Consider the following 244,194-nt stretch of genomic DNA (forward strand, 5'->3'; position numbering starts at 1 on the left):
GTATATAGTGTCGCTCACATGTGTGGATCTGTGAAGTCCCAGACCTTTAGAAACAGCTCTAGAATGACCGATTTCAATTTAGTAACTTCTTGACTATTGTAATATTTGTGACACGTCCCTAGTGGGTATTACATCACCTTTTTTTTTTTTTTTTTGCTTCAATAACTACACTTTCCATTTCAAACTTGTCTTTAGTGTTTTTTCAGGCTGCCTTTGTTTTGTTTTTTTAATGAAAATTAAAGATCTGAAACTGTTTAGTATGAGATACACACAGTGGAGAAATCAATAAGATGTAGAAAAGGTGCATTCCGCACATTTTACAAAGGATGCTGTGTTCATTCCTCACAAGTTGAGACAACCCCGGTGGACATCAGGATTATTTTAGCTATTGCCTGAGAGAGAGTCTGCTTTGCAAGCTAAATGTGGGGTTTGAAGTAGCCATTTAATGAGTGTTTCTAAAGCTTGACACAATCTACACTTGCATGATAGGAACCATGTTATACTAGAGGGGGGTGACTGTTCCAGATTACAGTATGAGGACAGGGGTGCACAGGGAAAGTCTTTCTAGGAAACCTTTTTAGAGTGAAACGTGCCATAAATAGTTAAATGAGAGAGTTGAACCTCAGCTACTTTCTCCCCACTATACACCTGACTAATTATGGTGTGAAGGGGAGGGAGGTTCCAAAGTTACCCATCCATCTGAAAAGCAGGTCTGACAGAGTACTGCACGCTGAGGGTACCAGTACCCTCCAGCTGAAGTGCTGATCGGGTGGTTGAACGATGTATGATGGGGCCCCTCCCACATGAATTGCCATTTATGAAGTGACAAATTGTTGAAGACAACACTACGGATCCCTTCTACAAAAGGTGATCTATCCCTATATCTAAACTATTGTCTTATCGTGCGGCTCCCTGTGACAGCGGGGCCCCTGCTAACACCTGATGATTGCACAGCCATAGTGTGGGATTAACTTCATTCAGCGAGCCCTGACGACCTGGGAGATAACACTGGCATCAGGATAGAGGCGTCTCGTCGTATGACAGGGGTGATCACTAAAAATAACTCGGTATTGATCTGCAGCGACTGTTCCCTCAACATACTTCCGGAATCATTACTGTCGAAATGTGTGTGCTATTGTTTAAGGGCAAGGCCCAGCACATTGGAAGGTGGTGTTTAGGCGTCGCAGATAATGCCAAATGTTACACTTGTCTAAAAAATTATTGATTTTTTTTCTGCACCCACTGAAGAGGAAACTTTTTCCTCTACCATGGTTAAAAGTGTAAATCACATTCGTTGCCATGAGCACATTGCCACATGTTTTCCTTCCTCTATTCCTCTGTTTAAATCTGCTTAAACTTGTAAATCTAAAAACAGACTCATCACCTCCACAGGTGTGACATGGTGTCCGAAAAAGTTTTTTTTTTTTTTTTTTTACAATAAAAAGGGTCAGATATGCCTGGGAGCCATGTTCGAATCGAAAATCCCCATTCATAATGGGAATATGTGTGTGTGTGTGTGTATGTGTGTGTGTGTGTGTGTGTAACCTCCCTATTGACTGCACCGACTACTTCCTACAGGAGACGTGCCTCAGAATTCTGGCTGCTGTGCTTAAAATGAGAGCCAAAGAAGAGGCCAATCAAAGGGCACATTCATATTTCATCAGCTCAGTCCACCTTCAGAAAGAGAGGGAGACAGATCATATTTGATTGCTTAAAAAAAATATATATATAGTGTTTGCAGGGCAAAATATGGCAGCTGTATGTAGATCTTAACGCCGAGAAACGGAGAACACCGAGCATGTTGCAGCCGAGTCAGCAGCAGTGAGGCTGACGTGGGAATAGAAATCCGGGGGAAAGAAAAGTCAATTTTAGCTTTAATTGAGCACAAAAGACCACTCCACAAACTGTAATGGGGCAACAGTTTGTGGAGTGGAAACTAAAATTCTATCCTTCTTAATAAAACATAGCGCTGTGCTAGAAAATGTTGGGGAAATGGGAAATTTAGGACCCTGAAGGGTTTCTGACCCTACTTTGAGGAGTACTGGAGTGTGAGTGATGGGAATAGTTGCGGGATGTACTTTGCAGCCCGTAGACGTATTTGATAATTTATCATGCGCCTGCTCTCGGAGCAGCAGCGATAACCTACGGCCCCACAGCCTGTAGGACGCCCCGAGTCAGGAGGTCCTCAAGCTCAAAAGGAACTTTTCATGCTGACGGAATGATATGTTGAAATCACACCATCAAGGCAGAATCGGACATCACATTCGCAGTGCGAGTTATTAGTTATTCAAAAGGGGAGAGATTATAACATTCATATCATTTGTAGGGGGATAGTGACCCCAACATGCATAGAATCACTCACCAGTAAACGCTCTGCAACTGATGTCCCGTACAATTACTGTAGAATGTGAGGTGTTTGTCATTGCTTCACGTTGGTCTGTGACACATGATCCAGAAAGCGGCACCAGTGACTCCAGGAGGAGTCCTGCTTTCTGGGGGGGGAGTCACTGGGCAAATGAGGCTGAGCAGATACTTTCATAATTCCCCGGCCAGTTGCATCAGCTTGCACTTGATGAAGAGGAGATTTGATGTCTTGATAAAGGAGGCAACCTGTTCTCTCCGAGGGTGATACGTCCCTGGCTCTGGCACTACATGACTGATTGAACGGATTGAAATGCTTTGAGAAGAGGTGGCACTTTCATTGTCCCTTAACTATCAATACAATGATGTTTTCTGCTAGAAGAGTCTAAAGGACGTCCAACTTTGGAGAAACGCCCTGGGATTCAGCTGCTGGAATATCTTGTGTGCAAGAGAGCGCAGATATGTTGAAAACTATAATTTCTCCTAAAGGCTGCAATAATGGGATTCATCTACAACTGTTACTGCAGGGATTCAAGCATCCCCATCGCTTCTCCCCATACAATATTTACTAGTGGAATCCTTTCAGAACAGTGTGTTTTACTGCTGATTCATACACGTAAAAGAGCTTGGGACTGAGCAAGAACAGAGATAACGATTTGCATCAGAACTTGCCAATGAATCTCTGTTTTTATTTTTATTTTTTCCGGCACTTGTCAAAAGTCAAACCGTCTTACATGGCTTCAAACCTTTGTAACGTGGAAGAAAAAGACAATGAAATGTTTCTGTTGCTTTCGGCGCTGCGTGTCCTCTTTGCCAAACCGTTGCAGCAGAGGCATGTGCTTCATGTTTATTTAAAGATTTGGAAATCAGAGGAGGCTTCGGGTTAACACTGGAGCTGGATCTGCCACTATCCATTTGGTGTTATGTCGATACGATCAGCGCTTCGACGGTGGAAATGACTCTGGGTTCATTTGACAACCTTTTTACTTGTTGCGTTTGTATTTGTATTTAACCATAATGCAAATGTTTTTTTTTTTCTATTTTTTATAAACACTGATGGATATAGAGATGATATTTCTAAATTTAAGGGTATGTTGCAGATAATCATGCAATGGAAATTTCTATTTATTCTCCACTAATAAGCCAATATACCTACTGTGCGGGAGTTAACAGCTAATACTATACAGTGTGAATTTACAAAAAGAAAACCAAATTACTTCAGCTACTCTGACATACAGATGTGTTTCCACCTAAAAGCTGCATTAATACATTTTGCTGGATGCTTTCAGTGTGGTTATATACAAACCCTTTCGTGTGATTATATGAAGCCTGAGTCGATGACATAAAATAAAAATAGAAAAAGTTTCACGGCCGTTATCCTCCCAACCACTCAGGAGCAGTTTATATGAGCAGCTACAGAATGTACAGTGCCCTAACTTCAGCAGCCCAGCTGGAGTTTAATGTTAGCTTAGCTAACCTCAGGTCCCTTACAAGTCTGCTTATAACTTATTTGAAAAAGGTGGGTCTGTTGTCAGTGTGTTAGTACGAGTCATAATGTAACGTTAGTTAACTTGACCTTGGTTGATGCAGGTTGTGGTTCCAGAGCATATTCATGTGTTTGTACCTGTGTGCATGCAGCCAAGGGCAGTTCTAGGGGGGTGGCCAGGGGGTTATTCTGCTACAGCAGCTCATGATATTTTACACAAACGAATAATTTTTTATTTTTCTATAATGCAATTCATTATTTCAATTTATGTCTTTTGTCTCTGTCCAAACACTCGAACACAACACAAAAACCTTTTTAAATACAAACCCGGTTCCCAACAAGTTAGGAAACGTGACTGCAAACACAATGCAGTGATTTGCAAACCTCAGCAACCCATGTTTTATTCAGACTAGAACATATCAGATGTTGAAACTGAGAAATTTTACCATTTCGTGGCAAATATTTCTAAATCTTTTACTCCACTTGAGTAAAGGATGTGATTACTTTGGCCCCCTCTGCAGCTCACTGACGATATCAACACTTGAAGGTACCAGGTTACAGACTAATCCACGATTACAGTTAAATCTTATGTTCTTTAAACTGGACTTTAAAGTACTTTTTTCAAGCCAGACCACACTCTTATTCCTTAACGTAACCAAGCTGTCTTTCTGCCTTAACATAACTAAACCATGACAGAATTGTGCGTGCAATTAATTTTTTTTATGATGACAAAGATGTGGTGTGCCGGCTGCCATTATAAGAAGAGCTGGTTCTAATGTTTTGGCCACCGTATACATAATGCAGTCCAGTGCTGTCTGAAGAGTCATCTCTTATCACCTAGTGTCTTTAATGCCCTTACATCACCTATGAAATGTGTGTTGTGTTCAATCGGAGGCTTCTAGAAACACATTCAAAGGAGATTATAAACTCTTTAAAATGACTCCCATTTCCATTGTGACTCCTGGTTTGATTCTTTGTTGGATTTTCTGCCAAAGTAACAGCCAACACTCCAGGTCATTCACTGTGATTGCTCACTGATACTTGCTGAGTGTGAAGAGAACAACTCTGTGCGCAGGCAACACCACCAGGTTGGAGGTGACTCAATCACCATGGTGACAGAAGCGGCAGACCCATAATTTTTATTATTTTTTTTTTTTTTGCATGGCGATGAAATACTTTATTTTTTTTAAAGGACGGCATCAAGAGACCTGTCTGAGGCTCATTGCCGTAGTGCGGATGGTTCAAAATGAACAGAGCCAAATCTTGGAGGACAGTCAAGTGTTACAGTGGCCTGAGCTACATTGTACTATCGAAGGAGCTGAAAACCGGTGAGAATGAATCTGTATATTTGTAAGACTTTAAGTGTTTAGTACATTTTGTTTTGGAAGCAGTCTGCACACAACCCACTATAAAAGTACTTCTTGGTTTTTTTGGGGTTCTTTTTTTTTTTTTTTTTTTTTTTGTTTGCTAATTTGGGCCAACTTCATCACCCAGCTCTGGCTGCATGGTGGTATAGTGATTAGTGCTAAATGGTAAATGGCCACTTTTATACAAAGCGCTTTACAATGCTGATTCCCATTCAGCCACTCTGAAGCTTGTTCGCCCAACCTTCTCTGGCCCTCAGATAGACTGGAGACCTGTCCAGGGTGGACCCCCTTCCCCCCTCTTGCACAGTGACAGCTGAGATAGGCTCCAGCAACTCACGACCCTGAACAGAATAAGCATTTAAAAGATAAGTGATAGATCACCGGTGGTGTGTCTGGCTGATACTTTATGCTTCAAGTGTTTTTTAGGATGACACCATAGATGATCAGGCTAACTCGGATTGCGATAACAAGAGAAAATTAATTTTTGGTTTTGTATTTCCCTTTAGGAGATTCTGAAATGCGGGTTTTCTAAATCACCTGGCTGCATCTTTATATAAAGTGTACAGATGTGATATCAGTGATATCAACCTTTTTGTAGAAAGTCAGTGAGAATTTTTCTTAACAAATCTACATGTCAGTCTAAAAACACATATTAAACAAAAGCGGTTTTCCTGGCACAAATGGGAAACATATAGAACCATGAATCTGCTACTTACCAATTAAAAAAAAAAGATGAAACGTTCTATTTTTATTTTCAATGATTCACTTTGTGCGTAACCGCTTCTTCCCCGTGTCCAGTGCCGAGGCTCAATCCAAGGATCCTGCGGAGCTAATTTGGAAGCAGGTGATGTGAGAAAGTTATAATTGTGCTTTTGTTCACACATTCACAGCTGACAATGTACCACCTGCCACTGTGTGAATCGCGGGCTGTTAATATGCCAACTATACTTGCCATGCGTTTTCCACTTAGACTTCCTGTTACACATTACAACTACTTCCATATAATGATTCAGAGATGCTTTGTAAATAAGCTCCTCAGAGATTCAGAATATAATCTCTCCAAATGGTACCGTATTTAAACTCTGGAGAACGTGCACGTTTATGCGTTTCTGTAAATGTTAAATGAAAGTATTACCATGCACGGTGTTTGATATGTGAAACTGAAAGTTTTACTGTTCGGTGTAATGTAAATTATGGCCTGGCTGCTAGAGTTCATTATCCTGCTCTCGGCCTGGTGAGCAGGTTTCAGACCCCACTCAGATGAGCGTGAACGTCAGATGACCACCAGCTTACTCTCACTTGCCTACAAAGCTTCTCCACATCCCAGTGTGTGCAGTGTGATATACTGGGGTATTTTTAGATATGCTATTTGGAAGTGACTTAGCTGCATGGCTACCCTGTCAAATTCTAGAAACCTTTTTTCTTTTTTTCTTTTCTTTATAACCGTGAAGTGGTTATAAACCTGAATTAAAACCGACCAAGCAGTTTAAAACAATGCTTCAGACAATGAAACCTCCTGGACACAGTTGGAACAAAAGCAGAATTGCCAAAACAGATTCCCCTTAAAAACATACATCCTTGAGCACATTTTCATTTTATTGCAACTTCAACTGCCTTCTAAGCCCTCACCGCTGTGACAAAAGAGACTTCATCTACAATAAAGAGGCTGACAGGAGTGTGATGTAGACACACGGTGAGCAAATCCGACAGGGCTACACCAAATGTCTCCTTGCTGACTTATTAGCATCTTGAAAAGTAGGTCAATCAAAGGAGCCAGGGAGACGCATAGTGAAAGAAAGTCATAGCATTAGGAGCAGCACTGCTGAAATAATACTGAAGTAAAAAAAATACATATGTTTTTATTGTTGTAGTATTTTGGTCGACATTAAACTGATTTGGAAAATACACATAAAATATGTGCAGAGGTCTAATGTGGAGCATTTCTGTGTGAAAGTTGGACACGAAGACCACATTTCAATGCCATATTTAAATAAGTAATTGTTGCTCATTTGCACTTTCTTCCCTCCTTTCAGCCCACTATGTTTTTTTTTACGAGCTAATTGCCAATTAAGTCATGTAAGAGCCTTCCAGAAGATTCAATCCCTGCAGAGCCGAAAATATTTTTCTTTTCTCTGTTTTCCATTGTTGTTGCCAAGCGCTCGCGAGGGCAGCAAGCATCCACCTTAACGTCAGACAAGCCTTATTGCTCAGATGTGTGTCATTGTATTACTGCACTGACATACATTCATTGCATAAGGGTACAAAAGTTGAATTGTGTTTACAAATGATGGTGCTAATTCACACCAGAATTCTTATGTCACCCAAGCAAATTAAAAATAAATCAGACGCTCCAGGAAAAAATAGTGTGATATGTTTTGCAGAATAAAGATTAAGGGAAGCAGAAGGGAAGCGACTTTTAAAGGCGAGATCATCATTAAAGAGAGCTAATACAGTACATTGTCACATTGTGATAATGGTGACAGCCGTGTCGTTTTCGTTTGATTTGAAGCTGGTTTGAAGTTTGAGTCCGTCGGAGACCCCACGTAACCCCGATGCATTAATAATGAGGAGGATGGTGTCAACTTTAGCAGATGAGAAATGGTACGTATGAAAAGAAAGTAGACAAGCAAACAGAAGCACACTGAGTTTATATGCCAGTAAAAAAGACTAACACATGGAGTGTACACGCATGTCGCTGTGTAGATTTGCGCTGGTGGCCATTGTTGACATTGTTTATAACTATTTTATGTAGAGTATCTAAATATTTAATGGTGTGTAAAGGCTTTTTTCTGGATTTGCTGCGTTTGCATATTTGTTTCCTTTTAGCTGTGTTGATGGCTCACAGTATATCCAATAAAGTTGTCATTACGGGAAAGTACGGGCTTTTGCAAATGGACCTCTATGAACATTTATCACTCATTTTACTAGGTCTATAATTCACATTGACCTAGAAACTTAAAAACACAACGCACAGCACATAATGTAAAAGCACTGTGATGGATTTGTGTGACAATGGGCATGTAAAATCCTAATTATTCGGACTGCTGGAAGGTCATGATTGTCAAGAAAATGCAGAGCCAATGTGCCTATATATTGATTATATTGAGTTGCAAATCGCCCCAGGTAAACATGTCTCCTTGTCTTTTGCAGTCATGTTGTTATCACAGTGGTGCTGAAAACCATCCTTAATAACGTTGATCACTTCTATAATCATGACTGTGGAGGAATCACTAAATATCTGTCCTGCATTCAGCTACATTCCCCACATCCCAGGAAATAAAAGATGCTGGGTTGTACTTTTAGGGGAATTTTTTTTTTTTTCTGCACCTTTTCTCTGACAGCTCTTTGAAGTTATTTGTATCCTCAGGCAAAGCAAAAGTACCGAGTGTGATGTCTTTTTATTCCCTATAAGATTTGTTTTTTGTTTTCTTTGCTCAACTTTTATTTAATGCAGCATAGCACATTTTAGACACACTGATGGCGGCTGAGCCTGAGGGAATTACAGCTTTTCTGCATGCACAGTGCACTTGTTAGGGTCTCGAGGATCGAGTGACAGAGATCAAAATAACACTGTGTGAAAAGAGAGATCCTGAAGTGCTGGAGGAATGTGGCTAATCGTCACGACGGTCCTGCTGTCAGGTTTATTTTTTGTAGACTTGTTGTTCTTCCCTCTGTAGTATCGACAATTCTTTTCCACATTTGATGACCATTAACTTGACAATAAATTGCACACAAAAGCAGCACTTCAACCAAGTTAAAAATAAATAAATTTGGCAGCTATACTTGCAGCTTTGCAAGGTTGTACATAGACACAGTTGATGTAATGTATTAAATGTATTGAATGTATTAAAGATAAAATGTTCACCAGCTTAGTCAAACATATTAGCAGCCTTATATTTACTATGAACTGCTCCACACAAAACATAGCAGAGGCTGATCGGATTAAAACGTGTTTCGCAGATATTTGGTCAACTATTAAATAAAGTAAAATGGAGAGGAAAAGATAAAGAAACAAAAAACTTAATGTTCATCGTATATAAAAATATTGTCAGTAAATCTGTGCCAATCCTAAACTAAATATTGAACTAATTTAAAGAATAAGTGAAATCTTAACTTTGTGGTGACAATAGAACACGATTTAGAGAATCACCAAAGTCATTATGATTTTTATTTATATGCACTGTTACTAAATGTAATGACAATTCATCAACTAGTAAACAGATATTTTACTCCAGTTCTATCTTCCACAGAGATATTTCAGCCACTATGGCTAAAACAAATGTGTGATTTGAGCAGCCTGTGCCATTTGTATCTTGTTTGTCAAGTTAAAAATGGGTGGGGGTCCCTTCTCTTTCCGTAGTAGATGAACTCGAACTATTACATTCTCCTCTACTATATGTTCCTGTTGTGAATTATTCAGTGAGTCATTTGGGACCAGGAGGAAGCAGATAAACACTAATTCATGAATAGTAGGTGTCACATTATTGCGATGGGATTTTACTGGCTCATGCTATGCAATTACAACTGAAACAAGAAATCAAAAGTAGGACAGAGTGCTTGCTGACAGAATTGTTGTTGCATGATGTGCTATTTATTCTGTTTAATACATGTAAAAATCTACTGTGACAGCAAGGTCTCGACAAGGGTACGACATCCACTTTTCATTGCCAGTGTGAACAAGACAAAACTGACCTTCAGTTGCAGTTTTTCAATTAACAGCAGCAGATGAGAATATGTTTCACCTTGTTTCTCTGTAAGAGATGCAAAAGATTTTCTACGATTTCAAAAAAATAAATAAAAATACAATAAAGGGACATAAAAGCTGCTGAGGCAAACGTGTACTGCAAAGGGACAAAGAACTATAAAGAAAGGCTACAAATAAAGCGAAAAAAGTACAAAGACAAACAAAAAAAAATGCAAATCCACTCCAAAGACTCACAGACCAATAATTAGGACACTCAAAAACCTGTAAAGAGACATTTAAAATCACTATAAATAGGATGGTGAAAGGCTCCAGCATATGTTATTATTGCAACTGAAGTAAAAACTCCCACATTGACAGATTCCCAATTCAAAACTGCTTCATTTATGTCACTAAACGACACCTGGAACCAATGAAACATGAATGGAGTTGTGGTTTAAAACTACTTTGACTTATAGACAACGCTCAAAACGTGTCAGTGTGCTATTTAAATGTGTCATCAGCTGGTGATAGCCAGGCCTCAGCAAAGATACCAGAGATAAGAAAGTGTTGGTTTGATTAGACACATTGTCTACGAATGGAGCCAGCTTGGTGCGGTGCATATCTTTCATAGTGATGCACAACGAGGAAAACTCAAAGAGGGAACAAGAGCCCTGAAGTAACAGCCAAATACTTGACGGGTTCATAGGAGTTGGGAGTTGGTTAACATCTCTGTCCATGAGTCAACATTTGCCGAACATTGAAGAGGCATATTATCTATGTTAGGACACCAGGAAGTAGGCTATTGATCTCTAAAAACAACATTGCATCATGCCTGAAGTGCTCCACGTACCAACTTGGCTGTCCACAAGACTACTAGGGACATGTCTTGTGGACAGATGATACACAGCTAGAACTGTTGGGGGATTTAAAAGAGAGCCAACATGAAAACACCACCCCAACAGTAAAGTACATTGGTGGGAGCACCGTGATTTGGAGCTGCTTTGCTGCCTCTGGACCAGAACTTGTGCGGGCAAGATGAATTCCTAAGTTCAAGGTAAGTAGGCAGGACAATGACCCTTAGCGTCAAAGCGAATCTACTACGAAAAGGCTTCAGAGACACAACATCTGCCTTTTTCGGTCCAGACCTCAACCCAATAGACATGCTGGGAAATGACCTCAAGAGACCACTAACACCAGACACGCTAAGAACATGGCTAAGCTAAAGCAGTTCGGAAAAGACAAAATTCCTCGTGAACACTGTAGAAGTCTAATCCACAGCGGCAGGAAGTGCTGGCTCGATGTTATTGCTGCAAAAGGTGGTTTAACAAGTATTATAAAACTGTTACTATTACTTTTCCACCTTAATTTTGTATGATTGATGGGTGTGTTCAGAAAGACATTAAAGATCACGACTGTGTTTTATCATCTTGGAAATATTGCATTCGTTGACATTTGTAGCTTTGGAGAAGATTGGATCACATTTAAGCTGAAAACCAGGGAAATTGCAAACAGTTGGTAGGACTGCCAACCACGCCACTCTGCGAATCATTTACGATTCCACTTAGACGACAACGCAGACTGCGACAATTCTGTCATTACAGACTTGTGACAGAACAAGCCGACAATTTTGTTCAGCCTCTTTAATATAACGCCACACTAGTGCCACCACTTCTCTACATAATGATTGGAAAGAGCTTTATTTCCTACGTACAAACTAGAATGCTGAGATTTACACTCATGAGACTGGGTTTAGGAAAAGAAAACCTCTGGTTAGACATGGTTTGGTTTGACATGTAGACATGGTCTTCGTGAAATGCATAGACAGACTGCGGAGAATCAAATCGAAAGGGCAACTAGACTAGTGCAGTTGATTGGTGCCTGCTGGGAAACTGATTGTTATGTAGATCTCATTTTCAATGGAACTGACTTCCCACGGATTATAATCCACTTGATTAAAGTGTGATTGTTCCCTCAACTACAAAACAAATCAAAACAATCTGAAGTGCCAATCAGTCGCATAACCACAAGTGCTGTTGACTCAACTAAATCAACCATGTGCTCATTACTAAGATTAGATTCAACTGTTTATCTGCTTCTTTCCAGCATCTTTTCACATTCCAGTCTCCACACATACTGAAACCATTAGCATGGAGCCAACTCTGATCCACATTTGAAGGAGCCATACTATGCTATGGTTGATTCACTAACTTCCATAAAACTCTTGGTAAAACATTAACGGGGAAAAAAGGTTCATTATAACCTCCCTGAGCTTATTAATGTATTAATTGCTGAGGAGCTTAACAAAGAACAGCAGTAATAAAGTTACAGAAAATAATTAGCGCCTGCTTTTCAGCCTTCATTCATGCATAGCTGTTAGGATTCTTTGATTCTTTGAACTCTGTACATTGTCAGTCATTGAGCAGTTTTCAGTATTTTTCATGTTCGTTAAACAATGTAAATGTGGACATTATAGCCCGTGTGTCAAAAACAGAAAAACACAAAAGTGAAGAACACAAAGACATTTTTTTAATGACTTGCTTTTATATAAACATGAAAAAAGATTAATTAAAAACTTTGATGCAGCCACATAAAAGTGCACACAGAGTAGAAAATAGAACATCTAAGCTTCCAATGTACCACACCAGCTGCATTTGCAAGGAAAGTACAAAAACTGAGTCAGATCACATTATTATATTCAGTGTGTCTGGTGTTTTAGTGCATATATCAAAAATCCATTTGGCGTCTGATCGAAACCAAACCCCTTCATAGGATTAATATATGTAGCCGAATCTTTATATTGTGGCTACTGGTTCCTGTGTTAGGAAGTGATGAGGAAAAGATAATTAGAGGCTCTATTGATGCTGCTTTACTGTTCAACATCACATGTTGTCAGGGTCCACTGAGTTTTTTGGGTAAGAGCAGTGAATAGCTTGGGTAAGAATAAGCCCCCCTAAACATTTAGATGACAAAAAAACTAAGTTGCAATTGTAAACCGTAGCACTGATTACATGTATTCATTGTAAATTTAGTTACTAACAGTAGGTTAATCTACTTGATGTAACAAAATTAAATATGTTCGATAGCAGAAGTCTGTACACTGTGCACACTGACCACAAACAATTTGCCCCACAAAGTCACATTCCAACTAGCAGGTGCCAATGGTTCCTTGGGCTATCTGAGAAGGTTCCAGAGCTAAACAGAGGAGGTAGAATGTGAACTCTCCGTGACACCGGTGTGTGTGAGTGCACCTCAGCATCCATCCTTGAATAATCTGTGGGCTGCCAGCTGAACCAGGCTAAATGGTCTTCTAGCCCTTCAGAGATGCACTCAGCTCCCCAGACTCAACTGGTCCACATTTCATGCATCTGGATTTGCTGCGAGGAGAAAAAAAAAACAAGATCACAAAGCCAGAGTTGCATAACAAATATTTCAAATGCATTATGCATGTGCTTAATAAAATAAATGCCACTCTGTGGATGTTCCGGACTATTCAGGCTGGACTGACGTATACACGTGTGGTAGAGCTTGAAGTAGTAGCTCAATACATAATGTCCCCTCCCGCAATTGAAAGTCAGACATATACAATTTCCACGACTGTGCGCTGACAGCTCGTAAACATTTTGCTTTGGCCCTATTCCCTGCATCAGGAATCAGCATGCTGGAATATACAGCGAGTTACCTGTGTGTCTTTGCAAAGACTTGACATGTTTTGTGAAAGAAAAATGTCCTAATATGTACACAGTGCATGAAAAGTGAGAAAAATAAATTAAACACATAAAAATGAATGAAAACATTGGCAAGCAACTCAGGGTGGCGGGTTTCTGCCGTTTGCTTGTTTAGGCAGGTAGCACACAGAAAACAGCTGCCTGTGAAGAGGATGAGAGTGATGAATAAGCCCAGAAATGTCAAAATGCTCCGTAAAGCTCAGTGTGGTTGATAATTCTTCCACCTTTTAAATTAGAGAAATTGCATTTATGTAAATACAACAACATCGATGAGCGCAGCTTTAAGCATAGCATTACCCTTTGGGGGCCTGGCGGATCCGTGATACAGCATTGGGCTGAGGTCCAGAGGGCTGTGGGTTCGAGTCCCACCCGATCAGGTGTGGCCCCAGACCCTTGGTGCCGGTCCCGAGCCCAGAAAAAATGGGAGGCTTGCGGCTGGAAGGGCGTGTGGCGTTCAGGGTTCCTCCACTGAAGGGACAAGCCGTTGATCTAAGTACAGCATGACCTTACAGCTGTACACCAGGGTCTGTAGTATGTTGCATTTAATAGTGACATATTTTTATTATAATCTGCAATAGAGTTTGTATTCATCACCATTTGCACCACGACAAAGTCTAGTACATGTCATGTGATAGGCAAGTAAAGTGTTGCTGAAGTGTGTAAGTGTGTTGTGAAATTCTCTTGAGACAATAACAAAGGGAAAATAGGGAACAGGGAACTGTGGACAACAACAGGATGAATTGCATGAGATGACGAAAAGATCTAAGTGCCCAGTGACATAATTCCATAGTCGACTATTATAACAGTCATTTCCATCTTCACTGAGTATACATCACAAAGACGTAAAGTGCTGGTGCTGTTGCACTTTGTGAATTATAACACATTCATCTCTCCACTGAGATTACTGAGGCACTGATGCTCGCCCAGGTAGGAACAATGGGGATATCAATTAGGAAAGGGGTTCGCCCGCCTGTCTCGAAGTCCGACCCGCCTGGGCCGTCTGCAAGCTTAAGCAGCCCCTCACATAGATCTTCCAATGAGGCAAAGCTTAGAGGAAAATGTTGGATTCACACCCCATTTAGCCCGATATTAACATAAATCATTTTGGGATAAACACTTCTACTAGCGAGAACTGCACTGGAGCTCAGCGGTCTATGGTTTCCCTCTTTACTTTTTTTTTTCTCCACATGTTTTTTTCCATCTTCTTATTAATGATGCCTTTTGTTATTATGAGGTACATTTTAGGGATGATTCACTTCACGAGCAACAAGGGACCCGAAGCTGAAGCAGCCTCTGAAGACGTAGATTCTTCAGGCTCCTCTTTTCATATTACTTTCACATGTGACTTTTTTTTTAATAGCATAAATCGCGACCTATAGTTTCCTTAAGGTAGAACACGGCTTGCATGTGCACATAGCTGAGGGCCACTTTAATTGTCCTGAAAACAGACCAGGTCCCCCAGTTTTGCCCAGCAGACGGTAACTCATGCTGACCTCATACAATGCGTCGGGAGTAACCTACAGGAGTGAAACCTAAACAAGTCCAGACCCATACAGTAGCACACACGATGCATGAAGTTCACACCGTATATGCTTTACAGTATCAGGCTTCACATTTTGCAGATTGATGAACAGTGGATTATTCTGAATGTTAACTGTATGACTTAAGATGTGTTAGCACACATCTTACTCCTGCTTATAGATTGAATGCTTCTTTGTTCGGCCTTCCCATGAATATATCTACCCGAAAAGTGAGCCTCATATTAGAGCCTATTTTCTCCGATGGGACTCTGGGCTGTTTCTGGATGTTAAGTTCCACATTATCCTTCTTGTATTTTGGGATGCAGACATTATATACTAATGCTTTTATGCAATGCTGTGGAGAGATTTTTTTTTTGGAGTTATCAGAGTGACTTTCTGAATTATTCATGCTGGGAAGGTCTAAATGACAATACACTCTCTGAAAGCATGTACGAATGTATTAGCTTTCCATCGAGGCAAGAATAGACAAGGACAATCGTGTTTTTGCAGCCGCTGGGTGGCCTGTGTCATGTGCGTGACAGCCACAATGATACAGGAAAGCTCTGTCATTTTGTCTGCAGTCACAGTCACTATCTGATTTATGTTTGAATTGTAAAGGCTTTCGCCATAAGGTGCGAGAGCTGGACCGCTTCCAAGATTGCGACAGAAACATGCTGATTACAAGTTGTTGGAATAGATATGGCTTCAGCGCGTTGCACAGGGTGGGGGGTCGAATTTCAAGGGATATTGAAAACTAGGGCATTGTTGGTGTCAAATATTCATATTTATCTGCTTACAGGTACCAAAATAAGTTTCATTTGGTTTTTTGTTCTTTTTCCCGCTTTACATAATTGTGAGTCTGAGGCCCTTTTCAGGCCTGGAGTATACAGTATGGTGTTTAGTCAGACTTGTGATGTGCTGAAGTGTTTTGGAAATATCACTAGATAAAAAGTCAAAGTGACTGTGGTGCCTTAGAAATGTAAATTGCTCATTCTTTAACCTGTACGTGTGACAAAAACTGAACTGGATTTCTGTTCCATCTCCCACCTTCACTTGGGTACACACAGTACCTTAACCAAGATATAGTTTTAGAAAACTGAAATGCATTGTGTCTGTTGAATATATAGCATTGCATGTGGCTGTTTCAAGTGTTGTCAATTTATTGTTTCTATGGGCACAAATTTCACAAAAGTTCAAAAGATCAACAGCTTTCGGCTTTTCCCTTCAGGGGTCACCACAGCGGAACGTGTCCCGCGCGTTGATTTGGTACGAGTTCTTGCACCAGCTGCCCTTCCTGCTTGCAATTCTTCCATTTTATCCGGGCTTGGGCTTGATGGCTGGGATTCAATCCGGTGACTTTCTGTATCCCAACCTAATTCTCTACCCATTGAGGCAGTTTCCCAGAAGTAATGGTATTATATATTTTTAGACAGACCTGACTGGAATCCCAGTCAACCACGTCTAGGTCTAGGACAGATTATTCAGATATATCTAATCATTTTATCATCAGATTTAACCTTTGTCAATAATTCAATCAATCTTTATTTATTTAGCACCTATCAGGTTGATGCAATTTGAAGAGCTTTACAGTGAAAAGCATAATAAGGGCAATAAAACATAACAAAAATAATGAGACTAAAAGACAGAAAAATAAGAGACCAAAAGAGAAATTGCACAGGCTTTGTACAATCCTTGTTGAAATATCTTTCAAACACTGATCCATCTTTGCTGTTGCTGTAGACAACAACACAGTTCACTCTGCTCAACACGTGCACATTTCCTTACATCTGTCTTTGGAGCGTGCACCTGCCCTTCTGTAGCACTGAGCATCTGCCTGTCATGCTCTAATAAGCAAAAGGTTTCAATGAAATGATTACTGCTGCACCTTGAGACAGTCAAAATGAGCAGCTAATGTATTCGTATCTCTCTCCATGGCCTGGCACTAAAATCACAGAAGGATGGAAAGCAGAGCGGCCTTCCATTAAAAATGAATGGTTCTCCGATTTGTTAAAAACAAAACTGGGCTTGGGATCATCTCCCAGATAGAGACAGGCAGCGTGAGGCCCGAACAGGTCCTAGTTACATATCTGCTCCTCTTCCCTTCTTTCTATTTTAGGCAATTGTAAAAAAAGAGCATATTGCGCTCGGCAATCCCTGGCTGGTTAAAGGTTTGAAAAATGTACTTTAGTTGCTTAGTGACGACTGGCAGAGACATACGAGAAAAGACTGAAGCAGTTTGCTTTATGCATCTTCTAATGGCAAATATGTCCCACAGCCAAGGCGACTTAACACCATTCACAATTAAATCTTTGAACATTGTTCATTTCTGGATTCTCAGCGGTGAGTCAGAAGTTCAGAAAGTGAGAGTTGTCACAACATAACGGTTTGATTAACTCAGTTTCATTACGGAAAGACGAAAACATTTACACTCCTTTCAAACAGAGTGTTATGTCTTGTGCAGGCGAGGTGATTTTTTTTTTTAACAGAATTCATTTAAAAGAATAATCACACACTGAAACCTCACTTACTCTCACAAAACCAAGCTGGAAGGTAGCAAAGATAAACTTAACTAAGCAAAAGGTTCAGCAGGTATTTTCTTCAGGCGGTTGTCCATGTCAGTTGTAACTTCGAGTGTCCAAGTCCCTATTGGCAGGACAACTTCACCATGAGCATTCAGGCAATTTGACTGTTCCACACCAATCACCATGACATCATCAGTTCTTATCAGCCCATGGAAATGATTAAGTAGGTAACCTTCTACCTTCTGGTGGTGCAATAAGGAGGCGTCATTTAGTGTGTGATAAAAGAAATGTGAATGGTGGTAGTGTCTGCATAGGGTTGATGGGTGGATGTCAAAGCATTGCGCTTAGTAGGAGACAGCAGTGTGGGTTGTAAATGTTTGCATTTCATATTTCAATCAAATTGTTTTAGATTATGACTAAATACAGATTTTCTGCATAAACCTAGAGAAGCTGTAAGGCCACGGTTATTCCTCGAAATACCAAATAGCAGAGACTAGAACCTGCTACATCTACTAGGAGGCAAATGGTTGCCTACCAGGATGATCAAAAGCGATAAAGGACTTTTGAATGGCATGATTCCATTATGGTTATGTGGAGTACTCATCAATAATTCATCGTTAACAGATGATACACTATTATATCTTCCTGTTCCCACTGGAAAAGAGGCCCTTAGATGTTCTCTAACTGTATTTGAAGCTCTTTAGGTTACGCGTCTTAGCCATAGACTTCATTCGCTTGCAGATAAGACCAAATACACACTACATTATCTCCATCCAACATCAGAAGGGATCAGCAATAAATAGGTAGGAGTGGGTGGTAGGCAACCGTGTCTCATTGAAATTCCTTTTATATACAGTTCATTTACTACAGCAAATATGTTTTGCAGTAGATGTTCTATTAACATAATGAGGCTATGGTGTTAGTTTACGTAACAAGTTGCAAATGTCTTTATACTGTGTCAAAAAAAAATTCTAAGTTTGGGGAAAGGTCTGGTCCACACCACAAGTATGTAGATGATTAAATGTTTATTGAAAAAGACCCTAACACGTAAGTCCTAAATATCAGCTTTATTTGAATAGGTTTACATTAATATAGAAAGGTGTCTGCAAATGGTATGCTGCTATATCCTATTTATGCCAATGAATAATTCATATTCTGAAGATTTAATGATCTGTGCATCATCGTGGAGTGATGGAGGACTCCTGGTCAGTCAAGGTTCCAGCTCTGCACCAGGACTGCATCTGAATGCCTAACAAGACTGTGGGGTTGAGTAAGTATACCCATGTTGATGGGTGTGTGTGTGTGTGTGTGTGTGTGTGTGTGTGTGTGTGTGTGTGTGTGGTGCGAGGGATTGGTCCGAAGATCACAGGGCAAACGCTGCAAGCAAAATGCATCTCTAATTCACATTTTGTTTACGTTTCTGTTTTTTAGAAGTGCAAAAGTCTGTATCGTGTAGAAAATCACGGCAATAATTACACTCAACGTCAGATGATGTACGGAGGAAAAATGTCCTCTGTAAATCCCCCAAAAACAATCTTTAACGGCCTCAGAGAACAGTGTTTACATTAAAGGGGGCACGGATCTTTTTTTTTTTTTTTTTGCCGAGATTAATTTCCTACAAGTCAAACTAGTGGTTTGGTTAAGAGGGTCCAAGGGTAAATCACCCAGAGAAGAATCAGAGATTATTTCTTTCCTCTGTTTATTTAAAGCTCTCCTCCACTGGAACACACGAGCTCGCACACATCCACGCAAAGCAAACAGCAGAGTGTGCTTCAAATGCTTGTTCACTGTTTATACACACGGCTGTGCAACGCCTGCACGGGCCGAAAAGTGAATTTACACTTCGTACGAGCTTTTTCCACACTACATTAGGCAGAAAGTGGAGACAGATCTAATAATGTGAGCCCCTTCCTTTGCTACAGTGATGAGCTAATTTCAACCATTACCCTTGAGAAATCTTTTCTATTACCTGTAGGGAGAGTTTGCTGAGCAGGCTTGGTCTTTTTCTCCAACATGCCACAGGATTTGTACAATTTGACCAGCGAGATCACTCTGCTAACAGAAGGCAGGGAAGATTTTTTTGGGCGATTTCAAATTATAACTTTTTTTTTTGTTAAACTCTAAGAGTCGTCTTTGTGACCGAGCTGCCTTTCTATAATTGGGAAAGGAGCTTTCCTTGTCTGGTGAAACCTGCAGTCCACCAATTTCACACATTTGGGTTTCACACAGACATTTGTCCTACATAAGACGGGAAAGGGACTGTCGTGTGTGTGTGTGTGTGTGTGTTGTTTCATGTAACACTGAAATGATATTAAAAAAAAAAAACGCAATCACACACAGACACTACTGCACCATGTTCCTTCCTTCCATCCTTGGTCAAGGCTACGACTGCAATTGATTGCAACGTTCATGAATTAGATCACAGTTTGTGTTTTTTTAAATCGTTGATTTGATCATTTTTCGGTTCAGATAAAATCAGGTCAGGGGGCGATTTAAATTAAATTAATGTTCAGGATGTTTAAAACATAAATATGACAAAGCAGCTCAACACACAAGATGTTTTGTAAGTTCAAAATGAAACGTGATGATCTATTCTGAGTGAAAATGTAGAGAAAAGGGAACTTTTCCATGCTATGCACCTGAGTGGATGTGAAATGTGAAATGCATGTGTACAGGTCTCTGCAGCCTCACAACATGGTGCAGTTCACACACCTGCAGCTTAAAGCTTGCATCCCAAAAGCGGCAAAGGAAGTGGCGTCCGTCTAATTTCGAAGAATCCCGCTTAGCTTGGAAAGATTAGGTTTAGAAATATATTTTTGATGCCACAATAGCATCAGTAATCGAAGAAAAGAAGAAGAACCGTGTTTCTGTTGAACCTATTCCCTTCACTGTCAGCAGCAGTGACTTCATGGGTTTCTGAAAAGAATTCGCCGCATCATCTCCGTGTCTGTCACAGATGGATCCTCCTGCATATTAGTTCTAGAGTCGTCTATTATACCCCAGTCCCACTTCGACTGCTTCTTCCCATTGGCTTCATCTAAGCCATCAACCCCATCCCAGTTTGACTGCTCAACGACGCTTTAGCCGTTATCTCTCTCTAATAACATAATAATAACATAATAATAATGTACCAGAAGCTTAGAATGTTAGATATTGTAGACACCAGTTTATTTGTTCAAAAAAAGACTAAACCTTTCACTTTAGGCAACATCATAAGGAAACACGTCATAAATTTCAAGCATGCCCAGGTTTCATAAAGTCCTGAATGTCCTATAATTTCAGACAAAACTAAAGTTGTCTCAGAACTATGTTACTTTACAGGGCCTCCAGTATTACTGTGAGGGACCTTGGAGTTATTTTTTGACCAGCGTATTGTCTCGATCCCTCGCCTTGGACTTGGTTTTCTTTTGTTTTGTTGTCTTGTCCCCTCTGCCCTCGGTTCATACTCATACACAGCCTCCATTTGCTTCTCTGTCATGCTCTCCCAGCTGCTGCCGCTCATGTTGCTTGTTCTGGCTCTGCTTCCAGGGACACACACCTGATTTCTGTTGTAATCAGTCTCAGCACCTACAAGACATCCACGCCGTCCTGTCCCTGTCAGAGTTCGTCAACATGCTTGCCAACCACGATCTTCAGTTCTGCCCCAGCTTCTCCTTGTTAGTATGAAGTTTGCTGCAGTGGCAAGTTGGTTTTTTTCGAGCTGAAATTATTTCAGATTTCAGATTTTCTGCGGGTTTTTCATCCCTCAGGTTTAGCTAAACGTTGTTTAGCCTCGTCCCGTTTTCGTAGATCTCTTAATCATGCACTTGTGGAGCCGTCCTAGTTTTCCTTGGTTTTCTTCATGACCCAGTCTTTCTAGCTGCCATGTTCATGCTTTCTAGTTTCCTCTATTGAGATCAGGTTTAGCTTCAGTCATTTTCATGTCTAGACTTCTTGTCACCACTGTGCAGCTCATATTTAGCTCCTTTCCCTAACGTGTTCATGTGTAGTTTATCAGTCTTTGTTTTAATAAAGTAAATATGATTTTGCTTTGGTGTTTTTTTGCTCGTTGTACCTTTGGTTCTGTCACTCTGAGTTCCCCATTAAACCCTGTCATTTTCACACTCCTCTTGCTGTTGCACTTGGGTCCCCTGGACTGTGACAGATATGGCCTTTAAATCACACAAAAAAATAAAAAAAAAACTCTAGAACAGCCTCCTCTTCTACCTGTGGAATATTGTCAAACTTAGGAGCAGTCTGTCTCAAACGGATGCTGAAATACTAGTCTAGTCTCTCATTAATCCAAAAAGGAGCAGAAGCACTGACTGGTATTATGTGATATTTCAGAATAGAATTTCAAACCCTCCTTACAAACAAAGCCTTTAATGGTCCATCTTATCTCAATGACCTCATGGAACTGTATTTACCTAGTAAACCACTTCAGTCTCCGAGTGCAGGTCTACTTGTGTTTCCAAGTTTTCAAAAGCGGAATGGGAGGCAGAACCCGTCCTTTTTGGAACCAGCTCACAGTTCAGACTTAAATGGCAGGTTCTCCGTCCAATACTAAGCTTAAAAGTTTCCTTTTTGATAGCGCTCATAGTTTGAGCTCTTGTTGCCACTGATTTAGACTGCTGGGAGACCCCCCCACACACACACCTCCTCTCCCCGCCCCTCTCCTCCCCTCCCCGTGTATCTATATGTCCCCATTACCTATGTGTCATCTTTCTCCTATAGTTGTGCTTCTCCCGCTCTGTTTCCCCTTCTCTCTGTACATTTCACGGCTTTGGCAGTTTGTGTTTACAATCTGCAATCTGCCCAGTGTTTTCTTGTTACTTCTTGTTGCTCTTCTTTTCTTCCCTCTCCGCTCACGCAGACCCAACAAGCCAGATGGTCTTGACTTTGTTATAAAAGTGCCTTCAGATGACTTTGTGGTGAATTGGTGTTATTTATATAAAAATGCATTGAATATATTTTCTATTATTAGTGCTTTCATGTCCATGTTCACGTGAGTTCAGAGTCGCCACAGTGGATAATTTTTACGCATGTTGATTTGGCACAGTTTTTTACGCCGGATGGCCATCACGACGCGACCCTCCCCATTTTCTACCGGGCTTGGGACTGGCACTGCACCCCCCCCTCCCCCCTTATTATGCTCACATTCACACCTACAAAGAGTCACCGTTTAACGGTAGAAAACGGGAGAAAAGGGTGATCTCTTGCACCACTGGTCAAGAGTGTTATCATGCTGAGACTTGGCTTGGGCCTGAAAGTGTGGTGTTAAAAAACTGTACACTTACCAAGCCAGGAAGGTTTATTGAGTGATGGTATCATGTGAAAATACTGCAGGCACTGTCTCATGGGAAATAACATTTCAATTTTGGATACAGTATATTATGCAGCGCCGACAGTTTCAGCTTTATATTTGGACAGGATTTTATTTTCGTGAGTGTCGCTTTACTATTAAACACACAGGCTCAGACACTTTAGAAACTAATTCCTGGGTTCTTGGAGAGCTCTTCCTAGCAAATAGGAGATTGTTTTGGCAAGAATTTACAATAAATAATGAAAGCTTGATGCATTGAATTAAGTGCTTCCTAAAAATCGAAGGCAATGTTACTAACAGCCGGTATATACGGACACTCTGGTGCAAATGAACAGAAAACAACCTCGAATAAAGTGTTTTAGCACCAATCTCTGATGCAGGTAAGTCATCATTTGGCAGTAGAGGAGCACATGAGAGGCAGTTGTTTAGACTGTGTGGAACTACAGCTGCTGTGTTTGGACACTTTGGTCTTATTTCTTTTCTCTATAGATGTGATTTATATTCACTGTGGTCACGGCCATTCTGTCTGTATCAGACGGAAAGTCAACGTGGAAATAGAGCTAATGGGAATGAAACTAAAATTATTGCTTGATTAATACATTCAGTTCTTTAAACAGACTTCAGATCTGAAATGTAATGGGAAGTAATGAGATCCAGAGATGTGCTTGTTTTTATTCAGAGTGCAACATTAAGTTAATGTTTAATAATTGCATCATTACATGCCATCTGCTACTACTAATGTTAATGAAGTGGGTTGAAATTACTCACCACTTCCCCAGAAGCCTACAGCTCCGTTCAGAATGGATTAGCTTAGCAGGTAGCAGTGGGCTGATGTAATCATTACTAGAGAAACTCTCACGGTAGTCATTTTCACGGACTGCTCATATTCACACCAATAAAATGTCTGCCCCCCTTTTTGCCTTACTCGTAACATCCACTAAAAGTAATCAGAGGAAATACGAGTCCAGTACAAAGTGACACATCTGATATTGTTGCCAAATATTGGGTCATTTCTTTGGGGAAAGCACTCCTTCTGTGTGATAGTGGACCATCTGCTCAAATTAAAATCGGCAGCAGGATTCACCTCCGCGAGAGCATTGACCTAAAGTCTCAGCTCTTAACAGCTGTGACTTTTCACTTTCAGTCGTCTTTTGCAAATTGGAAATTAGCTGCATTTCTATAAAAATCTTCAATCAGATCATATTGCTCTGATTAAAGATTCTAACTGTATTGTTTACATGGATGCCATCTGATTAGATGTGCATTTAGGCAACTGAAGCAATTAATTCGATTGTAAAAGTGGTTCCACCTGCTGTGGAGTATTTTGTCAGGTGCAATATTAATAAACGTTTATCTTTTTCCTTTGCTTTGCGGGGATCATTTAGTACAAGATGACCACGATGGGCCACACATTCTCCTCATTAAGCAGCAATGACATAAGCAGTTTTTAAACACGAAAGTGAACGAGGACACGTATAGATGGAGTCTGTTCATCATCAGTACGATTTATGGGTCCATGTAAACACAGCTAGAGTTTAACACAAACCAAGCAGTGGGTTTTTAAGAGGCTTGCAGCTGCTAATTCTCACAGTGCTTGTTGCGCAAATGTGCTGACTGTTCAGTAACGAGAAACACTTGTTAATAAAAAAACACCTTTACTTTCACCTTAATTTGAAATGTCACCAAGGGGCCCAGAGGAGGCCTTAAATTGGCCGTGGAAAACTTAATGCCTGTCAAGCTGAGCGCCAAAGATGTAATTATTCCACATCTTGTACAGAGCCATCGCATGAAAGCCACAATGGACAATGATTGCTGTCATGCATTAGGTGCAGATAAATACAGTGAAAGACAGTGTTGAAGAGGTTGCTGTTGTTTATCAGCCTTGTGTCAGTCATCCGTCATCAGCTAAATATTACATGATACATTTATTAATCCTGTTTATTATAATTATTATATTAACATGCCACTATTCAGCCTTATTTATAGGAAGTCACAGATTATTTCTGGGGACCTCAATTCCTTCATCCTGTACTGTATGAACAATGTTTTGTGATTATACACTAATACAATGCCAATAAATAAAACTATATTTTAGTTTTATATTTTATTGTTTTACCATAGCACAAACTCTGAATAACAGCACAAAAGCATTTTGCAAAAGCATCATTTAAATTAAATTCATCTTAATAAAGTCAAGACTATACAGATATGGATTATATCCCAGCTCCTGCTCCTGGGCAGGTTGACGAAGCCACCTCAGCCTCTGTCTCCTTGCCGGCCGACGCCTCCCATGGTTCTGGCTCTGATCCTGCTCCAGGCCAGCTTCCAGAGGGCTTCCGTCTCACATGCTGGCCTCCTGCCCAGCTCGCTGGCCTCTTGCCTGGCCCCCAGAGGGCTTCAGCCATCGTCGCCGACCTCAGCCCGATCTCCAGTCCGACCTCCAGCTCGGCCCCAAAGAGGTTCAGCCATCTTCTGCGGCCTTCAGTCCCACCTCTCAAGGTGCCCAGCCTTCGTCGTTGGTGTCTAGCTGGAGCCTGCTCCTTTCACTGATTCTTGGTTTCTATAGTCCTGGTTCATGTTTAGTTTCCTCTGTTTGTCGATATTTGTCAGTTTCACTGTCCCTAGTTTTTTGGTTAGCACCCTGTTCTAGTATCAACACTTCAATTTGAGTTTCACCTTCACCCGTTTAACTCATGTTTATTTTCCATTCCGATTATTCAGTTTGTCTATTCAGCCCTTATTTAATTTCTCTTTGTGTTGTGTGAGAGGCTATGACAGAGTTCATTTCTTGTCTCTGGAACTATTGTGACCTTCAGAAATGATGCCAGTTTTCCTCCTTATAGGAGCAAATCTTTGTTAGTTGCTTACCTTTGTCTAATCTCTATAATTTTCAATAAAGTTTATTTTCTTGCCGCAACCCCCTCTCGACTTGTTGCAGTTGGCTCCACCTTAAATACCAATCCTGACAACTAGACTCAACAGAACTATGGCTTTTGCTCAGCCTGGGTACAGTGCTGAAAAGAAACTGGGGGTTGTTCTTGTTTTCTTCTATTAATGATGAATATTATGCTGTTCTGGCATTTTTTATATATTATTACATTGTTTTTCCAATCTTCTAAATTAGTGGAATGCCACTGTAAGTTTTGTGTTGCCTGTTTTAAGTTGCGAGTTTGTGAACTGCACCATTGAGATCGCCTCCTCTGATTTACTGCCTTCTTGTTCGGAGGGGCAACAGTGTCAAGTATTTTACGTAGTGAGGCTGCAGAGTTATCAACAAGATGATCAACTGGACTAAGTGTCTGCTCTCCATCGTATTGACACAAGGTGATGCACATGACGACAGAATAATTTCTTTAAATTTGTTTAAACTGCTTTATTGTCCACTATTGTGGATTATTTACATTCTTTGGAAAAACCAATTGAATCTAATAATGAAATAGATGCAGTGTTGAGGCAGTTACTGTCTACATGAATGTTAAAGTCATGCACTATAATGACTTTATCTGTTCTAAGCGCTAAATCGGATATAGATAGAAGATAAATAAATAGAAGTGGTTTGTGAGTTTTTACAGTTTGGGTGTAAAAGACTAAGACTAAGGCTCTTAAATGAGTTATAACCATGTTTAGGTCAAGGGTTTCACCTCTATTATAACAAAGCTGAAACTGTCAGAGTCTCTAAGTGTGGTACAGTATGAGGTGCAAATGGTGGCTGGAAAAGTTCTACTCACTGTGTATCATCTTTTGATAAGACTAAAAGAAAACCGACGCCACAGGGGAATGGGAGGTTAGGCAATATCCTCCTTAGGGCAGGAAGCAATTGTGCTCTTGCACCAGCAGCATTACAAATACCACTTCCAAGAGATCAGATTACCCACGTACTTCTTTTATTCATGGCAATGAGAACTTTGTGTACGTAGCACATTTTAACTGTAAAGTTGTGTTTTGGCTTAAAACTGATGGATGTGAGAACTGATAAAGTTTTTTTTTATTGCCCAATAAGGCATTTAAAACTTTGTCTTTTAAAAAATACTAAACATAGTGATGTTTATACACAGTACATGGTTGGAATTAGGAATGGATAGTGGGCTTTATATTATTAGTGGACCTGCATATTTAAATACTGTCATTTAAATGTCATTTTCTGACAGTTAGTACTATATGGATTTAACATTTTCAATTACATTTGTTTTTGTTTTTTTTTAATAATTTTTCAAATTAATTTGAGTAGTAACACAACAGTGTACTAAAGTAGGAAACTATTTTTCCTGCTTGGTATCATATAATTGAGCCGGATTGTCATAACTTAAAATCCATCCCATTATACAACCCACCTACAGACCAGGATTAATGCCTTTTACCTCAGCGTTACCTCTGTTCTTCCAATCCCATATTTTCACATCATAAATGTTGCAACCTCATGTACAGAATCTACTAACTGGCGAAATAAAACTGCTAAGTGAAAAATAACAATAACAACTTATTTGTGTGCAACGTCTGGTGTAATTACATGCAACAAATTGCACTCAGCAAGTAAGCGACGCAGCAAGTTGCACAGCTTTTTTTATTATTAGGACAAATTGCTTGAATGGAGAAGACATTCGGGTTAGGAGGCAAATGGCTTTCTAATGCGCCGGGGGACACATTGCACATAGTAAGACGTGCACAGGACAGTTGCTTATCACACAGAAAAAATATAATCGGATCAGCAGATGAAACAAATTGGAACCCAATCCCCACTGAGCCATATGACTCCAGACTACAGGACGTTAATAGTTATGCTGAGATACAGGGATGAAAAAAAAGGTTATTTAACTGTGTTATACCATCTTGTGTTTTCGGGATGGTAGATTATTATTAGATCCAGTTATGAACTGACCTTCATGTTATTAAACTTTATCGACTGTTCTCCCTGGTAATATAAAAGCTTCTTTATCCACGGCGGCGTCCACACTAGGACACTAGGAGGAGCAGAGGCGTAAGCGTATTAGGGATAAATATTTGACTTCTTCTGTTTATTGAGGATGATGAGTTTGGTGTACCAAACACTCCATGTGAAAGGTATTGTCTTCCTCCAACCTCCTGATTTGTCGATCCATGTTTTTTTCCTGCCAGTCTTTCAGTCTGTCTCTCAGTGGGATCTCTTTTCACACGGACACAACTGTGTAAACACAACTCGGTGGTCTGAGTTGGCACTTTTCCTCTGTAGGTTTTGATTCGTAGAAGTCTTCCTCTGCAGGTGTGTGTGTGTGTGTGTGTGTGTGTGTGTGTGTGTGTGTGTGTGTGTGTGTGTGTAATAAGAGAGAGAGACAGACAGAGAGAGACTGATGTAGTGATGTGGGAGTGGTTTGGATAAAAAAAATTCATTAGCACAAACGACATATTAATTGGTTACATGCCAAAGACATCAGCCTGTAGCAGCTCATTGCATGTTTGAAATAGCATTTTTAACCCCACAAGTAACAGGCACTATTCATCTGTGTCACTGAAATATTGCCACTACAGTATAGCACTGATTATTGGTATTATACTTATATTGACAGCATCACTTTATCGATATGTCTTTGCTTTGCACTTCTGTGCTAGTGAGTGACAGCCCACATACCCGCAAACTGTAAAGATGTGAACCAGAGGAGATATGTGTCGGCACATTAAAGGTGCAACCTGAAAGAAAGATTCTGTCATAGTAACTACGTTCCTGAATTTTCCTAGGACAGGTGATCGTTGCTGACATGGATGTTGTTTTTGTGGGGCACCTTAAGCCGAATTCTGTGTGACACATGCTAATAATCAAGCTAAACAAACATCCATCCAAACATTATCCATTGTTAAAGAAACTAATAACTAATAACTATTAACCACAGTGGCTGGTTAGCAGAAGCGTTTTTGTCAAGCCGTGGTATCATATAAATGTTGAATGTATGAATGTCGATTATATATTGGTAAATAAATGTTTTATTTCTGCTGAGAGGTTTAGAAATTGAATAGAATAAAGCTCAGCCAGAAGCCAAAGCCCTCACCGACGATCGTGAGCTTTGGACAGCGATTGAAAGAATGACACCGCAAACACAAGCTGCCAAAGCTGTTTTACGGGGGGGCCGGGCTCAATCTCAGAGTCAGGGCACCGAGTACCGACATCTGGAGGGGCTTCCTAGTTGAGGCGTTAGTCCTTAGCATCGAAAGGAGATCAGGATGCCTAATGAGTGTCTCCCATTGGAGGCCTTCTGGGCATGTCCAACTGGTAAAAGACCTTGGGGCAGACCCAGAACATGCCGGAGGCATTATATGTGTCATCTGGCATAGGAGCATCGTGAGATTCCTCAGGAGGAACTGAAACTTTGCAGGAGAGAGTGACATCTGAACGACCTTGCTGAATGTTTTGTCTTCACAATTTGACCCTGGACAAGTGGTAGAGAATGGAGGCATTGAGGGAATTAGAAATACAGAAATACAACCTAGGTAATAGATTATTTCTTCATCTAAAAAGTGCAGCATTTCTGCTCCATGCAAAGTGCAAACCCAGTAGTAATCGGCTGTAATTGACCTTAGTGGTCCCGAGAGGTCAGGGGTTGCATCCATGCATGAATATTTGACAACTCTAAATAATCATTAAAAAAAAAAGTCAATGGAGGTAAAATGCTAAAATAGTTTCTCCTAATTACTCAGGCATTGATTACCACATTTTAATGTTACGGGTGTTCGGTGAACTTGCCCTCACTGCTAATTACCATCTGACCCTACTCAAAGGTCGTTAACCATCATGTGTTTCATAAGATTTAATAACGTAACCACCAAGCAGGATAACCTTTTTAATGGTCCTGAACCAGCATTTAAAGATATGATGTGATTAGGAAAGATAGATAAACAATGGGGTCATGTGATCATTTGCATTTAACAACCCTAAACAATGACTGGTGAACTTACATTTAATATTCTCACAGCTACAAGCTGGTGAATGAAGACAATCTGTTCCTCATTACCTGGTTTTTCAAACACATGTGGATAATTATGGCGCGCTTGTTTTCCTTGTTTATATAGAAACCACAATGGAGATTGTGGGCGAGCCATGATGGCACCAGCATTTAGAACAAACCGAGAAAAAAAAAAAGACTAATTGACTCCAAGCAAGTCAGCAAGTCTGAGTTTATTTAGCAGGATAAAGTTGAGGTTTAGCGTGTGGCTTGATGCCTAGTTGCATCTGGCTGAGCAGGAGGGACCACAAAGCACTGGCACTCACAAAACATTAGTATGACATCATAAAAAGATGATGTATCATTTCAAGAATGCTACTTAACTGTTTACCTGTGATGTTTCTACTGCTGTCCACAGAGGAGCTAATACAGGACGACCAGTCTACATTTATGTACAGTGAATTAAAATACAATCACCCCCTTAGAAAGTTTGCACCTTATCTAGTTTACTTTTTACACTGAATCATGACCAAAATGTACAATTTGTGGCAAAGTTAGTTAAAATCTAAAACTCAATATAAAGCATTGCATCCAAATTGGCCCACTTAAATGGAGAACACCTGGGTACAGTGAATGTGTCACGAGGATTGTAGTATTAATACACCTGTACGTGGAAGGTCCAGTTACAGGTGAATCAGTAGCCATCACATCTGATGATTACATTCCTCCTCATTTCGCTGGGCTCTTTGATGGCTGCAGAGTGTGATCCTTGATCCGCAGATCTCACTGCATGCTGGGCATGTAAATCTGGCAGCGATGGGAATTGTGGCTGTTTGTAGTGAGCCAGATCACTCGGGTTGGCTCAGCTCTTGGGCCCCAAATGGCTCTTCATTTAGTACCACTTCTCGCCTTCCCGCCAAATTTAGCAATGATTTCAACTACCATTTGAATGTGTACATGTATGTTTCCTAAGACCCCAATTCCAAAACAGTTGACACCATATTCAAAATAAGCTAATATTTTCCATGATTTTTTTCAAGGTCAACATCTGATATGTTGTTTATGTTCTAAAAAAAAATATCATCGCATTCAGTTTACATTTTCACATTTTCCCAATTTTGTTGAAATTGGGGTTCGACATTATTACTAGAATGTATAATATAACAATTTTATTCCTAGATTAATGTCCATATCAAATATAAAAAATAATAATCTGCCCATAAGAAAAACTAGATCATTGCTCTCTCCCGTTTTTAACCGCTTCTGTGTCTCATACCGGATTAGTTGCACAGCAGGTACATCAACAAGACCTTTAGTCAGGGTGCATGGTGACAATCCAGTGTGGTTCAGTCCTGTAATAATTAACGAAACAAAAACAATGGCTGTTCATGTAAAGGCTCATAGAGGCGGCCATTTTGTGGCCAAGGCATCACAAGTGTATGGCTTAATGGAGCCAGACATGGCTGCGCCTCTCGTTATTCTTTTGGTTTTTCATATTCCTATTTGTGTTTCCATGTTCCTCCCCGATTCTAGCTGTTCTGCAGTCCAGTTTCTGTACCGGTCATAGTGTATAGTCTGATGCCTGAAAACCTTAATTTTGATCTCATCAGAACTTACAATGATCCCAATCCTTCGGAGTCTCCTGGATGCTTTCTGTCAAATTTAATTTGAGCTTTTCTCCCTTTCCCACTCTCCATAAAGCTGTACATATGTTTCCAAATGCAGTTGTGCCCACAGACGGGCAAATATGTGAACAAGATAATATTTGTGAGCCTCTTGATGGAGATGCTGCATCTGAATCCTAATAAGAAGAGACTAACTAATACAAAGAGGAGCTCCAATTCATCCATTTTTAATCCTGAGCAAACCGGTTGAAAAATGACATCATCTCTCATTTACTGATTGTTTGTGTGTGTGTGTGTGTGTGTGTGTGTGTCAGTAGACAAAACACTTCAATAGACACTTGGTGGTGACTGTTCATTCTCTTTCACACTCTGATTCGTTCAGTCATCATCCAGAGCGACGGTCTCAGTCAAGCCCACAAGTGACGGAATCAGCAGGGGCAGTCAACACCTGTGTCACCTCCATCCACATTAATGAAGAGCCAAATTACAGCGGTGTTTCAGCGTCACTCATTATCGCGGCCTCAATAGATGGAGCCTCTGCTGCCACGGACTCACGTAATAAAGACTCAGCTGGCAGGTGTTCCAGTGTTTTATACACAAAACATACAGCAAATGCTGGAGACTCAGATGCTAAGAATTTATGATGTGATCAAACCCCAGATGTTCCGACTGGTTTGGGTGATGATCATGATGAAGCTCCAGTCACCACTAATAGCTTATTAAACCTCTAAGCAGGTACAAGGGTTCACTTACTGCACTGTCCTCTGATCATCTGATAAGCTGCCGGTCTCCCAAAGAGAGGCTACAAAAAAGAGACTGTTTTTCTCTGCAGGATGGAGTCATTAAAAAAAAAAGGACCATTCTTCATTGGCTGTGGGTATTGACTTGTATAGGCCTGTCTTCCCATATGATCAATAGCAATGTATAATGTCTGCTCTCCACCGCACTTAATAATGAGCCTCAAACACAGCCAGATACTCATTTTGTTTGGCTTTGAAAGAATAACAGGGTTGTTAGTTACAAAGGTTACATTGATTAATACCCTTTCTCACCCATCAATGCATGAGTAATTCTTGGTAATGGAACATGCGTTTCTCGAGGAATCGATCGGGCTTCGTGGAGGAGATGAAAAACTGATAGCGGAGAAATGAATCAGAGGACAGTCCCATGGGAGCAATGAGCTCCTTTTGCCGACATCTTAACTTGATTGAGTAGAAACCAAGATCAGGGGACAGATGCAATAAACAAAAATATACAAAAGTCATTTTCTGCCAAAACCGCAGTAAATCCCCACAACCAAACCCTCCACAGAGCTAGATGTGCAAATACTTACTGCATGCGGGTAGTTTTGCTTCCAGCCCAAATCCGGCTTGTGGACAGATTTATAATGACTCATTTGATTAGTATCCAAAAGTGATTACACATATGGCAAAGAACGCACACTGTAAATTCAGCAAAACCCTCTACCACACATGAAATAAGCATATTTTAATGCATTCAAACAAGAAATCACACCTTTTAATGAAGAAAAAAAACTAACAAGAGTCTTTTGGCGTCCCTGATGAGGTGGAAGAGGAGACACCATCTAATTCCCACCTCCTTCCCTTCCAAATCCCACTCCTGCTGATCTCTGAGACTGAGGCCGACACCGGTGGAGGGCCAGATGGTGCGTGTTACACTTGTTTTGCTGTCATGCAACTGTTATTTATACACCACAGAGGCGACAGCAGCAGAGCCCCCCAGACGAACGCCTTTGTTTCGGCGCTCGGAGAGGAAAGAGGGAGTGAGGAGCGGGGAACGGGAAAGAGACACAAACAGAAGTTCCTATTAGTTTATCACCTCAGCCCCTGGACAGAACAAATCTCTCTCCTTCTGGTTTGCGTGTGCATGGCGTTGGCGTGCCCCCCCCCCCCCTTACTGCCAGGAACCAGAAAAAAAAACAGCCCTTCGATATCTCAATATCGGTAGTATTAGCCGGGGAAAGAGGTCATGGATCATTTTAATGCCGAGTCGTGTTCAGGAAGCCTCCAGTAGTGGATCGATGATACATGTTCCTCGGATGCCCATGACACCTAACATCCTCACACACACACACACACACACACACACTTCCCTCCACCATGTCATTCCTTTCCTTCCTTCTCACTCCCATCTCACTCACTCGCCCCTCCCCTACCGACTCAATAAACTGTGGGAAAAAGCAATAACTCTCTAGAAGGCACGGGAATATGATTAAAGCTTTTGCACTGCTGCTATCATCCCATGAGCTGTTAACTGCGAGCAAAATGAAGCAAAGTGAATTACCTCCAGCTGTCACCGTGTAGCCTGCAGACCCTGAGTCAAGGGTCTGTAATGTTCAAAGCATTGTTGACACTTATAATGACTAAAGCACATTAGTCTTCTGTGGAAGAAACCCTGTGACTGTGGTGAAAAGTTTCTGCCATTGTTTTCACTGAGAGAGCACAGAGAAAAATAGCTTTTATTGTTACTGTAAAGACTGTAAAGGTGCTGAAACACTCAATTAAAATGGTTTCACAAAAATAATGCATGGCGCTTTCATTTAATGCAACCGCAAGGGGACACAAGCCAGTGTCTTCTTGTGGCAGCCCCAAGTCTGGATAAATGCAGAGGGTTGTGTCAGGAAGGGCATCCGACGTAAAACACAAATTAAAAATGCGTATCATGACTTTCACGTGACTTCCATACTAGATCGGTCGGGGCCCGGGTTAACAACGGTGCCTTTCACTTATAGACCATAGACCTTTGACTACAATGTTTGCAGATGACATTGTGATTTGTAGTGAGAGCAGGGAGCAGGTGGAGGAAAATCTAGAGAGGTGGAGGTCTGCTCTGGAAAACAGAGGAATGAAGCTTAGCTGCAGCAAGACAGAATACATGTGTGTGAATGAGAGGGACCCAAGTGGAACAGTGAGGTTACAGGGAGCAGAGGTGAAGAAGCTGCCGGACTTTAAGTACTTAGGGTCAACGGTTCAGAGCAACGGTGAGTGTGGAAAAGAGGTGAAGAGGCGAGTGCAGGCAGGTTGGAACGGGTGGAGAAAAGTGTCAGGTGTGTTGTGTGATAAAAGAGCATCAGCGAGAATGAAAGGAAAGATGTTCAAGACGGTGGTGAGACCAGAGATGTTGTTCGGCTTAGAGACAGTGGCACTGAAGAAAAGACAGGAGGCAGAGCTGAAGGTACCAGAGCTTAAGATGTTGAGGTTCTCTTTGGGAGGGACGAGGATGGACAGGATCAGGAATGAGGACATCAGAGGGACAGCTCATGTTAGATGTGTTGGAGATAAAGTCAGAGAGGACAGATTGAGGTGGTTTGGACATGTTCAGAGAAGAGACTGGGAATATATCAGCACTGTGGTGACCCCTGAAATGGAACAGCCCAAAGGAAAAGAAGACATGGTGCTTTCATTTACTAAATATTTCTAGTTTCCCGTTTGTCACTTTTTATTGCTGTTATTACCACAGTAAATCTCAACACGTCTTGCTGCAGCCTCAGGGCCTTGGCAGATAATGGCAGATAAAGATGTCTGTCTGCACATAAAGCTTAGTAGAAGTTGGGTGATGCAGCAGGACAATGAGTCTAAACTTCAAAGTAAATTTAAGAAACGGAAAACAGAGAAAGTCATCGTTTTGTAAGGTCCCAAATCAAACCTAGAGTTTTTGCAGAATGAGCTTGAGAGTCATTCAAACCAGACGTCATGAGAATATGTCTATAATATAAGTAATGATCCATGTTGTAATCCTCCTTCTCCAGTTAGGGCAGTTATTCAAACCTCTCGATCAGCACGTTGGCTCTGTACCAATGATGAAAGCGAGAGAGTGTTAAAGACCCTTCTCACCCCAGCAGGACAAGAGATTCTTCTGGGTGGTGGTAAAAATTTAAAAGATGCTACGGCAAAACTGAGGAAATGTGTGACACACACACACACACACACACACACACACAGACACACACACACACACACACACATACTGTACACAAAGAGGCTATTGATGATCGATTGATTGATACTTAGAGCTTTTTTGTTTTGTGGTAAATAGTGTTTGGAAATGTCATCAAATCTTCTGCCTGTCACAGAGAAACATATTGTATATTGTTGCATTGCTTACTGCTCTCTGTTATTAATAAACATTTTATTATCTCCACTGCAGTTTCACTTGCATAAAAACAGCACATCCACATTTGAATGGACTTCCTGGTCCAGTACCATTCAATCTTGTTTACACAGACTAAACCTCAAACTGATCCCGAACATATCTACCATAATTATTATAATTGTTTGCCAGTCCTGTATTAGCCATAAGCCCGTCTTTATATTAATGCTGCGTGGCTCTTTAAATACCAGTGATTTTTGTAGCTTTTTAGCGTTGTTGTACAGCCTGCCAGTTATCTAAATATCACCCAGGCATTGTTTTACAATTAAAATCAAAGGAGCAATGACCGTTTTTGTTATTTCTGACGATGAAGGAACATTTGTTGGATGTGATTTATCACCATCTCGGGTTTAGGGTTTGAGTCCCCCCACATTGTTTCACACTTAATGATTGCAATGTCATTAAATGAATGTGAGTAATTTACCAGGTAGTTATATCAAAATACGTTTTGTGCATCAATTAGTTGCAGTTTTATTGGTTACTTATTACTAATCACTGGGCTGGAACTATGTTACCTATTATTATATATCAAGCTCTGCTTTTACTGTGCTAATCAATATAAATAACTTAGTGTAAATTGATGTCTTCTATAACTTTTTATTATTACCTTATAAAATCAGTTTAAAAAACCGGCATTAATTGTTCACATATTATCACTCCATGCATATTTTTTGCAAGCATTGCAAGTATTTATTGTATATGTCAATTGACATCACAGGCTCGCAAACCAATACAGGAACAACTTAAAAAATGTTGTTAATTCTTACATTCATTGTTTTTGATGGCATTTCTTATTGCTGTATTTTATTTATGGTTTATCTGTGCGAATTTCAACATGAATCATATCAAATTTACCTATAATGCTCTATGTAATGAAATAGGCTTCTTTCTCCAAAGTTAGGGGCAGTTACTTAAGGGGAAAAAAGAGAGAGAAGAGCTAGAAATGTCTTCTCACTTACATCTAGTGGTTTGTACCACTAATGTGGAGTTGAGCAGAATTTAATTTGTGGCCCTGAAAAGCATCTTGCAAAATCAGAAGCCGGGCTTCATGCAACAAATAATGGTCTGGTTAGTGTGGACAATGCACAGAAGGAACAGCCCCAGTATGTGCACCTGCAGTAAAAAGTTGGCAAGTTTTGCAGGGAACAAACACTTTTCATCCAGTTTTGTTTGTGCCATAATTGTCTTTTCACCTATAGTCAGGAGATTTTGGGAGCTCTTGGGTACAACAGGTACCAAACTTGCAAAAACAAGTGAAGGACCATGAACCACAAAAGGTTGGGGGCCCCTTCATCTGTTTGTATCCAGGGCCTAGTGTTCTCATTATCTGTTCCATGACTACTACGTGGGTTTAAAGACCCAGTGGAACATTTTGGATGGCAAATGAATGAAACGAGTGAAAGATTTTTCACTCCCTTTGTTTGACTGATCATCATCATCCTGTAAACGAATATCCCACACGGATGTGTTTGTTTGTCATGCCTCACGTTGTGTTGCCTGCTAGGAAAAAAAAGAGCCCACGTTTTATCATTTCCAAAGTACCATTTACCCTGTTACTCCCACTCTTATCAGTGATCTTTCTATTTGCAGAATTTTATGGGGGGGAGAGAAGGGTTATAAACACTATCATTAGAAATGTTCACTCTGTCCTCTTGAAAAGCCAAGGATTTTGCAATGCTTCAAAGATAACATTAGGGCTCCCCATCTAATGAAATGCCATCAGCTCGGGCTACATTAACCGGTAGCAGCAAGGAGATGAGACTCAGACAAGAAGAAGGAAAATGAGATGAGTCGAATGTGAGTAGGAGGCTGATTGCAACCGGCTGTCTGATCTCTGTCAGTGTCCCGGTTTGATTGCCGCCTTGTCGATGCACGTTAGACCTGCTTCCGTGAGGAGGACGGACAGTGTAATGGTTTATTCTGATCACTATTAAAATGCAGGCAAAGCAGCCGGTTGAGACGTGTTTTCAAACCTCAGGAAGCGTTAAGCACAAAAAGTGATGGGGATGCAGAAACCAACACAACAGCTGTTGGAGCAGCGAGCTCTCCTGTGAACGCTAAGCCACTGTGTTGATGAATGAAGTCAAATAATTTAGGACAGGGACAGGCCAGGCTGAGCATTAAAGGTGCCTTGGGATTCGCCGGTGAAAACCTCCATTTCCTTTTCTACTTCCATTAAACAGGAGCAATCATCCACAATGACACAGTTAGTGCTTATGAGAAAAGGAGGCTGTGTGACACGACTGCAGTTTAACTAAGATTTTCTCTGGGCCCTTTCAGCATTTTGGGCAAAACACTTCAAAACGCGTCATCCTTGTCGCTAAAAGTTAGTTCGATCTCGCTTTTCTGTCCATATGAAGCTGCACCAAGCAGCAGTTAGTTTAGCTTATCATAAAGACTGAAAAGCGGGTCAAAACAGCTGTTTGAAGGCAGAGCAATCAACTTCAAGCACCATTTATAGCTATTTAATTAACACATTGTATCGCAATTTTTTTTTGATGAGATGTGCAATGGTATGAGATGACAAGTGTAATGATATGTTGCGATGTTCAGGGGAAACATGAGGAGCTATTTTTATCAGCATCAGGAAACAGCCAGGCCGGCATTTTCTCTCCTGCTGGCTGAAGACTTGCAGTTACACATTGAGCTCACAGTATAAAAAGCAAACTATAACCCGGCTAGTGTGTAAACTTTAAAGTTTAATCCCTTTGAGTTGTGTTCCTGTCTCGGATTTTTCTTGCTCTATGAAACCTCGAAATTGCAGCTGCACAGTAAGGACTCAGTGCCGGTGGGCTTGATTGAAAGGTTTTCCTAATTTCGACCAGTGCACATACGGCTTACATGTAGCTGGCCTTTTCCAATTAAGCTTTCATGCCTTTGTCTAGACCTATTCTAACATAGGGAGCACTCAGATCATAGACAGTGATTAAAACCCCAACAAAACCTCTTTAAGTCATATATTTTGTACCCTGTCACATGACTCACGTTCGCACAGCTTAAGTTGAGCCTTTTTGAAGGTTTTGGGGAAATCAACAAATTCAGTACTCGCCTCCTTACACAGACAAAACACCAAACAGTCTGCTTGGTCATATATTAGAATAATGGCTAGTGGATCAAAATATGGCACCCATTCACCCACATAAACAAAAAAAAAAAAAAGAAAAATCCTTGCTACGCCCTTTAGAAGGATGATCGATGATCCTCACCGACCTCCTCCACCCATAGCTCTCAGCTCCACGCACACGTGAGTGGAGATAAAATAAAATGTTCCTTCGGCTTTTCTAGATATTCAACATTGGGCTGAATGGATTGAATTCTGATAATACAAAGGGTCACTTAGTTGGGTTTGTAAGGCTCACAAAAACCTTCTTAGGCCAGTGTGGGTCACTGCTTCACGGCCCAGAGTTGATCCTTGGGGTTTCTTAGGGACTAATGACGCCTGTTGGCATCAAGGTTTGAGGAACTGCTGGCCCTTCTTTAGCATGCAAACTATAACTAACTATAGCATTGAATACCTATAAAACAATCTCTTGGCACAAAAATATATAGACAATGAGGGGACACATTTCCCATCTAACCACATTAAGAAGAAAGGATTGGGGACAAAGAAAATCACATTGCAACAAAATGTTCTGTAGTGTTCAGTATTGGAATGGCGCTTGCTATCAGCAGCTGTCCATACGTGAAATATAATCCTGCCATCACCACTGCTTACGCGAGTATTAGTCATTATTAAATGACAATAAATAAGGTGAAAAGTGAAGCGTCACACAAACACTTTTAAATATTTGGTGCCAGTGGTGTTTAATGAGTCTGACATGAAAGGAGACTTGTCCACAATAATATATTTTGTCACATATTTCCAGTAAAAAGTGAAAAATAGCTTAAAGACAGAAAAAAAAAAAAAAACCCAACCTAAGTGAGCGTGATTCTGGCTTTAACAAAAATGTTCCTGACAGTTGAATTATTACTAAAATTGTTACCTTTAACCAGAAAGTTACACAGTACAAAGAAAACCCTGATTGACTGGTAGCAGTCATGGAAACAGTGGTCTCTCAGTGCCTAAAATTGGATGCTTTGCAGAAAATATCCCCTCTGATTTGAGGGTTTGCAGTTTTTCAGCACCCGGATTCTACTCCTAGCTTTGCAACTCATAAGCATTCGTTATTCACAAGATTCAAATCAATACATCTGTCAAGAACATGCTTAAGTCAAGGTCCATCTATTGCAATTCTCACAGAGCTTACAGGCACATAATGGGGCTTGATGTGCTGTTTAAAAGACAACAGTGATGTAGTGTATGTCCTACCAGTGTAGTGTTTAGTGCAGAAACTAGAAAGCAGATCTTGAGTTGAGATGTTTGTGTCAAACTTCTGTTTCAGAGGTCAAGAATGGACCTCTGAGCTCAATGATAGTAAGAAGAGTGGTCTCTCTCTGCATTCGTTTGTTATGAAGAGGAGAATGCAGTTTTTAGCAGCTCTTCACAATGATCAATATGCAATTTTAAGCTCGTGTAAAGTCGAAATGATGCAATTAGAACAGTGGAAATGAAACTGAGCTTTGCATAAATTGGAAAATCAAAGCTGTTGCAATTTTGTGCTGATGAAACCCAGCGGATTTTAATGCTTACAAACTGTGAACGGCGGAGATGTTGGGAGTCATCTTCACAATGGTCTTAGTTTACAATAATTAGCCCAAAATGACCCGAAAAAGAGCTAATAATACACTGTACTGTTGGGCTGAGTGCCTTATATCAACATTGTGTTTCTCAGTCTACTGGACGACGTGTGAGCGACCTGGCCGCCAAAGCAGGGTCCAGATCTACCGTACAGTAGGTGTTTATTTAGCATGAAATGAGTTAAAGCCTGAAAATACTTGGGGACGGTGTGTGTGTGTGTGTGTGTGTGTGTGTGTGTGTGTGGGGGGGGGGGTTAAATGGTTGGCCCTCCATTCAAAGAGCCACAGAATGAAGAGCGCCGCCTCATTAGCAGCACGATATGGAGGCAGGTCCATCTGGAATAACTGGCTGAGTGAACTGGAGAGACTGGAACAGCAGAGAGAGGCAGAGAAGAGGGAAGTAGCTGCAAAATAACAACAGAATGACCGCCGGATGGACACACACACACACACACACACACACACACACACACACACACACACACAGAAGAAGAAAAGAGACAAGCAGACAAAGGGAGTGAGAAGAGAAACACTGATAATCACTGAAACAAAAGTTTAACAAATATCCAAACACACACACACACACACAGAGATACACACAGATACACAGAGCACAGAGTCACACACAAGCTCAGGACGAGACAGACAAACGGACTCACACACACACCATCATGACATCCTCCAAACAGACATCAGATCTGTCCAGAGTGTTGTAGGATGTGAGGTTATTGATCCAGAGTCATGTAAGCTGTACAAACTACAGCGGGTTGTCAAAAGCCAACAATTTTGTAAAAAAAAAACAGCATAACTCATAACTCTATGTAAATATGTTGTGTGCCTGTCCTCTGACACAAAGACGCTGCACGCCAGCAGGCAAGGAAGGGGGCTGCTTGGGGCCCCAGGCTAGTAGGGGGGGGGCCCCAGAGGGCTGACGAAAGTAATAATCAGTATTTGTATTTTAGCAAAATGATGAAAGCTGTGTCCGACTAAGCTATTTATTTATTTATTTATACGTTATTACATCCAGATGCAAAGACATTTGGACAGTGTACTCAATACATTGTATAACTGTAAGTTATTCTTATTATTATGTTATTTATGATGCGTACATTTTTGCCAAGGGCCCCGACAGACTCTGGCATCGCCACTGCTCGTACAAATAAGGAACAACGGGAGTTTTTGCTCGTCCCAGGGTGAGTGTCGGCCCAGTCAGGTACAATTTCCGTCAGTGCATATATATTTTAAATCCCCACAGGGCATTGCAATAAATATGAATATCATGAATAGTATATTGTATGTGTGTTTAATCAGACACAGATATATATGGATATTTTTGTCATGGAATGTTACTTGCAGCGATCCTGTATCCAGTTCCTGTATCTGCCCTGATAAGCTATTGTCATTGCATTTACAGTAATGTACATTTGCATGTGTTCATACGAAGCACATGCAATCACAGACACGTTAATGAATGTGAAGGTGCTGTGAAGTAAGTCATGCATGAGCACAATCATTGAAAACCGGATCAGATTCTTTCCCGCTGCCTGTTTAACACAAAGCAGAAAGAGGAGGGAGGAGTGGAGAGTGGTGACACGTTGCAGCAGATGGCTCATCTCCTCCTCATCCTCCTCCTCCTCCTCCTCCTCCTCCTTGCTTCCTCTGCCACCTGTGGAGGAGGACACACACTCCGAAGCCGTCCACCCTCTCTAAAACTAAGGATGCAGGTAATTTATCATGAAAGGAGCAGGTCACCTCAAAATTAAAGTTGGAGTTCTCATGCAAGTTCTGCACATCATGTAATAGCTGTCAGATTGATGGAAGTTTGCCATTGTGAGTAATTTTATCACCGAGATCAATTTAAATCATCAGCATTAGGTTGAACGCAAACTCCAGTTAGAGCCTCTTTTTATTTTTTTTTCATTTTACTGTTTTTTTTACACTTTGTGTGTGTGTATGTGATTTTTTTTTTTCCATCTCTCTTAAATAAGACTAACTGTGCTTTGAACAAAAGCAGATCTGCGCTAAACTTATAGGTGGTGACAGGGTCATGAAAGAAGAAAAAAAAAAATTCTATTTAATGCAGATGTCTCGCAGTTTTTTTCGCCCTGTGTTCTTTTGTTTTGAAGCCGGCCACAGCCGTTCACTTCTCGCTAGCTGAGTTGACACTGTGACAGGCAAGGATACAGAGTGTCCTTATTCTGTCACCTTCTCCCATTGGCTTTGAGTGGCCCCAACACATGCATTCAAGCCCCTACAGCACAGCCAATAAATCACTGTCTTCTGATACAATACGAGAGAAAGTTTGCTCAAGGAGCCTGGCTCCAACCATTATCAGTGTTTGGTCTCGATCTATTTTGGTCCTCTCCTTTTCAGTTGCTGGATGTCTGACATGAAAGGAAAGACATGCCGGCGGCTCAAACTGGGACGAAAACTGCGATGTTCTTTGCTGCCTTAATGGTTTGGATTTTAATCAAACTGTGTTTGTCTGTCTGAATCTCATCCATAACTGCTTGCTCTCACCTCATGCGGTTATTCATATTACGCACTCACTTATTGTTCCCCGTGACCTTTTGTCACATAACTTTGAGACGCTAGTGACACTTCATAATCTATCCTCAGACTATCTCGAGGGAAGCTTTATGGCTGATGCATGTTCCTCTGGGTATATGTGTCCTCTTCAAAGGGCCACCCATTAATCTTTGAGCACATCCTATCAATGCCAAACCATTCCCACATCATCAGCTCTCTCAATCAACCTCATTGTATCTGCAGTCACTAATTGACAGGGCTGCAGAAGGACCTCACGTCATTTTAAACTGACACATATCCGCGGACAAGTCATGTGACAACAGGACCCAAGACAAAAACAGCAAGATACTTTGGACTGAAAAAGGCACCAAAAGACCCAGAAATGGCTCTTTGTGCTCATTTGTTCCCCTTTATTTCATGATGTATTTTTTTTGCGGTGGCCCTGACTCTGTTGGCACCTCAGGCAAGTTTTTGTACAGCAAAAGTATGATGATCAATTCCCATGATAAATGAATGTAATTAGCAGACATATCAGGGAAATGAACCAGTTGGCTACGGCAGTGGTTTTCCAATCCAGGTCACCAAGGACGGAACCCACCTGATCCAGGTAATCAGCATTGGGTAGTGTAGGGCTAGTTGGAAAACTGAATGAAAATGATTTCTTGATAATTGTTTCACGTCTCTTTGAAGTCATTTTGTTTCTTTGTGTTGTATTTGCATTTTTTCATTCATTTTGAGTATTTTTTTGCATGTTCTTTTTAATCTTTAGCAGTCTAAAAAGAAATTGTTTCTGAGCATGTGCCGACCAACCGATCCAGTAATGTGCCTATGAATGTTTCCCAGTGCACGTTTGTTTTAAAGGTCAGGAGTGAGACTAGGATGCTGTGAGACACGGATTGAGTAGGACCGGGCTGGCATATACTAGCAAATTGTCAATTTAAAGCTCCTGCGCCATGATGGATCTTGCTAACTTAAAAGAATAGGTGTCAGACAGCAATGATTGAAGGCTTTCTGCGAACAAGAAAAATCTGGGGATTGGAAAAGATTGCATAGGTAGAAATGCAAACTGATTGGACAGCAAAATACATTTTTCTGTCAGCAAATCAAGCACTTTTATGCAAATGACTGCAAGCAATTTTTCATATATTCACACATCTGTCATCTCAGTCAGAACCTCAGACATCAGGCATGCAAAAAAAAAAAAAAAAAGTGTTTGCCAGGCTGCGAGGAGCCAAAGGCGATGATTTGCATTGGAAATGGCCACGTGATTGGCTAAAAGTGATGCGTAAACAAATGACTGACGCTTTAGACGTGGACATCAGCACCAACAGTTTTTCGGGGTTAATAGAATTAGCAAATGTTAGTCCTTAAATATTTAGTCTTTGTTTATTGACAAGGACTTGTACTGTGGGCATTCTAGTAAAACTTGGTTCTACTTCTACACATATTCTGATAAAGAGTCAATGTCAAGGAGCTGTTTTACTAGAAGACTTTAAAAATGGAAGTTTATTTGTGGTGACGTCTTGCAACGGTTGTTCGTTTATAGTCTGACAATTTCAGCTTTTCACATTCGGCAAAATCAAAATCATAAAAAGGTCTTCATCTGATTCATCCGATCAGATTATCTTGCCCAAGCAAATAAGTAGCATAAACTTTTGTTTGTCACAGAGCTTATTTTCAATTCCATGCCAGGAACTTAAATAGCGGCCGCCGTGTCCTACAATGATACCTACCACATGTTGGCAGGTGTAACACAGTTATTTCGCCCTAGACAGTCAAAAACGCTGGATTATAACTGTGCAAACATAGCAATTCTGTCAAGTATTGGCACAAAAACATCAGCTTGGTTTAGGCACTAATGAAACATTGTTCAAAATCACTGCTTCCTGGAAATCACTAGTGATGGGCGGATCGATACCAAAAAATTGATATTTCGATTTTGACTGACAATTTTTAAATATCGATTCTCAAGTTAAAATATCGATATTTTCTGTTTATTTATTCATATTTTCTCTGCAGTCATATCCGAATGTTTTCTGCACCTTCTACATCAATTTGTAGGTTATTCGTGATGCACCGCATAGGAACTACTTTTTCTTCCGCCGATCAGCCCCATGATCCACAATCTTCAACTAGACTTCTTCGACACGTGCTGGCGGCTCCGCCTCCAAACACAGGCAGCATTTTCAAGAGAATTGTAGAAATAGGCAAAGTGTGTCTAATCCATAATTGGTTTTAAACAAAGGGAAAGAAAATACAGATGGGTATATAAGACATACATGTAGATGAGGGCGAGTCATGGATATCAAGTGCAATAAACTGTTCACCTGATAAAGAAAGTGTCATGCTGTTGTCATGGAGAAAAGTCAGAACGTATTAACATGCAACAGCATGTTTATAATAGTATAATAATAATAATAATAGTATATAATATAATAGTTAATACGTTTAATTAGAAATAATGAAAATGCTAAAAATGCCAATAGGTTGAACGATGATTTTGCTGTCGTTTTAATTTTTTTAATTATTCCCTGTAAGGGCTCAGGTGACTGTGTTTCATCCTGATCAGATGTACGAATTAACATAACACTCTGGATATCGGATCGGATCGATATCGCGATACAAGCCAAGGTATTACTTTGTATCGGATCGAATCTGAAATCTCTGGTATCGCCCATCACTAGAAATCACGTGATGTGTACCATGTGACTGGTTACAACAGCAGCCCTCAAACGCCAGTCTCATGCAATAATAATGGTCTGTGATACCAAGCAATGCAAATGGATATCTCCATGGGGAATCAATTTGGAGCAGATGGAATTACAGTATCATGGTGCACTTGTTTATTTGATTCTCAGCTTTGCTAATGGTTTAAGGCTCTCTAAGCCATATCAACAATGTGTGAATTTTTAAATTGAATGCTACAGCCTTTTAATCCCTGTGCACTGGTGAATATTTCATGCGAAAATAGGATTAGATCCCATTCACAGACTCGAAAAACAATTAGGGAAAAGAAAGCAGGACAAATGTAAATGCATTGAGGTCAGTTTTCTTTATTTGACTCTAGAGAGAGTCCCTGTTTTTCAGAGAAAACTTCATCCCCATTCTTCAAAGTGAAAAGATTAGATAAGCCCATGCATCCTGGGTGCGAGAGATGGTTAAACACTACAACGCAGAAACTTTAAAGTTTGCTTTGTGTCAGCGAGGTTGAGGGAGCAGAACAGAAAGAAGGAAGGGAGGAGGCCCAGGTCGGGTCCTCAAAGTGCCAGACTGTTCTACTTAAAGATCTTTAAATAGGGTGATTCACTAGAATGCCTTGCTCTCATCCGTCTCTGCTCTTGTTGAGGCACTAAGGGACAAATGAGGGGCTGAGCATCCTGGGAAAGTGGGATGGGATGTGGCTGACAGGGCAGGTCACCTCATCACTGGAGAAACAAATCAGACAGAAATTACCTAAAAGGATTAGATAATCCTTCATTAGAGGGTCATTGTCCTACAGAGCCATTGTGAATGCGAAAGATAAGGGAACACACATCTTGATAAACAACCATCTTGCATAAAACATAAGCCAAAGTCAAAGCAATAGGATAATGAAAGGTTTGTGCGATGGAGCCAGAGTCACTTTGAATGCCAAGAGTCATCCATGTGGTTATTAGACTCATTTACCTTCCATCTGAATTCTTCATGATTTCCCGGTGCAGCTGATTGCCTCTAATTTCAGCCGAGCATCTGGGGATAAGGATTCATTGTGGAACAAGAGCAGAGACTATGGGTCTTTGGATAACAGAATGCCAGCTAAATGATCTCCAGTGGACCTCGGCTTAAATGGAAGCTAAATGGCGACACAGAACCCTCTTCTATCTGAAGCTCATTACCCACCTCTCAATTCCTCAGAGACCTGGCTCAGCTTCACGCCGAGCACTTTCCTGCCAGGAGGAGGGCGATTACAACATTTTGCTCGACAAAAGCTCCCTTCCCCCTCGCTTTTCTCATTGCTTCCTGTCTTCCTCTTCACCCTCCTCTACTCTCTGTGGTCACCGCCTTCCCTCTTTCGCCTCCCTCTGTGTTCTGTTTGTTCAGACGCCCTCCTTCCTTGCAGGCACTGCGGGCGTTTCATACTCTGACTGATTTGTTTTTGTGTCCTGTCTGTGATTACCACACTTAGGCGAGCCGTGACTTGTAAAGGGCCGCGTTTGCTCGCTCATTGACGATAGTGAACAAGCAGAATTATAAATCGCACACAAGCATTTAATGCAAACAACACAAAAGTTTATGGATATCAAAAGATGTTTTAAAGAGAATCACAGGAGAGATGCAGAGCGGCAAGCAGATGGGCTAAACGGTGATGCACGCACAGGATATCATCCAGCCAGGGAAGGAGAGGAGGCCTACGCATTTCTCTGCCAAGGCTCGATGTACTCGAGACCCAGATGGGCGAAGATGTCCTTTTCAGTCGCTGCTGCCAGAAACTCTTTCTAGAGAGAGGACAAACAAACAGAAAGCCTGTGACTTGTAGAAATGCGCAGGACACCAGAGCAGATCCACAGATTCTCAACTGTAAGTCTGACTATTCACCAAAGTTGTTGACGCCGTGTACTCACAGACTCCACTGTGCTTGTTTTCGGACTCCAGTGCAAGCTGTCAATATCTCTTAGGAGTCTATTCACCCAGTTTGTGCCAAGGCCCGAACATGCCGCAACTGAGCAGATTTACATTTGACCGTCCAGCTCCCCTCCAACCCATAAACACTCTAACCTTGCTCTAAGTGATTGCAAACTGCAGTAGATGAGTATTTTCCCTGACAAATCACGACAGGGCTATTAACCGCTGGCCGCCCACCAACGCCATGTGATGGGTTATGTCTCTATAGGAGTGTTGACGAGGCCTGACTCACCTTGGGAGCCAGACAGCCCGGGGAGAAAGAGAGCTGTGATTCTGACACGTCCTACCTTCAAGTGCTAAACCGGACCTGACACGTTGTGAGGAGATGGCAGAAAAACCAAGAGCGTTTTGGCTCCCACTGCCAGCCAATGGCAACGATAACTGAGAGCAACTAGTAGACAGCCAGGAGAAGGAAAAGCACTACAAGGCATGTCTCCTTCCATGCTGGCGTGTTATTTATAATGCAAATGACAGGTTCGCCACGCAGCGAGGAGGTCTGGTGTTTTCAAAGCATTTTTATCTTAGTTTAGGTAATAGTGAAAATTCCAAGTTACTTTTAGTTGACATTTCTTTTGAGGTGAAACTATTATCTACATAAGTTGACTTTAATGATTCCTATAAAACATTTAGGTCCTAATAGAGAAACTTATGTGTTGGAGTTTGATCAAATTAAATGCTGAATAGGTGGAAAGTAAGCAGTAAGTTCAAAACACAAAAAGACACACAAATTTTGTATTCACATTTTAGGCGGATTTATTTTTTCTATTTAAGTTGAGAAATGTTTCTATTTAAGAAATGGTCTTATTTACCATTAAAGGAATATTTATTTAAAATATCATACATATAACAGCAATAAAACACCTCCATTTTTGTTAACATATACATACAAAACACTAAATGTACAAATCCGCCCTAAAAACGTCTTTTGCACACGGGGTCTGAGCTGACTAGTCCTTCAATGATGCGGATTTTTGGAATGGATTTTTGGTGGCAGCTCACCTCTACCCAGATTCACCTGCCGATCTTTGGATCCAGTTTAGGTTCTACAGGTGTAGACAGGGGGAAACACTGGCCGATGACAATATTGCTATTTGCTGCTTTTCATGGCTTCTGGTAAGAAGATGCTGGGTTTTAAACCCCATCTTTGAAGCTGTTCTCATCATTAACATTCTAATAAATTGTGAAAGAAAGGACAGATCGGCAGTTAACATGAATAGCTTAAAATATGAATCAAAATAAAGTTATTATAGTTATTAAGTTATTCATTCTTTTGTAAGAAATGTCAAGCTGATGTATAAGGTAGAGAATCTGGATTCCATCACACATCAAGTATAAAGCAAAAACCACAAGATAAATGTACCCACCTTTGTCATTGCAGTGAAGAAGCAAACACATGACTAGTGCAATTTTACTTTTTGTATGTTGTTTATGAGGCTCGGGCAGATAGTCCATCCAATTGTTTTGCTCAAAAGTTTCTCTTATCTAGTCAAATGAGAACTCGAACTTGATCTTAAGTTGAAATAAGCCTGAACCTCCCATTTTTGTGATATGACAAAAAGTTGGAGAGCAGTCTACTTAACTTTCAATGCAGTCAGCAGTGACACGTGTCCATATTTATCCAACGATGATGAAAACTGAGAAAATGGCAGTGGCAGTGTTTTTTGTCTGCAACTGAGAAATTTCTGTGTCGAAAATAAAATAAAAAATCCCACATTATCTTAAGCTCTTTGTTTGAAAGTAAGGGACAGAGAGCAGACTTGAAGGGTCCACATAAGCTTTGGGTCTACATGGAGGTTACACAAAGTCAGTGTGGGAGCTGTAAGAGATGTTTACAGGGGATTGTTTGGGATTTTCGTACTGATCTAATTTGGCTTCTAAATAAGCCTGAATAACTTCTTCCGTTTGGCTCTTTCCAACCCCGTGCACACACGAACAGTTCCAGGGAAGGAAGTTAGCTCCATTAATAGGCAAAGCACTTTATAAGTTGCCTCTCAAGTACCAAGTCAGACACCAGTCGTGGCAGAACTGCCATGCAAGGTGCAATTCAGGGTCCAGTGCTCTGCAATTAGGGGACATCCCACTCAACATCCTCTGGCTCAGGGTTCAATGAAAAGGTTCCCATTATAATTGATGTTATTGTATGACTTAGGGAGAAAGTATTGTGTGGCTATGCAGACAGTAACTTGCCCCGGATTTATTTTTTTAATTATCTGTAGCAAATTCCCATATGCATTAGCTGCTTGCAGTGTAAGCGTTAGATTCAAGTTGTAATAAACAGTTAAACAGTGATGTCCAGAGAAAGAACAATATTTTCTTAGGAATACAGTTTAAAGAATATTTGGTTGAGACCATCCACTGCCTTCATGAAGCCATTTATTGCCCCAACCCCTCAAAACATGTGAAATGCAGACACATATCACTGCAGTTATGGTGCAGCAGGCTCCTGCTATGTTAAATGTACAGGTGCTAAAGATTGGAAACAGGGGTAGAGGAGGAATGAAAACCCTGAAAAGCACAGAAACAAAAGAAAAAGGGAGCACCGGACAAAACCTATAGGATTTGTAGCAAATCCACATTTCTAACAACCCGTGGCAGGGCTCTTTGTTCCGAGGAAACAGAGGACAACTCTGGAGATCCAGCTAAATGAGAAAACAGAGGGCACAGATGAGATTATCAACATCACCAATTTAGCCACTGTCCTGGATCAGAGCTGAAGCCCTCTCTCTGCTGCGCAGTCCACTTTCCTCAATTCCTACAATCCTCACATGCCCTCGGGGAGATGCTGCTTTATTTACTTAGCACAACACAGTGTGGGCTCTCCAGGAGATAACCTCATGTAGCTCTGACTTCTCCCCTTTAGGCATACACAGAGAAACTAGGGCTGATATGGCAAAAGAAGGCTTTTATTCCAGGGCTTTCTGGTATATCAAAAGCAGCTTGGAGTTTAAGAAGAGAGCAACAGTTAATTGGAAAGAGAGGTTATCTGCCTGAGACACTCAGGTTCTCAGTGACTGGCAAGCCAGAATGGAAGTGGGGTGTGTTACTGCAAGCCAGTGTCCTTGACTTAATAAGCCGCTAATCAGCTACATGTTTCTCTGTCCGCCGCATAATGACATCCCTCGTGGACGCGAACACATATCAATTCCTGCAGAACATCTGCCTCTTCTCTGCTGCACGTCATCCTCTCTCCGCCACCCGGCCCACTTGCTTGATGGATGGAGCTGATGGACATGGCTGCACGCCCGACTCCGTCCCGACTCAACTAACACATCAAAGAGGGAGAGGGAGCCAGAGAGGCAGAGGGGCTGCAGGAAAAGCTGGATTGCTGTTCGACCCCACCGTGCTAGCAAGCATTTGAAGGACGAAAACACAGAGGGAGCTCAGTGTCTGTCCAAATGCTACTAAGAAAGAAAGAAACTATTGGTGGTATGATGGGAATTGTGGACTTTAAAACAAACTTTAAAACTACTGCAATTTGTTAAAGCCCAGTGAGGCGAGAGACAAAATAGTCCATAAAGGTAAATGGCCACTTATATAGTGTTTTTATCCAAAGCGCTTTACAATGTTACATTCACACACACACTCACACACCGATGGTGGTGGCTGCCATGCAAGGTGCTCACCTGACCCACCGGGAGCAACTTGGGGTTCAGTGTCTTGCCCAAGGACACTTTCGACACTTAATCTTTATGGTCCTTATACAGAAGCACCCTCAGTGCTTCCACATGAAAAATATTTGTTTCCTTGTTTTACACAGCATTTTTAGATCATTATGCCCATTATCATGGTGGGTATCTCAGTGCTTCATTGTTTTTTTAAGGACTGGGATTTTTTTATTTTCTTTTAAAGGAGTTTTTCAATGGGATGTTTCTATTGGGGCACAAACTCAAAGTAGTTTGAACATTTGTAAAGTTTGTAAAAAAAAGGGGCTACACTCCAACACCAAACACAGCTTTCAGAAGATAATAAAACCAAACATTATTAATGATGAAATGTTGCAACTTTTTATACTTTTCTATATTTGGATAGGCAAGACTCCGATCTCCTCCCACAGTGCTAAATGTCTCATCAGTGTGAATGTGAAAGATTGTCTCTCTCTGCATGTCTCTCTGTGTTGTCCCTGAGACAGAATGTTGACCTGTCCAGGGTGATATGACAGCTATCCCAGCTGTCACGGTCTCCATCGTCAACATCCGGTGTTTTTGTAACTCTCCAATCACCTCAGCCTCGTCCACGCAAACATGCACAGATCTAAACGCTTCTAAATGTCACCAAACTTTAATACGTGTCTCTTGGTCATTGTTGGTGGCCAGTACGAACAACATACTCTGTTGTATTTCACTCTGTTGTATCCCCCCCCCCCACTGAACACCTATGCTATACCACCTTTCCGTTGGCAAACTATAAAACTCTTCATCACAGCCGAAATCAGGTTAATGTTTAAAGTCTGTCGTCACAGAGAAAGTGTGAAAGTTTTGGCAAAGCTTTGTTCCTTGTACATGCTGAAATGCCAAGCTGGAGGGAAAGTCTGTGTCATGGTCCTAATACGACTGTAAAAGCTGCATTTCGGTTTAACAGCAAAAGTCTAGGTTGAGATCATGCATCAAGCTTACATACTATCAAGAGCATTAACAACAGTAGGTGACCCACCCCATCCAGCCTGACCTCCTCTCTATTAGGTCAGGAGACATAACCTAACCTACTTAAATATAACTATGGCTTCTAATGAGCTGATTGCATAGACTCTTTCCATTATAGAGCATTATAGAGTTTTAGCCTTGATTAGAGTTAAAACTGAGTGAAAAAGATGCTTTTTACACAGTTAAACTGTGTAAAAAGCTGTATGTGTGTTTAAATACAAGATTACGTGGGAGACAGAGAAAAACCATATGATGAAAGATTTTATAAAGAGGCTGAAATGTTAACAATTACTGTGGACAGAGGGGGATATCTTTAGAAACGCGGTGAGACGGAACGTCTCTGCAGAGAACAGAGCTAAAGGTCACGCACAGAACAATACAAACACAACCTGAAATCTATGCAAATTCCCTTATGTAAACTTGCTGCTAGGAAAATGTACGTGAACAAAAACCTCAGTGAGAGTGCTGTCGTCTCGCTTTCACTTGTGACTATCTGCTCAGCCACAGCAGCAATGACGCGCGTGTCAAGAGCTCGAGTGTTGAGGTCAGGCTGAAAGGCAGACGCACGTACAGCTTCGAAAAGAAACCTTTTCAACATGTTGTACTTTTACAGGTCTAATAGGGTCAGAGGAACATATTCAGAGTATTTTATGATGGAGGCCATCCATCTTTGTGCAGCATAAAGGGCTCACGGTATCCTGCCATCACACAGGCAGAAAGGGAGCTTTTTCCACCTGTATTTGAAGTTATGAAATTAACTAATATTGCCAGGCTCCTTTTTATTTGGACTTCCCTCTTATCTTCTGACAGTCAGAATAATATTAGTTTACTGCCGAGAGATAAAGAAAAAAAAAAATATATTTTGATCGCCTCTAAGTGAATTGGCCTTTATTGCAGTGCACAGCAAAGGGCTGACGGGGGCAGAAAAAGTGGGAAGTCGATTATGCCCCTGCGTCTTCCTCCTGCAACGAGCCGCTGCACACACCCACACTTCCCCTGTGCGCTTGTCTGTGGGAGCTCAGTTCAAAGGACACTCTGAGCAACCAGAGAGGGCACAGACACCTCACTAATCACACCAGCAATTAGTGCAAGCATCATAAAGCACCACTGCCTATAAAACAGCTATTGAGTTTAGTGTTATCATCATCGCCCATCCTTCTCTGGATTGCTAATCAGTCCATGCACTGGGCAGAGGAGGCAGTGCAGAGAGCAAATAATGAATTCCTAATCCGAAACAATGGAAGACTCACTCGGCGGCCCTGGCGTTATGGCTCTTTGCTCCCGTGGAGGAGTAAACATTTGCAAATCAAAATGATTTAGTTGATTAGGCTGCCCAAAGGTAATGAACAGCTATGGCAAAGGATCTGAGAGAAGCTTTTCTTTCTTTGTTTGTTTGATACAGATGTGAAATTGGAAGGTTTCAAAATCCACCGGTTTCTAAATCACTGTCAGTGTAAGTGTAAAAAAATTGGAATGAGGCTACTGTACGACAATACGACAATTTCTTACTTTAAATGCACTGGAGAAGCTGCACATGCATTTCATGGATACATCAATATACAAATTCACAACCGGAGTGATTTTCTACCATGGACTCTGACTTAAGTCGCCATTCAAAGCTTCAGTGCTTTTAATAATTAGTCCTTCTTTGCAAGTGTGATCTTCTGCCTGCACCTTCCCATCTGGCGGAGGAGACAGCAAAGACCTTACAACGAATTTCCTGTGACCATTTGTTGTTGCAGCGCAGTCAAATCAATGCTGTGAAGACCACACTGAATGGATGCGACTACAGCTGAGGTAGTTAACTCAGATGACACCGGCAACATTAATCAGACCAGTGCAACCTGCCAGTATTTGGCAGGTGGTAGAAAGAGAGCGTGTCCACCAGCAGAAAACCAGGGCTCCCACTTCACCACACTCGACAACAGAGAAGAATGTGACAACATTGTACATCACGTCTAGTTTAAGCTGCACTGTGCAACATTTGAGATAAGAAAAAGCACATTCATTTTCTTAAATGTCAACTGTAGGAAAACACACTGTTCTCAAATTCTATGCTTTCACTACGGCCGTACTTAATCGTATATGACCAGTAACTTGTAAAAGTTAGCTCGTGTACAATTGGAACTAAAAACTAAAACTAAGTAAAACAATTTAATTATTTATTACTGATATTTTCAGCTGTGGTTACTTTGAGTGGTGGATTTTTTTTTTTCACTTTGCTGCACTGGAACACACACTTCAGGGTGTGTCTGCACACCATGACACTTTTAAGTGTGGTTAACAAGTTGTGGTTTAAAAAAAAAAAAAAAGGTTAGTTTTTCCATCCTTTTAATTAGCATCTGTTGAAAACTGAAGTTGGTCACTTAAATTTGGAGGCACAGTCATGTGAACTTCTCTTTAATCTGCGAAGCCTGTAATTGTAGCTTGACTCTTCCTCATATGGACCCAAACAGAACACTCTCCTAATGATAACAATAAATTAAGTTTCTCCGCTCCACTGAAGCCCATAAATAATTAATTGGTTTGTTGAAGAGAGGCTGGTTTTGCATGACCAATTTGCTTCCTGCTCCAGACAGTGCGATCGGATGCTGCTGCTGCTGCTGCTGCTGCTGCCTCAGCAACTCCTTTCATTCTGCTCAATTAAAATGGCACATTGGCAAAATATGAGCTTTATTTTGGAATTTTGTACATCGAGTTTTCTTGCTGATGAGGGCCAGGATCTTCCGAGTCATTGGATTGGTCCCACCTCTGAAGGGACCCGTGAACCAGTTAAAATGTAGACCAGTTAAATAACATTTTGACATTATAATAAGGGAAGCTGTCACATCCTCAAAACAAAATTCCTACGGTGGCATTTCACTTCACTTAATGCATTTCCGGTTGATTTCCTCACTTCAGTCCCACTGTCCTGCCGCCAGAATCCACATTAGAGAGGAGAAAAGACAAACACTGTTGCCTCAGAAGTGTGAAAATGCTTAGCAGACTTTTTTTTCCCCCCTAATTTTTGTCATTCAGACTGTGCCCAAGCTGCTTAACCCTGTTATAGTCGAAGTTGTTACGGCTGTACACAGCCTGACAGGGCAAACGCGTCTTTCTCCTTTGTGTGATTTTGCGAGTATTTTTAGTTACAGTGATTCACCTGAAAGGTGCTTAAATGAAACATTAAGCAAAATAATACAGTAAAGCACAGAGGAGCAGCGTTCAAATGCAAATGCATCTTTATGAAAATATGATTTAACATATAAAGTTAGTGCAAACTCATGAGAAACACTAAATTGACTAAAACTATCGATTCTCTTTTTTTCACCCATGCAGAAGAGGAGAGAGTGCAAATTTCCCTCATTTCTGCAACTACAGCTATGTCCCTGAACAATCATTCTGGTTACAAAGCAAAAGCGTATTTATTGCGAGTTTGCTGATTTGCAATCATAGGTTGGCAGGTAATGCTGTCTAATTTCATCGGCGAATTCCATCCGTCACAGGCGACTGCTGGGTGTCCTTAATACCTGTGCTGTCACTGTCAGTAAATGCAGTTGGATTCTGCAACCGCAGTAATGGAAGTGGTGAGAGCGCAGCACATAAATCAGCCAGCACAGTCATCTGGAAAGTTTTTGGGGATAACCCTTTGGCAGACATTTGGAAGCATTTTTTTTAACCAGACACTAACCGTAGCACCACGTATTTCGGTAACTCAATGCGACGGTGACTGAGGACAAGCATTATTGAGACAGATCGAGTCGATTTTGATGTAAGGGCTCAGGAATGTGCGTTGACAAAGTGACTCACTCAGAAATTAGTTTCTGCAATACTTTCATGACTTTGCACTGCACAAAAAAATACTTAAAAAAGATTCGTATTTGTATATGTATTCTTCTAATAAATCATTGAAAAGTTTCCTACGCTGTTCTTTTAAGGTCTGGGAGCATGTAGCCCAAAGTGCTATCTCCCCCCACCCCCCCCACCCCACAATTTAATTTAAGGTACCGTGTATTTAATTCATGGTCCCATTGGTAGAAGCTTTTGTGGCTGAGGAAAATTCCCTTTTTTTTCGCTCGGAAATGTTTTCTCTATGAAAAACATAAGTTGCTGAGAGCAGACTGCCTTTAAGTGATTTGATTTGCCAGGACTCATGTCGAGAGCCGCACTGGCTGATTAATGTATTCCTGCTAACGGCCGACCTGGTTCAACAGTGTCGCTGTGGCCACAAGGTGACAAACACAAAAATCTGTGGCCACATCCTGCATCACATCATTCCAGAAATAGGCCTGTGGATGAACTGCAGCTTCTTATCTTTGCTATACCCTCATATAATTTAGCAAAACAGACTGAAATTGTTGCTACAGAAAACATATCACCTCTGTGTGGAATGGAACACGTAGGATCTGATCACCAAATACTGTTCAGAATAGCTCATGTATGATGAGTCAAGTTCAGACTTTCAGTTGCTATTTCCTTGTATTTACATATAGATACATTTACAAACACGTGCTAATTTTAGAGCATTAATCAATAAAATGATTTAAAGCATTGGAAATTACTTTCACCAGTTTCTTAATATCCAGGTGTCCTGAGGTTGTTGGAACTATAACTATTTCTAAATTACTAGCCAGGATTCATTCATGTGGGTTTCACCTGTCAATACTGTGTTTATTGAATGACTAAATCCACATGAAGACAAGACAGTTGTCTATTGTGAATCTATTGCTGTTGTGAGAGAAAAAAAAACAAAAACAACAATCACTGGATTTGACAAAAATCGCGCATGTCCAGCAAAAGCAACACTAGAACAGAGAAGGAGAAAGTGCATTATTAGAGTGGCTAATGAAGAATTTAGAGAAACTACAAATATGTAGAAAGTTGGAGGCAAAACGATGATTGTACGTCGATTGATCTGATGCTGAATCATTTCTATAATCTATGCATCAACGAGGAACAGGTGAAAGTAAAGTTACAAAAATATTCTGCAAGCTGGTGCCTGTGTATTACAGTTATTGCTATAGTAACATTCATGACTTTATTGCAGATGAATTAATGAAAAAGACATAAAGCTGTGTGTGTGTTTATAAACGCACATCTCTTTACATCATTGCCATAGCTTTCATGGGAACTGAACCATATTTAGATGAACTTCTGAGAGGTGATCTAGTTTACACTGACAGATGACTGACACTGAATAGGTTTAAGGTTACACATCGGTAGCTGGGGCACAAGCTCATCAAGATTTTGTCATCTGTGATCATGTTAAACCACTGAAAATAATAATAATTATTATTATTATTATAAATAATTGTAAAAAAATAATAATTTCTTGGCCCCACCTGCATGCAAAAACTTTACATGAAGGTGAAACTAATGCTTAATGAAATGTATTCAATGTTTCGTTTGCTGTGTTTTAAAGACTTCTTTAAATTTCGAAAGCTTCGAGGATGAGGATTAACTTGGAAAACGAACGCTTGGTTTAGTTTCCCGCCTCAGATACACCTCAGATTCCCTAAGATTTTCTCTGGGCACTATCTTATAGAGACGCTAGGCCTCAACGGGATGCATGATTATGACACCGTGATTTATTCTGTTGCGTTATTTTCTGTCCTTTTTCGGCTCTTGGGCTGTCGCAGTGTCAGGTTTTTCACCAAGTTCCAAAAAACAACCCACCAGTTTATGTTCAAGTGACAATGGCAAAAGGAGAAAGTATGTGAGTAAAGGAGGATGTGAGGGGACATGCTTGAAGTCTGAGCTGCATGGACGGGTCAACAAAACACTGGGAAGTGTCGGGCAGCAGTCAACACGACCTTTTCATAGCCATCTGAAATCAGCTTCAGTGCTGACTTTACTCCCCTAAACCAACCCAACCGTAACCATAGCATGTTCCCATCAACATGTGGTTGTATGAGGGGGCACAGACAAATGATGCTTGTTTAGTTAGTCCACTACTACATCCTACGGCCAACAAGACTTGTTTCCATACATTTTTCTGCCCCCCTACCACCCTAAGCCTGATACAGGGCACAGAGACCACAAGACAGGCCTGAATCCTCCCAACGATTGTTCGCTGCAGTGTCCCTCTAAATAAATCATGGGGCAAACTGAAACAGGAGCCCCAGACGGACCGGTGCCTGTGCCACCACGAGGCCTGTGTCAGTTAACGTTACACGACAAGCGGACACGACCCGAGCCCGAGCGTTCCTGAACCTTTGTGCCATTCACTTTCATCAATAATGGAGCAAGATCTGTCTGGAAAACTCCAACCTTTTTCTCTCTCATTACGTTTTCCATCCCCCAAGTTCACAGAGTCAACTCATTACTTCTCTTTACACTGTAATTCCAGAAAAACAGATTGCAGGTTGCAGGATTCAGGAGGGATAATAGCCTGCTATTGAATTCCACTTTTTAGTCATGCAAAACACTAGCTCAACGGAATCTATAAATATTTCCTCGTCCTTTTTCTATTTCACCCATTAAGCGCCGGTAACAGGGACTGCGTGGGTGGATGAGAGGCTGAGGGAAGTGGAGGCAGAGGTACAGTGGGTGAGGTGAAGACGGTGAAACGGGTGACAGGAGAAATAAGGGCTCGGTAGAATTCAAGTACAGTTAGCGGACGGATAATATTCACGCAATTATCCTAAAATATTCCGCGTTCATAAATTTCCCTTCACCTAAATGTGTCTATCATTCTTCTTTTCCCGTAATTCACCTTAATTTCAGCCTATTTTTCAGCAGGTCCACATTCCCTCCTCTATCATTACCCCTGCTCCTGTCAGGCAGTAGCTGTCAATCTGATTTATCATTGATGCCAACTGATGTAGTTGTCCCACTGTGATGGCTGATTAGATTAGATGACCATCCTGCTGATGCTTCTCTGTGGAAATGGTGACACCATCCTGTCCGTTCTTTCTCTTTTTATGTCTCACTCGATCTATCTCCCCTTTTTCATCGTCATGACTGCCTTCAGTCGCCACATTCCCATATAAAAAGTCGCAACATGACAACCCAGGCTCTTTAAGCTGCACTAGGCATCTATTTCATAGGAATAAAGTATGGCATAGGTTTGCTTTCAACATAGAAATTGTGTGTGATTTGACGGCATAGATTGACCCAGAAAAATGTGTGGCATCAGGTTTGGACAGAAAGTCATGGATCGAAACACGAGACCAAAGTGCAAACTGTTTGCCAGGCAGCAAGAAGAAGCAATCGAAGCCATCGCCTCGCAATCATGAGGCGGGCGGCATCACATGCCAGCAGTGAACTCTACGAACGGTTCTACATGCAACAATGGTGATTTTGTCACTAGTTTACAGAAAGTACCTGAACTTAGATCCATTTTTACTAGTTGCCCAAAAGACCCAGGTGTTTCTAGTGCAGTGTTTAGAGCTGTGGGAAGCCACACCTCAGGACCAGAATCACAAGTGTACCCTCATATGGAGGACAAAGGAAACTTGTTCGGGGACGATAACGTCTACATTCTGGACAGGAAAGACAAATGGTTTGAGAGAGGAGTGAAAGTGGGGAAAATCCTCCCCTCAGCAGAGGTGGAGGTTTCAGGCACAACCTGCCCCCCAGCTTTTTGTGCTGCCCTTTTTTATCCATCCGCAGGGGGATAAAGACCACTTCACATGTCCTCCAGGGATGCCGCACACTTAATAAGTCCACACACTCTCAAGCTCTCTTTTGTCCACATAACAAGCTGATTCAGGTGAGCGGAGGGACAAAACTCTTGAAAAGCTTTGCTCTGACTGAGTAAAAAAGGAGTCAAACATTGAAAAAGAAGTCTGGTTTCAGATTATAACAATAAATATATTTAGAAAATCATAAAAAAAATAACTCATTCTTTTACAGCACATTAATGAGCACTTTAATATTCTATGTACAGTATGTGTCTGGATTGGTATTTGAATTCAATAAACGACAAACATCTCATAGCGCTGAATCTCATATGTTGTGTAAAATGATCATGAACAGCTTGATGGAAAAGAACTTTTTTTTTTTTTCACGTAACCAAAGGTGGAACTCCAGGTGAAAGAAAATGCACACAGATCATCATCACACCAGTGAAGCAGGATGAAACCAAAGGCCAGCGGAATATTCTCGGACTCTGGCTCTGTAACGCTGGGCTTTCTCCAGCACTGAGCATCATTACTGCAGCAGTCCTCCCACTTCACACACTCCCCGTTATTCCCATTAAAGTCCCTTAATTGTTTCTCTGACCTCTATGCGGAACAACCCAATCGCATGCCAGCTGTATCCTGACACGAATGTCCATATTTGTTCACCTGGCACAGAGGGTGTTATTATGTGGGTGGTTTGTTTAAGGGGAAGGAGAAGCTTCTTCACTCGTGTGCTGATTAATATCTTAATTTTTCAACGGTGTCGTCATGACGTAGCACATGTGTACAGCTGATTTTTATTTCCCAGCTCTTCTTTGGCCCAAGTATTTGCTAAAGAAAGAAAAAAAGCCGCACCGGGTTTGGAGTGGCATTTTTTCAAAACAGTTGAGTCCAAATTATTACCAGTGCTTGGTCCAAAAAAAATCTCGGGAGTGGAATTAGACGTCACTCCAGCAAACACTTTTGCATTACACTCAGTGGATGCTGTCACCGTATAATCCATCATACAAGCACGGTGATTTACCTGTCTGCAATCATTCCACTCGGCTTCCATCTTACAGTCAGAACCTTTCAAGACCAACTCAGGGACATAGCAGAAAAACGTTCAAATTGGCGCGATCAAAGCAAATCCCTGAAATGAAAAATTCCTTGAGCCTTTTTTTTTTTTTTTTTGACTGGCAGGGGAAGAAGAAAAAAAAAATACAGAAATATGTGCAGGCTTTTTATGGTGGACCAGCAAACTGTTTTTTGTAATGCTGAGTGGCAGCTCCCTCAGAGGAGAACGGGATTTTTAATCAGAATAAATGCAAGAAGACACTCAGAGCTGTTGCGCTGCCATGTTATTAACATGGGCAGAGAATTGATAGAGACGTTGCAGCTACAATCAGACCCGGTAGCAAATGACCAGCAACCACATGACATCTGGGAGACAGTGATAAGTGATGAATAACGAGTAAAGAGTAAAGAGTTGTCATTCCTCTGTTACACCACCTACTGCTAAAGTGACTAACTACAGCACCTACTGTACAAAGCTCAGCTAAAGCAGTAAAACCAGCAGGTGGTGTTAATGCTGTGGTGAACAGGGTTTGGCCATGATTGACAGGTGTCAGAACACTTAGTGCATCGCAGTTTGCTGCACATGGAGCCCTGCAGCCGCAGACCCCGACAGGGTGCCCGTGTTGACCCCTATCCACAACTTTGGCTGTGGCTGATTAGTGTTTATTGCTCCAGTGGAACCGATTTCTTTGCCAGGTACAAGGACGTCACTTACTCATGGTAATACAGTCTGGATGGTCAATTAACATTCTGATGGTATTTGCTGTTTGTATGCCGCTACTATCGATTCAATTCCATTTTGGATGAACGCTTTGCAGTGCAGGTGAAAAAGGTGAGCGCAGGAAAAGGACAAACATGTTTAAGATCCAAAGTCCACCTGAAGCATATGTTTTGCTTAGTTATAGATGGGGTTGTGAGTTAGGCAGCATGTCGGTCTTCTGCCAACTCTTTCTTTGCGCATAACAAAAGGATCTTTTCTTAAAGGTGAAGTCCACGTTTCAAATTCATTTTGCTTTTTCTCACATGCAGCAAAATGCTCCTTATGCTACTCTGGTTGTCCATCCAGTGGGATCAAAAAGCCTCACATGGTCGTCTACAGCTCTCGCCCTGTGAAGTAAATGGGGAGGAAAGAACGCAGGCTGTGGTAAGAGGACAATGCTCTGTGTCTCCTCAAATGTCCTTTGTTTGCCATTGACATTATGCCAACTTGCTATTTTGTAAATTGCTGGAGATGGTTGTGAGAGAGAAGAGAGTCTGGAGGCTGGTCTGTCTCTGATTTGTTGGATCATATTGGCTGTGTTGACCAGAGGAATCAGCATTTTGAGTAATCATGCAACGGTGTTTACATGCAGCAGAAGAGTAACCGGATTTCTCCTCCACTTCTGATTTATTCTGGAAGCCTGGATCACAGATTTGAGCTGCGTAGTGCTGCTTTCTGACTTTTTCTGACTGTGTGTGTGTGTGTGTGTGTGTGTGTGTGTGTGTGTGTACGTACACACATGCGTAGATGGAGAAAGTCCAGCAGAACCCTGGTTACGTGGCAAAGAAATGATGATTATGTAGTTTCTAACTGACAATAAAGTTTTATGTGACAATGTAGTTGGTTCCCTGTTGCTCGTGCTGTTGCTGTTTCAACTCATACATTCTGGAAAACAGGATACACAACTGTCACTAAAGTATTAATACAAATGTCAAAAAACTTACAAGAATAACAGACTTTATGTTTTTGATTAAAAAGGTTTCAACATTTTGTCCACTTTTGACCTTAACATACTGTGACATGACATGTGTCCCAGTGTTTGAACCAGTATCCGCAGACATCAGTTTATGAGTGGATGCTTCCCACAAACACTTAATTCAGGTTCATCCAAAGGTGTGTGGTCTTTGGACTGACATCAGAAGATTAAGGTGGTCAGGTCAAGGTGGTTGTATCCCACAGCTTTATTGTGATGAGCTGAGAGGCATCTGACATCGATCATGTGGTTTTTTTTTCAAGGGTGACCACAGACATGACCAAGATTTTGCCAGTGCCACCATCAAAAAAGAAAAAAGGCCCAGCAGGTCTGTAACGTTGTGACATTTGTCCTCACCTTTGCACACACAATTATTAAAATCAAGTTGTCACTGACACTGTCCAACACTGTCTTCCTTATATGTTGGTTGCTGTCTGTCCAGCAGCCTTTTCACTCTGAGGTGTGGCCATTTAAATAGACGCTTACTGTCTATTTAAATGTGGCTGGACACTTGATTTCAAGCACATACTTGCCTCTAGAACAGTTAAAGTTTCATGAAGTAGCGGAGGACGAACAAGACTGAAAAGAAATGTCACTGCAACAAAAGTGAGCACCAGCACTAAATAAAAAGCAGATGGTTTCCAGCTTCCAGCTCTTGCTGCAAAAAGCTCCCCGATTTCTACACCTGCCAAGCCTTTCTGTCATTCCACTTCTCATTTCACTGTCTTTCCCCGAATTATGACTGCAGGAGGATTTTAGCGCTGACGTAGCTCCAGGCTCGTCTTGAGTTGCGAGAATGCACATGTTAGCAACATTCGAGATGGTCCAATTTTCCAAATCCTATTTACAAATCCGAACGAATCTTGTAATCTGCAATTTCCTGCCCTTATCTCGCTGCTAGGTGGGAGCTTCTCTCGAAACGTAAGACAAGGTCTTATGGGCAAAACCGAGAGCGGACGGCCTGTAAATGTGAGATATGTTGAGATTCTTTTAAATCCCGCAGTCTGATCCCAGCTTAAGAAGCTACTCCTCGTCCTGCTCTGCTGTGCTCCCAGGATGTCTTCATTTTTGTAATTACCCAACATTTTCTGGAAAGTTTCTATCACGTCGTATGCTGCTGATTTCCTGAGCTACGTGTTGGCCCTGGAGGTTCTAATGGCCCATTTTATAAGTGGAAATAGTAAGCATGTTATTACCTGACATGACGCTTCTACCCGCAGTGATGACATTGATACCCACAGTGATGACATTTCGATCTGCAGTGATAATGTCTGCACCTACAGTGGCGACTAATCTGCCCACAGCGTGGGTATTTCCACCCCCGAGGATGGCATTTCTGCATTACATTCACATGGGAATGAAAACTCTTGGGGGAAAAAAAAATGACGATAATTCTCTAAATAAGGATAATAGCAAAAATGTGTCTCTTCTCAGGAGACTTACAAAATGACAAATGGTGATGAAAAACCCCCACAGTGGATTGTACTTCATGCAGTTTGGAAATGTCCGAGATTTGTTCACCACTGAAGGTGACCTTCAAAGCCGAGCATGTTCCAGTCCACAGTGTTTTCTGTGAACATTCACGCTTAAACACACGTTTTCGTAACAAGGTGTAAAGCATATTGAGATTGAAGCTTTTCCTCGTTATGTCTGATCCTCCACACTGCACTTCAAGTTCATGGCCAACAAGGGCTAAAAGCAAAAAAGGAGCCCAATCTAATAGTCGGAGCAAAAACAGCCACCAACAAGCCACACACAGCGTATGATAAAGTAGACCGTCCACAGCAGCCGGAACCTTCTCGATGCTTCTAATGGGATCAGATTTGTTCTTTTCTAATCATAGGTGGAGAACGTTGGGCTGCCTTCTTCAGTGTGAACGCGGTTCTCGTTTATTCTGCAGAGCGGTGCCTTAGATAACAGTAGGTGCTAGAATTAGTGTGAGAGAGCGTGTGTGCGTGTGTTTTTCTTCAGATTTCCTGTCTTTTCCCAGGGATTTAGATTTTTTTCGACGTTAAAATGATGCTCTCACTATTACATCAGATCTAAATCCGTTGAGGTGGGTTGAAATCTAATAGCTGCGCACTGAGCACAGAGCGAACTGGATTCAACTTCTGACCTTGGGGCGAAAAGAAAAATCACAATGTTTCCTTTCACTTTCAAATTCGGCCACACTGGATCTTTTAATTAACATTCATAAGAACTGATGTGCGAGCGAGGTCCTGAAGAAACATTCGCAAAAGTGAATGAAAAGGGAACCTGCTGAACTCATCACTCCATTCCCAGCTGTCCCGAACCGGCCGGCGGGATGTTTGGAGGACATCAGCTCCTTCCTCGGCTCACTTCTCTGTCCCAACGTATGCTCAGGTATGTGTGCGTATTACAGTAAGTGAAGCCCTGAGGGTCCCGGTGCCACCATCTGCTAAATTAAACTTCGCCATCGCCTTTCTGCGCTTGCTGAGAGGCCGCTCCCATCTTCTGTGCAAAGACTGCCTGGTTGAGGGAGCGTTCGAAACCGCCGCTCCCCAAAGCCCAGTGCAATTGCCCCCTTATTGTCCACTCATCCACTGCTCAGAGGTTGTGTGTGTGTGTGTGTCTGTGTGTGTGTGTGTGTGGTGGGAGGTTGAGGGATCGAAACAGCTGCGAGCACTTTACATTCAAGATATTGTAACTGAGTGTCAGCTTGGTATGAAATTCTGCTATTACCCCAGAGGACAGACAGAAACTTTGAGATCTCTATTAAATAAACATTTTCTGCTTGCCAGGGAAAATCGTAATAATCGGTAGAAAAATTGTTTGTTTTTATTTTGAGAAGCCTTATGCTGCTTATTGTACTGACATTTGTTCATAAAAGCTCTGACAGGTCAGGCCATTTTTAACGCAGTGCTGAAAAATATCGGTGCAGCCAAAAATAGGTCAAGGTCTTTTCTTAAGGTCTTTCCAGGAAGAAAAGCTTTTCGTCGGGTCGCATTTAATGTATTTGCAAGTCCATCACGTCTCAAATGAATAGTGTCCTATAAAAGCAGGTTTTGTGTGTGAATTTTGTCCCTTTTGAATTATGTGTTATGGTGAATAAAATATTTTATTAAAGCTGCTTGGTCTGTCTTTTTTAACTCAAAGTAAAACGTTGTGGTGTCTCCGATTCACAATCTTTCTCGTGACTTTATGTAACTTTAATTTCTTGCTTTATTTTATGGAGACCAACGCACATCTCAGTGTGGAAAATTGTGGCTTCCAGGCTTCTGGGTCCACCAAGTTTTGCATTGGCTCAAAAACCGGCACCTGAACAGCCAACTAGCTTGTGACAACTTTCCATAGTTTCCTCACTCCAGATGACTTTGATTACAGCAAGCACTTGCCGTGACGCAGTTTAAATAAGCTTATGTAAAATCTTTTAATGCAAGTTTAAAATCTTGTATTGATGATGAGAGAGTTCGACCACTGTGTAAAGTTTTCCCCAGCACATCCCAGAGATTCTCAATGACGTTACGGTGGAAATTATGTCCCACGCTCCCTGAACCACTCTTTCCCCACTTGAGCCTAATCAATCCTAGTGTTGTCATCTTAAAAGGCCCTCAGGGAAGAGAAAAATCCATTGATGGAAAAACCTGGTCCTTCATTATATTCAGTTACTCAGCTACTCATTGCATCAGTCAGGGCTGAACAACTTGTTGGCAGCTGAGACGTATTAATCACCGCAGTAATTATCCAAAAGAAGGCTCTAACCTATTTGCCTGGTTAAATCCAGGTGGTGGCTTCTTCTTAGTTTTTTTGAGGGAGGGGGTTTTTGGCCATGCAGTGCCAGAAACTAGGGCGGCAGATGCTCACCGACGGCCCAACACTGGCTGACAACAACATCCTCAGCATCGGAGTTGGGAGCTCAACAGGTGTACTGCTCCACCCTACTCACACTCAATCACGATGGCTGCTCGAAGGAGCAACATCAGCAATGACATGAAGTGCGTATCATATTCTCCTTAACTCTGCGACAAAATGTTTCCTCTAACGTGTCAGCAGCTAGTGGAGGTAATAAGAATTTTAAGGAAATACGCCATTGCAGAACACAAATGAGTGATGGGGAAAATCCCGGTTCCTGATTAGTTCCCCTTCGGCTGAGAGCATACACGGGAATAATCAGGTGACCATTTGCTGCTTCATGATGGGCTTCAATGTGTCTCCAATTGCTCACGTGTAGGGCACTTTCTTAACTGACTGTTTTTCTTAAAAGTTGTCTTTGCAACCACTAGAAGTTTGATAATTACGGGTCATATATTGATTGCATGCAGTAAGTGCAATAAAAGAATGAGCAAAAAAAAAAAACAAATTAAGTAGTTTTTTCCAAGGCATTTTTCACTTCTAAGATCTCATGATACCTACGGTAGATGTGTTTGATATTATTAATAACTGCAGTACAGTATGTTGGTTAATACTGGGTTACAGAGTTGAAACCCACAGTGAAGTGTGGCGTGGAGCTACAGAGCTGTCAGGCGCGGAGAGAATATGAATGGCCCCTCTCATATCAGTAACTGTGCTTCAGGACCAAAGCCAGGACATCTATGCTCACAGCCTTTTGACCACAACCTCATTAATCACACTCCTACACATGACATAGAGTAATTACCCTGTGAGGAAAGACACATACTGATACATACACACATCCACGCTCACAAAATCTTACAGACTTGGTGCCCAGGGTGTGTGTGAAAATATGCATAAATAGGCATGACAAGGGACAATGGATTGCATTTGCATGAACACATTTTTAAGGGACTGAATTTGGTTAACAGCCTGGAAACACCTGAGTTGCACACGCGGACTATTCACACACACACACACTGAGTGAGTTTCAAGGATAGCTCCTACTTCACGTGGAGGGGTGTGCTTTTTATCAGGTGTTGGGCAGGTCATGGATCCCTCCTGCTCAGGGAGGGAGTCAGTCTGTCCAGGCATGATGAAATCCTCCACCTGTCCTCATTCATCAAGCCCGCTACACATATTAATTATCACAAACCTTCAGACTTACAGCAGAGGACACACACACACACACACACACACACACACACACACACACACGGACTCTCCCACCTCTGTTTCCCTGCTGGCCACCCTCCGTCATCCAACACTACTCCCTCAGACCTGCACTTTGGTTAAAATTCAGCTGTGTGGGCCAGATACTGATGTTGCTTGCAAGTGCCTGTGGCACCACAAGTCAGCACAGTGTTTTCAGAGGACGCCTAGATGTCAGTTATTGCTAGCAGGGTAACACAACCCTAATCTGACAGTGGAGGCGCAGTCACATTGATCAAACCAGGGTTCAAGAGATCCCCTACGTTGCACTTTTGTTGTTTTGTCAATTTCACAGTAACAACTGCGAAATCGACAAACAGAGTCGATTGGCTCGTTCTGTGGTAGGAACTTTGCCAGGGAGGAAGGACCTGAGTTTGGCAGTTGATTATATGTTGAACACAGTGAAACGTTCAGCTGCTTCTGAGGTGCAGCTGAAGAGCAAGTGAAGACATTGATGCCTGAGGTGGCCAGAAACACCAGTCCACACCAAACATGGCTCCATAACTGCTGGGTGTGAAAATAAATAGTAAATATTTACTAAAAAGATAATAATGTTGTAAACTATTATTAAATTATTATTATTATTATTAAATTATTTCAGCAGAAAACTACCAAATCACACTGGCTAATGTTAACGGGTCTGAATCGGTCGAAGTATGTGCTGCTTTCTTGTTGTGTTTTCTTTCAAATAGCTGGCAACTGTGGCCTTCACCCTTTCTCCTCAACATAGGTTATAGTCTGTTCATTTTGTTTCAGGAGGCTTTATGGGCACTAGGACGTCTAGCTGTCATCACCCGTCTGCTGACTCCCATAAAGCCGTGTGTTTTGTGGTCATTCCTGATAATTGGTTCGTATTACATGCTCCCGACACGGACCGGACCCTGCACTTTCAGCCACTTCGCTCGTGCTCCTTGGTATCACCTGTGTTCGCATTGCGCCATTTTCCACCACACACAAACAAACTCAATCCCCCTGTTTGGTTGTTAGGGAACCTTTAGTCACCTTTAGTTAGTGTTTTTCTGTGTGACAGTTGCAAATACCCCCTCCCACAGCGATTTTGATGATTCCCCCTGAGCCTGTGCCTAATTGGGAGGAGATCATTAGCTTGAGTATAGCACTCTAATCTTTTTTTAAGTATTTTATAATAAGACAGAGACCAGCTTGCATCCATTGAGAGCCTCTCTGAAGCCCACAAGATAAAAGTCCTCTAAATGACCGCCTTTGGTCCTCAGCTGAGATGCCTCCCCTTTAATCAGACACGAGTCCTCTCACTCCCTTGTTTCTCTGACACCAGCGGGGCCGAATTTCTCTAAAAGTACCGGCCAATTAGAGCAGACACGAAAAAGATGAAAGCACCATTGTTGTGCCGTCCTAAGCCGCACATTGAACCACTTTAATGGCGGTGAACCAAAGGAAAGGGACGCTCCTCCTCTCCTGCCTAATCCAGAGCGAACGGAGGACCGGTGTTGTGTGAAGGCGGTGACAGCAGAGACACCAGGACGGTTAATTGATCTTCATTACATTAATTACAGCTGTTACACGGAGCACAGAATGAAAAACGGGTCACGCCGTTGTACAATTCTGTGTGATTGGACCCCGTTAAGCTTTCTGCTGACCTTGAAACTAGCCTGGGAAGGGAGGACGCTACTTAAGCATGTTTGTCCCGTTTCACTGGACTTTTAAATCTCACAACGAGCTGATTGTTAGTTGCCTTGAACCTCCTCCTACCGTCACCCTTCCTCCCGTCTCTCACTTTTCTCCATTAACTCAGCGAACTCCAACAAAGCCATACATGAATATGTGTGCGATGCCCCTCCTGTCCACTCCAGTGCAGCGATGGTGCACGGTCAGCAAGCCTGACTCTGCTCTTAAATTTAAATAAACACCATCTGAGTTGGCTGCTTGCGAATAATATCTGTCAGGGAGCCGCCACCCAGTGATGCCAAGCATTCTGACCTCTGTCCCCCAGGGAGCCTCTGATGGGGACATCTCAGCGACAGTGTGTCTCCACTGTCGATCTGCTCGCTGATACGCCTCACACCCTTGTCCCGCTCAACGCGCAAGTCAAACAGCTTGCTACTCTGCCCTATGCATTGGAAATGAGATGGGGCTGCCTTACAGACTGCAATGAACAATCTCGAGGGCAGGATAAATACGAGCTACGGATACACCTGTCACAAAGATTGATGGTTCCCAGGAATTTCGGTTGTCGCCTTGTCAGTACTATAAACTTTTCCCTGCTGATCAATTGAGTTCTTTAGCCGAAGACTTGTGTCAATTTCGTTTTTTAAGTTTACACATGCTGTTGATCACATAAACGTTAATGTCTCATCCAGATTCATTCAACAAACTCTCTCATGTAAAAAATGATGGAAAAGCTATAAAAAATTAAGTTACAGTACTACGCGTGGAACAAAAACATCACAGCCGGCAATGTTCGAGCAGATCGTACCCACTTTATATTCCGACCGCGGGGTTGATCCATAATAATACATCAGCATTTATCAGTTAATTCGATTATGTAAAATGAATGTAGTGGAGTACAATATTTACCTCTGAATTGCAATTAATTAAAAGAAAAGTAGTCTTAAACTTGTACAAATCCCACAGTTACATTCAAGTATGTTTATTATCATGAATACGTTTTTTTCACTGTCCAGCAGTTGTATCACCAGGATCAGTGACGTCATTTAAGTCGTACATTTTCGTGATTTTGTTTTCCATTTTAAAGCTACATTCAGTCTTCAGTCTTCAGTCAGTATTGTCCTGGTAAACATTTGTTTTTCTCACTTAATTCGTGTCACATCACGTTCACGTGTACGGGATGGACATAAGCTCCCAGTAACCTTGACCTTAAACCACCAAAACCTAATCCACGAGTTCCAGTGACCATTTCTGAGCGGTTTTTAAAAATGCCAAGGCCCTCAAGGCAATCATAAAATACTGTGCTTACAAGAATGAAACGGACAACTATTGCCGGGGCAACGTCCTAGAAACGGTGGCAATTACACTGACTGACTTATTGGCTCAGCACAAGGGGAAAACGTTCTGCAATGACAAACTCATGCAGGTTTCTACAAACAAAAAAAAACATTTCACGCCCTTTTTGTCAGCTTGTCACAATTTTCACCATAAAAAAAAAGAATGGCTTCACTGCAAGGCTAAAAAGATTTGTCACAGGTTACTAATTATGACAGCCCATCTTAACGTAGCATTATTACCACCACCACATGAGACTTTCAAGTGCTAGATGAAAAACTCAACTACCCACTGTTTTACCCCTCCTGAAGCCAATTAAGTATATGATTCCAACAAAGGCGAGATGTTACAAAACAAAACTTAATTAACTCTTGCATTGTAAGCAAACAAGGTGTTCATTGGTTATTAAATTGCATGAGTTATACTGTAAATAGATTTTCTAACCTTTGCTGTGTGCCTTCATACCACTGTGTAAAGTAAGACGTGATTTATTTAATCTGGAAATGTGCAAATGAACCGCGCAATTACCTTTTCATTAACAAGCGTGTGCTTTCATGTATCGAAACATTAGGATGTGTTTTGTTCACTCAGCGTGCTCAGATGCGGTCGTGTATATGGCGCGTTCGTCGTGTATGTGATGTGCTGCATCCAGTTCGCCAAGCCCTGAAACCTCCCACTAAGCACTCTGCTATAATTAAAAATGTTCTTGCTCCGGTCTCAAGTTTGTGCTCGCTCGGAGTGCAAACACATACTGCACAGAATAATTTTTAGATGATTTGTCGACGTTTTCTCATGCTGTGGCATTTGAACATGCAGGCCCTAATCTTTCCAATAACCTTAGAGGGGCAGAGCTTTGGCAATAATTCACTCGCTCTGCATACACTCTGGAAAACCCTGTTCTGATTAGATCTGAGCGTTGGTGGATTGTGACTCACACTCTTTCACACTCTGCTTCTGAGTCTGTATGCTTGTATATACACTGCAGCATGGATACGTAGAAGTCCATTTTATACTGCACTATAAATGTGTTATAAAAAGCATCTTCTCCAGACCAGTCTGATTGGAGACCACTCAATCTCAAACTGTCCACTTTTGTCGGCACTAATAACAGTGGGGATGTAAAGGATGCTCTCAAGAGACCGGCCATGACTTGCATGGCAGCTGTCAGGGGTAAAAAGCTGAACTACAGTAGCATTACTGTTTGAATGAAGAACGCTGAGACTGGGAGCGAGCTCATCTGTTAGCATGCTCACTGCCGGCTGCAAAGCCGTTGCCGAAGTGCCACGATTTACCAGGATGGATATTTACATTTTCGTCACAGTTCGAATCAAGTTAGGCTTTTTATTTTGCATAGCGCGAGGATGCTGCACCTAGCTGGAAGTTTACCGTTTGCTTTTTGGAGGTGAACTTTGTACAGCCTGAGTGAGATTTCAATTACAACTTGCCTAAATCAGTAAATTAAAGATGTAAATAAGATCTTGCTGTGAACAGTTGTGAGTACTCAACTACAGAACCACTTGAAGGAAGGGGCAGGAAGAATCAGCCAAAGCAGTTCCATTCGTAGCCCTCTAGAATCATTTTGTCTAGATTTAAATTTGTAGGTGAGTTATCTCATATCCATACACATACTTTTTTTTTTTCAATGAAATAGAGCAGTATTTCGATTAGTACTGCTTATATTGAACTTTGTACTTTGTACTTTTATTTTTATTTTTACACCTTTTACTGAAATCATTTGGATAGATCGTTCATATACAACATAGACTGACAGCAGAGAAGTGGGTTTTGATGTACAGTAGAAGTGAGTGGAGAAGTTTCTGTAGATGTCTGGATATTTATTACGCTGTGAAAACTTGCAACATACACTTCTTTTTAACTTTGATTGGCCACAAACACTGTAAAAGAGGAAACTACCAACTTGCAAGTCTAAAGCAGAAAGCGTAAGTTTTGGTCCTTTAAAACATTTATTGTGCAGCTGTAAGTGTAATCTCATAACATATATTATGATCTAACAGTAATTATACTCTGTGGATGTTTGAACCACATTTCATTAACCTCTGTTTCTATCTTTGAATCATTAATGTCATATAATTAATATAACCTTTCATATGTTACTCACTCCTTAAGCACAAAGTGTGTAGCTAAAGTTGCACTAAGTACCTTGGTTTTGTCGTACAGGGCGTGGTTGTCCAAAAGCATCCGCCTCTCCAGTCGAGCGAACCTCCTCAAGTCTCTCTCAAACTGCTGTTAACATGAAAAACATCTTTGTTTTACTCATCTGTTTTTGCAGAATTGAAAGGAAATGCATGTATTTTTTTAACCACGTTAAAGCCACAAGCAATGGTTTTCTGAACGTAACCCACATGTAAGTTGGTATGTCCCTTTATATAATTAAAAAAAACCCTTTTAAGCTAAGTAAACTATCTAAATGTACAGAACAAATTATAGGAAAAGTTATTTAAGCCTTTACAACTTGTTAGCGATGGGAGGAGATGACAAGAAATTAATTGTTGTAGTGCAACTCTTAGCTTTTTTATTTATTTTATAAATCTTTTTTTTTTTTTATGAAATCTTCTCAGTTATACATTAAACACCAAAGTCAACTTGTTTAGGTAAATTCAGCTTAACAGCTCTAAATCCTATTTCCAGAAAACTTCAAGCCTTTTGTGTAAAATATGAAAAAGGATTTTTATTTGAAATCTATTTTTACTGTAAATAGTACAAACTGTTGGACCTAAGAAATCTGGTCGTTCATTTTGCATTGCCAGCAACACATCTAAAAAAAAAATTGAACATCTCACAACTAATGAAGTTTATTGGCAACAGGTCAATAGCATGACCGAATATAAGAAGAACATCCCACCACAGTCTTTCTGAAGTTAGGATGTAGTGAGTGTCATCACTCTGTGTCCAGTACTTTTGTGAACAGAGCTACTTGAAGTTCACAATATCAACAAAACATTCAGAAAATTCAGATGAGTGTCTTTATGCAGGGGCAACGCCAAACACCAGTCTTGACTGGTTGTGCTCTTTAGTCCCTTAGAGGGCGCTGCATTAAAAGCAGACACGGTTGTCGAAATCACTGTGGGAACAACAGTCAGTGAACACAGTTTGTCTCTGCACAGTTAAGACTCTACAAAACAAAGAAACAACTACAACGGCATCCAGAAACGCCACCTCCTCTGACCTGAAGCTTATTTAAAAATGACTGAAGTGAAGAGGAAATCTTGGAAATCACAGACAGCATGGGTAACTTGCACATCTGTCAGTGTTAAACAGTGTTACAACAGCATGGCTCCATACGGGGGCCAAATCCAAAATTAGCCTACATGTTTCCATTTGATGATGTCCTTATAATATTTTCAATCAAAACTAGATTTCTAATGATTTGCAAGTCATTGATTTCTTTTATTTATATTTGCTTTAACGTCCTTCCTTTACCGGAAATGGAGTTTGTATGGCACCATGGTAACCGGCTCCAAATAAAATCCTGTTTTGGGGAAACAAACTAGAACAACCTAGAACTTAACCCTGTATGTTGTTAAAGGACCCAAGCAACATTGATTTCACAGTGCAGACAGGATAAATATCACTAAAATACAGTAACCTGATTTAGTAGTTTCTACTCCTTGCTTCCAACTGCAGCTACCTCACTGTTATTCGGTCCCTATGGTCTATAATATATCTAAAATTTAGTCTTTATAATCCTTCGTACCCTAGAGCCCGTCCAGCCCAGGAGAGCAAAGGCATAACGATCCATGGGTGGAGACACCAAGTCTACACGCACCGCCCTCCAGCCCCTGCTATCGCCCTCAGCGCTGTTGAGACCTCCCTCCACCTGACTTCCCTCCAGCCGCAGGATCAGGAAGCACTTTGCAAAGTGGTCCATGGCTTCAAATCTGTGGCTGGGAAGCTTAGATATATCAAAGGTGGAGGGTTGGTAGTCAGAGTAAAGCAGGATGCCCTAGAAAGAAGACAATAAAATGTGTTTTTCACAAATTTCCTTTTTTTCTTAATTAAAATGCTCGTTCTACTATATATTAATCATATTATATAACACACACCAGTACATGACATATTCCCAATAACAGCTACATATGCATCATCTGTAAGCAGAGTATTGATTAGACTAAAGTCACGCTGATAGCAAAGTAAGTAATGTGACTGAAAGCAGCGGGGACTTTGAAACACCTGACTCATGCCTTGTTAATAGCAATAATTAAAATGAGGAATAAATGAGAATGAGAATAAATACACACCAATGGGCCACAACATTAATACCACCTGGTTGTTTTAACGTCCTGCTGGGAAAAAAAATATTAGTAGCAATTAGTCCAGTAAATCCAACATTTAAAAATATAAGAAAATCTATCATTCTAATAACTGCCAGTCAGGGGGGAAAAAAGGGTGGGGGGGGGGGGGACCAAAGCTGGCATTGTGATCTAAGTTTGAGCTTTTAAGTAGGCTACACCAAAAATAGAATGAAAATTATTATTCATGTATATGTTTTTCATCTGCAATAAGAGAAAAACTGGGCCCTCATTTAAATTTCAGGCAAAACCTAAATGGCAGTGACATAACCTGTTTCTGGATTCTTCGTCTCAGCACACGGTTTCCGTGATATTACTGTAGTACAGTCAGAAGCCTGGCTGCAGTTCTCACTAAATGTTTTTGCTGCTTTCTTTAAAACTACATCCCTCACAATCTTGGAGATAAAAGCCAGCTTAGATACAAACCTGCAGGTGCTGAAAATGGTTGAGTCAAAGTCATGTTTCTTTAAACAAGGCTCCACATTTGGTCTTTTAAGTTAGTGAGGGGGAAAAAAGTAGAGACTATGTAGTGAAGTGGCTGATGGTATATTTATGATCCATGTGTGATTCTTTTGTCTAGTAGGGATTAACCTGCACCCTCTTAATAATCATGTCGAGTTAGACTTGTGCTTCTGCTTCTGTCTTTAGTCTTCACAGAGCCCATGCAGGAGGAAATGTGCCCTTTCCATTGTGAGCGTTCATACTTGTGCACTGAGGGGCGTCTATGCTGCTCTGCAAGTCCATCGCCAAACCTCTTTGTGTCCGTAGATTTTTCGGGTTTTACTACAAACATTAGCGACTGAAATTGAGCGGATTGTTTGGAAGTTGGACCTTCATTGCAGTGTTCTGTGCTGTTACAGTACGAGTTAACAAATTAGCATAAATCAAGCTTTTCAGCACTTTGGTCCGTATTGAATGACCTCAGCAGTAACAGACATTCATTGTTACAGACATTCAGAGTGCTCCTAATAGCTTGGAGGCCCCCCCTTTCCCCTTCAGGCCAACAGCGAGTCCAACTCTTTTGCACATACATGAGATTTCTATCCATTTTTGAACAGAACCTGTTTCTACAGCTCCCGGATCATTAACCTTGATGACTTTGGTAAATGTTTGATTTCTTTTCTTTTGCACCGAGTAGCCGGTATTTTCAGCATTTTAATAGAATTGCTAGAGAATGGATTGGCATGAAAATTACTTCAGATATTCATGTTTTTCTCCGAATGGCAACTTTACAACCACAACATTTTGACACTTTATTTTGGAAACTAAAAAAATGGTACTTCCCATGACCCTTAACCATACATTGTGAAAATTGCTACATTTAAACATCATCATGTCAGCATTGTCGTGGCACGAGCAACTAGTTTCAAGCACTGCTGTCCTAACAGTCAAATACTACAAGTCTCCAACACAAATAGCTGATGGTCAGACAACACGAAGTTAAAACCAAATAGAGAATGTGAAGTTATCTTACACTGTGTTCACTGCTTTAATCTATATGGTAGTTTATCCTGTGCCTGCAGCTTAGAAAAGATTATAGGAAAAGTTATTTAAGTCTTTACAAATTGAAGGAGATGGAAGGAGATGAAGAAAAGGTAAATGAACCCTACCTAGGGAAATTAGGGGAATGGCAATAAGCAAGCAGCTACTGAGTGTACTGTAGCATTAGTGCAACTTAAAGCATTTTTACTTATTTTTGTATTTTTACATGACTGAAATCTTCTCAGTTATTAATAAAAAAACTAAAGCCGACCTGTTTGGATAACTTAAGCTTAAAAACTGTAAGTTCTCTTGATTGACAATGCAGCCATGGGGCAATGGACGTTAGCCCATTGACTCTGGCATCTCTCTGATGTTGACGGTTGATTCAAAGATCCAAGCTTCCAGGCAGCTTGAAGTCCATTCCCTGGCAAATAGTTCCACTCCTTAGATAATGGAAATGTTTGCCGAATAGGATGTCAGCGTACTGAGGTGAGAGAAGGGGAGAGGGCTGCTGATGAGAAACAAAGCCCTAAGTGTGGAGAAGGGTGAAATGGAGTGTGTTCAAGAGAGTTGGAGAATAAATCCAACCTGTAAGAGAAGGTAAGAAATAGGTGAGGGAGGCGGAAAAGCAGAGAGAGCAATAGGAGAGTGTGGGAATTCAAATTGATTTCCTCCAGGGCCTCGCCCTGCCTGATTATGCCTCTATCTGGATGCAGGAGCGTTAAGCCGATTAAGATTACAAATCGTCAATTTAATTCCAGCGCCCTGTGTAATTGTCGGGATGCTGCTCTCCATTCACTGGCCATAAATCTGCAGGATTTCCTTAAAGAGCAATAATTGGGGAAGTGAGTGCAGCGAGCAGCTTTTCTGTCCGTCCGTGCGTCCGTCCGATGACGTGGGCTAATCACAAAATGTTAAACACCTCGTTGGCAGCATGAGCGTGGAACTCCACAGTACATGAGAGGAGGACAATGAGGGAGGAGTCAGGGAGAATTCCAAGGTGGTGACACACTGAGGCAGATCTCAAAGCCCACTCCTCTAATTATCTTCAGGGGTCGGACCGGGTTTGTTGTGCAACAGCACGCGGACATTCTTGATGTCACCCCTGGACCGCTCTCCCTCTGCAATTACAGATGACTATTCGCCTTCCAATAGTAGGCAAGGAGAGGGATTCTGAAAGTTCCCTTTACGTTCAGTAGCACTAGCTGGAGGCAACGACAGCTCCCACTTGGATAATGAGGCCAGTATGACAGCACAAAAGCACTTAAACACTGACTAATCTGAAATTAAAATCCCTTGGAGTCACACTCAAGACAACTTGCAGGAGAAGGTCCGCAACCCATCTCGTACACGGGACTACAAATGTAGGTCACTCCTCCTTCAGATGGATATTCTGGCCCCTTCACATCTTTCCGCCTTGAGTCATATTGATGCCTTCTGAGAAAGTTATTAATGAGTTATGGTGACAGTTGCACACGCCATGAAGGACCTGAATATGGATGCCGTTCGTTTCGATGAGGTCCGAGGCCCTACCGCCTGCCTCGCTCTTTCTGCTTGACAAGCACACTCGCAAATCCACCATGAAAACAGGATGTCATGAAGTTCCCCCGTCTCAGCATAGCTGGGGGCTGTTTAACCCAGTAGCGCTCTGTAATCATCTCCCACGCAGCAGGTAATGTCAGCGAGCATCTGAGACTAAGCGTATTCCGGCAGAACTGTTTACAGAGGGAATTACAGAGGAGGACAGCGGGAAGATAATCTTTCCCCTAAAGCTTTGCCTCTGAGCGCCTCAAAAAAAAAAAAAAAGAAATAAAAAAATGAATCAAGTGAACACGACTCAAAGTTCCTTTTTTGTCTATTTGATTATTTAGTCTTTTCTTAAAGGGTGATAAGTGGTCACAGTGGCTGGTGCGGTCAGCCGCATCCAGAGGATGGGCATTGGGGAGGAGGGGGGGGACACAAGGTGCTCTGATCTCCAAGAAAGAGACTTCAAAATCAGTTTTCAAGTCTCAGATTAGAGCGTGTTGGCCAGGACCATTTGAACGACGCTTGGACTTCGATCGGTAGCTTCGCCAGAATGAAAGAGACTGATTGCTGAAATTAAAGTGCAGCAGTTTGTGTGCGTGTGTGAGAGAGAGAGAGTGTTGTCTCAGTGTCAGTCAAAGTAGCCATTTGTGGTCAGATTTTATTTAGATCTCACAGAGACTAACTATATGTGACTGCAATATAACCTCAGCTGTACAGGCAGCTGCAACTGCATCACTTATTTAGCCAAAGGGAAAACTCGCCAATCCCTAACCACGTTGACTCAGACCAAATGCAGAACAATAAAGCCTGAGCTGAATAGCATTATGAAGGCGGCAAAGCAAACAGAGCTCAGCCTTCGGATGGCAGCACTTATACAGTATTTAGAGACAGAGATGATGGATGGACGGAGGATGAAACACGGCCCTCTCCGGCTCTCCGTCGCTATTACCAGGGCCAAGCTGAATCTCATCTGTCTGCCACAGAAGCTGGTGGCTGACCTTGCCTCTGCCCCCAAGTTATGCTTTGAGAATATCGGCGATAGGAGGGAGGAGAGGGGGAGAAAAAAAAAATGATGAACCTGATTTTACAAGGACGTTACGAGATAGATGTATTTTTAACTCCCTGCAGGCTAAAGAGGGGGACTGAATGGACGGGGGGGGGGGGGAAGCAAACCCGTGATATCAGGCCTGAGTGAAGACACGTGGGTCCCCGGGGGCTCGATTGCAGATGACAAGGTTACACGACTTAATGTGAACCTCTGCTACCTCCACTTAATCACTGTCTCTTGTGTCCTCGTCCCCGCAGACCAGTCTGCTCTCCATCGCTACTCAGTCCAGGCTGCTGAGAAGAAAGCTACCGGTCATATCACACTGTCCCTTTCCAAGCCTTTTTAACACCTGCTCTACCCGCTTGATGCACTGTCTCACATCCATTCTGCCTCCTTCTCCTCGCATGTTCACACAGACTTTCACACCTTCACCTCCCTCTCTACCCATAGTGAACGTAAGTGCTTGCAAGTGGTGATAGCTTCACCCCCCCCACCCACCCCGATAACATACGGTAAGTAGCGGGTAATTATAGTCAGGATGGACCTCTGAAGGAGTGGAGGCATGCGGAGGTGTGGTGGAACGAGGACAAAGGGGATTATTTTTAAACCTAGTGGTGACAAAAAGAAGCCGGCAGAGAGACCAGAGATTGCAGTGCTGCTCTTCATCAAACTCATGACCCCCTCCAACCACGCATTCATCAGGGAGAGAAGACTGTGCAGACAAAGGAAGCTGCCTTCACCCCTCTGCTGTGTCTTATGGAATATTACACATAACATAATAAAACTGGTTATAGAACACATTCGAGGTATTTTGATGATGTTACAATTATTACACATCATTTGGCAATAATTATTGAGAATATGCGTTTATTTGAACCACATGTTGTAAACTAAATTCTTCAACAAGGCTTTAATAAAGATTAGTGCTGATTAGTGGCTTGCAGCCCTTGTGACACGTTAAGAAGCAGGGGCTTGGCTTTGGCTTGGCGAGGCAGTAATCGACAGCATGCGGGAGCTAAAATAAAAATGAAAAACAAACCGACGCAGAATACGGCATCGTATCATAAGTGGATGAACTAACGATGAAAAACTAACCAGCAAGTCAATGCAGCCATAGGTCAAATAGAAGAGAGAATATCAGCAAAGGAGGACATGAACATTTTTTGGTCTCAGCCAGCATTTTTACCACCGAGTGGTTTTAAAGTTGTGGCTGAGGAAAAAAATGGTTCATTTTTTCACGTTTGCCAATCATCCAGCTATGCACATGTAACCTGTCTTTGTATATCTGAACTTGGACAACACATTTCTTTCCATTTTAATTTATTCCTTTTGTTCAAAGGCAAATTGAAATGTACACGCATATGTTAATAAAGCTATAAGGTGATGAGATAGAAATCGTACATTATGTACAAACATGAAGACTTTTCTGTTTGCACATTTGTTATTAAAATCTTCTTTTACTGCAATTATATATAACTCAAAATCCTTTTGAGTTTTCATTTGATTCTTGCACTGACATTTGTCATATTATTGTGATATTACTAGTTAATGATGGTTGTGACTGCACCGCATCCCATAATTAAACGACTGCGTATGTAAACATAACCTGTCATTAACACTGCCGCTGTTTGCGTTCATACACTTTCTCACTCTTCTCACTTTCTATTCTTGCTCCCTTTGTAATCATCTGTCTCTTTGTGTCTCTCGTCCACATTCATCCTCTCTCTACTGTACTTGTCACCTCTCACCCACCCACTCTGCTTTGCCCACTTCCCATTTAAAGGATTCATTTTCCATTTCGGAGCCTCCACTGACGCCCGTGGTCTTTCAAAGCCCAGCTAAAAGGTTTAAGTAACCTGTAAAATTGTACTATTTGTCTTTTACCCGGGACACTCACCTTTTCCCGGTCTAAGGTGGTTTAATGGCTCCTGCCTGGCAAACCTTTCCCTCTAAGTTTTATTTCGTTTTAAAAAAGCTGCTGTAAGTTTTCAAGGACACAGCTCTGAGTGACAGAACAGCGAGCGACTCTGTTGAATGGCTTGTTATTGAAAGATACCAAATGCATTGCAGCCCTTAAGGCAAGGAATAATAAATTATGTAGTTCCAGAAATTTCTACAGTATCTTGAGTGACAATGACCACAATACTGACTTCTGCATTTATAGTATGAGGTTTTTCATGATATATTTAAACAGTATTCAACAAAAAAACTACATATAGTGCTATGTTTGCCAAGAATATATAAAAAAACACTGTGTATTGTCGTCATTCATTCAGAATACGAAGAACATTTAATGTAGTTTGTTGCTTTTATTGGTGTGTCAGCCAATACTATGTTTCTTTGTGTATTATTAGTGGGCTTTAAGAACAATACATCAAGCAAGAGATTATTCCTGACATGTTGGACGGGATTTATTTGATCCAAAATATACTTACGTTAAACCAACCTCACATTCAAATTATGTAAACTGACAAAAGATGGATTAACATCTTCATTACTTCCTGGAGGTGCATAAAAACAACAACACTGTACTTACTTGTTCTTTCAGTTCGTCCATGATGTTTGAGAGCAGAGTCTTCTCCCTCCCCGGCTCTGGTGTGGTCACGATAAAGTCGACGTCATGACCAAACTCTTTCCCCCTGGAGATAAAGACATAGCGATGTTACCCGCTGACTGTGTCCAGGAAAGGAGTGAAACAAATTATCTTTTAGTCACAGTGCTTAACTGATGAAGAGGGAAGGTGGCAGACAGCGCTATTAAAAGCCCAGGCCAAGCTAATGGTACTGACTTTTACCATTAATCAAACAAGTCATTAGTCGTAAGCTGTTAAGTATAAGAGCTCACTTTTTGTTGCCTCATCTGTCAAAGCTTCAACATTTATGAGAATCATCATTTTCTACTTAGATCAGTGCCATAAAGCAAATGCATATGGAGCCTGACTGGCCTCACACAATGCAGTTGCCCGGTCAGCACAACCACAGACACACAAGAGGTGTTTCCATATTGTAAGGGGGTTTATCAGGGGATTATCAGGAGATGCGGTGAAGGCCTCGGGAGAGAAGACCCCCAAGTTCAGAAGACATGTGCAAAAATGTCCCATCAAAGATTGTGTCGGAATCTGTTACGAATCACTGATCTCAAATTACTGCTGTCATTCAGGACAGTGATGTCTGCATTTCTGAAGATGCGGTTTGAGATGATCAGTGTTTGAATATGTATTTCAATAGTGCTTTCATACATTACCTGACTAGATGAGATTTCAATAAGGATCAAATCTCATGAATGCACATCCTTTTGAACAGGCAGTGCATGCTGACTCCTTTGTGGGGTTGAGAGTTTGGGAAATCGGCATTGAAACAAGCATCACAAAGAAAAGTACGAGAAAATGAGGACATCGATGTGGAAAATGTCCTTGCGTGAGGCCTCTTCTTAGAGGTCACACTGTCAGAGCATCTATTCAACCAGAATAACATGTTACTTAAGTCCATGTGGTATTAAAAAGCTTGTTTTGACTTTCAAATGTTGGGCTCCTGTGAGTGTCGGAAGCTGTGGTGCTGTGTCACTTTGTGCTACCTCATTGCAGCTGCACACTGTGGTGCAGATACACATGTAAAAGCTAATTCTGTTTTTTTTAAACCGCCTTAACTTCACTATCCTGTTACAGGGTTCTAACCGACTAACTACTGCAGCTTCAGAGATTGACCACGACCGGCCGTGTAACATCTCATCTATGTGTCAGCTATGGTATTTCTGTCTTTTAAGCAGCACAATAATGTGCAAACAGTAATGAATAAGCCCAGTTGTATAGGGATGTTAAAGCGTTGTTGCTGTCTCAGTGAACACATGCAGCCCACACTGAAAATTCTACTTAATTTTAATAATGAATGTTAGGTTGCAAAAACACTAATATTAACTTTTTGCATTAGCATTTTTTATGTTTCTGTAAATATCGTGTGCACAAAAGGTATCAACGCAATTATATGTTCTTGGAAGTAGATTTGTACATTTGTGCTTTGCAAGCCATGAGAGGAACTGATGTAATTGGCTGTTACTTAGGCGTCTTGCTGATAATTTATTCCTCCTACGAGCAATATACAGTATTTATCATGTTCCAGCCAGACCCCCAGATTGGTCCATGCTGTGCCAGGATTGCACATGTACCTCCAGTCAACACTATTAAAAAAGCAGCTGGCCACACCAATTGTCCCCAGTTGTCAACTGGGCTTAGGAAATAGTAGACAAAAGCTGTTTTCAGACGTGAAAACAAAAAGCAGCATTGCTAGGTTTGAGAAGTGCAGGACCTGGGTTTAAACCCCAGGATAATCTACGATGGTGGAGGTGGCTCAGGAGTTAGGACCAGAGGATTTACAGATAAATAGATAGATAGATAAGCAGATAAAACTCCTTTGAATTAAAAACTAAACTTGACAGTGAATGTACTTGTGTGTGTGTGTGTGTAGGCTGTGACAGGATTGTCCAAGATCTGTTCCTGTCTTTCACTCAGTACTTGCTGAGACAGGACTCAGGTTGACTAAACCAGCAGTCAGGTGGAATGATGAACAGCAAAGGTGGATTCCTGGGATTACGGCAACCCACTAAAAACAGCCTCAGAGGGCAGATTTTGCCATCAGTCACTAAAGCGAGAGCGTCGCTGACACAAACATACTGCAGACACAAACCGCCAGTGCTGAAGTTGCTCCTGCAATGACAGAAGCTTCGCCCCTGCCAGGTCTGGTGTGCGCCAGCGCTACCTGCCAAAGGACCAGGCGTCATTTCAAACTGATCGTTACCCAACACCCCCCCACCCCACACACGCACACACACTTTTGATAAACAATAGGCACAATCAGAGGAATATACGCTCTAACAACAAAGCAAAATGACAAACAATGATGGGGCGATATGAAGCCCTGGCAGCTTTGAGAATATGCGTTTGATCTCTCTTTGCCGCGTGCAACACATGAGTGACGGCATCGAGAGGAAGGAGCATGAAACGAACAGGGAGAGAGGCGCGAATGGCTTGTGGGAAAACTTCAAAGGTCACCGTGGCTAATTCAGGGAGCTGGGAACTATTAGAAAACAGCCATTAGAGCCGTACAAGACGAGATAATGTTAATGGTTAACGTTAGTGACAGAGAGCGTGTGCCCCTGTGGCATAAACGGAAAGTGGGCCGTACAGGTTCACTCAGCAGATGCCGCTTTAGTCGCAGCCACTGAACTCACAATGTGACTGTATATCATTTATTCTGCCTCCGAAATAACAGAAGATGTGGGAGTGTTTGTTTATGCTCAGTGGTATTTGTGTCGGCCTTTTATGTATCAATTTGACATTTCTTTAATGAGGTGACTGGTAGGATGCAGCTACTTGAAAATGCATCACAGATTTCCATCTGCTGAACGAGCATCTTTCCCCCAAACCTTCCAGAACTCTTAATTAGCTAAAGCTGAGATTCCAGCGTGTAACAGTGATCTCAACTTGTTAAGTCACTGCTAGCCTCTGCTGCGCTGGCAAAACTTACAAGTGCGCGGCACGAGTGTGTGCCATGAATAGCAAAAAAAAAAAAAAAAAAAAAACTGACAACGCTAGATCATCAGCATAAATTTAGTTTACTTCCAATCAGTAAAACTGGTGGTTGTTTGAGGAGAAGATGCGGCATTACACCGTTCAGTTTCTTCCTGGTTGCATCATTATGTGTCAGATCTGTGCGGATGCCTCCTTTAATTCAAGCCAGCTCAGCAAAAAAAAACTAGACCGAAGAACATCAGATACACCCTCTGCAGTTTTTCTTCCTTGTTCCTGCCTCTAAAAGCAGTTTTACAGAGGATTAGGAATCCTCTCCGGCTCCAAGTATCTAAGTAAGCTTTGACGGACTGTTAACGGACTGCACACGGTAAAAGCACCTGCTTTCGAATCAAGTGCAACACTGAGCAGAGGCACAGATCTGTAAACACCTGGGTTGAATCTAAGCCGGTTTACGTTTATTTTATTTTATTTTACTGCGTGAGGCAAAATGTTAAATTATTAAGTGTTCCTGCACAAATCCCATAAAATATATATTGTTATTTACAAAATAACAAAAAAAATGTGTGTGGATGAGGGGGCGACGTGCATAAATAATATAGATGTGGAAAGAGTTGCTGCGGCTGGAAAATGTTCACAGGTCGGACGGAGTTTAGCAGCAAGCGGTCAGAAAGAAGGAAGGGCTGCGTTTGTACTGATGCATGGATTCACCCTCTATCTCTCCTGGTATCTAAGTTTGTTGCCAACACAGTAAAATGAGGTGATAATCACAGAGATAGTGAAGAAGAAGAAGAAGAAGAAGAACAAGTGTGAGGTGCACGTTGGCTTTACCTCATTGTCCTCTTGAGGCTAATGAATCGAGTTATTTTGGAAAAATAATGGCATCCTGGGCTAAATTGATGATGAGGAGAACTTATCTCACTTGTTGATCCGTGGAGACAATGCAGCCACTTTGAGTATTTGACAGCAGACAGCATCGCCTCCATCCTCAACATTGTAACTTTGAGTTGTATTGCAGAAGATCCAGAGCAGGGATTTGCACCCAAATAAACACAGTGCTCTGTTGACACCGTGTGAGCCTTTCACCCACAGTGGCGGTAGACGCCATATTGTCGAGCCTAATCTCTTTTTAATCGTCTCTCCCAACAAAAACCGCTTTAAGACTCGTCACCCGCCTTCCACAGCTGTCCTTTCAATGAGGCTAATGTCAGTGGTATCAACAAATCCTCGGCAGGCTGTTTCCTCTCTGAAGTGGGTGACAGCTTGAGTTTACTGGAGCACGCTGCTTGTTCTGTGGAAACTTCTGGGAGCCGAGTTGTTTCCCTGTGTATCTTGTCCCGGAGATGAGATGATTGGAAGCGGAGCACGTCTCTTTAAAATGCTATATAGTATACGTGCATTTCCATTTTTGACAAGGGCTATCGGCTGGAAAGATGAAGCTAATAAGAGACTCTTCATCACGGCAGAGATTGTGGGTAATTAAATCGAGCTTTGACAGGACTTTAGAAGGGAAGACTTTCAAATTTGTCACACTGAAGAGAATTAGTGGGTTATTAGTGCTGCTGGCATCTTTGAGAGCATATGCACTATTTTGGGGTAATAGGCCTTCTAATGCCTCCCGCTGTGTTTAAACCACGTCTGGAAAATCTGCTTTTCGACAAGATAAAGGTAAATTACTTACTCGCCGGCTGATAATGTACAAGTCATCGTTCTTCAATTATAGCTCGGTGTGATTCCAATTAGGTCTCACGTAATACTCCCCAAGCCTGCGCCAAATACGAGATGAAGTAGACGTGTGCTTCCTCTCCCTGAGTTTGCCATTAAAGCTCTCTCACAGGCCCCTTTACGCTGTGCAACAGATTCCCGGCCAATGAATCCTGCGATGTTCCTCCTTCTTCATTCTCGATGTTAACTGGCTAAGATGCTCTAATCACTTTCCTCATCTCTTTTACCACATTTTCCCCTTGAGGACTTGTTATTTACATAATCAGATACAATTCCCGCCGACATTTATCTATTTCAACACTAGACATATTGATTTCTTTCTTGTTCTGCATCATCCGCCTTTAAATAGGAAAGGTGTGGAAATGTATTCCCCAACCAGAGAAGCTAAACTCATAGCTAACAGTGTGGATGTTGCTGATAGACGGTTGATATCCGACTGCTCTGTGTTGATGTAGGAGCTATTTGTTAGGCTTATTAATTCTAACCAATAGTATCTGTTTTTAGCTTTCCCAGCCACCAAAGTGTCCCTGGGCAAGACACTGAACCCCAACGTGCCCCCCACAGAGAGGGGTGTGTCAAGAAGGCGATGCTGAACTTAAAGGATAAAACAAAAAACTGAGTATTTGTTTTTAGAGTTTCGATTACTCTCTATATGTCCTTAATTTAGATTCATTTAGTATTGGTCTTGGTTTTTTGGCTGGTTAAATGATTTTCTTTCACTTCATTGTTGTAATCGGAGGCTTTACAGTTCCCAGGGGCAGTTCTGGAAATTATTTTACTGGGGTGCACAAACTGGGGCACATGCTCAAAATAGGGTGGAACATGCTGAGGAGAATAAACTGTATCTTAATAGGTTGTTAATAGTGTTTGCACAGTGTCAGAAATCTGTTCCAAATACGTAACTTAGGTACGTAGTTTTAACTCCAAATACTTTCAAACAAGTAATAAACAATTGGAGTGTGTTTACATGCACTTAAGTACCCGGGGTACTTGGAGAAATCAGTTTACTTGGGTAATTGGGGGACGATCCACGTATACGTGTAGCAGAGCAGTGAGCTGATTTCTCACACTGCTTTTTAACTTTTCTGTCTGTAAGTTGGAGAAAGCTGATTGGAAACCCGGTTACAGTTTATCCCCCCGGTTAATCCCCTATCGCGATTTCAGAAACCGTACGTGACACTTAAGGAATCAGCTCAATTCCATGTAGACGCTCAAAATCCATCATTTGCATAGAAAACCTGTTTGGTTGCAACTGCTACAAAATCCTATTGTGACAAGATATATGAGAACACCTTCAATGTGAATGAGAGTGAAAAAGAAGTGTCTGTTCATACTTCCGTGCATCTGTTTTCACTCTACATGTGCTTTGGCTTTAAGTTTGGAGTTTTGACAAAAAGCCACTACAGGTGAGTTGATAGACTAGTTCATTAGCATCGTGTGAAGTTAGCACAGAGCCACGAGCTGATGTGGTTACAGTGTTGTTAGCTCCTACAAAAGGACAGATGCAGATTCCAGCGCACTGTGGATGGTGCTGAAACCATTAAATATATTTTTTTTTTATCTGAGAGTATATTGATGTGAGAGTGGCCTTTATCGTTGCAGGTTGAGTCGTCAACTGCCAAACTGACAATAAAACTGTGGGGATTTCTCGTACAGTAACTGAAAAGAATCTATATAGTAAAGCTACTGTGAAGGTAAGTGTGAGTAGTACACTACGATTTTCTCATAAAATTTGTATCCAGTTACAATTGTAAAAGTTTAGCACTTGCTTAAAATTTATGGGATAAAACAGAGTTGGTCTATGATCATTTTGCACCAAACAGGTTTTTTTTGGACAAATGTGACTATTTTACAACACAACAAAATCCGAAAAGGTTTACTTTTTTTTTTTATCTCTGGCAGCACGTAAAGTTTGGACCCGAGACACTATAAAGACCATCACCTAAGCGGTGGCAGCTCTGTTGCCCCTGTTGAGAGGCAAGTGCCTTGTCCTTACTGCCAGACTGCTTTTGAATTATTTACCACACACGCCACTGGTTAGAGCTGGATTTTTACAGCGGCACACAGCAGTCCGTGCTTACTCAGGCACAAAGACACATAAAAAAGAGCAGCACAAAGAGGTGGCAAAGGATGAGGACGCCAGCTGTGAGCAAACAGTCGCACTCTCTAGGCAGCTTGAGCAGAGCACTCACCCTGCAACTCTGACATTGATTATGTGATGCATTTCTGCGTCTCATTATTCTGTGTCAAAACCGTGAATGACATCCGCTAAAGTTTCGAAGAAAGAGAAAGTCAATAATATAATGTAGTCATCTACTTATTTTTAAACAGCAGGATGTATTTCAGCACAGAGACACAGTGTGACTTCGGTGACAGTGGTTCGAAATTGGCACTAAAACCACAATGTGTTTAATATGTGATGTTGTACTGTCATATCAACGCTGAATGAAGGAGACAAGTCTTGTACCTGCGAAAGCCACCTGTCAGTGCTAGTATGGCATCCGGCGTGATTGCACGGGCAACTTCGTCAATAACGTTCCCCAGGGCCCGGGCCTCCGCTTTACTGACAGACCTGGAGATGTCTCCATAATGCAGAAAACCTGCGGGGGAAGAGAACACGTGGTTATTAGTCTGGCAGGCAGCCATCAATCACAGCCCGTTGCTCTGGGGAAGCGGAGAGTCGGGGCGAATTAAAAGTAAGGTAAAATGTGATACGTTCTGCTGGCTGCTAGTAGGCTCCCGCCGCAGACACAAGAGGATTCCAGCCGCGGTGGAGTCGGAGCTAAATTGTGATTGACGGATTGATTGAGTATCTTGTTGATTTCATGCATTTCACTTTCTATTTTCTCATCTGTCTGTGCTACGTAAAAAGCATCAATTCTCTTTTCTCTCCCTACAACAAACAGAGCTTTACACCCGCACATCATTACAACAGTGCAATGCAATTTTATATTTTGGCTCTTTTAAGATTTACAATATCCAGTGGGGAGATCAGGGTTCAAACACATTTTCCATGTCAAAAAGTCCCATTATTCCTCTGCATGGAGCAGAGAGTGCAGTGTTCCCCAGGATGGATTCCGACCAGTTTGATGAAGATGTCTGTCAGCAGAATACGTTATCGGATGGCAACCTCCGAGCGGGGTATTATCATGCTTTGAATTACCACCTCGTACAGTGCTACAGTAGCACACGAAGCAGACAAATGAAAAGCTGTGTACCAGTTTCTCCCTTTGAGACACTTAACCAAGCGAGTTCAATGCTCTGTAGGATGTACTATCACTGACAGCAACTGAAGCTGACGTTATCTGCATGTCTGGCTGCTCCTGCATTGCTGCAGTTTGCCTCACTCAGCTATTCCCCACAGATTCGAGCGCCGCATCATTTCACAGACTAACCACTGCACGTGTGCTCTAAACTATCATTTCGACTGCACCTTTTTTTTCACTTTCTGTATCGTTTTAAAGAAATTTCCTTTTTTTTTTTTGACCTGTCCAGGATCCTGAACATGATGGATGGATTATTTGTATTGAAACCCCAACTTAGTTGCTCCCGGTGAGCGTTGGCCAGCTGCATAGCAGCTCCCCCATCCGTGTGTGAGTGTGTGTGTGTGTGTGATTGCGAGTGTGAATGGGTGAATAAGAAGCAGTGTAAAGTGCTTTAAGTGCCAATAGGTAGAAAAGTGCTATATAAGTGCAGAGCATTTACCATTTTTGTGTCTCTTGTGGTCATTCTGTGTATATGTTCGGCCTTCATTCTTTTTGTGGTCATTTTATTTTCTGCTTGTTTTTGCCTTTCTGTGTCATTTTTCATGTGAATGTTTGCGACAAGAGATTCTCCCTGACCACTTACTGCTGGACCTGCTTGGCAAACCATCCATGGCTGTAGAGTCTGAGCTGCTCAAATTGATTTGGGAATTGTCCAAAAAAAATTGCCATCCAAACTCAAATAATTAAAGTTAATAACAAAAGAAGAATGTCTAATTCCTCACAGCGATATGAGCCAAAATATGAACTTCAACACGCTTAACAAATCCTAACTCTGTCCCAGACAGCAGTGACTTTTCGTTCTGTGTCTAGCTGGCTCTCTGTGCCCAGCTGATGATGGGAACTCATGTGAATTCCGCAGCAAGCTTTCCCATCCTCACGTCACTATTCATTGATTTGTATTAAAAAAATAACTCAACTTCTTTTCGCATTGTGTTTTTCACTGGTTACATCTCATATTACTTTCTAGAAAAAAACACATTACAAACCTTAACTTCCTATGGAACCGAAAAGCACAAAAACTAACATGCGGGCCCCCCCCTGCAGAAATCGCATGATTAGATCTTTGAATTAGGTCTTCCTTGTAAGCAAGCTCCATTTGTGTTTTTCCCGTCTATAATTTATGGAGAGGCAAAGTGGAGACTGTGAGATGTTGATGTACCACTTTCTTGCATCCGGTTTAGATGAATGCTTGGCTCCGCCAGAATGTCGCTGAATGAGCGCAGCCCTCTGCGGTACCACTTCTCCGCCGTCTTGGGTCCAACCCCAAACACACTTGTGAACAGCTGGCAGGAAACGAGATAAGGACGTAATCATGAAGACATGCTCTGAAATGACAGGCTCTTCTCAGAAGGGGTTAGCATTCAAGGTTTAAAAGGGCTCTGTGTTCTTAAGAGATAGCGAATGCAAATCATTTGCGACGGAATTTTAAAAAAAGTGCCAGAGCGAGGAAAGCAAACAAGTTTTTCATCTACTGACCTTTAATGTCTGATACCTTTCATCAGAGAGTATTTTCTCAACTTCAAACGAATGGCCACACTGAAGGAGCTCCTGCGAAACATGAAAGCATGATGACATTATTAAGGAAAACACTGTCGGCGTCAGCGTGGTCATGTTTTCTGTCCCATCAGCAATTAACAAATGGAGCCAAACTGCAGCTCATTTGAAAACAGTTTTCACTTGAATCAGGTGTCCTCATTTCCATTTCTTTTCAAGGAATAACGACTTTGTTGTTGTGAAATCCTGGGATTAATACTGCTTTTTATGGCCTTCATAAAAACCCAGAGGCAATGTTTTCCCCAGCTTCTATTGTTTGCTCTGAAGCAACTTTGCACCGCGTTTTAATTGACTGCTGCTCCCAGCAGAGCAGCAGCAATTTTTGCCGGTCACATTTTTACTGTCATCATTATGCGGGGGAATGAAAACCAGGCAGCAGTTATCTGGTTAATATCGGTGGTCTTCCGTGGGGAAGGGTTGAAAATGAGGCTGTGCACTCGTGTTTTAAAATAAGTGTGCGTGTATGGAAACGGATGACACCTAGTTGCAATGGAGCAGTGGAGCTAGGATGCAGGCTGTGAGCACAGCACAGTACAAAGCAGTCGCCACTGCTCAATGATGCATCCACCCATCCTCCTCTGCTTTTCCACCCTTAAGCTAAAGCCAACCTCAAATGTAAGGATAATGCTTCAACACACTCCTCGCTTTAGGGAGGACACACTTCGTGCACACTCTCACACACACACACACACACAAAGAATACACATGCTGACTATTCTTCCCCAACTCTGCATCAGTGCTCCCAGACGCTCATGTCAGTAGGTTTACATCTTTTCCCCACTTTGGATGTTCAGTCAGCAGTGAGCGGTTCTACTACTGACAGAGTGTCACTCTGATGTTCATGAGCACATCGAGCGTTTTGTTTTTACTGTGTTTGGTTTCGCATTGTTTTTCGTGTGTCATGTCACTTTCTTGCTTCGAACTTTGATCCGTTCAAAGAGACAACGTAGTTGTGAAAAAATTACATAAGTAAAAAGGGCGGACGACTGAATTGCGTAAGAACAAGAGGCAGAGGTCATTCACAGTCGGTCTAATTTGGTCTCTCTGCTACGTTTACGTGATGTAGTCTAATAAATCTGCCTCAGCGCTGACAGGTTCGACAGATTTTGCAACTCGCTCGAAGACCTGCCGAAGTGACGTTGGGTTTAACGCGTCAGAGAGCTGGACCTGATTCTTCCACAGGGGACTCTGCGTTGTCTCCAAGCATCCGAGCAAACATTTCTCCACACTTTTACTGACAACCTGCTATGATTTTTGCCCAGAGAATGACTTTAGGAGAAGGGATGATTGCCAAGTGACCCAACACGACTCCAAAGATGAGCTGCATTTATGTGCCGTCACGGTGTGTGTGTGTGTGTGTGTGTGTGTGTTTGCCTTTTGTGCGTCTGTGTGGCGAATTTTGTTGGTATTGTGTTGAAAGATTGAAATAAATATGTTTTTACATTTCATACCTCGCAGCAACACGTGTTCTGCATGGTGGAATATCCCTTTAATATCCAGAAAAACATTTGGGCACATTTTTTAGCTAGAAGAAGAAATGTGCTTTTTGGCAGTGCACTAATAAAGAAAGCACCACCAAGCCAGACGTGGGGGTGAGCTGGGTAACATTTACCCAGCCCACCCCCACGACCATGAGAGAAGGCCACGGCGCTTACAGTACACGAGACTGTGGCGACGCTGCGAAATCTATCACGTGACTTTTTAGTTTCTGTTATAGTTTTAGTCGTTCGGCCGAGGATGAAAGTTAAGGAAGGAATGTGTGATATTTCGAAACTGAACACTCAGTTTGTTTCATCCAGGCAAAGCGTCTTATTAGACAGAGTGTAAAAGACGAGACGGTGATTGAACATTTGAACCACGTGCTTGAGGCATCACCTCTGTGCATTAACATACTGATCATCTAAGCTGCAGTTTCAGTGCAATTAATTCATTAATAAGAGAAGTGACTTTGGAATTTCAGATCGAGCAGCATTAAATACTTCAATAGCTCCACTGAAGTCTGGTTGGCATATAGTGTCAATGATTGGGTTGATGAGAGGGGTTTGGAGCCTAACATGTGGTCCTCAGATCTTTCCAATGCTGCAACTGCAAGATGGAGACGACCCCTCGCTGTTCTGTTTACCTCTTTATCTATTTCAATCAGCAACATGAGTTCCCTCCAATGGTGACTTTAAAGATGAACTCATTGGTTTTTGTAGGTTCCCGTTTGAATTCAGAAACAATAGTTTGCCAAACCACCACGTCTGGATCAAAAGTACAAGCCTCCGTTTGAGATGCACGTCACACTTCGGTTTACACAGCACACATGTCAGCTGATGTGTCACTCACATTATATGTTCATGCCTGCACGATACCTGCAACCTGAAACTTTTGATTTGGTTATAATGTTTGGTCTCCGCATGTAAAGAACAATAAGCCACCAAATCAATTATGCTAATGACCTACTGTGCCAACAGGAAAATAGAGTGGGCACCTACTTACCCATTTGTGTGGGCTACAGTTATAGTAGTAATAAATGCTTTAGGCGTCCTATGATATTGCACTAATCTAAAAACCTAAATAGACAAATGGCCTTCACTTGACTGAAAAATGATGATGGGTGGTACATTTTGTTTTTACTAGAGAACTTAGAGAAGTTAGTTCCAAACACTTAATTCAGTGGTCGTGGGTTATTGCTCCGACAAATATTCATCCCATTCGCTGTGACTGTTTCAGCTCATTAATCACTTCACACACAGAATTTTGAGACTCACCGCTGACTATTTTCCATTGACTTTTGCAAAGTGTTTTCCTACCTTCAAGGCAGGCTCCACTGATTTTGAATCATTTCATAGAAGTATGAGACTCTGGTTCACAGGCCAGGAAAATTGTGTTGTGAGAGAGGTAATTAATCACAGTAAACATTGCTTCATTTTTTTTTTCAAACACAATCTGATGTAAAAACCTCCTTCACAAATTAAGAAGAGTTGCTTTGATGACACTGTTCTTTTGGTGTTTTATTCAGTGAAATCTACATACAGATTTTGATTCTTACTTCCATGACTGCCTTCGTGTGTTCCCCCAGGCAGGGCAGATCCTGAGTGGCCCCCATACAGTCCACCTCTGAGGGCAGACTCTTCAGGACAGACGCAGCTCTCCTAAAGGCCAAGCATGGACCCTCAATCTCATTGAATTCATAGCTCTCAGCCAGCACTTCAAACGCATCCTGTGGGGGGGGGGGGAGGTACAGTAGGCAGGAATAGGTTAAAGGAGAAGATTGCAGATACATTGGAAAAACACAAAACCTTTCAAATAAATGTCCACTTGTATAAAGAGAAATAAAAGGTGAACATCTTGGATGAATCATCAGCTGTTTAAACAAAGTATTGAAACAAAGAAAAGGAAGTGAAACGCAGGACAAAGAAGGAGAGACAAAGCCAAAATGTGACAGGTGTGCATTCATATGTGAGATGCACTGACCCGGACAGGGAAGAGAACTCCCTTCAGTTCTTTCCTCTGTTCTCTATGACATTATGTCCCTGGTTTATTCCTGTGCAGAAAGACCGGCTGCATGTTGGTTTTCTTTTCTTGGATGACTGGACAGAGACATTGGATACTGGCAAACACCAGACAGGAACCTGTCATTTTTCCACTTGTCCACAACAGGCTGTCCACAGGGTCCGTCACGGACTTTCCCTTTACACGAGCAACATGTAAAAATGTGCAAAGAGGCCGCGCCTACAATCATGGCTGTGGACTAGATGATTGAAGACAAGAACTGTTGCCGGAGGCTGTGAAGGATATAAAGGTGCAACTTGTCAAAAGTGGCAAAAATTACGAAAGATGGGGGAAAAAGTTTCTGAGAAATGTGTATAGTATAGCTGCATCCCCTGCCAGTAAAAGCACAACGACAACCTGAGAACAGAGAAAGGTGAAAGAAGGAATGTTCTGCAAACTGGTGCCTGTGTCTTACGTTTGACCTCACCACCTTTAAGCATTTCCAGTTACGTGGCACATTTATTTTTGTGAACCTTCGCACAAAGACATGAATTGATAATGGATTTAGAAACAAGCCCACCAACTTTAACACCTATAGATCCTTTGTTCCTATGCTCTCATGCCACTAACTTGTTCTCCTTCTTGTCCTTTCGGCTTATCCCGCGATTTCAGAGTTGTCACAGAGGGTTTTTTTTTTTTTTTTAGTCCGCATGTTGATTAGGCACAGTTTTTAACGACCGGTTGCCCTTCCTGATGCAACCCCCCCCCCCCCCAATTTCTACCAGGCTTGGGACCGGCCCTGCACGGCTGAGGATGGAGATGGGCTGCAGGGGCTTCCGTGTTTTGCCCAGGGACACTTCGACAGTCCATCCACAGCTGGACGGACGTCCTGTTTCCACACTGTCCTCAACACACCTAATATGGTAAATTGAACACGTTGTAGCTTGTAGATTTCAACATCGGCAAAATAATGACCATATTCAACAATAATGAAAGTGTTTGCCCTTAATCAACTTGATCCTATCAATAGGTAGGTTTCCATTCAAATGTAATCTCAAATTGATCCGAATTTCAACAACAACTGCAAATATAATTGAGTTTATATGTATTTCCACCGACTTGCATTGTGCAAACACCAGGCAGCAGGTGGCAGGTGGAGTATGACTACACTTGCTAAATCATTCTTTGTCTGACACTTAACTTTCCGCCCAATTGTGTGAAATTTTGGGTAGAATGTTAATGTAACAAGTGGGGAAGTTACTTCAAATGAGCGTCATCTAAATTCAGAATTAAAGCCGTGGATTCAACAGAATAAAGTGAGAAAAAACACATCATGAAAAAAAATTGTCACATTTTCTAATAACAGGCGCACAGACGAACACTTGGCACGTTGCTCAGCTGGACCCCTTCACTGCTGAACTCACGAGATTCTGTTGTTGAACCAAGTGGAGGAAAACATGTCACCACAGGAGAGTTCTGTCATCCATTCCCTGCCAAACAGGTAATGGTTTTTTTTTTTTTGTTTTTTTTTTTTGTGGAGGGGATATGACAAAAAACTAATGAGATTCCTGTCTCGACGTCTTTCAGATGGAGCAGGTTGGTGCAGCCGGGGGAGAAATTAAGAGCTGCAGGTGGCTTTTGTGCCTGTAATAATGTGAGAACTCCCACTATTCCTGAAAAACACAGGTTTCACCAAAAGATAGACAGTGGGATTGTCTGGAATTAGGTCTCAGGTCCACTGCACTTCTTCCTATTCAGCCAGCAGCTTTAAAACACTCAAAGAATAAATACATTGTAATTGGCTGCCTGCGATGTTTACAGACTCATTTGTTTGAGCCATAGGTGACACATCCTCTTTTGCCTGGAGGTATGAATTTTTCTTTGGAGCATTTTTTTTATATATATATTTATATGATAATGGTTTTATAATACTTTACTGCCTAAAACAACTAGTATCTTTTCAAGTAACAACACTTTTCAGACAACAATCCCAAAAGCACATTAACAATAACTTCACTCTTTAGGACCCAAAAAAATTATTATAGCACATGTGAAAATGACCCGGTTCAATTATCACATTTCACTCATTTGTAGAAACACATAACACACACTTTTAATGCATCACAGCATGAAAACCCCCACAGTATTCTTGTTACCAAACTAAGCGTTTTGTGCTTATTTAAATAAGCGAAATGTGATAATTGATATTATATTTTTTTTTTATTTTGATGTGAAATCAAACAACATATTTGTAATTGGGTGTGTTTTACACTGCATGCCACCTACGTTCTTTCCCAATCCACAAGTTTTATTATTACTTTCAAATGACTAAACTCTTGTTATCCATCTTTTATGAAAACTTGTTAGTCTTCTACTGTCTTTTTAGAAATGTTGTGCTTCAATATTGAATATTAAGAGTGTTAGGCCCATTTCTATGTAACAACAATAGGATGAGGTGCTTCACATATAAAATGTCTTTCTTCTTACTCCACCGGTAAAGACATGGCACCAATCAGTTAAATGCGGAGCTTTGAATGTGTCCAATATATTAAAAAAAACCACTGTATTGTCATTTTCGGACACCAAATAAATGTGAAGTTAAACAAAGTCCATTACAATGTCAGTGGGCAGGTGGGTGTTTCCTGCTCAGCCGTCCGGCAAGAACAAATGATGGAGTTAAAACAACACCTCACAGAATACGTTGTTGCTCAGCCATTGAATCGATTAAGGAAACTGCTTCAAAATTGTGTCCCTATGGCCCCACAACTACCTCAACCAATGACTATTTGCCTGGAGTTCAACGGTTTCCAATATGGCTCCCAAATCACTCCTACGAAAGAGTGGAGCATAGTCCAAATAAAAATAAAATGCACGTTTTTATCCCACATTCCACCGATGAAAAATGACCCAAACGCTTCCAGGTTTTTGGGTCCACGCTCCTCCGATTGTAGCTTTTGGATTCCTACCCACGCGAATCTGGATCAATTAAAATAATATGGCTCCTCCAGACTTTCTAAATATTACTAGACTGAAAGGATCAAGTTCTGACTCTAAAGTTTGTGGTGCTCAGAGAAAATGTTATAACGACTCTTTGTGTAACAACTCACTATGGGAAAAATGCTTTTCGGGCCAGTTTGTGTCACATTATATAATAACGTGTATTATATACATACATACTTATTTATGTATATATATATACATACTGTACATGGGGACTTAGGCCTTTTTCACATTTGAACTCTGGACACTATGTGGAGAACCAGCTCCAGACTATTACTTTCTCACATACCCAGTGAGAACAGTGCTTTTTCAACGATCAGGTTTATCAGTGATCCATCTGATGTGTTTAAATAAACCACATCTGCTCACACACTGATGGAAAACTGTGGCTGCTACTGATGTCCTGGAATCAACACTACCAGTACCAGTACCAGTCCTTTCCCATTACACTGATTTATCTGATTGAACACTAAACAGCTGGGATGGTCTCCAGACCCTGAACGGGATGAGTGGCTTAAGATAATGGATGGATGGAACATTAATCATGTCTTATATTTACTGTATGACTGAAATTGGTGGACGTTGAGGTCACAACTTAGGAAGAGACAGAGTAACTACAATTTTACTTTCCCAGTCTTCAGGTGTGTCCCAGCTTTACAGTAGGTCTCTTGCAAGTCCTAAGGGAAATATGTGGCTCTTTAGCTGCTAAATGCTCCACTTAGTTCACCAGCTGGGTGTTGGTCGACCTGCCGTAGGTCAGTTGGAGCTTTTTTGTGTCGACACAACTGCCTGCTGCATACGGCTGAAAGTAAAACTGACGGTGAAACGGAACCAAAAGCGTAAAGCTATAACCAGCTAAACGGGTTTAGAACTGTGGAGTTGAGGAGGACTGGAGAGTCGAACGATATTTCCCTGTTGGCTTGTCACTATGAAGGATCATAAACACAATGCATAGGCGACTGAGATGTAGTATTATTTTTCAAAAGCTTCAAATACTCCAGGATTTAGCTCTAAGCTCTATCTCTATCTGGCCTACTGTCATTTTAAGCTGAGAGCAAACAAGGTATTAGAAAGCTGGGAGCCTCTAGGTTGTACTCTGAGTTATCCACTCTTGATAAAACAGACAAACAAGAATTTGCCCTGTGGTTAATATTAGTGATGAACAATGAACCAGTAACTCTAACACATCAAAAAAACAAACTTCTATTCTAACACCCCCTGCACAATAAACACAGCCGCGCCCTATCACCTATCTAATTACGAGCTTCCTTCCCCCCATGCTGTGAGAGGAACTTAGTGTGTGTGTGTGTGTGTGTGTGTGTGTGTGTGTGTGTGTAGTTCTTCTCGTTCCATGTGCTGCAGTAAACGGGTCAGTGAGTCTCCTGGGTGAGCTGGACTAACGTCTGCTGCTCACTGGCCCGAGGCTGCATGTCTGCACAGGACTACGAATGGTGCAGTGACCTCAGATTGTGGCTTTGCTACAGGAGACAAAACAAAGACATAAATATGTCTCATTGAGCTCTGATCCCACTGGACTGCATCACCTCCATCGGTCCTCAATTCACTTGGATTTGGATATCTTCTCCTTTAGCCCCTTTATCGGCATTCGTTGTTGCTCAGGCAGTGTGTTAAGCAGTATGTATGAGTGGTCTTAAGCATAACTGACGCATCGATTACATGCAGTGCATTGTGAAATTATTCATATCCCTTGAACTTTTTCACATTTTGTCACATTACAACCACAAACATAAATGTACTGGATTATGATTTTATATGATAGACCAACACAAAGTGGCACATAATTGTGAAGTGAAAGGAAAATGATAAATGGTTTTCAATTTTTTTTTTACAAAGTTTCGCCCATTCTTCTTTCCAGAATAGCTCAAGCTCAGTCAGATTGGATGAAGCTATCGTCAGTTCTTGCCACAGATTCTCAATTGGATTTAGGTCTGGACTTTGACAGGTAATTCAAACACATGAATGTGCTATAAATGAATATAATTATGCAGACTCTAACAGATCCTTTCTCCTAAGATTGTCCTGTATTCAGCTCCATCCATCTTCCCATCAACTCTGACCAGCTTCCCTGTCCCTGCTGAAGAAAAGCATCCCCACAACATGATGCTGCCAACACCGTGCTTCACAGTGGGGATGGTGTGTTCAGGGTGATGTGCAGTGTTAGGTTTCAGCCACACGTAACGTTTTGCATTTAGACCAAAAGGTTCCATTTCAGTCTCATCTGACAGAAGCACCTTCTTCCACATGTTTGCTGTGTCCCCCACATGGCTTGTGGGGACGTCTTATGGCTTTCTTTCAACAATGTCTTTGGTATTTGTGGAGGGCACGACTAATAGTTGTCCTGTGGACAGATTCTCCCACCTGAGCTGTGGATCTCTGCAGCTCCTGCAGACATACACCATGGGCCTCTTGGCTGCTTCTCTGATTAATGCTCTCCTTGCCCGGCCTGTCAGATTAGGTAGACGGCCATGTCTTGATAGGTTTGCAGTTGTGTCACACTCTTTCCATTGTCAGATTATTTTGAAAACCATTTATCATTTGCCTTTTACTTCACAATTGCGTAACACTTTGTGTTACTCTTTTACATAAAATCCCAATAAAACACATAATTATGATTGTGGTTGTATTGTGACAAAATGTGTAAAAGTCCAAGGGTTATGAAAACTTTTTCAAGGCACTTTAAGAGGCGGATTAACAGTATGCAGGAATTAACATAATATGAGTTTTGAGTGATTGCAGACTAATTTCTCTGCTCTTGCTGAATGTATCAGAGAAGATACTGCACTCGGATTTAGTTGTTTTACAAAAGCTTCATTAAGCAGTTTTGTTAAACACAGTCATGCCAATGGTTAAACCTTAAAGCGACCCCCCCACTTAGCCAAAAATGATAATTATGGCATTTTTAATCTCCAGCGGCAAACAAATGACTTCTTCAAGATAACTATGTTTTTTCTTTAAATCAGAAGTTATCTTACTCACACTAGAGGAGTTGTTTGATTGAATTACTGGGTTTTGGTGAGAAAGAAGCTGAAACCATTAAAACTTTGGAAGAAATGATACCAGATATTATCTCGCCTGTGGAAAACCATGTTTTCAAGACCCCTCGTGAACACACACCCTCCGCAGCCGTTCTGTTAACAGTCATGTTGTCTTAGCAGCTGCATGACGCCTGCGCTACAGGCTACAAAACCCACCCTGCGCATGTGTTCATCTAATAAATGAGGAGTTAAAGCTGGTAGAAGGACTTGGCGTGCAGGGATATTGATATAGCGCTTCGATTTACCCCCCGCCACCAGATATCACGGACATGCCTGCGAGTCATGTTCGCACAGCAGCCCACCTCGCCGCATGCACAAAAAGAAATCATGAAAGGAGGTCAGAGAAGATTTTTAACATGATCAACAGCTCGGAGATGAGTTTGATCTATCCCATATCAAATGAAGAAGTAGGGGACAGGCTTTTTCCCCGCTTCGTTTAATTTCAAAGTTTACTTCTAACCAAAGAAAAAAAAAAAGAGAGAGAGAGAGACTGAATCCTTCTTTCTCACAGTGCCTCCAATAAGCTAAGTGATTTTGAGGCTGCATGTCAAGTAAGCCAAGACACAAATGTCAATCTTTTTGTCAGTGGTTGTCAGGCTCACGGGGGAATTATGACAGCATAACGCTCAAGGCTAATCAGATTTTTTTATTTTATTTTATTTTTTAAAAAAAGGACAGACTCACAAGCAAACGCACAAAGAGTGTCTGCACAGCAAAAGAGCCAAGACGAGTGAGAGAGAGAGAGCACAGTATTTGTAGCAGGGGGGGGGGGTTGTGTTAGACATAACTAAAGGGCAGGAAGAACTGATAGAGGAGCGAAGGAGTGCGAGGCAGAGACGGTGAGGGATAAAGAGAGAGCGGGGGGGATGAATAAATCAATATTTCATGGCATGAAAGGCCACTCGCTCCCGGTATGTGACTGACACTTCGCTGGGGTGCTGCTGCTGACATGATGCTCATCCTCTCTTCCTGATACTGACACCGATCTACACCTCCCACTTCCTTCTCTGTTAACACGCCCCACCGCCCCCACACCCTCCACCCCGCTGCTCTGCCATCGGCCTCATCTGCAAATCATCGCGTGTTGCTTCCTCCAACACTTCGATCCCTCTACACACACACACTAACACACACAGCATACACAAACATATGAACACAAAATAATATTTGCCTCACTGCTTTGCGTCTGTTTAAATGTACGATCATTTATTATTAGTAATTAATAGCTCGGTTTTGTGGATTTATGGTTTGTCTTTTGGATGAGGCTGCTAAACTGAGAAATTGCAAAATGCGGCTTATTCAAACAAATACACAACATCTGCAAATTCAGATGTTCAAGTTCCCTCGATCACCTGTTGCAGTGGTAGTTTTCTTTAACACATGTCTTCAGTTTCTTCTTGAGAATCACAGTAGATAAGACGGAGACTCTTCGTAAACTCACACGGATGCTAAGAAAAGCGTCTTTCCTTATTTTCACCGACACGCAGGCTTGAAATCGTCTTGCAGCACTTTGTGTGTGGAGCTTTGTTTAAGTGTTTCTGACTTGTCCATCCACTTCCTGCTGCTGCTTTGACTTACTGCTGCCTTTTGTCTACTTCCACAAAGTTTCAGTCTAACACATTAAATAAAATACATGAATACATTACACTTCAAGTCTTCTCTCACATCTTATCAAATGCCCCTTTTAGCCCTGCTACAGCACCTATCAGACCTGAGGCTGCAGCAAGCCGTGTTTTCCCCTTCGAACTAGCCTTAGGCCGTTTCACTGTAGGTTTCTACTGATCACGCCTTTCATTCCTTTCCTGACTACCCACTCCACTTTCCTGGCCCTGTAGCTCGGCTCAGCCTTCAGCGTCTCGGCTGGTGGCAGGGTGATATCCTGTGAACCTTTGTTACCAGCCTGTCGACGAATTTCAGCCTATTTGATTGACTTTTTAAGAAATCCTGACAATGCAGGGTCCCCGGATGCGATGCTCTTCACCTGCTCCCAAACATCTTCCAGCTACAAAGAAATATTTTTATTTTTTTTCCCCTTTACCTTTGACACTGGCTTTCACTCCAGTGCTTCCCTCGCTCATTGTCAGGCTGGTGCTGTTTTGCTTACTTGTAGCTTAAGTGCTGCTTCCATCAAGAATTGCCAGTCCATGTTGGCCAAGAGGGAGTTTATACCGTCAGCTGTCTTTCTAGACTTGTCACTTGGCCTTTCCCTAGCTGTCAGCTGCCCCGTTCTCAGCATTTACTGGCTGATTCAACTGTGCCGAGCCCAGCGTTACATATTACACAGCATATGTGAAAATATCGGTGAGCATTTCTATGGATACACAGTGGGAAATATTTTTTTTGAAAACCAACTAAGAGAAGAAATATCAATTTTTAAAAGTCCAAATGTTTCACTGGCAAGAGCTTCCTTTTGAAAATACCAGAAAGATAGCCAAATAAATAATGAATAAACCTCAGGACCTCACTAGAAGGGAAAGTCATGTGGTCCTGGTTGCTAGGTGACAGTGGCACTGTGGATAGCCATGCTGCACAGACGCAAGTAGCAAATATTTTTGCTCGGCCACATACAGTAGTGGACTTGACTACAATAAACATAATTTTGTGTATCACTGAGGATTTTCCTGTGAGTCTCCTGTGGGACGATTGGTGCCTGTCTCCACTGTCTTTAGACACTACAGTGCTGCTAACTGACATTTAATCTGCTAATGAGTGAGAATAAACCTTCCAAGCACACATTATTGAAAGTGTCCATAAAGGAGCAGGAATCCATATCGGGCCACTTCCCAACACGGGGACAGACACGCCTCGACAACTAGGCCTCTAACCCACCAATGGCACTTCAACTGGAGTAGACGTGTTGCTCATATCAGTTACTGTGCGATGCGCCGTGTAAATATCAGCAAAATAGCAGCGATAATCGTCAACACTTGAATTTGCTATTGACGTGTTATGCGACTCAATGCAAAAAAAATACACAGATTGGAATGGATCCATTTTAATTAGACATGTTTTCATGACTGCCTTGCAATCGACAGCAGGACAGATCAAGGATCGCTTTTTCACTGTGGATCAATAGCTTACCCCTCATTAGTCCTACTACGGCTTGCTGCTGCTTATTTCCACACTTGTTTCACAATCAAAGGGCAAAGGCAAACCCATGGTTTTAATTTTTGTCTGAGAGCAATTTCAAAAAATTGCATCCCGTCCCCCTTAGAGTAGAGTGCAGCCTCTCTCTCTCTCTCTCTCTCTCTCTCTCTCTCTCTCTCTCTGTCTCTCATCAGAGAGTAAGTCTTTTCTGATGTAGCTTTATGTGGGGATAATGAGTTAATCATGGGGATAGGGAAATTGAGTGGGTTTGCTAATTATGGAGTTAATGGTGTGGAAAGAAAGGGGATAAGAAATGGCGACCCTCCCCAGGTGAGGCGTGTGTGGGTGTGCACATCTGGATGTGTCTGTCCTTGTGGACGAATGTGTGTGTCAGCGTTGAGTTTTCTCATATGGATGCAAGCACATGTGGGTGAATTTCTTTACACGCGTGGGCATCTATTATGTGCATTTACTGTCACCGGGAAGTCATTACGAAACAGATGCCTCACAGCCCCTTGGTAAAGCTCAGCTTAATAGGTCTTACAGAAGCTCATCAGCAGGTCTCCACACTCCCACACAAACACGCACAGAGGTTTGCCAGTCACTTCACAGTGATATTCCACATCTTGAACCTCCGCTTTCATACTCTGTGCCAAATGTGGCGTCAAGACAGTGCGTCTAAAAAAAAAAAGGGTCAGCGAGAAGAAAAAAAAAAAAAGACATTTGGAAATGAATGATATGCAAAGAGCATTTGCATTTGTATACCCAAAGCAAGATGGTGAATGTTCCATCAGGTCACACCGGTGCTGGTAAACTTTTAACGAACATAATATGTTTTCCAGATTAATCATTCAGTCCATCGAATGTAAAAAATATTAAAAACTGTTCATCATAATTAACTAAAGCCCAAACCGATTTTCCACTTGATTTACAATGATTAATAAAAGGAAAAAGCAGTAAGGCCTAATATTTATGATAATGGAGCTTGATGAATGCCCTTAATGAGTAATCATCAAAAATGTAGATCAGCTAATCTTTGAGGCACCACTCAGAATAATTTGCACAGTGTTTACTGTTTGCTTGGTGCGTGTGGAAGCCCACTGATACGGACAAAGAGATTTTCTAAAATCACAATACTGAGATACTGTCTCGGTATTTTGACTTCTGCCTAATATCAGGAAGTTACTAAAACCCCACTTCCTGGAAGCCATCACATCCTGAAAGTATTTCATGTTGAATAGCTTAGTCATTATTTTGTGAAAGTATCTCAATCTTTTCAGCTACTGAGTCATTACTCTGATATACAAGATGCATTTTTTTTTCATGCCTTGATCACGTGCAGACACTGTTTTTTTTTCTTTTCGTTACCTGCAGGGACATGGGCATTAACACGGGCGCAACATCATTTTCCTTTTCTTTCACCCATATCAACAGCTACAGGCCCGTCACCCGATTAACCATTTTCCCAATCTTGCTTAAAAACCTGATCGTTGCTACCACCCACCCCATGCTGCCCACCAGATGGCAGAGGTACAGCTCCATCATTTGCTTGTGAGAAATGTCACGTCCGTCGCCCGTCTTGGCACAGTGCGAGGCGCCTCTGGGCGTGTCCGCACCAGCCCGCGTGCCAAGGATCGTGGGCATGTCAGCTGTCGCACTTCCAATGTGCCGTAGCCGCAGATTGCTCCTCATTTGCAGGTTAATGTGTTTTTCGGAAAAGTTGTGTCAGAGTGCTAGTGTGCGGAGCAAGCCAGCCGTCCAATTAGAGCAGAACAGATTAGAAGGCCTTTTTTACATTGCAAAGTCAGACTGGCAGCTTCTGGCGGGTGAGAACATGTGAGAGTGCAGTTTAGTCCAGAGTGAAGTCAGAAAAAACATTTTCTTACTGTGAAAATCTGGTTTTTGTTTTCGGTCGTTGTCCGTCTCTGGCAGGCATATTGGGAAACCGTGGCCTTAGCAGTGGGTGGAGAAGACTCTGGTGATGGGTGCAAGGTGTCCTGTGCACGAAAATAACCAGACATTGGTGAACACCATCATAAAGTACATGCGTACACAGTCGTACGTCATCCTAATTTTGGGGTTCTTGTAAACCGTTGACGGCCAAATGCGTAGATGCGTGTGTGGATCTTCCTCACTAACACGGAGCCAAGAGTTCAAATTGAATTACATAAAAACACAGCCATTGCCTTGGAGAAGTTATTTTTATGACTGTGTGTCTCCAGGGCAACAGGCTAATGACACTCATCTCACAGTCTGGTAGCATCCAAATCCATTACGCTACCTAACCCGTGGCATTACAAATCTGCTTGCCATCATCCAATTTGCCTCCTGTAAATTGCCTTTTCATTCTATGAAAAAAAAAAAACTGTTCTCCCATTTGTAATATATGTGTCAAAAGGATTACGACAATGTGATATTAATATTCTTGCAGACAATTAGACATCACAAAAGGGAATCTTGTGTCCATAAAATTACCCGTGGTTTGGGTGGGAGCAGGTTAAAGAGGGAGGAGGAAGAGGAGAAAGAGGAAGATGGAGAGAGATTGTCACTGCTCTGTGCTGACTGGGGGCCCGATGCTGCAGAAGGAGCAGGGGTGTCTCAAAAAGATAATGAAAAGAGCTCGTGCTTCTCACACTGCTGAGCTGAATCAATCAGTAAGGGATTCAAAAAATGTTCATCATTTATTCTCTGCCAGGAGCCTTTCTCTCCCTCCCCCCCCCCCCAAAAAAAAAGAATAACTTTGAATACATTTCATGGCAAACCTTTTCTGCCAATCACAAGTGAAAACTGCCTTCGAAACTTCCAGGCTACACTCTTTCTAAATACAACAGGGGCTTTTCCATCATTTTTCCACCTCAGCTGCAGTTTGCTTAATTCACCAGGTGATTGTGGGTCCGCGGAGACAAATGTCTTCGCGTCAGCACACAGAGGTTGGTTTCCCCCATCTGTGCTCGGTTACCACACAGCCCTATTACGGTGTGGAAGGTAAAGCTCTCCGAGGCGGCGTATCCCCTCTTGGCTTCCTCTCCAGCGTGCTCTTCGCCTTTGCCGCATGGCTTAAATGTGACTAAACGAATGTGTGCAGTCTACATGCCGCAGTTTCATTCCTCCACGTACCATCTGCTGAGATGAAAGGTTTGAGCAAAGGCTGCGGGACTGCGTGCAACTCCTGCACCGTCGTGCACGTGGAGGAGGGCAGCCAGGTGGGTTAATGGAATCCTCTATGGCCAATCAGCTGGATAAAGATTGCTGAAGTTCCTCAAGGGAATCTTAAGGGGCTCTTGGGATAAACACAGTCCTGTGATGCTGGGCCCACTGATGTCCCAACTGTGTGGTGCAGGTAGACACAAGCTGGATTTAAATTCTAATTCCTGTAAAATCGTTACCATTTTGGCTCCTTTCAAGTATCACATTCTTACTTTTTTACCTCTTCTTCAATTTAAACAAGTCTCTCTGCAAGCCATGAAGTAATGGAAAATATCGCATTTCAGTGGGTTTAATGCTTCAAATTCTTTCCTGATTTGCTGCAGATTATTTAGGACAGTGCGACTCATTGCATTTTCAACAGGGGCTGCAGGCAAATGTGGCAATTTTTTGTCTCTACATGCTTGTTCCTCAAATGTATTTATTGCTCATGTAAAAAAAAAAAAAGGCGCACAGATAAATGCCACTGCGCATTACATTGTTGGTTTCAGAGAGGAAATGCATCACAAAGCAAGCAGAGAAGTGGATTCATGATCACTTGGGGAGATGGGTCAATAAATGTCAGCGTGGCATCATTAGCTTTGTCACTTAATGATGCAGCAGACTAGAGGCGCGCCACACTCAGCACACGGTGCTGGAGCAAGAAGCATTTTGAGGGTGTTTTACATGACGGCAAAATAAATAAAGAAATAAAATAACGAACCCACGGCAAATGTCATTGTGACCACTGATGCTGTCGCAAGCTGTTCAGCGGAAAAAGTAGATGAAGCCTGGCAAACGATAACTTCAGGAGTCAAGGGTTTTTTTTCCCTCTCCACCGTGGGAGGAAAAAGGAGACAACATATTTCTTTATTTTGGATCCATATGCCGCCCAGGCCTCACTGTGGCATCTACAGGGGAAAATATTTGTGTGTCTGCGTGTCTGTTTTTTTCAGGTAGTGGGCCGCTCTGAGCCCTGACGTCCAGCGGATGGGCTCATTTGATGCTCCCACGCCACACGGGGGATGTTTCTGTTGCTGTTGGCAAGGTGAAGTGTGGTAATACGAGCTGAGACAGAGTTAGGAAGTTAGATGTGTCCTCACTCTCAGCGGAGTGACATTACAGATTTGAGGGAAGAGGAAGAAGCTTCGTAGACAGTTGATGATGTGGGTTAAAACCTTTTAAATAATTTAAATCATCCAGTACTGCTTTTGTTTTGTTTGACACAGCCAAAGCTTCCTGTTCTAGTGCTAAGCCTATATTTATCTGGACATTTGAGTCCGGTTTTCGGGTTTGTGACACACATACACACCTGAATAAGGTGTCTGGTCTCCACGGCAACGGGTCTCCCCTCTCTCATGCTGTCAGTGAACCAGCTGATGTCCAGTACTTGTACGTTGGATAGGTTCTTCAGGACTGACTCCTTTAGCCACGTCCACACCGACGACGCCTCACTGTCCTCTGATACAACATGAGTGACCACGTCGCTGTGGAAGGAGAAATCAAATAAATCTGTGAGAAGATAGATGGTTTCGATTGATCTGTTAACAAGACACTTGCCTTTTCTTGCCAGGTTTGATTAGACCTGCAGGGCATCATACAGGGTCGATTTCATTGTATTCTGACAGACTAAATGTGGGTTGTTGTTTTTTTCCTGAACATCATTCAAAGGTTCACAGATGCACCAAGTGTTGATTAGGTAGTGACGGCAGGATTAATGCAAACTGAATGTGATGAATGATGTTCATCACATTTGTTTTAAAAAGGTGGAATGGGCTCCAGCACCCTCCCCCCCCCCCCCCCCCCCCCCCCCCCCCCCGAGCCTGAGCAGGATAAGCAGTTACAGATAATAAGTAGGTGGGAGCTGTGGCAGCTTTGAAAAGGGCTGCCGGTCAACACTAGAAGGTGCTGCTGCTTCCAGGACTTTCTGCCATCTGAGGTCCTCAGTCATGTCACGGTATGATCTCTGTGGGTTGAAATAAACACCAGGTTGGTCTGCAGCTTATCTCTTCCTCAGGCTTCCTGTTTTAATCTAAAACGTCCATCTTACCACAGTGAGTTGTGCAATGAATTTGTTGAACTGTATGAAGACAAATAGTATAGTACAACATCAAACTAAATATTCATTCTGTTGGCAAACACACCAAGCACGAGTGGTCAATTTAAACATCCAGAGGGAGGAAGGAAACCAAAACTTCAATTTGAAAGACACTGGCCTGCAGGCCGGTCCAGGGTGGACCCCACTTCCCACACTAGAGTGTGACTGTGAGGCCCCAATTCCTCATGAGCTCAGAATAAGCGGTTACAGATAATGGACGGAAAGGGCAGTGTGGGATTGGATTGATCCGATCGGACTGACGACAACACCAAACCTAAATTGCCACTTCAAACCATCAAGAAGAGCATAGAAAAAACCACAAACCAGTGTTTTCTTGCACAACCAATCATTTATAGTATGAACATGTCTGAGAAACCACTGTACAATTTCAGGACTTGTGAGTAATTACATTTCTTCTAATATAAAACATAAGCACGCAAACGCCTTGATACCACATCTCTGGATTAGTAGGATTCCCAGCGAGCCTCGAATTGCTTGATTGAAAATGTTCCTTTTCTGCTCGATTTAACCAAAAGAATTTTGCTTTGTTGGTCTCAGCAGCCGTCAGAAAGTGGAGAAGGTTCAAGTGAAGCTTTTGAAATGCAGCTCAGATCTCAGCATCATGCTCTCGCTCATGCTGCTTGGGGATCAACACTGGGTGAACAACAATCAGTGCAGACCCTCAGTGCCTCCCTGCCCTCTTTGATAGCCGAACTCATTCAACCAGTGCCTCCTACAGCTCTGCAGAGACTTTCTCCACAGACTTTATATCACAGCCTCCTCCCCTTCTCTCGCTTCCTGCCACAGAGTCTAACTACCGTACCCAATCAGGGCGTCCAGCCGTGCATAATTACCCTCAGCACACTCCTCCTCTTCCTCTCCTAGCGTGAGTAAATTGGTGGAAAGTCTCCTTTAGGGAGGTCCCGGTAGAGTTCAGACAGAGGCTTAATTGGCCAGATCACTGGCGAAACTAATCCTCTATCTGCTCAGCGTATCAGTCAAGCCACCAAAGGTCCACTTTAAAAAAAAAAGAAAACTCTGCCCCTTCCAAAGACGTAGATCAATAAGGACCTCTGAAACAGACAGATGTGAGGGATCCAAGGGACAAAGCTATTATCTCAAAAAGCTTAAGTTCACAGCTGTCTAACCACAGTAATAGAGATTTGGCTCTTGGGTTGATTTCCTTCTAAATTCACAAGCGGACGAGTTGCACGATCGAAGATGGGAGGAAAAAAAAACAAACTCTGTCTTCGCGCCATGTTTACCTTGATTTGATCCAGCTCCTGGATTTGGATCCATGTCTAACTGTGTAGCCCCACAGAATGTAAAGCAGCAAATGAGCAAATACGCGAGACGTGAGACGTACTTCCCACAATCAGTGGGACTCTGAGCGCAGACACAAGGGTGAGCTAATGTCAATGGGCCTGGATATGGAGAACCCTCTCTCTGCCGGGCTCCTGCCAGCAGCTGCTGTACCCGCCCATCCCTTCCAACAGGCAGATTAAAGACCAACCATGTCCACAACAGATTCATACACCAAGGTTTGATCCGTTTGGCCTTCACAGAAATCTTCACTGAGACACATATGGTCACGCTCACGAATTACATGAACTGAAGCAGAACAAATAAATGTAAAAAGTGACTTGGGTCAGGAATTGCTCCCATGTGTAATGACCAGTGACTTTTTGAGGCCACAGCAGACCTGGCATGTTGAAACCATGAGCTTTCCAGCCGCAGTAGGATGAAATATTCTTCATGAACATTTGGTGTCCACATCGCAGAACACAAGAGTAAAAGTAGAAGGAGTGGATTAAACACGGTGTACGTCCGTGTGTCCAGAGGTATCTGGCAGCCTCCAAACTAACGCTGATTTTCCTTTGTTCTGGCGTCTTTCGCGTGAATCATCAACTCATAAGGTTGATGTTAGATTTAGTCTCAGTTTTTAGCAAAAGATCATAATAATCAATGGAAAACATCACTTCAGAAGATTTTTATTGTAAGTTTAAAGTTAAAAAGTCAAGAAGCTGGGGTGAGCTAGACTTTCTGGCTCGACTTTCCTGTCTTTATATTTTTCCAGGATACTGTGAACCCAGTGGAGTCAGCTGGGAGAACATCCGAGTCTGAGACAAATGAATTGCTTTTTGATACAATGCTGCACACAGTTTCTCACGACACCAAATGTGCATTTTATTTTGTCCACATAGAGTTTAACGTGGTGCTTCACTTTACATTACTGAAAGTCAGAGTAGCTGTAATTTGTGAGCTGCATCCCAGTGAAAATCTGGCTTTACCAGTCGCTTGGAGCTTTTTTACTGTGTAAAACAGTGTTTACTGTTAATGTGGTCACAATGAAGTTAAGTTTTGGAAGAGTTTGATATAATATTAAACTGCAAATTCAAGTGGAAATTCAGTCTTTAATACCCCAAACTACAGTATGGTGGAGTTTTTACTGTTTAATATTCTAAACTTCATGATTACCGTGCACAAAACCAAAAACTTCTTGATCTTGACATAAATGACCTCTGTGTGTGTGTGTGTGTGTGTGTGTGTGTGTGTGCCATCCATAAAAGAGCATTTATTGCAACTCATCAATCAGCCAGGGCAAACATGTCAATATGTGGAACCATGTTCATGTGCATCCAACTTGAAAAAAAGGGACAAGGAGATGCTGGTGTGTGTGTGTGTGTACGTGTGTGTGTGTGTGTGTTTTGTGCGTTCGTGCATGTGTGTGTGTGTGTGTGTGTGTGCACGAGCCCATTCTTTTATACACAGAGGAATCCATTCCCAGTGTGTGTGGCATATGCTCAAGGCAGTGTGCCTATAACTTGTGTATGACTAGATATGGGAGGTGTTGCTATCAAACTGCAGCTGATATCAGTTTTGTCGGCTCAGAAAATGAATGTCAGTTTGAGGCAGCCACGCTCTACTTCCTGTCGTTGGTTTCAAACAATTGTATCAAGCCAAGTGTAACCGTAGGAGTGCTCAAGCTGTGTTTCTGGGAATGCTGCCATGGCCAAGCTGGTGCACGGCTGGCAAGCACACTTTGACATGCATTTAAACACACACACACACACACGTTGGCTCAACTAGACACAACAGGACCTGTTTTTGACTACGAATTGCACCTAAATCACATGTTAATTCCATTGACATTTCTTTTTTTTTTTGCCTTTAGGAACTTTAAATTGGAAAAACGAAAGTAATTAGCTCTTATAAAGAAAACAGTGGAACACACACACACACACACACACGTACACACACGCATACTCACAAAGGGAGATCAAAGTGACAGTTTAGGCTGCTTAGCTCTGATAACAAAGTCTGCGTTTAAAAAAAATGGGAGGTGATATGAACTGTAGGACTCGGCTCAAAGGAAGCTCACTGTGAAGCATTGCAGATGTCAAGCGTAGGACTTAAGATTTAAAAGAACTTTCAATTAGAGAGAAAAAACGTGAAGAAGGAAAACTGCTTCCATAATTACGGCACAATAGATGATTCATCGTCGCGAGGTACAAGCTCAGAAAACATCCTTTGCTTAAGTGAAACTTTAAGAAAAAAACTTTCACCAAACTAATTAAAAAAGTTTGTGTGGGCTCGGTTACCTTTTTTTTGTTTTTTTTTTTCCCAGTGCTTTTAGTTTTCTGCCAACAAGCTGTAGCTGGGTTGGCCAATTTCTTCCCCTTGTTCCTAAACGCATTTATGTAGAAGCAGTGAGTTATGGCTCGGGAGGGAAATCCACTAAGGTGCAGCAGAGGCAGGATGGATGCACTAACTCTTTTTCATTAAGAATTCATGAGACAATAGTGGTTCTCTAATTATCTAATTGGACCTTAACTTCTTAAAAGAAAAAGAGAGAGCGAGAGAAGTTTTTATGAAAGTGGCACCATCTCTCTGGGGAACTATTCCTTTTAACAGAACCTTGACCCTTGTCTTAACAGCTGGATTTGCCTTTTTTTTTCGCAAATGTACAGATACTTTAAGAATTTATTTTTATCTAAACCATTTAAAGTTTGTATTGTATTTATTGGCCAGGCTGCTAGATTGTACCACCACACTCAAACGGGCTTTTCCCAAGTTCTGTGACCTTACATTTTGCATTATAAAGGCCTTAAAAGCCAACACAAGGTTAAATGATGCTGGCTGTTATATAAGAAAATGCTAAAAAAAAAAAAAAAAGAGCTTCACATTCAGAAAAGCTTTTAGTTGCCCTGCTAAGTCACTGAACAATAAAATGGCAAGCTTTTTCCAACCTTAGGATGTCGTCGACAATAAAGCCCTTTGACCGCGCCAGCTGGGTCAGGAAGCTTCTCCTGCTGCTGCCCATTTTCCTCTCCACCAGGTACAGTCTGACATCCTCAAACTTCACCTCCTCACACCTGGCAACGCCGGCTTCCGCTGGTCTGGACCTTTTCCTCACACGAGGCACAATGGGAATGTGGAACATTTTGTGTGAGATGAGCCATCCACACTATTTCTGAACCTCTAGGAATTTCTCCTTTTGTGAGCTTTTTTTTTTTTTTTTTTTTTTTTTGCCTCCTGTTGTGCTCTGCGTAATTTTCAACCAGGAAAACACCTACTTTGGCAAAGCCACACTTGTTTATTTGGCTGTTTTTTTTCTTTGCCCAACTGTGCTGTAGTGTTTCAGTTGGAGCAGAGCTGGTGAGAGGTGGCAGACAGGAAGAGCTTTTGGCAACAGGTGCTGAGGATTTGGTGTTTACCAAAAAACACCTGCCAAGATCGAATGATTGAGGATGTTAGAGAGGACAAGATCAAAACACCATGTTGGCATCACATTATTTGCCTCCAGTAAAGCGTGTTCTGAACACAAATGAATGTATAGGAGGATGTAAACACAGTCTGATCCAGTTCATTGTTAAAAAGTTCTCATGCAGTTGAAATTCCACTCTTTTGGTTGGAGTAAGGCCTCCCTCCTGGGAGGGGCCTGAATACTGGTCACCCCACAGACCCCTCACAGCTGTCCTGCCATGTCCGGTGAGTCTTGCCACTCAAGGTCTTATTGTGCCTGGACCTGGAGTCTGCACCATCTGCTCCGACACTTTAATTAGCTCACTTTCTAAAATCCGAGCTTTTGTGGGCATTTCCCCCGAGATCCCACACGCTCATACACGGCCTTTGCACACACACACACACACACACACACACACACACACACACACACACACACACAGGTAGTGTATATGAACGCCGATGATGAATAGGAACATTTACCATGGGAAAAGAGCTGCATGTGCAGTGGTCAGAATACGAGCAGAAAAAGGACTTAATCTGTTTAACTCAATCAATGCCTTTGGTTTCCAAAGAGGTAATTACAGCATTAGCTGTCGCCTCTTGTTATTTTGATTTCTCGGCTACAACAGTCGACGATGTGAAAGAAAAGGTTTAAATGTCACTTTGCTGCAATTATCTACAATAACGCGTCGGCTTCAGTCAACCAAATAGCAATGATTTGTTGATTTAGGCGAAGGGGAAAAACATCATTAAAGGCTTTAGGTCTGCATCTAATTACCAAAGCCTTTGTACATTTCTTCCCTTTAATAGGTCTCACCTCGCCTCTGTCTGCTAGATAGAAATGATTACACCACTCTCATTAGCATGGAGTTCGGAGGGTTAACAGGTGTCACAGGGCAGACGCGACTAATTGTTTGACGATTTACCCTCCAATCACTCAGCCGTGTATGAGGGTGCTGGCCTCCGTCCAATCTGAGACTGATGAAATTCAAACGCTACTAAGACAAATGGCTCCACGCTGCCAGCAGCAATCACCGGAGGTGCAGTGACTCCAATTTCCCATCTAAGTTTCCTCAGTAGCTCTGAAGGCGCATGATAAAATTGGCTGATAATTGTGGAGATTGAGTTTTAAAGGGACAATAAGGCGGCAATGTGACAAACTCAGATAAATAATATAGTCAAACCCGAAACATTTCATATTTTAGAGAGAAATATTGTAGTTTATACACCACAACATTAAAAGTAGCCCTGTCCACCACCTGAAAAAAAATATTTAAATGCTCAAGCTCGAATGTTGGCTTTTTGGTGCTGAGAAAGTATTGTCAGCTTACTTTCTTTTGACAGTTTGCAGTTGTACCCATGATAAATGATGCTCTAATAAATTTGTAAATCTGATGGCAGCTGCACAGTCAGCTCAAATCCTTTTCAAATTATACTGTAAATTCACATAATGGTTCATCTAAATAAAAATGATTATTGCAGAAGGGAAAACGGGAAATGAAGACTCCAATTCCAATAAAGTTGGAAGGATGTGTAAAACATACAAGCAGAATGCAAGGATTTAAAAATCAGTCATATTTTATTCACAATAGAACATAAACCACATATCAAATGTTGAAACTGAGACATTTTACACATAATGAAAATAGTAGCTCATTTTATATTCGATGACAGCAAAAGTTGGAACAGTGGCTACAAAAGGCTGAAAAATGCTGCAAATCAAAAACAAATGGAGGAGCATTTGACACCACAAGGTCAGTAACATGCCTGGGTATAAAAGGAGCATTTCAGAGAGGCAGAGCCTCTTCAATGTAAAAATGGGCAGAGGTTCACCAATCTGCGACATATTGCATTCAAAATGTGTCGCTCAATTTGTTTTAGAAACCATGAACGTCATGTCCTGCGGACTAAAGAGGAGAGGGTCCATCCAGCTTGTTATCAGTTCAAAAACCTGAATCTCTGATGGTACTGTATGGGGGGGGGGGCATTAGTGCCTCTGGTGTGGGCAGCTTACACATCTGGAAAGGCTCCATCAATGCTGAAAAGTACATAGAGGATTTAGAGCAACATATGCTCCCATCCAGTCAACGTCTCGGGGATAGAGACTTTGTATATTTCAGCAAGACAAGGCTAAACCACATACAGCATCAATCACAACAGCATGGCTTCGCAGGAGAGGAGTCTGGGTGCTGAACTGACCTGCCTGGAGTCCAGAACGTTTACCAATAGAACACATTTAACGCATCATAAAACAAAAAAATCAGACAACAAAGGCCCAGGACTGTTGAGCCGCTTAGAGTCCTGCATCAGAACGGGACAACATTCCTCTCCTAAAACTCCAGCAACCGGTCTCCTCACTTCCCAGACATTTACAGATGGTTGTTAAAAGAAGAGGGGGATGCTACACAATGGTAAACACCCCCCTGTTCCAACTTTTGAAATGTGTTGCTGCCATCTAATTCAAAATGACATGATATTTTCCATTAAATGGTAAAATATTTCAGTTTCATCGTCTGATATGTTGTTTATGTTCTATTCTGAATAAAATTTGGGTTGAGGAGATTTGCAAATCCTTGCACTCTGTTTTTATTTAGGTTGTACACATCGTCCCAACTTATTTGGAATTGGGGTTGTAGTTAAATGGTACAGTGTAGATAGATAAATGCTTGATAACCTACTGGTTGGTGCAAACTGTTTTTCTTAACATCACTCTCTTGTGTTGGTTCCAACACTGTGTCAAAAAGTTTGAGGTCAATATCCAGCACAGCATGAAAACAAAAAGAAAAACCATCGGCTTATTATCCGGTTTTCTTGCTGAAAACTTTGTTTTGTATCATGAATTTTTCAGGTTCCGGATGCTTCCTAACCTAGTAAAAGGCTGTTTCCAAGAAAAGCCCCACCAACAAAACAAAGTGACTTTAAAAAGAGTTAATGGTTTCCTTTTGTTTTATTGGATATGCTTCTTCATTAATTTGCCTGTGTTAAGGGAAGTGTGTTGCTGAGGTTGTGTTCATTATCTAGGGAGTTTTCAATTTGCTTTTAGGTAATGAGAGGATCAAACACATGCACGCTATTACTAGAAATAATTGGAAAATGTAGAAAAATAAAGTAGGGCCTAATTGTAATTGCCCATTTAGAAAAACGATGATTCTGTAGTTTAACAACAAATCCACAAACACAGTTTCAGCCCACAAAGGCTGCTTTTCGTCTCCACACTCACTTTATGCCTTAATGGAATAGTTCAGCACTTTGGGGGAAACACATGCAGAGACTCAGAGGAGGCATCGCATCAGACACCATCAAATCACCTGGCCTGATCCACGTTAATTAACATGTTGCTGCTATTTGTGGAATCTTTACGAAAAGTGTCAGATGAGAGTGTTGTAGGAATGAGCTCCTTCATCTATGGTTTTTTTTTTAATGTGTTCTGGTTAAATGCTTGAAATAAGGTCCAACATAACGTTGGACACGTTTGCCTTAGTAGCTTTGTCGAGTTTATTACCCATGATCACTAGCTGTCTAAGGTCACAATAGGGCAAAAAAAAAATAAGCTAAAAAAAATCAAAGTGCACTTTCAAAGATTTGTGGTGGTAACATTGAAGTTGCATGAGTGTGATGCTGTTTGTTTATAGCCTGACGGTAAATTGTGCTTCTGTTGCCTCTATTTAGGCTTGAAAAGTCATAAAACTGGCGTTGACCTGTGAGGATGGAGAAGTCTGGTTGACTATTTGTTCAGGGAACCAGGGAGATGCTGACTTCTACATTGACCTACAAAAAAAAAAAAAAACAGTTGTCTCTTGACTCAATAGCGCATAAAAATAACTGTGCAATAAATGAGGCACTTGATGGTAAGTGAGGCTAAAAATGGGAGGTGAAGAGTGTTATGACACTTTTGCTTTTATACTGACCTTTGAGGAAGTCCCTGCTTCCCTTTTGTGGCTACCTCAACGCGATCTCAGGGGCAAGTTTAGATTTTTGCTGGGGGGTGGGGGTGAAAAGCAAGTCTTCAATGACCGCAATATGTGCCGGTTTGTGAACGAGGTGACCTCCCTGTGAGCACTTCTCCCTGCTGCAGCCTGGCTGGTGTGTTTGGAGCTGCAGTGCATGACGGGTCAGTCTATTACTGCACTTTCAAAAGTACACTCTCACTCAGAGGCTCCCTGTCGAGACACAAATTAACCTGCCGTCCAGAGAAGAGTGTGAGGGGTTGGAACCAGGCACAAGTAGCCTCCTTTATGTGCAAGGTGAGTACAAGAGAAACAGGAGGAAAAATAAGGCACCATCAGAAAAACCAGCAGATCCTAAGGAGTCATGCTGACCTGATTTCTTACCTTTTAAAAATCCCGGAGCTCATTATAGCCGATATGGGTTTGTGGGTCGTATGTAATCTCATATTTTCTTTCATGCGAACTGTGCAGACACAGCTCGAGCAAGTGTTGGCATCTGATGTGCGATTAACTGTAATTATGAATTTACAAAAACCGAATGAATTTGTTTAGTCGCCTTCAGAACAATATGACAGAATGTGTCGCCACAGTAAAGACGCTGAGAGTTAATGGACGGAGGCTCCTGGTGAGTTTTTCCACACACGTTCTCTTTCTGTCACTTGCATTTTGCCATAAAATATTATTTGTTGTTTGCCAATGTTGAGGATTATATCAGGGTTGTGGCTGTGTTCGCTTCATTATTGTAATTATATATTAAAAAAAAAAAAGGGACAAATCCCTCGCAGGCAATTATTATGTTGTGATTATAGTATTACACTTCCTAGTAATTACACTTCCTAAAGCTATTTGTGTCTGCTTTTCTAAAATACAAACAGTTAGACTCCAACTTTTTATGTTTTATTTTACTTTTATTGTAGAGTTTTGTCTCTAGTTCACATGCGGCCGAAACCTATAGCTTAAAATGACAATTTCTAAAGACTAAACATTAGCTTGAATCATGTTTCAAAAAAACAGTTTATAGGATATGAAACATCGCATGTGGAACTTACACACTTACTTCCAAAACTTGCCCAATGTGAACAAGATAACTTGCCTAATATGGAAGTAAGTCACATCGGCCGCAACTGCTGCTCTGATGGGTTTGTGAGCATTAGTCGATTAGTGTGGACATTTACTGAGGGTGTTCTGAGGATACGCTGACACAGTGGGTGCGTGTGAAACTCTGTCTGAGGCTCCGTTTGGGTCAGAGTCAAAAAAAGCTGTGGTCTCTACTTATTAGTTTGAGTCTGAAAGAGGATTATATGCAGTAAAATAATTTTGAGGATCCTAAAAATATCTCAGTTACGCCTCCTGCCTGTGTACACACTGGTTCATTTTTATCTTTTTAGTGGCCACATCCTCTGTCCTGTTCCTCGTTCACTGACCCTGACCTGATTCCCCTTTAGGTGGCGTGTTGCATCATTAAAACACCATCCTGCACGTCTCCCGAAACTAACTTTTTTTTTTTTTCAGTCATAATAATAACAGCGTGTGAGCCGAGGCCCTGAAGTGCGACTTGTCAATGCAGATCTGAAAAATACAAACACATATACATTAGAATGTGTGATGAGTGATCTCATAGCTTGAGATCTAGTCAGAGCTCCGTTAAAGCTCAGGTAAACACACGCTAGTATGGAACAAGTATATATTGCCATGGCTGCACAGCTGACTACACAGTGCTTCAGGTTATCCAGCTTCAAGGCTTCTTTGACAAACTTTGACAAATATTCGCAGTCACACACTATCTGCTTAAATATCTGCATGGAGTTGCGTGTGTTGACTTGCTGTATTTGATTTTCAGTCTCACCAGCAGCATGTATTGATGTCCACCTCTTTGGTCTGGGTTCAATTTTATCAGCATCTATTTATGAGTCGGCTCCTTTGGTGCAAGTGTTTGTGGCCTCCACGGCTCGGATCCTGCTGAAGTTTGCGACTGACTTCCACTCTGTTGCATCTGTATGTATGGAAGCAATGTCATGCAATTTACAGTAGACATCCAAAGTCCCTGAAAGATATATTCAATGAATTTTGGATCATATGCATTGGCCTATTCAGTCGCTGGGGCCTCTACCTGCGTATGCTTCAGTCATGTTTGTAAGTCCATCCCTCATCGTATGGTCCAGACAGAAATACCTAAAAAATTATTGGTTGGATTTTAGTGAAACTGGAGAAAAATGCTGTTGGTCAATACGAAGGCAAGAGCATCAGTTCACCCCAGTTTACCCAATGTCTCCCCCAAAGCTCTGGGGCCACAGCTGTGGGCATCATGGTCTTCTTTTCCAACATGCTTTTGGGATGGAGGCTGTTTAGATTAAAACACAGCTTCGTATGTCACCAGCAAACAAGTCATGAAATAAAGATCAAATTTATTTCAATGTAATGAGGATTTATTTTGCAATAGAAAAGTCAATAGAAAAAACAAGATAAAACATTTGTATTGCTCTACTTAATATTTTCACTGGGCCTTTCAATTGCAACTAATCACAGACTGTCCATAGTTAATTACGATTAGTCACAAATTAGTCTTGTTATAGCGTAATTAGTTACGTTTTATCTACTCAGAATTTACTGTATGGAGACATTTCCAAGTTTCTCTTAACAACACAGGAGTGGACACACAGTAGCAGCTTTGTGTACCTAATAATCAGACAACTGAGTGAAAATCGTTTAATTTGTGAGGTTTAAATTTAATATGGAGCTCACTGATCCTTTCTTCTTCTCCATCTGATGTGGTTTACTGGTACAGCTGGTAGATGGAGGGGGGCTGGTTTAGTGTGAAGGCTACTAATAGACTTCACCAGAACTTTCTCACTTCTGAAGTTATGTGACAAATCGGGCTAAATGGTTTCCACATCATACAGACGGCTATTGATGTAGCGTATTAATAGCAATAAGAGACAAGGTTACTATGGTCAACGCGTATCCAAAAGCAGCGTGGGAAGAGCTGACGAGGCTGTTTCACATTTAGACTTGATTTTTACTTACTAAGTTCTATTTGTCTGTAACGTGTCTCACCTCAGCTGGGATCTGTGTGTGTGTGTGTGTGTGTGTGTGTGTGTGTGTGTGGGTCGTTGGAGGAACTGCATTACAAACACCACGGCAAAAATCACAGTACACTTCATGTTTTATTTGGACATTTTAATAATAAGTGTATTGTATTGAAAGAGGCATGAAATAGTGAGACGTCATCCTCATTCCAGTAAAGCTTCTTTGGAAAGTGGTGGAACAGGAGATTCACCTCACGAATGCACATGTGACAAACGTGCAGCAACTGCATGATGCTATCATGTGAACATGGACCAAAAATTCCTACAGTGTTTCCAGCACCGTGTTGAATCAATGCCACAACTTGTCAACCGTCCACTAGCAAGGTGTGCCTAATAAAGTGGCCGGGGAAGAGCTCGCAGAGCTCCTAGCATGACCGGTAAAAACCACAGACAGAGATTTCTAAGATCTTCGGCTGGAAAGTACACGCATCAGTGTGAGAGGTGTTTTATTTGTTGGAGGGTGGATGGTGATGCGTTCAAGTGTCAGTAGGTGGCACTGTTTACCTCTTCTTTTGCAAGTGATGCTGCTCATTGTAACCAGTCAGTTCCTCTTCTCTTCTTGACAAACAATCCGCAGTTGCCCCTGGCATGACATGTCACTTCCTGTTAGCAAGGGGATTTCACACAAGTAACAGTAGCCTCTGATAGACGACGTTAGTGCCAAACGTAAAGTCCTGCTCCACTGGAAATAAACTAGAGGCTTAGATGTGTGGACTTCATTCTGCAGAATAACGTGCAGAGTTGCAGACTAGCAATATTCACAGTTTACAGTAGAGGTAACATGTCTTCAAGCTGGTTTTTGTAGAAAAGAAACATCAAATCCATTTGTCTTAAGACGTTGGGCAGAATGGTGCAATTATTCTGCCCAAGCAAGAGCAGGAAAGCAAGTCCGGTTCTTCATAACACGTTGTGTTGGACTCATCATGATACCAGCATGTGTCTAAGGGCAGAGAGGTTCCTGTACTGTGGGCTCTGAATGTCATCCAGCCTGTGTGCTGCTATTGCTGCCGCTGCTGCTGAACGTTGCCTTTGGCCTCCTTTGCATATTCATAGGACATTTCTACCGTAGATGGTGCAAAGGTCGTACAATCCTCAAATAAATGGGCAGCACATTTGTAAACTGTCTCAAATCCGTCTTTTTCACATTACACCTACATTATCTCCTCCTCATTTAGGGAGTATGAATGAGAGTGATTCAAACACACACACACACACACACAATCTAATTCTGTCTCAGCGGTGGGTGGCTGTGTACTACACTGTGGATGGGAATGACAGCCAGTCAGCACATCGCACATCAAGGTAATCTCCATCTTTCCATGTTCCCTCGCACAAGTAGACAGGTTAAAAGAGCTATGTAGTGGATCAGAAGAAGCTGCCAGCTTCCATCTCTGTGACGCTGCCTGTGTGTGGTGACTGTGTGAGGAAGTGACTTTCAACTGCCACGTATGACATAATCACTACAGACAAAGGCCACTCGCAGTCTGTGCATATGTCTGTGGGAACAGGCGTCACATGCTTTGTGAACATTTACGATTTTTAACGCATTAGGTGTTATTACGGTCTTTTACTGAAGCAAACTGTGATGTCGCTCTCTTATAACTGATAATAGGATAAAGGACATTAAAGGAGAGACACGTTTCACTGTGGATTGGTGGAAAGTCTGACTTAATGCAGGAATGAGACCTTTTGGAACAGCACTCTGCATGTGAACACAAACAGAATGTGGCCATTTTTACTATTCTCTGATGTTCTACCATGTGCCAGACTTTTGTGTGTGTGTTCGTAAAGAGCCACCCAACCACCGAACAAGGCTGAATCAGCTACACTTTGTGTTAGATGCTAAATAAACTGACATGGCAGTGGCTCAGTTGGTAGAGTTGCCGCCCGCCGGTCATGGGCGTGTCGGAGGTTTGCCCCCCTCCCCCCCCGGTTTGCGTTCCTGGGCTAGACACTGAACCCCCGACAGCCCATTCCCAGCCGCACTGTCCCAATCCTGAGGCCTGGGTTTCACCAGGAAGGGAAACGCCAAAAAAAACTAAACTAAACTAACGTGGTGAACAATACACCTGCATGTTATCAGGTATTCGAAGATGCGGAATAAATATTCACTGCCATCTACTGTGATTAACCAATTTAGACATCAACGAAGTCTAGAACGAATTTTTATTATATTAAAAAACTCCTTCAATACGTGTCAGATACATGAGGAGCAGCACAACGATTGCAGTTCTAATGTTTATTACTGGGGTTGATACACATAGTCGATGCTCAGCCCAAGTGGGGCCACGTTTCGTTAGCACAACATCCGGACATCTTTAAATTCCCGCACTGTGGCTTTAAAGGAACAGCGAAATCACCACCATTATCATTAGTACATAAACACAAAATATGTCATGCAGGAATCCAAGCTGAAAAACCGGAGACATTTCTGTATGGAAGCTATAAAAAAAAGAAAAAACTCGAAACACGAGAAATGAAGATGTTGCTGAGTGCAGCTTTAAACTGTGAACCATGACACCTGGAACAAAGGAGAGGCGGCTGCTCATGGAGCTGTTGTGACTCATTTGAACAAGGACAGACACTCCTATAAATAATTCAGCGTGTGAGCAGTGTCTGAGTATCCACTGGGCCGAACTATTTGATATTTTATTCGGTGTCAAAAGGCTAAGTCTGATTTTCCGCTGATAGAATTTCTTTTTTCTCTCCTGTAAGCCAGTGGGATGATAAGCGTGTAGCTGGGAGGCCAAGGTTCAGTTGTTTGAAGGAGCTAAAGCTTTTCACATTAAGTGATCTCCCTCTCTGATTTACAAATGATACAATCACAAGCTCTGCGTTAAAGGCCAGCTTTCACTATGCCATGGGATTATTCCCAGAGGCTGAGCATCTTTGTTCACACACATAAGGGCAGTGCTGAAGTCGCTCCCTGTGGAAAAAGCCTAGAAACAAATCATAAGCACATTCTTTTCACACCTTGCAAGTCCAAAACAAACTCTTCCGGAACACGTGCTGTCATGGATCTTCATGAAAAAATAAAACAGGGGAGAGACGGAGCAAGTAACGACCTGGAGCAATGAATTATCAATGAAGAGTCGAATACATCATCTGGCCGGATTTGTTGCATATTTTTATGGCAATCGTTTCTCTTTCGTTTACGAGTGGCCGTCAAATAAACTTCATTTCTAAACAAAGTTTGCTAAGATAGGAAATTGTGTAATGTGGTGGTGGTGTGTTGTTGTTTTTTTTGTTTGGAGGTTAACAGTTGACAGTTAACAGCTTTTATTCACAAGGGGGATCTTCACTTGTCTTTGGAGACGGCGCCGCTCTGCGCTATATGATGCCGCTTCATTAACTGCTGCCAGAGAGGAAAATAGCTGCTCTTGATTTGGTTCCACAGTCTTATTCGGAAGGATTGTGTTATCAATAAGCCCTCGAGCAAATTACCCAAACTCCAACTGCTCCGTGCAGTAAGCGTGAGCCTGAAGGACTCTTTGCTGTCCCCATTTATATGCATGAATGTAGTCCCTGACCCTGCAGTGCCAATAATGTCCTCCACCGGCGCTCCAGCAACCAAACGCTGGAAAAACAAACCCTGTGTTTGAAGTGGCCCTCGGTGAGATGCTGCCATCTCCTGTTAGCTCTGAGGTGATGCACGACTTCAGTGAAGAACACAAACTCCCGGTGTCACTGTGTGAGCTCTCTAATCTCTCACTTTCCCCCCCAGTTGTCCCCTTGTGTTCACAGCTGACTTCTCTGATGCTTTCACAGAACTTGACTGGCAGTGACATGAGCAAGTTCAGTCTCATCCATCAACCGTAAGTAACGTTTACACCCAGCACGCACCTTAGTCCCGCTCTCCTTCCTTCCTACCTGTTCTCCCTCCTCTGATTCTGTGCTTTTTTTTTTCCTTTTAAACATTGTCTCTTGGCAGCTGTTATTTTTCTTATATATTCTGTAAAACCTGCTGATGCTGTCATGAAAGTAAAGTCAGCCAAGCTTTATTGTTAGCAATGGTGTGTGTGTTAGTGCGTGTGTGTGTGTGTGTGTGTGCAGTTAGTTTGCACCCGTACACATGTACAGCTGGTTTTGTATGAGAGAGGATGTGCAGATGTGTGAGAAGAAGTTTGGTCTGACTGCACCTGCACATTTGTCTGCATGTTTGTACTTGTTTATGAGGTACAGTATCCTCCTGTCATAATGTTCTATGTGTCCCCATGTGAATAAATACTCTGTGTGTGTGTGTGTGTGTGTGTGTGTGTTCAGTGTAAATTTATGCTGTTAAATTGAATTTGAATTAACTGAAACCACTCAGTGGAACCGAGGCTTCATTTGACAATAATGTGTATCAAAGTAAGTAATAAAATATTGGTTGTGTTGGAAAATGCTTGCTGCTGAACAGAGACGGCTGAAGTACAAACATTTACTCAAGCAGTAGCACAAATACTACGACTTATTTACTCCAGTAAAAGTGAAAAGGCACAGGCTTTGTAATATACTCAAAGTATGACAATAGAAAGTACATTTCTACTCGCTGCGGCGTTCAGACGATTTCTAACTTTAAGTAATAAAAAAGTACATTACACTGAAAATAATAAGCATTAACTTCTTCAGGTCAGGCTGTCAATCCTGGAATTCTTTAAGACGCCTGAGTATCGCTAAGCCGGAGAACAGCTGGGCTGTCGAGGTAAACACATCGTATGTGGTTAACAGCCGCACAAAGGTGCAAAATAGCTAAATTTGACAATTCCGCCATAAATGCAACAAGATTAAATTTAGAGGCATATTTTTAGAACAAAGTAGTCAAATAAATACTCCTAGAAACTTAAACCCAGAAATAGTATTTATATCTTGTTAATTCCATCCTCTGCTGCTTAATCTAAAAAAATATAAAACTGGCACAAATCTGTATATTTTCAGTTTAATTTCAGTTATCATTTTTTTCTAAGATCTTTATAAGACTAATGGCAAAATCCCACCTTCACAATTACATTTTTTAGTTTGTGTCCAGTTGTTAAGTTAAACAAGTTATCTGGAGCTCCTGAAATAAAGCGCTGTTAATTATTCCCATAAAGACTGTTGGAGCGACTCTACAATAAATCGATTTGGGAAAAAAAATAAAATAAAACAGAATAAAATCAGGAAGAAGTTTCCCATCCTTCAGGTCAAACTTCTGTTGTGATACAGAGAAAACTGACATTTCCTTCATCCTAAACCCAGTGATGTTAAAGTTCTGCGTTAGATGCGGAGGAAAACTATGGTGCCACGTTTCTCAAATGCAGTAAAGTGCTACTTGTGGGGCGATCGGTGTTGTAGCATTTAGTAGCGTTTTCCTTAATCAAACTTTGGCGAAAAAGGATTTCTACAGTTGTACTCATCGAAATTATTGTTTTTCATGTCTGTGTGTAGTAACACTGCAGAATAAATATGTAAAAAATATACTTATATGTACACAGCATTGTCATGTCAATGTACTTGTTCATTTATTCCACAAAAAACTTGGCAACTCTATGTTAAAACATATAAATCCATTTTTAGGTCTTGTTCAATAACATGTTTTGGTCATTTATGACACTGGAGGTCCCAGATCAACAGTCTTAAGTTTATGAGCCTAAATGATTGTGGTGATGATAAAAGAAATTAAACTAGGGCAGCACAACCTCTGTGACTGACGTGTAGAGATGCAATAGAGTGAAGAGGTATCACTTTGCTGGCTTTCCCGTAACTGCAAGGTCACTTTGTTCAGATGATGTTGTACAATGAGTGTTACAGACTTAAACCAACATGTTTCTCAGGGACTAAATGCAGAGATCAAATTAAACTTCAGTATTGTCCCTTCTGGCCTTTTATACTGTTTTCATGTGAGTCATCATGTCATATCATTTTTTTAATTTTTTTATTGTGCAATTAATTTATTGCACAATATAAATCTAATGTGTAACTTAGATTTATATCTACGTTACCACCCCCACTGCCTCATCAGTTAAAGTAAATCCAGTACTGATTTGGGAGGATTTATGGGCTGGAAATGTTAATCACATGCATTAGGTCGGTTATAGCTATGTTTAGATTATGTCACAATGTCAGTGACAAACTCATCCTCCCACTGTGACAGATGCAGAATGTATAAAAAAAAACAGAAATTACTAAAAAGGTGGAAGGAGTTTACATTTCCTGCTGTATCTGCACTCACAAGGCCTAGAAGGAATTAGGATGAAAGGGTGACTCAAGTTTACTAAAGCATTTTTTAAAATTTTTTTTTTTTTTTTATGAATCATGAACAGTTGGTTCCCTAAAATACTAAAACCGTCATAATGGGCATTTCTCAGACAGGCAGCTTCCTTGTTTCTGCTCCAATGGTGTGATTTACAGCGTTCAGACAAACTATTACAACGTACTGTTGTACCAAGCTTATTTTATACTTATAGTACTAACACACTGAGTACTTTTTAAAATTTTGTTGTACATCCTATTTATTTTATAAGAAATACATATCTCTGCTGTGTGAAGCACTTTGTTTGGTCTCAACACACACATTGTGTAGTAGACTATCTTCCTTTTGGAAAAGTAGCATTTATTTATTTATTTTTTGTATTCCCACTCCTAAATATAGATAATACTTTGGATTACAGCAATGTACTATTCTTAACACAACCATGCACAGCAAATGTAATTTAGGTGCTTCTGTAGCCGACTACGTTACTTTAAGAAATAAAAATAAATCCAGACATTCGTGTCAGCAGCAGATAAAATGTCAGCGTCTTAGATACAAGTGGAATTGAAGAGATTCGAGAGAGAGATGTGAGGCAAGAGGTTTGCTAAAAGTGTGGTCACTGAAATCTGTGTGTGTGTGTGAGAGACAACGAGACAGGCAGCGGAAAAGAGAAGTGAGGGGGGTTTTTTTTCTACAGAGGCAGCTAAAATGAATTCCCACCCCTCTCACGATGTGATTTGTAGTCAAATAAAGTCCTCGTTTGCATCCCTGCGTACAAAGTGGCAGCACAGAGTTAATGCGCGCGACGACCGAGCCACAAACATGTAAACATGAATATGGATATGCTTGGTAAACTCGCCGCTCCTGCTACAGCCAAGATTAGGTAAGAGGTTTCATTCTGCTTGAACTTTGGTGTCTGTGTGGACAATGGCATGTGACACTATCACTCTGTGCCTGTGAAAGTTCCCTACATTGTTGCACTGTAGTGTCGGCAACAACATTGTACTGCATCTGTTGACGCTCTGGTACGTGATATTAATGCATTTCACATAACTTAGATATGAACCGTTCAAAGTAAGTGTTTTACTAAATTCTTGAGAACATGAGTGACACATTGCTGCCAACACTTGAATTGTCTTTCCAAGCTTCTGACTACACGTTGTGACATGAACATTAACAGCGATTTGGCTTCAGCTGCACTGAACACTTTGTGAACAGCTGATGACTTTGTGAAATCCTGCGCTTTTCCAGGCAGCTTCAGAAGATTGTCCAAGACATTAAGAAAAATGATGGCAGCCTGCTGGACAAGCTTAAAAGGTCAGTTTCAAAACTCTCCAGATTTGAAGCGCACATGCAAATATTGTGGCTGAAATTACCGTGGAAAGATAACTGCCTAGTTCCATGTGTTGTCGAGCGGGAGAGAAACCCCTGGGAAGTTTGGTGAACACGTAAAAATTCTCTAATATTTTCGTGTTTTTAATTATGCATGAGTGGAGATTGTCAATTCCTCTTTCACACGGGTTGGAAGAGGAGAAACCTGTGTCCAAAAATAAGTTCAACAGATGGCTGTTCTCTCACTTTCCTTTCTTAAAACGAGTCATCTCATGGCTCAGAGGAAACTATAAGTATACAGGTATTGCAGTACATGATGCCGTTTATACTAACTGCATTTATTTCCCAGGTGTACAGTGCAGGGGTCTCCTATCATACATTCAAATTTAAAAAAGAAAAATGACAGCTTGCAAAGCAATTTGGCTTTTAATGACTTCAAATGTGTACGTTGTGTTAAAGGGGCTGTGTTCACTCCATCTCTCTTCCTTTCTGTGTTGCAGACTGAAAAGCAAACCAGTTCCAAATGTACCCGTGAGAGATTATAGAGGTAAGAACTGTGTCCCGGCTTCCACCCAGTGTTAATGATACTAGTCGGTCGACTCCTCAGAGAAGCTGTGGTTGTTGCCCTGTGGTTTTTTGCTGTGGTTGTTGCCCTGCTACCCAACTTGTAACAATACTCAAATGTCAGTATGTACAAAGAGTGACATGTTATGATGTGACCCGGGGGGGTGGGGGGGGTCTTCATTCTGTGAAGTTGCAGGGTTAAATTTACAAAACTCCAATTAAACTGTGTCACACCACCTCAACACAGAAAGCAGTGTTTGAGGAAAGAGGGGAGACAAACTGCGATGCTAAAAAATCTGAAGATAACCACACGAGTCGTCCAAACCACCGTGCTGAGCACTTTAAACTGATGGTTTCTGTGGGTGAAGACGTTTCCACGTTGAGACAGGACAGTGGAATTTGTCCTAAAACCTTTTATAGCGTACTTATATTAGTTTAAGGAGGACGTTCGTTTTGTAACAGTTTGACTACAGCAAACCTTCAGTGCACCTGTGAGTAGGATTGAGAGACAGTTTGAATTTCTTGCCTCGGTCTTTCATACGTAATGGCAACGCAGAAACACAGGCGTACAGGAATAGTGTCATGCTTTTTTTCACCCACAGAAACCATCGCCCAGAATTTTCACATACGTCACAGACAGTGGTTCAAGAGTAACTTGACTTCCAATGTTAGAGCCTCTTGAATGATTACAACTGACTTTAGCGTTTAGTGTATGCAAGAAAATGTAGTACACTGAGTAAAAATATACATAAAAGTACATAGTTTTTACTCCTTAATGCAGCTTTGGATAGTTCATTGCAGATAAAGGAATCATATTTTATGAATTGACCATATACTCATGCCATGCAGAATTTGCCATGAGACACAAAATCACTCCACCCGGCTCTTTCAGTACACTGATCAGCCAGAACTTTAATAGGAACTGATGGTTTTAAACTAAAAAAGTTTTGTTTTGTTTTTTTTTCTTAATATGATGAACTTAGAAATGCTGATGTGTGCGTTCATCAGCTGTCAGCACATAAAGTAGTTTGAACCAGCACTACCGTTACCAAACAGTGACCACAGCCTTGTGTTTTTCCATAATTACCACATTCAATATTTTTCAAATCTGTACTTTTGTACGTTAAGTAAAACGTAGAGTACTTATTCTTCTAAGTACTTTGATTTCCGTAAAAGAGTTGTACTTGTACTGCGTCTGTGTGCATTTAGCCGCGTGGCTGCAGCCTGCTCTGAGTGGCCATGCTGACCCTTGACCCTCCAAGATGTGGCTGATCGGTACAAGCTCTGCTACTCTCTGTCGCGCTCCGTGCAGAACTTCAGATACTAGTGAATAATTGCTGCAGAACTTGCTACCTCGGCAGAAACTGCTGAACACTGTATGATTGGTGAGAATCAACTGTTTTCATGACCTCACAGAAGGATTTATTTGATGTAACCTTGGATTAATGAGCTTAACGGCTTCAATAAATCTCCGTAAACTTTACTACATCTTGGCTGCACATAGACTCCTCTGTGCTGACTGAATGAACACATTTCTAGTCCAAAAAAAACCTTATGTCTACGCTGGAGTCGGCAAGTAGATGTCACAGCCCTGTTTCCATGTAACCGTTCTGGTAACACAGGCTTAATTATGAAAGTTATGTGTTTAAAGTGCAACACACAAGCCGCAATAAAATGACTTGTTGAGAAATGTTTCAGTAGTTCAAGAGTTGAGGAGACACGCTCTGCTTGTTCCTCAACGGAGAAGCTGACCTCATTAGAACATGTACCGCTGCCTTAACACCTGCTCAGATGAATTTAATGCTGGTTTTGAATTATGTTTTAGGGAGCTAGGTGCAATTTATCGCACAAATCAAATGTCTCAGGCTTGTGTTTTCCTGTTTGTCATGAAATCCCCCCTTCGTTTTCTGCACCTGCAGACGACAACAGGGAAAGTGACGGCCAATTGTCAGAACCTGAATATGTAAGTTGGAAATATTTAATACTTAAATCATTTTAATTGTCGTTTTTTTTATTTTTATTTTTTTTGTCTGAGCTATTAGTTTGCAACATCACACATGCTGTATGTTCTTTCCAGGACAATGATGATTATGAGGACCTACGTGGGGATCTCGACGACAACTACGAGCCCCCCCCAAGCCACAGAGCGTTGCCCCAAACTCCTTCTGCTTCTTTCCCAAGAGGAGAGTATCTTGGTCAGTGCAGTCATTTGTCATATCTGCACCTTATGGATTTCTTGTTCTTTGTCAATGCAAATATGCAAGTTGACAGATGCAGACTCCCGCACACTTGCAGTTTCTATATGTTTCATACAGACATTTGGCCGACATTGTTTTTGTAAAAAAAAAAAAAAAAAAGAATTTGGTTCGTTGAGCCCTTTTCAGTAGACGCTCCGTTGAGCTAAAGCCACAATTCCCAGAGGGCTCTAGAGTGGCGCTTCATGCCAATGCTCATGTCCTGTTTCTGCTTCTGCTTTCCAGACAGCTGCCGTAACCCGCCCAACCGGCCGCCCAAGAAGACCCTGCCTCCCACCAAAGCTTCCAAGCAGCTGCCCCCTGAACCCACCCGCGTGGGAAGTGATGATGTAAAGCAACATTCCGCTCACAAAGTTCTCACAAATACGGCACTGAACGCTTGTCTTGTGTTATATCTTCCATGAATGTTAGAGCATTTCAGAGAATTGCATTATTTCCTCTGTGTTGGTAAATTGCACCAATGAGTGTGTAAAGTTCACATGGGTCATTTTTCGGAAGTACTGTACTTGTTGTCTTGTAGGATGACTACATCGACCCAGATGGCACTAATGATGATGACAACTATGTAGAACCTGAGGAATCTCCATCTTCCAGTAAGATACACATCAGACTCTAAGGGGAAAAAAGTTTTTTAAATGTTTTCTTTTTTGGGGGGGGGGGGGTCCTTTTGGCTTATCCTGTGAGTTCAGGGTTGCCTGCGCATGTTGAGTCTTTAAGCAGGATGCCCTTCCTGACGCAACCTTCCAAAATTTCTCACGGGCCTCAGGCCGGCAATGAGCGACTGGGGATAGGGGTGGGCTGTTGGGGGTTCGGCGTCTTGGCCAAAAGCTTTGACATGTGGTCAGGAACGCAAACCTCCAACACTATGGTCAATACTGAGCCAACGCCGCCATGTTTAGGGGGGGGAAATGTGAAATTCTGAAAAAATAACATGAAAACAATAATGTTCTTCATCCTTCTCCTCAGCCCCCAGGACACAAGGTGGGAGCAAAGCAGGGGTACTACGATCCACATTACCCAAACCTTTACCAGAACGCCCACCCAGTCCTGGTAGGTACAATCAGAAGTACACACAGTGTAGTATAGTCGAGTAAAAGAAAAGTACTCGTTTGATGTGTTGTAACACTAACACTCTTGAACTTGATGCCACTGATGAACATGAACAAATCGAATGCAGATTTGTTCCACATGTGCCTCATAAATATCGATCAGCCACAACATAAAAACTGTTATATATTTTTATAAAACACAATATATCTAAAACATGTATGTTATATATGTTTTACGTAAACATACATATATAAAAAATATGATGAACTAATAGATGCTGATGTATCATTATGGGTTAACCAGCTGTCAGCTGGTTAACCCATAACTTTACCTAAAGTGACCTTTGACCCTTATTTTTTTTATTACTGCAGATGTTTTACCATCATTACCAATATCAGTATTCTTTAAAATACATTGCTTGCAGACTGCTCAGTCACCATTCTGAGCAATAACGAAACAGAACCAACAAAAACAGCACAGCCGCTTCTAACCACTAATTTACTTTTAGGCACATAGAATGTTCCTCATAAATACAAACCTGTTTACTTGATGGTTACAGCTTTTATTACACTTCTAGATCTGCTATTAATACAAATGCACAATTCTTCCATCTAAGTGGAGTGAAAGTATCATGAGCTGCAACATGCTTGAGTACAGTACGTACAACGTAGTGGGATGTCGTTTGATTGTCCACAAGACTCACGGAGCAGAAAAAGTCAGGGAATTACCGAGCTCATCTGAAAGCCGTGAATGCCTGCATCCATTTTGGGCTATTACCAGACGTGACACCGAGATAAACGTTTAGCATGAAAACAACATAAAGTAGCAGCAATGGCAGATTCAGCCCACAGCAAAACGGTTCATCTTGAAAAGCAGGCACGTTAACAAGTTCCAGGAGGAAGTGCCGTTTGCCAGACTTCTTTTTTATTTAGTGATCATAGATTTAAAGGCAACTACCAGCTACTTAATCGTTCAAATCTGGACCTTAGATTTTTTTTTCCCCAAAGCTTCAGAAGAATCATTGAGTCTATAACTATACCCACCAAAATGCCACACTTGGCTCTTCTTGAGATCTGACCTGAACCAAATTAAAAAATCCAGGTCTCACATAATATAGCCTCCAGTCATATGTGCGACGTAGAACGGTTCCCACTTCCACAACTGTGGAACCACATTATAATGCGTCAAAGCACTTTACATTGTATAAGCTTCCTTTTTAAACCGGCCTCATTTGTTACAGTACTTGATTGATTCCAGTAACTTACCCTGCAATTACAACTAACTTGACAAAAACTAGTAAGAAGTGGTAAAGTTGGCTAAAGAACGCAAGTTAGGATTGATGTTGGATGTACTGACTGACTGATAATCCATTCAAATCGCATGTATTGCAAATAACAGAAACAATGTCTATGTTACATAAAGAGCTTACAAGCTAACACGTGTTGATGAGACGTTTACAGGAAGGACAAATGGGACCTTTGTTTGATTTCCTGCCTGTCTAATTTTGGCTTTGGTTTGTTTGCCAGATTTTTATGAAGTTCCTGACAAAGAGGTACAGTGGGCTGTAACAGAACACACATATCATTCTGAAGTGCTTTTATTGTGAAATTAAAAGCTAATTGCATTTCATGGCATCTTTACAGGAGACCTCACTGTCTCCTCCAAGCAGGTGAGACTGGGACTTTTTGGACTTAAGCTCACTCGTATCATGGTGTAAACATCGAATGGAAGATGACAACACTTTAGTCCAAATTTAGAACTAACTATTTCCTTACATCTACTTGGCAGACTCACAACACCATCACATCCTTTACCACCGAAACCCAGCCCCAGGTAGGACTGACATCACATTTAGAGAACTGAAAGATAATCATCTTTGTTTCGGAGATTCTGTATTTGTGGTGCTCGGTCTAAACTGATAATTGGCTTCCTGTGTTTTTAGAACAAACATGAGACAATGTCCTCCGGCTGTAAGTGACAAGAAAAGTGCAAGACTTCGTTTAAAAGAGGTGATGATGCACACGGCACAAACTGAGAGGAATCTGTCTTGTTGGCTTTGTGACTTTTACAGGTCCAGGAATCCCCGGGTGAGGTGGAATATGAAGTGTGTGATCCAGACGACAGTGAGTATTAAATCAAACAACGATTTACGCCTTCATTTGTATTTCTGCTTAGCAGTGTGCGCCATCTAGAGGCCAACCACTAGAAAAATTATACATTGTAGTCACATACGATTAAAGCTGATATAATGACAATTGTAAAAGCATTTTGTGCTCCTCAAGGCTCCAGTGATAAACCTGTACACAGTCGCCCTCCGCTTCTACCCAAACCTCTGCCCAGAGAGTAAGCATCACTCTTTTCACTCTTATACTGCACATGATGTATTTTAACTCAGTCAAGGTTATAAGGTGCATTCAGCTCAAGCTCATTCAGTCCAGTATAACAGTACTAGAGTGGATATTAGGGTTTGTGCAGGACACTGTGGGCTAATACTGTGCAACACATGTTTAGAAATATATAAGACTGGACAGTGTGTGCTGCATTGTGTAGGCAACTATTTCGATGCTGTTGTTGTTTTCCACTGCACTTCTAATCATCTCACATGTTTCCTCAGGAGGTCACCAAAACCACCTTTAAAGCCGGTAGGAACATCTTTTAATGAGAGGTTTCAAGTACACAAAGCCGAACTATCGGTTCAAATGAATTATCTGACTATTGTTCACATGATGTGCTGATGTCCAAAGAGCAAAGTAACAGAAGTTATTTGCTTAAGTACTGTACACAAATGAGGTTTTGAGGTATTTCTACTTTACTCCACTACCTTAGTTTGATCGCTTTAGTTACTAGTTACTTTTTAGAACTGAATGAATAAAACACAATGCAGTGTAATCATAAGACTTTATTGGTCTTTGGTGTGAAATTCCAGCAGCATGTACAGTAAATCATCGAAACAGCATAGAAGGTTCAAAAACGCTGCTTCGTTACCTACTGCAACATTTAAGTGATGAACAGAATAATGTTACAAATATTATATTACAATAATTTGGTCATTAAGGGTAAATGAGACATTGTACGTTTTAAGTACTTTTACTTGTTGTACTTTAAGCCTCTTTTTTTAATTCAATTCAATGCTTTTAATTAATTGAGTATTTTTACACTGTGATTGTGCTCTTTTACTTAATTAAATGAATGTGAGCACTTCGGCCTGTTAGCGTCATGTGCATATTTTTATGACATCTATTTATATTTATTTTATGATTTTCATTATATATATATATTTTATGATGCTGAAAACTTTTTTTTTTTTTTTTTGCAGAGGCCAGATTTAAAACAAACGGAATTTGAAAGTGAGTGTTTGCATTCATTCATATTATTGGTTGGACTACAGAGGAGCATTTGGTTTACACAGTTATATATATATATTTTTTTATGACTAACTTCTTTCCCACACTGAAATGTAACCAGCAAACATTTCATTTAATTTGTAATTTAGTCTGGTACTGACATTCTCCACGTGACACCAATGCTGTAGCTGTGTCCCATGATCCTCCAATTATAATCACATGGTAAAATATGTATACTATAAGCTATAAAAAGCTTACATGTTTGATTTGTGGATTTTCTTAGGCCGAACGCTTCCTGCGATGCAAACTGAAAACAAACCCCCTCCCAAAGCTTTTACAATGGACTTGCAGCGACCAAAGTAAGAAGGGCCACAAAGTTCCTTACACATGATTAAATGGGCAACTTCACCAATTTTTCTCATGCTTCCTGTGGTTCCGAGTACACGTATTGTATTAAAATTCACTCCTCTTTCAAATAGTTCTCTGTTTCTAGCTAGAAAAAAAAACCTACAAGTGAGTTTTTCGGTTCAGATAGAGCCACGTGGAGGAGCTGACTACAACCTCCATAACAGATTACAACATTTGAAATGGTTTAGACAATTTTAGAAGCAGAACAATATTTTAATGGAGGTAAATTCCATTTAAATCCATTCAGTTATCACACATGTGACAGGAAGCAAGTTAAAATATCGCGGGATTGTTTCATAATACAGCTCTGATGTATGTGTTTGCTGTGTCTGCTTGTGGATTTGTTGCAGAATTCCTCTTCCACAGTTCACCCCCCAAAGTAAGTACTGCTCCTGCTTGTGTCTGACAGCAGGCTGATGATGCGTAAGCAGTTTGCACATTCACATAAGATTAACATTAATAAGTGAAACTCAGACATAAATTATATATAACAATGTTGTGTGTGATGTTCCAGAACCAACTGACAGTAGAAAGGCTTCATCTGAAAACGAGTCATTGGATCAAGATAAGGTAATCTTCATAAAACGTGCTGTTTTAAAAAGGAATTCAAAGACACTCTGCATTAATATGCTTTGTTCGCTGCTGTTTAGGACGCAGACATGTATAGGAAGCCATGGTACGCCAGCGCGTGCGACCGCAAGACGGCTGACGACGCCTTGTTCCGCTCAAATAATGTGAGAATTGTATGATTTGGTCAAGCACTTTCCCATGACCGCGCTGCAGGGCGTGACCGGGGACTGCTTTCTCGTTCAGGATGGTGCCTTCATGGTGAGGAAGAGCTCCGGCCACGACGCAAAGCAGCCTTATACATTAGTGGTGTTTTACAAGGGTCGAGTGTACAACATCCCAATCCGCTTCATACCAGCGACCGAGCAGTACGCCCTAGGCAGAGAGAAGAGAGGCGAGGAGGTGGGTTGGAAGACTTTTGAATTGTCTCCTTTGAGTGTTTGTTGGGGGTTTCGGTCACAATTTTTACGTGCGTCAATCTAGCTGCTTGTTTTTTGAGTATTTTAATCTTTACCTGGGAGTTATTGCAGTTTGCCAAGAAATCATAACTATAATGTACAATTTGCAACCCCAATTCAAAAAGAGTTGGGACAATGTGTAAAACATAAATTAAAACTGAATGCAGTGATTCGCGAATCTCATTAACCTATATTTTATTCACAATAGAAGATAAACAACATATCGGATGTTGAAACTGAGACATTTTAGAAAAATATTAGCTCATTTTGAATTTGATGGCAGCAACACATCTCAAAAAAGCTGGAATAGGGGCAACAAAAGGCTGGAAAAGTAATTTCTGCAAAAAACAAATGGAGGAGCATTTGACAACTAATTAAGTTAATTGGCAACAGGTCAGTAACACGACGGCGTATAAAAGGAGGCAGATCGAATGTAACGATGGGCAGAGGTTCACCAATCTGCGCCGAAACATTGTGGAACAATTTCAGCAAAATGTTCCTCAATGTTAAATTGTGAAGACTTGAAGATCCCACCTTCTAAAATATCATGTCGTCAAAAGATTCAAAGAATCCGGAGGAATCTCTGTCCGCAAGGGATAAGGCCAAAGGTCAAAACTGGATGCATGTGATCTTTGGGCCCTCAGGCAGCACTGCATTAACAAACAGACATCACTGCATGGGCTCAGGAACACTTCCAGAAATCACCGTCTGTGAACACGGTTTGCTGTTCAATCCACACGTGTAAGTTAAAGCTGTATCATGCAAAGAAGATGTGTGAACATGTGAACACGATCCAGAAACGCCGTCGTGTTCTCTGTACCAAAGCTCATTTAAAATGGTCTGAGGCAAAATGGTAAACTGTTCTGTGGTCAGATGAATCACAATTTCAAATTCCTTTTGGAAACCATGGACGCTGCGTCCTGCAGACTAAAGAGGAGAGGGACCATCCAGCTTGTTATCAGCGGACAGTTCAAAAGCCTGCTTCTCTGGTGGTGTGTTGTGGGGGCATTAGTGCCTCTGGTGTGGGCAGCTTACACATCTGGAAAGGCTCCATCACATCACACCGTTCCATCTTTTTTGAGATGTGTTGCTGCACTCAAATTCGAAATGAGCTGATATTTTCCATGAAGTGGTAAAATGTCTCAGTTTCAACCGCTGATACGTTGTTTATGTTCTATTGTGAATAAAATATGGGTTGGTGAGATTTGCAAATCACATCTTTACACATCTTGCCAACTTTTTAAAGATTTTTACATTAAATTAGATGTGTTCACTTTATCATCACCTCCTTGATGCAGGGTGATTCGGTTTTACTGCTGATTTGTTCATCTACAATCCTCACCTGCTTTCATACTGGACATGTGTGGAGACAAATTGACTGGTCACATTTATTGGCCCCTGCAGGAAAAGCACAAGTGTGATAATAACATTTCTTGACTGACGTGTCCCACATGTGTTTTCTACATCTCTGTACTGCTATATTTCTCACTTAGTGTTGGCAGAATGTAGCAACCTACACGTCATGGACTCAGCATTGGCCACATTTCATTGCAGTTTATGTTAAGGCCACTTTATTGAGCACAAATTTGTGAACTCAAACAAATGCCACACAGTTATGAATATACGGTTCAGAAATGGTGAATAGGATGTGATGTTGGACACAGCTGGGAAGAGCCTATTCCTTTTACTGTTTACATCTGTCCTCCTACTTTAACATGACACAACCATATCCAACCCATCTGTGTTTGCAGCTGTTATTGTTGGCAGCGTTAAGGACACATTTTAATATGAATGAGTGGCGTCACATGTTCTCCCAGTGGATGGGTGTCTTCTGGGTGCTCCAGTGTCATCCCAGAGTACAAAGACATACCGTCGGATTAACTAGCGACTCTAAAATTGCCCGTTTGAATAGTCGTCTGTCTTTATGTGAGACGCTGCGATGGATTGGTGTTCTGCCTTTCACCCAGTGACGGCTGGGATAGGCTCCTTCCCCGCCCCTCACATCATGAGCCGTCAAGATAATAGGTGGACAGACAGACTTTATTTTCTTTGGGTCGTGTTGTTGTGTAGGAATTCATTCAAAATCTACCAAACTCAAATTACTAAATCCAGTTGGCAACAAACATGGGAAAAATGCACCTGTCATCAAAGATAATCATCCTCAGCCACTTCTGGAATGTATTTCAACTTTCAAGCTCGTTTAAAGTTGTTCTAATCAACATATTTAACTGAGTGGGACATAATGGAATTCAATGCACGTTCAGCACACTAACCCACCCTGCTCCTTTTTTTTTTTTTTTTTTTTTTTTTAGTATTTCAGCAGCGTGTCCCACATCATCGAGAACCACCAGAGGATTCCTCTGGTGCTGATTGACAGCCAGAGTAACACCAAGGACGCCACCAAACTGTGCTGTCCCGTGAAGCCTTAACACAACTCTGACTGATGATTCACGGCAAACAGCCGAGCGACTGGACTTACACTCCAACCACTGTTTACAGAACTGATTGTGTGCTGCCATTTTATCTCTTTCGTGCTGAATTTATGGCGCCGTCAACAAGACAGGACTGTGTGCTGGACGTGCCTGCATTGCTGGACATGCAGAGTTAAAGCAGCGTGGACTCAGAATACATTTCAGCTCATGTTTTATTAAGTTTTGTTTTGTTTTTTTTTAATGCTTAGGCAGTAAACAGTGTATTAACGTTAATGCAAGGAATGAAATAATGTTGCTGTAGCAGAAGAAAGCATGTATACAAGTCAGTCGACAGCAATACTTTAGGGAGCCAAAAGATGCAAGGTTGTATATTTTGTTTTAATAAAACTTTTCCCGTGTCGTACATCTTCAGTCATAACAAAATACCACAGGCTGCTTCACTTACTCTCTGTTCAATAAGTAATGCTATTTATTGCATAACAAAGTGTCCTAGGCACTTGGTGAAAATTGTCTGGTAATAATTTGCAGCACTGTATACTGTATTACCACAATACACAAGTATTTTAATCGCAGTTAGAAAAAAAGATGCACAGGTTAGGTGCATTTGTTTAATGGTCCTCACTTGTCCCTCTCTCTCACACACACACACACACACACACACACACACACACACACACACACACACACACACACACACACACACACGGGAGCGACAATTCCCTTGCTTTGAATACTGAGGGATTGTGGGTGCACACGGAAACGTTCAGCCGCGGTAGGACACTGGTCGAGATTGTCGAAAGGCTTAGGCCTGATAAGGTTGAGGTAATGGCCAATACAAATCCTCCATTCATAGTGCAATTAAAAGATAAGATTATCAATTCAAGTCAAAAAGAGAGGAAACTCGGTGAGCAGAAACATAGAGGATGATCAAATCGTCCGAGCACCCTGATCTTTAAAAAGCCCAGATTTCAAGAGATTGTGTTAGTACCTGATCAAGATCACAAAACCAAAGGATTAGCTTTTTTTTTTTTTTACTTTTTAAATGACTTGTGTCCTCCACCAAATTAATGCATGAAAATATACTTCTCACATATTTCAACGTAACTTTGTAGTTTATACAAACATTTTTTTTAGAAATATACTGATTCTTGCAAAAGGCCCAAAGAAGCGCATATAAAGACTAAACCTAAAGTACTAAAGAGTCATAAATAAATGTTGAATAAAACAGCTTATTGTCTTTTTTCTTTAAAAACACACAGTTTTGGTATATCTTGAGTAACTTGTGGGTCTCTGTGCCCCCTTCCAACATAAATGATAGCTACCACACTGTATAGCCTACCCGTAGATAAACTGATTCATAAAATTCAGATGGTATGGCAAATATACATATTACAGTGTTCTATAAAAAGATTCCATATGACAGTGTACTTATATTACCTTAAATAAAGCTATTGTGTAGTCAAAATATAAACAATACAAAGAACTACATTATCAGCACGTCCCTGTGGCTGTGCAAATAATTATGTATCTACAAATATTTTGTATTAAGCTACTCAGACTGGGAGAGAGACAAAAAGGTAAATGTTTAAATTACCCTGAGAACATGAACCCTCCAGGAAGTGTGACAATAATTTGATTCTCCTCAGAACAAACAAAACAAAAATAAAACAAAACAAAAAAAAACATAATTCTTAATTAAGACTTGAGAAGAAATGAGACGGACAATCACTGTTTCCATTATTGTCTTTTGTTGTATTGCAAAGTCATCTTTTTCCAGACTACTTGTGTTTTTTTCATCCAGTGTGGGCGACATTTAAGAGTTTTCACAGTTTGGCCTTTTCCACTCCAGCAGATGCCGCCGCCGATGGACCATCCACATTTCCTGACTCGTGAAGACCCGGCCACAAAACCAGCAGTGAAACTTTGGTGGAGCATCCCTGCTGGGGGAGACTGCGTCCACCACTTCGTACTTTTTTCTGCTCAACCGACGAAGCTTCAACTTCAAAATGAACCTCTCCTGAACGGAGTTTTTACTACGCTCGGCGCAATCAGGTGAGGCGAGTGCTGGGTTGTTTGTCACAGGGACCTCACCGTTCAAGGCTGAGAGAGCGTTCAGGGTTCTTCGCGACAGTACGACCTTCTGCACCTCTCCTCTGTACCTGTTGACAACCTCCATGATCCTGGCCACCTCAGGGATGTCAGCATCCGGATGGTTTAGCACCACAACGGGCTGGTCTCCGGCCGGACGCTTTACCAACTGAGATGGATTTATGGCGACTAACTTCAGCATCTTCTCCAGGCTTTTTGGGACCGGCCGCCAACGATGCCCAGAGGCTGGCGAGGGCTCCTGCCGTGCGACTTTCCCCACAGCCAAATGGGTAGTGGTGAGGAGCTGTGAGCAGGAATCTACAGGCAATTCTCCGGCTCTCGCCCCCTCAAAACCCTGGTTACTCTGCTCTAAAGAAAGAGCAGGGCTCGAATCTTCTACGCTACTCTCAGCTGTAAGATAAAAGATAAAATACACATTTTAAAATGTATTAAAAAGGCATAGTAGTATTGCTGGTGAATGTAATATTTTAACTAAAGGTCAAGAAAGTGCCATCCATGTTAAACCTTTAATCATCACGTTTGTGTAGAAACTCTAATTTGCCATCTTACCCTGTGGTGTAATAAGAGGTTGGCAAACAGGGGAAGTCTTGGTGTAACTGCTATGAGGAGTCACTTCACCAGTTGCTGAACTCTCATACTCAGACACACCCGGGCCACTTTCTAATGCTTGTTGCTGTACATTGTCAGGGCTCGTCCCTGCTGCAGCTATAGGTTCCGACCAAGTTATCCCACCAGCTGAACTTTCGGCGTCAACATCCGTTTCCAAGAAGCGCGGTGACATCTCGTTTTCCTCTTGCATGTCTTGATGCAGCGACACAGAGCCTTCGAGCGCCACAAGCTCGTTTCCATCTGTGTTTTTAGACCCCGTTGGCCCCGGAGCACAACTTGGGCTGAGCCCCGTCTTCAGTTTTGGAACTGATGTAGAAGCTTCACAGGAGTCAAGCAGGTCATCCCTGGAAGTTTTGGTCCGCTTCTTCTGGTGCACTTCTACTACTGGTGCACTTTGAAGAATGTCTGCCGTCTTCTCTGCTGCTGTATGAAGAATTGGCAGTCCATGATCTGTTGGACCACCTCCTGATGGAGACAAAGAGCTTTGTGACACCCACTGCTTTATTTTCACAGGATTCTTCTTAAGTACTATCTTTAAGTCTGCTGATCCTTTTTCCACTTTTTTGAATCTGGTCTTTCTCCTCTGTCTTCGCTTCCTCTTGTTATGTGGTGGCACTTTGCGAACAGACGCCTGCTCTTCACGATCATTTGTCAACTTAAGCTCACTAGAAATATTAATCTCATCTTCCCCCATAGAGTCCTGCCGTTTTCCTTGTTCCTCCGGAGCAGCCTCCAACTTCTGATTCTCTCGGTCTTCTCGCGTTTGAGCGCACTCAAACAGCTCATTCTGCGCTGACACTGAGATGTCGCTACTTAATGTAGTTTCAGTCTGTGCGCACAGTGTGTGCTCGTTCAGATTCGGCTGACGCCCGTTTCGGTCAGCCCCACAGCAAGCATCAGCAGCAGCACTTTCGGGGAAACCTGTGTCTTTATCCGACGACGCCATCGCCTTCAAGCTTTTGGCGTAGGAAGCACCATTCTGAGCTACAGTTATCTTGTTTTTCACGGTGAGGAACGTGAGCTCCGACGAGGTCAGCACGACGCCGCTCTCCAACTTCGAGTGAAGATTCATATCTTGAGGGACATTTGACAAAACGGTTTTGAGAGCCTTGGTCCATTTCTGATCACCAGTTTCTCCAGTGACAGATTTCATCAAAAACTGTTGAGTCTCCTCTAGTGTTGTTTGTGGGTCTGACAGATGGCAGTATTTATCCAAGAATTCCTTCCCTGGCAGAGACAGGCAGTCCTGTGTCAGCCAGCACATATCTTTAACTGCACTTCTTGTTAATCTGAGATTAATTTGGGGGATCGGGTCATTTGGTTTCATTGCTAAGGAACTGCCCTTCTTCTTTCTCTTCCTCTGGCTCCCATTCTGGCAAAGGTGAACAGCTTTAATGTGCTTATTAATCAACCATTTCTGCGATGCCTCAAAGTCACAGTGCTGACAATGTAACGTTTGAGGGGTTGTTTTAGATCCAAACGGATTATTGTCCTTTGTGTGCAGCAACGCATCATCATCAGCTGCCTCCAGACTCAAATTGTGCATACAAAGGTGCTCTAAAAATACTTGAACCTCACCCGTGGAGAATGTCTGACACGTTTCACACGAATATTTGCCATTCTGGCAGTGGCACATATCCAGGTGTGCACTAAACTCAGACCACGTGCGTTGCACATTGTCATTACAGATGCTGCAACTAGAAAAAGTCTCCTTGTGGCTTAATAGATGAACCTGAAGGTAGGAGAATTCATGTGTATTGAAAGTACATGTGTGACAGGAAAAAACCGGTGGGCTTCCTCTGTGGTTTTCCTCAAAGTGTCTCACTAAGTCTTTGGGAATATATTCCAAGTTGTCCCTGCATTGACAGCATGTAAACCTGAGTGCGTTTTTGCTGGTGCACCGACTCGGTTGGGCTTCCTGCAAGGACTTTTTTGACGAAGACCACACTGTGCCATGCTCCCACTCCTCTGCTATCTTTGGTCCACTCTTATCTTCACTTTGCATAGTTGGGGGCTCAATAACAGTCTTCCTGAGGCGGAGCTGTTTGTGCCAATCCCTGTTCTTCGCGTTAACACAACGTTTGTTAACTCCTGTGGAGGTGGCTGCATGAAGATCCATCAAGTTTTCTAAAAAAAAAGAAGACTGAGTTAAGCAAAAATAATTCCGATTCAATGTGAATGTAAATTATAAAAAGGGATGATTGTGTCTTTCACGTTTGTTAAAAAAAAAAAAAAAGGCTTTCAAAAACAGGCCAGCATGCTCTAGGCTATGTGTTCAGACAGTGGTTTCATTATTATTACAGAGAGACATTCTGGATGCTGCTTTACAACAGCTCCACCTGTTGCTGGCCACAGATCAACCTGCTTCTGCATTAAATCATCACGCTACGATCATGTACAAATTAAGGAGCTTGGATTGAGGTGTGAAGAAAACCGCACTTAAACACACCTGCTGGCACCGCAAGTTATGACCTTCACACCCTGCTCACATCAATTAAATTCGCAACGATGAGTGTAAGGGGGGGGGGGGGGGGGGGGGGGGGGGGGATGGGGTTGCCGTTATAAAGCTGGCAAAACGGACAAATGCACAAATCGGAAATTTACATGAACAGGTTGAACACAGGACTTTTTTTTAATAGCGGGTCGGTGGGCGAATCGTGCAGTTTGACTTGCCACAACAAAAAGTGATGAGACGACCACCTTTTGTAACGAGCAACAAACGCCACGGGAATCGTGAAGTTACGGTTTGTAAAAGAAAACCAACCCCCCAAAAAAAACAAAAAACAAAAAACAAACCGACCACTATGAAAACATTCGAGCCTGTTTCCTGTCGCGTGGAAACACATGCTGTTGTTTAGCAAAGGCCGGCGGAGCTAACTATCGTAGCGCTTTCACATAACGTTTGAGTGATTTGAATCAGCGTTACCGTGACGCACAACAGCTCACAAAGACGAAGAGAACTTGGAAGAAATAGAAGCGGGGCGACCAAAGTTACGCCTGGCACGTTTCTAACCTTGCACCGAGTTGCCGCTGCTGTTAAACCCGGCGCGTGATGCGGAGAAATAATAAAGATGTAGGCTTTAGTGTAGTTGTCTCGGCTTTTACCTTTTCTTTTGTGGGGAGCTTGACAGCTCAGCGAGTGGCAGCCATGATGGTTTCATCCGGGGATTAGAGCCTCTGAGCTGCTTTAGCCTTTAGCCTGGTGCCTGCGACCGAGAGCTGCGGAGCGGCGTTGTCCCGGGCCTACAAGCTCAACGCCAACACTGTGGGGCTGTGTTAGGGGGCAACCGCGGCTCTCCGTGGCTTCGTGCAAGGATCCGGACTCATGTCGTTAATTAAGTTTTGCCATCACAAAGGTAGAAACAAGCCCGGAAAAGCCCCGCAAATCACCTTAATAAAGGCCCCAACAGAGTTGTTGTTTTTACAGAGGGGCTTTCACAAACGGGACAGCAGTTGTTCGACGTTAAAAAATTGACCTCAGATCTGGATTCTGTGCAGAATGCTGGCCTGAAATATGATGTCTTTTTTTCTTTTTTTTTTAATCTGTTATGTAAAATATACGAACAGAAAAACCGCAGACTGCAGTGAGACCCCCCCCCCCTCCACGCATTAATTATAAAAAGTTAACTTTAAATGACACAAGGTGTTTGGCTATTAAAACATGCTGCAGCAGTATGTAAACGTAGGCTTAAAAACACGCAAAGACTTTGATGGCATCGTGTGATTGAACTTGTAAGGTGTGTGCAAAAACAGTGGGCCTACATGAATTGACTTACAGCGATATTAAATGTACGAATGAATGATGATTTTATGAATCAATGAACAGAGAACATCAACAAGATCATGTGTTTACTGCAACTAGCTCACAAAGGAACAACAAATATAACAAAGACTTGTGAAATTTGACCCCTGTTTTCTTTTTTTTCTTTTTTTGCTCAGTTCAGGGGGCGGTGCTTGTTTATGTGCCATGTTTGTTTGTTTGTTTGTTTGTTTGTTTGATTTCCCTGGCAGATACAATATGTAATGTCAAACCCATTATCTTGATTAGATAATAGACAAGATTACATCTGCTGTTCCGGGGAGAAGCAGGATGCTCTTTGGATCTGCCCAGCACTTCGCAAATTACATTACCAAACAGTGAGGGGCTACTCCCCCCACAGTTCAACAATGGCCATCAACGTAGCCCACTAGGCCCATAAATATGACAGACTTTACTCCATCTAGATAAGAGGCTATAGATTAATTTACACCACTGACCTTTTAGTGATATTTAATTGTAGTCTTTAATTTAGATTTGTGAAAAGATAAATATTAAAAACTGGATTAGAAAACACTAATAACCTATATAATGTGCCCTGCTTTTCACCCAATCACAACTGAGATCAGCTCTATCAGTAGGTTTGTTTTTTCAGCTGTAGTCTCTGAATGTTCTGTCTGCTGATATCAAATTCATCTCATCCAGACTGCAGTGGTCCAGTTTGGATGAGATAAAAAAAAAAACATAGATATTTCTAGATCTGTAAATAAAAGGAATGACCTGATCTCGATTTAAAATAAAAACGAAAAAATAGATCCGCTGGACAAAGCAGGATTGCACAACATTATTCACATCACCGTAAAGAACAATAGACAAGAAAGTGTTAAGGCTGCTAAGGCTGGGGCCAGAACATGTAAGTGTATTAATTTCTGATTTAGTGTGATTCAAAAAGCCTGTGCCCCACAGATATGTGGCATTCTTCAGCACATCTTCAACCTGAGCCTACCTCAGAGACCGACCCCAGAATGTCAGTCTGCAGAACTGTTGGTCTGAAACTGTGACCTGCAGCACAGGTGCTCTCCAAGGGGAAGTTCTATCTCCCTTTCTCTTTACCCTGTGTACTCTGACTTCAGGTCCAACTCCTTCCACCTGCCACCTAAAGAAGTGGTGGTGGACTTTCATTTATGTTTACTCCTCTAGCTGGGATTTTTTCTTATTTATTAATCAGTAGTTTGTACTTGTACTTGTTTATTGTCTCAGTTTGGTGAAAGTTTTTTCCTTTCTTTTCTACTTTTCACTTGGAGATCAACAATGCAACACGATTTCCCTATGGGATCAATAAAGTTGTTGGAAACTTGAATCTTGAAATGCAAAATTACAAAGCAGAAGACTAAAACAGGACATAATAAATGACATATCAGCAGTGCCAGGCTTTACTGGGAAATGTAGTTATGCATAATCTATTAAGCAATGAAAGTCTGTATTGAAGCCATAGCAGCCATAAAAAAGAAGAGAAAACAAAGGTGAGTATGATGGTACTTAGGTGCAGCACTGAAATTATTTTATGTCCATTAGAAAAATAATTGCAGAAACTGGTTTTCAAATAAAAGGTTGCATGAAAAAATGCATGTGCATAACCAAGCACACACACACACAAACAGAACGTATAAAGAGAAACCCAGGTATGGGCCAGTGTAGAAGGTTGCCTGAAAAGTAAAAAAGAAATTCCTCAAATAAGATACAAGACAATGTAGGAAAAGCTAAGAGAGGACAGGGTTGATGAGAGGTTTGAATTTTCCATTTGACCTATTATTAAGATGTTGTGGAAGATGAGAGCATGGAGAATCAAAATTGAGTACAGGGCTACATCAGCAGCAAACAAAGGATGTTGACCTTGTCTAAAATAGTCTCAGTACTATGCAAAGAAAGGAAACCAGGTTCAATTTGTTCAAAAAGTTGACAACTTCACTGAAGGTAACAACATTTTCTGAAAACAGATTAATCCAGCTAGGACTCCTTTAAAGTTTGCATCATTAAAACATTAAGGTAAACTGGTAAAATATGTGGACCAGCCATCTGAAAAATACTCTTTTAAGACAAAGCAATGTTGCAGTCTGAAAGAGAGCTCGGTGAATTAATGGTGAGAGCTGTTAAAAAATTTAACACAAAGCTTTTCTGCTGGAGAAAGTTCCAATCCGATGAGACAAAAGCATTTACACTCAGTGAGACCATTGGTGTTCATCGCATCCAAGTATGTTATGAAATAATATGCATATGTCTCTAGTCTGGCGGGATAACCTTTGTGCGGAAAACACCATAGAAGTGAGCTCCCTGCTCCCCAAAACACAAAACGTTAGATAAGGTGTGATAAGCATTTCTGTTGCTGAGAAACATCTGATGTACCTTGGAAAATCTTTAGAAACCAGATGAGTCATTCGAGATGTTAGGTGTCACCCGACCTCATTCTGAAAAGATAGTGAGAAATCTTTGCACTGCTTCATTGTAATATCAATAACTGAACCGCTTACATCAACTCCTTTGGTATTTCTGTCCCTATGCTGTGAGAGAAAACTGTAGCGAATGGTTCACATGGCTTAGCAGGCCAATGGCTGTCATCTGCCCACCACGGAGGAGCTGCATGACACCGGGAAGAACAAAAGCACTGAAAGGATGGCCACCCGCTCTCTCCACCCAGAAAGCCACTTGTTTCCTGGTCGAGACAGCTCAAGTCCATTGAGGAAAAGACTAGCCACCACTGTAACAGCCACAGAGCGATTAGCGTGATCAATCCTCTTACGTCTCAGCCACACAGACTCTGGACTGCATTTAAATTTCCTCCACAATAAATATCTAGACTAAACATCAGAATTGCACTGGTTGAATGGCTTCCAAAATGATGATTTGATCAACATCAACATGCATGACTTATTTTCTGGAAAGGTGCATGGGAATACATTTCTCGACACAAAATATTACTATCTATCCTTAGTAATCTGCTTCTTATAATTATTATTTTAGTTTCTGATAAAACTCCAGACATCGATGACTTCAATATTAACAGAACATTGTTTTCCTCTGGATTATGTGATAAATAATAAGCTTTCATTATAATCAGTACATATTTTTTGTTTATTGATATCTTCCTGGTAGCTATACAGGGATTGGCTGTTGCCAGTGACTGTATGTACTTTTGATTGGCTGCAAAGTTCTTCTTCTTCTTCTTCTTTGGTCACCACCCGTCCCAGCAATGGAATGACAATTTCAAATGCTAATCGGAAATGTTTGACCCAATCACCAAATTTGCCTCTGGGATACAGTAGATGTCCGGACTGGTTAAAAATGACTTACTATTATAATGTTTATTCATGTCCTTTTCCAAATCTTAATAATGAATTTAATTGCTTGTTTTTGACTACACTATACAAGACAAAAACAGTCTATTTTATGATAGATAATGTAATTTTATGTAATAATTAACGTAGTGTTGTAGCACAAAGGTGAAACCAAGATTGTTTTACCATTTATTCCATGCTAACCACCTGCTAAACACACCTCTGCGGATTTCTCTGCTATATTTATGTGGTTGCTCCCGACCTCCCTACTTGAAACCGGTGTTTCCAATAGCACCTGAATGCAGCAGTAATGTTTGCTAAACTCGTGCTGTCCGAGCCCAGAAGCCCCGCTGACTGCAACAATGAGCTTGAAGAAGACATGTTCGGCTAGTTTAAATTAAAGTTTGCTAAAGTGAAAGTGGCTGCAACGTTCACCACAAGTGCTCATTGGGTGAGTCTCCACTTTTGTCCCGTTAAAATTTGCGATTAAAGGTTTCCAAGTTTAGGAAGATACAGCGAACACTGGTGCGCACCTCCGCTCTGCAAACGTGATCAGTGAGGTGTATGTGTGGAAGGAAACGTTAAAAGTGTCATGGTGCATATTTTTATTCATCTATTATATGTCCAGAATCTCCTTAACGACAACGTAATTGTTGATGAACTGCTTTGCACGTTTTGACTTAAAGAGGTTTCCAAAGCACTGCTTTAAATGGAGCTAGAAGACCAATGGTGGAAAGGACAACTGGCTGCAGATATATACCAGGCGCTACGACACAAAGTGAGTGGGACACAAAAAACCTTTATGTTGGCTTCCAAAGGAGTTAAATTAAACAAATTATAAAAACCAAGTTGTTGTTCTTTTTTTAAATCATATATCATGCTGCAGTGGTAGGGATAAAATCTTGCCTGGGATTTATACTCCTTGTTATCTCATATATTCTCTTCTGAATCTGTGTTAGTTGATTTAGCTCTGTGTCTTTGTATGTGAGACTAACTCCTATCCCATCGGGCTGATGCCTGATTTTAAAATGGTTACAAAAGATTAGTCAAGTTTAATTCTTGTTTTTTTTTTTGAAGGATTATGTCTAGAGCCTTTACCGGTAAGAACTGTGCAGGTTAAAACTAAACAGCCTCTGTTTCTGGATTATCCCACAATAAACATTTTTTTGGCATCATTTGTTGTCTAACAGGAGCTCAAGTTGCCTTCGTATAAAGGCCAGTCCCCTCAGCTCAACTTGAGGCGATATTTTGCAGACCTCATAGCCATCATCAGCAACCACTTCAGGCTGTGTCCTGCAGCCAGACACCTGGCCGTCTACCTACTGGACCTCTTCATGGACCGCTATGATGTCACAGTGCAGCAGCTTCACATGATCTCACTGTCTTGTCTTCTTTTGGCCAGTAAGTGTGGAGCCCGACCTCACAGTCAAGGGTCTTGACTGCTCAGTCTCTGCACCGGTGGGTCTAAATTCTCTCCCCCCCCCCCCGCCCTGCAGGTAAATTTGAGGAAAGGGAGGACCGCGTGCCAAAGCTGGACACCCTGAACAGCCTTGGGTGCATGAGCTCCATGAACCTGGTCCTGACTAAGCAGGGTTTACTACACATGGAGCTGCTGCTGCTGGAAACCTTCCAGTGGAACCTGTACCTCCCTACAGCTGCTCATTTCATAGAATACTACCTCTCTATAGCCGTCCATGAAGGTGACCTCCATGATGGCTGGCCTATGACCTGCCTGGAGAAGACCAGACTATACATGGCCAAGTATGCTGATTATTTCCTGGAGGTTTCCTTGCAGGGTAAGAGATAACATTCTCCGCATGCAATCGGAACAGCTGCAAGGTCGGGATTCGACAGTTGAGTTCAGTTCTGCTTAATTAGAAGTGAAAGAAGAACTGTTGCAGATTGATGAGTGTGATGAAAGTGAGTGTTTATAGAAGCTATTCAGCAAACAGCATATCATGCCAGAAAATACTGTTGTTGTTGTTGTTGTTGTTTTTTTGTAGTTTACTCAAAATGTGGGAGTGAAAGTATTTACTATTAAAACGTGTTGTGTTAGGGTTATTTTCCACTCTAACTATACATTTTAATCAAATCAGCTATAGTTTATAGTCCATATCGCAAGTAAATATAATTTTGTTGTTGTCTTTCTGTTCACTTCCTGGTATTGTACTTGATGTAATAAATATAATAGATTATTCCAATGCGATAAAAAGTTATCCTTACTACGAATAATGTTATGAAACTGAAGAGTCTAAAGTGGGAATGGCAGCTAGCTATAGCTGCTCTGCTAAGCTAGTTAGCTGTTAGCAGGGTTATAGGTAGCTAGGTGTTAATCCCCCTTATCAATGGGCTTAGCTACAGAATCATTTATTTATGGTGACTACGGAACAAAATAACTAAAATGAGCCTTTTTCTTTTACGGCTAGATAACTGGAAGCTAACTGTGGCTATTTAAGAAGCTAACCCTCACTGAATACAGCTGTTTTGCCGTAGTTCGTGATGCAGTGAAGTAAGAAGTGCGATAGCAGCTTCTGCCACCCACAAATTAAATACAAAGCCAAAATGCAGATACTAAACAGTTTTTAGCACAGTTTTGTAGTTGAAGCCAATTTTATATGAGGTTTTAGGTCCTAAAAAATGCATTACACAAAAGTTAAATTGTAGCCATTGAAGTTGCTGTGTATTTCTCTGTCTTGTCCCTTCTTTCCTCAGATCATGTGTTTTTGTGTTTTGCCCCTTCCCTGGTGGCGGCCGCATGCGTGGCCGCCTCCCGCCTCATTCTCCACCTGTCCCCGACATGGCCGCCCCGTCTGCAGCGCTTCACGGGCTACACATGGGAGAACCTAGTCCCATGTGCTGAGAAACTACTCATGTGTGTATCTGTCTGTAACTCAGATGACAATGCAGTACAAGCAGACAGTAGCCTATGCATTTCACATCTACACACGAGACACACGCATCAGTGCTTCGAATATTTTCACTAATCTACAGTGCAACTCTATGTTCCCAGTGCACATGACAGTGATGTCAAAGAAGCCAACAAGCAGAAGTGCCAGCAGCCCAGCCAGCAGCAGCAGCAGCAGCAGCAGGCTCAGACAGTGTACCACACTTCAGGCCAGACAGCACCTGTGGCCCCGTACCTGCACCGGCCCAGCATGCAGTACCCTCAACAGCCTCTGCAGCCAGGCCTGGGCCCTAATCACAGGCCTGCCTCCTACCTCAGCCACTCCACTACCAGTCTCCAGGCTCCTAATGGTCCACAGCACAGCAACACTCAGGCCATCACCGCCTCACTGGATCCGAAGTCGAGTGTCTCTAACAGGGCTTACAAAGTCAGCATGAACTACACCTGTGCTGCTCCATGTTATGACAGATGATGGGTTTACAGGATCTAGGCATTTTGGAGGAGGAAGAGAAAAAGCGATTAGTAATCTGTTTGTCCTGAACAAATCACAGTAAGCTGAAGGAAAACGTTGTTTTTAATTTGAAGAGTCTTGATGAGATTGGTGCAGCACTTTAAAACATAAGGTGTACGTAATGTGCAATCGGCATACTCATAGTTTTCTACGGAGAGCCTGCATGAGAATTTTTCTTTTTCAAGATGTTTGAGATATCAAGTATGAATGATGTTGTGACGTGAGTAGAGTTTCTACCACTGTACCCACTAGTGTTACAGGATTATTTAGCCACAGACTAAAAGCCTTATATTTAATTGAGCCAAAGTACCTCTGAAGTATTGAATGTATACTTTGTAATACCTTGTCTGTAGCCTTTATGACTAAGTTAGAAAGGCAGTAACAAGAAGGGATTCATCTCGGTTTGTGGCTGAGATAAGAGAGCACAGTTTGTGTAGGTGTTCTGTTCCTTGAATAATTTAATTTTCTGAGTTTTGGTGACTCATTTGTAAAACTGGGAGGGAAGACGCTCCTTAAAAAAGTCACAATTTATTTGCAGAAAAACGTGTTGCTCTTCTGAACAAAGAGGATTTCAGTCAGTGCTGTGCACTACAATTATGATTGTTTTAAATAAAATATGAGTCTGTTTAACTGAGATGGTTGTCCATTTGTCTTTGAGCGTGTCCATCTGTTGCTTAAAATGAGTTGGAAAATTTGTGGCTTAAGAGTTTTATCACAAAATCATGGGCGAATGAGACCAACTGGGATGTTTCTCCAGCAACCAAACTCCAAGCTGAAATCAGTAGTGATGAACACAGTACTTGGGTAAATGTACTCGATTAATAAATATTGCTGTTGATTTTCTCAGGCCATTTTCTTTTCATTTCTGCCGGCCTGTCTTTTTGCCTATCGACCTATTTATTGTTTCTATGTTGTCGTCCAAACATTTATTCTCTTCAAGAACTCCTCGAAATAAAGACAAAGCACCGTCATGATGTTTAATGCAGTTTAACATTTACGTTTCGTCAAATAAGCCACGAGAAGCAGGTTTAACTGGGCCAGACACAAAACACAGCACACACACTGTGAGTGCAAGAGCAGAAGAGCAAGTGCGTCTCACTGGGTTTTTTCTAAAAGGCTCTTAGACCCAACAGTAACTGCAGCCAGTTTGTGAAATGTTATTGGAACTAGCTGTGTATGTCATTCAAAGAGGTTGATGTGTAACGACAATAAAGTTTAGTCTAATCTAATCTTTATTGCAGGTAGTTTCCCCTCATTTCCTGTCATCGCCCCCAAAACGGTAAAAAAAAAAAAAAAATGCATCTCGGGTGACAACTGCTCTCAATGGAGTGGGAGCTTGGGAGCCTCGAGCATTTACAGTATTCAGCCCGTTTCTGAAGTACTGGACGTATAGACAGCCAAAGAGGTCAGTTCCTATCAGAAAACAATGTGGTCAAGCCTGAAGGAAACAGCTTCCTTAAGGAAACCTCCAGTGCACTCCTGATTTCTACATGTCATATTGTATTAGACCTACTAAAATAGCATTTCCTCTCTGGGGTTCTACTCTGCAGAGCTTCCTGCGGAAGAGGAAGAAGACTGATAAACCTAGTGACTAGAACAAAAGTCCTCATGCTATTCATGATTCACTGCCCCCCCCCCCCCCCCCCCCCCAAACCTTATGGATATCAAATCAGTAGCCAAACCAGGAGGTGGACCAAGATTTATGAAGCCACGCAGACAATTGTAGCCCTCTGCCTGATGTTATCTTATCTTATATTCATCACTGTGCCATGCTGTGAAGAACCTCACACACAATTCAAAATTTATTGGATACAGTTCAACTGAAAAGCACTGTGCCGTTCTTTCCTGTGGTTACTAAAATGCTTTATGTGAAGAACCCAGCCGCCCACTCAACCATCTGTTAAGCAGCGCATGCTAAAACAAGCACAATAGCAAGATGGAGCACTGGTAAACTCAAAAGGTGCCTGTAACAATCGTGACGCAATCATTTACGTAGGTTGGCCTTGGAAGTAACTTGTGTGTGTTGTGGTTCGTGTTGGTGCCTGTGGTCAGCCCACAACGGCGTGGAGGCCTCCAATAAGCACGAGTCTTCGAAGGGAAACTACAGTAATTGTGTTCCTGCCAGTGAAGACGTGCAGTCAGAGGTTAGATGCCGACAAGTGAAACATTTGTTAAATCCACTGAGAGGAACTTTTTTCTTGTCTATATTCCTCTGTATTTTTCAAGGATTTTCCTTTATGTCCAGTAAGAAGTTTTCTATTCTAAATACAGCATCATAGAAAAGTATTTTACCTTAGGTGGTGTTAAGACAACGCCACCTACATCCATTATGAGGCTGGATTAATCAGTGGGATGATAGTGGCTACTCTGATGGCCAAAGCGTTGGTGATGGTCTCATCAGACATACAGCCTCATTCCAGTTTATTAGTCTCCCACACACTGTCCGGCAAACTGAGAGTTATTATGACGACAGTTATGTCCACAGTGTCTCTTATCTCCGCTGTGGAAACTTGCAAATCCTTTAGAAGAGTCAGGTGTCTTGTCCTTACTGGTCCAATTCTTGTATAGGCAGTAGGTTTTTGTGGAAGGCCTGCAATGGACAGAGCTATATCTGTGTAGTTTTTGTTTTATATCTTAATGATGAGGGGCAGCACGGTGGTGAACGGCTTAGCGCTGCCACCTCAAAGCTAGAGGTTTGCGTGTTCGCACCCCTGGCCGGCTGCAGCCTTTATGTGTGGAGTTTGCATGTTCTTTACGTGCTTGCATGAGTTTCCTCCAGATACTCTCGTTTCCTCATACAGTCCAAAGACTGATGACTCTAACCCATAGGTGTGAATGTGAGTGTGAATTGTTGACTGTCTGGGTATGTCTCTATGTGACCCTAACATAGACTGAAGACATGTGCAGAGTGTACCCGGCCCCTCTATTCCAGCCCCTGCGACCCTACACAGGATAAGCAGCTACAGATAATGGATGAATGAAGATATATTTCATGAAATGTTCTTGTAATCCTTTCACAGAAGTGATTGGAGTATTATTTTTCATGGTGTAGATTTTGGCCCGGATACCAATTCACCATCAATTTGTTTCTTTCATACTAGAATCCTTTAAACACATTCACTGAACTCAGACAGAATCTCCACTGAACTACTCGTGTTACTTTGGAAACTAGGCGGCTGCACCAGTGATGATTTAGGTGAGTTACTGTCCAGGGGTGAATACTTATGCAATCATTTTGTTTTTTTTTCTACTTAGTTTAGATTACTTTGTAGAGATATCTTTTCACATTGACATTAAAGTCTTTTTCAATTTTTTTTCAAAAAAGTCAAATTAAATTGCGTATGATGAAAAAAAACTAACAAAAACAGGAGGAGAACTCTTTGGAATTGTATTTATCTATGACTCGCTATTAAATAGATTCTTCAAACTTTTATGTACTGAAAAAAAAAAAGGCAAGATGAAAGTGGAGTCAGGAATTAACAGACCTGGGGTGTAGTCAATAAAATCAATGAAACCCAGCTATGACTCCAAAGGCACAACACAGAGAAGTACAGAGGAGGGAGCAGTAGGACTTTCAGGTCTGGGCATGGTCAGCTTCACAACTAATGCAAAGTGAATTCCCAACATTATGAAATGATCTCACAGGATAATGTCAGCGTGAGTGTTGCCAGTTCGCAGTTAGTTGATGCAGCAGGACTTATGTCCTTAATGACAACAACTTTCTAAATACAGAATAACTTGAAACAAAGAATCCGCCTTTCACAGTTCTATAGTTAGAGTCGAGATCTTTATGACCGAATAAAAACGTGGTCCATATTATAAAAACAGGTCATGAGCCAGCCCAGGAGCTTAAACATGAGAAGGACATTGTTGACCTACATTCGAGCCGTCTCCCAGCTGACAGGTCTGGTGTTTTCAACCAAAGGGCGATTTGTCAAATATCCAGTTTATTTCTCATGGGGGGAAAGCAGGGGCACCATCTTTCTGATTGGTTTAAAGAGTGTAACCCAAGGGCACGGTTAAAGAAATACAAGTATGGAAAGGATAAGCAACAACGAAAACTTGTACTGCGGCGTTCACTGTGAAGTCAAATCGCTCCTCTAGGGCACATACTGTCAGTACAGGCTCACATTTCTCCATGCCGCTGTTCACAAGACTGGTGTGAGGACTCATTATTGTGTTACATGTTGCTATAGGGACCAAATCACATTTACATCTAGAAAAATGATCATGACTGATGACTAGAACAAAGCAGAATGTAGTATGATTTCACACACGTGTGCACGTCAAGACCTTCAGCTTTGATTTACAGGGTTTGACAAAAGTGATGCATAACCCGTTCAGGAATTACAGCCTATGTTTTTGGGTGCTCATACTTAATGGTACAAATTAATATGATTCCAAACATAAATATCGCCTTTAATACCTTTAATACCGGTGGTTTGCACCTTGTTGGGAAGCCTATTTTTTATATTCATAAAGCCGTGTGTTGACTGTATTGACAATGATACGCCGACCTGTGTGTATGAAAATAGCTGTAATTCCTGAATAGTTAATGCCACAATTTTGTCAGCCTCCTCGAATTAAAGCTGAAAGTGTTGAGTTTGCTCGCATCTTGTGTGTTTCCTGTCAACTTCATTGTGGTTGTGCACAGAGGCCAAATAACCCCCCAAAGTGAAAAATATTGACTTATTTTGAATTAGATGCCAGCAACAGACCTAAAATAGGGGATGTGGACCACTGTGTTGCATCATCTTTATATCTCTCAGACACTGTTTAACATTCATGGTGCCTTTACTCCTGCACCCCTATCAGAGATTCTGGGGTTTAAACTGTGCACATGTATAACAAGTCAGACGGTCTTACTCCACTTTAACATTGAGAGTGCAGCGTCCGTATATCCATAACTCATCACACCACTGGGCAGTTATCCAGTTTGTCTCAGTCTCAAAGTAGAATTTTAACTTACATTTGTGGATGCAGAGACAAACAGTTGGATATATTAGGGAGGCTCATTTTACACCCAATCGTTCTGAATGACCTGTTGTGAGGTGTTTTTTTTTAGCATTACTTTACTTTTCCCAGCATTTCTGAGGTCTGTTTCCTTTGCACTTGCAAATCAAACATAAGATTCAAATGAATTGGAATCATTTTTTTCTCTTTTTATTTACATTTTCGCAATCTGACAACATTTCTGGAAATGGAATGTGCACATATTGTACACTGTAAAATAAGAGAAACTGGATCATTACAGGTGTTATGTCATCATTCTTCTATAACATGTTTATGTATTGTAGCAGTACAGTGATGTGAATCTGATGTAATACTCTTACATGGAGCAGATTAATCTGAGAGTGACTCCCCTACTCACAGATTAAACAGGGATCAGGGCAATGCACAAATTAAAAAAAAGAAAAACAGTTTCATGTTTTTATATTCAACACGGACTGAAGCCTCATTCGCCTCCTGCATCATTAGCTCATTACACACAAAGTGCCTCATGAAAATCAAATTGTCCTCCTTCTGAAGGAGGCTTAATACACCATTGTCTATATTGTCCATATTTAGATAGATTTGCCTTCACTCTGTTTAGAAGACACATGCTACAAATGCCGGCCAACCTGAATTGGTCAGTGAGATCTCAGCACCATATTCAAATGAGTTGAGGAGGATGATATTTGGATACAATATGCAGCAACAAACTATGACCATAGTATAATTGATGTTTAATGCACGTTTTATGACATGCTCCATGTTTATTCAAATTTCAAGGATGTTTAAAAGACACCAAGGCATGAATGTCTAAATTCTCTAAACCATTTTCCTAGTTATTATATTTGGGCATACAAATCTCTGAAATATGCTTATTCAGACCCCCTTCACTTTTTCACTTTGTCGCAGCCTTATACTACAGTTGTTTAAAATATGTTTTTCTCTTAAATCTACGCTCAGTACTCCCTAATGACAAATTGAAATCAGATTTTTAGAAATGTCAGTACATTTATTAAAAAGACAAAACCAAAAATAGCACACGTACTTAAGTATTCAGACCCTTTACTTATTACTTTGTCGAAGCACCTTTGGCAACAATCACAACCACAGACTTTCTGGATAGGACGTGACAGGCTTTGTACACCTGGATTGGGACATTTTCTGCCACTCTTCTTTGCAAATCAAAATTTCAAGTGTTGTTGTAAAGGTTCTGAATATTATATTGAATACTGATATTCCGGTTTTATCTTATACATTTGCTAAATTTTGTTTTCATTTGGTCATTATGGGGTACTGAGTGTAGAGTAATGAGAAAAAAAGAAAGGATTTGAATGATTATGGTATCAGGCTGCAACATATCAAATATTAATGGCTTTTGGCTTGTTGATTTTATGTTGATTTGGCATGAGTCTATACGCCAGATGCCCTTTCTGCCACAACCCGCCCATTTTTATCCGGTATAGGGACCAGCATCAACGTGGCCCTTGGTGGTTGTGCATCCCAACCCAATGCTCTACCACTGACCCACCGACTGACCCCCTTCAGGCTGCAACATACCAAAATTAAAAAAAGGGAAGGGGCTCTGAAAACTTTCGGAATGCACTGTATATAGTTACTAAATGTGAGCGCACATAGTACTCCAAACTGCTTATCTTAAATATTGCATAACAATGTTTCATAATCAAAATTCTGCAAACAGACAGAATGCTCATCATGTCATAAAATCTTTTAAAATGCAAATTGTCTGCAGCTGCACCCCAATGATTTTACAGCATGATGTACAAGATATGAAATCCAACTCAATTACTGTATCTAAAAAAAAAATCTCAAGTCCCATTTTTGTTTTGGCTGCCATCTACTATGTAATATGGTAGTGAACACATCCATGCACATAAATGGTAAATGATCTGCTTATATAGCACAAGGACACTTTGAAACATAGCCAGGATGGACTGGGACTCAAACCACTGACCCTGTGGTCCATGGGACAGTTGCTCTACCATTGACCCACCAGGCCCCTCTTAAGTCCCCCCCCCCCTTTTTTTTTTTTTTTTTTTACCTTTCTGATGGTATTCCTGGCTTTCGGAGCTGTGACTTTCCAATGTGCAGTTACTGGCATTGCCAACCAGTTTTTTTTTAAGCTGTATAGTCTTTGCTTTAATATATAAAGTGTGTTAAGATGATTATATCATCACTACATAAAGTTGCATTGAAATAATCAGTTGGTATAACATTTTTGAAAAGAGAGATCTTTCTGTTGTTTTCCTTTGTCAGCTGATTGTAGAACATATGCTTTATGCATAGCTGGACTACTTCTTGTGTGGTGTTGCATAAATAAAACTTATCAGGCCACTTACACTCATGCTTCGAAGCAGGACTCTTTGAGTTGTCTAGCCTGTAGTAGGCCTTATTTACTGACACCATATGTGGATGATAAGCAATTCTGTTTGAAATAATGTGTATCAGTGACAGTTCTACACAACAGAAAATGTTCTCATGTCTTGCCTAATCGACAGCTTTGTTCTTTTGTTCAATGCTCTTACGTGTACTGAGCAAAAGGAGGCGACAGTTTGGCTACTTTCATGTCATCTTTAGGACAGACAAATGTGTGAAATGAAAACAAATAATTGCATTTTGCAAATCAACTATTTTCTTACAAACCACGCTTTAAATTTAATACAACCTGTCCCAAGAAGAATATTATTTTATATCAGGACATTAATGTTTCTGTAGTCACTCACATCTGGTTAATTTCACTTATTTTGTTGGATTCCAAGCATAAATCATTAAAACAAAACGCAAATCAAATAGGTTATTTGAATCTGTTAATGTAAAAAGCTATTGCTTTTAACAGTCCTTTCTAGTCTTAGCTCAATTCACCTTGTCTAACCCTGAAGAGACACACAAGACTTACTGTGTTCTAAATGTGAGCACACTAGTACTCCGAACTGCACTGTCCTGTGCTTATTTTAAATATTGCATAACAATGTTTCATAATCAGAATTCTGCAAACAGACAGAATGCTCATTATGTGATAAAATCATTTCAAATTCAAATTGTCTGCAGCTGCACCCTAATGGTTTCAAAGCATGATGTGCAAGATATGAAATCCAACTCTATTATCTCAAAACCAATCTCACATCTCAAGTCCCATTTTGGTTTTGGTTGCCATCTACTACGTGATATGGTAGTGAACGAGGTCACACACAGTGATGATTTCTGGGGTTTTGTTTGTGTTTTTAATATTAAATGATCTGCTTATATAGCACTTTACTATGTTGCTTCTCATTCACACACCAATGGCAGCGGCTGCCATGCAAGCTGCTCACCTAACCCCAGGAGCAACTTGGAGATGTTGCCCAAAGACAATCTGACACATAGCCAGGATGGACTGGGACTCAAACCACTGACCCTGTGGTCTGTGGAGAGTTGCTTTGCCAACTGAGGTACAAATTTTGGATTATATGCAGGACTGAAAACTGCATTTCCAGCAATACCCTGTGAATTAAACAAAAACTTGGTTCTTACACTCAATCTCTATATCACATTGCAAAAAAGATTGAATAAAATGAGGCATAATGTTTTTTTTCTTTTCTTAATATAGAAACTTTAGACAAAAAAAATGTCTCCCAGTTTAAAATGCCATAAAATATTGTAAGGACACACTGAGAAAGGTAATCCATAAAGTCATGCCTCATTTTCTTGCTCTGCCCTGCAGTTTATGGCACAATTTCAACAATCTTCCCATCTACACAACAGCTCAGGAAACAAAGTGTGTGTGCTCCAAATCCTGTTTCTTCTTTCTTTTGTTCTTGTAGCATAAATGGTGTTGCACTATATTGATGTGATTAAGAATGTTGTCATAGTGCTACTTGAATTTAATGTATTTTTCATTTGCATGCAGCAAATTCTGTGACTCAGCTGGTAAATCGTACTTAATACCATCTAAAGAGTTGCTTTTTTTCAACACTAGGCCTGAATAACCTTTACTAAATGCCACTTGTAGTGTTTGCTCAAACATCATTATTCTTCATTGAAAAGCTTGTGGTAAAACTTTCTCTAAACATCAGATCAACTTTGGGCTTTTCAGGACCATGGTCAGCTCAGGGTTCCGTTACAAATATACTGTAACTACAAGTAACGTCAACATAATAAAAAGTAGTTCGATAGCAGCACATTTAAAAAGATCTAATTAAATCTTGGTATAGTCAGTGATAGAGGTCTAACTCAGGTAAAACGGTAGAGGTTTAATTATAGTGTGTATGCATAAGGGGAATGCCGAATGGTTAATGCATAGAAGGATTAATACGTTATATAAACACATATATATTGTTTTTATCTAGACTATAGCTGCGTTGACATAAAGTGCTGCAATGTATTTAACGTCAATACGAAATAAGTCAACTATTTTAGGCTTTTTTCTTTTTATTCATTTCCTCTTTTACAGCGCATTTTGATTGGCTCTCCCGATGCCTCTAGCCAATCAGCCGCCGCCTGCTGTGGGGGAAGGAATAAATGCAAGATGGCTCCTCATATAAAAACAGTCTTCTGGGTCGCCCTCAACGTGCAACAAAATAACTCTTTACATCTAATTAGATTAAAATATTTATCCGCGAGGACTTCCGAGGGGTAATTTGAGCTATAAGTTGATATGCGTATGGTATCCGGCGATATCTTGTGGGAGAAGATACTGAAGAGACAAGAGGGACAACTTTGAAGCCATGAATTGATGGTGAAGTCACTCTACGGTAGACAAGAGTTGAGGTGGTCAGAAGCACAGCCTGGGCCTTAGCTAGCTAGCGTTAGCTGTTAACTAGCTAGCTAATGACTTCATCTAGTGTTATCCGCCGTATTGGAAACAGCAAACAGCAGGCGGAGGAAAGTCTCAAATTACTGGTTGCCTGTTGAATGTGGGGCCAGACCATACAAGGCCATACGACCGTTTACAATGGCAGTTTCAAGGTAAGACTGGCTTCACGTAACCCTAACGTTCAAACAGACTGGCTATCTGTCCGGCTTTAACGTTAGCCAGCTAACGTGCTAACAGCCTTTGATTTAGCAAAGAATGTCTGGGTGAAGGCCGACTAACGTTAGCCATTGGGCTAATAAAGTGTAACGTTGTTAACTTGGTTACAACTTGTGGTACAAGTTTCCAACTTGGAGATGCGACGGGTGATTGAGTTTAGACCCGTTTTACCTGCAGGTGCTAAATGTCAGTAAAATAAGTGTTAAACTGAACGTAGTGTGTCGCCGTCCTCACAGTGCTCTGATGCTCTGTCTGTAGTTAACCTTACATGTTGACTAGCGGTGACGTTATGGTGAAATTGTGACTGGAAATCCAGTTTGCACAATCAAGAGATTGTTACCATCATTGTTTGAATTGGTTAATGGAACAGGTTCTAGTGTGAATTAAAGCAGACAAGCTTGTCACACTGTAAGTTTACTTCATGTCCTCGGTGATAACTCAGTACATCAAAAAATGCTGAGTATCATCTTTGACTAGTTGTTTTGTTCGGCGCATGGCTAACAAGCTAATGTCCGTTGTGCTTGTTGTTATAATTCCACGTGGTTCCAGTAGACAGTTTGTTTGCTCCGTTTGTCTGAAATTACACTCATCTGTAGTTAAACTTAAGAATAAGTGGTTCCTTGTTTTCACGCCCCTTACCTCTCTAATCCACCCCACTTTATTAATAGACCGCTAATCACCTCAGTGACCCAGAGCAAGTTCATCAGACAGGTTACTTTGGTGTAAAGCCAACAACTTGTATGTAATTGTTTACTCATGCAAATTATGTGGGTAAATAGGGAGACCTCAGCTTTTGCCATAATTAATAAAATGTAGATTAATTTATTATTCTTCATAATGGTCTAGCTGATAAATTCTGGTTTTCCAATTGCTTAATGCATGGGAGTGGTCCTGGCAGAATATAGCATCATCAAATTGAGAAGAGGAACCAGGATGTTTGTTCAAGTGCTGTGCTTGGTCTGTGATGTTTATGTTGACACCGTTTTCTTTTCTGTAACCCGTCTTTAGACTTGATCGTTTATTTATCCTGCTTGACACTGGAACAACACCAGTAACTAGAAAAGCAGCAGCCCAGCAGCTTGGAGAAGTGGTCAAACTACACCCACATGAGCTCAGTAATCTCCTATCAAAGGTGTATACTTGCTATATGTTGTTGTCTTTACAGTGTTTTATAAGGAAATGTTAACATTGTCATATTTAGCTACATATTTATTCTTTTAACCATTTTACTTGGTTTGTACGCATATTAAGTCATACATGTTTTGTTTAAGTTGTACATGAAGTAAATGATGTCTACTGTACTTTCTGTCAATTACAAGGTGCTGACCTACCTAAGGAGTCCCAACTGGGATACTCGTATAGCAGCAGGCCAAGCTGTTGAAGCCATCGTGAAGAATATTCCTGAGTGGGATCCAGTCCCCAAGCCTAAAGAAGGTAGGTTCCCAAGCTTGCTCACTGAAATACTTGGATTATTTTAAGTTGGTAGTCTTTAGGTGGTTCATACAGCTAAAGTAAATTTATTGAAATGATCTTCAGTTTTGTTGTGCCTTCTCTTTTTGCATTATAAAATGTATATAATAATGTATTATAATATGTACTTGTGTATGTAATGATTGATTTATAACATGTAGGTTTTTGTTTTTAATTGGTAGTTGTAGACTGACAAAAAACAAAATCCATAGTAGGGCTCCATACTCTAAGGCAGGGGTGCCCAATACGCCAATCGCGATCTACCGGTCAATTGTAAAGGTAGTGTGGGTAGATCACATGCAATTAACAAAGTAGACATCAGCCCATAATCTGTCTTCACTATGAAATTTTCCCTTGATTTATGCACAGGGCAACCAGTCTGACATCTGATTTATTTGTTGTTTTTTTTCTGACACGAGTCACTGCGCATGCAAACAAGTGCTACAAAACTCTAACAAGCTAGCGAGATAGCCTCCAGACTATGTATCTCTGGCTAATTCTATTCAGCAAAAGTTATCACAGTAAGGTAATGACAAAAAATGTACAGAGTTGTATTGTGCAATATGGGTTCATGTAGTTATGCAAGCTACACCAACAGATTTTGTGCATACAAAGAATTCTCAATATATTCATAAATAAATATATGATTTGTATTCTTATAGTGGGTAGATCATTTTGATTTGGTCATTTTATAAGTAGCTCACGAGCCAAAAAAGTGTTGGCACTTCTGCCCTAAGGTTTCGTTACACTGCAAACCTGGTGTGCTCAACAGGTCGGAAAAATACATGTGAAAATGCTGTTTTGGTGTCATACCGGGGTCCATCAACATAATTGTTTTCAGATCATTTTGGTATAGGTCACTTGATAGCAACAGAAAATTGGGAGCTTTTTATAACATTCCTGCAACTTTGTCCTCCGTCACATTAGTTAAGAGACACAGTGTTACTTAAGAAAATCTGTTTTCATCTGGGTGGAAAGGCAACCCAGAGGAAATAAGATGCCAGAGTTATCAGTTTTAGTGTAGAGTGATGTCATATTTATTAAGTAGAAAAGACAATTGCAGGTATATGACGCTTATTTGTGTCCTGTAGAGTCTTGTGAAGACTTATCTCCAGAGGACTCGTCTTGTGAGAGGTTGAGCCTCTGCCACTTTGATATTTCCCGACTACTCAAACATGGAGCCTCTCTGCTGGGGTCTGCTGGGGCTGAATTTGAGCTGCAGGATGACAAAACTGGTTTGTAATGTTTTTCATTTTGTTTGTTTTTCTATATTAATATCCATGTTATTACACTCTCATAATTGCACAAAAAAGATATTATTTGATTATAACCTGTGGAAGGGAGCAGTATTATAAATATAGGACCAGAATGAAACTAGGTATTGTCAAGTTTTCTGGGGGGGGGGGGGGGTCACTAACCACTGAATTGCTTTGTGTTTGACATTCTTACTAAGAATTTCTGTCTTTACTTTTGGATTCTGTTATAACTTAACATCACACACTTAATACATTAAAATATGGTAATAAACTAGACTACTGCAATATATCTTCATATCTGTGACTCTCCCTGACAAATACACAAATGCCACTCGACCAGCTAGGCTTCATGGCCGTGGACTCCAATGCAATTTGAATAGGGATGCGTGCTCATCCTTATCATCTTACGGTTATTTGAATATGAACATATTGTTGGTTTATCTTGTCCTGTGTTCTCCTGTAGTTATCAGTTTTCACTTCTCTGTGATCTGCTTTCGCTTCTCATTCAAGGTCCCCTGTACTAAATTTAGCATGTTCTGTGTGACTTTCAAAGCCATTTATGATTGTTCCTGTATTTATATGCAGTCCCTAGCTGTTTGTCTATTTTTCCCCTGGCTACATTTAGCACCACAGTGGCAAATGTTTTCTTCACATGTATACAACCCGTATTGTTTAGATGGCTAAAAGGTAGTTTTCTGCCATTTATTAGAGGCATCTAAAATCTTCCTCTGACCTCCTTGTTATATGTTCTTAGTTGAGATGGATCCTAAAGAACGTCTTGCTCGCCAAAGGAAGCTCCTCCAGAAGAAACTTGGTCTGGACATGGGTGCCGCTATAGGCATGAACACAGAGGAGCTGTTCAACGATGAGGATCTTGACTATACCTGCCAAACCAGTGGGCTTAAAGCCCAGGGAGGCAAAGTCACAGCTGGATCCAGCTCCTGCAACCATGTGGTAGGTCCCATTTAGGTCTTTAGCTTTTGCTCATATGCAGGCATTTTTTGTTTCATGGGTCATAAAATTTTATACTTTAAATTGTAAACGTTTGAGGCATGAAGAGAGTGTTGTCAACTGTCAGCAGTTGAATCTCTGTGGTGAGATAATGTTGCTTGAGGTCATGGTCCAATTTATCTTTTATCAAAGTGACATAAGCCTGTTTCAGACATGAAGTCTAGAGAATGTCAGGAGGATCAGGTCCTGACATCGTCAGGAGTTTGCCCTTTTCCGACATGTAACCAACACCTGGAGATGGTCTGTGGGAGATGTGTTCTCACATGTGAGGAAATACTTGGGCAGAACCTGACGCAAAAACATAGCTGCGGAAATGACAGTGTTTTGCTTTGTAATTTGGTTTCATACCGCAGAGCTTGTGCTGTTCCTTGTATTTGTTTGAGGATTCCAGGTCTGCCCCTTACCGACACAGGCTCACGAGTTTCGTTGTCCTTCCAGTTTGACATTGTTGAGTTCGTATGAATAAAGGAGTTCTTCACCTTCGGTTGTTTGTGCTTGCCCGGCTTTGCGTAGTCACAGGAAATGGATGTCATCAATACGCCCACTCACTCACGGTGAATCCTCTGCAGTATTACCTCCTCTATTCACAAATGAGCTCGGGTGGAGATAATCCGGACTTTGCACTAGGGAGCTGGCTGGGTAAAGTCCGGGTAATCTCTGGGCCAACAGACTTGGGTGTTTGTGTTCCCACATACACCCACCCCAGAGATGGAAGTGGAAGATTCCAATGCATGTTTGAAAGGGGCTACACCTAATGTTTTATCTGGTATTGGACATCTTTTGCGTTGTGGTAGAAAGTCTTGCCTCAGAAAGCAGAAAATACTGATGGTATCATCGTTGCCCTGGCAGTGGTTTTGGTGAATAATTCTTTTCCATGCCTGTTGGCATTTTTTTGTTTTTCCAGTTTTTTTTTTCTTGGATTATTCATATATAGAGTACAGAAAGGTAAAATGCCTCATCTGTATGTGGTTTGTCAAACACTCTGAGACTGTTTATTTCTAAGTTTGTGAAGGCCTTTATGCACGTCAGGCTGTCTGAACTTAGTCAGGCTCCATTGCAACTACTGTACCTCTGCCACACAATGTTAACAGTAAAATGACTTGTGCATGAGTCTGCAGGGAAAGTTGTTAGTCTAGAAGAACAACTGTTAAATTGATTGTATATTTACCTGAAGTAGCTTAGTGGTTAATGATATGTTAAAGTAGGAATTCATATGTTAATCGGTGTGTGGGTGAGTTCAGTAGTATTTCAAACTGTATAATCAATGGCACTGTTCTGTTTTCAGCCTATCCAGGCTGCTGAATTGATTGACTCTGAGTTGCGGCCTGGGATGAGCAGTCGCCAGAAGAATAAGGCTAAGAGAATGGCCAAGCTAGTGGCAAAACAACGATCAAGAGAAATGGATGCTAATGAAAAGAGGTGATTATTCTGTGCACTGGCAACAGGCTGTAGCTCAGTTAAAGGTAAAGGCAGTCGTCCACGGACCACAGGGTCAGTGGTTCGATACCGGCTACATGTCGGAGTTTCTCTGGGCAAGAGTCACTGAAACCCCCAACAGCTCATTTCCCTCCCAAGCTATGCAGTGCTGGTCCAGGCCGGGTAGAAATTGGGGAGGCTTGCGTCAGGAAGGGCATCCGGTATAAAAACTGTGCCAAATCAACATTTGGACAATGCTCCACTGTGGCGACCCTAAACTCACAGGATAAGCCGAAAGGACAAAAAAAATAAATAAATAAAATATTGTGTGCTGATAAAATGTCTAGTTTAGTTATCACCTCCTAGAAGAGACACCTGGATAGAAATTGATTTTACAGTTGCAGAGCAATATTATACATCTGCTGTAAATGTCTTGTATTGGACCTATTTCACCGCCTAACCTTTTATTAATAAAATGACTGTGATCTCCGTTTTAAGTAATGACAGTGTTGAGGGTGAACCTGAAGAGAAACGAAGGAAAACCACCAATGTAATTATTGACCAACCGGCGACAGAAAATAAAGTCTTAATCGACAACGTTCCACACAACTCTGGCCTTTTAGAAGAGGTAAGGAACACAGAACAAGTCACTGACTCCCAGAACCCCCTCCCCACAAACACCTACCCACCCACACAGAAATCCTCAGCAGTTCATGTTGTAACTGATGTGTCTTATCAATAGACCCATGAATGGCCTCTGGAGAGCTTCTGTGAGGAGCTCTGCAATGACCTATTCAATCCTTCATGGGAGGTAAAAAAAATGTTTTTATTCTGTGTGCATATATAATAATAATAATTTATGCTCAGAGTCAAGTAAAGACAAATTAGCCTTTTTTGCAAATCTTCAAACAATTGTATGGGTTATGTTTGTCTTCTATTTGTTCAGTGGCAAATGTAAACACAAATGCATTTGGTTGTTTACAGGTTCGTCATGGTGCAGGCACAGGTCTTAGAGAAATCCTCAAGTGTCACGGTGCGGGGGGTGGGAAAATGGTGGGATGTACTGCAGAACAGGTACATCTTATCTTAAAATCATTTTAACATTGGTTAGAATTTAGAAGGACACATAACTGTCTGTTGTGTTTGTTTAGATGTTACGGCAGCATCAAGAGTGGATAGAGGATCTGGTTATCCGGTTACTCTGTGTCTTTGCTCTGGACCGCTTTGGGGATTTTGTGTCTGATGAGGTAGGCTGTGTTTTTTTTTTTGCTTGTCACCTGAACAGTAGTTTGTGGAAGTTACTGAACGATTTCTCACTGAGACTTCTGTAATGAAACATGCAGCACAGTGAAGGTGTGGACAGGTAACAAAGGAAATGTGTAGCTGGATTTGAAATGACCCTTAATGTTTCACATTTATTTATATCTCTTAGAAGAGTCTCAGTGAGACTCTCTCTTTAAACTGCAGCAGTTATTGTTATTTACCCACCAATGTAACAACAGTGTGTCAACTTACATGACCATAGTTATTATAATAAGTGGGTTTTTTTCCTAATTGCTGTAGTAGTGAAGAAGATGACATGTAACAATTGTTGCTTAATGAAAATAAAGTAGCAGGGACACATACAGCAGTGACAGAGAGCCATGGTACTTATGAGATTATTGCCATACACGCGAAAATAAATCAAGTTAATCCTTTTTTTTTTTTTATTATTATTAAATGGAATGCAACTATGTTCAGAATACTTTTTCATATTTTTGCTGTCTTGGGTATTCTCTGAAACAATCTTTTCAAGTGAACTTCTATACATGGCAATGTCTTACATCTGCACCTCTTAATCTTGTGAGTGCCTACTTATTAATGTGGCTGAATGCAGTTGTTGCATTGTTGTCATTTTGAAAGTGATATGTAAATGTTGCTGGGTCTGACCTAGTAACATTGCTGTTGCAACTTTTACAGAAAACTGATGCTTATTCAGACATGAAGCAAACACATACTAGGAGAAAGTTAAAAAAAAAAAGTTGATACTTAGGTTTAAGACAATAACACTATATATGTCTCCTCCTCCAGGTGGTGGCTCCTGTCAGGGAGACATGTGCTCAAACACTTGGCGTGGCCCTTCGCCACATGAATGAAACTGGTGTTTCCATGACAGTGGATGTCCTGCTGAAGCTGCTGAAAGAGGACCAGTGGGAGGTCCGTCATGGAGGCCTGCTGGGTATTAAATATGCCCTAGCTGTCCGACAGGTACGACCTGAGCTTTTAGATGAGTGTACCTGGGTTTTACGATAACATGAGCTGATTGCCATGTGGTCATGCATATAAATTCTGGGGGTGGGAGGATGTGTGCTTGGATGAAAGGCTGTTATTGTCCTGAAACATATATTTGCGGCTTGGGAAGAGGTTTTAGGCCAGACTTTCTGATCTCATAGATATACACCCAAAACCAAATAATTTTAATCTTCATCTCACTGTTTGTTGCCTTTCAGGACTTGATCTCTGTTTTACTGCCCCGCGTGCTTCCTGCTATCACTGTAGGCTTACAGGACCTAGATGATGATGTCAGAGCAGTGGCAGCAGCTGCGCTCATCCCAGTAGTGGAGGGCTTGGTACAACTTCTGCCCAGTAAGGTCAGAGAGACAAAACTATAATATATTGCCATTAAATTCTCATCAGTGTAACTTCACCAAATGCTCTTTTGTGAAGTGTCACCTATAGATGGTCCTCAGTCCTCATCCAAAGATCTTAATTTAATTGCAACACCCTGTCTCTCAGGTGCCCTTCATAGTGAACACACTATGGGATGCTCTGTTGGACCTTGATGACCTCACAGCTTCCACAAACAGCATAATGACATTGCTGTCTTCACTGTTAACCTATCCAAAAGTCAGACAGTGCAGGTCAGTCTGCAATAATTACTGCTTTTCAAAATGATATTGCAACGTGTATGTTAAGAAAGTACATCAAGTGGACATTTTGAGTGCTGTAGGTGCAGAATAGTTCCAGAAATGTAACTGTGTAAAATAATGCAAAAAATTTGCAAATCATGTGAAATATATTTTTTTATTGTTGATAGTACAAAGACTGCGTTATTAATACAGTAGTACAAAGACAACTCTGATTCTTGCTTAAATTCAGCTACTTGACACTTTAGAGTCCCTGTTTATTTTTTTGCGCCTCATAATGCTCCAGATGTTGTCAATGGGTGACTGCAGTGCAGGTCAGTGTAGCACCCAGATTCTTTGTTACGGTGAAGCCATGTTGTTGTAGTATGTTCAGAATAAAGGTTGGCAGCATATGTAGATCAAAAACTGTGTATATCTTTAATTTAACTAATGTCTTAATCAGCCCACAGCATCGCAGATGCTGGTTTTCTTTGAATTGATAACTAGTCAGATGGAGATTTATGAAAAATGTTGCTCCTTTTAAAGAGGAAAAAAAAAAAACAACTCAAATTTTAACAAGTTTAAAACTGATGTTTTGTCTTTGTACCTCTTACACTCAAAATTCATTTTATATGGATATCCAACTTTTCTATAAGTTAGGGGTTTCAATTAAATAAAAACACGCACACACCACTTAGCCAATTTTCACAAACACAATTGGATGAGCATGTTTAGAATCTGATCTTAAGTGTGTAGTCCTGGAAGTTAGCAGGAGGATGATGATGATGATGAGGCTCAAGCAATACCCCTCTTGATTGTATATTTCCTTATTTATTCTAGCACGCAGCAGTCACTAACAATCCTGGTTCCTCGGGTGTGGCCGTTCTTAAGACACACTATATCATCAGTAAGACGTGCAGCGCTGGAAACACTTTTTACTCTGCTCTCTAAAGCTGACCAGGTAAATGTATAGTTAACAGTAGATGGAGAGTGATTATATGGTGAATAGTTTTCTACATACAGGACTTAAAGTACACTTGATGTATAGTGACTTATATTTTGTATATATTTATATTTATATATATATTTTTTTCTCTGTTCTTTAGAGCTGTGTGGTGTGGATTAACCCCATCCTGCAAGATATGCTGCGACACATCTTTCAGTCCTGCATATTGGAGAGCAATGAGGAAATCCTTGAGCTCATTCATAAGGTTTTTTGCATTACTCCACATTATATATTTACCTTTCTGGTAAAACTACAAAAGTGGTCAAAAGAGTAATCAGTGGAAAGGCTTAAGTTTTAATTATTTATTGTACTTGGACAAATCTCAAGAAGGTTATTTCTTGTATACAAATAACCTTTTTGACTTGCCTTGATACGGTGCTGTATGTCTCTGTGCAGGTGTGGATGGAGCTGCTGACTCAGGCTCCTCAGCAGTATGTGGTAGCAGCCAGCTGTCCATGGATGGGTGCCTGGCTCTGTCTCATGATGCAGGCCTCACACATCCCCATAGACCTGAACATGCTGCTGGAAGTAAAGGCCCGCTCTAAGGTTGTGCCTCTTATCTATAGTTTTGTCAGAGCTCAACTTTATTCTATTGTTCACTAGCTGATCTTTTGCAATAATAGTACGTGTGGGTGTGTATTGTTTATATCCTCAAATGCTATTTGGTAGCAATCTGAGGGACCAAAAACTAAAAATCTATTTAAAATTCATGCATTTGTTTTGAAGCAGAGAAGGTGTTTTAAATTTAGCGATGGCAAAACCCAGCTCATCAATCTTGCAAAAAAAATTTTTATTTGAATTAACTTTAATAATCGTGCTAACCATGGTGTTGATGCAACAGGATAAAGCTGGTACAAAAGCACGTCAAGGGACCAATCAGGTGAAGGAAACAGTCCAGGAGTATATAGCAGGAGCGGAGACCGTGACTGATGACCCAGTCACAAGAGACTATGTGGTGGTTCGTGCTCGCCTCATGGCTGCCAAGTAAGATGTGACTGAGGAAGATTTGGGTTCTGATCTTTGAGAACATTTGCCTTTTCCTTAAAAAATAAAAGTAACTTAAATCAGAAAAAAACAAAAAAATTAGTTCTGACTCGCTTTCCCTGCTCTTCTATATCTGTAATCCAGATTACTAGGGGCTCTGTGTACATGTATCTGTGACCCTCAACTCAACGCTGCATCTCAGGAGATCCGACCAGCTGAATCTTTGGGACAGCTGTTGCTCTTCCACCTCAACTCCAAGTCTGCCCTGCAGCGCATAGCTGTGGCTCTGGTACTTTGCGAGTGGGCTGCATTGCAGAAGGTGAAAGGCAAAGTCATTATTTGTTCATTGTGAAGTACTTTTTTGCGGTATCAGCATAACAGAATGAGGCATTTAGAGACTACATAAATGTTTTTATCGTTCTGATCTCTCTTTCAGGATTGTCAGTTGGTGTCATCCATGGTGCAGCCCCGACTTATTGCCATTCTGTCTGAGCAGCTGTACTATGATGAGATCGCCATTCCCTTCACACGCATGCAGAACGAGTGCAAGCAGCTCATTGCATTGCTAACTGATGCCCACATAGACCTGCAAGATCGTTTAAATTGCAATGTTTTCACCATTGATCAAGCCAACGAACTGGTATGTTCATCTACACATCCAGTCACACACAAACGCTCCACACAAACGCTCCAAACATACGTATTCAACACCTACTGAAATCTTTAAATGACTTGGAAGTAGGTAAAGCGAAATACACACACATGCAGAGCCAAGATAGCTTTGCAAACACTTTTGTATTAAGGCATTTTTATATTAATTATTATTATTATATTATTATTATTATTATTAATAGACATTATTGTATATTTACATTAAGATGTTTAAAAAAAAACACACAGAAAACACAGGATGTCATTTACCTGCAACAAATTATCAGCAGGTAAACCACCCAAAAGGTCACACTTGACAAAACTATTTGCTACTTATTTAGTGTTAAACTTTACTCTATTCTATTTTACAAGAAGTGTGGATGCTCTTAAATTGATTGTGCCCCCCACATGTTTAAACATCCTAAAATAAGTTCATGTTGGGTAGACCAGTAATGTGAGTTATATTTGGCTCTTCCTCCATGGAGAGTGACCTATCATTTTCAGTGTAATTTACAACAAGAGCAGCTTTCCCTGAAACATTCTTGGTCTATATTCGTCTTGAAAAAGTGTAATCTCTGAGAAACACAGGGGCAAGAAAAAGTATGAACCTTTTTAGAATTTCATGGTTTTCTTCTTTCATTTCTTTTAAAATGTGATCTGATCTTCATCTTAGTCAAAAGTATTCACATATTTGTTTTTTGTTTTTTAAATGACCTCATAGTCATGGAGTCATGTGTTGTCATACCCAGAGTCTAGTTAAGAAAATGTGTTTGGAGGTGTGGACTAGTTATTTTGACTCATAAAAACCACTCAAACTTTTTGAGTTTGCTCCGCATAAGAAGAATACAGTTATGTCGAGCCATGCCTCTCCAAAAAAGAGCCTTCAGAGGATCTTTGATAAAGATCTGTTGCTACTCTACCAAGAAGTGGGCGCCCAGTCAAAATGACCCCAAGAGCACAATGAAGATTCATCAATGAGGTAAAGAAACAACCAGAGTGACGGCCAGATTTAAAGGCACCATTGGAATTGGCTTACATCTTATTGGCACTACAGAAAACATTGATCAAGCAGGGCGTCTATGGCAGGACGCCACGAAGGAAGCCACTGCTTACTAAAAAGAACATTGCCTTTGCCACATCGACACTTCGCAGCGGTATTGGCAAAATGTTTTGTGGACCGATCAAACTAAAATTAAACTATTTGGCAAGAACATACAGCAATACATCTGGTGTGAAAACCACACTGCATATCATCATGGAAACCTCATCTTAACCGTAAAGTATGGTAGAGGAAACATCATGATTTGAGCCTACTTTGCTGCATCAGGGCCTGATCAGCTTGCAGTCATTGAGGGAAAGTTGAACTGGTGTATAAGGGGAAAAAAAAAATCTTTAAGATAATGTGTGAATGTCTGTTCATCAGCTGAAACTCTGTAGAATTTGGGGGATGAAACAGGGCAATGATCATGGTGATGATGAACAGAATAGCTTAAGAAAAACAAAATCTGCCTTTTGGACCAGCCAAGTCGGAGCACAGACCTCAACCCAATAGAGCTATGGAATGACTTGAACAGAGCCACACACGAGACATCCAGAGAATATGACAGAGCTCAGGCCGGTCTGCCAGGAAGAATGGGCTAAAATTTCAATCAGTTATTAATTCCAAGGGTTCACTTACTTTTTCCACTGCTATTTAGAATGTTAAATGAGTGTTCAATAAAAGACATGAAAGATTTGAAGTATTTTTTTTTTTTTATTATTATTTTAGGCACATTGTTTTCTCAATACCCTTTTGATCTGGATAAAGATCAGATCACATATGACAAATTAATGTGGAAAGCTATGATATTCCAAAACCTTCCGATACTTTTTCCCGTAGCTGAAATTAAAATTAATTCTCTAAAAAGGTATAGAGTTGTCTCTAGAGACACGAAACAACTGGATCCAATCAGGACAAAATATGTTGTGGAAAGCTATGTGTAATTTGTGAAATCTTGAGAAACAGACACCTCATTGCTCGTGAATTGACTCCATTGTTAAATAAGGGTGAAACCCGTGTGCATAGACACTATGCGTAGGATTCTCAAGTTGCCAAGAAAAAGTGCTATTAAGGTTGGCAAATCAGATGAAAAGTTTGCAGTGGGCCAAGATGCACAAACTTTACACTCACTAGCCACTTAATTAGGTACATCCTGGTGTACAATGTAATTCAATTCAATACTACAGGTTTGAAGGTTGTAATTGATCTGTTTTAAAGTTAAAACCGTTAAATGTTTTGGCCCTATATTTAATTTTATGTAGGGTGGCCAAAACATAAGAACCATCTCCTCTCCAAATATAAAGCACTCCAGTATGACTCGATCGTCCACCATGACCTCAGTAATAAACACGTAGTAAAAGACAGCTTAGTTATTAATGACATTGTACACAAGATAATCTCAGCAACTGAGGGTAAGGGAAAATGGTACTGTTACAGATTGCTGCTATCTTTCTCCCCTCACATGTTTCTCAGGTAACTACCATCTTCACAGAATCCACTGCAGGTCTGAATACAAAGTCTAAACAGTGGCAGGTCCTGGACGGCAAACGACAGCAGGCTCAGGCTACAGTGATGGAGACCAACACAGAATGGCAGCAGCTGCATCTGCGTGTCCACATGTTCACAGCCTGTGCAGTCATTAGCCTACAGGTGCTTCCTGACAAGCTCAACCCACTGGTCAGGCCTCTGATGGAGGCCATTAAGCGAGAAGAGAACACCCTGATTCAGGGTTATGCTGCCTCTTTTATAGCCAAGCTCTTGCAACAGTGCGCTGGACGCTCCCCGTGCCCCAGCCCTAAGATCATCAAAAATCTCTGCGCCTCAGCCTGCGTGGACTCTTCAGTCACACCCTCATCTGCCTGCCCCGTACCCCCTACACAGGATAATGTCAAAGGTAGGAGCTGTTGAAGTGTGGGTGTATTTTCAAATCTGCTGTCTGCAGGATTTTAATTGTTCCACCGACTGTTCAAGAATTATTTAAAATGCTTAGATAATTTGGGTGTCTGCTTTTGTGTCATTAAAGATACAACAAACTGTCTTGCATAATGGTTACGTTTCTTTTAATTTCTTATACTATCAGGTGGTAGCTTAGAGAAAGATGGTCAGCATCACATGGTCAACAAAACCCATGGCATCATCACGTTGTACCGTCACCAAAGGGCAGCGTTTGCTATAACTAGCAAGCGAGGTCCAGCCCCTAAAGCCCCGAAAGCCCCCGCAACAGAGCTTCCTCCCGGCAGCACCATCAGCATTGATAATGATGAGGTAAAGAGAGTTAACAAAGTACATTTTCCTTATGTCCCAGTTAGTTTGTGTTTACCCTTTATGCTTTGTTCCTTTTTAGAGTAAGAAGCCATTTCTCATTCAACGAAGAGGGGCTGAGTTTTCCCTAACAACTGTTGCCAGGCATTTCGGAGCAGAAGTCACCAAGTCTCTGCCGTATCTCTGGGAGAACACAGTGGGACCACTGAGGACAGTGGTGACTGAAAATCAGTGCATCGGTATGTTGTTGGACTTAATCGGCTTGAAATCTTCCGCTGACATTAAAAACAGGATGGAGGAACAGGGAACGTGGTTTTACAATGTACAAATTGTTGACTCTTAAATATTAGGCTTTTAGACATGTATAGATTAAAATACAGCAAAGTGTAACATTTTAGGTTCAAAACGTTTCAGGAAGTCTTTGCTGTACAGTGCAGACCAGAAGTATACTGTATGTTCTTTGTTCCTAAGGCTCTGTACTTTAGCACGTTTAGTTTGAAACAAGGTAGTGGATACATTAAAGTTTGTCTGTCTCAACTCTAACTTGTTTAAGTTTAATGAAGAAAAAATATTTAGACATAGTGAACATGTTAAGTCAGATAAAATCCAAGTATTTAATTAATTGGTTGGGAATCCTGTAGTCAATCGCTGCCCTTAATCTTTCAGCAATACACCTCTTTAGTAAATATCTTCCTACAGTCATTTTTGACATGATGTGGTTACTTTGGCTCATAAAATGTATTTTAACCTCCATACTTTATTACAATTAAAGAAAAAATAAACATAGATTTTTTTTTTGTACTACTTGCTCTTGAGTTTTGCATCTTGTAGTGAATTCTTTGAGGTTTGGGCCATTTCTTGAGAGTTAATTCTTATAGTTTAGCCCATATGTATTCAGTAACTGTGTCCTGCTGAATTGCTGTGTTTTTCTTTCGTTTTCTAGATAGGCAGGCTCAGCTGGAGAGGGGTGACGCTGCAGCCCAGGAACTGGTCAACTCTCTGCAAGTTCTGGAGGTCATGGCTGGGGCCATGGCTCCTGAACTTAAACCTTTGGTAAGATTGAGTCACTAAGACTGTTCTATTCTACATCTGGACATTCCGAGAAGCTCAGTTAATTTGCCGGAACAGATGAGCAGTATTTAAGATGGCATTGGGGATTCCCAAAGAAGAAACAGATGAGGGTATCTTAAGCTAAGTCTTGAATAATGCATTTTATAAATGTATCTCCTCTCTCTCTGGAATATTCTTCTAGCTACTGGAACACCTCCCCCATCTATTCACCTGTCTGCAGCACCCGTACACAGCGGTGCGTCACATGGTGGCACGCTGTGTTGGTGTTCTCAGTAAAATAGCCATGTTGGAGACCATGAACAGTTTTCTTGAGTGTGTACTACCATGGTTAGCTGCTATTGATGACTGCACAAAGCAGGAGGGTGCCATTGAAGCTTTGGCCTGTATCCTTGACACAGTGACATGTCTATGCATTCGGCATGTGTCTCATTTAAATGCTCCAACACTCTGTACCACAATGTGCGGTTTTAAAACAAATTGTTCGGTTAAAGAGTGTGTGTTATTTCCGTGCAGTACTCACCTTGACTAGCATCTCTCCAGGTGTAATGGAGCAGCTGGATGTGGACATTGTACCCTACATTGTGCTGCTGGTTGTACCTGTGCTGGGCCGCATGAGCGACCCCAGTGATAGCATTCGTTTCATGGCCACGCAGTGCTTTGCTACTCTTATTCGGCTGATGCCACTAGAGGTGGGGGCACTCAAACAAAATGGAAAACATGACCTAATAATGCCATCTTGCTTGTGAAGGTAAACTTGTCTTCCTCTTGTCTACCAGGCAGGCATACCAGACCCTCCAGCCATGTCTGCAGACCTAATCCGCCAGAAAGCCAGAGAACGTCATTTCCTGGAGCAGCTGCTAGATGGCAGAAAGTTGGAGAACTACAAAATCCCTGTGCCCATAAAGGCTGAGCTCAGGAAGTACCAGCAGGTGTGTATGAAGCTGGATTTGTGGTTGCTACCGCCTCCCAGCAAATATGTCATCCGAGCCAGCACAAGGGCTCTGTGCGGGCCTGGTTCATGCCAGGCATTATTTTAGAACTTTGTATAACTCTAGTATTCACCTCTTTGTTGAGGATTGGCTTATTGGTCGGGAGGGACCCTGGTCCACCTGTTTCCTTCTCCTCCTTTCGAGGATTCAGGGTTTGTTTGTCAGAACAAAGAATGGCCATGCTGAAGCAGTGGAACAAGGATGGCCATTCTTTGTTCTTCCACCGTTTAAACAACTCCTGCAACACATCAGCGTTTTATGCCCGAGCTGCGTCTTTACCTTAATGTTGTTTTTCTTTTTTCTATTCCTGACAAAAAAAAAAAGGAAAAGAGGTTTCGTTTGAAATGCTGCGGGCTGGTGATGCAGCTAAAGATGCTGACAACAATGGGTGTTTGTGATTCAGTTTTCCTGATCGTTTAAATTTAAAGCAGTTAATCGGAAATTTGTGGTGACATGTTCGTTTCTTACAGAAATGTCAATCGCTGGCAGCTCTGCTGAAAGCAGTCATCCATCTCTAATGGAAGAGTGCAGAAATCTTATTTCAATATTAACGGTTTGTAATGAGATCTCTGTGTTTGTTATCAGTTTTGCATTGTCTCAAATTACAGGATGGAGTGAACTGGCTGTCGTTCCTGAACAAATACAAACTGCATGGAATCCTATGTGACGACATGGGGCTCGGCAAGACCCTGCAGTCAATCTGCATTTTGGCAGGAGATCACTACCTCAGGTGCATAGTCCAAACTACACTATTACTGTCATTGGGTTTGACTTTGAGCTGTACAGCGTCAGCAGCCTGACTCAGCTGTGCAACAAGATGTGCTGTACTTTTAAGATGCAACGTCACTTGCATGGCTGTAATAGTATTTACTTTAATGAATTGATTTATTGAAGGTTTTTAAAACTTGGCAATGCCGACAGAATTCTCATCTCTACGTGAGACTGGAATTCCCTCCTGTTGTCTATGAACATGAACCATTTTCTGAATATGTCTATACAGGGCACAGGAATATGCCAAGACTAAGGCTGCAGACTGCAGCCCCCTTCCCTCTCTGGTTGTGTGTCCTCCAACACTGACTGGCCACTGGGTGGATGAAGTGGGCAAATTCTGCGCCAAAGAGTACCTCAACCCACTGCACTACACTGGGCCTCCGACAGAGCGAATGCGGTGAGGATTAGTCTGAAGCTAACAAGCTTATGTTCACCTAAGAGAACTGTTGCTTAATGAACATTTGGTTTTTCAGGTTGCAACACCAAGTGAAGAAACACAATCTTATTGTAGCCTCTTATGATGTTGTACGAAATGACATAGACTTTTTTAGGTGAGTACTTGTTCTGAAAACAATAGCATATTTTTGCATTTTGGCGGTAGAAAGAATTTGTGTTTGTGTGTGTATATATAATGTTTTCTTCTTTAATGTTTCAGAAATATCAAATTTAATTACTGTATTCTGGATGAGGGTCATGTCATCAAGAATGGGAAGACAAAACTTTCCAAAGCCATTAAGCAGTTGGCTGCCAACTTCAGAGTCATCTTGTCAGGAACACCCATTCAGGTTAGATGCTGTTATACATAAATGTTATTTCCTTGTATATTTAACCAGTCACAGCGTGATTATTTTCCTTTATGTCTATCCCCAGAACAATGTCCTGGAGCTCTGGTCTTTGTTTGACTTCCTCATGCCAGGCTTCCTAGGAACAGAACGTCAGTTTGCTGCTCGCTATGGCAAACCAATTCTGGCAAGCCGTGATGCCAAAAGTTCCTCACGGGAACAGGAAGCAGGTATTGTCAGCTCTGTTTATCTTTAACAAACCGCTACACTTGTCTGAACTGTTCTTTTCCAATGGATTATTACCTTTCCTAACATCCCAATACTGCTAGGACGCTTTTTAGGATTAGTATATTAACAGTGCTATTATTGATTTCTCCTTTTAGGTGTCCTGGCGATGGAGGCCTTACATCGGCAGGTCTTACCCTTCCTCCTCCGGAGAATGAAAGAGGATGTCCTCCAGGACCTTCCTCCTAAAATAATTCAGGACTATTACTGCACACTGAGTCCTCTACAGGTACGTGACATGTAAACATGTAAACCAGGGCCCAAACTGTTATCACCAAAAAGAAATCATATTTTTAGTTTTCTTCATCATAATTACCATGATCTGTAATAGTAAGATTGTTCTGCTGTCGTTTTCTGTTGACTGAAACAATATCAAAACCAGCTAAAGACATTCATTTAATTTTAACACATTGTAAATGAGGTGAGTGATATGTGTAACGACCAGATATGGTTTAACATTACCTTCAGGTTCAGTTATATGAAGACTTTGCAAAGTCTAGAGCCAAGGCCAATGTGGAGGACAGCATCTCTGTGGCTTCTAGGGAAGAGGAGGAAAAGCCCAAACTAAAGGCTACAGGCCACGTCTTCCAGGTACATATTTCTTTTCCCTAGATATTTATTGATCATGACTTCAAAATATAAACGTGGTCAGCAGCATGTTTTAAAGCTGCATGGACAAATGGTTTAGTTACATTTGATATTGAATGAGCATTAATTATATCTTTGAGCTTAAACATATATATTCTGTGTGTTTCCCTCTTTGTGTACAGGACAAAATACAGTACCCTGTTTTGTTTTTTTTGTTTGTTTGTTTTTTAAAAAGATGTTAAGTTATTTTTAAGGATTTGTTTGGAAATTGTATAGATTTTATAGAGTGCATAAACATTTTCAGTTAAAACTTTTTTTTTTTTTTACAGAATTATGGCTGGGTGATGCATTGAATTAGAATTGAATTATCCATCCTCCATTATCTGTAACCGCTTATCTTATTTAGGATCACGGGTGGGGTAGAGCTTATCCCAGGTATCATAGGGCAAGAGGCCTTCACACCTACGGACAATTAACCCACCATGCATGTCTTCTCTTGCACATGGACTGTAGGAGGAAACACATGCTAGCACAGGGAGAACATGCAATAATTGAATTATTTTATTAAAGATTGTGTTCTCTGAATTTATGATGGAAGGTGTCACCATTTCCATGTGCATGTTGTGTCAAACAAGTTGGATAATTGGCTGCAGCAGGTGAAAACCACAATCTAATATCTCTATACCGGTATGGAGAGCGTGACTCATTTAGAATACAAAAACTGCTGTAAGTGCTTATCTTTTATAGAAGTGAATAATTTGGGCCATGCAGTTGTATTTACCTTAATTTCTCCATTCTTTCAGGCTCTGCAGTACCTGCGGAAGCTGTGTAACCACCCAAGTTTGGTTTTGACCCCACAGCATCCAGAGTACAAACGTATCACTGAGCAGCTGGCAGGTCAAAACTCCAGTCTGCACGACATCCAGCACGCACCCAAACTCTCTGCTCTTAAACAGGTAACATGTGCTGGGATGTCAGCTGGCATCAGCTGATCTCATTTTTGTTGACACCAATCCATTCAGATTTGTGGAGTTTGCACAGCGCAGTTTTATGAATGAATTTTGGCTGCATAAGAATAGAGATGATTAGGAGGCACCAAATGCTGCGCACAGTTTTTATGTAAGGGACACTATAGTGAGTGCATCTGGTTTTTATTGCAAGTGTCAGAACACACTGGTCTTTGCTATCACATGTTTTCCCTCAAACTGTTATGACTTTTCAGTACAACTAAAACTGTGCTCTGTTTTTTTTCTCCAGTTGCTATTGGACTGTGGTCTGGGTGGTGGTGGAGGATCAGACGGTGGCACCGAGGCAGTGGTAGCCCAGCACCGTGTGCTCATTTTCTGTCAGTTAAAGAGTATGCTGGATATCGTGGAGCACGACCTGCTGAAACCTAAACTCCCCACTGTCACCTACCTGAGGCTGGATGGCGGTGTGCAGGCTGGCCTGCGTCACTCCATCGTTTCTAGGTCAGTGGCTTGATTAGATGCAGACATTTTTATTAGCAAATGGAAAATTTGGAATGGAACGCTACCTGGCGTGATCGTGAGTGCCAACTGAAGTTGTTTTTATTTTCCTGGGCTTTCTTCTACTTGTGACTCAGGTTTAACAATGACCCATCTATTGATGTACTGCTGCTGACCACCCATGTCGGTGGGTTGGGACTGAACCTGACAGGGGCAGACACTGTGGTATTTGTGGAACATGACTGGAACCCCATGAGGGACCTGCAGGCTATGGATCGTGCCCATAGGATAGGACAGGTACTGTTGTTGGATATATACAAGCAGTAATATAGAGAATGCACACAGCTATGAACATAGTGTAAAAACAGTGTGGAAATGTCCATGCTACAGCAGCACAATGTGCAAATGTACAGCATGAAAATGGTGGCATCTATTCTTCCTTGATGCATTATTAAATACTGCCTTTGAGCCATGGATTGTGTGACACTGCTGCTCTTGTCTGGATCCTGTCAACCAATAACTTCTAAGTTATTTCACAATTAACCCAATAAATTCTCTTCACCTTTGTCATTGTGCTTTACTTTGTGCAGAAACGGGTTGTGAATGTGTATAGGTTGATCACACGAGGCACACTGGAGGAGAAGATCATGGGACTGCAGAAATTTAAGATGAGCATCGCCAACACGGTCATCAGTCAAGACAATTCCAGCCTGCAGAGCATGGGCACCGACCAGCTCCTCAACCTCTTCACTCTCGACAAGGTGAGAACTCGGTGTACGGTGTTAAGAGGCAGCACAGGCCTTTTGAACTCTAGGTATTTCACCGTTACTCACAAGTGGCTTGAGCTGGTTTGGTGTTATAATTCAAAAATCGTATATAAATGGATAATAAATAGGTGAGGAATTGTACGTCAAAGTATCTCTGGGAAAGACACTGAACCCCCAAAAGCACATTCCCCTCCCCAGCTGAGCAGTGCTGGTCCAAGCCCGGTAGAAATTGGGGAGGGTTTGTGTCAGGAAGAGCATCCGGCGCAAAAACTGTGCCAAATCAACATGCGGACAATGATCCGCTGTGGGGACTCTGAACTCTGGGGATAAGCATAAAGCACCACCAAAACAATAAATAAATAAGAAATAGATGAGGAAGTAGAGACTTTACCACTGTTTTTTTTCAACGGCAGTATCTAGAAAGGTATGAAGGGGCGTTGTAGCTCAGTTGGTAAAGGCAGTCGTCCACGGAGTCGGTGGTTCACAGGGTCAGTGGTTCGGCTATATGTCAAAGTGTCTCTGGGCAAGACACTGAACCCCAAGCAGCCCATTCCCATTGGGTTGTGTCAGGAAGGGCATCCAGCCTAAAAACTGTGCCAAATCAACATGCGGACAATGATCCGCTGTGGCGACCCTGAACTCTGGGGATAAGCCGAAAGCACAACCAAAACAATAAATAAATGTAGAAAGGTTTGTATAAAATATGTCTGCAAAAGGAAAAACATTGTTGAGCTATAAATTCAAAGGCTCGCAGATTGGATTTTGTCATCAGTTAATTTAATAATAATAATTATAATAATAATTTTATTACTAGCACGGTATTACATATTACTACCATGCTGATGCCGATGGACACAGTTGTGGACCCGTCTAGCATCTCAGTGAAGTAGCTTAGACCGTCATCAAGTGACCAAAGTGGTTTGGGTTTGATGGCCATTAGAATGAGAAATTCCAGCATGTGATTTTCTTTCTTTTTTTTTTTACTGATTGTTCAACCTACATTTTATTTGGCTGATCACTGTTGTCTAAATGTGTTTCAGGACAAGGGTGAGAAGGGCGAACAGTCCCAGTCAACCTCAGAGAGGACCTCCATGAAATCGGTGCTGGACAACCTGGGAGAGTTATGGGACCAACAGCAGTACGACACGGAGTACAACCTGGACGGCTTCATGCACTCCCTGCATTAGCAACGCGTGACCTTACACCGCTTCCATCTGCTTGTCAAGTAGGACCTGGTCCGAGCCCAGGGAGACCTCTACTGTTACAAATATATGTCTGACTCCCCAAGACCAACCCCCACAACTTAAACGAGATGACCACAAAGAGTCGCTTGGAGTGAACGGTTTTGAGTCATACGTTATATGAGTGTATGTCCCACAGAACTAACTCTTATTCAAGAGCAGTAAATCAGACTGTCTGACAGAAGAACGGGAATGATGATGATGCATCCTCTGCAGCTGACATCTCCAGTGCTAGTTTTCACCGAGGGCACTTAACAGAATCCTCACTGCTGTGTGATGTTGCATACATTGTACAATAATAGCCACTTTTTTTCTTTTTTTTTTTTTATCTACAGCACCCGGTGCTGCTTTAAGAGCGAGCTGCCCTCAAACATTGCCAGAGTATACAGTGTTAACTGCTACAGACATCATTACTCTTTCCATATGTGCCCCCCGCTCCTCCCCTCTCATTACAAAGTCTTAAAAGTACTGCTGTACCGAGCCACACCTGCCAGCACCTTTCTCATTGCTGAATGCAAACGTATTTGTGTGACGAAGAGAAACAGGGCGCGGGTTGAGCAGCTCGCTGCAGTAACCACAGGATGTCCACGTGGTGTTCTGGCTATTTATAGCCCGCTCTGCTCTGGAGCTGTTTGTGCTCAACAAGATGACTCCCATCCTCCAGTTGCCATCAAGAAGCTTTGTGTTAGACAAAATGATCTGTGTACAAATGTCCTGGGGAAGCTTTGTACCTGAAGCAGCGTTACAGAGACTGAACATGGGGCCAAGCTGAAACTGGTACCTGAAACTTGTCACAAGTATTTTAAAAGATTAATAGACTTGTACATATTTCTGTAATTGCTGCTTTTTGTTTATGATCGTGGAATTGTAATAAATTCTACAGACTTTTTGAACTGAACCTTTTTTTTTTTCTTTCTTTTTTTTTTTGCATGCTGAAGATGGTCAGTAGATGGTGTAGTTGTACATTCAAGAAAAATGTTCATGATGTTAATGAACCTATAAATGTTCCTATATTACTAATATGGAAAAGTACTATTTAACCACTATTTTCTAACCTTTTTACAGACAAACACTGAAAAAAAAGAAAACATTGTGGAACACTTGAAGTTTTTGCAAATGTTAGCCTTAAAGTTCATAGTCGACCTTATAAGATGGATCTGAGGCTGAGCTCAGTTTGTCCACTTCTAGTTACGTCAAGGCTGAAGCATTAAATCTTCCCCTTTAAGCCAGCATTGACACAAAAGAGGGAATTTTATCCGAGCAAAGAGGCCGAAATTTTATTGAAAAATGTAATAAGGTTTGATTCTATGAACTACTAAAGAACTCAAGCGGCTAAACTTTAAATCCACACAAATGCATAACTTTTAATGCAAAATAATCTATAATATCCTGGAAATATGTTTAAGAATTAAAAAATATGTATATTTCCAGTTTACAATGTCAAATAGAAAATTTAGGATTCTGTCATTCATTTGAACTGGTTTGTCTAGAGGCACGTAACAGACATAATATGAATTATTATTATTATTATGAAACCAGCTTGTCCCTTACAAGAAAATTTCACCTTAAGTTATGGCTGATTTGTTTTGAACCCAATTTAAGAATCTTCTATTTAGTTTTAAATGTGCTTACTGAACATAGTTTTATAAATATTCATTCACCACAATTTTTTTTTGGTGACTTTTATAAAACGTAAGAAAATGTGTCAACCCCTCTGGCCGTGTACTATAAATTTCAAAGATGTTCATTAAAACTACTTAATTCAAACAATGGCTTTCAAAATACAGCATTTAGCACTTTTACATACATATTTTCCATTTGTGGAAGCTAAGGTGAAATGATCAAATAAGATAGGTAATCGTGGATCTTGTGGTGACTTTGTTTTCTTGGAAAAAAATTTCATTATGGATGGTTTGTCTGATTACTGCCTCGTCATCTGAATCTGAACAAGTAATCCATCATACTGAAAAAGTACATGTTAATAAAAGCACATTAAGCCGCCAGTGTTTTGTACAATGCAAGTTATTGATGGTCAGCCATCAGGTGGAAGGGAAGGTGGGGGGGGAGGTGCCATGCAAAAGACCACAAGGTTTCACAGCGTCATACAACTACGTTTAATAAGATTTGCTTAGTACAGAAAAAGGAGAAATTAAGGTGGGAACTACTACAAATTCTGAAGCAGTAGTAAGCATTAGCAGCATTGAGCTCCATGTTTTCAAATCACAGTTATACTGCAAAATGTTAAAGACAACCATAGGTCCAAGTCAACAATCTCAAGAGCCTCATCAAGATAGGACCAGGTTTCAAACCTAGGAAATAAAAACATGTCTTCATAGAAAAAAAGAAAAGTACATTTGAAAAGTAGTGAGGGTGTTGGTGGAAAAACCCATAACCAGTCTTTCTTCTTTTCGAGATCACAACATAATGAGACCTACAGTGTTAACGTACCCAGAAAATGCCCATGAAGCAGAAGTGAACATACACTATAATATCCAAATCTAGTTACATGAAGTACATACACATTATTAGAGAGGAATATATAAAATGGTTGCCATCATTCAAATCATGATCATCTTTTTTTGTTGTTTTTGTTGTTGCACATACACTTGATTTATAGTTCAGGTATAAATAATTATTTTTTTTTTAGGTGAAAGAGAAACTCAAACAAAATGGCCAGATGGTAGAGAAATACTTGGTGGTGTGGTGGTGAATAATACTGAGTCCTGGGAGAGAGCAAAGGGCAGGACTAGTTAGAAAGACATTGGGGGGGGGGAGGGGAGAGGGAAGAGGGGGGTGGGGGGGGGATGGTTATTAGCATCAGCTGTATAAACTGGTAGAAAAGCTCAGCCAGAAATAACATTCTCACATGAGCTGGAGTCTTTTGGATGAATTACTGCAGCGAAAGGAACATCACAAACGTTTCAAAATGAAGCCGCGACCTGAATTTAAAACAACAAATAAACGGTTCAATATTTTGGAAATTGCACTTATTCGTTGTCTTACTGAGTTACACAGAAGATTGATACCAACTTTGTACACAGAGTTAAGCTTTGGCCTGGAGCTGATTACACTGACTGGATGGCTTAGCTAAGCTTAGCTTATCTTAGCTTAGCTTAACTTAGCTTAGCTTAGCTTAGGCCAGTTCTCTCTGAAGTTTCCGTTTTCCTACCAGCACCTATGAAGCTCCTTCAGTAACAACCTTGTGTCTCGTTCGAAACTTGAGGGAGTTAAAGCTCAAGGCCAAGAAGTGGTCCAGCATTTAATCTTCAACACCAAAACAGGTTTGTTTTAGAGTTTTTTTTTTAATATTCTAAGTTATTTAGATGGGGGAGCAGAGTTTCTGGTAGGGAGTCTCATTTCTGTCGGTTATATATGAAGCCCAAGCCATTAGCTTAGCACGGAGACTGATGGCAATAGAAAGAAGTGACATTTTGAAAAGCCTACCAGCACCTCAATTAGTCAGTAATTCATTTTATATGTTGTTCATTTAAATCAACAAGCAAAATCAACTACAATACTAATACTGTACTGTTACAGAGCAAGTCCATAACTAGTTCCTGACGGGCGCTAATGCTAAGCTAACAGTCTCCCGAACTCTAGGTTGATTTGTAGCCGTCTGATGCTCGGCATGAGTGAGAAGTACATTTTGCAAGATGTCTACGTTGTCTTTGTCTCTCAGCTCAAAACGGAAAATGTAAAAAAAAAAAATACAAATAAATAAACAGGGAAAACAGTGTATCTCTACATTCATACTGGATACAATCACACTAGTGCCACCTGCAGGGACGGAACAAACCAGAAAGAAGTGGTGATACAAAGCGGTCTTTCATAAATGCTGAATATTTCACGTGAGGACGTTATTGTACTTAGCAGTAGCAGTAGTAGTAGTAGTAGTATTGGAGTAGCAGAAGCAATATAAATGGGTCAGTGGTGTTGTCCATCTTCCACAATTACTTCACAACATACTGCGTGTATGCTCCATTCTGACATTTTTATTTTTATTGCCCGTTCATTTGTTTACACTGCGAATCACTTAAACATCACCAGCCACCAATCTGTTGCTTGTGAGTAGTTTCTTTTTTTTTTTTTCACCGTAGATGATTTTCACACTAATGTAAGCAACATCATTGAGTCAACACAGAAAGCGTAGCATTTTTCAAGAATTGAGACACCTTAGTAACAATATTACAAAGTTTTTTTCTTTTTCAGCTTCAAAAAAAAAAGTGAAAAACAAAATGGAAAAAATAAAACTTTTAAAGAATTAGCATCATAAAATTAATTTATTCCACGTAAAAATACAAAATAATATTAATGACATTGACCAGATATGAAAGTCTCCCCCAGAAATAACTATTAATGGTTGAGAAATAAGTCTGTAAAGAAAGAAATAGGAAAGAAAAATGAAAATATGTAAATATGTTTTAAATTCTTTTCTTTTTTAGCAAAACTTTCTAAAAATAATGAAAATTTCTCAGTACAAAGGCTACATTACTACTGGAAGGTACTAGCAGGTAGAGTAGGTAAATACACAGTAGAAAATGATTTTAGTGAATCACAATGCTTGCAATGAAAATAATTCTGCAATAAAGATTTATGCCTCTTTTTCTTGTTTTCATCTTTTCTACAAACAGTACAAACAGTATTGCACATTACAACAAAGAATCAAGGTTCTTAGCCTTAAAAAAAAAACAAAACAAAAAAAAAAAGGGTCTAATTCAAGTCTTGCGTGAATAGAAGGCCACCAGTCAATTGATGCACCTTGGGGGCTTTCGATCAAGTTACAGGTGAAAACACTTGTGTGTGTTTTGTGTTAAAAATAACATTCTTTTCTCACTACCTCCAGCTGTTCAGTGACGCTCAGGTCAATTTTTCTCCCAATGATGTCAGGCTAAGAAATCAGGGTCACGCTGCTTTTTTACAAAACAAAAAGGGAGCACATACTTTTAGGAAACATAAAAAACTTCTCTTAAAAAAATAATGAACAGAAGAACTCTTTCACAACTCTTGTTAGCATAGTATATGACTGATTATAAATATACAAAAAAAAAAGTGGGAAATATGATAAGTGATATTTTTGTTTCCCCTGAAGAGTTCTATTCTGATATTTTGACCGATTTGACCAGTGGGACACGCACCCTAACTTCCACTGTAATAAAGTCGACTGTATTCGCACTAACTCCACCATTATATTATTTATAAAGCTCTAACTCCTTCAGTTGTTGTCTTTTTTTCAAAAAAATAAATTCTTAAAATGAAAGCAAATAAGCATGAGAAAAAAATGTAAAAAAAAAAAAAAAAAAATCAACCATCTGTTAAATCATTTTTTTTTGAAGAATTAAATTAATATATATTTTCATTTGAATAAACTTACTTAGAAAATATCAGTTTCTCTCCTAATATATTTCAAAATTGAGGTATTGCAAAAGATCCTGTCAGTCAGAAAGCACGCGTTATCGTTTTTTGTTTTTTTTTTTTGTCTTTTAACAAAAAGAACTGCTGACTGTCGAAAACTGTTCAGATACAAAGATTAGTGCATAACAAATATCTGTTATAGAGAAGAAACAAACATAGAAAAACTTATCTGGGTGGGGAAAGAAATGTCACAAAAAACACCCAGAATTCACTTTCATTGGGATAATTATTATTACTCAAGGTCAGCCTCTTATTTTAATCTTTTTTTTTTTCTATCAGTAAAAAAAATTATCTTCCACTTAGTTCCTATTAGATTTTTCTTGGACAAGAAACAAAAAACATCTATTCTAAAGCTTAAGGAAAAAAAAAAAAAAAAATCAGTTTGCGACTAAAACAAGAATGAGGAGAGGGACTACGGGCACCAGCAAGACATGACTCACAGACAAAAATAAAAGGTTTTTTTTTGGTGGTGGGGGGGGGCATCACATTAAGTTCCAATGATATAGGATCCCATTCAGATTGTCCACAAAACTGCTAAAAACCAGTGTAACATGCCCCCCACCCACTCTCACTTCCATGCCCAAACCAGAGCCACCCTGTCTCCTCCTTTTCATTGCATTCATCATTACCAAACACCTCCCTGGTTGCCCACCCACCCAATCCTGTATTGAACTGCACCATAACCTTTTGATAAAGACAAAATATATATTTATATATCCACCATTTTTTTAGCAGGTCCATTACTTCAAGCTTCGCAGGAAAACAAAATCTGGATAAATATGGTAACCTCATCTTTGCACATGTTCCAGGATTGCTGTACTCCCATTTCCTCCCAACCCTGACCAAGCAATGTAGTGAGAGCATGTGCAGAGCTCGAGGTTTTCAAACCCAAGTCTCTAGTAGCTATAATGTTTCTTTTTATTTACCTCAGAACACCGCCCCCCCACCCCCCCTGTCCGTTTTTTTTTCTCGCAAACTGCCCTCTGTTTTCTCATCTATATTGACTTCAACCTTCAGCTCCTCTGCAGGAGGCCCACACGGCCTCCTGCAGCAGGTGGCTGCTCACTCTGTGTGTGTGCGTGTGTTTTAGGTGGCCTGTTAAAAGTCAAACACGTGAGCTCTTTGGTTGCATTCTGGGACGTAAATGTGCGCTTTAGCCAATGGTGAAACAAAAAAAAAAACAGACCTCAGTTCTCAGTTTAAGCACATTGTTGAGTCTTCTCGTCGGATCAGACTCAGTGTTTTTAGGCCTGTGTGTGTTTGTGTGTTTAACAGAAAGACAGCTTTCTCTTTGTGTATGTGTGTGTTCATGTGTGTTGTGTGAGAGGCTTCTGTGTGTACTGGTGCAAGTGTGTGTACAAGAGAACATATATACATGTGCATACACTAATTATGAAGTTTCACAGGACTTCTATGTCGGACATTAACGACAGTTAAAGCGAATCACAGTTCTAGGCATTACTCAGGCCTAACTACATACGGTATAAAAAAATTGCACAATTATATCAACAATCACTCCAAAAAAGTACTTCACCTATCGCAGACACTTTTAAATGCTAATCCTACATTTGATTTGATTTGTGATTATTCAGGATGTCTGGCTGTGCTCGCTTGCCTGTTAGTGCAGGAAGCATCTTCTGTGCCGCCCTGTGGCGTGGTCTGTCAGCCTGACCCAGCAGCGCAGAGCCGCGGTGGCTCCTTTGACCAGTCTTCCCTGTTTCTGTCCAGTTTCATGCGCGTCCAACGCATGTCTATAGTGTGTTGTGCAAACATGGGCTGAATCGAATAGTAGACATGATACTGAAAAGTGTATTGCATGCATCAACCCGACTGAAATAAACATGCAGTTAGGGGTGACCCACCCTGACCCCCACAACAGATAGCTATCATAGCTATAGGGGTGCCCCCTGCCCCCCCCCTAGTGACAGCCCGTGGTTCTAAAACACCAGGTGCTTCTCTGGATCTGTTATCTATTATTTTACACCTTAGCCTGAAGAGAGAGTACTTATGGTATCTGTTCATACCATGGATTTAGCAGCAAAGCTATTGCAGCATTACATTTACATAACACTAAAAAATAATGTTATTATAAAAATAAAGACCTAGAAATTGAAAGCAAACTAATCTGATTGAGCATTTGAGGTATTAATATTTTCAATGTCAAAATTAAGAGCAAATATCTCGTGTTATTTTTTTACTCCGGGCGATACGAGCCCACACTACTGGATAGTTGTTAAATCTTGCTACATCTTATGCCACATATTAGGCTTTTTCTGTATGCGGTAATTTCAGTTGCCTTTGGTAACGTTTTTTTTATCTTACTAGGGCCAATATAACTACAGCTTTTCAAAACAAGTGCATGCTCCTTTTACAGAAAATTTAAATTATCTATATATGTATAGATAGGTACAAAACAAAAAATATATACTTTTTAAATATTTGTGTGGTCCCACCTCTGTTTCAGTAGGGGGTGAGTCCAACAGGACGTACCACACCACACAGTCGACAGGGAACTAAAAGTAGCCCGCTGTCAAACATACCATCCTGTGTGTGTGTGTGTGTGTGTGTGTGTGTGTGTGTGGTGTGTGTGTTTGTGTGTGTGTTTGTCTGTGTGTGTGTTTAGTGAGATTTTGTGCCAAAGTGCAAATTCTAAGCTGACAGACTTTCGGGTTTCGTTCCCCCAGTGTTTCATCAGAGGGGAACACTAGACAATGAGTTCAGAGCCACGTGGGATGAAGAGCGTCCCGTGATGGAATCCTTTTTGCTTTTATTTTTTATTATGAGGTGTTTGTGGGGAGCAGGGTGTAGTAGGTGGGGCTGCTGGAGGAGGAGGAGGGGGGCACGGCAGCGCTGTCCTCGGCTGAAAGGTAGCAAGGCGGAGGAGATTATTTTCTTTTTTTTCTTTTTTTTTTAGGGGCCAGGTGTAGGTTCGCCAGGACAGAGCTGACTCCCGAGCCCCCTCAACTCCAACGGAAAGAGACGTGTCGAGGGCGGTCGCCCCCCTCCTTCACCAGTGGCTTGTGAAACTCTCTGCCGGCTCGTGAGTGGATGCTGGCCCAGCAGTACTCGCAGTAGTACTGCAGGCAGGTGACGTTGGCACAGAAGAAGGGGGCAAACTTCCCCCCGCAACGAGCCCCCTGGCACTCGTCACACATCTGGTCGTCCAGGACGTACGGCTTCACCTCCACCTAGGAAGAAGTAAAACAATATCAACAAACAAATCAAAATAAAACTAACAGGTATTTTTACACACGAAAATACACTTGCATACAGTTGTACTTCAAACCCATTTAACTACACTGCAAAACCAACCCAAACAGCAGATAAAGGACTGAGTTGGCTCCTTCGGACATTAGTCCACAGAGTCCATGCAAAGCAACCTCTGTGCAATGTTCCAAAATAAAACCAGGCCAGATTGAGGCAGGTATACTCCCGTCCACTAGTGAAGTGAGTTTGACCACAAAGCCAGCGGACAAGAAATGAGAGCTCAGTCACCATGGAGACGCCTCAGTGCATGAGTAGGCAGCGGTGAATGCTAACCTTATTATAGCGTGGCCACAAAATGAAAGGTTATCGACTCCTCTAACAGTAGGAGACTGTCCTCCTTGGCTAAAGTCTGAGGCTACAGTTTAAAAAAAAAAAAAATTCCTCTGCTTTGCTGTGAGCATCAACCTTCCTCAAGTAAAAAAAAAAAAAAAAAACATGAGAACACGGCTGGGCAGAAAATGGCAGCGCTGCCATGTTATTAAACACCAGTATGAGCTGGGTGGACACGAGGTTGACCAGGGGTAATGAGATTTTATTTTCTGTCACAGAGACGCCTTCACAGTTAATGGAATTGTGGATGCTGGTGGCAAGAAAAGGGAACATTGGAGAGAAAAGTGGCAGCGGCAGGCCTCCTTATTACACAACCCGCCTTTAAAGCCAAGCTAATGGTGGGTCTCAAGAATGTGCTCTTCTCGTGGCCCACTTTCTGTGGTTTACAACGGATACGTTCTTTGGAACAGTTAGCAACGTCACATAATGCATGTTTTTTTAATCACTATGAAGGTGAAAGCAAATGGAGCTTAAAAATAGGAAAAATCTTTAACTGGGTCAAAAGCTGTTTAACAAGGGACTTGATAAATACCGTTGTGTCGCACTTTTAGACGAACGTCTTTCTTCACCTAGTATTGTTTTCTTTGACGGGTTCGGAACATTATTTGTTTTCCGCCCAGTCTCAATCATAATAGACACACCAACCCCCCCCCCCCCTCCCCTCCCCTCCAATGATAGATGCTGATAGCTGAAGTGGGCTGCACTGCCCCGCCCTACAGAGGCTCGGCTTCCTGGCTGACAACCAGTCTCTCTTGGTCACAATCTGTCCCGCTGCAATTGGCCGGCGTGCCTGAAATAGCCCGGCTGCAGCGCGGCCTGAGTGGATATACATGTATAAGGAACTGCTATAATTAAACCAGCCCTATGCGTCTGCAACTTGAAACATCTGTCTTGACTCCGGCGGCCAAAGGCCACAGCGACTGCACAGCCAGGCTTTAGCCTTCTGTTATTGTAGGCTGCGCTGAGCAGTTGGCTATAACGAGAGCAGTGAAACACGGGAGAGGGCTCCAGCAGAGTTCAGCTCTGCTGCGTGCCGTAGGAATGACTGAGAAAAACCTCAGCTGCGGTGGAGACACTGCTTTCTTTCAGCGGAAGGATGTTGTGAAGGAAGTGCACGAACTTGCTCACCCTTTTGTCGATGTCATTGTGCTGCAGCTGAACGAAACGAGCGCTGATGGCGGCGATGTAGCTCTGCTGATTGGAGAAGGCCACGCGGCCGGCCCCCTTTGGGTATTTGAGCTCCGGGTCAGTGTCGATGCCGGCGTAGCAAACACCTCCGTACAGCCGGTCCATGATCATAGCCAGCTCCACTGAAGAGGAGAGGGAGGGAGATGGTTAGTGCTGCAGCCGCTCTTCTCATGTGGCTTTGCGAGTTAAAGGCCATTTAGCCCTTGCTTTTGTTCTCAAATTCAAATGCTTCAGCTCCTCTTAAAAAGTTGCACTTTTGTGATGGACGCCGTTATTAACTGATGTCAAAGTCTAACCTAGTCCAGCGCTCATCAGAGCAGCAGTGGGAAACTGCTGGCATGATGAGTAGGGGTCACATTGCAGGCAAGCCAGCAGTGTTTATCACGAGAACAGAAAGACTGAGCCTGCCATTACACCATGAATTCTACGACCACTTGGCTGGCTTCCTGGAAACCGAAGTAGAGGACTTTCTCCCAGGGAGAACTTTTCATTACAGCCTTCAGCCTCGATGCTTGTTTACATTACATTACTTTACATTATGAAGCCAATTTAGGAGCTTTTGGGGATCACAAAAAAATACTAATAAAAGACATATTTCATACATGTTAGTATAGTTACCTGCACGTAGGGGCCGTGGGACTCCCCCAACAAAGATGGTCTTGCGGGGGTCCAGAGGCTGGGAGCCGTCCATAACAAAGTCACTATCGCTCAGGTTCCAGGGACGAATCTGGACCTGCAGGAGAACAAAGGAAGCAGAATCCAGTAAGGTAGATGATTATGTGGTACAGTATGTTTCCTGTCCATGTCCAGCCACCACTTTGGTCCTGAATGATGAGGCTGATCGTTTTTTATAAGAGGATACCCTGACTTTTCGTCAAGAGTTGTCAATTTAAAAATTTCGGTTTACCCAAGTAAGGATATGCAGGTCACTGGAGTACGACTGCCGAACCTTCGTGAGTCCGACCGTACTGTTTGGGAATTAGCACATCTTACATGGAGATGCTGAAAAACTGTTCGTGCATTTGTCATTACCAGTTTTTCTAAATACCGTTTGCTGCTCCGACAATTTCATTTCTGCAGGTAGGGTCTCAATCAAATCTGAATGATTTAACCAGCTTTTAGCCAAGGCAAAAGAGATGCAGTTAACCCATTCTTACCATTGATACAGGTACAGGTAAACATACATCACAAGATGGCGCCCACATTCCAATAATAGCTAATGCGGAGTGATGCAACTTTACATTCTCCACGTCTTGTTTATGACCAAACATCAGTGAAGGTAAAATGTGTGTTTAGGGCAGATGAGGAAAAAAGGTGCACGACAACATACAATAAATCTACTTGGTTTATTTGACTAGGTGAATAGCGGCTAAGCAGCACGGTGGTGGAGTGAATGGTGCCGTTTTCATCATCAGTAACCTGCTGCTCTCTCGACGTGGAAATTTCCTCCCACAGTTTCCTCCCTCAGTTCAAAGACACGTACGTTTAATTGGTGACTCTAATTTTCCCGCAGATGCGAATGCGAGGGGAGAATGTTTGTCTGTCTGTGTCTCGCTCTCTGTGTTGGCCCTAACATAGACTGGCGATCGGTCTAGGCTGCACGCCGCCTCTCACCCAATGACAGCTAGGATGGGCTCCCGTTACCCTGAACAGGATGAGTGGTTACAGCTAATGGATGGATGGGTGCCACTTACGGGTTTGTCTTTGATAGTGGGACTGGATACACACAGGTAGAGCTTGCCGTCCTCCTCAATGCAGGCATCAATCAAAGCCTGAACAGAGGTCTCTTCCTGGAAGAGCAGGAAGGCGTAACCTGGAAGGGGAAACAGAGGTTTTTAAAAAGAAAAGAAAAAAAAAAAAAATTAATTACACTTGTTGCTTAGGAGTCATAAACTTGTGACCATGAGTGACCATTGTTAGGATTTCTGTTTGTTTTTTGTTTTTTTTACAGTATCTATATTTTACTTTGTCAGTCACAGTGTCATGACTAAGCCTCATAGGTTTTCTTTGTCATTTCCAGTGTCAGATCAGACACAGGCTTGTGGCCATGTGGCCATGTGGCCATTTCCTGGGTCCTCATTTACCTTCTCTGCTCCCATAACTCACTTGCACTACCTCAGATGAAATGGCGTGCACCATAGAGGAACTATGCAAAATTAATACGAAACACTGCACATCCTCCCTGAGAGGTGGGCCAGGTAGAGGGGAGTTGGGTGATGTCTTTGCAAAGCAGAAAGAAAGCAATTCAGACAGTCACTCTGTACTGTTGAATTATTTAGTACTGAGAGCACAGACCTCATACAATGTCAGAGCCATTAAGCAGTTTTGGAAGGGACAGCGAACCAATTCAACAGGGTACATCCATCACACAATGCTACAGGCATCGACAAGCAGTGGGGATCAGATTTATAGGCTACACACAAAAAACCCAGAAGTTTAAAGCCCAAACCAACTATGTGACAGCCCAGTGACTGAAGTAAACATATTGTAATACTACCAAGGATCAGTACACATTGAACACACAGTCAACTGTGAATAGGTTGTAAATTATTAGTGCATTTCTCTGATTACTTGTTTGTATTAGAGTAAACTCTGTCTCTAACTTCCTTTGTAGTAGCGTCTACAAAAGCCAGTGTGACATCTCTTAAGAAGTCTTCGCTCCTCTTAGATCCCACTAACATCATTCAAATGTCGGTAATCTTTTGTATTTGAGTAATATTGTTGTGGAATATCATTTAAAACCTGTAAGAACGACACACTCTCACCCAGAGTGAAACCAGCAAACGCATTTTCAGTTGGTTCAGTTGGCTACATGGTAGCAGTTAGTGGGTGTAGCTAAATATTTAGTGACAAATAATCCTGAAGTAAGAACTAGTTTGTTCGGTGCAGCTCGTTTCAATTTGGTCCTTTGTTAAACTCAACTAAGTAAATATTTAGGTTAGAACAAGCCTAAATTTCGGGTCAGCTGCTGAAACTGGCTCTATGAGTGTGAGGATTTGTTCCTTTCCTTTCTATAAATAGGACAGTAAACACATCTTAAAACGTAATGTTACTTTGTCACATTAAAAAAAAAAAAAGAAGAGGGATTTGAAGACATTTAGCTCTGGGAAATTAAAACATACATTAGAGTCTTGGAGTCTTGCTCCACCTTCAGAAGTCTCTAACAGGTACCATGATGATGACATGATTTCAATAACTTATAGCAAATCCTTGAGAAAATGAGAATTAAAAAAGAAAACCAAAAAACATTTGCGGCACCATAGCAAACGTACTGTAAAGGATGACAACAAGCAGCAAACTTCATCCGCGGTGAAGGAAAAAAGCCCTTCGCATATAATGTTAACAATAAGATTCCACATAATCACCCATGTGTACATTGTGGATCAGTGTTTAACCCCTTTGCCAATACACAGCACACACAACGTTACGTGATCACGTGTACGCAGTTTTATGCAAAGTTAACCAAAGAGGCCCTTGCTAATTAAAAGTTGCAGTGGTCGCTATAATGAGCCTTGTAGAGTCAAGTAACAGGCTAATTCCCTCAGTCGACCTATAATGTTTTCTGTAATAACAAGCTGTACGATTGTGGGCAAAACAAAATACTTACAATGCAAAACTAATTGCATTCAGCTGCTTCGAGTGACAAACTAATATCTGCTGTTTCCTACGCAGAGCCAAGTCCCCTCTGGACCGTCCTCAGGAAATACACAATTAGACTCAGTATAAAGAGGATTTTATGCACCATCATCTTTTTCAACATGCCTCGTCATCACCTGACATGAGAACCCTGTTTCTATAATATAAAGTAAGACAAAGAGGGTTTGTCGTTTGGGGGGAAAAAAAAATCATGTGGTTTAACACTGACATGCCCCTCAGAGAAAAAGCAGTCACACACACACACACACACACACACACACACACACACAAAGCTGCATGAAAAGGCAGAGCTAGCCAGCGGCTCATACAGTTTGAAGGAGAGGAACAACGTGTTCCATGACCTAGGGCAGAGGAGACAACCAGAGCAAGAGAGAAAAGAAGAAAGCGGAGGAGTGAGACACAGGGAAGGAAAGGGGAAGAATGTGGGGGACAAAGGTGAGGAAAAACGTAGGAAGGGAAGGACAGTGAACGACATGCAAATACATGAAGAGGTGAAGGGGTATGAAAACTGCAGGGACAGAGGCAGAGCTGCTACGTTGATTGACACTGTTGGAAAGTTGCAAAACGGATATCAGACGACCAGAAAGTGACAGACATTTTCATGAGGGACACTCACTTTCACACCAAACGTGCTATTATATATATATATATATATATATATATATAGTGTTACATCACTCACACCCGCTGGGGCAACGGCTGGGACTAAGCTAACTTCCAATATCAATCTGTATCATTACTGAAAGAAATAGGAAAATTCTAGAAAGTTCACACTATTATCAGCACACTAAAAGCAGTTTGAACAGACTACATTACAGTTGTAGTGACATGACATGACATTTTGTCGTCTAAGTAATAAAGTTTGCGTAGTAGAGGGAACAGGCTCCTCACTAAGACGCATCCTAAAAAGCCTCCCATTAATGCAGACTGCACCAGATTCCATGGGGCAATATGCCATTTTAATGCTCTGGTATTTAATCTGAATGGCGCTGGAGATCTGACTCTCCCCCCCCCCCCACCCCCACCCCCACCCCAATCAGCCTTGCGCAGTGCAGAGGCTTTACGCCACGGGAGGAGGGCACAGATCTGCAGTGGCTCGTGCCTGAGATTTATAGGGCTTTGCTGTTGAGCTCCCAAGCGCCGTCCAGGGAGATCAGGAATATGTGCACCTGCAGCATATTCCACCCTACAGAGCCGTGTTTGCACACAAACGATAGACAGAGGGCCTTGTAGGTCGGGCATGACCCCATGAAGGACTGACCCTAATGGAGCACAGCAGTTGGACTCGTCAGTTGAGGTCAAGAGCAACCTGACCTGACCTATTACTGTAAAAACAGTGACATGAACTAACTGCTACCTGTCAGTTTTAATAAAGAAAATGGGAAATGAATACTAATGGAACAATATGACATTGGTGGGAAATGAATGATTTGCTTGCCCAGGCTTTGATGAGAATATACCATATACAGAACATAACACAAAAATGACGCTGGTTGTACAAAGGAGTTATGTGCTGCACTATTTGTTGACTAGGGCGAAGCGACACTCTCTCTTTGCTTTAGCTTCATATCTAGTGAATGGACTTGAGAAGAAGGGTGTGAAGTTTCTTATTTAACTCTCGCAAAACCAGCAGCACAACTTCCTGTAAGATCACAGCAGCTTTCTAGAAGCTGGAATTTTCTACCAACATCTATAAAGATAAAAGCTGCAGGCAAATAGCATCACTTTATATTCACCGCGCAGACATGAGAGTTGTATCAACCTTCTCGTCTAACCGTTGAAAATAAAGCAAATAAGCTGCTGAGTGAAAGTATTTCGTGGCGTCAGCTGATACTTAAGTGCTCGGAAGTGATACTGCAGGATGAATCACTAAGTAGCGTACAAGCATCTCTGCTGCATTATGAACGGTCCACCATTGTGATCCTATTCTCTCTGTTGCCTCATCAACTGAAAGCTGCGTTGGCTTAGTCGAAATCCAATCCTAGATAACCTGACCACAGTGAGCGAGCGTAGTCACAACGTGCATCTCTCGTTTTACTGGTGACATTTCATGCTCAGCAGCTAGTATGCGTTTGCATATTTATTCCACATAGGTGAGGGCACAAACCTGTTCTGCCACTTGCCATAAGAGAAACATGGTGAAGAACAAGAAAGCAAATAAAAAAAAAAAAAAAGGCTCCCACACACACACACACACACACACACACACTTTACACGTAGGTCTGCTCCAAAAGCACAGATGAAGCCAAAGCTCATGTACATTGTCTGTATGTCCTATGATGGGAGGGGAAGTGAAAGGAACCTGCAGAGGGCTGTAACTGACTGAGCCGATGGCTTGGCAGTGTGGATGGAAGGAGACACACACACGTTTGCACTCCTAACAACAAATACAGGCCCTGAGGCTTTGGAGCAGTTGGACAGGAGTCAGTGATTGAGTAGAGGAGTGAAGAATTCAAGCATAACTAATCATCTCAATCTGAAGAAGTCACTCACTGCATAGAATGCCACTCGAGGGTGAAAAGATAAGGTGTGAGTAATGCAAATCAGTGTAAGAGTGTGACTAGTGCCAGTGTGTTATGTAGCAAATAAAATAAACTTTTTTTTTTTTTTTTTTATGTACATTTTTTCTAATGAGATCATTTGATTGACTGGTTACAGTCAAACCTCAGTATTGAGCCTTCGCACAAGTGTGACCCACTGCCGATGCAGTGTGACGTGAGCATTAGCATTCGTAGCAGTTTATAGCTCCCAGCGCTGGGGCTCCAGCGTGCAGGCTGCATCGCCGCCTCCTCCTCCTCCTCCTCGCATTCTAAATCCCAGAAATAGCTGCCTAACATTTCAAGGTTATTGCCGACAACAGTGACAACAGTGTTGTGCGACAGGACAGGGTGTGAGCGACAGCACCATGGTGACCAGAACTTCCCTTTTTTTTTTGGTTTGTTTGGTTTGAAGCGTGAGCTGGCTGAGAAGGGAGGGCTGTGCCATTTCATAAGGCTTATGGTACGACATAAATTCTAAATAGCAGACGCTTGAAAGGAACTGGAAACCTGGGACGAACTGCAAACAGACAACACCTGACAATTACCTGAACGGGATGAAACACTAGGTAAAAGTTGGAGCTGTGAAAACATGAAAACCACAAACACATCTAGTTCCTAGTTCCTCTCTGAGCCGTCGCTCCTCTCCAAGTATCGAGTCTTTACCCTGTCCCTTAAGTCAGGCACAGCAACAATATGAGTCATCCCAAAACCCCTTTCATAACTGTCCAGACACACATTGCCAGCAGTTTAATGAGAAGCGGGATGGAAAGTGACAACCATCTTCCATTCCATCCTGTCGAGCTTGGAAGGACATTTAACACGAAGTGAAGCTGCTGACCTCTTGATGTGAGTCCTATACTTCTCAAATCAACCAGCCACACACACACACACACACACACACACACGCAGATGTGCACTTGCACTCAACCTTGAAGCTATTAGCACTAACAACTCTGTCACCAGGCGCCTGCTGAAGCTCCCTTGCCACTTAATATGGAAGAGTGCGATGCAATTTTGAGATTTTAGCAGTTTCCCTTGGACTTTTTTTGCAGTGGGGCTTTTAAATTAAGAGTGAGAGATGAATTCTATACAGATCTCTTGTCCCACACGTCTCCTCCCCTTACATGACGGCATCCTCCAGCTGCTCTAAGCTCATTCATTCCCCTAAAAGGAGGCTGCATTTTTTTTCCCCCCCTCCTGGCTTCGGATATTAGCAGAGTCGTAGTCTATTCAAAATAATCCTCGGATGCTAAAAAAAGGGACGCTGAAAAAAACGAGAGTGGGGGAGAAAATGGCAGAGATTTTTGCAGGTCTTCCAGCTGCAGCTTATTACCATCTGCCTATGGAATGTCAGTTATTTCCAGAGTGTCTTTAAAAGCTTCCCTAATATGACACACAGCAGCTCCCAGACCAGAGGGAGTGATGTGGAGGCTTTCAAGAGGCTGATGTTACCCTCAACACCTGCTAAAAAAAAAAAAAAAAAACGACATCCGAGATGCTGCTCAGAAAGGAGACAAACTTTCAGACTTCTCGGGTAATCAATCAAGAAAAGAGCTCTCGGGTTAAAACTCTTGGAGGCCGGTTGGAGGCCGGTTGGGGATTCATTATACGCTGTATGTGTTGTATTTGTGGGGGGGGGGGGGGCTTAGAAAAACAACACGTCCATGCTTGCCCAGCATGAATTCTGGGTAATATGATTCTTTACAAACCTCTAAAGTGGCAATGCACCCGAGGTGATATTTAAACGTGTGGACTTTGATGTCTGGTGGGAAAAGACCGATGACGCTGTGGGAAACCGTACTTACCTTTAGGTGGGAAGTAGGATTTGCTCTCAGCCTTGTGGGGCCAGTCTACCACCAGGTGCCCATAGCGTCGGAAACTGTTGGTTATTTCGTCTGTGTAATAAAAGAAGAAAGCGAATGAAAATAATTGTTACAGTTCAGTGACGTGACAAGATTGATCGTTTCATGCAATATGGACATGACGAACTCTGTGCGGAGCCACACTCAGAGCGCAGACGGGCAGAGGTTCTATTTTTTGTGGTGTTGCTGCTGCAGCAGTAGCCCCTGCATTAAACAGGGACACAGGCCGGGCACATCCAGTCTGCACTGGACTGACTCATGAATTTTTCAGCCAGCGAAGAGCACGTATTTGTGCATCGAGGCAACAGTCCGTGAGCTTCTTCAACATGGTAGACACATATGAACATATTAACACTTTAGATGTTGCGTATTCGGCCATTTTATACGATGATCTACACATCTGAGGTACTTGTACTTAAATCTTTCCATTTCATGTTAATTTAGAGCTTCACTACTTTTCTACGTTTCACTCTACTTTAGTCATGTCACACGTATAGTTACTTTACCAATAAATATTTTACATAGTAAACCTATAAAAGATTTATAAGCACTGTTGTAATTTACATCATCCAGCAGAAGGTGACATGACAGTTCGGTGAATACTTTCTTAGTGTAACTATGCTCCAAAACTTATTGTGGAAAGGTGCTGTTGACTGGCAGTGGTGCAAATGTATAAGCTTCTAAATGTGTAAGAAGGAGCCTCGCACTTCTAACCATTAAGAGAATTTCCAATCATTTTTGCTTGATTAGTACGTTTTGCAGCATTCTCATTTCTATTTAATAAGACCTATAATCTGCAGGGGGCTGTGGAGAATGTGGCTCAGCATATCAGGGACAGACATTAGAACGGATCGCAGAAATTAGATTAGAGCTTTGCCTATGACTACATTTTGGGGTATTGTGATATTTCATTTCCTACACACAATAATAAGTGTGGTATCAATCAACATGACCAATCCTATTTCCCATGATGGGAATCTATTCCTTTACGTTTTCCTTTAACTCAAAAATGTATTTTTTTAATTAAGGTGTCAAGGGTGTAAAAGCTTCAAAGCGTAGAGCTAAGTAAGTCAATCTTTTTAATAAAAGCTTCACCGGCTCAATAGTGTGCACATTAATAATCTTCAACAAGTCAAGCTGCCCTTTAGCCAGGTTCAAATACTTTAAGGAAACAGTTAGTGCCAAACAGCCAGAAACAAAGCCTGTGCTGGGCGGCTTTCAATAATGAAAGTACTGTACAGTATGTTCCAGCTTCCCTCTGCAGCCGGGCTGTGCCGAACAATAGTTAAGGAACGAGAGTGATGACTGAATCCTTAACTTACCTTCATCTATGTCAGGGGGGAGGCCTCCAACAAACACCTTCCTGGAGTAGCGCTCCATCCTCTCTCCGTTCTGACAGCGGGTTGGGGAGTTCAGGCCAGGGGTCAAGGAGGGGTCGCCGTGGCCGTCGTCGAGGAAGCCATCTTCAAAGGGGAAAAGACAGGAACGACCTGGGAGGAGAGGAAGACCGGAGAACACCAGGAAGACAGGCCGGAAGATGGGGACAAGAGGGGAGGACAGAGAGATGCAGGAGCATCAAGTAAAAAAAAAAAGAAAGGGAGGGTGTGAGAGAGCGAGTCAATTAATCACATCTGGAAAACTTTATGGTGAAATGTTCTATGTTCTGCACTTATTTAGCGCTTTTCTACCTATTGCCACTCAAAGCGCTTTACACTGCTTCTAATTCACCCATTCACACTCATACACTCATACACTGATGGGGAGCAACTAAGTTGGGGTTCAGTGTCTTGCGCAAGGAAACTTCGACACGTGACAATTCTGAATCTACTCTGTCTTTAACACTTTTGAATCCTATTTTTTTAAGAATGCTACATAATGTCTGCTGTCACAACAGCTTAATAAAGAAATAACATCAGTTAGTATATTGTATGTGTCAAAGTCGAATCCATCCTTTAACTGTTGCTGGTGACTTCCACTCCCAGCTGTCATGACATTAACCAGTCCTCCTGACCTGTAGGCAATATGTTAAACTGCAGAAGCTAATGGGAGGTGACAGAGTGTTGATCCGTCAGTAATGAGCGTGGCTGCAGTACCGTGTGTGTGAGCTACAACCACGGCTGGAGAGATATTTCCTCAAAGCTGTGGCGCTTGTCTAAATGGAATGTGTGTGTTTTTGTGTAACAGAGCCACATTTGCGTCTTTTTTAACGCTGTGTGTTCACGTCCCAAACCCCTACGTCAGCAATTTTAATCGACAAATTTTTGTAGCCACATCACCAGCTCCACTATAGTACAACTAAAAAAAAAAATGTTTAAAAATGCGTAACCCCAGTCCGATGCTGCTTTGTCCTTACAAACATCTGTCCTTGCTGAATAAAGACAGAGTGAGTTGAAATAAATTAATTAATTTTAAAAAGGCACATCAAATCAGGTGTGATCAACTATCTTTTGCCATTCGGATGGTGAGTCATATCTGAGTCAGCATACTAAACCATCAAAAGCCTCAAACGTTTTAGGGTTTGACTTTTCTTTCGTGCGTGTTCCCGATTACAACAAATGCTGCAAAACACAGGATTTGTATTTTGTTGTTAGAACTGTTGCTGCTTGCGCTTGTGTGTGCAACACAGCACCGAGGTAGATGACTGACTCAGAATAGAGACAAGAGGCAGATTTCTTTTTTTAACTTTTTTTTTTTTTCTCTCACCATCAAGCCAAACAGGATTCGTGACACAGATTTGGTGGACCCTTTTGCCTCACCCTGATTAAATGCACAACATGAAAAACAGTGTGTCAAAATGAATATGATTTCATTCAATCACAGCACAGATGAGAAGCAGATAGGGACAGAACACTGAGACACCGCCCCACCCCACCCAGCCCAGCCCACCCCGCCCAGCCCAGCCCAGCCCAGCCCTGGCCTCGGAGAGAGACGGCCTTGCACTTCAAGCAGAACCCCAGAGAAAAGGCTACACGTTACCTCGTCTGCGGCCATAGCTCCGGGCTGCTTGTCAGCACAGTGGGGCAAGGAGAAGAGACACAAGGAGAGACAGAGGGACGGGGCAGGAACAACAAGGGTTGGAAAGAGATACAGAGACATGGGTTTTTGTGGAAATGAACCAAAAGGAACATCTCTAAGGCAACAGTGAAACCACAGATGGCCACACCTAAGCTTCGCCAACGGGAGGAGGGTGATTATTACAGCCTGGCAGTGGCCCGAGCTAAACCTGCTGCACCTGCCCTGGCAACAAACACATGCAGGCACGTTTAGCCACGGAAATTGGCGAGATATTCAGCAGCATAACGCGATGCCCCGTAAGCCAGAGATTGTGATCTCTGTGCTAATCTTCTGCGAATATTCACAAATGAGGCCATAAAGCAGGCTGAAGGTAGAGCTGGTTAGTCATTATCATGGACATGGTGAAATATTAAAAGTTGCTCTCAGGTCAGGTTTAGCAGGCCAGGTGGGAGTGGAAACTTTCCACGGGATAAGGAGAGGGTATGGAGGTGGCTGGGAGCCTCAGGGCTCAGAGAAGGGAGAATAAATAACATGCGGGGATGAGGGGGGGGGGGGGGGGGGGTGGACAGAAGGCTGTGATGTCACGGCTGAAGAGCTCGGAATATATGGCAAGTCAAAAATACAGGGGCGTGATCGCCTAAACCTAATCGGCAGCTCATGCTTCCTCTGCCTTATCTTGAGTTTCTAATGCCCATTTTCTGCAGTGACCATGATGAAGTCTGAAAACACTAACAAGCTACAGCAAACCAAACACTGTAGGTGACGAGATCCTTGTTTTGGTCAGAAAGTTCACGCATGTCCACTTAGTCAAAGTTGACTTCCTAGCTTTTTCCAAAGCTCCTTTTGTCTCCCAATGTACAGCAACCCGTTAATATGTTCCAGAAACTCCACACTTGTCATTAATTGGCTGTTTATGCTCCATCTCTAGGACAACGTTGCAATTTGTGGAAGTGAACTGTGGTCAAAAGCTTTTGGGAGAAAATGAGTAAGTGGACCTTGAGCCCAGATTGTCAATATGAGCCAAATTATTTCCAGTTGGTCAAAATCAACATCATTTCACAGTTTCAACGTCTGTGATATTTCTAGGACAACGGAGCCAAGTCCCTGTAATGAGGAAGACAATGCAGTGGTCGAAAACATTGTGGTAAATCCTTAATTCTGGGTTCACACCTTCTGGAATAATGAACTCCTTTATTTAAGTCCTTTTCCTGGAAATGTCTACACATCTCACAGACGTTTCCTTTTCAAAGTTAAATTTTTGTCAAATCTATCTTCCCTTATTAACACGCAACACTTATTAACACATTACACAGACGTAATCTCCATGACAATTCCATCTGCTGAGAACAACAAAACTTGGAAGAGGAGCCGGAGTTGTGATTCTTTGCCATTCTTCTTTTTTCCAAAGCCAAACACAAGCCTGCTCGCTTAACGCAGCACGAGGTTCAGGACTGTGTTTGTTCCCACAGACAATTCGAGTCTCGGTCGCGCCATGAATGGGAACCGCGACGAAGGCAAAACGTGGCTTACGACGATGCAAATTTCAACAAACAGCAGAAGGGGGTAACACAGACCTAAACAGATACTGCTGCTCCTCTAAACTCACCACGTAAAAAAAGAAGAGCAACAAGAGGCCTTCGCATTATTAGAGCCCCATTGTGTAACTTGCCCCATCGGCTACTCTTGGGGAATATATTGTCTCTAAACCTCTTTCCCCTTGTTATGTTTTCATTAAAAAGATCTGGCTCTAAGATCCCCAAAAAACCCAGGCAGCCTCTCTGAGGCTTTGCCCTCTCACCATCTGGCCTTAGCACAAACAATGTCACCTAGCAACTGGGCCGAAATGAAGAAAACGTAGCGCTGGGAAACCGTCCGATGCCACGGTGGGAGAGAATCCAACCCACGAGGGAGAGGAGGGAAAGGAAAAGTGAGGGGTTAAGAATAAGCATCCGCCTTAAACTCTGTGATGTCAGGAAGACAGAAAAAAAAAAAAGAAAGTGGGCATTACGAGTTTGAAGTGTACGGCTCTGCCGGGCTTCAGAGCCTCATAGACCACTACTAAGCTGTCAAAGTGTGCAGCACCAAGAAATACGGCTGAAGGACCTGCGCTTACTCCTCTCCAGCCTTTCTTCTTCAACTTCGCTGAGTGCTACCCAGAGAAAGAAGAGCCTTACATAAGCTTCAAAGCTAATAGGAGGAAATGAAGGAGAAACACTGAGTAAAACGCTTTAAAGTTGAAAGCAAAGCTTCCCTGTCTGCACACATCACAGGCTGCAGCGGAGCGCGCTAGTTCTGACAGACTTGGAAGATCCGGGCAGATCTGAGCTCGCCCGAGCGTAATCCCACGACACTACAGTTTAACATCAATCCGAGACACGTTCTCTGAGGATATGAATGATGAGAAGAACAAAGGGAGGAAGGAGCCGCACTGTTTGTCAAGATGTGATAGGAGTAGGAGGCTCCTTCACCAAGACTGTCAGACATCGCCTGCCTTTACCTGTTTCTATACCCTGTAGGCAAACTAATATTCAGAGAGGAAAACAGGGCTTTGCTGATTGGGTCCAGAGATTCTTTATTTTTTTGCTGAGGTTTGGAAAAAAGTGGGAGACATGATTTCCCCTAGCAGAACATGTCGAAAACCCAAAGAAATCCCATCCCCTGACATATTTTGGGTGGTATCCATGTAACAGCAAACGGGACAGAGACCTGATTTCTCTCAGGTCACCATTGGTCACCTTAATGGCTGGTGGAACACCGGGGGGAGTCTTGTCTTACATGTTGAGGGTTATTTTGGGAAGTGCTATTCACGGGTCAAGTGTGCTTTCCCCAGTGTTAAGAGGACCGTCCTGGGTTTATGGTGTCAGGGAATCCAGGGCTTATCAAAGGGGAGGCAGGAGCCCCCTGTGGTTAGGAGGGGGGGGGAACGTACCACACTTCCCACTCCCAATCCTTTCAAACACAGAGGACAACAGGCAGCAGCAAGACACGTATCAGCAAAACCAAAACAGTTCTAACACAATCCATGAATATGAAGGGAACTTACTGTTCAGTGGCATAATGTGGTCTGCTCCAGGGTGGTGGAAGTTGAGGCCCATACGTCCTGGCGAAGAAACAACAACAACAACAACAAACGGTTTTACAAAGGGAGGGTGAAACACGCAATTTCTTGATAAAAGCCATTTGATTTCCATTCTGTTGTCAGCAATGGGAAACTGCCAGCCATGATGAAATGTTTAACATGAAACCATGTGGCCCCCACGTGATATAACGGCAGAAAAGACAACCACAGAAAACAAATGGGAAAAACAAGCTGGAAACACACACTCCTTTGTTGTTACATATCTCATACGCACACACACACACACACACACAAAGGCAGCTATAAGGCCAGGGATTCAACAGAGAGCGCATTCTGCTACGGTGACAACGTGTGCATGTTACAAGGGGCCCGTCTGTCGGCCCTGCGACGATGAGGGGGCCAAACCGGGATCTGATCACCTCCGTCTCCTTCAACCTACTCGTCAAGACGACAACGAGAAAAATTCCGTGGCCGGTTTACTGGCCAAAAACTTGCCACCTCACTGTCCACATTGTCTTCAGGACCAGCCCCAGAGGGACAAGCTTGATCCCTGAGCACTTAAAATTAAAACCCATCTACACTCACTACACGCTGCCTGCTTGTTGTGTGGTGAGGAGCCTGCCTAGATTTGTCAAATTAGGTGTTTCAGCTGATGATTTCTCAGATCAATAAATGAAGACGAGACCACTTATGTGAAAAAAGTGCTTCCTCTCATAATTAACAAAAATACATGCAAGTTTCACTGATGCAACACGAAATAGGTGTTAGTATTTATTGCCACAGATTGATTTTTCAAATTGGTAGATACATTTTGTTTTTTTTGTATTGTTGGACTGATTTTCTTCATTTTTGGGTGTCCATGTGTGTTTTCTCACTGAAAAACCGGGTTGGAAACACTTGTGTCAAGCTTTAGAAATTGTCCTCGTTTGATTCCTTCAATTTTAAACAACCGAAAGTCTGTAAACGTCTGCTAATGTCCGAAAATCTGCTGAAGCACCTCATTTCGAGCGCAACTGCGGTGGACACGTATTCCGAGTGTCATTACAGTGTTGTAACAGTGGTACGGTGGACGTAAAGGTTGAAGGGGAAAAAACCGCAATGGATATCTTTACTGCTAGTATAGGTTTCCCCATATCTAACACAGACTTTGGCAGAACGACCGGCCCCATGTTGAAAGCTGCTGTGGTGCAAACAAGATGACGTTAAAAGTTAACTCTACAGATGTTCAGTGGGCAAACGGAGCGTGAGAAGCCCAGACAGTCACACACACGTTCGTATGAACACATGGATATGTGTCACATACTGTGTGGATACGTCACATTCTCATCTTGTCTTTGTTGACAATGCCGCCGAACGGAGGAGAAAATCTGTGTTTCGACACAGAAGGTTGTCTAACTCTCCCAAATGTTCTCCGGTTATGTCATCTGTCTCACCAGCCTTAAATCTGATAGTCGGGCAGGCTGGCTTCCAAGTTCAACAGTGCCAAGGGATAAGTTCACAGATTTGTCTATTGGTAAATATGTGGGTGGGCTACTTGTTTATTTGGTCTATTTGTCCTCCAACCAAATGACAGGGCTTAAGTCTAAATGTCTGACTGAATAAACTGTCCTTGATATAGACTCCCTTCTAGCTGCAGAGACAGCCGTAAACTTTGACCTAGTCCCACTGCATTGGGTTGAGACAAAAACAAAAACCAAAAAAACACAAGAGGATCAATAAAATGATACATTAGTAGACTTAATAAAACACATGGACAGACTTTGCTGATAGAAGAGACGAAGTCCCAGTAAACACTCTTGGTTGCCCTTCAGTCTACATTAGTCATGTTGGATGACAGAGGGGCACAGTTGCCCTCCTGAAGCCCTAAAATAGCTCCGAGCATGTGTCATCTGTTTTCCCCCGGAGATGAGTGGAAGGGGTCTGAGGGGCCCCTGAGTTGCTGCTGCTGCTGCTTTTCTGGTGACATTTCCTCACAGGGAGTCTCAGCTATTCTCAACTTCCCCATGATGGCTGTACAGCAGCTTGGCCACTTGGGAGACAAGCTATCCGCTTCCTTGGGCCTGCGTCCAGCGGCTCCTCCCCCTTCACGCGCATGAAAATCGACAGACTGGCCGGTGAACTCGCTGTGAATGCTTTGGGAGAAATAGGTTAAGGAGTAGGGGCTGAAGTAACTGGACCTTGCCTGCCATCTAAGCTGTAATAGTGCGATGGAGCACTGGGCTCTGAGATGTTTTAGCAAAGCAGGTATGAAAGGATGCTGGAAACACAGGAGCATGAATGCAGATGTTGAGATTCTGTCACCTCATGCCTGGACCCAATCACCTGGCTTGATGACAGCTGCTCATACACCGGTCTCCTGCAGTCCACAAGTCACCAGATCATCTCAGTAAACCTCACGGCAGCTTTTTGAAACTGAATCGCTTTGAACCAAACTTGTCTCCCTGTTCCAGAATCTCTGGCCGCCCTGCTTTGCTCCCCTTGTCTCTCCAGCTCGTCTCCAGCCAGTCACCTGTCTCCCCCCCCACCCACATGGAAATTCCCTCACTCCTGTGCATTGCCTTACAATAAACTGCCTTTGTACCATCCCACCCGCTCTGTTTAGTGTCTTACTCTGGGTCCACTTAAAACTACTGGACTCTGGAAGTGTGACAGATTCAACAATACAGAAGTGGGCTAATTATCAACACACTTCTGCTTTTGCTCATAATTAGCTCTGTTCTACACTCTAGCAAATCTTTAATTTCCCAGTAACTCCTGTCGGACAAAGCTCCAGCACATGTTATGGGAGGAGAGCGAGTGTGGAACGTTGATAATGGAAAAAAGAAAAGAAAAAAAACCCAAACAAAAAAGGAAAAACATCTCAGCAGCAGCGTGTTGGTAAACTTTTATTACCAAGACAACTTTGGCCGGACGGCGTAAAAAAAACTCGGCAATAGCCACAGAGGGGAATGTGTTCTGTGCACAGATGCCAGACGACTGGAACAACTGAGAAACACGGTGAAAGAGTCATATCTCTGTAAGAATGACCCACTTCTTCCAATAACAAGTAAAACTACTGTACAATGTAAAATAGAAATGTTATGGAATATTTCTAAAAACAAGTCCCTGTCCCAGTGGCATGTGTGATCTGGACAAACGGAGGTTTCAATAGACAAAACAAGCCCAGGCTTGTCTTGTTGCCTGGACTGGATTAGCTCAGTCGAGCTTGCACGAATCATGAATTTTCCACTGTAACAAAACGCAGAACATAGGTGCAATTTAACCTTTAACACAGCCAAGACAAACATTATCTTATCTCTGTGCAGTAATTGCTGGCTGTTTAAAGTACAGGGGCATCCCTGTGTGGCGGAGCTCATCTCAAAAGTTGTCAACTGAAATGGGGTCAAGTCCAGCTTGCCTGCCAAATATTGACCTCTAACCTCAGGTTAACATGGTGTGACCCTGCTCTGAACCTAAACAAGGTCCACACAGACCATGTCATGTGATCTCTAGGACCAAATGAAGACGGAGGAAAGTAGGTGGTCCCAAGTCAAGGCTAAATCTTATCTTTTACTTTTATCTTTAACTTAAACTTTACAACGGCTTTACATTAATGGGAAACAGGAAGTGCAACATGTGAACTCTGTTACTGTACTGTGTGGCTAATTCCTGTTTTCCTCCTGATAAAAATATAAATACAACCCTTATCCACTGACCCATGCTCTTGTCAACAAGTGCGCAAAGTCAAACAGCAGCAGTGTTTTCTCTCCCTTGACAACTGACTTCAGTTATAGCTGTTACCAACACATGACGAGTGACACCTGAACACAGCAGAGACCCCACGGAAACCCACCCGTGTGAAGCGAGAGGAGTTCGCAGAACAAATCCCAGTGGGTGGAACTGGGGTGGACTAACTCGTTGGTTATTCACACACAAAGAGGTGAATATGCGACGATTTAAAGTAATAATTTAAAAACGGTGCATTCAATTTGAAATGGGAAGTTGGAATTTCTGAGTTGTCAGTCGGAAGTTTAAACTGGAATGTCCCGTGAAGTCAGGATTTAGAACTTTGAAAGTTGCACCAATCCCAACCTCAGTTTCCAAGATGGGCGCTTTGTGTGCAGTGTGTAACAGTGTGTAAGCTGTAGTCGAATAATGGATGTCAGCTCTCAGTACATACACCATGTAATGTACAGTACTGATATAAACTGGTATTGCTAATAAAATATCTAACCTGGCTAAGACTGCTGTGTTACGTTGTCCTCAGCTCCAACTTCCATCTTCTGAGGTAAATGGAACCGGCTGAGGCAATGTGTGTGATCAGATAGAGACACGAAATGGGTGGGTGGGGATTCCTACACTAGTTTCCACAAGGGCTTAGAAGACTTATTAACACTTATGAGTATCTCAAGTGGTTAGTGACAGCATCTAGAGATTGTGTGTGTGTGTGTGTGTGTGTGGATGAGGAGTGGCTCCACAAACAGTATCATGTCTGTTGAGTTGTCTTTGTCGCAGACAACAATGAGTGGCGGCCTGACGCGGCGTGTGAGGTGAGACAGCTTTGCATGGAATGTCACAGTTGATTTACACGTCAGAAACAATTTGGATGTGAGCATTTTGTGCGTATGTGATGACACCGCTGGCAGCCGTGGTGGTGGTTGTTGTCAAACTGGTGTTTTCTCAGGCCAAGAGGAGAATCTGGTGTGTGTGTGTGTGTGTGTGTGTGTGTGTGTGTGTGTGTGTACACGCCTGTGTGTTTATGAGAGCTCTCCACACATGAGCTCAGCTGACCCAGCTCAGGAACTACATGTCAACGACTGTGTGTGAAGCACTGCAGAAAGGGCCCAATTGTTCAGACGTCCCTCTGCTCTGTTGCCTCCACCCAGGAGGTACGGAGCTTTTAGGACGTTTGAAAGGACTGAAGGAACATAGTGACTATTTTACAGACAACACACACACACACACACACACACACACACACACCCAAGATGACTCTTCTCCCAACAAGTGCTGTGACAAAAACAGGTTGAATGAAGATGGCCTCGCCCTCTTCCCTGTCTTGACAGATAGAGGGTGTAGAGGGTGGGGCCACTCTCTTTACTTATTCTCCTTAACATCACAGCATGACCTCCTTTAAAAAAACACACACACACACACACACACACACACACACACACGCATACGGAGAATCATAACACAGTCGGGGAAAAAGAACTAAAGCGCTCCAGTCACAATGAGAAGTATGCAAGCAATGTTTTTGATGGGATGGATGTGGGTGGGAGACCCATCCAGTTCTGAATGCAAAACTAGGCCCACTGTGTTACTCGATGTCGACGGCTGATTCTCACTTTGTGGCTAGTATCATCAAAATGCGATGCCACACTCACTATGACAATTACTTGCTCGAGCAACAAATCAGTTTACTGTCTTGTCTAAGTCAGCATCCTACAAGTCGAGAATTTTTGAGCAGATGTGAAAAATTAGAAAGTTAGTACCAAGCAACAGACGACACGCTTAACATCAAAATCAGTAATGTTTTCAAATTCATTATTATCTACATGGTGGATGTTTTCTTTGGTTTAACATTTTTCCTTTGCTTGTCAGATTCATCAGGTAGTACCTGTACCGACCCTCATCGCTTCGTAAGTTCGTGCTTACGTTAGCTAAGCCTTGTTTCTCAAATGCACATTGGGCCAACAGTCTTAGCCTGCAGACTTAAAATTGGACCAAGCTTATTTACATTATGCTTTTTCCTATTGTTTGTTAGTTGTATACTCGGCCCACTGCTCAGGGGGAAGGAGGCCTTAAAGAGACTGGAGCTAAAATGAACAATTTCATAGGGAGCCGTATTGCAAAAAGGCCCATTATAGGAAAAATCAGGAGCTTTTAGACATGCAAATCATCAACACCTATTCCAGTAGAACCCCAGAATAAAAATATAAACCCAAATTTGGCCTCTTTAAGATCATTTAGGCAAACAAAGTCCTGGTCAGCAACACTGCATCACAGGCTCAGCACTAAATGCTAAAGCTAAAACCTGAGCCTTGCCACATTCCAGACCTCCAAACCTATTTCCATATCTTTGATTTTTTTTTTGGAGATTCAACAAGTGTACAGCTTAGCACAGAAAGTGAAAAATAGTCCGGACTCATCAGGGTTATGTCGCGCAGCAAACACCGGGTGTCGGTACAGAATATTGGGGGTCAGCGGTTCTTTGAAATGTTTCAGGCAAAACATTTGGACTTGCAAACTCTTCTCCCAAGCATCGGTTTCCTGTTGATGATCCACCACAAGGTGGACAAGCAGGGTGGAGCTGCCCTGTGGTTGGGATGGTAGCTTATTGCAGCACCACACCGTCACAGACTGATGAAGGAATGCACACCCATGTCAGCATACTACCCACCCTCTCTGTCCTCATATCTCCTCTGTCTCGGTTGTGCTGTGATAAACAATCACGAGGGAAAAAGCTGATGGATATTACAACACATTACCACTGGAGTCAGACTGGGCCAGAACGAGCAGTTTGTGGTAACAATACTCGCTCAGCACGAGACTGGGGGAAAAAAAAAGAATACGCTCGAAAAAAATGACACGCTCTGCTCATTGAACACTCCTCCAACCAATGTTTCCATTGTTAAGATGGATGATGGGGGGGGGGGGGGGGGGGGGATAAAAGCCTGACAGCACAACCTGACATGGGGCCCACGGGGAGACAGGGGTCTTCACAACAGACGCGTGACCTCGGCTGCGAAAATATTGGCTTAGAAGGCCTGACATGCATTGGATGACCTTAAAAGGTTGTGAACACAAACTCCTTAACGTTGTTTTCATGAGTTCATGAGCCGTCTATAGTTCCCAGGAGATGAAGTAGCATGAAAATAATGGATTTTTACTTTGAATTTGATTTCACCTTCAAGAAAACGGCTTCTAGTGGTTTTGCTTGGAAACACCAATGTGATCTTTAGGCCATGACTCAGTCATGGCACATCTAAGCCCACGGTGACACGCAAAAGAAAAGTCCCACAGGAGGATTATTTCTTAATTCTTCATCACCGAAGGAAAATATCAGCGACTTGGAATAGAAACATGCTCAATCACCAAACATGTGACATTATTACTTGATCTATTGATTCCAATCAACGTAGCCAACAGGCAAAGTAAGCCAAGACAAAAGAAAATGGATTTTGCAAGCAAAAAAATGAAAAAAAAAAAAAAAAAAGTGCCCATTGATGCAGATCTGCTTCTTCACCCCATAGACCAACACCATTATTCACTATTTTAAAAGGTAAGACACAAAATGTGAATTATCACATGTAATTTCAGAGCACGATGATCTATTCTGGATTGATTAGGAGTTTGACAAATACAAAAAAACAGAAAAACAAATATACCCATAGATGATTTATGTCCATACAGCAAAAAAAAAAAAAAAAAAAAAAAAAAAAAAAAAAAAAAGCAACCCAAATACTTTAAGCATGGATGTATAAATATTCCTAACCTGCAAAATGATTCCTCCATATAATATCAGCGATAGTCATTGGTGGGCCACCGGCAGGGTGTGGTTTACCTTTGTCATGGTCAGTCCTTATTATATCCATTAAGGAATTCTCCAAAGAGTGCAAGCTAAAAGCATCAAAGGGCCGATTCCGGTCCTGAAACACAGCAAAACACAAAAGAGTTGTGGGATTAGAGTCGCTGCATTCGATCATTTACAAATGAAACACAAAGAAACACATTTTCATGCTGCTGTGGCTACTAGTCATAGCAACTACAATATCTACAGTCAATTAGCAAAAAGGACAAAGTGAAAACACGTTTTTTAGAATACTGTATATTGTATAATTGGACATGTAATAAAAGTTTTTTAAAAATTGTTATATTAAAAAGGTATTCGGACACTGTATTGTCACTGCAAGTTGCTGACAGTGCATCCTGTTTGCTTTAATTGTCGCCAAAAGTGTGTCAAATTTGACTTGGACTCCGCCTGCCAGCAGAACTGGTTGGGCAAAGACACACACCTATAGGTCCCACAGTTCACACTGTCCTGTGTCAGCAAACAAACCAAGTCGCGAAAGTCTGCAGGCGGTGACACACCAACTTGATGCTCGGCCGTCAGCAACAATCCATTGGCCTAGTTTGTGTTTGCGGCAGGTCCTACGCTGTCCGCGCTAGTTGGACCCATAACAGCAGCTTTTCAACATTGGTCCCATTTGGAACAGAGACCACTCTGATTGGCTGTCGTGCAAAAGAGGAAACACATTAAAAATGCCAGTACGATTTGTAACTTAGCATCAGACTTGTCCTCAATTAGAAGTAGTGAACAGCCATGTGTGTCGAGTGGGAAAATGGTAAACGAACGCTGCTTTGTTCACTGTATGTACGTACGCCGTTGAAGTGCAGAACGTGCAGCGCCGCGTGTTTGTCGGCTGAACTCTTTTTCCATGTGTTCAAATAAAAATAAGAATAAAGAAAGGAAAGAAGCGAACATCTATGGAAGCTATGAGTCCGGGCCTCTTTAGGCTTTTCCGTCAAAATGTTTCCGAAGATTATTCCCTCACAAATCTCATCTTTCTGAAAGTCTCCACCATTCACTTCATTAAATTTAATTATGATAAAGACACTTAGTTCACGAGACAAATACTTCTCCTGACCTCCGATCGTAAGAGGTAAGAATAGTGAATGAATTTCTGAGAACGCCATGTGTGCCAAAGGTAAAGCCTGAGAGGACACCTAGCCCGAAGCTGGACGCTGTGGCCCTGGCAGCTGTGTCCTGTGTCCGCCGCCCAAGCCGAGGCCACATTGTTTGCACACTACGGCTATTGTTGCCTGTTCGGCTGAGCATTCAAAAGTGTAATTCCCCCCTCACTGGACCTGACAGCGCCACATAGATAAAAATCTGCCCACTTGGTACAAAGCATAAACACTTAAAACGCTGAGCTTTTCATTTCCTTCCCTTCCTCTTCGACACGTGACTGTACACGGTGACAGGTGGTTGGGGGCTGCGACCGCGCTGTAGTCAAGTGACACAGAGAGATGACATATACAAAAGGCTGAAGCGGATCGTGGAAGGCAGGTTCAAGTTGCCATGTCCTGACTACACTGTAGCTCGTATTTCCTCAGGACTCGTAAAGATCGAGAGAGGAGATCATGATAAGAGACAGGCGGACATGGCTGGAAATGTGTTTTTAATGAATCACGTCTGCTCGATATGGTTGCGGGCTGCCAAAATGAGAAATGCTAAAGAATTTATCATCTACCGTTTTCTTTTTCCATTATAAACTTGTCACGGGCAAAAGGAAACACACACACACACACACACACACACACAGTGAGCAGCCATGAATTCTTTTTGTTAAACACGAACAGACACACGATCGATCAATAGAAAAATGTCCAAAGGAAAAACTGTTTAAGGGGTTTCGTTATGACACATGTGTGTCTTAGCTGATACGTAGATTACACTGACTCTTAAATTTAATGTTCCTCTGTTTAAAGATCCCCAAAATATACAAGTACGAGAGAGAAACTGCCTTTAAGATCAGACACTGTTTCAGTTAAGGGTGCACATTTTTTTTTTTTTCAGAAAAAAAATCCCTCAAATTCCCAGGTGTCAAAGGCTGCGTTCACATTACAGCTGAAGTGTCCCGTATCTAATCTCCTTGCACTCAAGTGACTCAATCTGAATTTTTTTCCCCCCTACAGGGGCTGTGGACAAACCAAATCTGAATTTCTTTTATTCATTTCTTTTAATTTTTTTTAAATCAGACTTGGGCCACTGTCATATGTGGTCCTGGATCTGATCTCTGCCAAAGCGACCACTGTCAGTACAGTCGGACGGGACTTAATGTGTCTTTTTTTAAAGCCTTTTTTTGCCTCTGTGCTCATGTACATACTGCGTGTGGTCATCAGTCAGTGTCGACATCTCAGAACGTGATAGAAATAAACTTGGAAGCTCAAAGACAAAGATGGAGGTGAATGGAGACATGAGGAAGTGTCAGCTTTGATGAACACATCAGGAAGGAACATATCACAACTCAGCAGTTTTCGAGGAATCAGCGAGCAACCGGACTGTTGCACATGTGACGTTTTTGTTATGTACACACGAGGTTCACGTTTCAGTTGGACTTCGGCATGTGTGTCACTTCAGTAATGCAACAGTCGTCTCACTGCAGCCGGATACAAACAGCATTCAAACTAAAAGATTGGATCTGACAATGTTGCCATCTTTAGATTATTTTTCCCGTATGTAAAAATGCTAGTTGTAAAGAGAAACAACAGGAAATGCTCGATATTTGGCATTTTTGATGAATGATAAACGTTTGCTGATTTTGATCACTTTCCTGTCAAATGACTATAAGCTTTATCAGCTAATTGGGACTATTTATAGTAGAGCTGGAATAAAGAGCATGAACCTACATGCCCTCTGTTGCCTGGCATCTCTTTTGTTTACTGCGTTTTTCTCTTAACATTTATTTTACAACTCTTCGAATACATGTAAAGTTAGATCTGGCTCATCTGAACGCTAATATGGAACAAATGACAAAACAGAACGGCAAGTGTGAGGCGCAAACATTACCAGAAACCAAAGCTAATCAAACAGCAACTGACTTGACCACACAACAATCACACTCCCCATCATTTCAAACAGTGATCTGCCGCTTGACTCATGTGACTGGAGCCTCACATGTTGAGCTGAGTTCCACACATTCCTCAGCCTTTAAGTACGAGCCGGCAGCAGGCAAGTGCAAGCACATATCGTTGCACACGGAACTCAACATTTCGCCCCACGCTTCAGAGCCAGCACCTGTTACCAGGTGTCGGCGTGACAGAGGTCGTGGGCTTCCCGACTTGCTGCTCGGCTCAACAATCTGCCCTGCAGCAAACAGGCCCGCTGACATGTGGCACGATGACCTCGCGTTCTCGTGACAACTCTTCTCCAATTATGGGTGTAATTGTTTAGCAGCTAACTGTGAACTAGTGCTGGCAACGCATCACTGAGGCAAAACGGATGATGTCATTAGGGTTTATTTGCCAAGAGCTGAAGCAATTAACGGGAATCTTACCTTTTTATAAACAATTTTAACAAACTAAAAATCCTTTTTTAAGCAAGAACGGTGAAAACGTTTCAGCCCGGAGAGAAAGGAGAAAATGTGCTGCTTTTATTTTTTTTTAAATCACAGGTGTAAATTCAATATTTTATGCTTCTCCGTGTTCTCACATGTATATACACAAGATTACAAGATGCTCAACGAAAAAGTGATCAGAAAATTGACATTATGGAAATATATATTAAAGTGCAGGCCTAATTTTATACACAGCTGTCTCCATGTCCTGTGTTATGATCCAGGGGAAACAGGATCTAAAAGCAAAGGGTATTGTCACGGAAGAAAAAGTCTAATGAAACAGACTTTTAATCTTGACAAATAGTAGGAAGTTTAAGTCGGGATAACTCAGCCTCTACAGCTTTTTTGATCATTCTTCTGTGTCTCTCTCACTGGGCCTTTTTACTGTACTGTATCATCAATATATCTACATCATTTTGGAACAAATGTATCTGAAAAGTGTGTTAAATATGGGCTACAGTTTTTAATAAAGGAGACTGCGTTTTTATATTATAGCTACAATATGCAACTTCAACTAACGCTAGCATGAGACCTGAAATCAATCCCCTAGGATCCGTCCACCTCTTCCTCTCCCCTAAACTGTTTCACTCTCCTACGCTCGACCGTGCTCTACCCAGAACTTCAGGTAGTCGTTATGAAATTACAATTAATGGAAGTGCTTTGGAAATTACCTATCATGAGGAAATTATTGACATTTTTTGACTAGTAAGAAGAGCAAGTCTAACTCAAAACCTTTTAGACGCAACTATCTCTGCTGTGCTACAAGCGCTGCTTTGTGGGTCTGGATCAACAGGAAGCTACAAAGATTTTTGGAACTGCTATATATGTAAGTATGTCAGTCATAATATATGTAATATGTTAAGTCTGATTAAGACGTATGTTTGAAACATCACATCACAACTGTCTAATAAAAATATCCCAAAAGCTTTAAGGGGCTGTAAGTGGTGAAAACCTTTAAAGAAACTCTCAAACTCAAAAACTTTAATGGTTTCAGGGCTGCAAATACAACATGTGCTGAACATTTTACCATCTTAATCAATTAATGAATTGTATTGTCTAGAGAATCTTGCCCATCACAACATTTATTTCCACTGATGTACTTCTGCTCTGCTAGTCAGTTACTTCTGGCTTCATTAAACAGACCACTCTTTGCAGCAGGACAAGTGGACCCTTGACCTTGTCTCCTAGTGATAACTGGTGTTGCAGGTTGGCCAGGTCACGCGAACAGCGATAGGGACCCTCGACAGAGGAAACAGAGTAATAAAGCCTGGGGAGGCCTGTCTGACACACACAATCAGCATCTCTTCAGAACGCTATACGTTTCAAGACGGCTGGAATTTCACCCTGCGTCAAAGCTGTGCTTCGTGTCTGCACATGTAACAGGTCAGCACTTTGGCCCATGCTCTGTTCTCTCAGGTCTACTTGCTTTGATTAGGTCAACTTTTAAAATAAGCTGGTGACTTCAGAGGAGAGAATTCGCCTGGAGCAAGAAGACAAACTGACTTATTTTTTCTACGTTGCCCTGTTTGTCATACTACATAGGACATAAACCTAAGGACACATGACCAACCATGTCAAATAACCAGACAGTACTGGGCCTGTTTCTGTTGGTCTACTCTGCAGTGACATGCATCATCCAGGGAAAGATCACTGTGTGAAATACATAAGAAACAGGCTATAGGCTGTCACTATAGTGCTGCTAAAGACAGGTGACTGTTGGGAAATGTATGAATAATCATAAATGATACATGACAACAGACAAAATTCTATAAGAATGGGACCAGTATATAAACAGTCCTTAAATCCTGTATTATTTGCCTTTTCCTCTGACTTTTTTTGTACCACATGCACAACACACCATATTTTTCCCACCTCTCAGCTGTCTGATTTATGTATTCAAGCTGATTCTTGAGCTGGGCCTATTACATTGTATGGACATGTATCAGTGTCAACACTTGTATTATGTAAAATACTTATACTTATGTCAAAATATGTAAAATACTTAATAATACAATACCAGTTTTAAATCGATTACTGCTATACAACTGGGGGAACAGAGCTGTGTCTACCTTCCAGATTTGACCTGCGTACGATTTCCATTCATGGTTCAAACACCGCCCACTACACCTTCACGAGCCAATCAAATGCGAGTGCGGATGTTGCTTTCATGAACTGTAGAAAATCTACAATTTTAGATGTCAAGATACGTGAACGATATTATATCTGTTAATATTACCTCGTGTGCTGTTGTTGTTTTTTGTCTGCTTGTTTAAAATAACACCTGTCAATGTAAAGTTCAATGTTCAGTCTAGTTGAAATGCATTTGACACGGACTTAAACAAAACCGTTCACTTCATTTATTCTGAAATTAAAGGCACTTTTCTCTGTATCCTACTCCATTTCATCAATGTATGTTATTCAAGAAAATACGTCACGGAGTAGGTGCTTTCTGCCTGTACAGGGTTTCTAGGTGTGATTACGCAAGGTTGCGAGGAGCCCCTGAAGGCATCGTGTGTCCTTTAAACCCCACGGATAGTGAGCTGGCAGAGGAAATATACCCACTGAATGTAACAAACGGTGCGCCGCGACTATTCCTAGGATACAGAGACTGTGTCCTACTCTTTGACAACGCAGAAACAGATGATCGATGGCTTATACTTAAAATGCCTCGCCGTCTCTTTATTTGACCTCTACAACACAATTTGCCAGCACAACAAATATAAGAAACGCTGACAGCAACCGGCAAAACCCGGTGATCATTTGCCAGTTCACACACGCAGAATTAAAACACTGGCATTTTATGCTGAATTACCTAAAATCAATAGATATGAATGCCTCTGTGGTTCTGTCCCTATGGCAACCTGCAGCCCATGACTGTGGAATCTAATAATCTGAAAGCCTATGAAATATGACAATGACCGATTTGTTCGATTAAATATACTGTTAATTGCTTATATAACAAATAATAAAAAAAAAGCCTATTAATCACTAACTAACTAATATATGGACTCAATCCTTTGTATTGTTGTGTTCAGGGTGACCTTTTCCTGGGGCAGCACAATTTGTATTTTTTAGGTCAGAGACTGATTGTTTTATATAAGCTACATCAAAGACATGAGGGCTAATTACCTGAGATGTCGACCACCAGGAAAAAGCTGGCAGTATGTGAAAACACAGGCTGAAGCAATAAACCAGGCCTAGGCCTGCTCTTACTGGGAAAACATTTACCTGGAAAGGCAGTATGTTGTTGCTGTTGTCAGTCCTGAAGGCGCTGTCCTCCATCCAGGGCTTAGGGGTGAGGGGTCCAGGTCTTGGGAATTTGGGGGGTGCTATGACATTGCTGGTATAGGGTTTTTTCATAGGGGAGATTGGGTTCATGGGTGACGGCACCCCGACGCCGACTCCGACCCCGACCCCTACCCCGACGCCCACCGCTCGGCGCGGGTCCCTGCCTGCCTGCAGCCCGCTCCAGGGGTTGGTGGCTGTGCTCCATGCGGCGTTTTGGTGATTATTCCAAGACGACGACGATGCCGAAGACGACGACGAGGACGTCGAACCCTTGCTGTTATTCATGACGGTTTGATAAGCGTTTCTCTGGGGGAAGGGGCCTTGGCTTGGACTGACAGGAGATCTCCTCTGCTGGGGCTGCTGCTGCTGCTGTTGCTGCTGTTGCGGGGTTTGCTGTTGATGCTGTTGGGACTGAGGAGCCAGACCGATCTGCGGGGAGAAATTACCACCGAACACCGGGTTGACGTGGTGAGGGAAGTTCTGGAAAAGCATCGTCCCGTTCACCGAGGGTATTCCCTGGAAAAAGCTATCGTCCACGGTGTTTGTGGTTCCCGTGGACCAAGTGCTGCCAAACGAGGAGGAAGGAGAAGAAAGTGGGCCGCCGGTCTCCTGCGGCTGGTGGTGGAAGCTCAACCCGGGCAAGATCGGCGACTCCATCGGCACTTTGTCCTTACTGCTGCTGCTGCTGCTGCTGCCGCCGCTCAGGGCTGAAGCCGCTTGGTTGCTCCCGGTCGACGGGCTCTCTGACTCCGATGAAGAAGAAGTGGGCTCCGATGACTGGGTCGGGGTGGAAGGAGGAGGGTCTACTTGCGTCGGATCTTGCTGATGATGAGGCTGGGCTTTGTTTTTGTCCATCAGTAAATCATCCTGCATGGTTTGCTGAGCTGCAACGGGGGGAAACAGAGACGATGAGTTATTATTATTGTTGTAATTGAGGAGATCATACACCGGGCTGGTCGGGCTGCTGTAGTATCTGATGAAGTGGGACAACTCCGAAAACGATATGATGTTAGAGGGACCGGGCAATTGCAAAGCGAATGTGTGATCACCCATTTAGCCAAAAAGGGAGAAAAAGGAGCAAAAAGCACTTCCCAGGACTACACCAGAATGATTCACAAATCCCACAAATTACGGACCATATGGCTGCAAATATTCACCAGATTTCGCCACGTCTCGTTTTTCCTTCCACACAGGAACTCCGGAGTTGCAATGTGAAACTGACTCAGTGTGTCTTTTCGCCCAAGGACCTCCCCTATGTTCATTTACATACGTCAGTAAATACAGCTGTCCTTCAACAAGGTTAAAAGACAGCTCTGCCTTGACCCAGACACACCGACACACACATAAACACAGTGTGCTCAAACCGACGTCCCGAACATTTTGAATTTCACCCTTTTAAAGCAACAGAACCTGACGCACCACAAGCTCTTTATTGCAGCCTTCTGCAACGATCTCTCTCCATTTAAATGAACAAATGTTATTCGTCTACATTAGACTGCGTCTCACACAAAACAACGGCCCAAATAAAACACGCATTCATGGCTAATCGAGTCTACTGTATACATAAGTGCTGAGAGGAGATAAGAATATTATTATTTATTATTGCGCAAAGAGGTCCGCATTGACACAGCACGGCTTTGCATTGTCAAGGTACAAGGCGTCCTCGTGCAACTTGCATTTTTAGACAATAGTCTAACATACTAAAGTAAAACCCAGGACTCGGTGTTGGCTATTAAAAGTTGGAGATTAGCTGTATGAAACCTTGAATGCAAAATCATCCTTTGCATTTCAGAGACAACGCCTTGCAAAAGGAAACATTGACAGCACACTTATCGTAACTTTGCATTCACAGAGCCATAATGTTGCCACATCATTAACATGAAATAACACTGAGCAGGACGTTTGGAAATGTAAAGACACCACAATATGCTTGATTATTGCAAGGCTGCGATGAGCAATTGGGCATCGGTCATTGTGTGCCAACTGGAGCACACGCAGGACACAACCAATTGCACAGGGTCACATTCATGCAAAGACAAAATTATCCTAAATGAAAACCCACGATTATAATAATAACAATAAGGCTTTTCTGGACTTTGTAAGGCTGCAAGAGAGCCAATACGCTGAGGCCTCCCAATAACGTGGGTGTAATCATCTGTAACGTTAGACTTTGAAAATGACACTCCAGATGACATGCCGGATAATTTCAGCAGCGTGGTGGCAGTCAGAGCTATGGGATGATCTTTCATTGTAATCGCAATAGCTCTGCATTGCACACATTCCCACCAGTTAATCCGTGTTTTCTCCTCCAGGAGCTGCGCTTCCAAGGTCATCAAAGCAGCACAATCAGCAGTCTACAGTGGCTGTCACCTAACCGGCCCATCACCACAGACCCGGCCAAAGCCCTGACCCCACAAATTCCTATTTATCGCGCTGATCGAGGCATCGGATATATATATTATGAAGCTGTCTTCCCCTTGAAATCCCCCTTTAATCCATGTGTCCCCCTCCACAGAAACGACAAAACAGAACGCACACAGCGTGGTCACTTCTCTGTCTAAATGTGAAACGTGAATTACCTTAATCGTTCACCTTAAGGGACTCTGTAAAAAAAAAAAAAAAAAGATTTCTTTTGCTTCGTCTGGGTTTAGATATGACAAACGAGCTACCCCTATGCCGAGATAGTCAGCAGTTGCCTCAACAGCTGATTGACTGCGGCGCATGGATGATGCCGAAGAGGCTGTAGGGAGTTGTAGTTTCTCCACATGCATTGCCAAGTCAAATATGTTTTCTATGTGGATTCTTGACCGCTGAGTTATATGAATATCACCTTTAAAGCTGCCTCAAATCTATAGATAAATTGGCTAGTTAAAGCGACAATAAATAGCTAGTGATGATTGACAGTAACACAGTCTTCTTATGCACACAAATGTGCAGGTTTTATATACAAGACAGCAATACATATTAAGTGCCAATTAATTACCTTAGATTTAGCAGAAATGCTTCATTAGATAGGCTCTAACAAAAACAACTTTGAGCCTAACAAGGCTAGAGATGGGCAGGGGAGATGGGGAGCCCCTTTGCCAAAAACAATGTAGCCCAATTAAACACATCTTACCGCAATTAGAAATGTTTTGTAGCCATATGCGCATCTTCATGATGGTTGTATCTGCAAGAAGCCGTGGACTCTCTGTCGGGAGTGGTTACAGGAGATTATTTAGATAGTTTTGGCCATATGAGGGAGGGAGGCTTTACGAAACTACACTTCCCATGTCATGGAAAGGTACCCTGCGTGGTTCTCGTTTTGATGACGCAATCACGCACAGCGACGCTATTTAGCGTCACCTCAGCGACAGCTTGTCAATGCGCTGTTATTAGTGACAAACGAGGCCGCAGCTGGTATGAAGAGGATTTTTCTTTAAACTAGTGCATCGGTCGCAGATAAGTGTTATTTAGATTGTCGTGACTGTGAGGAGTTAGTTTTTATGTTATACAATTAGCTTGTTTGTAGCTGAGACGCCGTATCAACACAAAGGCCTCTGTAGTTAGCGCTAGTTCCTCGGCTAACTAGCAAGGGACGTTAATTAAACGCCAACCTCAGCTGCAGCAAATTAGCAGGCGTGAAATTTTAACGTTTTATCTCTAACGCGCTTAATATCCTCTACCATCAGCAAAACGTCTGAGTTTTTTTGTGCTTGTCCACGATAATGGCGGAAGAGGGTGCAGTGGCCATGCAGAATTTGGACAGGTGAGTTCAAGTTTACGGCTAACGTGCTAATAGCAGCTACCGTTACGTAGTTAACGTGGCTTGGTTGGTAACTTGGCAGTTTCTCCATCTGGTTTATAATTTGACACATTCTACTAATTGCTAAGTTTGCCAGTGTATTTCAGGATTGTATGTACATGAAGTTCCCAGTTAAGCAAAACTGAGGCAGAACCGTCAGTGATCTTAATAAATGCATTTTACGCTGAACTTATTTACCTTTCTTGAATGTAACTAATATTGCATATTACGAACTGTCAGTTTTTAAACGGGTTTACCTAAAACACTGGGCTGTAAACTCCCTTAAATGAAGAGACACAAGTCTGTATCTTGTATGGTCTGAAATTGTAACGCACAGTGAGACGTTTCCATGTCTTCAGCTACACAAAGACACTGTTACTATGACGACTTCACGTCAGCTCCCTTTTTTAAATATGTACTATTTAAACCTCGTTAACCCGTGAATAACCAAAACTTGCATAACGAGTTGTAAGACTTCTGAATGATGCACAGACCTGCCCTGTGATGACTTTGTTGTAACTTGGCGTTATATAAATGAAGTTGAATAGAACTTGTTATGGAATATTATGGAGTATAGGCTGAGAACAAAGCATCACTGTGATTTCTGGCATTTTAATGAAGCGTTGTGTGAGAGAGAAACTAGGAGGAAGAAATCTGGTTACACTTATTACTGAATTGGAAGAAAGCAGCAGGAAGTTGAAGTGCAATGTAAGCGTTTAGATTGCAGAATCAGTGTTGGAAACTTGAGTTCCACAAACTTGATTAAAAAAACGTATCAAACTGAATTAACTGGAAATATATTTGAAGTTGTAAAAGTATTATGAAGGAAGAACTAGTTGGTTGAACATGCTTAGCTTTGTGTCTCACTACCAGCTGTTTTCAGTCAGTCATCGTTATCTAATGCCAATTCCTTTCTGGCAGAAGTATTTTTGTGGCTTGAGGGTCTGAGATTTGCAACACCCTGAAAAAATTAGATGTTTGCTCAAGTGAATGGGTCGCCCCATATTTATTAGTCTCATGGCCGCATTCACTGTAACAGTTGGGGGGTTTTATTTGCCGCTACACTGATCAGCCATAACATTATTTTGGGGCACTCAATCTGTACATATTGCCCTTTGCCAGTTACACTATGCAGGTTTAGATCTGGAAGCCTGTCTAACCTCTCAGGGCTACAAATTAAATCAACCTTCAGCTTTATAATATTTTGCCAGTTTGACGAGCGCACTAGTTAATTTTTACGAAATGCTGCACATAAGTCTTTCACAGTAAAGTAGGCTAAAGAGAAACTATGCAACTAGAAATCAAATGTCTAAATATTTTTGCATCCGGTTAACAGCAAGACCTTGTGCCTATATGTACAATGTAGTACTCAAAGTAATGAGGACAGAGGTTATTTAAATACAGAGACTTTAAATGTGATGTATTGCAGTGTTCTACTTGTCAGACTTGCAGTGTGTATGTTGAAAAAAAGAGATGTGCAAGAGTCAGAAGGATCTTAATGTTTAAATGCATTCAATGTTTAGTCTACTTCTACTGTATATGGGGCCACGATACATGAGCATTTTTTTGTACAATCATTTCTGGGACATTTAAATTCAAACTAAAACAATCACTGTTGTGTTCTGCTACAGCAAGCACATCAAATGTTTGAGTAGCAGCACTCAGACACATAATCTTTAAGAACTTTGTGGGCCAGAATGTGGTGCTCTTGAACTCTGTCTTTGTGCTATGGACCCTCAAGTTTTCCCACAGTCATGTGACTGTTGCATGTGAAAGGAGCCTTTTGTAGAGTTGCTTATGTGCTTCTTAATGAATGTGAGGCGACGAGAAAGTAATTATGCTTTAACATGTTTCTTTGTCCAGTCATTCTGTGTTCCTTTAGAACCCAGAACCCCCAATGTTTGAGAGTCTGATACACTTCTGCACCTTTACAAATTGGCTATCGCATCCACTCCTGAAGTGACATGTTGTGAAAGACACAGGACCTGAAGGAGTCATGGTTAATCAGATGGGTTTTGCAGAGTGCCTGCAGTGCCAGTGCATGTTCCAGACGTGTAAACCTAGATGCTCATTTCAGAAATCAAATATATCTGCACTTAATTTCAGTATCCTTTACTTTGTTCTTGTCAATGTACATATACTATGTAATAGTTTTTTTGTGTAGCCAAATGTGGCAAAATGGCTCTTCTCTCTTACTAGAGTTGCATCCCCAATGTGTCTGTAATGCACATTGACTTGAGAAAATGAAACCATAGCTACAGACTTGTAACAAGGCAACCTTTAGTTTATGGGTTGTCATGTTAGTTTGCACAAGAACTCTCTTTATGCATGAGCCCTTTCTCTACATGCCAAGCGCAGGCGTATTTGTCAGTGTTTAACAGGTTTGAGGGAACAGCGAGCTAGAGATTAGGGTCCGCACAGAGGATAGCGTTTCAGTGCTGTTGTTAGATCCGTCATGCTGTGCGACTGGGTTACAGGAATAGGATCTAGTGAATCTAAGGAAGCGCTGGGTTTTGTTTTTCCGTGCTGTTGTTCCTTTGGAGACATTGGCCTACTGTTGCACTCGGCTTCTCAACCTCATGTTTTGTTACCTCACATACAATCTCCCTACGTAATTTTGTGACTTATAGGACAATTGATGTTGCCACAAAATGTTTTAATTACTTTTGCAGCTTTACAGTGCAGAAAATCCTAAAAAATAATTTACAATAATGCGCAGGATGCAGGCAGACGGACTCAGCTGGTGGCTAGAAGGACACCGCATTAGTGTGAATAGAGGGTTTATGTTTCTGTCAGACTCAGATTCACAGTGTCACCTGAGCACCTTGAACTGAAGGCTCCACTCCTGCATTGACATGTTTTATTCAGCAGGACGACAGTATTGGAAAAATCATCCTTTGCAGACGAGCAGCAACCTAAGCAAATAATCCAAGTTGGCCGTGCAGTCTTTCATTGAAGACCCCTGCCAGAGGCCCCAAGTAACAAAGACCCCAGCACAGCGATGACAAAAGGCCACAGATTTGCCATCTATTATTTAGAAGTGGGAGTAAGAGGGTTAAAATATACATGGTGTACAATGGCAAGTCCAGCACTAACCAAATGTTGAAATGCTTCATGAGCTGAGCCCTCGTTAAACTCTGTAATCAACCCACCAATCTCACTCTTGATCTTTTCTTTCCCTGATAAGAGGTATTTAAAAGGACATGCTTGTCTTTTGAATGCAGGTAAAGCATTTCTAAGAATTCTTAAGGTAAATTGAGATGAAACAGATGATTTGAGGCATCAATTTCTTAAATAAGTGGGGAAATTATGGTCCTAGGCAGAACACTACTAATGGAGTTCAGGTTTTGCTTGTGCAATAACTGTCAGTAAGCTCCTTTGAACTTTTCCATATTCACAAAAACATTTCTGGGTTATAGGACTTGACTGTGCATTCTGCAAATGCATTTAGCACTTAGACCTTTTCATACCACATTTGTCATATTCCCAATACGGTTAGAAACCTTTCCCACTTCCTAGGGAGAGTGAAATCGTTGCAGGCTTCCTCCATTTCACTCATGCTGTACCTTTTTTATCTCCTTTAAAAAAAGGAAAGGGGACGGCAACGTGTAGATAAGTCTTATCTGGCCAGACACAGGCAGCTAGTTGTCAACCCTGGGAGAAGAGGTGCCTCTCATCCTGTGTTGGGTTTCTCTCTTTTGGCAAAACAAATCTTCCCCTACACTGGGTATTGATGGAGGTCAAAATTTAACCCGACTTGTTAATATCGCAGGTTTTGTCTACCCCCAGATTTTCTCCATAATCCCAGCATGAGAAGATTCTCTCTTACTGTCCTAATTCCCTCATCCCGTAAAGTGACGGCTGTATAAGACGCGTTGTATTTATAAAAATGAGAATGTAATTGTAGAACACAGTCAAGGTCGGTAAAAATGGGTCAAAGTTGGCCCCTGAACTTGGAGGAATCTCACTTAAAATCCAAAATGTCAAGAGCCCCCTGTATTTTCATCAAAACAATTAATTTCTTTTACTTGGACAAACTGAGGTCTGGCCTGTGGTAGTTGTGACCTGGTGTTGCAGGTTTTTGTGGCTCAGCGATTCTAATTTTTTTTTTTAGTCACTAGTTTAGCTTTATGAACAGTGAAACCTGGGGGTGGTAAACCTTTAACTGCTAATGAATTGTGGAGAAGCAATATAATTGTCAATCTTGAAATGTACTGTGGTAAAGTGAGTGAACACTGATATCAAATTACCAGCCAGATGTTTGACAGGTGTACAGCAGGGGAAGGTGAGCAGCATCTATTGTTCACAGGAGTCCCATTAATTGGAAGATGGCACAGCAGACGGGCCAAACATACTGATGGTTCTTTCTTGTATGGTGAGGGAGGAAGTGCATATTTTTGAGGAGTCATTCCTCATCTTTTAAAGTGAAAGAAGAGTTTACTCAGACCTAAACTCTGTGGGAACATGATGTGGGATGGGAGGGAGAGACTTGCTGGATGCTTGTGGGAAAAGGTTGGCGTTAAGATATGGTTTGGTTTAAGGCCAGAACAAGACATTTGTCTAAATGTCACACTCAAGGGAGACAATGTGTCCTAATCCTGCCTCCCCTCTGCTTTCACTGCTGTGGTTTATCAGATAATTGTGCTGGTTGGAATTGTTATTCCCAAGGACATTTCAGAAAGATGCAAGTCAAACTAGAAGTAAGTTACGGCCTCTACAATGTGTTTATGTGCATCCGTTAAAGTAAAAACACAGCAAGTTCAGTCCCTGTCGTCTCCGTCAAGCTATTACCTAATTACCTTGCTTGCAAAAAAGGCTTTTGTCTTCAGTTATGGAAACAGCAGTAGTAACCCACATCTTATTAATGGCTATGTTTCTAGCATTCAAAAAGTGAGACTCCGACATAATGTCTTGATCTAATTAATAGGAAATGTCATCAATTTTCAACCTGTGTGCTATGGCTCAAAGTTGGAGTAAATGTCTAAACCTGTCCGTGTTAATATTCACTCCAAAGTAGTTATACACACTTTTTATCAAGCAACACTGATCAGCAGGTCAACAAAGACTACATGCTTTATATTATGAGCAACAAGATTAGTTGATCTGAACGAAACACTCAAGATTATGTCATTTTGCAGCTAGAAGCATGTATCCTGTCAATACAGGAAAAGCCGAGTTTTATGGCATTACAATACATTAGTCCCCCGTTGAAACAGTGCTGCAGCCTTCTAGTGAAAACTTTATCCCCACTAGTGTGGTGATGTGAAGCAGGTTCAGGCAGTAATGTTACTAAGTGTCACCTGCCTACGACTGGTGAAAACATCAGGTGATTAAAGCATAATCGTACTAAATTTATAAGATTAACATTAGAGAATGAAACTGAAAACTAGCTAAAGCTGTCAAATGTAGTGAAGTGTATTTTACAGTATTTCTCTCCAAATTGTAGTTGAGTAAAATAGTCTTCAGGTTAACTCATTAGATGGGGTCTTCATTATTAATAGTAATAAGAGAATGTGAAATCTGTCATCACTATCCAAATTGTTGTCAACCTTTTCAGTTGTTGAGTTGTGTGTGTTCTATTGTCTTGATCCCACCTGTGGGTGTGTGTGTGTTTTATCTCTTAGGAGCTGCTGGGTGTGCTTCGCCACGGATGAGGATGATCGCACAGCAGAGTGGGTACGTCCATGTCGGTGCCGTGGCTCCACCAAATGGGTCCATCAGGCCTGCCTGCAGCGCTGGGTGGATGAGAAGCAGCGGGGCAACAGCACAGCCCGTGTTGCCTGTCCTCAGTGCAACACAGAATACCTCATCGTCTTTCCCAAGTTGGGTGGGTTGCATCTCAAAGATTTAAGTAGAATATTCCATAAAATGACCTTGAACAACGTAGGACTGTGCGATATGATCAAATCATACCTGATAATGATGTATTGTATTAGAGCCTTTCTTGTATTTAGTAAAATGGCTACATGGAAAGGTCAGTTTATTACAGTTTGAATTATATACTTGACAAAAAGATTCTTTTTCAAATTTGAGGTGATGAAATGTAGTGAAATTGGCTGATTTATTGTTGCTTTATTTGCTTGGCACCTTCACTCTCCTGTTTGTTGCTTCACTGCTCCACGTGCATTTTGTGGAAGCAAATCTCAGCCCTGTACTGGCAAAGATGATTTATTGCTAAGTAGGAACTGAAGCTAGTAGAAAATAGAAGTTAGGAATGGAGATGCATATTGACACTTTCCATAGTATAATTTGATGTGTTGTGTTAAAAAAAAATCAATGGAAAACCAGGATAATTGAATCAGGCTAATTTTAAAATCAGAGGGTTGTGTGTAATTTTCTACCTGTTAATTCCTGACAGCTTGTTTTGAGGTTGTCGTTGAGGACGTTCTGGCCGCTCCACGCAAATTCAAAGGGCTTTTTGATTAAGACCAGCTTGTAGGGTTGGAATCGGTTTAGGGCAAAGAGCTAGTAAACGCATTATGTTATTAGGTGTCAAGTATAGTGAGGCCTGACTGTGTGTTTCAATATACTATCAAGAAAGTGAGAGGTTGCCCTGTTGCACCAGGGCATTATGAGATTATGGCATAAACCTCCTGGTACTTTGAAATTTAATGCAGTGCACTTTCAAGTTTCCATGACGACTAACTTTCTACCAGCTAGTAACATTAAAGTAGGATTATAGAGGAAATTTCCCAAAAGCCTCTGACTTCTGAAACCCTTTTTGAGGACGTTCCTAATAACTGGTGCCTGTGACCGTACTTGTTGCCCAAGTGCATGTTCGTTTACTCCAGAGCAGCATAGGTTCTGTGGTGATGTGGGGAGATATTTCCTTTCAGCCCGACAAGGACCAGAAGGGTGGTCACTTGTTTTACAGCCCTGCTCCTGGCTGGCTGGTCAGCAGCAGTTTAGAGAAGCAGCTGCTTCAATTATTCTCACACGTCAGAGTGACAAGAGCTTCCAGCTATGACTCAGCAGAGTGAAAATATACTGCCGTGCTTATTTGGCCAGATACTGCTCACATTTTCTTACTTTGATTCCGATGGCTTCATACCCAAGACTGTGAAAGTTTTGTTACGCTGGAAATGATTATGCAGTGTAAAGAAATGCAATTTGAGACGGCAGCTGCCCAACAGTCAGTGTTGGTCTGGAGGTGTGGCCCATCTGGTAAACAGGTTTATGTATAATTGGTGACCAAGGCCGTGCTGTCGCTCACACTAGTGCTATAAACGGAAGGTTCCAGCTCACTTTCTTTAGAGACTTGAATCGCCTCATGGGTAAATACCGGTGTGTATGACTCTCTCCCTGTGAGGGCTGAGTATTTATCAATGCGTTGAGCTTTTTTTTTGTGTTTGAGTCGTTTGGTAGCTTACAGTCCCGGTAACACTCGTGCTGAAACTACTCTGGCCCACTAGAAAAGTCCAATAACCTATTACTCGAATTAGGCAATCTCCTGTTAATTGACTTACAAATTTAAAAATCTAATTTCAATCACAAGGAGGCTGAAGATTAAATAACAATACATAAGCAGTGAATGGACCGATCATTTGTCATTATTGTGTAGTTCTCTGGTATTAATGCATTATGCCCAGTAAAATGAAAGCTGCTGTCTTCTGAAATATTCAGTGGGTTATTTTAACATTTGAAGGAAGCGAAAACCTAAGAGTTAAAGCTTTTCCTTAAAATACATTTTTAGTGTCATAGTAATTATGTGAGGGAGTCAGCAGCACTCAAGTTCAAGAACATAAAGTTGTAAGTTGACTAAGTTGATACAGTCTGACCGTACAATGCTCTCGTCTGTACTTCTTCACTGGAACAAGTCTGTCGGTTGTAGCGTCGTGCAGTATACTGATAATAAGGTATTGTAATACCTCGACGTTAAACGATTCTAAATCTTAAGAGCAGAAGTTTTAGGAAAACCTGTTTGTGTGTATGGTGGGCCTGCTGCATCACCACCGCGTGCTGCCGGCGGCTCTCATGGTGAAGACGGGCATAACTACTAGACGAGGGAAGAGCTGATACAAATAGGGCATAATTTGCTAAGCAGCAAACAGTAAGCGTGAGCCCATGGAACTCACCGCACTGGTTTTGTAAAAGTCTTATGCAAAGCACGAGATGTTACTGTTGGCAAAATGAATAGTGCGTAAGTATAAGTGCCTGTGTTTTGGAGATTTATAAAAGAACTAGCCTACTTCATAGTGACGTTTTAGAATTCGAGATTTCCAGCTATCTGGTCAAAATATTAATATCCCCTACTTGATGGATGCTGCTTATGAACACTTATAGTTTTTAAAGTTTTGGTGGACAGTTCCCAGAGCTGCTGTGCTTTGGTAATCAGTTGTCCTACATTACATTAAACCCGAATCTTTCGGTTACTAGTTGGCTTATTGATAATACTTAAAATCGTTTTTGATTTAAGAATAGTTTTAATTATAAAAGTCGTTACCTACTCATTAATGTTAACCTCTGCACCATTGTGCCACTGTGGCAGTTTAACATAATAACCGACTTGGAAGAAAAGCTCAGGCAGCTTGGTCTTAGAGGGGAGACGTTTAAAGACTTTGTCAAAGTACTTTTCATTTCTGTTTTAAACAGAAATCATCCAAATGTGAAGCTACTCAAATATTATCTATAATTAACAATACAGATAATTAGCCACACGCAAACATAAGATATTAGACTGGCTGCTGCATCACATGTCTGTAAAATGTGTTGGACACGAACACGCTCCAGAAAGCTCATGTATGTTGCATTAATTGGACAACAGGGGAAACGCTTTAATTGTAGCGTGGATCCATCTCATTAATGCCTAATGAACTTGTAGGGAATTTTGAACTGGTACAGAATCATACGAATATAAAATGAGCTGGTCTCAAGTTTCCATGAAGAGATAATGGACACTTTTAAAGTGTGCTACACAAACATGGCAAATAAAATTGCCTTCAAGTCCAAGAGAACCCCCCCCCCCCCCCCAAGTGGACGTACATACACTGGTATCTGTCTCACTCACATGCTCTTTTGACTTGATATGAATTGAGCCTCTGTTTCACCCAGCAGCTTTTGAAGTCCTGATTTAGGCCCGAATGTTTTCTCGCTGCCACGTCATCATGTTTTTGTGGTTTGGTAATTTTAGCTCTTTATTTAACAGCCACTTGTAAAAGTCACCTGCAGCCCAGAAGTTAAATGTTTACCCTCAAGCTCAGCAGCTCCTATAAGACCACTCCAATTTGTTCGTTTGTTTTATTAATTTTTATTTTTTTTGTGTGAGAAAATGTGAAAGTGGTTTGACCAACACGATATAAATTTACGATGGATGTGCTAGTGGTTTTTTTACAAGTCAACTTCCTCTTTACTGTGGCTGATCTGCTGAGTGATGGTACCTTTAAAGAATGATACAACCTTCTGCCACCATCACGCTTCATTTCGTGTTCATTTCTTTATATAAGCAACCAGTGGCTCCTGCTGCTGGCATTTTAGCCCTGTGTAACTTTCTTTGGTTCCCCTTAGGTTTAGAAGAGACGGGGGAGCATGTGTGGGAGGAGGCTGCGTGTCTGAGTGGCTACTAAATGTTAAAGTTCGGGCTGTTCAGGGAATCGAGAAGTCTGTCAGATGCAGATATGTGTTTAGTTGGGCAGCAAGATGTGTTCACATGATCTGAGGAGTTACATGAACAGGAGGTAGAAGGGCCAGTGTTTGACAGGTGTCAGTGAATATGCAGAAATCTTCAACATAGAAGGAACCAAAATGTAGTTAGATGGATGTGTTTTCTTCTATTGTGTTTAGTGGTAAAGGCACAGAATCCATATTTAAAGTCGTATTACCCACCTCTAGCTGGTTATATGCAGATATTAATATTTTATTACAAGGATTACACAAATATTATTTGCATTCATTAGTTGCACCGATGGCCACAGGGCACTCGGGCTTGTTTTAAAACAGGATTTAATAATTTCACTGACTAAATTCAGAAGAGTAAATCTGACATCATTGTAATGGAGATGTTTCTCGGTTTCAGGACATGCTCAGCATTAATGCACTTCACAGTGAGCAGCAGGAATTCAGCGTTGCCCGTTTTGCTGCATCACTGCTGCAGTTCTTATTTCAACCCTGCTTTCTTTATTAAGGTTCTACGGACACATTGCTGCTTTTTTTTTTTTCACATTTATGTTGGCTGTTGTGCAGACAGCTAGTTGCATGGCCATTTACTAAATTTAACAAAACTTGAGTATCTATGGATTTTTTTCCCCTCTTGAATATAACTTTAGTTGCTGTATTTGCTGCAGCGTTAATTATCCTTCAGAATAATAATTTCACAGCTTGGTGACAGCACGAATTACACATTTGAATTTGGCTGATGGACAGTGGTGTGGACAGGTAGAGATGGGAGCGAAGTTGTCACACTAATTTCTGCGAGGAACGACTCGCGTGGGATCTGTGGATCTTGGTTTAAAGTTTTTGTGTGACTGTGCAAAGGGAATAAGTTGGTAGCTGTGCCACCTTTTAAAGAGCAACGTAACTAATACAGTGTGCTGCTCTGGCTGTATTCCCAGCAGCTGCAGAACCAAGGCCTATCATGCTAATTTAGCTGGCAGTATAACTGAGGACGGTGTGTCCTTGCTGCTTGTTCTTTACGGATTCTGTCTCGAAAGAGTAAACCAGCCATCTGGAGCAGTTTGCCAGCACGCATGCTTAAAAACTCAAGAACTGCATTTGCACTCTTCCCCCTCCTTTAACCCACCACTTCTAATTATCGTAATGATAGAAACTGCTGCCAGTGGCTGAAATGAATTGCTCAGGTCTCTGTTCTGGCTGCAGGGCCCTAATGCTTAGACGGGGCGAAAGCACACGAGATTCCAACACAGTCATCACACTGTGCCATATTAATGCACTCAAGCATTGCAGGATCAGTCCAGCCAGCAAACACAGGTGCAGTCAAAAGAAGCTCTGGACAGCATCAAAACGCTGGCAGTAGATGAGCCACTGTTTAGAATTACTTTAGGGGAAAAAGGGAGATTTCCGTTGGGTGTCAAATAGCTTGAAGTGCCAAATACTGCGTTTTCTCTGCTGCTGTGTAAAGAACCATCTTCAGTGCGAGCTGCTCTAAACTCAGCGCACAGTGATGGAAGTCAGCTGGGTGGGTACAGTATGTACAGTACAGTACAAATGACTTGATCAAGTCTCGAGTCCAAACTGGGAAAAACCCATTATTTCCAAAATGGCATCACAGCCTTGGACATTAAAAAAAAATAAAAAATCTCTTACATTCGATGGCAGAATATATTTGCATTAAACATCCCCCCCATGTGGCCTGATGCCTTGGCAGCTCGATCTGCCTTAACACCTGTCTTGACATAATGCAGCAAACGTGTCCTTAACTTTAAGTGATTAAAGCTTTCGTCGTTGTACAGGTGGCGCAGTGTAACACAAACTAGTGATTATCAAGCTGTTGCTGATGTGGCCACGTATGTACTTTTTGGAAGTAGAAACACTTGGGGTTTTTTTTTTTCACTTTACAAATTTCCCAGTCAAACAGCACTTTTTTTTAAATTTTTTTTATAAATGTCAACTTTCTCAAGACATGTTTCCCAAAAAGCCTGTTAGAAATAACCTTTGACCCATTTTTTTTTTTTTTTTTTTTTGTGGAGGTGCAAGAACCTAAAATATATACAATGGTTTCACATTTCTTGATGCCCATACTGACTCTCAGAATTCAGTCATCTATTAAAATCAGGCTGACTTGAACTTGTCATTTGAGAACTTTCATTAGGGCACATTAGTACATCAGCTACTGTGTGTTGCTCCTCATCAAACTCAGATCACACTACAGCAACTATTCCAAACAAACCAAATGGAGCGAAGTGGCATCAAATTTACTCCACATTGGGCAGAATTCTTTTGAGCCTCTTTCAGTAATCATGACTTTAGCTTTCGTTGTCCTTCCCCCCCCCAGTGTGGAAGCTATTTTACTGTAAAGACACTAAAGTCTGATCAGATTGTATTTTGTCCTTATCCAATACTTGGACTAACTAGTTTCTGTGTTAAGCTTGTTTTGAAGTGTAACCAGTCAGATGGAGAGATTACAAAGTCCGCCTGAGACTGTCAACTGACTATGAGCCATGTGAGGATGGAGAACTTCCCACAATTGTTAATAAGACAAGAAATTCCCCAAACTGTTCCTGCTTTGGCAGAAACGTGTAGGACATTTATCGGGTTTTTTGGGGCCGTTGACTACTGACTGCTGTGGCTCTTATTTTTCAGCAGGAGATCAGTGCCTTGTACTGTGCTCAGTCCCTCTGGTAGCATCCACCCCACTCTCCTCCCACTGACTCCTGGGTTAGCTATTAATAGGATGTGGATGGGTCTGTCTGAGTGAGGAAATCAGGTTGCCTCCCTGTAAATATTGCATGATTTCCCTCGAGGCAGCCTGGAATGCCAGAGTGGAGGATGCAGCAGAGAGGGTTGTTTTTTTTGGGGGGGGTCTTACTCTTGAGTTCAGTCTGGGACATTACTGCTCCAAAGGCAAGTTTGGACATGAGATTAATCCTTTTGTACACACTTGTTGAGGACAAGCTCAGTTATATTAATCTGTGTAGAACCTGCCTGAGAGGCTCCTCCCTGACTGTCAATACACAACCCAAGCTGTGCGGTAAAACTGTCCTGTACAGGAGGTTTGCTGTGAAAACGCCGTATTGTTGCACTGGAAAAAACAAGTTTATGTAGTGCGAGCTTCATTGTTTTGAGCTGATTCAGGCTTTTGTTAATGCAGGTAGTTTAGAAATGAGCAGAAATTAAACTGGTTGCTGGTCCCAGTGCTAGTTTCATTCGTGTCCACGAGCTGGACTCTTCTAAAAGAGCAGGGTGTTATTTCATTTGAGCTGCTGAGCTCTTTGGTTTTTTTTTTGTCTAAAGAGGATCCGTATTCACACATGCACAAAAAACAGAAGATAAAAAAAACAAATGTCAGCCACATTATGTTTCAATCACTTGTACACCAGGATTTTTTAAAGTGAGACTAAAAGATGTACAAGATTCTGCTGAATATATCAGCCATTGGTTTGTAAGTGTAGCTGATGTGAAATATTCCCCAAAATGTCTGACTTTGTGACCTGTACAGGTTGTTGCTCTAATCTGACTGGTCTTCCTCTCTCAGGTCCTGTGGTCTACGTCCTGGACCTGGCTGACCGGCTCATCTCCAAGGCCGGGCCCTTTGCTGCCGCCGGCATCATGGTGGGCTCGATCTACTGGACTGCTGTGACTTATGGAGCGGTCACAGTCATGCAGGTACCACCAGTGATGTCCCTCTGAGTAATTTTGGGTTTAACAGTAATGAGTATAGCTGTGGTTGTGAAGAACTTTGTGCCTGTTAAGGAAATATTTTAGTCAAACGCAGACTTTTAAGGTGTTTTTACATCATTATTATTTTTTTTAAACGCTAATTGAAGCAGTTCAGTCCGGCTGTAGCTTTCTGCTCTGACGTTCCTTCTGCTGCTCAGGTGGTGGGCCATAAGGAGGGCCTCGACGTCATGGAGCGGGCAGACCCTCTGTTTCTGCTTATTGGCCTACCCACCATCCCAGTCATGCTGATCCTGGGCAAAATGATCCGCTGGGAGGACTACATCCTGCGTTTGTGGAGGAAATACTCCAACAAACTGCAGATCCTCAACAGCATCTTTCCAGGTCAGACCCACCCTCCAGCGGGGCAGGACCCAGCACCTAGACGGTGTCTGACAGTTCACGTGTTCAACCTGAACCTGTTTAGATTTCACCCGGTTCACTGCTTGTGCCGTCGCCTCCTGTCTCTTTAGGAATTGGCTGCCCAGTTCCTCGTATCCCGGCCGAGGCCAGCCCCCTGGCAGACCACGTGTCGGCCACACGGATCTTGTGTGGCGCCCTGGTGTTCCCAACCATCGCCACCATTGTGGGGAAGCTCATGTTCAGCAGCGTAAACTCTAACCTACAGAGAACCATCTTGGTGAGTACAGCCAGTAATTCCTCATACGATCACCACAGATTCTTGGCAGTTATACAGATGAGAACTACATTAACAAACATCCCAACTAACTTGTAACATGGAGGTGGAATGTGGATGATGATGATTTCAGATTGGCTGCAATTTTCTGCCTTTTACACTTTTAGCCCCCCACATTTCAGAGAGAGGTGGTTTTCACCCTACATTTAACAGCTTTAGGTACTTTCCATGTAAAAGTTACAATATCCAGAGGATGTGATCTTGAATGAACATATGAGCTGCTCCAGTATGTAAAGCAGTCAAACATGGTCAACACTGTCCATGTAGAACTTTGAAATGGATCAGTGACAGTCCAGTAATGCAACAATGGAAGATGCTGCATAAGGAGCTTTTTAAACTCAGATGATGGTCATCAAGTGTATTTGAAGTCAATCCCACAATACTTGGTGTATTGATCCGCGGCTGAAAACCCATTAGTGCTCTGACTGTCTCACTAAATTCCAGTGCAATCAAATGTGGTCTGTTTCTTAAAAAAAACTACAAATTTGTGATTTTTAAATATTTGGAGTCGGTGAGCTCAGGAGTAATGGTCATGGACAGCGTGCAGAAACCAGAACTATTGAGAGACTGAAGCATTGGTGGTTTTAATGAAAAGACTAAAACTCAGTGTGAATGCAGCTTTAAGGCTTTGGAGATGAGCTGTATTTAATTTATTTATTTTTTTTCCCCCCACTATAGGGAGGCATCGCCTTTGTGGCCATCAAGGGGGCATTCAAGGTGTACTTCAAACAGCAGCAGTACCTCAGACAGGCTCACCGCAAGATCCTCAATTTCCCTGAGCCAGAGGAAGCATGAGAAGGCTGCACAGCACTGCTGGAAGATTCCTCTCTCAGCCCTCTGCAGGAAAAGGTGAAGGGGAGATGAAGATGGAGCAGGAAGTGCTGGTGAAACGGACTTAAAATCAGTCGCCCTCATTTGCCTACTTCTCACCCCTCTCGCCCCATCTGGAGCTGACTTTGAATGCGAGCATCCCAACCACCGCTACTACACTGTTTTTAAAGAGGGATAAGATTTGTGGACACATTAGCAGTTTGACACACTAACACCACATCTCTTTTCAATGGACTTGTGCTGAGTGGATATTTTCAACAATCAAATAACTAATACTAAATTGTAAACTTAATGTATTTTAAAGAAATGCAGGGCATGTGTAATTAGAAAGTTTTATAATAATAAATGATTGTTTTATAATTGTTTTTTGCAGATTTAAAGTCCCCATTGCCAATGTTGGGTTTCTATTGAGTTCTAATGTTCAGATTATGGAATGTCATCATTAAACAATAAAATGTTTAACAGTTGTCTGTCATGATGCAGGACATTAGCCACAACCAGGAAATGATAAGTTATGTTTTGACTGAGGTTTAATCTTGAGAACCACAGATCAGAAGTTGCAGTACTGTGTGTTAAGGTTTTTAAAATGTACTTCCCCCCCCCCCCCCCCCCTCCATTTTCACATAAGCGTTGGCAGTGTTCACATCGACTGGTTTTTAAGCTCTTTTGTGGTTTTCATTGCCCAAGTGAAACTTGGAGCAGTGGCTCTGGAAGAGTTGCTGGCTCAAGGGCTCAGCATCGTATTGACAAAGGGCCAGTCCACCCAACACGAGACCTACTTTCCTTACACAGTACTAGTGCTATGGAGCCATGCAGATGGAATTTTTTTTTTTTAATTTTATTTCTGCTTCTGCCACAGCACTGTAAATGTTATGAGCCAAAATAATTTATATACTAATCTTTTAAAATGTAATTATATCCAATGAAATATTCAATTCAATATACATCATAAAAACCTGGGCCAGTACATCAATCTGCATGCCAGGTGAATGCGTAGTCTGTAATTTCAGTGAGCTCACTCTAGTACGACACACTACATAAGGTGACTTATATTTATAACTTATGTTGTGGCAAATACTGCACTAATGTGGGCAACTTGTAAATTGCTATTATCTGCTTCTGTGTAAACATGAAAACCTGTAGAGTTCCTGTTGTGTGACCTATAGCCCCAACACCTTGTATATTTAACCTGCACGTGTAAACTGCCTGCTTGACTTGTGTCCTATCTGCCAACAACGTCTCCACTACATTTACTGTAAAGTGTCCACTCTGCCAAAAAAAGGAGTGTACAGCTGTTGCTTCTGACTTTAGAGTTCTATGGTATCAGTTTGGTGAATAAATGTATTTTTCCAAATGTGGTGCATGTGTTGATTTGTCAGAAAGAAATTGCATTAGAAACACATGGTTGCATTCAGTGTTTATTAATTAGAAACACGCAGGAGACATTAAAAACCAACACAATGTCTGGACTCTTGCATCACAGACCCATGAACCCCCCACCAACAGAGTCACGCTCATAGTGAAAGACTTCCAGAATTTAAACACACAAAAAAAGTGTAAACCATCACTAGCTACTTTACTAGGCAAGTGCATGGCCAACCCAAGCCTGATATGTAATGTCTGAACACTGCGTGAAAGCTCCCAGACACTGTCAAGCTACTTGCCTGTGGGAGTCAAAGACCCCCTAGGGGATGCTGCTGCTGCTGGTTGTCTTTAGGATTTGAACACAAGGTTATAGTGCTTTTTAACAAAATAGCAGTTGGTAGTGAAGCAGGGGCAACATCTGTAAATAAAAAAACAAAAAAAAACTGAAATGTTTTGAGCCAACAGTAAAATGCTGGAAAACATTGAAGAAGCTTTAGATACAGCAAAACTAATCCAAACGCTCTAGAAGGTTCAAACTTTTTATGCACCATCATGTGAGTGAGCAATGAACTAGACCTGAGAGCAGGTTTGGCCAGGCAGAGGAAAATGTCCTCACTCCCATTTTTTTTTTTTTTTTTTTTTGGCTGTTGAAACATAGTGGTTGACAGCTGCACCAGCAGTGTTTTTGTGTTTTTTTCCCTTTAAACAGAGCAAAGCTGGTTAGCACCTGAGAGAGCAGGTCATGCCCACACTGAAATCACCATCCACCCAGCACCAGCCTCATAACAGACTCATCTCCAAGGTTCTGGCTTGAGCCTGGGATCAGTGTGGATCAACACAGCAATCCAGAGCATCATCTCATTCTGCCTCATGCATTTCCCTTGTTCACATCATTATTGCTAAGTGAGAGAAGTGC

The 244,194-nt window shown here is 41.7% G+C and overlaps 7 protein-coding genes across 24 annotated transcripts; 4 read left to right on the forward strand and 3 right to left on the reverse strand.

The window, feature by feature from the left end:
• Positions 1-45,921: 45,921 nt before the first annotated feature.
• dntt (deoxynucleotidyltransferase, terminal) lies at positions 45,922-113,435 on the reverse strand. The gene is made up of 11 exons (XM_067474244.1): positions 113,199-113,435; positions 108,163-108,337; positions 105,554-105,664; positions 94,082-94,252; positions 90,970-91,041; positions 90,653-90,776; positions 88,695-88,827; positions 81,518-81,620; positions 74,330-74,578; positions 72,775-72,858; positions 45,922-47,351 (listed from the first exon to the last, which is right to left on the reverse strand). The coding sequence occupies exons 1-11, from the start codon at positions 113,390-113,392 to the stop codon at positions 47,265-47,267; spliced, it is 1,503 nt and encodes a 500-aa protein (XP_067330345.1). The 5' UTR covers positions 113,393-113,435; the 3' UTR covers positions 45,922-47,264.
• A 4,221-nt stretch (positions 113,436-117,656) lies between these two features.
• Positions 117,657-139,776, forward strand: blnk (B cell linker). Of its 6 annotated transcripts, none has more exons than XM_067474296.1 (23): positions 117,657-117,941; positions 124,455-124,545; positions 128,193-128,258; positions 128,774-128,820; positions 130,757-130,800; positions 130,915-131,032; positions 131,318-131,421; positions 131,613-131,685; positions 132,059-132,142; positions 133,669-133,694; positions 133,786-133,811; positions 133,931-133,975; positions 134,085-134,112; positions 134,214-134,265; positions 134,407-134,485; positions 134,757-134,784; positions 135,459-135,489; positions 135,770-135,845; positions 136,245-136,273; positions 136,409-136,464; positions 136,545-136,628; positions 136,708-136,863; positions 139,232-139,776. In XM_067474296.1, exons 2-23 carry the CDS (start codon positions 124,487-124,489, stop codon positions 139,346-139,348), a joined length of 1,428 nt encoding a protein of 475 aa, XP_067330397.1. In that variant the 5' UTR covers positions 117,657-117,941; positions 124,455-124,486; the 3' UTR covers positions 139,349-139,776. The 6 variants fall into 6 exon arrangements, with proteins under 6 accessions (XP_067330397.1, XP_067330404.1, XP_067330389.1 ...); XM_067474303.1 differs by having other exon boundaries at positions 124,499-124,545; XM_067474288.1 differs by lacking the exon at positions 117,657-117,941 and adding an exon at positions 118,083-118,269 and having other exon boundaries at positions 124,499-124,545.
• LOC137098233 (uncharacterized) lies at positions 139,571-145,525 on the reverse strand. The gene is made up of 3 exons (XM_067474257.1): positions 145,175-145,525; positions 142,010-144,196; positions 139,571-141,850 (listed from the first exon to the last, which is right to left on the reverse strand). Exons 2-3 carry the CDS (start codon positions 144,186-144,188, stop codon positions 141,165-141,167), a joined length of 2,865 nt encoding a protein of 954 aa, XP_067330358.1. The 5' UTR covers positions 144,189-144,196; positions 145,175-145,525; the 3' UTR covers positions 139,571-141,164.
• A 3,719-nt stretch (positions 145,526-149,244) lies between these two features.
• Positions 149,245-153,204, forward strand: ccnj (cyclin J). 2 transcript variants are annotated; one of them, XM_067474324.1, is made up of 6 exons: positions 149,248-149,609; positions 149,845-149,936; positions 150,349-150,559; positions 150,655-150,954; positions 151,871-152,030; positions 152,169-153,204. In XM_067474324.1, the coding sequence occupies exons 2-6, from the start codon at positions 149,868-149,870 to the stop codon at positions 152,533-152,535; spliced, it is 1,107 nt and encodes a 368-aa protein (XP_067330425.1). In that variant the 5' UTR covers positions 149,248-149,609; positions 149,845-149,867; the 3' UTR covers positions 152,536-153,204. The 2 variants fall into 2 exon arrangements, with proteins under 2 accessions (XP_067330435.1, XP_067330425.1); XM_067474334.1 differs by lacking the exon at positions 151,871-152,030 and having other exon boundaries at positions 149,245-149,609.
• An 8,877-nt stretch (positions 153,205-162,081) lies between these two features.
• btaf1 (BTAF1 RNA polymerase II, B-TFIID transcription factor-associated) lies at positions 162,082-185,425 on the forward strand. Its single transcript, XM_067474350.1, has 38 exons — positions 162,082-162,528; positions 163,601-163,724; positions 163,912-164,026; positions 165,154-165,297; positions 166,073-166,272; positions 167,615-167,748; positions 168,244-168,373; positions 168,488-168,556; positions 168,730-168,819; positions 168,897-168,992; positions 169,816-169,992; positions 170,235-170,375; positions 170,521-170,645; positions 171,471-171,591; positions 171,737-171,841; positions 172,033-172,182; positions 172,478-172,620; positions 172,765-172,939; positions 173,057-173,260; positions 175,784-176,204; positions 176,391-176,575; positions 176,655-176,811; positions 177,516-177,625; positions 177,825-178,026; positions 178,184-178,332; positions 178,420-178,572; positions 179,241-179,362; positions 179,633-179,800; positions 179,877-179,954; positions 180,059-180,188; positions 180,274-180,415; positions 180,569-180,699; positions 180,939-181,061; positions 181,862-182,014; positions 182,316-182,527; positions 182,662-182,821; positions 183,115-183,285; positions 184,332-185,425. The coding sequence occupies exons 1-38, from the start codon at positions 162,515-162,517 to the stop codon at positions 184,476-184,478; spliced, it is 5,571 nt and encodes a 1,856-aa protein (XP_067330451.1). The 5' UTR covers positions 162,082-162,514; the 3' UTR covers positions 184,479-185,425.
• Positions 185,426-186,622: 1,197 nt separating this feature from the next.
• Positions 186,623-226,445, reverse strand: cpeb3 (cytoplasmic polyadenylation element binding protein 3). Of its 12 annotated transcripts, none has more exons than XM_067474448.1 (11): positions 226,391-226,445; positions 223,213-224,156; positions 216,360-216,513; positions 208,847-208,903; positions 205,765-205,788; positions 204,111-204,278; positions 202,732-202,821; positions 196,424-196,542; positions 195,348-195,462; positions 194,670-194,851; positions 186,623-193,132 (listed from the first exon to the last, which is right to left on the reverse strand). In XM_067474448.1, the coding sequence occupies exons 1-11, from the start codon at positions 226,428-226,430 to the stop codon at positions 192,905-192,907; spliced, it is 2,121 nt and encodes a 706-aa protein (XP_067330549.1). In that variant the 5' UTR covers positions 226,431-226,445; the 3' UTR covers positions 186,623-192,904. The 12 variants fall into 12 exon arrangements, with proteins under 12 accessions (XP_067330549.1, XP_067330572.1, XP_067330563.1 ...); XM_067474471.1 differs by lacking the exon at positions 226,391-226,445 and adding an exon at positions 225,852-226,001; XM_067474462.1 differs by lacking the exon at positions 226,391-226,445 and adding an exon at positions 224,430-224,618.
• A 148-nt stretch (positions 226,446-226,593) lies between these two features.
• On the forward strand, positions 226,594-243,455 carry marchf5 (membrane-associated ring finger (C3HC4) 5). Its single transcript, XM_067474545.1, has 6 exons — positions 226,594-227,020; positions 232,681-232,883; positions 240,204-240,334; positions 240,547-240,730; positions 240,859-241,025; positions 241,761-243,455. Exons 1-6 carry the CDS (start codon positions 226,980-226,982, stop codon positions 241,875-241,877), a joined length of 843 nt encoding a protein of 280 aa, XP_067330646.1. The 5' UTR covers positions 226,594-226,979; the 3' UTR covers positions 241,878-243,455.
• Positions 243,456-244,194: the final 739 nt, after the last annotated feature.

The sequence above is a fragment of the Channa argus genome, chromosome 1 (assembly GCF_033026475.1).
Source record: "Channa argus isolate prfri chromosome 1, Channa argus male v1.0, whole genome shotgun sequence".
Lineage (NCBI taxonomy): Eukaryota > Metazoa > Chordata > Actinopteri > Anabantiformes > Channidae > Channa > Channa argus.

Excerpts from the sequence above, each read along its gene's own strand:
- btaf1 (XM_067474350.1), top strand. Across the intron at positions 166,273-167,614 it reads CCAGCTCCTGCAACCATGTG|CCTATCCAGGCTGCTGAATT; the intron begins GTAGGTCCCATT and ends TTCTGTTTTCAG. Across the intron at positions 170,646-171,470 it reads CCAAAAGTCAGACAGTGCAG|CACGCAGCAGTCACTAACAA; the intron begins GTCAGTCTGCAA and ends TATTTATTCTAG.
- LOC137098233 (XM_067474257.1), bottom strand. The coding sequence starts at position 144,188 with ATGGATCTTCATGCAGCCACCTCCACAGGAGTTAACAAACGTTGTGTT. Across the intron at positions 141,851-142,009 it reads ACCTCTTATTACACCACAGG|CTGAGAGTAGCGTAGAAGAT; the intron begins GTAAGATGGCAA and ends TTTATCTTACAG.
- dntt (XM_067474244.1), bottom strand. The coding sequence starts at position 113,392 with ATGTTCCACATTCCCATTGTGCCTCGTGTGAGGAAAAGGTCCAGACCA. Across the intron at positions 105,665-108,162 it reads AGACCAGACACCTTATTCAG|GACACCTTGCACCCATCACC; the intron begins GTGTGTATGTGT and ends TTTCGTGCACAG. Across the intron at positions 90,777-90,969 it reads AAAGGTATCAGACATTAAAG|CTGTTCACAAGTGTGTTTGG; the intron begins GTCAGTAGATGA and ends GTTTCCTGCCAG.
- marchf5 (XM_067474545.1), top strand. The coding sequence starts at position 226,980 with ATGGCGGAAGAGGGTGCAGTGGCCATGCAGAATTTGGACAG. Across the intron at positions 232,884-240,203 it reads CATCGTCTTTCCCAAGTTGG|GTCCTGTGGTCTACGTCCTG; the intron begins GTGGGTTGCATC and ends TTCCTCTCTCAG. Across the intron at positions 241,026-241,760 it reads ACCTACAGAGAACCATCTTG|GGAGGCATCGCCTTTGTGGC; the intron begins GTGAGTACAGCC and ends CCCCCACTATAG.
- blnk (XM_067474270.1), top strand. The coding sequence starts at position 124,349 with ATGCTGCCATCTCCTGTTAGCTCTGAGGTGATGCACGACTTCAGTGAA. Across the intron at positions 133,812-133,930 it reads TCACTGTCTCCTCCAAGCAG|ACTCACAACACCATCACATC; the intron begins GTGAGACTGGGA and ends TCTACTTGGCAG. Across the intron at positions 136,465-136,544 it reads AGTCATTGGATCAAGATAAG|GACGCAGACATGTATAGGAA; the intron begins GTAATCTTCATA and ends GCTGCTGTTTAG.
- ccnj (XM_067474324.1), top strand. The coding sequence starts at position 149,868 with ATGGAGCTAGAAGACCAATGGTGGAAAGGACAACTGGCTGCAGATATA. Across the intron at positions 149,937-150,348 it reads ACCAGGCGCTACGACACAAA|GAGCTCAAGTTGCCTTCGTA; the intron begins GTGAGTGGGACA and ends GTTGTCTAACAG. Across the intron at positions 152,031-152,168 it reads TGTGCTGAGAAACTACTCAT|TGCACATGACAGTGATGTCA; the intron begins GTGTGTATCTGT and ends CTATGTTCCCAG.
- cpeb3 (XM_067474402.1), bottom strand. The coding sequence starts at position 224,325 with ATGGGTGATCACACATTCGCTTTGCAATTGCCCGGTCCCTCTAACATC. Across the intron at positions 205,789-208,846 it reads CCACATTATGCCACTGAACA|CCCGGAGCTATGGCCGCAGA; the intron begins GTAAGTTCCCTT and ends GCTGACAAGCAG. Across the intron at positions 194,852-195,347 it reads CCCACGGCCCCTACGTGCAG|TGGAGCTGGCTATGATCATG; the intron begins GTAACTATACTA and ends TCTCCTCTTCAG.